This window comes from Anabrus simplex, chromosome 2, assembly GCF_040414725.1.
Source record: "Anabrus simplex isolate iqAnaSimp1 chromosome 2, ASM4041472v1, whole genome shotgun sequence".
Lineage (NCBI taxonomy): Eukaryota > Metazoa > Arthropoda > Insecta > Orthoptera > Tettigoniidae > Anabrus > Anabrus simplex.
In genome coordinates, this window is record NC_090266.1 from 366,521,072 (window position 1) to 366,809,429 (window position 288,358).

A 288,358-nucleotide genomic window follows, 5' to 3' on the forward strand; every position below is an offset into this window, starting at 1 on the left:
ATTTCTGTGCTGTTACTGTGACAGTCTACGATGAATTTTTTACAATAGACAATGCGAGTTGTCTTTGCTATATTCATAATATTTTCAGGCCAAGGAAAGGGCGGTGGACACTAGAAAAGGCTAGACGTATTCAGCGAAATTGTTATTAATGAGACATGTTTCAAAAACCGTAGTTACATCCATGCGTGAACATTGCTCGAAGGATAAACAGCTACTATGGAAGTGCCGCCGAGTCTTTATAATAGAAGGCTTATTACTGGAGACTAAGTGCCGATAGGTAAAAATTATGATTTAATTGACCCGTTTAATTAGAGCTTCCGTAATAATAATGTTACTACTACTACTATAAGAATAAGAATAAGAATAAGAATAAAAATAAGAATAAGAATAAGAATAAGAATAAGAATAAGAATAAGAATAAGAATAAGAATAAGAATAAGAATAATATCTTTACATTCCACTCATTTTCACGGTTTTCGGAGACGCCGAGGTGCCAGAATTTTGTACCCCAGTAATGTTTTAATACAATTAAATCTACAGACACGTGGCTGGTGTATTTGAACACCTTCAAATACCACTGAACTGAGCCGCCATCTAATCTGCCAAGTTGGGATCAAAAGACCAGTGCTATATCGCCCGAGCTACTCAGTCCGGCATTAGATCTTAGAGTAAGTTGGTCGTGCGGTTAGGGGCACGCAGCTGTGAGCTTACATTCGGGAGATAGTGCGTTCGAAATCCACTGTCGGCAGCCTGAACATGGTATTCCGTGGTTTCCCATTTTCACACCAGGAAATTGCTGGGCTGTACCTTTAGTAAGGCCACGACCGCTTCCATCCCACTTATGTCCCTTTTCTGTCCCATCGTCGCTATGTCGAAGTTTGAGTGTGGCTGTTAACAAAACGTCCGATGTGCATCGGTAATTCATTTCTGATACTACTCATTTGGTCCTAATCTATCAGAAAACAGTAAGGAAAATAGTGAACTGTCAACATGTACTTGCAAATTTTCTACGTCTAAAGCGGCCGCACACTACACAGTTCGCGCGCCCCTACACAGTTTTACATTCACACACAAGGTCCCACATCCCACAGCTACACGTTCTCTCCTTCGCCGTCAGTCCGCACTGTAGCACGCTAGTCCGACAATCACGAGAGTTCATGCACTTCACGGCACTAGCAGTCACTCACTACCTGAGCTCACGACTGAACTACACCAACTCCAAAGCAGGCAAGTCACTCCTGTCCACCCCGGAGAAAGTTTAATGGGATGGTTCCAATCTGTAGCTAGCTTCAGGTAGTTTCCGTCCCCGATTTTAGATGGCGCTGGAGGTCATTCATAACGTGTAGATAGTTGTAGGAAGGTTCTGTAGATGGCAGGCAAGTAGGCATGAAATGAGCGATATTAAAAATTTAAGGCAGTTAGTCTCGAAGTGAAGTATTTCAAGTCTAACCTCAATCAGTGGTCCCTTCTAACAAAAAATTAGTCGTATCACGTCAAGTATTACGGAGATAATATTGCTGGATTGCATTGAATCCGATTTTACGCAATCCATTAACCTTGTTCGAACTTATATCGATTTTAAGCGATAGTTCCCATGATGCTACACTATTTGTGTTATTTGAATTCCAAGTGCCCATGTGCTTGTGCTGTAAATCTTTGTTCTTTCTTCTTGTTTATTAGAAATATATCTTCGCCAGTCCTACTGAAATCCTGTATTTCCTGTTGAGTACACCTCAGGGGCTGAAAGCTGAATGGTTCTATTAATGTAGTTCTATATATATATATATATATATATATATATCCTGTCTCAGTGCATTTAATTATGTTATTTTTATTTTCATGTGGTACTTGGATATTGATGGGGCTGCCTGGCCGAGGCGGTAAAGACGTGCTCAGTTCGCCCGGAAGGACGTGGGTTCGAATCCCCATGAGGAGGTCGTAAAATTTAAGAAACGAGATTTCGAATTCCAGAGGTGCACATGGCCCTGATGTTCACTCAGCCTACATCAAAAATGAGTAGCAGGTTAATTCCTGGGGCAGAGGCGGCCACGCGTAGAGTTAATCACTCTTCCCCATTATGTGCCGAGGTGACGGATAGTGGAAGCCTTTACCTTCCACCCCTCCAAGGGCCTTCATGGCCTGTACGGAGATGATTTTGCTTTGCTTTTTACTTGGATATTGATGTGATATCCCATTCTCTTGCATATGGTGTGGTCTGTTGCCTTGCTTTTGAAGGGATTTCTTATTTGTTATAATATCAGCTTTGTGTTAATGTGTCAATCATTCATTTGAAGTTAACGCTGCTTTGAGGTGTGAGGTTATGTTCTCAGTATCATTGTGTGCCATACAAACTAGTGGTATCAGATCAAAATATATAAATTACAATGTATTGGGTACGGAAATAGTAGAACTGCATTATTATCGACAGGGGGAGAGGGGCAGAAACAGGAGGGTGGGAGCTGTAAGCGTAAACAGATGTGCGTCACTGCGCCGGATGTCAGTTCTCGGCGCTGTCTGTTGATAATAGCAGTAAGGTATTGCACAAAATGCGCATTGTTGCGCTATCTCTGATCCGGGACTGAAACTACTAGCGCCTAGTGGGTTGGTACCGAAATTTTGATTGAGTTACATCTCTATTCTATTCTATCCTATCCTCTTTGCTCCTGTCTTGGATATCCGCACCAATCCCTTCCAGAACAGTCCGGATGTTGGATATATCCAGGAACCTCGCGAGATGGAAGACTCCAGCTTAATCGTCTCGTAATTTCCATAGTCCTATGCCGCTTTAACATGGGCAGAAGCGGGAGGTGGCCGGTCTAGCACTTGAGTCTTGTTCGTGATTGGTGCTATTGAAGAGTAAGGAGGTGGTCCGACATCGTGACGTCGCCAGCCCATAGCAAGTTGGCAAGGCGGACGCTATTACCATTACAGTATACAGGACACCGAGCGAGTGTCTGAGTGGCTTGGAACCGGTAGCTGTCAGTTTGTATTCAGGAGATGGTAGGTGTGAACACCCTGCGCTTACACATTTTCAGGCCACAAATGCTCGGGCAGAATCTTAATTAAGGCGATAGCCACTTCCTTCCCACTCCTTGACCTTTCCTATCCCATCGTAGCCACAAAACCTTTCTACATCGGTGCGACCTGAATCAGTCAAAATATATATCCTTCATTATCGACATTTAGCTTGACTGTTTATTTAACCTGATCGAAGGAATAATCCTCGACTTAAAACTTCAGTAACTGTGTCCTGAACAGTTTGGGTACGCTAAAAAAAATTTCTATGTAACTCGTTAATATCGGGGTTACCGAAGTCCCAGTATGCATGGTCAAAGTAACCTCACTGGATAGTATTTCAGTCAATTTAACGTACAGCATATGAAACCTGGAGTAAAATGTTCAATTATGAATACAGTTCAAGCTGCCTTTCCTGTTCCAGTTACCAAGCCTGTTTTACCTTACCTTTATCTCATACCATCACTTCACTTCTTGATAGAAAACAAGCCCCATGGAATTGAAATCGCAACGCCCAAATAGGTTTCAAAATGAAACAATAATAATAATAATAATAATAATAATAATAATAATAATAATAATAATAATAATAATAATAATAATAATAATAACTGCTTAACGTACTTCAATGTTTATACATTTCTAGAAAAGCAGAAGTGTGTCAGAATTTAGTACAGCAGATCTCCAGCGACCGAGATAGTGCTATCCCATTAACATTTTCTCAAATTGCTCATCTCCGAAACAGAATGATGATTGTTAGGCTGCGCCGCTGAGTTCGGCCATTAGAATATTGTTTCCGAGCGCCCCATGTATACCAAACCTAAGTAGAGAAATGCCCACTATCCACCGAAGCATTCTCAATTCCATGGTAGTGTTACGAAAAAAGACTGAAAGTTTTATCGATCTAATTTAATACAGGATGACCCAATTAATGTACATACAAATACACACACAGTCATATTCGACTATGTAGGATCAAACTCCACAAAATGCTGTCTATTTACAAAGTTTCTAGTTCCTACTCACACAGCGGGTCTCCAGCTGGGCAGTCTTTACCTGAAGCGGGCTATTATCACTCTTTACAGCCCACCATTCGATTTCACTTGTCCTCGCACGCCCAATCACTTCGCACAACAGCTGCACGCAGACAGGCTCCAACAAAGGACTGCTGACCACCACAACGCAAGACGTCTGCTCCTTGGTTTGACTCCAGATGAGACCGGCAACACAAAATAAACACAGTAAATTCACGTGGCCACTCCACAATGTCACAATGTGAACTACTCAACACGGGCAACTAAACAACAGTCACATAACAGCAACAACTCAACAGTACTTACCAGCACCACAATACTTCTCACAAGAATTAACACTTCTCCAACTCTACTCACGCCAACTGTCCCACCCATTAACTCCATACACACATAGTACTCCCATGTGGCGCACTCACATTACTCCACTCATTATTATTATTATTATTATTAAAATCAAAATCATTGCTTCAAAATACAGTTAATCATAAAGAAATCGTGTTAAGAATCATAATCGAGGATCACAACACGTAATATAGTTACCGAATCAGTGTTCATTTTCTATTCTTATCAAGTTGATAATATTGTCAATGAGAGATTCATTATATTAATTTACGGAAGGTAATTTCCACTTTCTACATAGTTAACTGCATGTCAAAATAATGTCAACACCTACAACGAGGTGCATGTCTTAAGCACAACAATATAACAGTATTATTGTACGTAGGTTATCTATATATACATATATTTACAAAGTAACTTGTCCTGACTGACTTACTGACTGACTGACTGACTGACTGACTGACTGACTGACTGACTGACTGACTGACTGACTGACTGACTGACTGACTGACTGACTGACTGACTGACTGATTCATCATCGCCGAGCCAAAACCACTCGACATAAAGAAATGAAATTTTGGGGATGTGTTCATATTAAGATGTAGGTGCTCGCTAAGAGAAGATTTTTGGATATTCCGTCGCTAACGGGGTGAAAAGGGGGTTGAAATTTTAAAATGAGTGTATCTATATCTGAAAACTTTAAAAGTTTACAGACGTAAAAATTGGTATTTAAAAACTTCTTCAAAAATAAGGAAACACGTTTTTTTTTTTTTTGTTTTCGGAAAATCCCAATAGGAGGGATTAAAAGGGGTGAAAAATGGGTTGAATGCCTTTAATGAGGGTACTAATATCTCAGAAATTGAAGATATTACAGACCTGAAAATTGGAGTTTGGGATATCCTTTAAAAATACAAACACGTATTTTTTTGTTTTTAGAAAATCCAATTAATGGGGGGTTAAAAGGGGGTGAAATTTTAAAATGAGTGTATTTATATCTCAAAACTTTTAAATTTTGTAGATGCAAAAATTGGTATTTAGAATCTCCTTTAAAAATGAAAAATTTTTCGGAAAATCCCAATGCGAAGGGTGGAATAGGGTGAAAAAGGGGTTGAATGCCTTTAATGGGGCTACTTATATTTCAGAACCTGAAGATATTACAGACCTGAAAATTGGTATTTGGGATCTACTTTAAAAATAAAGAAAGGGGTATTTTTTTCGTTTTTGGAAAATCCAAATAATGGGAGGGGGTGGAAAGGGGGGTGAATTTTTAAAATGAGTGTGTCTACATCTTAAAACTTTAAAAGTTTACAGATGTAAAAATTGGTATTTAGGATCTCCTTTAAAAGTAAAGGAACACGTATTTTTTTGTTTTCTATAAACTCCAATAGCAGGGGTGTAAAAGGGTGAATAATGGGTTGAATGCCTTTAATGAGGATACATATCTCAGAAACTGAAGATATTACAGAACTGAAAATTTGTATATGGGATTTCCTTTAAAAGTAAAGAAACACGTATTTTTTGTTTTCGGAAAATCCAATTAATGGCGGTTAAACAGGAGTGACGAATGGGGTGAAGTTTTCGAAAGACTATATCTACAGAATATCTGAGAAACGTAGAATGTTGCAGACGTAAAAAGTGGGTATTTGGAATTTCCTGTAAATGTAAAGAAACATATGTGATTTGTTTTTGGAAACTCCACTTAAGGGGAAATAAAAAGGGGTGAAATTTTAAAATGAGAATTTCTACAGTATATCTAAAATAACGTAACATATTACAGAAGTGAAAATGGTATTTTTTAACTCTATTAAAAATAAATAAACGTGTATTTTTAGTGTTTGGATAATACTACTTCGGTGGAGGGGGGGCGTAAAAGTGACTGAAAATGGTGTTGATTTCTTTTAATTAGGCTAGTGATATCTCAAAAATGAGGATGTTAAAGACGTGAAATTTGATATTTGGAATCTGCTTTAAAAGTAAACAAACGCGTATGCTCGGAAAATCCAATGAAATGGGGGGGGGGGGAGGGTGAAAGAATTGAAAAATTAATTGACGTAATTGTATGAGAATACATTCATCTAATAAAAACTAAAGTTGTTACAGATGTGAAAATTGGTATTTGGATTTATTTTAATAACAAAGAAAAAGCGTTTGGGGGGAAAACATCGTGCGGGGCGGGAGTGAAAAGGAGTTGAATTCCTTTCATGAGGACACTTAAATCAAAAACTGAAAAAGTTAGAGTCCTGATAATTGGTATTTAGAAGATCCTTTACTATTAAAGAAACAAGTACTTTTTGCCGGAAAATTCACTAGAGGGAGGGGGGGTGGAGTTGGAGGAGTGTGAAAGGAAGTGAAATAAAGTTAATTATTTTTATGGAGATACTTTTATCTCAAAACTGAAGGTAATAGACGTCAATATTGGTGTTTGGAATCTCCTTTAAATATAAAGAAACACTCCTCCTTTAATTTTTTTTGGGGGGGGGGGTGTAAATAATCTTAACGGCGGTGGGGTGTAAAAGGAGGTGAGACCAATTGATTTTACTGTTCATAATGTACTTATAAGGAGCCTCCGTTGCTCCGGCGGCAGCGCGCCGGCCTCTCACAACTGGGTTCCGTGGTTCAAATCCCGGTCACTCCATGTGATATTCATGCTGGACAAAACGGAGGTGGGACAGGTCTATCTCCGGATACTCCGGTTTTCCCTGTCATCATTCATTCCAGCAACACTGTCCAATATTTCATTTCATTTGTAATTAATCGATCATTGCCCCAGAGGAGTGCTTCGGCAGCCGGCACAGTTCCTATAGTCGCCGCTAGATGGAGCTTTATTCATTCCATTCCTGACCCTGTCGAATGACTGGAAACCGGCTGTAGATTTTCGATATTCTTATACTGATCATAAACCGATCATTTTTAATCTTCCCTGGGTTCGTTTTCAACAGCCATCTTTTCCTTTGGAGAACGTTCTTAGATTACAGTAGATTCTCCTGGCATATAAATAAAAAATTAAACACATTTGAAATAAACGATAGGAATGGGATTGACCGTCAAATTGTTCACCTCTGTAATAAGGTCAATAACGCACGGAAGTATGTCATTCGTATCGCCAGAAATCCCGCACACCTTCCTACGCGCGGCAATGGCGCTGGTCACATTGTCAACAATGACAATGGCAGCAGATGTAATTTACCGCCAAGTAACGGTCTTACATCTTGCTGTTGCTGTGGGGTCCAGAACATCTAATAATAATAATAATAATAATAATAATAATAATAATAATAATAATAATAATAATAATAATAATAATAATAATAACCGTGCCCGGTCAGCTTGCGTGGGGGTCTAGCTCTGAACTGAGTAGGAGTTAGGCATAACTCTATGTAAGACACTGGGGTGGGGGCCCTCAACCCCGACACGGCGCGTCCCAATGGCTGATAGGGGAAGTTCCTGTAGATATGCAGGACAGGTGCGAATAAGGCATAGCCAAATAAGCACCCGCGGATCAACTGAGGGAACAAGGAAAATGGACAACGGCCTCGACGGCATAAGAGGATTCATCCCGATGGCGGAGAGGACGGAAGAACTGACTGAAATCCACTTCGCGTCTGACTTGCAGCAAGCGGCAAAGTGGTCAGCGTCTGTTCACCAGAGGTGCGGCTGGAAATGTATGTTCTGGAACTATCCACTCCAGTCCTATGAAACTGGACTACGGTCCAATACTTGGATAATCAAGTACCATGAGGCGTGGCAGAAAACAAATTTGTACCCCAGGTGGTAACCAATCCACTGCTGGGGAGTCTGGCTGGACACGCAAACAGAGGGAGTCGGAGACCTCTGGCCACCTTCGCCCAAACAGCAAAACATTTTTCGGAACACTGAACATAAATTCTCTCTTGCGGGCAGGGAAGTTGTACGAACTAGAGCAAACCCTAAATGATCAAAAAACAGAAATACTGGCACTCCAAGAAACGAGGCTGACTGACGAACACGCAATGGATTTCGGGAACTACAGACTCTTCAAAAGTAAAACAGACAAACGGATTCTCAAAAACACACCCCATTTAGGAGTTGCATTTGCAGTCAAGAAGAGCATACTTAACTCAGTAATAGGTGTGAAATGTGTAAACAATAGGCTAATGACAATCACCCTAAAGTGTGCAAACAAATCATACACACTGATCAATGCACATATGCCAGTCAATGAAGACAATAAAACAGATCACGAGAAGGTAGACAAATCCTGGGAAATACTAGAAGAAACAGCATCAAAAATTCCTCAAAACCACGTCAAAATTCTGTTAGGAGATTTCAACGCTCAGCTAGGCAAGGAAAGGAAATACAGGAAAACAGTTGGAAAATTCCCAGCACATAAATGGACGAACCAAAATGGACGGAGATTAGTCGAATTCTGCAGGGCATTCAACCTTAAAGTCATGTCGACTCACTTCAGGAAGAAACCTTCTAAACAAATGACATGGAGATCACCCAACTCCCTCTTGGGCGAGTTTCAAATTGACCACGTGGCAATTTCGTACCCAAACCACAGAGAAATTATGAATGTCCAAGTAAGGAAGGGTGCAAACATAGACTCAGACCACTATCTGACAAGAGTCAAACTACAGTTGATACCCCAAAGGTTCAGAAGAAGGAAGCAAATAATTCCGAAATTTGATACCAGTCGGATCCAGCCATCTCTCACCGAAGAATTAGAGAAAAAGCAGTCCAACAATTGGCAGCAACTCAAGACCAAACTAATTGAAACAGCACAAACACTGATTCCTCTGCAGAAAAGAAAAAAACACCCTTGGTGGAACGCAGACTGTGAACAAACCATCCAATCCCGGCAGAATGCATACAATAAGTGGAACAGCAAAAAGACCGATAAGAATCACAAAATGTTTTTGGCAGTCAGGAAAGAGGCAGCGAAATTAATCCGACAGACTAAAAGGAAATTCGAGAAAGATCAACTACTGGAAATTGAAAAGGACTTCGAAAAAAACCACACACGAAATTTCTACAAGAACTTCAAAACAAAGCTAACAGGGTATCAGCCACAAAACCTTTGCTTTAAGAAAGTAAATGGGCAATTTGCACTGAACAATCAAGAAAACTTGCCGAACTTGCAAGGTATTTTGAAGAACTGCTTAACTGCCCAGAGCCAACACAAAGATTTCCACCGCAGGAACCTGACTTCACAAACCCAAATTCAGTACCACCGGATGAAGAAGAAATTACCAGACAGATAAAACGACTTAAAATGAATAAAGCTGCAGGTGAGGATGGGATCATAGCAGAAATTCTCAAATCAGCAGTCCCAAATACTATAAAAGAATTCACCGGTATCATCCAAGAGATTTGGGAAACAGAACAAATTCCAGAAGATTGGAAAAGTGCACTAATTCATCCTTTACATAAGTAAGGAGACAGAACAGATGTAAATAACTACAGAGGAATCTCATTGGTATCTGTTGCCTACAAAATTTTATCTCAGTGCCTTCTCGATAGAGCCCAACAGCAACTAGAACCAAAAATTGGAGAATATCAAGCAGGTTTCAGACCAGGCCGTTCATGTCCAGAGCAAATTTTGAACCTAAAGTTAATCCTAAGGCATCAGAGAATTTGTAGCAAAAATGTAGTTTGTACTTTTGTTGATTTCAAAAAGGCTTATGATTCAGTTGATCGTCAATCACTGTTTCAGATATTAAAAGAACAGGGTCTAGACCGGAAAACACTCGCAATTGTAAAAGAGACATTGACAGACACAAAATCTAAGGTTAAATTCATGGGGGAAATCTCAGACCCTTTTCCGATCAAAACAGGAGTAAGACAGGGAGATGGGCTCTCTTCACTACTCTTCAACTGCGTCCTTGAAAAGGTAATACAGGAATGGCGCAAACAGAAGTCTGCCCTCAAGATTGACCAACCAATCACTCTTGGTAGGGGCAAATTAGCAGTAGACTGCCTGGCATTTGCGGACGATCTGGCAATCTTAACTCGTGACGTTTCGACAGCCATAAACCAGATCGAACTCCTGAAAGAAACAGCGGAAAAAGTCGGCCTCCAAATATCGTTTGAAAAAACTGAATACATGACCTGCAGCAAAGAAGCCCCTAAATTCATGGAGACAAAATATGGCAAAATAAAACGGGTCCAGCAATTCAAATATCTCGGTGAAATAATTCAGGAGAATGGAATGGAAACAAAAGCCAATGAAGTTAGATGCCAAAAAATGGAAACTGCGTATAGACTCACCCAAAATATCTATAACAAAAAGTGTCTCTCCAAGCATGCTAAACTAAGACACTATAATACAGTTATTAAACCAGAATGCCTCTATGGATCAGAGACACTAATTTTGAACAGGAAAACTGATCTAGAAAATATTCAGAAAAAGGAACGCAAGATCATTAGAAAAATTTTAGGCCCAAAACTCGTAGATGAACAGTACCGCCTTAGAGGGAAACAGGAAATCAAACAATTTTCTAACATTCACAGCGACATCAGAAAACGCAGATTAAGATTCTTTGGACATATAAAAAGGATGAACCCAGATAGACTTACCAAGCAAATAGTTGAATTTTATGAAAACCGAAGTAAAGCTAAAACGGACACAATAAAATGGATTGGCGAAATTAAAACAGATCTCAAACTGGCAGGAATTACACCTGAAGACATCCAAAGCCGGGTTATCTTCAGAACCAAAGTTCATAAGTGGCAAGTTGACCAAGAGGAAAAACCAAAGAAGAAGACCGGAGCAACATGGTCTCAAGAGAGAAAAGAAGCACACAGCAAACGAATGAAGGAAGTGTGGGCACAAAGAAAGGCAAATGCCTGCCTCTAAGTACTTTGCGTAGTCCTAATGGGCTCATTCGCAATATATATAATAATAATAATGTTCTAGACCGTCGTCAAATGTGCGGACCGCGCTGGAAACGGGTAAAGGCTAAGAATGCAGTCGGGCCGCGGGTTCAGTACCGCCAAGGCACCCAAGACGACATCACGCCCGATCTCCTGAAGGATTTGATCCATATTAAAAATGCTTATAGGAAAAGATGGCAAACATTTAGGGACCCAACGGACCGGGTGGAATACCTGGACCTAGCCCGGGAAGTACGAAATTGATTGCTGGAAAGAAAGATTGAAAAATGGGAAGAAACTTGCCGTAATCTATTAGAAAACGAGTCAGATAGCGAATTTTGGCGGATTCTCTCAGTCAGTCGCGAATTTCGGCGGATTATATATAAAACAATAAGCATTCAATTATAAAATTCAGTATAATACCGTAGCGAAGCACGGGTATCTTGCTAGTTCAATAATATAAGAGAGACTCTCACAAGTAAATTATTGTATATTTCATTCCAGTTGAATGCCTAAATAGACTAGGCATATAACAACTTCTTCTTACGAATGTAACACAGCACATAATGTCACGTGTCTGTCTGTTAGGTCATCAGCGCAGAGGCTGGTTGGATCCTCAAATATCACCTCCAAAGTTTATGCAGTTACGGGGAAACCACAACAACCGATGGCGGCGATAAAAGGAGGCAAGATGAGGAGTGAAGTAGTTTGCCATTGCTTTTCTCACTGGTCCATAAAGTGGTATTGTAGCACAACTAACAGTATGAGCAACACATTTCATAACACTCAGACCCACCGGTCGTGCTATGTATGTAATGACTCAGCACTACCCATACCTCAGCAACTTGCATATTGTCCCAGCCATAGACGAGACTGAGACTTCGGTAGAAGCTACATTTTGATCTGGCCTCTGCCAAGAGGTAGATGCAAAAGTATTGCATGCATCAAAAGATGACTGTAGGCGGTATACCACCTAAATGATGAGGCATATATAAATGAGTTAAATATTGAGATCAGTGGTGTGATCCTATTATTTCATCCATAAGGTATATCATCATCTCAAACCGTTGTTCATAACGATCTATGCTGTTGTGAATAGCCACCGCATTGATGTATGACAACACTATGTCACACTCTGTCAACCGCATACACGCGTAGCTACGGTGCTGCCACTGGTAGATAATATCCCATCCTGACATAGAATCGACTGACATTCGTCCTTTTGGACTACTGTAGAAGCATCGTCGTAGAACATAATTAGCACCCGACAATGATGTTCAGTGAGCCGGCGTAACCTGACATCAAATATTTTGTCCTGATTTTTTCCATGCCGACAGAGATGCCTTGTTATAACGTCTTAAACTTCTATATGGACAATGGGCAAGAAGAATGTGTACCAACTCCATATTAGGTTTTATTTGTTAATCGAGGAGTTGCGCGTAAATACGCAATAAAAGCTGCTGCTACATTATTTACTAAATCACCCTCGTGTCAGAATCGAATATTACACTGAAATTCAAAATTGCCATACGGTACTTGATATCAATGATAAACTTTATCTACAATTTAATTTCAAATTAATAACCTACGAAGCGTCAAAAATGTTTACATCACGACATTGCAGGGGAAACCGATGTACAGTCATAGGAAAAAGTATACGTACACCTTAAAAGTTAAGGAAGGTTATCGTTTGTAGTTGACGCATTGTCCATAGACTGCTAGAAATTTCACTACTATTCTATATTTCGGTATTCCGCGAAACATGAGTATGAATACGTACCGGAAATAACAACAGTACTTGAGAAATGTTCGTTTTAACAAACGTATCATCCAATAAGTTTGAAATATAGGTGCATAAAAAGTAATCGTACCGGTGGTTTATCTTCACATCAAAGTCCTTGATGACATCCCTTGCAACGCAGGTAAGCAGTAAAGGTCACGTCTTGTACCAAAGCCAGTTGTGCTTCAGTCGTTGTGAACAACAAGTGATACAGTCAATCGGTAAGATGGGCCGAAAAATGAAAGAAACAACAGAAGAAGAGAGAAGAATTGTAATCCAGGCTCATAATTCCTGTAAATCGCTCTCGGAAATATCGAAACTTGTGAAGAGACCAAGATCTACAATTCAGGGAATTATTGACAGCTATGGTGAGAGAAAAACTTTCAAAAATGCACGTAGATGTGGACGTCCATGCAAACTAGACGATCGAACTAGAAGACTAATCCTCAGGAAAGTTACGAATAATCCAAGAATCAGTGCTGCAAAACTGACGTCTGAGCTAGGAAAGGATTTAAAACTTAATATCTGTGCTTCCACAATTCAAAAGTTTTTATATACGAATGGGTATCCTTGTAGAAATGCCAGGGGAAAACCTTTAAATACTTCAGCAAATAGGAAGAAACGACTACAATATGCTACCGACTATAAACATGCGTCTCTAGAATTCTGGGATCGAGTTATATTTACGGATGAAAGTAAATTCACTGTTTTTCAAGAACATGGCAAAAAGGTGTGGAGGAAAACGAACACAGAACTCGAAGAAAAAAATCTGGTTCCTTCAGTGAAGCATGGTTGAGGTTGTTTAATGGTTTGGGGTTGCATGAGTTCAGCTGGAGTAGGTTCTTTAGAATTCATAGATGGAAATATGGACCGTAAATACTATATTGAAATTTTGAAGAAAAATCTAGCATCTAGTGCCGAAAAAATGGGACTTATGGGTAATTATGTATTTATGCCGGATAATGATCCAAAGCATACGGCCCTTGATACACGATTGTGGATTTTATACAACACACCCAAATATGTGGTAACACCCCCCCAAACCCCGGATCTGAATCCGATTGAACATGTGTGGGCTTATCTTAAAGAGAGACTGAGCACAAGAAATATTTCATCAAAGACAGCTTTGAAAATGGCTCTTTTGGAAGAATGGGGTAAGAATGAGCCCACCTTCACCTCCAAGCTAGTTCATTCAATGCCTAGGCGGCTTGAGACCATTGTAAAATCAAAAGGATTGCCAACAAAATACTAAATATGTACTAAAATCAGTGGCGAATGAAAGTAATTTCTTTTCTTGTTGCTTTACGTCGCACAGACACATATAGGTCTTATGGCGACGATGGGACAGGGAAGGGCTGGGAGTGGGAAGGAAGCGGCCGTGGCCTTAATTAAGGTACAGCCCCAGCATTTGCCTGGTGTGAAAATGGGAAACCGCGGAAAACCATCTTCAGGGCTACCGACAGTGGGGTTCGAACCTACTATCTCCCGAATACTGGATACTGGCCGCACTTAAGCGACTTCAGCTATCGAGCTCGGTCGAATGAAAGTAAAACCGGACTGTAGGAATACTTTTTATGAGTATAAAATCATGGTATTTTCAGTTATTTATCCATTATAGACAGAGACATGTATCAATTTTATGTTTTGTGATGAATATATCTTTACATAGTGTACAGAAAGCTAACCTATTGATGTTATAAAATGTACATGACAATAAGTGTACTTCTTCTTTTCTTCTTTTCCTGCCGCTGTTCCCACACCTGTGGGGTCGCGGGTGCGATCTGCGTCGCACATGTGGATTTGGCCCAGTTTTTACGGCCGGATGCCCTTCCTGACGCCAACCCTCTATGGAGGGATGTAAGCACTATTGCGTGTTTCTGTGGTGGTTGGTAGTGTAGTATGTTGTCTGAATATGATGAGGAGAGTGTTGGGACGGACATATACACCCAGTCCCCGAGTCAGAAGAATTAATCAGGAGCGATTAAAATCCCCGACCCGGCCGGGAATCGAACCCGGGACCCTCTGAACCGAAGGCCAGTACGCTGACCATTCAGCCAACGAGTCGGACACATGACAATAAGTGTACTAAGTAAAGTATTTTTGTTTCAGTATTAAGTGTACGAATACTTTTTACTATGACTGTAAATATACCAAAGGTGGAAATCAAATCTTTATTTCAAAAGTTTTCTAACCGTCAAATGGGATGCGAATCATACCAACAGTTAGTAGTCAGAATTTATGTAATTACCACTGAGGATCTGCTGTTAATAAGATTCTGCACTATCGTAAATAAGCATCATCACATATTAATTGATATTTCCAACACAATTCCAAAAATGCTATGTTTCAAAGTTTACGAAACAAGCCTTCATAACCATGTTAGTAGGACGTGCATCATGTGAACTCGACGAGTGCATTAATGCTTTATTCAATAAACACTGCAAGGGGAATTAGATCTTCAGCTAACTAACCTGCCGTGTAAAGGTGAGAAGCAGAGAAGCTCTCTCTCTTCGCGTTACTATTACTGCATTGAGGGGATCACTGTACACTGCACTGGACTGGGCAGGACAAACGGTGCAACAACAGACCTGGCAGCATAATTTCGAAATTTCGTACTGCCCTGGTGACAACATAGCTGCGCCGAACGTCCTTAAGCTGCTTCGCAGATCTTCCTGGAAATTGATAGCTTATAGCAGGGCCTCTCAGGGTGCATGCACTGTGCGCGGTGCAGAAGACGAGTTCGCGTGGTTGACCAGAGTGCAGACCCCCACTCCTTGATTTGGATCAATAGCGATGTCTTTCTCTTTCCCCACGCCTGTCTCGCTCGCTCCCCCTGTCTCCCTCTTCCTCACTTGCTCCGTAGCGCTCCAAATCCGAGCCAAGTTCAGCCGAGTTGAGCCGATCTTAGCCGAGTAGCCCAGAGACGAAGCGTTGGTCCGAGCCGAGCCGAGCGAGACCGATGCACAGTGCACGGAGCCCTTGCGCCTCGATTTGCACGCGTGAGATTTTGGGCGTTTGAGAATCCCTGGCCAGCAGCATAGGACAATCTCATTTCAAACTACTACAACCTCAGTAACAAAAGGGAAGCTCAACATGATTAAGGCCGGATGTACGACCTCTCAATATAACCCTGATAGCAATGTCCTCAATACAGTTTTACAACTATGTACGAGCTCCACTGAACAACAGAATGTAATTTCTCGGCTGGTGACAACGGAAGAGCTTCTAGTAATGGCCAACTTTATTGCATACTAGTACCTCCACACACTTATTGGTGGAACATAGCGGTCTGTGTAACACACCTCCTGTTGAGCCAGTTGGTGCTTAAAATAAAACTTGTCTGCCAGTATACCTTCGATATACACTGACTGACAGACAGTGACAATGCAACACCAAGGAGGAGTGGTTCGAAAGGGATGAAAGTTGGGAAAATAACAGAGACGGCACGGATGAATAATTTATGTTTATTTCAAACCGATATGCAGGTTACACAATGCGCACGGCATCGACTCAGTAGGATGTAGGACCACCGCGAGCGGCGATGCATGCAGAAACACGTCGAGGTACAGTGTCAATAAGAGTGCGGATGGTGTCCTGAGGGATGGTTCTCCATTCTCTGTCAACCATTTGCCACAGTTGGTCGTCCGTACGAGGCTGGGGCAGAGTTTGCAAACGGCGTCCAATGAGATCCCACACGTGTTCGATTGGTGAGAGATCTGGAGAGTACGCTGGCCACGGAAGCATCTGTACACCTCGTAGAGCCTGTTGGGAGATGCGAGCAGTGTGTGGGCGGGCATTATCCTGCTGAAACAGAGCATTGGGCAGCCCCTGAAGGTACGGGAGTGCCACCGGCCGCAGCACATGCTGCACGTAGCGGTGGGCATTTAACGTGCCTTGAATACGCACTAGAGGTGACGTGGAATCATACGCAATAGCGCCCCAAACCATGATGCCGCCTTGTCTAGCGGTAGGGCGCTCCACAGTTACTGCCGGATTTGACCTTTCTCCACGCCGACGCCACACTCGTCTGCGGTGACTATCACTGACAGAACAGAAGCGTGACTCATCGGAGAACACGACGTTCCGCCATTCCCTCATCCAAGTCGCCATGCCAGGCGTGCACGTCTATGCTGTGGAGTCAATGGTAGTCTTCTGAGCGGACGCAGGGAGTGCAGGCCTCCTTCAACCAATCGACGGGAAATTGTTCTGGTCGATATTGGAACAGCCAGGGTGTCTTGCACATGCTGAAGAATGGCGGTTGACGTGGCGTGCGGGGCTGCCACCGCTTGGCGGCGGATGCGCCGATCCTCGCGTGCTGACGTCACTCGGGCTGCGCCTGGACCCCTCGCACGTGCCACATGTCCCTGCGCCAACCATCTTCGCCACAGGCGCTGCACCGTGGACACATCCCTATGGGTATCGGCTGCGATTTGACGAAGCGACCAACCTGCCCTTCTCAGCCCGATCACCATACCCCTCGTAAAGTCGTCTGTCTGCTGGAAATGCCTCCGTTGACGGCGGCCTGGCATTCTTAGCTATACACGTGTCCTGTGGCACACGACAACACGTTCTACAATGACTGTCGGCTGAGAAATCACGGTACGAAGTGGGCCATTCGCCAACGCCGTGTCCCATTTATCGTTCGCTACGTGCGCAGCACAGCGGCGCATTTCACATCATGAGCATACCTCAGTGACGTCAGTCTACCCTGCAATTGGCATAAAGTTCTGACCACTCCTTCTTGGTGTTGCATTTGCTCTGTCAGTCAGTGTACATATAAATCGTTTAGTATAATATTCCCGAATATCAGCATTTATTTAAACCATGAGCAATGTGGTTGATATAATTTAAATTTCCTATGTTTCTATGCGCAATATTAGCTGCAAATGGATGTCCCTGTCCATCGGAGAACGATGTAAAGTCTACCTTTGAATGGTTCAAAGAGCACTGTCTCTGAATAGGAGAAGATCTATAGGAGGTAGGATACATTGTAGAGTTCTACAATGGCCAAAGCAGAATTTCAACCTGCATAAAAGAAAGGAATTAAGAACACGTCACTGCATTCATCAAAAAAACTTCACTACATTTAAATCTGAACTGAACACTCTGGACTTAATACAGCACAGCGCAATGATTCAATATGCGTCTTTCAAGAATGGCCACATACCTGACTGTATAATCGTCCAGAATGGTGAACTACACTGAAGAAATTCACTTTCGATTCAGATAGAGTGAATTTTTGTTATCCAGGCAGTGACCCGTTCTTCAAGGTGCTAGTTAAATCTGAAACTCGAACGATGATCATTTTTTAAGTGTAGCTCTAGTCTCCTATAGATAGCCTTCCTATACAGAAGCAGATGCATTCCGCACAATTTAAATTTCCATTGGTCTCGTTTCGAAATGATGTACCATTTGCAGTTATTATTGCGTCTGCGAAAGTCACTTCATATAGCACTTTCAGCGATGTTAATAATATTGTGCTGTATCGCCCCTGAAGTTGGATAGGGTAGGTTCCTCGCTGGAAAACACGCGCGGTCTAGTGTTATCATGAGCAATGTCAGGTGCAGGCAGCCTTTCATGTAGTGATTTATTGCGGCATTTGTTAACACGTCGATATCCCGCAGGTTGTAATAAATCCTCAGCACTAAAGTGAGTCCATAGCGGTCTTAGAGGAAAACAAGGCAGTGACTGCACCATTAGCTGCCCTGCTCATCAGCTCTTTTCTTGTACCCTCGTGATCACAAGAATTCCGGGTGGAAAGGAAAACAGGTAACGTTTGGGCGTAGATTTTGGCAAACCCTGAGGATGAAGGGGAAGTAAGCGAGGTAATACCACATGTGTTCGTATTGCAGGAGGTGTGGCCTGTAATGTTACGCACTCAGAAGTCACTCCCAACACCATTTTCTCGGGAAATGATTAAGATGTTTCTATGGTTAAACATCCTGGCTATACCGGCTTATCCCAACCGAGGAAATCAATTAATTAATTAATTAATTACGTATAATTTAATTGTGAAGAAATGTGCACAATGTAATCCCGCCCCAATACGTATGGCATTTAAGTATTTGATCAGCGCTCACAGTGAAATGAAATGGCGTATGGCTTTTAGTGCCCGGGGGTGTCCGAGGACAAGTTCGGATCGCCAGGTGCAGGTCTTTTGAATTGACTCCCATAGGCGACCTGCGCGTAGTGATGAAGATGATATAATGATGAAGGGGACACATACACCCAGCCCCCGTGCCAGCGGCATTAACCAATTATGGTTAAATTTACCGACCCTGCCGGGAATAGAACCCGGGTTCCCTGTACCCAAAGGCCAGTACGCTAACCATTTAGCCATGGAGCCGGGCAGTGCTGACAGTAACTCCATAGGAACAGTTTTCCAAACACCCTTGCGTCTCTGATGATCATAACTATATAATGCTAGGTTACTTTTACTTTGGTTTGGGATAAAATATGATATAATTAATAACAGTATACCCTGTGAAAAATGAACTCAGCAGTTATTTAAAATTCCACGGCTGTATAAAGGTAGAAAAATGGTCATAATCATCATCATCATCATCTGTTTACCCTCTAGGTTCGGCTTTTCCCTCGGACTCAGCGTGGGATCCCACCTCTACCGCCTCAAGGGCAGTGTCCTGGAGCTTCAGACTCTTGGTCTGGGGATACAACTGGGGAGAATGACCAGTACCTCGCCCAGGCGGCCTCACCTGCTATGCTGAACAGGAGCCTTGTGGAGGGATGGGAAGATTGGAAGGGATAGACAAGGAAGAGGGAAGGAAGCGGCCGTGGCCTTAAGTTAGGTACCATCCCGGCATTCGCCTGGAGGAGATGTGGGAAACCACGGAAAACCACTTCGAGGATGGCTGAGGTGGGAATCGAACCCACCTCTACTCAGTTGACCTCCCGAGGCTGAGTGGACCCCGTTCCAGCCCTCGTACCACTTTTCAAATTTTCGTGGCAGAGCCGGGAATCGAACCCGGGCCTCCGGGGGTGGCAGCTAATCACGCTAACCACTACACCACAGAGGCGGAAAAATGGTCATAATAAGGAAGAATATGTTTTATTCCACATGGCAGTTCGTGAAAAGAAAGGAAAGGAAAAAGAAAAGAAAGAAAAGAAAAACAACAAGAAAGAAAATAAAAGACTGGCTTACTTAGCACGTTTTACCCTATGAATAACTTATAGACATGAAATGTATTTTCGGCAATATAGAATAGCACACAGCACCTCGACCCATTCGAATACTGATCATGATCAGGCTCGCATGAATACGGATATCTCATGTAATTCAGTGTTTCCAAACTGCTAAAGGAATGGAGTTGCATACAGACGTTAATATGCTTCAGTAGTCGGCGACTGTTTGGTCATAAGTTTTCAGTGTTTTATTCTACCGTCTTACTATAGCACACTTTGGTTTTAGATTTTAAAAATATCAGGAAGAGGACACGGAGGGCCTTAAAACTCAAAGAAAATCGGGGCAACTTTAGGAGGCAATTAGAGGGCAAGACAGCTCTTTTAGAAGCCAGAAATGAAAATCTTTTCTAATTAACAAAGAAATGAAGAACCAAGGTGAGGCCCTCGGGGCTAGATAATGGTAAGCCACATTGAGGAAATTTTACAGGAGAGCCATATGAAGTTTCAAAAAATTCCATAAATCAGGTGCTGGACATAGGAGGTATTTTTATTGAATGATAAGGTACTACATACATTAACATATTCTTGTAACATGAAATAGAACCTTTTTAACTAATGAACATAGTAAAAAAGAACATTAAGTTCAAGGAATACATATAATTTTGTGGCTTGTCATTGTCTATCACCAAACTTTCAGAGCCAACATTTGGCTTTACTGATCACAATTCACATCACTCTCACCGTCATCTAAGAAACTGCCATCAATTAATTCAGGTTCATCAACCTGCTCTGTGGTTTCGTATTGAGTCAGAGATAAATAATATCCATGATGCACCGCAGGTATGTAGGGAAGCAGGTCCATGACGTCAGACAGTTTTTTATGCTGTATAGGAATGGGCCTACGATATTTTGGTGTTAAGGTCGCAATCCACGATGTCTGTGTAGGACGGCCACGCTTCTTGACATTAATTTCACGGAAGTCTCCGTGAACAGTGTGCTTCAGGAAAATTGAATCAGGATTTGAGGCCAAAACTTTGAACACTGTAGCTTCTGAAAAGTTAATAGGATGTCCATCTGTTGCTGTATTTCTCTTTGTTATGCACTGTGCTGGCAGTTTGCTGAACTCTAGGATATCGTCTTGTTGCATAACAGTCACGTCAAATTTCTTTTCTACTCTGCTTTTCTTGACAATATCAACCCAGTCAGTGGGCGAGAAAACTTGGCTCGCATGGCGCCTTTGGTATTTCTCAATGGATGCAAAATATCTATCAGATGGCAGTCGTGTATGACCACTAATCAAAAATCTGTGTTCAATTTCTTTGAATTTGCCACCACGTACCAGTGACAACCACATGCACATAACCGTCCAATTCTTATTTTGTCCGGCGCAGTTATCTGAATAGCATATTATTTTGGAAGCAACGCTTTTTGTCTGGAGAAACTTTAATATACAGCTGCATATCTCATCACTGCCGCGTTTTGCAACATCCTCAGTCCACATGTACATGTGTCCGATGCCGGTTCCGCAGTCATGTATACCCACGTTGTACATCCATATTTTTCTCTTGTAAAAAGCTGGACCAACAGTAAGTTTTGGAACAGGGAGGGCCTGCTGCAAGTCAACTGAGATGACCGCGATACTGGAATCAGTCTTGGCTCTGGCGATATCTGCTGTCATGGTAGCTTGCATTGCTTCCGCTTTCCGGTGATGTAGTTCTCTTTTCTTCCTCAGGTCGTCGAATGTTTGTTGATCATTGGGTAGGTGGCAGGAGTTAATCTGAGTAGCAACTTCGTCACATACTTTACAGGTGTCAGAAAGGGGCATCTTGAAGCCTATGTTGTATTCTGTGCAGAAAATCCGTCTGTACTTATCCTCTTTAACACTGGCAATTTTCTGTTCCTCACAGTAGGGTAGATAATGATCCCGGTATAAAGAACTGATTGTCATCTCGCAGTCAAAATAAGCTTTTTGGGGATTCTTGTGCCTACTGTAGTGACTCTGGTAAGTGGGTATGCTTCGTATATGGTCGTGAACACCTGCTATAACTTTGGGTGGATATTTCCGATGATTTTTATGGCGCCCACTTTGGTCTTTCTTAACAAACTCTTGACCACTAGCAACTTGCTGTATGATGTTTTCCACTCTTCCTCTTGATCCTTGTAGCCCATGTACAGAGAGAAATGCCACTTTACAGACTTGGATTCCTTCACCTTGCACCTTAACAGAGTACGTAGCAGTGATTTTTCGAGAAGACTGCTCCTTTTTCCTTTTCTTCGGGTAGGAACGTTTTGGAGGTGCCGTTGAGATACACGAAAAGATGTAGTTGTTTTGCGCATCAAAATTTCCAATGTCCCAGAAGCCATGGAATATTTTGGAAGCTGCTTCTCCTATCTTCGTCATACACTTCCGACGACAAGCACATGGAGGTCCCATTTCTCTGGCACCTACTTTCTTTTTCGTTGCATCACTCGTGTACTCTTCACCCTTAAAAATAAAAAATAATGTTCATGTTACAACATGTTTATGAAACATATTGTATTGCTAATTTAATATAAATTCGATATTCTGTGCCGGCTCTCCTAAATAATAATATTAATTATTATTATTTAATTAAAGTAATTATTTTTCTAATATTTTTTAAATTCTGGTTAATAGCTATGTTTAAGTACATACCCGATTACGCCGGCGTTTACGTTTAGCCCTTTTACTCAACTCCGGTGTTTGCTGCCGCCATCGATGCCTCCCATTCTTACCAGGTGAGATGGGCACCTCTCTAACAACAGGAGCTAAGTCTTCATCCTTACGGAAGAAAGATGAAAAAAACTAACAGCATGAACCTATGAAACTACAATGAACAATACAGCAATTTAACAGCTATATAATGGCAAGCCACAATAACCCGTATAGCAGTCACTTAGTGATGCCCATCTTAGTTTAACAGTCGTTTATGGTTACTTGGCTCCATATAAGTATCTTAGAAATAGTCCCGTAGTTCATAGTTCCATTAAATATTAGCCTTATCTTACAGTACTACATGTACTGCATTGTCATGATAAGCCACATTGTCACATGCTATAATATGGCATGCCACATAATAAGATTTTGTTGATGCTTACCTCTGATGATGATGAGATATCACATGGATTTGGCTGATAATCCACATCTACAATACTGTCATCGCACGAGGATTCACTCTCAAGACAATCGGCTTCCGTTTCGGATCCTAATTGCATTTTTTCATCGGAACAACAGCTCACACTGTTTCCCCTGCAAGACGCCATCTTGCTGTGGCTTACCATACTAAAGCACAAAAATGACGTGCTGTGTCTTGGTGCAATACATAACAACAGAGCGTGTGCTGCCATCTCTTGGTTTCTTCAAATACTACTCCTCCAGTGGCTTGCCATCCTCTAGCAGATACGAAATGCGTACAAATCTCAATATTGCTCAATGTGTGGCTTCCATTATCTAGCCCCGAGTGCCTCAGTTATTTCCCGTTTTTTACCTTTTTAATTTCCTCCAGTCATTTGAATGGCTAGAAAATTATTATTTTTGTGAAAAACTAGTGCACTATTTAAGATTATACTCTACTTCTCATTTTATACAAATACAGTTATTTTTGGTGCAGGAAATCTTCATTTAATTTATTTACTTTTTTCTAACAAAATGCACTACTTTGTTTCTTTAAGAAATTTCACTAAAATATTATGGTAATGTCTTATCATTATTTATTACAAGTCACTTAATCATTATCTCTTCTTTTGGATTGTGAAAAATGTTCTTAATTTACATGTCTTTTAAATGTAAACCCCGCCTTCGAGGCTCAGGCGGCAGCGCGCTGGCCTCTCACCGCTGGGTTCCGTGGTTCAAATCTCGGTCACTCCATATAAGATTTTTGCCAGACAAAGCGGAGGCGGAACAGGTTTTTTGTTCGGGTACTCCGGTTTTCCCTGTCATGTTTCATTTCAGCAACACTCTCCAATATCATTTCATTTCATCTGTCATTCATAATCATTGCCTCAGAGGAGTGCGACAGGTTTCGACAGCCGGCACAGTTCCTATCCTCGCCGGTAGAAGGGGACTGCATTCATTCCATTCCATTCCATTCCTGACCCGGTCGAATGACTGTAAACAGGCTGTGTATTTTCAATTCACGTGTCTTTTAAATGTAAGCATTGTGTACGTCTAGTATTTTTATACATCACTTTATCCCATTTGTTTTCTCTCCCATTTCCCATAAATATATTAAGAAAGATATGGTGTGATATTTCAGTAAAGAGTATGTCTAAAATGAATCACGAATCGCCTTACTAAGTTCCTAGTGAAGGTTACCCTCCTTCATCTTAATTTCTTGCGTTCAAATTTGATATTCGTCCATATTTCACTGCAAAATATATCAATTCTTCCCTTTACAGTGCTTCTAAAGTTGTTAATGTAGAGTAGTTTAATAGGACCTATTTCGACAAGAATAAGGGCCATTCCTTCTTAAAATGGTCGGGAGCAATTCCATTTGATAATAAGGTCAAGGTCGAGACCGCTAACATTTCAGGCAGCCTTCCCACACACGAATTACAAAGAAATAGGAGAATTTGACCCGGAATGAATTTTCATACATGCCCGTGTGTTTCCTCCCTTCATTCGCTTTTCTGCCGTATATCCAAGGTCGATACTGGGAGGTGGGGGGCGAGGAAGCAAGTACATTGCTCTCTGTGGGTGTTTGGTTCTTATTAGATCTCCCGTCATTCGCTCTCTCCATCTCCCCCTCGCTCTTCAGGTGTGCCCATGTGTTACTCTTCTGCATGAATCTGACGAACGAAAGAGAGAGTGTAAGCTGGCACTGTGCGGTTCTGAGGGCTGTACTGATTTCCTCTCTTGAAATGAATATTTCTAGCCTGAGATTTAAATGAACACTAGTGTACGTGAATGTATTAGCTCGGTCGTTAATAGTAAGAGGTTCATCACATCTATTTATGAATGTAAACTCTTCTTCCTACAGTACCACGCAATTCAACCCAGTATATTGAGAGTATTCTTTATGCTCTAAGAGTTATACTGTAACTAAGCATTCTAGTCACATCCCATTATTCGACTAGAACGTTTCACCACTCGGATTCCAAGTTCCTGCAGCAGTGCTGACTTCAGCTGTCATTGGAGCAAATCATCGGTAGGCTAGGTCCTAGTCACCATCACTCTGATGCAATGATGGTACACAGAAATACAGTTATTGCATACTACTTCCCGTTCTGCATCGCTTTAATCGTCAACAATATATTTAACTATCCTAATGTTAAGTTTCTATTGCGTATAAGTTATATATATGAATTATTTCTAACGGCAGAGGATTCAAATAGAGTTCAGTGAAACATCACACGGTTTTCAGACTCCGCAGGGTATAACGATAGTCTGTTCAGTAATGTTGCATCTTGAATTCGTGTATAATACTTCTTACGATTTGGTCATGTCAATTTATTTTCATTATCTATATTTCTAAACATTTTACACATGATGTGAAGTGACATTTTCAGTGATAATAAGACTGAAGTAGTTACAGGACTGGAGAGGAACGACGTACTGGTGGGGTGGGGGCTCAGTTAGAGCATACACTCAGAACACGATACCCGAAGTCAGGCCAAGTCCTGTTGTTACACACTAGCTACCTGGGGTAGCTGAAAATGTTTAAGTTGGTAACTGCGTCCTCGACTGAAATGATCAGCCTGCTTATTTATTCCTATTACATCTCTTACTACCCTAAGGAATACTGGAGAACGAACATTTCATTTTTTCTACTTGACATCCAAATAGAGTCCAATGACTACCTGGTCGTCCAAGAACACTAAATGCTCGATTAACGTTACGTACACTATAAACACCCAACGGTCTGAATTTCACGACTTATTTCTTCTACAATGATACTCGGGTGTACCTCCTTCAAACACTCAGGTTTACTCCTATAGATGGTTTCGACAATACGTCCATTTAGAGACACCATTGTTAAACACTTACGACCATATTTCATACGTTACGACACCAAGCAGATTCTTCTAGAACTGAGTATTATTACAGGTGTAAATAATCACAAGGAAATTCTCTCGTGTACACTGTGTAAAATTTCCTGCAACAAGTACTTTTTAGGTCACTATACAACCTGTACTTGTTCTTAAAACTCATTCTTAATCCCATTACGTTCATTCTCTTCCAGACTTCTTACATTCAGTTGCAATAACATGGTCTCAGTCATTCATTTTACCCTTCTAGAGCTTCATTTTCTTGACATATGTATGAATGCCGGTCCTCGGTCTAGGGGATGCAAATATACCACTTAGTCGGAAGTCCCGGCTAGCCCAGGCTACCGACTTTTACCTGAATCTAAAGGCTAGTTTACATATCCTCTGTTAATGTAGTAATTTATTCTTTGTTATAAAAGATCTAAATGTTCAATTAATTTGCTTGAATTGCAGTCGTTAAGCATTTCACATTATTATTTAAGAAAAGTATCCTATTCGTTCTGACATAATTCATAAGCATTTATAAAAGTCAATATGATTTTCATAATCTTCAAGTTTTTGATCTACATGAATGTATCGTTCGACAAATGAGATGCACATCATTTTTTCAAAATTTATAAATATATAACCATTCACATTAGTAAAGAACATAAATTGTTTCAGTTTGTCGGTGTAAAATTGCGTCAGGATGGAAACAATATGCACCATAATCGTAAGAGCGACAAAGAATATCGGTAACCCTTATTCAAGACTTTGAGGTTACCTTAAGACCAACGACTCCACCTTGTTGTAGCAAGACAGAAAGGAGGCCATGCGGGTCGGCTTGTTACTTCTGACATGGCTCTTCAGCAGCATCCTTATTAAGCTAGAGAGTGAAGTGTAGCCCAAGGTTAGTCTAACAAACCACGACACGCCAGCCCACACCGTACAGTCCTTAATATGTACACTTGTCGTAATTAAGAGCTTATATTTAGACCACTCTTTGTTCAAGGGCTTGATGACATTTATGATACTAATTTATGCACTGATATGCATTAATCCTATTTAAAATAATGTTTGTTAAAACACTCAAGGAAACGAATTCAAGGCAACCTGGAATACTTCACAGTATATTCAAATTTCTTATTTAATATCTGAACAATATTATCAAAAATATAATTTTTTGTGGAAAATAGAAAGAATTCACGACCTGAAAATGTTTATACATCTTCGTTTTTTTTTTTTTTTTTTTTTTTTTTGTAAAACAATCCGAATTTCGTCCTTCTTCAATGTCACCAAGGTCTGTATATTTCTAGTTCAAAGTAGCACTAATATAACATTACATCTGACCTTTGTTTAATACAGAAATGTTCACTTCAATGAATCAGATGAACGTGATAGCAACACATACTCTGGCAATGAAAGAGGTGTACATGTTTGTCCAGATAAAAATTGGTACAACAGTTACTTCATGTTCCTTTATTCACTTAGGAATACATTTCTTTTCATCATATTTATCCGTCAACTATACGAACTATACCATTTGGCCCTCTAGCCCCGTATGTTCTACCTATAAGTGTCCCGCATGCACTAATGATGAATAGGATGCATAATGTCTGATTTACGTAGGAGTGTTACAACGTGCTGTATTTCGAATACAAAACAAATAGTCATTTTACTTCACACGTTCTGTAACAGGATGCATTTGTACACACGCCAAAGACGCAGAAAATAAAGTTCAGTAACTAATAAATTTATACACGTACAGACTCGACCATAAGGTTCCTTGAATGTGGCATGTAACATAAACGATCCATTACCTCTTAATTCCAACTCTGTTCCGTGAAATACGCAAATAGAACGCAGGAGGCTAGTGAAAAATTGCTGCGTATATTTGGTTTCATTCCGCCCAGCTTTTGCACAGATTAAAATTATTCTGTGTATTCGACGTGGATGAACACATCAGGCATTGTCGATATGTTGACAGCAACTGCAGTGCTACTGTACCAAATGCCAGTCTTACGAGGCTTACTAATGCAAGGGGCACATTTGTCGAGTAGCGCTGAGGAACATGCAACGAGTGGCCGTCCAATTTTTATCCCTTCATATCCTGACGTAAACAACCTGTAAGCAGGAATACCCCTGTGAAAATCAGTTTTTAGACTTCCCATTCATCATTAGTGCATTCGTGGCACTTACAAGTAGAAAATAAGGCACTGGCGGGCCATCTGGCATAAAACGGGAGAGTAAGCTCAAACTAGCTTTTGTCTCCTGGTGTACGACATGATCATTGTATTCATCACACAACCCTGCATTTTCTCTGAAAGTATTCCCTCGACAAGTTGCTTTATGTCGCACCGACACAGATAGGTCTTATAGCGACGATGGGAGTGGAAGGGGCTTGGAGTGGGAAGGAAGCTTCCGTGGTCTTAATTAAGGAACAGCCCCAGCATTTGTCTGGTTTTAAAATGGGAAACCACGGAAAACTATCTTCAGGGATGCCGACAGTGGGGTTCGAACCCACTATCTCCCGAGTACTGGATACTGGCCGCACTTCCGCGACTGCAACTATCAAGCTTGGTTCACACTCCCTCGATACCAGTGAGTTTAATTACAGTCATTGCAGGGGTAACATTATACGACACGGGTCTCATTGGTTATGAGCAGGTATGTATGTCTACCATCTAATCCCGTTTCTTGGTACGGGGTAGGTGATGAGGTGGAATGTCTTATAGCCGGCTGACTTTCTTGAAGTCAACTTCAGTTGGGGAGCTAACCTAATTGATTGTAAGTATTTCAATGAAAACCGGCTTACAAGTTATCTTGTAAACAATGTGGTTCAATATACGTATACCTTTAACCCCTTTAAGAAATTAAAACTTCGATGCAATACCTCAAAACATTTACGGTAATCAAATATTCATATAATTTTGAGAGTTGGACTGTATATTAACTTCTGTCCGGTGTAAATCTAGTGATTAGGCCGGCCATGGACATTGGTAATGTAGCTGAGGAATTCCTCGTGTGATATCCTTGCTGTGAGCGGCTGAGCATTACTCTGCTGGAGAAGACCTCTTGAAAGCCCTGTCAAGAAAGGCAAATCATGCGGCCGGAAAATGTGGTGCGCATATCGCAGTGGTGTCATTGTCACTCGTATCACTACAAAGGGTGACCATCGCATGCAATGGCCCTCCAGTGCGGGCGATGTGTCTCGTCACAACAAAGGCAGGATTGAGGTGCTCTCCACGAATCCTATACCACCAAGCAAAAGGCTTTGGGGAAATAAATACCATGCCGTTTAGAGAGAAAGGTATTTTGGGAGTAGTACTGAATCGCGGCTGCAGACACTTTTGAATCTTTGTTTAGAGTAGTCTTGTTTGCAAGTTTTCAAAAACCATTGATTTGATTCGGTGATGTTGTGAGATTTAATTTGTTACCTAGACGAATGCAGTGATTTTATCACCCTGATATATTCATGCATGCGAACGAGTATTAGCATACAACTTAACAGAAGATCGTGATAAATGTCAAATGGATCGTGTATGGAACCATCTTCGTGTTGCTGGTCACTATGGCCTTCAATAATCTTACGGTGACGCGAAAAATTAGTAGATAAGGGATTAATATTTGATTTATAATTTCCTGTGTCTTTATGTATGGCTTGTTAATGATGACATTTATGTAAAAGAGACCTAAATATCTTGGGTATGCTTCATTTCACATCTTACCTTTGTATTTTATAGCGATATTCACTTTCCTCCTGTAATTCAAAAACTGGAGTACCTATTGGCAGAAATATTTTACAAAAGTGTTTGACTGCACTTTGGATTCATCCCAGCAGCCTTCGTTAAGGATGGTTGACTTTTAGACAAAAACATTCTCTGGTATCACTTCTAATTAGTTAATTAATTATTGTGTGAAGACCTAATGCATTGGTTTGCTCCCTCTTGAGATCATTAGTTTGGACTGCTCAAACAAGACCTAGGAGGACAGCGGTTCGATAAACCGCAACTAGCTCCGCACACATACCTCTCATTTCTATCAGGTCGGCATCAAAAACTTAACAATTCGGTGGAGAAAATGTGTATCGAAGGTAGGGCACTATGTAGAAAAGTGATCTCTATACTCGTATGTGTTTTATTGGCTGGTGCAATTAATTAAAAATAATTCCTGTTTATATTGATCCGCCCTCGTAATCACGGTTTATCTTGTAGAACTGGACGGTACAACTTTTCAAATTTCGTGGCAGAGCCGAGAATCGAACCCGGGCCTCAAGGAGTGGCAGTTAATCACATTAACCACTACACCACGGAGGCGGACAGATATGAATATTAATTCTAAAAATTCATGTTTTCTCATCCTTAACTTTGTGTAGATTATACCATAGCTTGCAAATCTGGGATGGTAGTACATAGAAAATTGTGCCAAAGTTTTTACGCATAACGCAAACTGAGAATGGGGCGATGACCTGGATGTTAGCCCACTTTAAACAACAAACATTATCATCATAAGCAGCAGGATTTTAGATATCATGGTCATAGCCATGGGACCTCCAGCTTTTCGAAGAATCCATACTTCAGTGACATGACTTTTCATTTTATTAATCCCTTAAGCACTGGTCGGAATTCGAGCCTGCTGCCGTCAGGAGAAGCCATTTGACGAATATTACTAGATGGTATCCAATGTTTTGACAGAGATACTAAACATTAATAACTGGGAAGAGCCCACGTCAGCTAAAATATGGTGGTTTCTCTAAGGATATATGGTTTATTAACAAATTCTTCACCACTAGATTTTACTGAAAGTATGTACAAACTGGTAATAGATTTAGGACAGAGAGGCTTTACTACTCTCCAAAAATCATTCAATGCACTGGGTATCGTTCTGATCGTACGCAGCTGAAGCATTTTCAACACGCATGCAAAGGGTTCTTCAGGTTAACAGTGGGTCCAGAAACAAATGTCTATGAACATATGTTGTGTACAACTCTTGGAGAAGTACAGTCACGATCTATATAGACGCGGAATCTTAAAATGAGGAAAGACTTTGATTTCTGGAAAGAAGGGCACGTAGCGATTTTTAAAAGCACTTGTGTTTAAATTTAGATTAATGAATGATAAAAGCTCAGCTGCAATTAAATTGCACAATTTATTCTGAATAGCAATAGTGAACGGTCCCTCACTCTGAACTTGAGCATATCCGGCGGATTGAAATCAATGAATTATGAGTTACTGAATTATAACTGAGCGATACTCAAGCGTCTTTGTGATGAAGTGAAATTCAGTAGTGCAATAGAATTTATTTCAGCCGGTTCATAAGGATTCATCGGAGCTTCACCAACAGAAAGTACGGACTCATATTTCTTTCGAAAATTTTACGATCCGTAAGAGAAGTCATTAAAGAGTAAGAAACCAATCATAAGATAAATACATCGACAAAATAAAAACATTTTAAAAATGGAAGCTTTGTGTTAATTCACTTCAACATTTCAAAAGAGCCTGGGTGCTATATTTCACTTAAAAGAAACTGCTCTTTGAGCATTCTGAGATTCAAAATCAGTCAAAATTTTACTATTATCAATACAGTGAAACATTAAACTTCCTATCCGTTAGTGACTTTAAAGGTGACATTTTTATAGGTATATTCTAGTGTCCTACGTGTTGCATTTTATGCTTTTACAAACTGACAACCTTATAAGTACTATTAACAGCGTCGACATTAACAACATCTTCCCTCTTAATAAAGAGACCAGTATGCCTGCCTAGTACTACGTCACAAGGCCGGCTGATGGGTTTAGAATTTTATCCATCTTAAAATAAATATCAATATCACTAGATTAAGTCCATTTAGTATTACTGTTAGACTATTATTAGCCTTGATCTGCTAAATACACCGTTCAATAGAAGCTCACTACACAGCCCATCCACCGAGCTTTCAGGTGTACGGCACTCAAATGAGAAAGACCTTCCTCAGTAGATAACAGGCAATCAGGAAAATGACTCTTCATAGAAAAATTCGGGCATGCGAACTTCCCCTAAGAGTAGTTATAGTTGAAAAGATGTCGAACATACACCACTATTATCTCTTCTCATCAGTTTCATGTTTCATTAATAACTCTGTTACCATTATTATTATTATTATTATTATTATTATTATTATTATTATTATTATATTGTTCTTGACTTTAAGTCAACCTAACCACCTTTACCGATTTTTGGAAGCCTAAGTCACGGAATTAAGTCCCGCTGTATTTCTGGCGTATTTGAACATTTGACATACCATTGGACTCAGCAAGTATCCAATCTGTCACCTTAATCTAAGAAAGTCTGTATGCTGTCATCTTAGCCATTCAGCTTGGGTCTAATGTATTCTTATTCTTCTTCTTATTATTATTATTATTATTATTACTAGTAGTAGTAGAAGTAATAGTAGTAGTTGTAGGACCGAGCTCGATAGCTGCAGTCGCTTAAGTGCGGCCAGTATCCAGTACTCCGGAGATAGTAGGTTCGAACCCCACTGTCGGCAGCCCTGAAAATGGTTCTCCGTGGTTTCCCATTTTCACACCAGGCAAATGCTGGGGCTGTACCTTAATTAAGGCCACGGCCACTTCCTTCCCACTCCTAGCCCTTTCCTGTCCCATCGTCGCCGTAAGACCTATCTATGTCGGTGCGACGTAAAACAACTAGCAAAAAAAGTAGTTGTAGGAGTATGGTGATCTGCGTAGCACCAGTGTTAAAGTTGGCTTAGCCATCCACAAGACAGGACGTAGGTTTGACAACATTCTACGTGACAGTTTTACTTATCAAAAACGTTAATACAAGGATCCATATGGTGCTCAATTTCTCCTGAGACTCCAACGTAAATAAACATCAGGATAAACTCTGCGATCAATTTCCTGAGTAGTGTTTCCGGTATTGAATCGAGTTGTTAATCTCTACCCTTCGTCAAACACAGAAACATCATTCTTCTCTCTTGCCATTTTCTCAATATTTTGGAGGTCGGAAACTTGTGTGGACTTGAGTGAGGTGTATTTTTAGCTATTTTGTTTTACGTCGCACCGACTCAGATAAGTCTTATGGCGACGATGGGAGAGGAAAGGCCTAGAAATGGGAAGGAAGCGGCCGTGGCATTAATTAAGGTACCGTTACAGCCCCAGCATTTGCATGGTGTGAAAATGGGGAACCACGGTATACCATCTTCAGGGCTATCTACAGTGGGGTTCGAACCCACTATCTCCCGGATGCGAGCTCACAGCTGCGCGCTCCTAACCGCACGGCCAACTCGCCCTGTGAGTGAATTTTACGACGTCATACTCTTCCTTTCCCCAATGTGTTGTGGAGTGGTGTGTGCACTCTGACGTGTTTCTGTTGTGGGCTATACGTAAGAGAAGAGAAATGCATTAAGACGAACACAAATCCCAGTGTCCGAGCCAGAGGAATTAATTATAGGTGGTTAAAATCCCGCGCCCTTCTGAACCATTCAGCCAGGGAGACGGACAGCAAACGTCTTTATCCGAATGAAATTACTTCTTTCAAAACATTCTTGAGCACCTCTATATAAATCCAAGCATTAGGAACTTCATCTACAACGCCTACATTTCACATGTGTGGAATTACTGTTACCATCTGACAAATGATTAGCCCAAGCATCGTGTAACTGTACGCCACCATTCATGAGACAATGAGTTCCGAAGCAACTGTTAACAGGATAAAAGTTGGCTCTCCGCGATTTCTCATTTTCATACCAGGTAACGGGTGGAAACCGTACTTTAATAATGGCCACGTTCGCTAACGTCTCAGTGCCTGATATTTCCATTCCCTACGCCATTAAACACGGGACTGTGCCAATCAATCAATCAATCAATCAATCAATCAATCAATCAATCAATCAATCAATCAATCAATCAATCAATCAATCAATCAATCAATCAATCAATAATCACTGACCGGCATTTAGTGCCATCGTCCTTGTGGTAGATTACGTGTCAGTTTTTACCTAGCCTTTCTTAAATAATTTCAAAGGATTTGGAAATTCTTCTGGCTTCCTCTTCCTATAAAGGGATATTTGGTTCAATTTGTCCTCTTGAATTCCAAATTTATCTTCATATTATGATCTTCCCTGTTTTAAAACAGTTCAGTTCAAAATAATTAGTTTACTAATGACACTCCTCGCGATCTCTCTGCTGACAGCTCGCAACATACCGCTTAATCGAACAGCTCGTCTCATTTCTTCCAAGTATTCCGACCTCAAGATTGCAACGTTTTTGTATCTCTACACTTTTGTTGGAAATCACCCGGAATAAACCGTGCTGCTTTCCTTTGAACCTTTTTCAGTCCGCGAATCAAGTAATCTTGGTGAGGATCCCACACACCGCAACTTTAGGCATACTCCAACTGGGGTATAATCAATGAATTACACGCCCTCCCCTTTACATCCATACTACAACCCTTGAATACCCTCATAATCGTATGAACAGACCTGTAAACTATATTTATAATCCCATTTATACGATTACCCCAATGAAGGACTTCCCTTATATTAGTACCTACCGTGATGCCCATGACGTACTTTCTATTCATCAACACTGCAATTAAAACTGAAGGTACTCTTCCAGTTGGTGAAACTTACAACCTGACCTTGCACCCCGTTTACCTTCATAAGTCCTTCATAATTTAGTAACTAATGTATTACGCTATACAATATAATATCACCCGCAAAAATCTCACCGTTCTTTATTCATACCATTGATATATATTGCACCCGTGTGATGATACCGGCTAGATGAATTTTGCTGTGCATCACATACTTACATATTGTAGGGTTGATGGGTTCTATGAAGTTTATTTTAGGGTGTGGAGATGGGTGAAAATTTAAAAAATAAATCAATTAACGAATCTTAAATGGCTCTATGGTATATAAACAAAAAACAGTTACCATTGGTCATGTGCGCTGTTGATCCCATAACCTCTAATTTGACATTAAGCAACAACAAAACATCATTGTACAAAATAATTAACACCCATGAATTAATTACTAACATCCTCCCAACTCCTGCTTGATGTTATCTTTTCTGGTTCTGGTAGCTTCGTCAAGCCTGGCAACTCGTGAAATGTTATTTCCTAAACTGAATTTGATTTATGTATTTTATTATACAAAAATTCAGAAAGTCACATCTTCACAAAAATATTAACCTTAACTTCATCAAGGCGGATGGTCTAAGAAACTCAGCAAAGATTTTATTACATTTAAATATAGGAAACACATAGAAGAAACTTTGTAAACACAGTACTTTCAAGCTTGACTTGATCCTGTTAAGTAATTGGATTACAATGAATATTTCATAGTTGAAAGGAATACAGAACAATATGGAACGGTTATGCTTCAACACTATAATTTTATTCTACCGCTTTTCCAACATCTGTGGGGTCGAGGTTGCGGACTGTGTCACTCATGTGGGTTTGGCCCTGTTTCTCGGCCGGAGGCCCTTCCTGACGCCAACCCTCTATGAAGGAATGTAATCACTATTGGGAGTTCTGTGGTGGTTGGTAGTGTAGCGTGTTGTCTGAATGTGAAGAGGAGAGTATTAGAACAAACGTAGACACCCAGTCCCCGAGCCAGGATAATTAATCAGACGCTATTAAAATCCCCGAGCCGGCCGGGAATTGAACCCGGTAATCTCTGAACGGAAGGCTCCAACGCTGACTATTCAGCCAAGAAATCGGAGGCTTCAACATATAACTTACAACTTGTGGACCTACTATCAGTACCAACCAACCGCAACAAACGTGACCCAGGACAATGGTATGCATATAACATTATGCTTCAGCATGCCTATCTCATATTATACTCTAAATGGACGACACTAGAGCTATAATATTTCAATCATTATTATTATTATTATTATTATTATTATTATTATTATTATTATTATTATTATTATTATTATTATTATTATTATTATTATTGTACCGGTGGGTACATACGCCCCGTTAATTCAAATGAAGCGCCTTGAGGAATTCCATCTAAAATTTAAAACTTGCAACAACTAATTCAAGCAGTTTGGACATTTCTTTACAGGTGTCTCTACTGTAACGTATGTTATGCCCTATGGTGATTGACTCGTAGAATTTTAAAGTAATTCTGTATTCTAAGGTTTCCTAAACCATTTTAGAATTTTAGAATTCTTCTACCTATTCCCGCCAAATTAAGGTGTTGGCTAACAGAAAATTTCGTATATTTATTTTTCAACCAGTAAGCATTGTCATGTATCTATTTAATTACCAATGAAAATTGGGGATGTGTCGAGCCTTGGCCCAGAGTTTTCGGGAACCTTCCTCTTGGGTATAGAAGCTGGCAGCGGTACGGACCAGGTGGTCTTATTGATCGTTTCAGTCGACAGAGCGCGTGTTAATAAAGGAGGCGGAGGTACCTCGCCCATCGTCGAGAAGTCCATCAACTGAAGGTAATGGCAGTCCTGGTTTAGCTAAGAGACAGTCTTTGAAAGCTAGCTCGAGGGGAAGGTTTCAAATCTTTAATAATGTAACTTTAATTTTCTAAAATGTAAATTCCTAACAGGCCAAAAGAACTGAGCCGAAATCAGGGAATAGAGAGTAAGATACCCTCTTGTGTTCCCTATCAACTTGATTTTGAGGTGACTATGACTTTGTAACCGTTTTCTTTAACTTCGTACAAGAAACCCAAGTAGGGTTTTAAGCTTTTCATTTCTAATTTCAAGGAGCGCAAGTATCCGCCTCCTCAGCATGTTGATTTTTGGGCCAGTAACTTAACCTGTTGTTTTTCACAAAGGCCTGGTAGGATGGGTACTCGATACCCCTGTTAAACTTTTTCATTTTTTTTTTTTTTTTTTTGAGCATCTAAGACAGTGAATACTGTTTGAATTGTAAAATGTAGGTTTTGCCTTTGATAGGCCTGGACATTTCTGAAAATATCAGTTTTATAGAGCGGAGACGCTCTGCTTATTAACGTAAAAGTTGACCGGTGCCTTTGGCAGGCTGCAATATTGTACTGTTTGGAGAGTAGTCTCCTAGACAATCTAGTAGAGCCAGGAGACTCCTACAATGGTGTAGAAGAAATTGGGAGATCCGTCTCCTTGATTATGGCGTGAATGGAGCAGTAGTGCTCAAGTCACAATTGTAATTTGGGAGTTCTACGCTCACATTGTTAATTAGCAATTTGTTGATTATTCTGATTTCTCCAACTTGGTACCTAATCTAAGGAACTAGTTCTGTACCCTGAAATCCCCTTTTTTTCTTATCGAATTGTTTTGTTAAAATTTAACATCTGAAAAGGAACCAAAAGATAGCATAGAAAAGAAATATCTCTAATTTTAAAGTTTTAATTAACATTTGATTTTCTTAGATCGATCCATTCATGCCCGCACCTTCTTTCACCTCTGTGATCCACAAAAACTCGGTCATTATTATTATTATTATTATCATTATTATTATTATTAGTATTACTATTATTATTATTATTATTATTAATAACTTATGTTAACATAATTCTGCGTTATGATTAATTAATTGTTATGGTTACGAATTGGTGTGAAATATTATTTGCCCACTTAAAATACCACATAATGATGATCAGATTACACATCCGTGTTACTCAAACGATGAGATATCCAACCTAGCCTGGTACTCCACACTGAAACAAAATCAAGCAGATTTGAAGTGGGAAACAACACACACAGACATGTAAATTCTACCGATAAGGAAGTAATAAAACCAACCTACTGGCAACTAACATGCATTATTTACCGGCATAATGTGCTGGAAATCTTCTCGATGACCAAAATTTGCAAGTTGTTGAACCTAGCTTCAACAAAAACCCTCCAGTGAACTGAAATAAAACATAGGTGAGAACCTGTGTAATACACTGAACGGAAATAAGGTATCATCACAGCACAGCAAGAAGTTCTTAGTATAATAGTTTACAAGTAGGCCTATTTTATCACGGTAAACTACTGTAATATTCACATATAAATTTGGGATAATAAATTAATTCATGAATATTTTCCGATGTCTGAATCCATACTTTTTTCCGGTAGTTTATAAATGTATTTATTCAAAAGTAATTTTTGATAGGCTGAAGAACATAACAGTTATAAATTCTTTCATGAATACACAATATCTGTGCTATGGGTAAAATAAATCAACACTTAAACAAATTGCTAGGCCTGATCTCTTGTAGAACACACTGATCATTATATTTTGTGCCTATGCAAAAGTCTACACATTACAACAACTTCACTACGTCTTTATCCGCTAAGTACAGTGCCTTTACGGAAGACTCCTACATATTAGTTCCACTGATCTCGGATGCTCATGTTTCATTGAAGACTCTGAAATTATAGGCCTAATAATAGGCTTTTTGCTTAGCAATGAACCTTAATTTCTCCCTTACTGGGGTACTTTTACAATTAACGATCTCTGTGGACATATCTTCACCAATAAGCATAAACATCATTTGACAAACTTCCAGCAACATACACTAAGGCTCAGCATTGACATTAAACTGAACACAACGTCCAGTGTAGTCACCTTACCTTAAGGTGGAAATACACTGACTGACAGAGCAAATGCAACACCAAGAAGGAGTGGTTCGAAAGGGATGAAAGTTGGGGAAAAAACAGAGACGGCACGGACGAATAATTGATGTTTATTTCAAACCGATATGCAGGTTACACAATGCGCACGGCATCGACTCAGTAGGATGTAGGACCACCGCGAGCGGCGATGCACCCAGAAACACGTCGAGGTACAGAGTCAATAAGAGTGCGATGGTGTCCTGAGGGATGGTTCTCCATTCTCTGTCAACCATTTGCCACAGTTGGTCGTCCGTACGAGGCTGGGGCAGAGTTTGCAAACGGCGTCCAATGAGATCCCACACGTGTTCGATTGGTGAGAGATCCGGAGAGTACGCTGGCCACGGAAGCATCTGTACACCTCGTAGAGCCTATTGGGAGATGCGAGCAGTGTGTGGGCGGGCATTATCCTGCTGAAACAGAGCATTGGGCAGCCCCTGAAGGTACGGGAGTGCCATCGGCCGCAGCACATGCTGCACGTAGCGGTGGGCATTTAACGTGCCTTGAATACGCACTAGAGGTGACGTGGAATCATACGCAATAGCGCCCCAAACCATGATGCCGCGTTGTCTAGCGGTAGGGCGCTCCACAGTTACTGCCGGATTTGACCTTTCTCCACGCCGACGCCACACTCGTCTGCGGTGACTATCACTGACAGAACAGAAGCGTGACTCATCGGAGAACACGACGTTCCGCCATTCCCTCATCCAAGTCGCTCTAGCCCGGCACCATGCCAGGCGTGCACGTCTATGCTGTGGAGTCAATGGTAGTCTTCTGAGCGGACGCCGGGAGTGCAGGCCTCCTTCAACCAATCGACGGGAAATTGTTCTGGTCGATATTGGAACAGCCAGGGTGTCTTGCACATGCTGAAGAATGGCGGTTGACGTGGCGTGCGGGGCTGCCACCGCTTGGCGGCGGATGCGCCGATCCTCGCGTGCTGACGTCACTCGGGCTGCGCCTGGACCCCTCGCACGTGCCACATGTCCCTGCGCCAACCATCTTCGCCACAGGCGCTGCACCGTGGACACATCCCTATGGGTATCGGCTGCGATTTGACGAAGCGACCAACCTGCCCTTCTCAGCCTGATCACCATACCCCTCGTAAAGTCGTCTGTCTGCTGGAAATGCCTCCGTTGACGGCGGCCTGGCATTCTTAGCTATACACGTGTCCTGTGGCACACGACAACACGTTCTACAATGACTGTCGGCTGAGAAATCACGGTACGAAGTGGGCCATTCGCCAACGCCGTGTCCCATTTATCGTTCGCTACGTGCGCAGCACAGCGGCGCATTTCACATCATGAGCATACCTCAGTGACGTCAGTCTACCCTGCAATTGGCATAAAGTTCTGACCACTCCTTCTTGGTGTTGCATTTGCTCTGTCAGTCAGTGTATATAAGAAAAAGAGCTAACTTGAACATTGACTGGGCTTCATTCAAAGGGATTGAAGTTTTAAACATGAGATTATCCCACAATACTGAATGTACAGCAATCACCCCTTCCTGGATAACAAGTTATATCGCACAGCTGCTACACAGTCTTACCAGTCTTGACACAAACAAACAAACCTTGCTGTTAACAAATAGCTCGCTTCACAGATCCCAACCAAAGAAAACCACTTTCCATAAGACAAAATCTCTACTTAATTTGGCCACGAGCTTTAAAAGAAATCCTACGGGCTTACATTCTGCATTCCAACGTTATAATAACAATACGAAAAGAAACAACGAAATATCCACATTTTAACTGAAATGAAATGGCGTATGGCTTTTAATGCCGGGAATGTCCGAGGACATGTTCGGCTCACCAGGTGCAGGTCTTTTGATTTGACACCCTTAGGTGACCTGCGCGTCATGATGGGGTTGAAATGATGATGAAGACGACACATACACCCAACCCCCGTGCCAGCGAAATTAACCAATGATGGTTAAAATTCCCCACCCTGCCGGGAATCGAGCCCGGGACCCGTGTGACCAAAGGCCAGCACGCTAACAACTTAGCCATGGAGCCGGACCACATTTTAACTAATAAATACAAATGAAATACGTTACTCGCATGTGTGCACCACATTCCTAGAGAAAGCCACATCCCTCCAGACCAGGATTATCCCAGTTCCGGGCTTTAATTGCGTATGTAGACACTGGGGTGGGTTGGTTGGTTGGTTGGTTGGTTGGTTGGTTGGTTGGTTGGTTGGTTGGTTGGTTGGTTGGTTGGTTGGTTGGTTGGTTGGTTGGTTGGTTGGTTGGTTGGTTGGTTGGTTGGTTGGTTGGTTGGTTGGTTGGTTGGTTGGTTGGTTGGTTGGTTGGATGGTTGGTTGGTTGGTTGGTTGGTTGGTTGGTTGGTTGGTTGGTTGGTTGGTTGGTTGGTTGGTTGGTTGGTTGGTTGGTTGGTTGGTTGGTTGGTTGGTTGGTTGGTTGGTTGGTTGGTTGGTTGGTTGGTTGGCTGGTTGGTTGGTTGGTTGGTTGGTTGGTTGGTTGGTTGGTTGGTTGGTTGGTTGGTTGGTTGGTTGGTTGGTTGGTTGGTTGGTTGGTTGGTTGGTTGGTTGGTTGGTTGGTTGGTTGGTTGGTTGGTTGAAAATTATAAACCAACAATAATAACACTAAATTCATCGTTTCACTATGAATCAACATAATCGCTTCCTTTAAGCATTACACACACCATTTTATTCACTGCCAGAAATAATACTGAAAAGAAAATGAACAAACTCTTCATACGCGTTACTGTATCCCAGAAGACTTCACTACAAGGAAGTTCCAGTGGTTAACATACTTCACGCCCATGTCTGAAGTTAGACAACCGCTAATATGATGACCCATGAACTTTCTTCCACAAGTTGTCTCATTATCATACTGACTTTTAGTACGTTGAATTGAACTGTACGACTCACATTGAATTACTTTCGTTCATAATATTCGCGCACAATATTAAAAATACTGTAACTTGGTTTCACACGAACTGCTGACAAACTTTCATAACATGATTACTGAACCCTCTAATGTGTTTTTTCTTTTATTCGCATCTAGCTATATAAGTTGAAAGTTTTGCAAGTTCCGTGTTGCATTAGCTTAAAATGTTTTATGTACCAGAAGTGATGATTGGTGATACTTAAGGGTTCCTTTGTTTTCTATGAAGACAATCCGTCCTGGAGACTATGTTGGATACGTATCGTACCGTTAAAAATGAATTCTGTAGCGTGGCGAATCCTCATATGCAAAATAGATTACCGTCAAAAATAAGGGTTGTGCGCGCGTTCTTCCGAAGTTCTGAGTGCGAGAAATTCCTCGATTTTCTTTCTTGAATTCTATATTTCTCTCTGCCCACTGCTGCTGTAAGCAATCTGAATTCGATTTTATCGCGCGGTCTCATAGAGACCAGCCACACTTATCTAATTTAAATATTTACACACATGGAATTTCAGTATTACCTCATTTTGGCACCGGCTGGTTTCTAAAAGATACCAAGGGATATTCCGTCATGAGATATGTTGCTGAACTAACAACTGGCTAATTAAAAAACAGTTCCGAAAAGGTCATAAATGTTGTCTTAATGATTTCTTAATTCCTCATCCATACCTATAATAATTTAACTATCGCGTAACAATTTATTTGACACGCGCAGCTTGTGATTGGTTGGAACTTCTGTAGTCTGATAAAGTCGAGATTAAAAATATGGAACATACAGGACAGTTATAAATTGAGTGATACCTTAATTTCCTTTACACAGCTCTAGTTAGAGGGTGCAGTACATATATTGCAGCATTTCATTCCACAGGATTAGGAATGGCGCATGTTTAAAAATAATATACATTACGCTGAATCAGAGAGAGATATGGTCAAGGAATTAAATAATACATTAGCAATTGTTCCGAGACCTGCTCACACGTTAATATAATCTGCGTTAGTGCAGAATGAAATTTCGACCTACAAACAAGTGCATAATTAAGGACATGATTTTTAATGTCTGTTAAACACATGTTATAACTTGTAGAAGCTATCATCATTATATGCAAGAAAAGAGAATGATACGGCAGTAACCGTCCATATGACGAGAACTTTGGATTGACGAAATGGCCTCGACTTTTATGGAAATAAACTGTTTTTAATATGCTAGCCTGTGAATTGAACACTTAAAACAATATTTGAAACCAATGTATCAACATACATACAGCACGTCTTGATTTAAGAGCGAAGTACGTAAATGCAAAGGCAATTGTGACGTTGTGATGCGGGTGCTTGTTTTAACATAAAGGACTCGCATGGAAGCACTACTAGTACTACTTATACTGTTGTTACTACGACCACTACGGTTATTACATTGCTGCTACCATTACACGCGACGGTACTATTTTACTACGGAGAGACAACAATACCTGGGTCTGCAGAAATGAAAGCTTCGGCAGCGTCATTCTAAATGGAAGTATATGGGAATTTGTTTAATATTTGGTGCAGTGGTTATGAATGATACATGCAAATCTTAAAAGAAATGTTCTTATAATTTGTACGCAACGATATTAATGTAGCTTGATACTAAAGTGAATGTCGTAAATTTTAGAAATATGGTGTGTTTACAACGCATGTGGTGTGTTCCTGGTTACTTTTTGTAAGTTGCAGGTGAATTCTGGAATGATGAGATGTGTAAACGACAAGGATATTAATGTGATGTGTAGCTAACCTTGCTGTTGGGATAGAACTTAACAATGGATGGAGGCTAAGCTACATTTTCAATCCCGGTGAGAGGTCAAGACAACGCAATATAAGTGACTAATTCATACTTACTTTACATATACTTTTGTTTTAATTTTTCACTTTTGATTCACTACACAATGTATTTAATATTGTTAATGCTATCGTAGTCCCAAATTTTTCATTCTCTATGATAGGCAGAATTAACGCTGCATGAATTAATTTGAAGGAATCATATAAAGCATCAAAAGGGAGCTAATTTGATATACTCCACTCACGTATATTATAACGATGTTACACCATAACATCCATTTTTTAATGGGAACAGAGATTACGTACGATCTTCGCAGAATGATTAAGGAGCAAAATTATGTCATTTTGTAGCTGCATTTGATGTTCAAACCCAGTCATTTAAATAATTATCTCATGTGTATATTTTAAATGTTATTTTTTGCGTGTGCTCATCGTCGTTATACCGTATTAGAAATCTTCCATCACCAGTGAAGTCAATTTATACACATGAGCAGTTTTCGACAAGCGTAACTATTATTGTGGGTACGGTACATTATTATATGAGAATGTGTTGTTGTTTGAGTCATCAGTCCATAGACTGGTTTGATGCAGCTCTCCATGCCACCCTATCCTGTGCTAACCTTTTCATTTCTACGTAACTGTTGCATCCTACATCTGGTCTAATCTGTTTGTCATATTCATACCTTGGTCTACCCCTACCGTTCTTGCCACCTACACTTCCTTCAAAAACCAACTGAACAAGTCCTGTTTGTCTTAAGATGTGTCCTATCATTCTATCTCTTCTTCTCGTCAAATTTAGCCAAATCGATCTCCTCTCACCAATTCGATTCAGTATCTCTTCATTCGTGATTCGATCTATCCATCTCACCTTCAGCATTCTTCTATAACACCACATTTCAAAAGCTTCTATTCTCTTTCTTTCTGAGCTAGTTATCGTCCATGTTTCACTTCCATACAATGCCACGCTCCACACAAAAGTTTTCAAAAACATCTTTCTAATTCCGATATCAATGTTTGAAGTGAGCAAATTTCTTTTCTTAAGAAAGCTCTTCCTTGCTTGTGCTAGTCTGCATTTATGTCCTCCTTACTTCTGCCATCGTTGGTTATTTTACTACCCAAGTAACAATATTCATCTACTTCCTTTAAGACTTCGTTTCCTAATCTAATATTTCCTATATCACCTGCCTTCGTTCGAATGCACTCCATTACTTTTGTTTTGGACTTATTTATTTTCATCTTGTACTCCTTACCTAAGACTTCATCCACACCATTCAGCAACTTCTCGAGATCTTCTGATAATATTTTGTTTAGGATGTATATTCTTCAGAATATAGATCCAGGTATGGCAATCACGATTAAAATAACTTATGATATGGGACTGGGGAAGTATATATTGAAGGTACTATTATGAATTAAGGTCATGGGTTGGAATAATTGGAGGTTATTGAACAATAATAGAAACTCTACCATGTCATGGCATCTTATAGCATGCTATGTCTTGTCTTGTCTTGTTTTGTTTTGTTTTGTTTTGTTTTGTTTTGTTTTGTTTTGTTTTGTTTTGTTTTGTTTTGTTTTGTTTTGTTTTGTTTTGTTTTGTTTTGTTTTGTTTTGTTTTGTTTTGTTTTGTTTTGTTTTGTTTTGTTTTGTTTGGTTTGGTTTGGTTTGGTTTGGTTTTGTTTTGTTTTGTTTTGTTTTGTTTTGTTTTGTTTTGTTTTGTTTTGTTTTGTTTTGTTTTGTTTTGTTTTGTTTTGTTTTGTTTTGTTTTGTTTTGTTTTGTTTTGTTTTGTTTTGTTTTGTTTTGTTTTGTTTTGTTTTGTTTTGTTTTGTTTTGTTTTGTTTTGTTTTGTTTTGTTTTGTTTTGTTTTGTTTTGTTTTGTTTTGTTTTGTTTTGTTTTGTTTTGTTTTGTTTTGTTTTGTTTTGTTTTGTTTTGTTTTGTTTTGTTTTGTTTTGTTTTGTTTTGTTTTGTTTTGTTTTGTTTTGTTTTGTTTTGTTTTGTTTTGTTTTGTTTTGTTTTGTTTTGTTTTGTTTTGTTTTGTTTTGTTTTGTTTTGTTTTGTTTTGTTTTGTTTTGTTTTGTTTTGTTTTGTTTTGTTTTGTTTTGTTTTGTTTTGTTTTGTTTTGTTTTGTTTTGTTTTGTTTTGTTTTGTTTGGTTTGGTTTGGTTTGGTTTGGTTTGGTTTGGTTTGGTTTGGTTTGGTTTGGTTTGGTTTGGTTTGGTTTGGTTTGGTTTGGTTTGGTTTTGTTTTGTTTTGTTTTGTTTTGTTTTGTTTTGTTTTGTTTTGTTTTGTTTTGTTTTGTTTTGTTTTGTTTTGTTTTGTTTTGTTTTGTTTTGTTTTGTTTTGTTTTGTTTTGTTTTGTTTTGTTTTGTTTTGTTTTGTTTTGTTTTGTTTTGTTTTGTTTTGTTTTGTTTTGTTTTGTTTTGTTTTGTTTTGTTTTGTTTTGTTTTGTTTTGTTTTGTTTTGTTTTGTTTTGTTTTGTTTTGTTTTGTTTTGTTTTGTTTTGTTTTGTTTTGTTTTGTTTTGTTTTGTTTTGTTTTGTTTTGTTTTCTTTTGTTTTGTTTTGTTTTGTTGTGTCATCTTAGGATGAAATGGAATGAGTATCTTCGAATTACAAGTAAAATTAAATGACGTAAATAAGAGGAATATCATGATGTTCCTTCGAAGAAATAATCATAACTGAATGTGTATGTTGATTTTCTCGATGATTTATTTCCGGGATGTTATATGAACTTATGCAATGAATGGCCGAAAGACATGGGAAGACACTGAATGTGATGTTAATAACGAGTTGCTCCTCCGCGAGCCACCATAACGGACGCAATACGGCGAGGCATCGACTCTACAAGGTGTTGGAATAGTTCTGGAGAGATCTGGACCCACGCACATGCACTGCTACGCACAATTGTTCTTGTGTAGTTGGTGCGGGTTTCATGGAGCGTACAATACCATTGACAGCATCCAATAATTGCTCGACTGGATTAATATCGGGGGATCTGGAAGGCCAATCCATGGTCGTAATTTCAGTGGAGTGCTCCTCCAACCATCTGTTCGCCACGACAGAGCGGTGACATGGCGCATTTTCCTGTTGAAACATGGCATCTCCATCAGGGTACATTAGGGCCAGAAAGGGATGCAGATGGTCTGAAAGAAAGTCCGCATAACGTGCACCTGTCAACGTCGTCTCTCAGGAAATGAATGTGCAAATATTTTAAACGTGTTGATTATAGGAGTACAGCGATAATATCACAACATGTCTGGTTATGAATTATGATCAATTTAAATATTCTCAAATGTATTGGTTTGGTTTGAATTAATTTTTATTTTCGGAAATAGATTTAATGATTATTTGAACGTAATTCCGACAATGGTGGTACTTAATACAGAACATTTGTGGAATCTAATATGCTTTCTTGGGAATGATATTGTTGTGTAGTCGAAACAACTTATCCATTTTTAATAAGACGAATGGATTAATCAGAAACGCAATCTTAGATTACGAAAAATATCTTCCTTTACTATTGTATTTCGAGGATCATTGTTTCTTCCACATGTCATTCATTCCTTTAAGTCTATTTAAGAAATAAAATTGTAAGTCTTTCCAGACAAAAATAACTTTCTATTCGTATTTGTAGAATTAAATTATGTGCTGTAAGTTTGTATGCATACAATCCATATATTTGTAATGAATGTGATTTCAAGCGGAATTAAAATTAAGATAACCACATTAATTATGATGCAAGGAGATGTTTGCTGCAGACTGATGATATAACAACAATCCGTTTTGAATTTCTACTTTCCTTGTGAGGAGTGTTGTGACGTCTTAGAACTGAGTTTAGCTAGACAAGCATATGTAAAATTGTATTATGTATATATATACACGAGAAAATAAGGGTCTAAAAATAGTGCCTTGCAGAACCCACTCTTTGTCATTGCAGGATCAGATAAAGTTCCACATACTCTAATAATTTGAGATAGGTTTTCTAGTAATTCAGCTACCAATTCAATCACTGTTTTGTCTAGTCTAGTAGCCTTCATTTTCGTCAGTAGTTTCTCATGATCTATCATATCAAAGCCTTGGATAAGTCAGTATCTATGTCGTCCATTTCATCTCGTGAATATAAAGTATTTGCTATAACTTGCTGAAATCCTACAAGGTGAGCCTCATCCTAATCCCGAACTGCCCTCTCCTAAACCGAAACTGCCTTCTTTCAAACCATTTAGTAATTGCACTTACCTATTTAATGTAAGCAAAAAGAATGCTTTTCCAGAGCAAAATACAACGCATGTAAAGCTGACTGGCCTGTAGTTATCCGCTTTACGTTTATCACCATTTTATTAGTGTACAGGGCTAGTATAGCAATTCTTCATTCGTTTGCTACGGCTCCTTCATGCAAACAGTAATCAGATAAGTACTTCAGATATGGTGCTATATCCCAATACATTGCATTGAGAATGTCCTAAGAAATCTTATCTGTTCCAGGTGTTTTCCTTGTTTTCAGCCGAGTGAGTTTCACAAAAGCAGCAAGAAAGGGAAAATGATGTTTAGTGGCATCACGGGAAATTTTATTCCTATACTAATATGTTGTAACCCCAAAATCCATCGAATTATCATAATGAATTCAAATTTATCCCATTTTGAAGTATACAATCTACTTTCCAGTAAAGAATTTCTCGATATGTCACCTCTAAGCATGTATGTGCATATAAAACCGAACTTGTAAGTTACACGTATACAATACAGTGTTGACTACAAGACTGTGTAGTCCACAGAATTTATCCATCGTTAATAAGGCGCATGGACAATTTCACTGTTCTGAAATGTGCAATAAATCATTTTCACGATATAGACTCAGTATCCTAAGCGTTCACCCATCAAAAAGTAACTTTACATTTAAATAAAATGTTATTATCATTTTGGTTCAAAGAAGGAAAGGAAGTAATTAAAACTTAAGTGCGTCAAAACAGCGTTTCGCCCATCTGCGGTGGAGAATGTGGTCACCTTTACATCATCTGGCCGCATCATGCATGGATAAATGTATTGGTTCAATGCAAAATGCAATCAAACACATGCCATAGTTGTCCTATGTACAGAATTGTTACAAATTTTGCTCCTGACTTTTGATAGATAAGAAAGCAGATACAATCCTGGGTAATCCAAAATGTGTGTGGACGAGCATTGCCTTGCTGGAAATGGCTCCTAATCAGTCAGCCAAGAAGGTAGTACTTGAGGCAGAACGGTTTCGACTACGCAGAAATGTTTAATCAACGATTCTCGAAACTTCCCGAATGACGTACCTCAAACCACTATGTCTGTAGTAAGGAACATGTACTCTAATAAAGTGTGGTAAAGATTGTAGTGATCGTATGTTTTCCTTCAAACTCTGAAACGGTAGATATTTGATTCTTTCCAGAAGATAATACGTCGACACTCTGCCTCATTCTACGTCGTTCTCTGCTGATACCATTGCACATGAAGACGACAGTATTCAGGTGTTTATTATGGAGAACGTAATGTTAGCCGAGATCCCACATTTGTTCCAGGCGTCTTGAGACAGCTTCCGCATATCCCTCTGTAGCGAATATGGAAGTCATCTGATTAGTTCATACCATTCTCCCTCCTAGCAGTCGTCCAAGTCATCCAAAACTAGTCCTCCGTCTATGGATAGATTCAGATGCCCCTTGTTTCCAGCGTGGTCTGACTGTGAACTTCGAACAGCGCAAAGAAACAAGCAACAACAACAATACACGTGTCACTTATCAGGTCACATCAACACTTGCTACACGTTTATAATGTTATATTTTATGCACTCTATGTTTGATTGTCAGAACAGCAATCTCTATCAATATAGTTTTCCTGTTGCTCTTACCCTGAAGCAAAAATAAACTTGTTTACTTCACTGATGTTAATGTCAAACATGATGACTCTGGCAGTCAAACGTTTGTATAATGATTCAGCAGTTTATACGCATCTCTTGCCTCTCATCTCATTCCGTCCCATACCATCCAATTATAACACGGAATTTATTGATCTACTGAACCTAGAGATATAATGCTTGTTGTGAGTATCCACTGGGTTTGTATCTATGTGCGAGGTGAATTATATTTTGGTAATAATTAAAATTAAATCTGATAAAAGATTAAATGCGAGGAAGAAATAATTACTTGAGGTGACGAAAAAATCAAGTACGGAAAGAGTAAATGTTTCGAAACCATTGACCTGGCTTAGGGGATGTAACAATGCTCTAAAAGAAAACTAATTTAGGACACTTTTTAAAAGAAATGGAGAGAGCGGATATGTACGGCAGGCAGGACATTCAACTGGAAATCGTCAATTCGATTCCCCGTCAGGAATTAAAAATAGAAATCAATATGAACGGCACTTCAACTTCTAAAGGGGAACAAGGACTTGAGGTTCACTCAAGAAATGATTACAAGGTTCATTTCTGCAGACGAAGAAAGCCAGGCATGGAACTAACCCCGTCACCTTGCTTCATATTGACGTTATGAAAAATTAATGGAAATATTCACTTTCTACTCATTCACCAGGCGATTTGGCCGAGCGGTTAGCGACATGCGGCTGTGAACTTGCATGCGGGAGATAATGGGTTCGAACCCCGCTCTCGGCAGTCCTGAAGATCGCTTTCCGTGGTTTCCTACTTTCACACCAGGAAAATTCTTGGCTTGTATTTTGGTAAAAATTAAAATTATATCTGATCAACTATTAAATGCGAAAAACATGCAATACCGCGCGCTCATTTTTTGAGTGATTATACACGTATTGAGTGAGGAGCTACGTGGCCGAGCAGGTAAAGGCAGCCGTGCTTAGAACTGACTCTCTATTCTACTTTGTGCACAAAGTGGAAACCTTTACCTCCTTCATAAGAAGTACAGAGACGGCTTTGCTTTGGCTTATACTTGTGTGTATTGAAGTGACACAGCCGCAAAAATGCATGTTTTTGTTTTGTTATGTGATGATTTAGCGGGCTTCAGTTCGATATGTATGGAGTATTAGTGGTGGTGGTGATGATTGTTTGGAGAGGAAGTCAACTGAATAATCATCACGTCTTCAAACTATGGTAATCAGAAAGAATTCAGACACGTCGAAAACATAGGGCATCGATAAAAGTAGGGGGAAAGGCATGAAACGCATGAGCATGAGGGACTAACGTGGCCTCATAAACGTAATACCATTTTAGTTGGAGGAGAACAAGGTTTGACCAGTACATAGATTCAATACTAGGCTCAGCTGGGGACCCTATAAAATAAATCGCCACCTCAACGCTGCCAAGTGGAGTTCTCCTAAGTGTTATCCCCATTAGTCGCGTCTTACTACAAAAAGTTGACTATATATATTGCATAATCACACTCAGAGACGTTTTCAGTCCAGTTGTTTGTGGTAATCAGGCATATTTAATTATTATGCCTTTGTAGGCGGAAAAGTTAGGGCTCATGACACTCTCTTACACTTAACCACAGTACAGTAGCATGTGGGAACGGATTTTACTGTATGTAATAATAGTGTACAAAATAATGCATTATACTTTACTAACTCACACTCATTCACTCATGTAATCATACCAATTAGTCAGATGCATTCAGTAGGTGGTCTCGGCAAGCGATCTTAAATTTAGGTAATGAGGCAGTATCTCTGATATTGACAGGCAGGGATTTCCAAAGCCTGGAACCAGTCAAACAAAATAATTTTTCTACATAGACGTTCGGTCGACAGGGATGGAAAGGGAGGAATCAGAGCGGTTTATACTGCTGTCAAAGAAGGATAGGTATTTAAGTGGGGTTGACATACATAGTATAGTGGTCTAATTTCTGTGAACAGCAGGTATATCTGTATCAATATGTGATACGATCGTCGTTATATAGGTTTCAACCATGAAATTGCCTGATAATGTGGGGTGACATGTTTTTCATAACTCAGATTATAAATAAATGTAAGGGAACAATTAAGCACTCGTTGAAGTTCCAAAGTTTGCTCCCTTGTTGCGTCTAGAAGAATAGCGTCACAGAATTAGATAACGGGAGGAAACAGTGACTCAATGAGTTTGATTCTCATCTAACATGACAAATATTTCTCTTTCTTTTGGGAGAATTAATCATCGTAAATATATTTTTACAAGCACGTATGATACGATCAGACCAACTTAAAGTTTCATTCATTGCCACTCCAGGATTTCTCTCAGTTTGGTTGAATGGAATTGCACTGCCATTCTACATATCTGAAGGAATAATTTCATCCAGTAGTGTAGTGAACAAATTTTTAGAGCCAGTAATGGTTACTTGAATCTTGGAAGGAATAAGGAGGAGAGCATTTTTCAAAGAGTGAGTACTATGTCGCTGAAAGCCGGCATTGATGTCACTTATGACTTGAGGTAAATCATGGGTCTTACAGTGGCAGTATATTTGTAAGTCACCCGCGTATAGATAGTAGCTAAATCGTTAAAATTGTTACAATGTCTTTTATATACATAACAAAGCACAAAAGGCCAAATACACTGCCCTGTGTGGTGCCTGCCTTCCTGCTTAGCCAGTGAAAGTTTTCATGAGGGGTAATAACCCGTTGCTTGCAATTTTTGAGGTACCGTACGATGAAAAGAAAGTAATAGTTTGTTAGTCGAAGTACTAAGACTGCATCTCATTTACTAGAGCCTGGATATTTATTGTGCCAAATGCGCTACTGAAATTGAGGAGAGTAAGTATTGTCACGAGTCTTTGGTCCTTAGCTTATATTATGTCCTCTGTCACTTTGAACAGGGCTGTAACAGTGCTGTGACCCTTCTTGAAGCCAGATATCAATGGGTCTAGGAGTGGTTGGTCACTTAAATATTCCAACACCTCCTCATGGACCAGACGCTCAAGTGCCTTAGAGAGTGCATGGAGAATAGATATTGGTCGGTAATCAGACCGTTTAGAGGTGTCGGATTTCATAGGCACAGGAATAACATAGGCTTGTTTCCATAGTGAAGAAATGGTTCCAGTTGCAAGACAGTAGTTAAAACTGTGGGTAATGATTGGTAACAAAGCATCAAAAATGTTGCGCAAGAAATTAATAGGGATACCATCCACTCCTCTGGCCTTTTATTTGGTAGAATATAATACTTTCTTTAACTTTGTTAATAGTTACGGGATGAAACTTAAAATGTTGTTGGTCAGGTAAAGGGTTAATTACGGGATTAGGTATTAAGCTAAGATGATTTTGTACATTAGATGGAATTCTTTCTTCAGCAAAGTATTGACTTAACTTATCGAGCGATATGTCCGGCATATGAGATTTTTTACTCAGGCTTTTCAATACCTAATAAACGAAGTGTGTTCCAAGCGCTGTTAGAATTCATATTTGGAGTCACGTTTCGTAATTAAGTACATTTACGGCTTCCATCGAGCTTTTGAAATCAATTTCTAAAATACGGTTGTTTTCGATGTCGCTTTGGTCACGAGTTTGTTTAAAATATCGAAAACCTGCATCGCGATGGGCCATCATGTTTTAAATTTCACAGTTTAGCCAAGTACAAGATGGAGGAATAAATTTGATATGTTGATTTACGGGCGTATTTATTGTACAGGGTGATTACAAGGAAACCGAACTTGTCTACATTTGCGTCTACATCGTCCAACTGCAGTATGTTATTCCAGAGTACAGTAGACTGTAAGCGTCATGTCTTAACTCATCAATATTAATACTTTGTGTGTTTCTGGATAGAACATAAGGCTACTTAGGTTTATATTTTGGCATTCGAAAGGAGTAGGCTAGGCAAATAGGGTCATGGGTGGAGATGGCTGAGACTGGAATCTGGGCGTGAAACTTAGTGTAGCTTATTTCTCACAAGGTGGTGAATGAGAGTTTATGTTTTCTGAAATATATCAGGAAAACAATTTGAAAAATATGAAATGTTTAAATATTGACCTTCACATAAAGTGATGAAATTTATTGTCATTACTACCACAAAATAAGGAATGATTGAAAAATAATTCAATTATTAAGAATGGAAACAAACAATATTGTATCTTTACTTGACTCTTGACATCATGCTTATAGCCACAGGTTCTCCAATTCTACACGAAATCCAAATCACACGTATTTGACATTCATTGATTGGGGTTTGTACCGCAGCTAGCTTGGTAAGAAGTCAGTGATTTTGCCACTAGGCTATCACGCGCTATATTATTATTATTATTATTATTATTATTATTATTATTATTATTAAACAATGGTTGTTCACATTTTCTTGCAACTACTTTCCTGCAAAGCTATGAACTGTAAATTGTGTCGTCACCTTGCGTGCATTTTAGAGACGGGACCTATTTTCGTCCATCTTTGAAGTTGTAATGTGTTGTGATTTATGGTTGATTCTTGCTACTTGTAAATCTTCCCCCTGTTGGAGTATTCTGAGCGAAAGCCAAGAGGATAAACATGGAGTATCAGCAACAGTAACGCAGCACATACCCTTACAGAGAATCAACAAATTTAGACTAATCTTAGCCCGCTAAATAGCATTATCAGATTCTGGGATTGGACCTTTATATTTTCTCATATATATCAATGATATGAGTAAAGATATGGACTCACAGATAAAGATATTTTCGGATGCTGTTATACTCTATAGAGTGGTAAATGATTTGCAGGATTGTGTGCGACTGCAAGGGGACTTGAAACAATGTAGGGAGATGGACATCAGACAATGGTATGAATGTAAATGGGATGAAAAGTCAAATTGTAAGTTTCACCAAGAGGAAAAGTCCACTCAGTTTTAATTATCGTGTTGATGGGATGATAGTACCTTACGGGGAACAATGTAAGTACTAGGTGTTAATATAAGGAATGACCTCCATTGGGGGTAATCGTATCAACGAGGTTGTTACGAAATGTTACAGATCTCTTCACATGGTTGTGAGAGTATTTAGGGGTTGTAGTAAGAATTTAAAAGATAAGGCGTATAAGTCTCTGGTAAAACCTCTGTTAGAGTATGGCTCCATTGTATGACACCCTGTGAGGACTACTTGATACGAGAACTGGAAAAAATTGAAAGGAAAGCAACACTACTTGTTCTGGGTGATTTTCGACTAAGGCGTAGTGTTACTAATATGTTGCAAACTTTAGGGTGGGAAGACTTCAGAGTAAGAAGACGAGATGCTCGACTATGTTGTATGTTTCGAGCTGACAATGGCGAGTTGGCGTGGAATGACACAAGTAGAAAAACAAGCTTGAGTGGAGCTTTTAAATGTACGAAGGATCATAATATAAAGATAAACATGGAATTCAAGAGGAAAATTGGGGCAAATATTCATTTATACAACGAAGAGTAATGGACTGGAATAAATTATCAAGGGAAATGTTCGGTAAATTTCCATCTTCGTTGAAAATATTTATGAAACAGCTTGGTAAACAATTCAAAGTAAATGTAAATATGAGGTAAACAATTGATAGGAAATCTGCCACCTGGGCGGCAGTTCTAAATTCAGATCAGTGATTGATTGATTGATTGATTGATTGATTGATTGATTGATTGATTGATTGATTGATTGATTGATTGATTGATTGATTGATTGATTGATTGATTGATTGATTGATTGATTGATTGATTGATTGATTGATTGATTGATTGATTGATTGATTGATTGATTGATTGATTGATTGATTGATTGATTGATTGATTGATTGATTGATTGATTGATTGATTGATAGATAGATATTGTACCGCGAGGTACACCGGCCCCGTTCATTCAAATGAAGCGCGTTGAAAAATGCCATCTGATATACAGTACGAAGATTGCAACAACTAATGCAAAAAGAATGAAACAGATGTCTCTACCAAAACTTATGTTATGCCCTCTAGTGTGAAGAGGAACTATTAAAATCCCAAAGTATTTGTTTTAATTTTAAGGTTTCCTCAACTGAGTTGATTAGTCTTTGTTCTTTTGTGTATCACAGTTTGCTACACTTCTATCTCTTCCCGCCAACTTGTGATGTTGGCCAATAGAAAATTTCGTGTATTTAATTTTCAACCAATAATCGTTTTCTTGTACATATTTAATTATTCAATAAAATTTGGAGGTGTGCCGGGCCTTAGCCCAGAGATCTCTATAACCTTCTTCTCGGGTACAAAAGCTAGTACTTTTTCAGCCACTTTATCTTATTGATCGTCCAGTTTACTGAGTATGTGCTAATAGAGGGGGCTGAGGCGTCTCGCCCTTCATCGAGTATTCCAGCAGATTAAGGTAATGGCAGCCATTTAATAACTATGTGATAGCCTCTGAAAGCTAGCACGAAGGGAAGGTTCACTATCTTTAATAATGTAACCTTAAATGTCCAGTCTTCTAAACTGTGACTTTCTACTTCTAATATAAATTTCAAACAAGCTGAAAATCACTTAGCTTCAATTCGGGAATAGGGAGTGTGACACTCTCTCGAGTTCCCTATCAATTTGCCTTCGTGGTGACTATGATTTTCTAACCGTTTTCTGTCTGTAACTTAAGTTTTCTCCATCTAGTCAACTCATTAGTATGGAATTATCCTGTGTAACTTCGGGCCTGAAGCCCAAATAGGGTTTTAATCTTTTAGTGCAAATTTCAAGGAGTGCAAGTGTCCGCCTACGCATCATTGTGATTTTAGGGCCAGTAACTTTAACCTTTGTTTTTTGGTTTTTCTCCCACAAAGGCCCGGTAGAATGGGTATTCAATACTCCTCTAAAATCCATTCATTTATGTAAGGAGGTTAGACTGTGGAGTGTTTAAGACAGTGAATGCTGTTTGAGTTGTAAAATGTAGGTTGTGCATCGACAGGCCTGGAAAGTGTACATTTTATTGAAGGTTGCCTTGAGAAGGCAGTTAGGGTATAAGGTTCGGAGCGCAGTCAGCTAGATCAATTCATAGAGCATACATGCTCTTTCTATTCTTGTAGAGGTGTTAGTGTAAATATTGCATGGGGACTTTTAGAAGGCGGTAACGTTAAGTGAAGTAAGAAGTGTGAACTTTCTCTTCTAGAGGACACTACTGAAGAACTACAATAGTGCACCCTAGTGCTTCGGAAAGATTGTACGTCGTGAATATTCAGTAAATTGAATTGGGAGACCTGTCTCCGTGACTATTGAGTGCTCAAGTAACGTTTGTAAAATTAGAAGCTTTAAGCTCGTATTGTTCATTGGCGATTTTGTTGATTTTTCTGATTTCTCATACCTTGTATCTAAGCTAACGAGCTAGTACTGTACCTTAAATCTTGTTCCGTCGCTGAGCGACTAGTTTTGTTAAAATTTAGCATGAAAAGCCCAAAAAGGAAATATAATTTTATATGTTTTAGTGAATTTTGATTGTCGTAGATAGATCCATTCAAGTCCGCAATTTCTTTCACCTCTGTCCGCCACGGTAACTCCCTAACTGGTAAAATATGAACATTTTGTAAAATCAAAGAGTGAAAGAATTATGAGGAGTGATAATGGGAATGCTTTAGTCTCGCGTGTATCGAGATGAACAAAATAATAATAATAATTGTACCGGGCGGTACACCTCCACGCCGCTAATTTAAAAGTTGCGCCTGTTGAAACTCCTCTGCTGGAGGAAGTCTGAACTTTATTGACGGTATTAATTTTCAACTTTCTCAGAAGATGTCACTACCTGTAAATTTCGGAGTTTTAGAACTGTGTCATTTTTGATGCGTTTTTGTTTTGCTTGAAGTAAGAAGTGTGAACTTTCTCTTCTAGAGGACACTACTGAAGAACTACAATAGTGCACCCTAGTGCGAAGAAAAAGAACTGTTCTTTGGAGAAATTTTTATTTCAAAAGTTTGTTTCTTGTTAAATTTCCTTCTGTTATTGTTTAAGTTGGCTGTATACCCCTCTCCTTCTCCTTGTTTTGTATTCAACCAATCCCAAATTTCTTAACTTAATTTTCCACCAATAATGTGTTTCTTCTTCATCTTGTGTAGGGGTTTCTCTTTATTCTCCAATAAAGTGATTGTGGGCGGGTGTTCTCATTCCCCTAACGCCTAGAACCTTCCGCGAGAGTATATAAACTGCTGATTTTAGGGTCTCTGAGCCACTTCTGTTCCATCTTTCAGTGTGTAAAGTACATAGCAGGGGGCGGGAAGCTCCTCTTTCTTCGGCAGCGGTCAACAACAAGGTAATGGCCAATTAATAACTTCTTTCTTTGCTAACTCAGCAGTTTAACTCTCGGGGCGGGTCCGAAGATTTTCCGTTATGTAACCTTCCTTAAAAATGTAAAGAATCTGGTATCTATTCTATCTTTAAACTACGTATTGGGATAGAGAGTGCTTAACCCTCTCGAGCTCCCACTCATATTGTTTTGAGGTGAACTTATTTTCTCAACCTATTCTTCCTTATTATGTAATTTTTTTTTCTAAAGTCACCTCCGTAGTATGGGATTAGCCCTTGCATCAGTGGCCGAGAGCCAAATTAGGTTTTAAAAACAAAGTGTATTAGGAGTGCAGATCGCCTCCTCTCAATTGTTATTTTGGAGGTCATGTAATTACCCCCTTTTCATTTAATAGACCTCAGTAGGTTGGGTATTTTACCCCTGTGTCTATGTCCAGGGAGGACAACTTGAAGGTGGAGTTTGGTGTGGCCTTTGAGAGGCTTAAAGTTGAGAGCGAGTGGCTCTTTTTGAAAATTGAGTGTTGTATGCCTCGTGGAGGCTTTTCAGTGTAATTTGGAGCAAGGGCTCCTAGGCATGAATGGGGTTTTCTGCCCCTCTGTTGAAACTTGTGTTTGGGGTAAAACTGAGCTGATTGCCCAAGCATTGTGAAGTCAGGGCGCGAAGCCCAAATACTGTAAATATTGTAACTACCCTTTTGACTTGCTACTTTGTACCTGCCATGCTTGTTATCTCCTTATTTTGAAAAGAAAATATAACCTTGTTAAATTTTAAATTAATTTTACTTTCGTAGCTTGAGACCCGTTCACACCCGCACCTTCTTTCACCTCTACCTACCGCTAAAACACGGTAACAAGTGGTAGCAGAGCGTGGTTGAATGGGTCTCATTTTAGCCCCTTTTGACGGCTAAATATTGTTCTGTTCCGAACTCTAACCATTTTCTCAGTTGCTGGAATTGTTGAGGTTTTCAAAATTGTTCTGTCACCATGCCTGGCCCTCGCGATGTTCTTCATCTTAACTATTTGCGCAAAGAGGAGTTGATCTATGAGTTAACTATCAGAAATGTACAATCTGGAGGCACGGTTGCAGTAGACACAAACAAGCTTAGAGAATCCCTAGATTTGCCCATTTCCATCCCCAATTTGGGAGAGAAAGAAATTAACGACTCTCTTTCCACGATCACGGAGAATATTACTGGGCTAGCTTCTGTAGTTAGTTTTTTTGATGAAAATGATCCTTCTCCTAATCAGATTAAGCGTGTGCAAGCTAGGCTGTTTCATTTTTCAAATAGAGTTAACGATCTGTTGTCTCTAAAGTTGAATGACGTTCAGAAGAAGGAAGCTAGTACGCTGCTTGAAAATATGTCTGAATTATCTAGCAAGGTCACTCATTTGTTAACTGGGGAAGTTCCTCCTAAAACTGATCAACCCGCCACGATGAATGCTGGGAGCGAGGAAGAGCCTCCTAAGGGAGAAGTCAATAGGATAACCGTTGCTGCTCAAACTATCTCTGCCCCATTAGACAACGAGTCTGAACGTCGTAACTCATTGACTAATGTACGTTCTGAATTAACTTCTTTGCCACTTAAACCTTTACCGACTATGTCACCCGGGTTTAGCAGCTTGCCTCATCCATTGGCAATGTTGCTCAGAGGTATCTCTAAGTTTTCCGTTAATACCACCGGTGAAGTAATTTCATTTTTAAGATTTCTAGTTGAATTTCAGGATCATGCCCTTGTGTTTTCTCTTTCTCCATGTCAAATTTTGCAAATTATCTATCCTTATGCAATTGGTATTCTCTCTGACAAAATAGTAAGAGCTATAGCTGAACAGTCATCTATTGAAGATTTTCATGCACACCTGCTTGCAAATTTTATTTCCGCCAGCGCGAGGTCATCTCTGATTCAGAAGTACTATTATCGTGTACAGCGTTTGGATGAAAACTTGGCTGACTTCATCCAAGATATTAAATTCTATACTAGGGTGTTTGCTCTTCACTTTCCGGAGGACCAGATTGTACAAGCCATTGTGGAAGGCATTTCACCACCCTATAGGTCATATTTGTGTTTCGCGGCGTGCCCGCAAACTTTTTCTGAACTTGAAGCATTGGCCGTCTCAGCAGAAGGAGTTAGATACGCCGATTCCTTGCGTGTAGCAAAAGAACCCCCGCCTTCCTTTAGTAATACTCGGCCTCCACCTCGCCGATCAGTCACCCCTCGTAAATGTTATGCTTGTGGGTCGCCTGACCACCTGCGCAATAAGTGTCCACTGATCAAGTCGAGTGGGACAAGGAATGGGGCTGGTTCATCACAAGGCTGTTTTAAATGTGGGGCTTTCTCACATATCGCCAAGAATTGCCCAAGCTCAAATAGCACCCCCTCCTGCTCAACTTCTGGTACAAATTCCACCTATGCCAATAATAAAAAGTGACTAGTGGCTTCGGCTGAGTCGACTAATCCATCTTCCCGAGACTCAGCCCCTGGTAAACAGGTTGTAAATTCAGGGAACGAGCAGTCTTCAAATTCATCTTTTGAATGCCCTAAAGAATGTCTTAGGATTGCGGCAGATACCCCCGCACCGGTTCCTTTTCTTAAGATTGAGTTAAATAATGAACCTGTAACAGCTCTCTTAGATTCAGGTAGTGTTTGTTCAATTATTTCGGACCAATGGTATTCAAAATTTAAATCTGTTTGTAAACTACCTGACTATGTCTCATCTCCTGTTCAATATGTTTCGGCTAATTCATCTCCATTAGAAATTCTAGGTTCCGTACTGGTCAAAATTCGTATTTTTAAATTTACATGGAAAACCAAACTGTTTGTGGCTAAGCACTTGTCTTGCCCCATCATACTGGGAGCGGACTTCATTTCTCACACTGGTCTTGTGCTCGATCTTCAGAGTAAGTCGTGCACATTCAAATTTGCGTCCAAATGTAAAATTCCCTTGTTAAAGTGTAATTCTGTGTCATGTTCATCTATTTCGCCTACCCAGGATGAGATGTTGTTAGACCTTAGACATCTACCTGAGGAGCAGGCTGATAGTATTCGTAAATTATGTCAGTCATTTCCAGAGGTGTTCTCTGATACTCTTGGTGTTACTGACCTTATTGAATACAAAATTGAGGTCACGGATTCGATTCCTGTCCGTTTTCCACCTTATAGGCTATCTCCACCTAAAATGAAGGCTCTGAAAGAAATTATCGATCAGATGTTGAAGGATGGTATTATTAGGCCCTCTAAGTCAGCGTATTCTTCGCCTATTTTTCTAGTCCCGAAACCCCAAGGAGGCTTCAGGCCTGTCATTGATTATAGGGCTCTCAATCGGAAGGTGGTGTTACAATCTGTGCCCCTTCCCGACCTTCATTCTTGTTTTTCATGGTTTCGTAAGGCCAAGTTCTTTACTATCTTGGACTTGAATCAAGCCTATAATCAAATTCCCCTTGCCGAAGAGTCTAAACACCTTACAGCGTTTGCCACGGACTGGAACTTATACGAATACAACCGCGTGCCTTTCGGGCTCCCCACGGGAGCAGCTGTACTCACTAGGCTACTAGATAGGGTCTTCTCCGACATCAAATTTGAGTACTTATATCACTACTTGGATGATGTCGTCGTATTTTCAGAGACTTTTGAAGAACATCTAGATCATATGCGAGAAGTCCTCGATCGCCTTCGTAAGGCTGGGTTAACTGTCAAGCTGTCCAAGGTTGCCTTTGCTAAGCCCTCTATGTCATTCCTAGGGCATATTGTGTCACCTGATGGTGTAGCAGTCGATCATTCTAGAACACAGGCCATCCGTGATTTTAAACCTCCCAAGGACATTAAAGGTATCGCCAGGTTCATTGGTATGGTGAATTTCTTCAGGAAGTTTATTCCTAATTTCGCTAATAGAGCGGCGCCCTTAAACCTTCTTCGTAGGAAAGGCATCAAATTCGAGTGGGGACCTTCTCAACAAGCCGCTTTTGAAGATCTTAAATTAGCTCTCTGTAATGCCCCTGTACTTGCTATGCCTGATTTCTCGAAGAAATTCATCGTCCAAACCGACGCGTCGTCGTCAGCAGTAGCTGCAGTCCTTCTTCAAGAGACTGAACTAGGGAGGCGACCCATCGCCTATGCATCTAGGACTCTATCGGCTCAAGAAGCCAAGTATTCTATCTATGAGCTCGAAGGGTTGGCAGTCTTATTTGCCTTAGAGAAGTTCCGTCTCTATCTGGAACATGTCAAATTCGACCTGGAGACAGATAATCAAGCCTTAAGCTGGGTCTTAGGTAGGCCGCGTCGTACTGGTCGTATAGCCCGTTGGGCCATCCGTATTTCTGCCTTCCAATTCGATGTCAGGCATATCAGAGGTACCGAAAATGTTATTGCTGATGGACTCAGCCGTATGTTTTCCAACGACGTCGAGACCCATGAACCGGTCGACAGTTCATCACCTCCCGAGTCCATACTATCTGATGTTAATGCCATCTTAACTGATGCTCCCATGCTCTTTAGGGATATCGAGAAATACCAACGTGAAGATCCGACGCTGGCTCCGATAATGGAAACCCTTTCTTCTGGGGAACATGTCGTCCCTTATGTTCTGAGGAATGGTGTTCTATGTTGGACCTCGAGGCATGATAAGATGATGAAAGTTGTCGTTCCAGCTGTTCTTGTACCTATGATCTTCAAGTATTATCATGAGACCCCATTAGGAGGGCATCTGGGAATCTTTAAAACTCGTGAGAAGATTCGTGAAATGTTCATCTGGAAAGGTATGGACGGTGAAATCCGTGAACTAGTGAAGGCTTGCAAACCCTGTTTGCTCAGTAAACCAACCATGTCCACCAAGGTAGGCCTTTTGTCTTCTCATCAAGCGTCGCGCCCCATGGAACGCCTGTATATTGATTATGTAGGACCCTTCCCCCAGTCTAAGGGAAATGCTAACAAGTTTATCTTTGTATGCGTAGATGGCTTTACTAGATTTTCCTGGTTATTTCCGACTAAGCTGGCTACCGCTCAGTCTACCATTACTTGCTTAAATTCTATTTTTGCCTCTTTTGGTCCGTGCCAATATATTGTGTCTGATAATGCTAAGGCGTTCACATCTAATCTTTTTCGTAAATTCTGTTTCGACTTGTCCATCTCGCATGTAACTACTTCTGCTTATTACCCTCAACCATCGCTGGCTGAACGGGTTAACCGTAATCTCAGGTCCGCGCTTATTGCCTATCATCATGAAGATCATTCCAGGTGGGACACGTCCTTGCATTGGTTAGCTTTTGCTTTGAATTCGGCGGTTCATGAATCACATAAATTTACTCCAGCCTCTTTGATGTTCAAGTTTGTTCCCAACACGCCGCTCTCTAACCTCTGGTCTCTGAGTGACATTCTACCCGAGACAATAGATCCGGACATCATTAAAGATCTTTGGAAGAAGGCTAAAGCCAATCTTAAAGTCTCTCATGAAAAGGTTAGGGAAAGGTATGATCGTGGACGGAGACCCACCCCTTTGAAGGTAGGTGACCAAGTTATGGTCAAAAACTTTGTTCCCGCGGGCAAGCTTGCCCCCAGATTTCATGGGCCTTGTATCATTCTCGATTTTCTTACGCCGGTTACGTTGTTATTAAGTAATCCAGCCACCGAGAGGATATTTAGGGTTCACCTGTCACAGGTGAAACCAGTGTAAATTTTGTGTCAACTTGCTTCATATAATCGTGAAAGGAATATGAAGGTTATATTTTTTTGAGTTTCTCTTTTAAGGCATTCTGCCCTTCTATAATATTTTCTATATTTAAGCATTTTTGTAAACTCTCCCCGCACCGTTAAACTGCCATTCTGTCCTTACCACGGCCATTACCACGCTCCCGTCTCCTGCTATACACACTGTGGCTTGCTCATATTAAATGCCATGGATATCTGCACGCCGCTGGCCCCTCAACCTCTCCACCAAGCCTGTGCCCTCAAAAAAATGATGGTCCAACAATATTCTGCCGCCTAGCTTTAATGTCTCAGTGCCCCCGCAGCCGCGCGGCGCTGTGCCGCGACTGGGCTTGAGGATGGGCCCCCTCGACCCCAGCGAGGACGACATGTGCACGGCGAGCCGGAGCTCTCCTCCCGGCCAAGGCTGATGTGCGGCACACGACCTGCTACTTGCCCGCAGCCTGTATATCTTCACCGCGGGTGCGGCGTGTTTCAACACCTCTGCTCCCCTCATAGTGCGGGCGAGCGGTATCTCAGGGTACTTGAGTGGTCCGAGCGGCCTCCTTTGGACGCAAGCTGCAACGGCCGGTCTGGCCATCCAACTTAATCAACATCTACTACATGGACAGTTACTATAAGAGATGACTACACTTGGGAATTCAACAACAAAATCTGGTGGACTTAGAAAATTTTTCCTCGATTTTAAAAACTAAAGTTTTCCTTCTCAATTCAACTTCTACAAACATAAAAACCTTACTTCTCCAGTTACAACAAAATTTTGAAACTGAATCAAACCACATTAGAAAATCTTATAAATTTTTCGGCAATCAATCTCCATATCTACATCAAAAGTTGGACCTTGTTTTCAAACAAATTTCATGTGTCACCCCTGGAGGAACTTTTGGGGGGGGGAGGTCTGTACCGGGCGGTACACCTCCACGCCGCTAATTTAAAAGTTGCGCCTGTTGAAACTCCTCTGCTGGAGGAAGTCTGAACTTTATTGACGGTATTAATTTTCAACTTTCTCAGAAGATGTCACTACCTGTAAATTTCGGAGTTTTAGAACTGTGTCATTTTTGATGCGTTTTTGTTTTGCTTGAAGTAAGAAGTGTGAACTTTCTCTTCTAGAGGACACTACTGAAGAACTACAATAGTGCACCCTAGTGCGAAGAAAAAGAACTGTTCTTTGGAGAAATTTTTATTTCAAAAGTTTGTTTCTTGTTAAATTTCCTTCTGTTATTGTTTAAGTTGGCTGTATACCCCTCTCCTTCTCCTTGTTTTGTATTCAACCAATCCCGAATTTCTTAACTTAATTTTCCACCAATAATGTGTTTCTTCTTCATCTTGTGTAGGGGTTTCTCTTTATTCTCCAATAAAGTGATTGTGGGCGGGTGTTCTCATTCCCCTAACGCCTAGAACCTTCCGCGAGAGTATATAAACTGCTGATTTTAGGGTCTCTGAGCCACTTCTGTTCCATCTTTCAGTGTGTAAAGTACATAGCAGGGGGCGGGAAGCGCCTCTTTCTTCGGCAGCGGTCAACAACAAGGTAATGGTCAATTAATAACTTCTTTCTTTGCTAGCTCAGCAGTTTAACTCTCGGGGCGGGTCCGAAGTTTTTCCGTTATGTAACCTTCCTTAAAAATGTAAAGAATCTGGTATCTATTCTATCTTTAAACTACGTATTGGGATAGAGAGTGCTTAACCCTCTCGAGCTCCCACTCATATTGTTTTGAGGTGAACTTATTTTCTCAACCTATTCTTCCTTAACATTATGTAAATTTTTTTCTAAAGTCACCTCCGTAGTATGGGATTAGCCCTTGCATCAGTGGCCGAGAGCCAAATTAGGTTTTAAAAACAAAGTGTATTAGGAGTGCAGATCGCCTCCTCTCAATTGTTATTTTGGAGGTCATGTAATTACCCCCTTTTCATTTAATAGACCTCAGTAGGTTGGGTATTTTACCCCTGTGTCTATGTCCAGGGAGGACAACTTGAAGGTGGAGTTTGGTGTGGCCTTTGAGAGGCTTAAAGTTGAGAGCGAGTGGCTCTTTTTGAAAATTGAGTGTTGTATGCCTCGTGGAGGCTTTTCAGTGTAATTTGGAGCAAGGGCTCCTAGGCATGAATGGGGTTTTCTGCCCCTCTGTTGAAACTTGTGTTTGGGGTAAAACTGAGCTGATTGCCCAAGCATTGTGAAGTCAGGGCGCGAAGCCCAAATACTGTAAATATTGTAACTACCCTTTTGACTTGCTACTTTGTACCTGCCATGCATGTTATCTCCTTATTTTGAAAAGAAAATATAACCTTGTTAAATTTTAAATTAATTTTACTTTCGTAGCTTGAGACCCGTTCTTACCCGCACCTTCTTTCACCTCTACCTACCGCTAAAACACGGTAACAATAATAATAATAATAATATTAATAATAATAATAATAATAATAATAATAATAATAATAATAATAATAATAATAATAATAATAATAATAATAATAATTAATAATTAATAATAAAAATCAAGAATAATAATTATGAAAAAACTAGGTAAACAATTCAAAATAAATGTAAATGTGAGGTAAACAATTGATAGGGAATCTGGCACCTGCGCAACAGTTCTAAATGCAGATCATTGATTGATAATATTATATTATATTATATTATATTATATTATATTATATTATATTATATTATATTATATTATATTATATTATGAATTGTATTGTTTCTGAATTCTCTCCAGAATGTGATCGACGCTACCAAGGAAGCATGCAAATTAGCCGCTTATTGGTCACACCACATTTAATTAATTTTGTACCTTATTTATGTATAACTTAAATCACATCGTTACCTGCCATCATCAGAAATGATTAATGATTATAGTACCAAATTTGTTATTGTCCTGTATAATTGTAAGTATAAAGTATGTTTCTGACATGATTAAATAAATAAATAAATATTATATTATATTATATTATATTATATTATATTATATTATATTATATTATATTATATTATATTATATTATATTATATTATATTATATTATATTATATTATATTATATTATATTATATTATATTATTTCGTGTGGCTATTTCTAGCGGGATGCAGCCCTTAAAAAGTAGACCCTCATACGAGGGTGGGTGGCATCTGCCGCGTGTAGGATACTGCGTGTTATTGTAGTGCAGGATAGTGTTGTGTTGCATCCAGATTAGAATCTCACTGTCGGCAGCCCTCAAGATTGCATTCCGTGACTTCCCATTTCCACATCAGGCAAATGCTGGGGCTGTACCTTAATTAGGCCATGGCTGCTTCCATCCTTCCTTCTCCTAGCCCTTTCCTATCCCATCGTCGCCTTAAGACCTATCTGTGTCGGTGAGACGTAAAGCAGACTGTATATAGTGTTATGTGTGGTGTGGGAATTAAAGGGATGTTGGGGGAATAAAAATACCCAGCCCTCGAGCCAGTGGAATTAACCATTTAAGGTTAAATTCAGCGAGGCTGCCGGAAGTCGAACTCGGGTTCCTCTGAACTGATGAGCACTACGCTGATCATTTAACCAAGGAGCCGGAATCAATTAAATGAATAATACATAACTGAATTGAAGTACATGAGGAGGAAAGAGAAATTGCAAGTATTATTTTCAGCTTTATCAACAAACCTGAAGACACTTTTGTATCTAAAATCCTGAAGGATGAAGAACTGGTGAAAATGGCTTCCGAGAATATTACTGATGTCGATCCTGTTTATGAACTTTTGTAAGACGATGCATCTAAACATTATGTTTTCTTTGCTAATGTCAAGAAGGTAATTGAGCCAAGAAGAAAGGATGATCATTGAAAATAATCATACATCACTTCTGGAGGGTCAAAGGTAGCAGCTATCTATCTCGTTTTCAGAGATATTATGAACAAGAATCGAATCGAATCAAATCAAATCAAATCAAATCATGGAAAACTTAAGGTCATTTTGGTTCATATGTGGTCCAATTTTCAAGAAGCAACATACATGATATTCATGTAAGGTAATGAGCATGCACAAATCTAGAGCACATGGATTTGCTGGTTTCAAAGTTGGATCGACCTGGTTTTGGAAGACTTTAATCGCAACATTACACACTTGACATGATTGAGAATTACATAATTGCATTTGGTATTGAATTCACAAACAATATCGGTGAAAGAGGCACGATTGTTGGATTGAAATCAGTGTCTGGAATATCAAATTTGTATACAATTCAGTCCATTGTATCCATGGAAGGTAAACATCTCTCCACTTCGTTTTGTTTTACGTGAGCCAAGTAGCACATTTGGACCCCTTGTGCAACAGAACATTATCGATCTCCTACCATATGTAACTTCTTCAAAATCATACAAGGTGGACAACAGTATTCTTGAACAATGGTGGGATAACATTCCCTCTCCCAGTGATGAAATACAATGCTGTCTTGTTCTAAATTCATTTTCATTCCATAAATAAAATCTACTCGTAATACCGGATAAAAATACGCATGTAACAACCATTCAAACTGGAGAAATTTTCTTTGTTCAAACGTTGAGTGTACACTGTTTTCGTCAATAGAAAATTTCGCCGAAATTTCTCGACAACGTTGATGTTGTCCTCCAGAGTCTAACGCTATCATCGACCATCATGCGCTTATCTATAATCGGTTCCGTGCCACCATATTCAAAACATAATTAAGCACACCTGGAAGGAAGCTATATTTCTAGTAGAATGTGATGCCTTTAATGCTCCTGACAATATTATATCGTACACTGAAGATTCAAGTTGTTCAACTCTCAATTGCACAAATGCCTTTTACATTTGTAAATTAACCTATTTCTGCTTCAAGGCTCACAAACTCATTTAAGTGTATTATGCAAGAACAGCTAAAACTAGTTAGAAAATCTTTATTTGTAGCTGAGTTACCTGGCACGTTCATTATTATACCAATATCCATGCATACTCATAAATTTATATTTACCGGTATGGGCAGCTACAACTGGTAAAATAAGCATTGATTAGAGGCGAACCTTCCATTGTATTTGATGTTATTTGATAATCACTCAGACACTTTGCGATTATTCCTCGTAAGTGTAAGATAAAACCGAAATGTTAAGGGGAGAACTTTCCCTTGTAATGTGCTATCAACGCAATGTTACTGATAATAAATAAGGATTTTAATTATCGATTGAATAATATTCGGTTAACGGTCGCAGAATAAAAATGTGCCATTCAATGTTACCAGCACTGAACGGGGGTACAGAATACATGTACGGCATAGCTTCCCTATTGTAAGAAAGAGGCAATTAAAATGGGTGGTCCTTTAAGATCTCTCGATTAATTTGACAACTAAACTAGCTGAGTATAGCATTGCATCCACGTGCTCCTATCCGGTTTACCACTTTCATCCTTCCTAACTGACCCCATTCTTGGAATGGTCTGACTCTTGAAATGACCACTTGAAACCGGCTTGAACAGTTAGCAAAACGTGAATATTTCCATAGTTCTGCGAAATATGCTGTGGTGATATCACCCTCACGTTCTCCGCGCAAGCCGATCGTCTTCAAAAGGTTAGCTAGCCTCTTTCACGTGAAAGGCCTACTGGCACTTATTGGCTCACTTTCTCCAGCGGATCCTCCTTTGAGGGTATAAATCCACACTCTGCCTATCTGTTATCAGTTGGTGTAACAACGTGGTTGATGAGAGAAGCATAACCCATTTATGAACTTCAATATGTCGATCCCTATCATCCCGAGGGTATCCAACCTACTTTCTCGTAGATCGTAAAAAGTTCTTCAGAACGAGAAGTAAGATTAAAACGTGCGACCCAAAACTGCAATTCGGTAGGATGGTGTTTCTGATATTTCAAAAATCTTTTATTTACTTTGAAACACAATACAAATGAAATTGTACTTTGCCAAAATTTCTTCCTACACTGAGGCGTCACCCGAAGTCCTTTAAATACTTGAAATGTTATCTTATTAGTTTCAAAGATGTGTTTGATTTATCGATAATTAAGGGACTTGATCCCATGAGAATAACGTTCTTAATAGGTCCGCTACGAAATATTGTATGTGTATTTGAATCTCTGTGTTGGTATGACGTATTTTCTGTGTTCGATGCTTCATATTGAAATATTACAAATTGTATTTTTGTGGTTCTTTCCCAAACGAGGTGAATTAGTTTAGCTGTGTCGGAAATGAAATGTCGTATGGCTTTTTAGTGCCGGGATATCCCAGGACGGGATCGGCTCGCCAGGTGCAGGTCTTTCTATTTGACTCCCGTAGGCGACCTGCCCGTCGTGATGAGGATGAAATGATGATAAAGAAAATACATACACCCAGCCCCCGTACCAATGGAATTAACCAATTAAGGTTAAAATCCCCGCCCGGCCGGGAATCGAACCCGAGACCCTCTGAACCGAAGGCCAGTACGCTGACCGTTCACCCCACGAGTCGGACAGGCGTGTCGGAAATTTTAGGCGTCTAATACCTCACATACTGCTTGCCAAGGACTCCCACGACCGGTGACCTTACTCATTACGCACGGTCCCTCCGATCTTGTTTCCAGCTTGTGTGTATAGGAAACAATCCAGGCTTGAATATTCAATCTACTCTCATGTAAATATCATCATCATCATCATCATCATCATCATCTGTTTACCCTCCAGGTTCGGTTTTTCCCTCGGACTTAGCGAGGGATCCCACCTCTACCGCCTCAAGGGCAGTGTCCTGGAGCTTCAGACTCTTGGTCGGGGATACAACTTTGGAGGATGACCAGTACCTCGCCCGGGCGGCCTCACCTGCTATGCTGAACAGGGGCCTTGTGGAGGGATGGGAAGATTGGAAGGAATAGGCAAGGAAGAGGGAAGGAAGCGGCCATGGCCTTAAGATAGGTACCATCCCGGCATTTGCCTGGAGGAGAAGTGGGAAACCACGGAAAACCACTTCCAGGATGGCTGAGGTGGGAATCGAACCCACCTCTACTCAGTTGACCGCCCGATGCTGAGTGGACCCCGTTCCAGCCCTCGTACCACTTTTCAAATTTCGTGGCAGAGCCGGGAATCGAACCCTGGCCTCCGGGGGTGGCAGCTAATCACGCTAACCACTACACCACAGAGGCGGACCTCATGTAAATATAAGTTTTAATATCTGGTAATGCTCAATTCAATCATGTAATGCAACATCTTCTTCTTCTCTTTTTACTCAGTCGAAGAAAGTAATAATTCCCAGATATGTTGTTTTTCCTCTCAACGGCTTCTATTCAGGTTAAGTTTATACAGTAGTGTATTTCAGTTTCGGCTTCCGAGGTTTGCCTGCTGATAGAGAAAAAGTCGCTTGTAACCTACACTGGCAGGGGATAAATCACTCTGTTCTGAAGGTAATTTGCAGGTCAGAACTGAAAACCCGTGATCGCAGGGTCGTGGGTAACATGGAAGAGGATCGGCCTTCATGAGAAACAGAATTTGGTACCATTTAGTGAATGTTTTTATTATTTAATTTAGGAATAGCCGAAAAATAATTCTTGGAGTACAGACGCCAAGGACCATGGTATCTGATACGTGTGTTAATATTTGTGGTCCTGAGAATCCCTTTCACCAGGGCAATTCCCTCGTCGTTTGACTGGACTAGAAAAACCTGAGATTTCGTCATACTAACGAGTTCTTGAACCTGGTGTCGAATGGCTGAGATATTAAGATCCCGGTGAATTTTGAGATTGGACTTGTACCATGCTGAACTGGTTATGCGCCGTAGTACCTTTCTTGGGAACACCTGAAGTCACCGCATTAGCGTCTTCGAAATATAGGAGCAGGCCTCACATACGTATAATAGTATTGGACATACATACGCGACACACAAAGACCTCTTGAGGGCCGATGACCTTCGATGTTAGGCCCCTTTAAACAACAAGCATCATCATCATCAATACCTCTTGATGGCGTTCCTTAAATGCTTGTTGTGGAGCAAAGGGCGCAATGCTACCACTCTAGCACTGGCTTGCTGTAATGTCTGGTCTATATTCCATCTCCAGGTCAATTTTAGATCGGGTTTCAGTCCATGATACCAACCTTACTAAACCATGGTAAGTCCCTGCTACGAATTTTGAGATGACGAATTTCGGTTGCTTTCTGGGTTATTTCCGGGTTTACATCTGTATTGTTTTTTGCACACCAGAATAAAACAGTTTGTACCAGGGCTTAGTGTTTTGCATGACAAATCGAGACAAATCTGTTAATGAATTACATAACGGTGCTGTATTATTAATCATCACTACGAATGGAACCGACCCTAGGCTGGAACCTCATCCTTGACTGAAACTACATCCTCGACTCGGACCGCATGTGGCTTGAAGTAGACTTGTCCAAGGTGCCTAGAAGTCCAAGGGATGACGTCCGCGAGGAAATGTTCCCTGGATTCCAAATTCCAAGCAGCATTAAACATCTCAAACATCAGGATATAAAAAAAAAAATGGCGTAACAACTCACTGGAATTAATGCGTTAGCATATGGTAACTTTCCACAGATTGCTAACATGCGATCTCAAAACAGTTCCAAAGCAACGTAGACTTTTTGAAATCTCAATATAACGTATCCAATCATTCATAATAACTAGTCTTAAACACCAGAATGTCGACGATTAAAATACAATAACTTTTCAGAATGTTTTTCGCGTCAAGCTTGTTGCTATGTTCAAATGTTGGTTGTAGACAGCAGCACATGACAGTAACAATGTTATGGTGTCTGGCACAGTGTTCAAAGCTGTACGTTGTTCAAACTTCACAGTTCACATTGATTCTCATCACGACCCTGAACGACCAAACTTTCATGTTACGACCGACGAATCAACATATTGGACGCAGATAACAAAGTCCGTTTCCATTGGCGGAAGTACAGTAGATGTCAAATGGGGGACCAGACTGTCCTGCACGGACAGCCACAAACATATAACTCATGAGATGATTTAAGTTATAATGTTCTCTCAGTCTGTCACCTGGTGGACATCAAAATGAGGAAGAAGGGAATCATTATCGACCAGGTGATTGGATTTGCTGTTTTCATGTGGCGTGGTTTTCGGTGACTGCGAATTATGGGTTCACAAGTACTTCGGAAAAGTTTAAGAAAAAGCTAGGTAAAGAACTGATAGGAAATCTATCACCTGGGTGACAGCCCTAAGTGACGATGATTGATTGATTGATTGATTGATTGATTGATTGATTGATTGATTGATTGATTGATTGATTGATTGATTGATTGATTGATTGATTGATTGATTGATTGATTGATTGATTGATTGATTGATTGATTGATTGATTGATTGATTGATTGATTGCATAAACTCGTACAAAATGAGTGGTTATTGTGTTCCTGAAGAAGAATTACACAATTTTACCAATGTTCCTTATCGTTATAAAAGTGAATACGCTGATTTAATTGTGGAAAAGCACTGCTAGAGGTTATGCGGTAATAAGGAAAGCGTAAAAACCGATTGCAGCACCAAACTGAGACATACTAGGCAACATTAAGGGTAAAGTAGTTTGCCATTGCTTTCCCCACTGGGTCATGAAGTGCTATTGTTGCACGACTGGTGCTATGCAAGCTGCTTTACGTCGCACCGACACAGATAGGTCTTATGGTGACGATGGAATAGGAAAGGGCTAGGGGTGGGAAGGAAGCGTCCGTGGCCTTAATTATGACACAGCATCAGCATTCGCCTGGTGTGAAAATGGGAAACCTCGGAAAACCATCTTCAGGACTGCCGACAGAAGGGTTCGAACCCACTGTCTCCCGAATACTGGATACTAGCCGCACTTAAGCGACTGCAGCTATCGAGCTCGGTACTGGCCCTATGAATTGCACCACACATAGCACTCAGACGCACTGGCCGTGTTCTGAATGCCATTACTCAGAACCACCAATCCTCAGCAGCTTTCATATTTTCGCGACCATGGTTAAGACTGGACTACGGTGGAAGCTATATTTTGTTCTGGCCTGTGTCAACGAACATGAAGTAATGGCAGCAAAAACGGGAAATAATACGGAGGAAACATTAATGGATTTAGCTAAATTAAGGTGATGTTCTGTGAATCTTTAATGATGTAAGGAATTTTAATTATTATCAAAATTGTTACGGGGATACCCATGGAGCATAAAGAGGTTAGAGAAGGTGCCGGGGTGAACGGGTCTGTCTACAATATCAAAATTAATTGAAAACTTGAACTGAAGGTTGTATTTCTTCAAAAACAACAACTTAACAGATTATCACTTAGTGAACATAACAACATGTCAGGTACGAAAGCAAATAAGGGTGGAACACCCCAAGAATAGGGAATTTAACAAGCTTGGGCTTCAAGTCCTCGATTTACAGTTTCTGAGCTACCAGCACAAGTTAACAATTCATAATGAGGAACAATTTAATCAAGGGGAGAAATCCCCTAATTCGAGAGCACTTGCTCCCTAAATTTTTTTTTTTGCTAGGGGCTTTACGTCGCACCGACACAGATAGGTCTTATGGCGACGATGGGATAGGAAAGGCCTAGGAGTTGGAGGGAAGCGGCCGTGGCCTTAATTAAGGTACAGCCCCAGCATTTGCCTGGTGTGAAAATGGGAAACCACGGAAAACCACTTTCAGGGCTGCCGATAGTGGGATTCGAACCTACTATCTCCCGGATGCAAGCTCACAGCCGCGCGCCTCTACGCGCACGGCCAACTCGCCCGGCTCCCTAAATTACAATGTCTAGCCTTCTGGAGGCACCCTTCACTATTAAACAACTTTGGAAAGAGCTAACAGGCTCTCAGTTTCTTCCAGCCTACTCAAGGTAACATTACATCAAAATCTTACAATCTCTGGCCTCTGAAGGCATGACGTACAAATTGAAATACTTTTACACAGGGGTATCTACTACCCAACCTACAGGGCCATTGCGAAAAAAGAACAGGTTATTTAAACGGCCCGAACACAAACTGAATGGAGGCGTACACAGCGCTCCCAGATAATAAAAAAATTAAAACCTACAGGGCTCTCGGCCGATGAAACTGGGGCTAGTCCCAAACTACTGAGGTGGCTCGCATGAAAATCACGTTAATACATTACAAAAACAGTTACTATATCGTAGTCACCTCAAACCAAGATGAAGGGGAGCTCGAGAGCGTAACTCACTCCCTATCCCCGATTTACAGTTAAACTTTATGAAATTTTTGCATTAGCCGAAAGAAGATTTACATTTTGATAAAGTTTGTAACATAGTTAAATATTCGGACCTTCCCCTCGGATAAATTTGCGGAGACAGCAAGAAAGATAGAATTTAAGTGGCCATTACCTTGTAGATGTTCTGCCGGCCGGAGAAAGAGGCGCCCCGCCTCCTGCCTTAACACACACACTCAGAAAGACGATAATCAATTGACAAGGTATCCAGAAGGCCGCAGTTTATATACCCTCAGGGAAGGTTCGAGAGGATTCTCGAATAATCCGGATATACCCTCTGAATTTTATTGGTTGAACTCAAAAGTCACACTCAAAATCGAACAAGAAGCCTGTGATAGGCTGAAAATTAATTACAGAAATTTTTCAGTGGCCAGATTCAAAACTGGCGGAATGAGACAGAAGGATTGCAAACCTAGAATTACATAAAAAACAAATGAAAGTTGGGAAAACCTATAAACACAAAATTTCTTTCAATAACAACTTCCTTTACCTTGCACCAGAGTACATGATCATAGTTTTTTGGTAGAGACATCTGTGAAAAAATGTCCAAACTTCTTGATGTATAGCAAAACAAAACAAGGAGAAATTCAATTAGTTTAGGAAACTTCACAATGACACAATTACTTAATATTTCACTAGTGACATCTTCCGATTAAAGTGCCATACTTCATGTGGTATCAGTTTCATTTTTTTTCAATAGAGGAGTTTATTAAGGTGCTTATTTTGAATGAGCGGAGTTGAGGTGTACCTCCCGGTACAAAAATAATTCAGATAATTGCGCGAGAATTTAGTAAATATACCTCTATACGACATAGTAAACCTGTTACTTTCCTTTTCATATTTTCTTCCACAATACATTGAATGTCAATTGTGGATTCCTAGAAGAAAGCATTCAGTATTTCCCGTTGGTTACAAGATGCTTCACAGACAGCTACACGGCAGACATGTTCAGAGTTATTAGATGCATCGAGGCGTGAGTTGGGAGTTATGGAACTCTCTGGTTCGCTCTCAGACTTTTCACATAATCCACTTATAAGACTCGACGTTGAAGGCAAAACATATTGACACATTGCAATCTAATTATCAAGGGTTGGGATTGGATTTCTTTAAAAATAAACTTCTATTCGTGCTGTATACAGGATGAACAGAAAATGCAGCACTTGGAGGTCGGCATGCGATTCCAAATCCCATTGCAAGACAAAAGTTTCTATAGCCAAATCGGATCTGGTGCTGTCGGAAAACAAGTCGAACACAAGAAGCCGGCAACACTGTCACATCCTGCAACGCACCCGAATGTAATAAAGAAACGTGTATCATGCCGCTTTACCGTACCCGCCGTCGCAGCTCACTGACTAGACTGCTGCTTTATCAAACCCATATGCACCATGGAGCTACGGCTCGAATCTATGTCAGTTTTTTTCTTTTGTGTGTGTGACGTCAGGTCCCTAGTTCCCGCCATGTAACAGCGTTTGTAAGTATGACATCCCGTTGTTATATGACAATAGTCGAACACATGACCGTGTGTCGACTAACCACGCAGTGCACAATCATAACTGGTCCTGTCAAGTGCTTGTAGGGTGGCTTCCTGATGGAATAGACAAACGGCGAATACGTCGATATGCTTTTAGTGCTAGGTGCATCCGATAACCAAGCTTCTGCTGCTGCTCGTGAGTATGCAGCACGGTACCCTCAAAGGCGCCATCCCAATAAGGATGCTTTCGTAGCCTTGAGCAACGCCTGCGGGAAACCGGTATTCTTCGTCCGCAAGTAGCGGACAGTGGTCGTCCAAAGACTAGATGTACTCCACAAACAGAGGACGACATTCTTGTAGCCGTTCACCAATCACCTCGGCGAAGTACCGGTGATATTGCAAGGCAGTTCCAGGTATCTCAAACGCTGGTTGTTGACGTGCACGACGAAAAACTGCATCTATATCATTACACGTTAATTCAACACCAGCGGCCAGAGGACCGCATTCAACGAGTACAGTTCTATGAATGCCTTTTGCAACAATTTGAATATACCGAACATTTTATAAAGAATGTGATATGGAGTGACGAATGTAGCTTCACTCGGGCAGGTATTTTCAACCATCACAACAGCCATTATTGGTCTGAATACAACCCACATGTCACCCGTGAACGTGGCTTTCAGGCACGCTTTGGCATAATGCTATGGGCTGGAATCGTTGGAGGAGTGCATTTAGGCCCTTACCTATTGCCGGACAAGTTGAATGCGCCCCACTATCCTACGTTTCTGGGCAATAATTTGCCTGACGCTTTCGAAAACGTTCCACTTGGTGTTCGGCGACAGCTATGATTGCAGCATGATGGAGCACCTCCACACTTTGGAATGACTTTGCGTAACTGGTTAAATGAAGCGTTTCCAGGGAAATGGATTGGTCGTGGGTGTCCAATGTTCTGGCCTCCACGTTCCCCGGACCTCAATCTACTAGATTCTTATTTGTCGGGACACTTAAAGGAACATGTTTATAATACGCCACCCATGGATGTACAAGACCTAATAGTTCGCGTGCATGCTGCATCAGCAATGGTGGATGCAGGTGTGTTGCGTAGGGCCCGGCAAAGTATGCTCCAACTAGTAGCGAAGTGTTTGAAAATGCAAGGTGGTCGCTTTGAACATCTGGTGTGAAGTGAACGTTGGCCGTAAGTGTACGTATCGGCTCTGTGAAGATAATACTGGACGTCACACGTACACTATGGAATTATTGTGCGTAGCATAATGGACAATCCAGTGTAGCCTACCTACTGTACTGTATTTCCTTGTACCGCATTGGATAGGGACGATGTTACTGTATCCACTATTATGTTTTACGTATTGGCTTTATTTGTGCCATGGATGAAACAAAGTGGTCGTTTACGTCGGTAAGAATATCATGTTATGTTTGAATGTTTAAATAAAGGTAACTGTAACGGTAAGACAGAACATAGCGTATTGCATAGTGGAGGTGTACACTGGATACAATTTGACATATTAACTGAAAAAAATTGGCGCAAACGCGACTAGAACATCGGCGCGTCCGTACAACTGGCATTTATGGCATTACCTCGACTCACTGAGCTATTTTTTTTCCTAAGTTTATTTATTCATACTTCAATATTTATATTCACACATGAAATACATCTGTACTTGACAGGTATTGGTGAAATAATTCTGAAAGTGTTCATTTGTTCATGCACTGTCAGGTATTAAAAATCACTGATACCTTCAAGGCGTTAACCCAGAACTAAAACATAAAAACACAACGACACATTATGTATCAAGACAGTTCAAGTAATGGCCATATCTATCTTATAGCTGTCTACTTTCACTCAGTTCCCATCCCTCTTTCCTTAGGTGGTACAAGAGAGCCGGTAGTATGACGCCATCAACACTGTCCAACATGTATGTAATGTAGTAACCTAGTAGCCATACAATCACTTGCTGTTTTATCTGAGGAAAGGCCGTTACAGACAGTCGAATCAGTTTCCTGTCATCGATGTCTCCAAGAGGAAGGTTCTTGAGGCGACACACCTGTCGTTTACACCAGCTCCATGTGCGCACGGCATGTGTGCATGTTGTCAAGCGATGTATCACTGTGTCCATCTGACCACACACCGTACACCAGGGTGATTGTTCCAGATGTATTTTGTAGCGACGTTGTGCTGTTGGTACCAGATTGTTTAGGAAAAGGAATATTTGGGAATGTGCGTGTGACGAGAGTTTCATACGGCTAAAGTTGACCCACACCGTTGACCAGTGGGTGTAGAGTGCCGTGGACTCAATCCGCGGGGTGAAGTGCACAGCTCGTCGTAACATAGTGTAGATGGTCTTGGTAGTAGCATTCGTTCCAGACGGGAGTTCACTAACGAACTTTAGGAGTTTCGGTTGGTGATCTCTAAATATTTTAGGCAAGGAACTGGAGTCACCGTTATCTGGGCTCCAAGTGTCTTTGTACAGTGCCTTCGAGAAAGCATCCAACTGTAATAATATTGAAATATCATTTTTAAGAAGTAGAGCTTGGCATATCGTTCCGTGTGCGATGAGTCCTAATCCACCAAGTTTACATAGGAGATGGAGTTGTTCCCTTTGTACTCTAAATAGATAGCCTTGCCAAATGAATCAGCCAATATACAGTATTTTGAGAGCTGGCTTTCAAAGTTGTTGAGTAGTGGGAACACTTGAGCTAAGTACCAAACCTTTGATATAACATAGATGTTTGTCCAGTCTTGCCTAAGCCACCGACAAAGGAGGTCGCATTGAGCGGTGAGTCCCGGGAGGGGGAGTGGAGTTCGAGAGTGTGGAGTGCTGGAAGGTCGCCGAGAAGTGGGCCGACAATGATTGGTATAGAGCAGTACAGAGCGACGATAGGAAGATGGCAAAGGAAAATGAAGAAGGAAGAAAAGAAGCCAGGTGGGTGTAAAATGGATATGGAGAGGAAAGGAGAACTAGTGTTATCGGCAGCAGTGATTATAATTTTATTATGTATTGGGGGAGTCGAGTTGAACCCAGGCCCGTCATCTAGGAGAAATGAGGAAAGAGAAAATATGGACGCAATCAAAAGAGCTGTACGAGAGGTGTTGACAGAAGTTTGCCCTTTCGGGCAGATAAAAGAGATGATTGAAGAACAGTCCAGTAAGATTGAAAAAATGGAAGTATGGATAAGAGGAAAAACGGACGACATAGCAGCACAGGTGAGAAATAACACCGAGGAAGTGGTAGCATTAAGGGAAAAAGTAGGGCGACTTGAAGAGGAGAATTTAAAGCTGAAAGTAGAAGTGGAAGCGAATACTTTAGATAGAAGGAAGAAGTGCTTGTTTATTTATGGAGTGCCTGAGGAGACGCGTGAAGTCAAAGTAATTACAACTTATAAATTAGTGGACCTAATACAGGGAAAAATGAAAATAAATTTTAGTGAAGTGGATATTGACGATGTGCAGAGAGTGGGGAGAACTAGAGGCAATAGGCCTATAAAGGTTCAATTGTTTTCAACGTTGATGGCGAATATTGTGTTAGCAAATGCGGGAAATGTCCAGAGGGATAAAATTTGGATAAGGAGAGACGTGGGAAGTGACGCGATCAGAAATGAGAGGCTACTCAGAAAACACAAGATGCTGGCTGTAAAACAGGGGCTGAGGGCAACTATCAGAGGTCAAAATTTAGTGGTGTCAGACAGGAATTGGAAGAGAATCTGGTCTGTGGATAGATTGATGGATTTAGAATTGAAGTTAAAACAAGGGGGAGAAAAGGAGAGTAGTGCAATAAACTGTAGGCAAGTGAGGCGAAATACGAATAGCAGTGTGCTGAGGGTGGACTTAGAGATGAAGTCAAAGCGGGCTGAAGAAAAAGGGAGTAGTACAGCGATTAGTGGAGAGGATAGGCAAAATACAAGAAGTAACAGTGTACCGTGTGAAGAGAGGCAGGGGGAGGTGTCCAGTGATAAAGTGACCGATAGCAGTGTTCGGAGTGAAGAAGTGCGGGTAGAGAGGCCAAGTGAGAATGTGACTATTTGCAGGGAAGAGAGAAGTAAGGGAAGTGTATGCAGTGAAGTAAGTGAAGAGCAGGATAAGAGGCTCGGGCAGAAGCTCGATCTGACGCGAGATCTGAGCAGGGGCCGAAATGTCGAGAAGAGAGATAGAGAATTGAGGGCCATGTTGGCGGCTATTTATAGAAAGAAGAAATAAAGGGCAGGATTGGCGAAGAAGTAAGAGATGTAGGCGGTGTTGTGGTGTTGGATTATATGAGTGATTGGTATTTGTTATTCATTGCCGAAATTTTTGAAGATGGAGAGGTAATTTTATTAGGTTATGATGGTATTTATTTGTGAAGGCTGAAATGTGGTGATGATATTTGGAGCTGGAGGAGTGGTGGTAAATGTGGTGTTGGAAAATATTGAGGGCTTGGTATTTATGATTATGTGTTATTTGGGGGCTGAAATGTTGTGATGGAGAAGTGATGTATAAGTTATGATATGTTATAGGGTTGAAATGTGGTGTTGGAGAAGTGGTGGTATAAGATGGTGGATGGTAGAAGGTGAGTGTAATGGTAGAAGAAGTAGAGGTGGTATAAGGGGTGGAGTTGGTGTTGTATTGCTGAAATGTGGTGTCGGAAAATATTGAGGGTTTGGTATTTATGATTATATGTTATGATTAATTTATGAAGTGTTATGATATGTTACAGGGTTGAAGTGTTATATCGTTGGAATGTGGTGTGAGGGAAGTGGTGATATAAGTAGAGGTGGTATATGTTGTGGAGTTGGTGTTGTTTATTAGGTTAAGATGGTATTTAATTGTGAAGGCTGAAATGTGGTAATGGAGAAGTGGTATATTTATTGTTGATATTTGGAGTTGGAGGAGTGGTGGTAAATGTGGTGTTGGATAAGTGTTATATCGTTGGAATGTGGTGTGGGAGAAGTGGTAATATAAGTAGATGTGGTATATAATGTGGAGTTGGTGTTGTATTGCTGAAATGTGGTGTTGGAAGTATTGAAGGCTTAGTATTTATGATTAGGTGAAGTATGGTTTGGTATTGGGATGGTTTATTTACGGCTGATTTCGTGGGAGTTGGGAGGTGGTATTATTGTATTGGTGTCTGGTATGAGTATTTAATTTTTTGGAGCTGGAGAGAGGTGAGTTTATTATCATTTTGTAAATTTTGGTTTGTTTGTATGGAGAGGAGGAAGAGATATGATGTTGGAGAGGTGTTGGTATATGAGTGATTGGTATTTGTTATTATGGAGTGTTATGGCGGAATGAAATGAAAGGAAGCAATGTTAACGCGGATTGGTAAAAGCTGTGGTATGATGGATTGGAATGCAATGACGGAATATTGTTGTTATTTTTATTTAGCCTTTTACTATAGGAGGTGGAATCTGAAAGATTGAAAGCAATGTTAGTGTTATGGCTGGTTTGGAATGCAATCTGGTAATGTTGCTGTGGTAGCTTATTCTGGAGTAGGTCAGGGAACAATAGAGGTGATGAAAATGCTGAAGCAAGAAGGTTGCGTACGTGTGAGTGATAACAAGCAGGAAGTTGTAACACCAGCAGTAGAATGTAAACATTGACCAGGCTGTTGTGAACTGGTGTAGATGGAGTTGGTTCTGGTATAGAACCGGGGCGTTATTGTTCATTTCATTTTATTTTATTTTGTATATGGTGGAGAGGGGTGGCTTAGGTTGGACTACGTTTATTAATCTTATTAGTTATTTATTTATTTATTTATTATTATTGTGAACATGTATTCGGGGCTGAACGCCTGTTTTGTTCATTAATAAATACAATACAATAGATGTTTGTCACCACAATCCTCTGAGTTATATTCAAATTTCGTGTAAGAAAGTACATCATCACACCTATAATATTGGCAATATATTGGCAATAACCGTTGCGCAGTTGGTTTCTAAAGTACCGAGCACAGTCTTTCTATATTTAACACCAAGGATCTTCACCTCATCAACAATGTTAAACCAGTCCTTCTGTACGATGTCTGTCCCATCGTTTAAGTTAAGTAAAGTAGTTTTCCTGGGAATGGCTTTCGCTCCTGAACCGGCGCTGTAGGTGCTGAGAGCTTGAGAGAAATGTTGAACGTCCTGTTCATCTCTGACTAATATCGATATATCATCTGCGCAAACACACATTGAAAAGTTATGAGTATTCATTCTGTATCCTTATAGCTGTGGTTGAAGTGTGCTAATAAATGGTTCCAGGCCTATTACAAAGAGTAACATGGAGAGGGGGCATCCCTCTCTTACTGATCTTTCTATCGGTATGGGCGTCGAGAGGAATTCGTTAACAAGGATTCGAGATATCGAGTGGCAATTGATCATTCGAATGTAATCGATCACTGTATCAGGGAATTGAATGTGCTTTAAAACGATGTAGAGGTACTGATGGCTAACACTATCAAATGATTTATCAAGCCCTATATTCAAGAGGCTGAGGTGGTCACTCGGCTGGGAGTCTGTTTTCAGAGGGATATCACGTAGTGTTCTTAGATTTATCAAAATTGTACGCCCGGAAACGCTGCAACACTGTTCGGGTACAATTACATCTATAAGGACAGTCTTCAGACGACGGGATAACACTCTGGTTAGTATTTTATAATCACTGCATAGTAGAGTAACTGGCCTGAAGTCATCCACCTGAAGAGTTCCTTTCTTTTTGGGGATGAGATCTATGATTCCTTCATAGTGAGTTTTACATAGGGCACGACATCTGAAGATAGTGTGGATAACGTCACAATAATAAAGCAGTATTGTTTATAAAATTCATGGGGGACCCCGTCAATTCCTGGAGAGCGAGTGGACGGAAGATTTTTTATGATGGCTTGAATTTCATCATCAGTAATGTCCATGCCAAGCAATTCTTTACTTTCTGGAGTAAGGTGGGCATCGCAGGACTGAATCAAGGTATTGACTTCGTGTACATCGATAGATTCCCTGGCGTATAATTGTTGATAAAATGAGGAAATTTCTCTTCTTATGTCTTCCTGTGACGTCACCTCTCTTCCATCGGACGATCTTATTTTATGAATGTACCGGCGTTGTTGCTCTCGCAGTGTACGTGCTATATAATTGACACTTGCAACCTCATCAGGTAGTGCCGTTTGATCCTTCAGGGTTACATTTAATTTTGTGAGCGTCCTCTGCTGTACCGTCAACAGTTTATCTTTAACATCTGTAGTCTCATTATAATTTTTCACCAGCGTTATTCCTCTCCTGGAGTTGTCGGAGGACACTGTAATAGAAGTCAGTTGTATCGCGTCTCTCTTGGGCCTTTTGATACGCATTCTGAAGAGTCTTCTTATCCCCGGTTTGATGAACTGGTCCCACCATTCTGCACTATCGCTATATTTACATTTCTGAAGTATCCATTTGTTCCATTGTCTTAGGAAAGCTTCCGTGCATTGAACATCCTGTAGTAGTGAGCAGTTCATTTTCCAGTACCCTCTCCCTATGTAGCAGACTTTGTGTGGGAAATTTATTTTACATACAACTGCGTGATGATTGGTGAAGCTAACGGGGATCACCTCATAAGTTCTAGGGTGAATGAGTGTTCGTGAAACATACATACGGTCAAGGCGGGAGGAGGAGTTATACTGGATGTAGGTATAGTGGGGAAGGGGTACATGCAACATATCCACAAAATCGTTCAGGTTCAAGGAGGTTATGAGGTCATTTAAGGCAGGGTTGGCCGCATAAGTTTGCCCCGTAGAATCTTCTATTCGTTAAACAGAATTAAAGTCCCCGGCGAGGATGGTTTTTTCTGATATATTCAGCAGGTGTTGGAGTACAGCGTTCTGAAAGAATTCGTTGCGTTGAACACGGTTGTGGTTCCCTGATGGTACATAAATATTTATTAGTGTAGTGTCATTAATGTGTCCTGAAGTGTAACTCTGCACGTCTTCGAGTTCCAGATCGTGTCGGGTAATGAATCCTGTTCCCTACTAGCATTGCCAATGTTTATATTGGTTGTAGTATGAGGATATTGGTAACACAGGGAGTGCGACTTCTTGTAAAAAAGCGATGTCAGTATCTTTAGAACGAAGATATCGTTCAAACAATTGGAATTTAAGGTGGCTTTGTATAACATTGATGTTCACAGTAGCGAGAGTCAGAATCTGCACCATCAGCAATGTAACCAACTCCCTTGTACACAATATTCTATCAAAAGTGCGTCCCATTATCCATCTATATACGAGCCTCCGGAGATTTGCGACGGCTTCGGGAATTACTGCGGGGTTGTGTACGATAAGGCTTAGCTCCCTCTCGTGCACCATTTTTACTACCAGCTTTCATTCGTCGAGTGTACGAGTCTTTAGGAACTATAGGCGTGGGTGTTTTATTATCCAGGTTTCCAGTAGGTAATATCCGTTGTTCTACGGCTACTAAGTCCGTCCTCAGGTTAAGTGGCAATGTAGACTCAATTTGCTGTACCATGTCAATATTAGTAGGCGCAACTTTAGTGTCTTTAGTGACATCTACAGGAGCTAATTGGTGTTGGTGTGACGGCAGCATATGATTGGCAGGCTCATGATGAATGTCCACTGTATGGAGTTGATGTCCTGGGGCCAATTTTCTTCTAGTACGTCCATATGTTCCGCCCATGAGGAGGATTTCACTATGGTGGCCGCGTTAACATTTAGTTTGTTATCCTCTTGCCCCTGTTCAACTTTCTGGCCTGTCACTGTGTTATGTGTGTGTCCCTCAGCGTAAGATTCTAGTACTACTTCTTCAATATCTTGTGGATGTAAAGGTGGTTCATCTGTGTTAATGTGATGTACAGCTGGTTCCATGGTGTTTTCCTTGTCTGTGAGATCTGCATGTGAAGTATTAAGGTCCTCTAAGCCAGGAAGTGGTGTTGAACTAACGTCTCCACCAGCCTCAGTAATGTTATTTGTATTAAAAGTTCCGTCAGAAGCAGTCGACACAGTGCTGTATGTCTGCTGCCTGACGTTCAAAGCCGGTCGGCTTCTACGATGTGGACAATCTACTTGTAAATGCGTCGTTTCCTTGCATTAAAAACATGATGTAATTTGGCCCTCATACGTTAGGAGAATTCTACAGTCATTAACAGTTAGTTGAGTGGGTATAGGGTACTTACGTTCAATATTGACAATACGAATGCCGTTACTCACGTCAGAAAATTCATAAGGGTCACTCCACTTCTCGTCCCGAATGTCCTTGACCAGCCCGTAAGTGGGCAGCACGCGGGTAAGCCGTTCGTTGTTTACTACAGGTGGTAAGTTGAATACACGCACTCGCTTAGTAGAGGTGTCCGGAGTAGTAATTGTCACATTAGTTGGAAGACCATTAGAAAGACGGAAAACTTTCACAACTTCATGCCGGGACAATAGGTTTTCGTATAGTACAACAGAGACTAATTTAATATACACTGCATTTTCCCCATTATGAAGTTGAATTGCTATAATTTGGTCCTTGTTAAGTTTGAGTTCTGTTCCTATCCAACGATGACTTTCCAGTGGTGTAGGCCTGTTATTTCTATCCTCACACACGCATTTAATAGTATTTTTCCGTATACCTGCCATATTAGTACTGATACTATCTCCGAGGATTTAACGAGAACACTTATCAAGTCGCAATGACTTTCTCACTAGCTCACTGTCACCGCTTGGCCGCTTGCCGTGTTACCTCGGCCGAGGTTAAGCACGAACTGTGAGACAGCTCCGCCAAAGCGCCTAGTTCATGCGACCTGTGCATGACCACGCTGCACGCCGTTACAGCGTTGCCAGAGTCTCCTTTCTTAACTCGCATTTCTATTAAACCTATAGGTGGGACTAGGTATTGCAAGATAAACATTTTTCGTGAATTTCGACAAGGATCCGCATGCCGACCTCCACGTGCGGCATATATTTTTTTCACACTGTATATTACTGCTCTTGCTTTACTTGAGTGTCAGACAGATCAAACTGTGTGTAACATTTCAGATAACCTGTCTCAATGGTGGTTGTTATTATTATTTGTATTATTAGGGTGTAAAACAGCGGGAGAAGCAAAGGCAATGGTATGAATGCGCCATTTAAGTAATTTCCACTTGCAGTAGCCATGATTTTCGTTTTGGTCAGTTTCAGACTTAATATCTTTGGCATTAAAGTGACAGTGATATACGTGGCAGTTGGCTTAGACTTTACTGCAATTCGGAGGTGAGAGATATTTCTGATCTGCGACGCTGTGCACTGAATGCCATACAACAAACCTTATCCTTGCGTTACTTTTGTCTGCGAGGTAAGATAAGTAATTACTAGAACCAGGTAGGCTTCTCGAACCTAAAGCACGTACATGATTTTGCTACTTGGGAAATAAAATAATTGGTGATGACAGAAGCAAGGAAAATATAAAAATATAGACAAGCGAAAGAAAGGAATGCTTTTATAAAAATTGTACCGGGCGGTACACCTCCGCGCCGCTAATTCAAACTTTGCGCCAGTTGAAACTCCTCTACTGGAGGAAGCCTGAACTTTTACTACAGTGCTAATTCTCAAGTTTCTCAGATGTCCCTACTTGTAAATTTTGAAGTGTTCTGAACTGTGTCGTTTTCGATGTATTTTTGTTTTGCCTGTAGTAAAAAGTGTGAACATTCTCTTCTAGATGGCACTACTGAAGGACTACAATGGTGCACCCTAGTGCGAAGTGAAAGAACTGTTTTTTTGGAGAAATTTTGTGTTCAAAAGTTTGTTCTTTGTTAAATTTCTTTCAGTCATTGTTTAGGTTGGCTGTGTAACCCTGCTCTTTCCCCTTGTTTTGAATTTACCAATCCCGAATTTCTCTAATTAATTTTCCACCAATAAGGTGTTTCTTCTTCATCTGGTGTAGGGGTTTTCGTTGTTAGCCAATAAAATGATTGTGGGCGGGTGTTATCATTCCTGAAAGGTCTCGAATGTTCCGCGAGGGTATATAAACTGCTGATTTTCGGGTCTCTGCGCCACTTCAGTAACATCTATCAGTGTGTAAATTATGTAGCAGGGGGCGGGTAGCGCCTCTTTCTTCGGGCAGCTGTTCATCAATAAGGTAATGGCCTTTTAATAACTTCTTTCTTGCTAGCTCAGCAGTTTAACTCTCGGGGCGGGTTCGAAACCTTTTACTATGTAACCTTCCTCTAAAATGTAAAAGACTCTTGATTTAAATTCTGCCTCTGTAACTACATATGGGGATAGAGAGTGCTTAACCCTCTCGAGCTCCCATTCATATTGCTTTGAGGTGAACTTATTTTCACAACCGTTTCTTCCCTTCTAATATAATGTAAATCGTTTCCTTATATAAGTCACCTCTTTAGTATGGGATTAGCCCTTGCATAAGCGGCCTAAGGCCAAATTAGGTGTCAAAAAAGTATATTCGGAGTGCAAGTTTCGCCTCCACTCAAGTTTGTATCTTGGGGCCTTGTAAATTTCCTGTTTATTCACTAAATCGGCCTCAGTAGGTTGGGTATTTTTACCCCTGTGTTTATGTCCTTAGAGGACAACTTCAAGGTGGAACTTGGTGTGGCCTTTGATAGGCTGGAACTTTGAGAGCGGGTTGCTCTTCCAAAGAAATTTGTTTCTGTGTGCCTCGAGGAGGCTTTTGCTATGTAATTGGCAGCAAGTGTTCTTGAGCATGATTGGGGCCTTCTGCCCCTTGGTTGAATCGTGTATACGGGTAAAGTTGGGCTTACTGCTCAAGAATTATGTGTCTGGCTCTCGGAGCCCAAATCCTGTAACTCTGTAATTGTATATTCTCGATTTGTTGTTAGGCTACTGAGTACCTGTTATATTTGTTATTTCTTGATCTTGAAAAGAAAGTATAACCTTGTTAAATTTTAAATTAACTTTAACTTCTTAGATTGAGACCTATTCATCCCAGCACCTTCTTTCACCTCTAACTACCACGGATACCTCCGTAACAAGTGGTAGCAGAGCGTGGTTGAATGGGTCTCAAAGTAGCCCCTTTTGACGGCTAAACATTGCCTTGTTTTCGAACTCTCACAATTTTCTCAGTTGCTGGAATTGTTTGATTTTTCCGTTTGTTTTCAGAATTGCTTTGTCATCATGCCCGGCCCTCGCGATGTTCTCCATCTCAACTATTTGCGCAAGGAGGAGTTAATCTATGAATTAACAATTAGAAATGTGCAATCTGGAGGCACGGTTGAGGTAGACACAAATAAGCTTAGAGAGTCCCTTGATTTACCCATTTCCATCCCCACTTTAGGAGAGAAAGAAATTGACGACTCTCTCTCCACGATCACGGACAATACTACTGAGCTGGCATCTGTAATTACCAGTTTTGAAGAAAATGATCCTTCTCCTAATCAAATTAAACGTGTGCAAGCCAGGTTATTTCATTTTTCTAAAGAGCGAACGATCTGTTGTCTCTGAAGTTGAATGACGTTCAGAGGAAGGAAGCTAGTGTTGTTTTTGAAAATCTTACTGAATTGTCCAGTAAGGTCACCCAATTGTTAACCGGGGAGGTTCCTCCCAAAACCGACCAACCCGCTACTATAAACGTAGTCAGCGAGAACCGTTCTCCCACCGGGGAAGAAAGTACTAAATCTATAGGAGTTCAAGAAACCTCTGCCCCATTAGACCATGAATCTGAACGACGTACCTCATTGAATAATGTACGTTCTGAATTAGCTTCCTTGCCACTTAAACATTTACCTACTATGTCACCCGGTTTCAGCAGCTTACCTCATCCATTAGCAATGTTGCTCAGAGGTATTTCTAAGTTTTCGGTTAACTCTACCAGTGAAGTTATTTCATTCTTAAGGTTTTTAGTTGAGTTTCAGGACCATGCTCTTGTTTTTTTCTCTTTCTCCATGTCAAATTTTGCAGATAATTTATCTCTATGCAATTGGTGTTCTCTCGGACAAAATTGTTAGGGCAATAGCGGAACAGTCATCTATTGAATATTTTCATGCACACCTTCTTGCAAATTTCATTCCTGCTCGTGCGAGGTCATCTCTGATTCAGAAGTACTATTATCGAGTACAGAGACTGGATGAAAATCTTGCTGACTTCATACAAGACATTAAATTCCATACCAGGGTGTTCGCTCTTCACTTCCCTGAATATCAGATTGTACAGGCCATTGTGGAAGGCATTTCTCCAGCTTACAGATCATACTTGTGTTTTGCGTCGCGTCCGCAAACTTTCGCCGAGTTAGAGGCTATGGCCGTCTCCGCCGAAGGAGTTAGATACGCCGATACCTTGCGTGTCGCGAAAGAACCCCCTCCTTCTTTTAGTAACCCTCGGCCTCCACCTCGCCGACCAGTCACACCCCGTAAATGTTATGCTTGCGGGTCCCCTGACCATCTTCGGAACATGTGCCCATCAATCAAGTCTAGTGGGACAAGGAATGGAGCAGGGTCATCTCGAGGCTGTTTTAAATGCGGCGCGTTTTCCCATATCGCCAAGAATTGCCCAAATTCGAATAGCACCCCCTCCTGCTCGACTTCTGGTGCAACTTCCACCAATGCCAATAATAATAAGTGACTAGTGGCTTCGGCTGAGCCGGCGAACCCACCTTCCCGAGGATCAGCCCCAAGTAAACATGTTGAAAGATCGGGGAAATGTCAGTCTTCTAATCTATCATTTGAAGGCCCTAAGGAATGTCTTAGGATTGCGGCGGATTCCCCCGCACTCGTACCTTTTCTCAAAATTGAGTTATATAATGAGCCTATAACTGCTCTTTTAGATTCAGGCAGTGTTTGTTCTATTATTTCGGCTGAATGGTATTCGAAATTGAAATCTGTTTGTAAGCTTCCTGACTATTGTTCGTCTTCGGTTCAATATGTTTCGGCTAATTCATCTCCATTAAAAATTTTAGGCTCCTTAAATGCCAAAATTCGTATTTCTAAATTTACTTGGAAAGTTAAATTGTTTGTGGCTAAGCATTTGTCTTGCCCCATTATATTGGGAGCTGACTTCATGTCCCATACTGGTCTTGTGCTCGATCTTCAGAGTTGGTCGTGCACTTTCAAATTTGCTTCTAATTGTAAAATCCCCTTATTAAAATGTAATTCTGCACCATGTTCATCTATTTCGCCTACCCAGGATGAGATGTTGTTAGATCTTAGACATCTACCTGAGGAGCAGGCTGACAGTATTCGTAAATTGTGTCAGTCGTTTCCAGAGGTGTTCTCTGATACTCTTGGTGTTACTGACCTGATCGAATACAAAATTGAGGTCACGGATTCGATTCCTGTCCGTTTTCCTCCTTATAGGCTATCTCCACCTAAAATGAAGGCATTGAAAGAAATCATCGATCAAATGTTAAATGATGGTATTATTAGGCCCTCTAAGTCGGCGTATTCTTCGCCTATTTTTCTAGTCCCGAAACCCCAAGGTGGCTTCAATCCTGTCATTGATTATAGGGCTCTCATTCGGAAGGTGGTGTTACAATCTGTGCCCCTTCCTGACCTTCATTCTTGTTTTTCATGGTTTCTTAAAGCTAAATTCTTTACCATTTTAGACCTGAATCAGGCCTATAATCAAATTTCCCTAGCTGAAGAGTCTAAACATCTTACAGCGTTTGCCACGGAATGGAATTTGTATGAATACAACCGCGTGCCTTTCGGGCTCCCCACGGGAGCCGCTGTACTCACTAGACTGCTAGATAGGGTCTTCTCCGACATCAAATTCGAGTACTTGTACCACTATCTTGATGATGTCGTCGTATTTTCGGAGACTTTTGAAGAACATCTAGATCATCTAAAGGAAGTTCTCAATCGCCTTCGTAAGGCTGGGTTAACTGTGAAATTGTCCAAGGTCGCCTTCGCTAAACCCTCTATGTCATTCCTAGGGCATATTGTCTCGCCCGATGGTGTCGCAGTCGATCACTCTAGAACACAGGCCATCCGTGATTTCAAGCCTCCCAAGGACATTAAAGGTATTGCCAGGTTCATTGGTATGGTGAACTTCTTCAGGAAATTTATTCCTAACTTCGCTAATAGAGCGGCGCCCTGGAACCATCTTCGTAGGAAAGGCATAAAATTCGAGTGGGGGCCTTCGCAACAAACCGCTTTCGAAGACCTGAAATTAGCTCTCTGTAATGCCCCTGTCCTTGCTATGCCAGATTTCTCGAAGAAATTCATCGTCCAAACCGACGCGTCATCGTCGGCGGTAGCTGCAGTCCTTCTTCAAGGGACTTAACTAGGGAGGCGCCCCATCGCCTATGCATCTAGGACTCTATCGGCTCAAGAAACCAAGTATTCCATCTATGAACTCGAAGGTTTGGCAGTCTTATTTGCCTTAGAAAAGTTCCGTCTCTACCTGAAACATGTCAAATTCGACTTGGAGACTGATAATCAAGCCTTAAGCTGGGTCTTAGGTAGGCCGCGTCGTACTGGTCGTATAGCCCGGTGGGCCATCCGATTTTCTGCCTTCCAATTTGACGTTAGGCATATCAGAGGTACTCAAAATGTTGTCGCAGACGGACTCAGCCGTATGTGTTCCAATGACGTCGCGACCCATGAATCGGTCGATAGTTCATCACCTCCCGAGTCCATGCTATCTGAGGTTAATGCCATCTTAACAGATGCTCCCATGCTCTTTAGGGATATTGAGAAATATCAACGTGAAGATCCAACGCTGGCTCCGATAATGGAAACCTTTTCTTCTGGGGAACATGTTGTCCCGTATGTACTGAGGAATGGTGTTTTATGTTGCCCTTCGAGGCATGATAAGATGATGAAAGTTGTAGTTCCAGCTGTTCTTGTACCAATGATCTTCAAGTACTATCATGAGACCCCATTAGGGGGGCATTTAGGCATCTTCAAAACCCGGGAAAAGATCCGTGAAATGTTTATCTGGAAGGGTATGGACGGTGAAATTCGTGAACTAGTTAAAGCTTGTAAATCTTGTTTGCTCAGTAAACCAACCATGTCCACCAAGGTAGGCCTTTTGTCTTCTCATAAAGCGTCGCGCCCCATGGAACGTCTCTACATTGATTACGTAGGACCCTTCCCCCAGTCAAAGGGGAATGCCAACAAGTTCATCCTTGTATGTGTAGATGGTTTTAAAAGATTTTCCTGGTTATTTCCGACTAAGCTGGCTACCGCTCAGTCCACCATTACTTGTCTAAATTCAATCTTTGCTTCTTTTGGTCCGTGTCAATATATTGTGTCTGACAACGCTTAGGCTTTCACATCCAATTTATTTCGTAAATTCTGTTTTGGTCTGTCCATATCTCATATGACTACTTCTGCTTATTATCCCCAACCATCTCTTGCCGAAAGATTCAATCGTAACCTCAGGTCGGCTCTTATTGCTTATCATCATGAAGACCATTCCAGGTGGGACACGTCCCTGCATTGGTTAGCTTTCGCTCTGAATTCGGCGGTTCATGAATCACATAAATTTACTCCAGTTTCTCTGATGTTCAAGTTTGTTCCCAACACGCCGCTCTCTAACCTCTGGTCTCTGAGTGACATTCTACCCGAGACAATAGATCCAGATAATATTAAAGATCTTTGGAAGAATTCTAAAGCCAATCTTAAAGTGTCTCATGAAAAGGTTAGGGAAAGATATGATCGTGGACGGAGACCCACCAATTTGAAGGTAGGCGACCAGGTGATGGTCAAGAATTTTGTTCCCGCGGGCAAGCTTGCCCCCAGATATCATGGGCCGTGCATAATCCTTGATTTTCTTACGCCGGTTAAGTTGTTATTAAGAAATCCAGCCACCGAGAGGATATTTAGAGTTCACCTGTCGCAGGTGACACCTGTGTAGCTTCCGCGCTAACGTAGCTGATTTTAGATTTGCTTTAACATTTTTGAAAGAATTCGGAAGGTTACATATTTTTTTTGGTTGCATTTTGAGGCCTTCTGCCCTTGGAGTCAGATTCTTTAAGCATTTACTGTACACCTTCCCCGACCAGTTAAACTGCCATCCTGTCCTTGCCATGGCCATTAACGTGCTCCCGTCTCCTGCTCACATCAAACTGTGGCTATTTAAATGAAAAACAAAACTCCACGCCGCTGGCCCCTCAATCTCACCACAAAGACTGTACCCTAAATCATCTGGTCCAACAAAATTCTGCCGCCGAGATTTTAATGTTTCAGTGCCCCCGCAGCTGCGCGGCGCCGTACCGCCACTGAGGTGGGGTATGGGCCCGCCCCTCTCCAGTGAGGCCAACCAGTGTACGGCGAGCCGGAGTCCTCCTCCCGTCCAAGGCTGATGTGCGGCGCACAACCTGCAACTTGCCCGCGACCTGGATGTTCGCAGCGGGCGCGGCGTGCTTCAACTCCACTACTCCTCTCATAGTGCGGGCGAGCGGTATCTCAGGGTACTTGAGGGGTCCGAGCGGTCTCCTCTGGACACAAGCAGCGGCGGCTGGTCTGGCCGTCATACTTAATCGACATTGAATGTACTTAAACTACATGGACATTTAATATCAACAATTACTACATTTTTGAATTCAACTGCAATATTTGGTGGACTTAGAAAATTTTTCTTCACTTTCAAGTATTAAAAGTTTTTCCTTCTGAATTCAACTTCTACAAGCATAAAGACATTACATCAAAAGTAACTACAAAGAATTTTGAAACTGGATATAATCATTTTAAGAAAATGTGCTTGTAAATCCTTCTGCAATTAATTTCTATTTCAACAGCATAACTTGGACATTGTTTTAAAACAAAAGTTTATGTTCTTCTGTGTTACCCCTTGGAGGGAATTTTGCTGGGGTGGGGGGGAGGTCTGTACCGGGCGGTACACCTCCGCGCCGCTAATTCAAACTTTGCGCCAGTTGAAACTCCTCTACTGGAGGAAGCCTGAACTTTTACTACAGTGCTAATTCTCAAGTTTCTCAGATGTCCCTACTTGTAAATTTTGAAGTGTTCTGAACTGTGTCGTTTTCGATGTATTTTTGTTTTGCCTGTAGTAAGAAGTGTGAACATTCTCTTCTAGATGGCACTACTGAAGGACTACAATGGTGCACCCTAGTGCGAAGTGAAAGAACTGTTTTTTTGGAGAAATTTTGTGTTCAAAAGTTTGTTCTTTGTTAAATTTCTTTCAGTCATTGTTTAGGTTGGCTGTATAACCCTGCTCTTTCCCCTTGTTTTGAATTTACCAATCCCGAATTTCTCTAATTAATTTTCCACCAATAAGGTGTTTCTTCTTCATCTGGTGTAAGGGTTTTCGTTGTTAGCCAATAAAATGATTGTGGGCGGGTGTTATCATTCCTGAAAGGTCTCGAATGTTCCGCGAGGGTATATAAACTGCTGATTTTCGGGTCTCTGCGCCACTTCCGTAACATCTATCAGTGTGTAAATTATGTAGCATGGGGCGGGTAGCGCCTCTTTCTTCGGGCAGCGGTTCATCAATAAGGTAATGGCCTTTTAATAACTTCTTTCTTGCTAGCTCAGCAGTTTAACTCTCGGGGCGGGTTCGAAACCTTTTACTATGTAACCTTCCTCTAAAATGTAAAAGACTCTTGATTTAAATTTTGCCTCTGTAACTACATATGGGGATAGAGAGTGCTTAACCCTCTCGAGCTCCCATTCATATTGCTTTGAGGTGAACTTATTTTCACAACCGTTTCTTCCCTTCTAATATAAAGTAAATCGTTTCCTTATATAAGTCACCTCTTTGGTATGGGATTAGCCCTTGCATAAGCGGCCTAAGGCCAAATTAAGTTTTAATAAAGTATATTCGGAGTGCAAGTTTCGCCTCCACTCAAGTTTGTATCTTGGGGCCTTGTAAATTTCCTGTTTATTCACTAAATCGGCCTCAGTAGGTTGGGTATTTTTACCCCTGTGTTTATGTCCTTAGAGGACAACTTCAAGGTGGAGTTTGGTGTGGCCTTTTATAGGCTGGAACTTTGAGAGCGGGTTGCTCTTCCAAAGAAATTTGTTTCTGTGTGCCTCGAGGAGGCTTTTGCTATGTAATTGGGGGCAAGTATTCTTGAGCATGATTGGGGCCTTCTGCCCCTTGGTTGAATCGTGTATACGGGTAAAGTTGGGCTTACTGCTCAAGAATTATGTGTCTGGCTCTCGGAGCCCAAATCCTGTAACTCTGTAATTGTATGTTCTCGATTTGTTGTTAGGCTACTGAGTACCTGTTATATTTGTTATTTCTTGATCTTGAAAAGATTTTAAATTAACTTTAATTTCGTAGATTGAGACCTATTCATCCCAGCACCTTCTTTCACCTCTAACTACCACGGATACCTCCGTAACAAAAATAATGTAACCTCCCTACTGCGACCTGCGACAACGATGTTTTTCTGTTCAACTTGCCCCAAGTATGGGCGATAAATTTAATGCAACCTTTGGTGGTATCGCAGCCCTAATTCTTACCAAGTTCCGCATTGGACTGATAAAAGTATAGGTATAACCATCGCGCTGTACTTCCATTCAACTCACCTCATGTTGTGGTACTAAATTAATATGATGTTGCCCGCGCAATATTCCCACTTAATTGGTACTAATTAACTATCCGAAATTGGGGATGGATATACAGATCATGCGCGGTGGTTGCATGTCAATATTAAGTCAATATCTCAGGGTAAAAACATCTATACATATTCAAAAATACTATTTACTTTCGCAAGTTTCGTTGAAGAGGGTGAATATTTCAATAAGTCACTCATTTTTCTCCAAAATCCTACCGTAGGATCAATATGAGCCTCTGAATATCATGATTTCCGAAATACCAGTCTAAATATATCCTTACAACTAATCTTCCTATCTCTACCTTTGAAAATAAACGCTTGAATAATCTTAAAACTAATTTATTAGCATGCCAATACTATAACTAACAAAATAATGACCATCTCTGGTAATAGAGGAAAATAAATTCGAATATGACACATTATCTTTCTTGACAGTTCAAATTAATGTATTAACATAATTAAAATTGGGCAGGTATCTTTAATTAATTTGGGCAATTATTAATTTTGCTGCCTGACCACATTTCATCATTTTATTTCATCATGGGGACAATTAGGATTTACTCTTTATTAAAGGAGGGATTGGTCTTTCTTTCCTTTAGGTCTATTTGCAGTATTCTTTGGGATTGGTTTGGGAATTGCGTCTTTGACTTGTTTATGGCATGAGATAAGTAACTCTTTCCAATTATGGCTTCAAAATGCCATCGTAAGTATCTAAAAGAAATTAATCCTAACCATTAATATTAATTCCAACATCCTTATATATTAAAAATATGTGCCAAAATAAAATCAAATATATTCATTTACGAGTGCCATCTCCATGTTCTTCAATAATCATAACCTGCCAGAATCGTACAGATCAATTAAATATTATGTGTATTTTCAATTAAAATGACTCTTTCTATTGCCTACCAATTTTACCATTTTCAGATTAACGCGTGCTCCAATACTGTATATTCACTATGTGAGACAAATACATTACTAGGCGACTGTATTTCTTTCCCATATACACTTCAAATACATGTAAATTACGCTTAACCTATCTCCATATTTCATTTAAGTTCGACCAATCGACCATCTAACCTCTTTACTACACTTAATATTCACGTATCTAGGCCTTAATTCCACTGCTTGCCTCATTTTCAATCACAACATAACTGTGGCTAAGCATAAATTCGCACCTCTTTCCTTCAATCATTTACTTACACAATACCTATTCAACATCTCAAATCTCCAACAACATATTATCATTCATGCTTCTAATTACTGCGATTCCTCCGCATTCAATAAATATCTCTACTCAACTTCTTCATAATGATTACTACGTCGCAGTAAAACACTTCTTTTACCTTAATATCTTTTCATAACATCGCAAGCTGCTACTATTTATTCCAACACATCGTAAATATGGACGATATTGGCCTAGTTATTCATCTAATCATTGGGTAGCCTAGGTTTATTATTATTACACTGCACTTTCATATCTTAGCCTTGCCTAGCTTAATATACGACGTACTCTTAAACATATTGGTTCAAAAACATCCTTATTCACTTCCCGATACTGCTCACATTAACCTCAGATCAAGCTTATGAGCACGGCAGTATATTACTACACATAAATAATACGTATCTGTGGTTATTTTCTCCGGCATATGCCTTAGAATTCACATATTGGCACAAACAGGTCATATTTTTGGCACTTCAGCATTCCTACTATTATACTGCACTAAATGAAATACTTTATAGTTAAATTTCTTAAAATGTTACTTATCTCAAGCCATTTTAGGTCTGACGTTGCTTTCTTCTTCCTCCTCACGGCATCTCGGAACGTCTAGCCTTGCACTGGATTACGTCATGCTGGATCTCTAGGTCGCCAAGCTTGAGCTTACGATGATCTGGTCAGCTTTCCTCCATCGCTTTACGCTCGCTCCATTTCGTACCCAATTTCCATGCAACGAAAAGATATTATTAATTTAACAGAATACCGGTACATCTTAATTCTCCATATATATAGCTCTTCCAAGGACTTTGTCTAATTGCATTTATATTGCTTATCCTCTCTAGATAAAGCTCAGAATTAATTATATTCTTATAAATTGGTTCTTTCTTGGTAAAATCTGTTGCCTGAATAATGTTTTTTTGAATCTTATAGATGGGTTATACGGATTATTTGAGGAACTCTGGCCGTTTACTAGGTCAGTTTAGGCCTTATTTACGATTGCCGTATTCCGACACCTCTTCGTCGGCACAGTATTTGAAATGTATTATACGTGCTTCCCCGCCGTTTTTACGTATTTTTCAGTAGTTTGTTTCTAGATTCTTCCTTCGTATGGACTCTGATATGGTTGTATTGATTATAATAATTGTTCTTCTGGTTAGGTAATTACAATTCGCAGTTCGTTTCTGATGAAATCTTATTGCCAAGGTAGATAATAATAGAACGTTTTTCCAATTTTTTTACGTACAATGGTTCATTTCTCATAGAGTTTCCTTTCCATCTCGCCAGGCACTGCCTCCTAGTTGCGGTCAACTTGTCACAAAAAGTTATTCCGTGCATTGTTAATGCTTGAATCTGATCTGTGCCATTTTTCTTCCAATCTATCTTCATGTCAACTGACGTCAGTTGTAACGTAATGGTACACTACAGGCAACGAAAAACCTTTGAGGGGAGGAAGGTAAATTCTTGCATTACTCGTAATCTAAGCTCTGAGTGGGAGAAATTAGCTATCTCCATGTCCGGCTTCCTTTTCTCCCAGGAATTGACAAGGTACTCATTTCTGGCATAGATTCAGTGAAATTCCATGTACAGTCACTCCCATTAATATTCGGTCACTGATAAAATCCGCGGAAAAGTTATGACAATAACGTAACCATGGGCAGAATGTGCAACCAAATGTGTCCAAGTAATGGAACTGCATTTGGTTGCTTATGCAGAAGAGAAATCACGGGGCATTTATGTACAGTATGCTGTAAAATAAAGGGCATTACGCACATGGGTGAAAATACACGCCTCAAATGTATTCGGTCACCCGGAAAGGCCGGGATTGCCGCTTTGTTCGTTGAGAGCAACAGGAATATAGCGTTGCAAAACGTTCAGTTCAGTAGTGCGGTGCCGCAAGGCACGTCATTTGCTGCAGTGTTGCGGACTGATATCAAATGGGGTACAAAAGACAACACACTACCATGTTTGAAGAATGCCAGCTCGTAATATTCCATCGTGCTCGAGGTAAATCGCATTGAAAGTTATCGCAGATGCTTAACATAAGCAGAAAAACAGTTAGAGATACACTAATACCATTCCAAAATGAAGACATAATGATTCAGTTTCCCAGACTGGCAGACCGACAAAGCGGACAGAACGAGAGGAGCGGTTTGTGCTTTGGAATGTGGAACGAAATCCGAAAAATAGTGCACCGAAACTGGCAGCAGCTATTTTAGAGGAGTGTGGAAAGAATGTGGGTACTGAAATCGCGCGAGGAGCACTGCGAAGGAATGAGTTCTTTGAGAGAAGAGCTAAGAGGAAACCATACATTAGTGCGGTAAATAAGAAGAAGCGGCCAGAGTTCGCAAAAACCTACGTAACCAAACCCAGTGCTTGGTGGGAGGATGTGTTATTTGTTGATGAGTCAAAGTTCGACGTCTTCGGATCCGATGGAAATCAATTGGTGTTGCACTGAGTTTAACTGAATGTACTTTGATAAAAGAGGGCTATTTGGTTGTCCTCAAAAACAATTTGCGTCAATCTGCGGAACAACTTGGTATACACCGTACTTTCAAGTTCCACCAAAATAACGACCCCAAGCACGAGCGTAACTTGTCAGGGAGTGGCTGTTGTACGACTGCCCGAAGGTTTTGGAGACTCCACCACAATCACCCGACCTGAACACCATCGAGAATGTGTGGTGTCGAGTGAAGGCAGCTCTGCAATTGCGGCCGCGAAGTTCCCTCACAGAATTGAAGAAGAGACTGCTACAAGAATGGGCGGCATTAAGCGCTGATTATACCAAGAAAGATATCACCAATATGGCGAATCGACTGGGAGAGGTCATAAAACATCAAGGTGGACCTACGAAGCACCCAATGTGTAACAGGGTTGTCAATTATGCGAGATTAGTTTGCTTTCTGTATAGTGGCCGAATATTTTTGAGGCGGCACTGGAATTATTGCTTTTATTTAATGTACGATAGATGGCGTACTAATGACTGTCAGAAGAGTTTGACTTACATCACAATGTTTGTAGAACGTGTTGTTATGTTTTCCTACATGTTTCATTGTAGTATACGTTATCATAATAATGTAAGAATAGCTACCCAATAAAACTGTCACAAAAATGAGAGTGACCGAATATTTATGGGAGTATCTGTACCTCTCTCATAGTGAAACACTCATTTCTAAACGTTTTCGACTCCCTGACGGAGAATCGAACCCAAATCAATTAGAGTGACCGAGTTCGCCTTTACCACTTTCTTTCTTAAGAAGAAAATTATTCTCACCTTAAATTATTCTCACCTTAAATTTTCCGTTCGACGGACGTACAGTCATGAATCGCGTTACAGATCAGATAAAATCTCTGTGAGCATTGAAGCACTCATCCCGCCGACGCACCAGGTTGAAGATTCCTTTGTGGTAAAGCACCGTGTCCTGCCACACATCCTCGGCCGACAGGAAGCGTCGACCCTTCAAGGCCTTATTGAGGGGGGTGAAGGTGTGATAATCGCGCGGCGAGAGATCAGGATCCACCACCCGCTTGTTGTTTTTGTCCGAAATGCATGAGGCTGGCCCCCCAAATCGACCGGCGTCTTGTGTCGAAACGCGACCCGCACGAAAGTTGGTGCACCATTCCACGACGAAGATTTTCGACAGACATGCTGACCGACACACAATCTTCATTCTCCAATAGACGTGCACCGGTGTTTGACCTTCACAGCCAAGAACAGAATAACGACAGGTTCGTCCTGTTTGGACGCTTTTGGTAATAACGTCGCCATAATTCACGCGGCCGCATTTAACGCACGCACCCCGGTACGACACGACTGCCACATTAATCCTTTTGCCTATATGTTCGTGCTTATATACCCGCTTTGGAGTCACGCTACGTTGCATGTCCGCTGCAGCAACGCCCTCAAACGGAAACTTCTTGATCACGCCTCATATTAGGAAGATTTTTCTGAAGGCATCTTGTGTGAAACAATGCACTGTATGGAAGTAGTGAGATATGGATATTAACTGGAGAAGAATATTTATAACCATACCGTCGAAATATTGAAAGCGAGAAATGTAAATTCGGTCAAAAATAAAGAAATAGTGGATTTAGATGGTGAGAGCGAAAGAATATTAAAAAATTGGATGAAAGGAGTTTGAATGAGATATATTTTATATGGTATTTATTCACATGGCATTGTAGACGAGTGTGGAGGGTAAGAACGGTAAAGGGAGGCTGAAATTAGAACATTTAAAGAGTAGATGTAGTGTGCTATAGTTTTGTAGAGATGTAGAGAAATGTTTAACACAGGCTAGGGTAGTATGCAGGACTGTATCAATGTACGAGTTCCCAAATAATAACAGACCGTAGGAGTAGAAACATGAAGACTGGCGAGAGGACAGTATTTAACACTACAGCCTGAATAGAGGTAGAGGAGAGCGTACTGGATCAATGATCTGGCCACCGGTCCCGTATTTAAATTCAGCGAGTTTGGGTGAGATTTTCAATAGGACCATGCCTTCGTTTAAACTGGCCATTAATCATATACGCAGATGTTCTACTGTCGCCACGTGGAGAAGAAAGTTGGAAAGTAGCTGTAGATATGAAAAATTGAGAGCACAAGATATTTCAAGAACAAGATTTGAAAAATCACCTGGATAATAATTGTTATATGTGGAAATATTACTGTACTCAAGTAAAATTCCCTCGCAATGCCTGAGTCCGAGTAAGTCTTTCGGTCTTAGGTTCTGTTATGTATTATTTTTTCTAGGTCTTTATCACAAAAATAGGGTTGATTACCTAGATGTTAGGCCCCTTTAAACAACAAGCATCATCATCATCAAGAACATAACCATAACTCGGTCAAACTTTCGATGGCGATGGGATAGAAAAAGGCTAGGACTTGGATAGAAGCATCGAACGTTTTAAACCGACTATAAATAAATGGTCAAATGATTATTCCCTCATCTGAAGAATGAGTACGTCTGTAATTTGATGTATGTGTAATGAAAATGTAGACAGGGTAAACCCGGACTCCACCGACAAACTTTTGGAGGTTTTCGGGGATACCTTTTGAGTATATTGGTATAAGGGACCCCAGGTCTCCGGTTGCTGGTTACAGAGTAATAATGTAATTATGACTTATTCGGTTTGTTAGTCCAATCATCTTTGTTTCTGTAAAAATATATTCACAAGAGTGAAACAGCCTGTAATATTTTAATAATCCAAACATGCAACACAAAACACAGAGTAATGCAACAGCCCTCAGAGAAAACACGTGCACTTTTATCACAGTGAGTTTATTATTATTATTATTATTATTATTATTATTATTATTATTATTATTATTATTATTATTATTATTATTATTATTATTATTATTATTATTATTATTGTTCCGAGGTATCTGTGGAACAGCAGAGGTGAAAGAAGGTGCGGGGGTGAACGGGTCTCAAACTACGAAATTAAAGTTAAGGTAAAATTTAACAAGGTTATATTTTCTTTTCAAAATCAAGAATAAGAAATAACAAATTGAACAGGTACACAGTAGGCGAAACACAATTCGAAAAGGTACAATAACAGTGATTACAGGATTTGGGCTCCGAGAGCCAGACACCCAATTCTTGAGCTATAAGCCCAACCCTATGATATACACAAGTCAACAAAGGGGCAGAAGACCCCAATCATGCCCAGGAGCACTTGCTCCCAATTACACAGTAAAGCCTCCTCGAGGCGCGCAGAAAACACAATTTTCAAGAAAGAGCAACGTGCTCTCAAAATTTAAGCCTGTCAAAGGCCACACCAAATTCCACCTTCAAACTGTCCTCTAAGGACATATACACAGGGGTAAAATACCCAACCTACTGAGGCCTATTAAGTGAGAAAAGGTTAATTACATGGCCTCTAAAATACCAATTTGAGAGGAGGCGATCTGCACTCCTAATACATTTTGTAAAAAAAACCTACTTGGCACTAGGCCGTTACTGCAAGGGCTAATCCCATACTAAGGAGGTGACTTTTAAAAGGGAACAATTTACATTACGTTAAGGAGGAAACGGTTGTGAAAAATAAGTTCACCTCAATGCAATATGAGTGGGAGCTCGAGAGGGTTAAGCACTCTCTATCCCAATATGTAGTTAAACAGAAGGAATTGACACCGAGTGTCTTTACATTTTTAAAGGAAAGTTACATGGAAACGGCTTCGGATCTGCCCCGAGAGTTAAACTGCTGAGCTAGCAAGAAAAGAAGTTATTAAAAGGCCGTTACCTTGTGGATGAACTGCTGCCCGAAGAAAGAGGCGCTTCCCGCCCCCTGCTACGTACTTTACACACTGAAAGATGTTACTGAAGTGGCCCGGAGACCCGAAAATCAGCAGTTTATATACTCTCGCGGAAAGTTCGAGGCGTTTCAGGAATGAGAACACCCTCCCACAAAAACTTTATTGGCTAGGGTAAAGCAACATATCCCCTTTGGAGAAGATACACCTGATTGGTCATAAATTAATTAAAGACATTCGGGATTGGCTAGATTCAAAACAAGGGGAAGAAAAGTGTTATACAGCCAACTTAAACAATAACAGAAAGAAATTTAACAAGGAACAAACTTTTGAAATAAAAATTTCTCCAAAAAACAGTTCTTTCACTTCGCACTAGGGTGCACCATTGTAGTTCTCCGGTAGTGTCCTCTAGAAGAGAAAGTTCACACTTCTTACTACAGGTAAAACAAAAATACATCGAAAACGACCCAGTTCAGAAACTTCAAAATTTCCAAGTAGTGACATCTTCTGAGAAACTTGAAAATTAAAACATTAGATAAAGTTCAGACTTCCTCCAGTAGGGGAGTTTCAACTGGCGCAAAGTTTGAATTAGCGACGTGGAGGTGTACCACACGATACAATTATTATTATTATTATTATTATTATTATTATTATTATTATTATTATTATTATTATTATTATTATTATTATTATTATTATTATTAGTATTATCAGTGCAGTACAGATACAAAGCTTGCTGGGGCAATAAACCGAATGAAATGCAATTACTCTGTAAGGAGCCACCGGAGACCACAGTTATTCTCAGAAGATATCCCTGAGCAACCTTCGAAAATTTGTCGTTGGATTTTGCGTTTACTCTGCGTATCAAATCTTTGAATGTTGTCCCACACTTGACCAATACCACCTGATTTTAGTCTACTGAACTCAGCCTTTCAAAAATGTACCGCACATCACAGAGGGATGTTTTGCCTGGTATGACCACTGGAAATAATTAATACGGCAAGAGCTTGGCTGACCGGTTCAGACGATTGAGGCACTGGCCTCCTGACCCCAACTTGGCAGGTACAATCCTGGCCCAGTGCAGAGATTCTTGAAGATGCTCAAATAAGTCAGCCTCTTCTTATCGGCAGATTTATTGGCACGTAAATGAACTCCTCTGGGACTAAATTCCGGCACGTCAACGCAACCCAAACTGTAAAAGTAATTAGAGGGACATAAAATCAATAACATTATTATTAAAAGGACTAGAATGAGAATTTCGGTACGGAAGTTTACAGAAAGTTTTTCATGTGCTTGTATACATTGCTGTGTATAGAAACGTGACAAAAGAAGACTAGGAAGGTTGATTTTCAGCCATAAAGGTCAGTTTATAGGAATTCTGATACAAGCATTCCGAATAATATCCAATCCACATTTTTCTCGAATGACTGAGTGCTAGTATTGCATACCGCTGCGTACTGACATAAAAAGCACTAACTAACACTTTATTTAAATGCACTTAGGATCAGCACGAATAGCGAGCAAGAATTAAAGGAAAAGTTCCTACATGCAACGATGATCAGTGCACAGCTACACAATTGGACATACCTTTAGAGAAACCTGTCTGTTTGTGGATACAATTAAGAGAATTCCTATTTTCACTTCATTACGGAAATTAACACTCGAGAAGTAGAACAAAAGACTCGATTCAGAGATTGTTTGGTTCATATACATTCCAACACCAACGAGCTGTCCATAATCGCAAAAAGTTGAAGTATGAAAGCCACCGCACAAGAAAAATGAGACAGCTACTCACTGGGGAGCCACAGTAACCTCCATATAAGTTCAGACATGATGTTTAAGTTTAGATGAGTTCATGCAGGCGAAATTTATGAAATTCCTCTCAGTATTCGCAGACAGAGTAAGGCCAACCTTGTCTGCGGAGAGCGGTGCAAAAGGTCCCTCTCATCCATCCAGTGATGGTGGTGAAGCGGCGAGCTATCAGAGACCGTTTCTGTCAGATTATATAATCAGACAAACGGGGCGTACCCAGTATAAGGGCCAATAGGAGGGCAAACACGTCACTTAAACCTTCGAGAACAATCTAGTAAGCAAGAACAGCAGTTGTGACGTAGCAAGTCAACTTGCAGATTTCAACTGTCCAGGAGTACGATGAAAGCAAATATGTAAACATGTAAATGGCTTACACTAGTTTCCGAGTGTGATAGTAGCTAAATAGAGAGAACTCGATCTTTCTCTAACTCGATAATCCCATAGACGAAATATGAAAGCAGTTCATCAGTCCATGAGAAGAACATTTTTATGTTTGGGTAAGTGCATATCACAGAGGATAGGGTTCTCAGGGTTTTACTGTATTTTGTAAAAGTTTAATTTTCGCGAATTACGAGGAATCTCGAACCTCCGTACTGTTATAGAAACTAGATGAATCGGCTTTATTATGGAAATCCGTGTTCTTTAAAGTTGAAAATGGCGAAAGAACATAGATTATTACAAAATTAAAAACTAATGATATCAAGGGTTTCGTGTTCTTTTGGACTAACGGGTGGAGTAAAGTTAAAACCTCATCCAATCAAAATGTATGGAATACGATTTGTAGAAAGAAGAACACAGTTTGGTCTTGAAGAATAGAAGGTGAAAGTTTCCAGCGGGCATTTCTACTACAAACATGGAGAATATTAATGACTGATTAAGTAAGAGTAAGGACAATGTCAACCAGAACCTGACTGAAGGCAGGAAGAAAATGAAACTTGCACAAGTCCACTGAACAGTATATGAATGTAGTAGATGATAACAGTGGTAGTCATAAAACTACGCTCATTCTTTCAAATAGAACAGAATCAGACACGGTAATCACTTTCATTGACTCTACTTCATACTATCAAAAGTATTTTGAGCTGTGAAAGAGATGCACCAAGAAGTGTTTGAAGAACTGCTAAAAAAAGAAAATTTGCCGAAAAATAAGTTTCTTCATCAAAATGACTTCAGTAATTTTTGGTAAAGTCCGCATCAATACATTGTCGATGCGACTGCAATATTGTGCGTGCGACTTGTACAGGAGCAACAAATATCATCTTCACCCCCACAAAAACGCAATGTACAGTATACTAACGAAATATCGAACTTGTTTATGTTGGCCTTCAAAATGTTGTGTGCTAATGCAAATTACTCTAATGAAAATACGTTAATGGTTAGATTACATACGCAGTAATACCTTTAGTTAAATGATGCTGAGATTGTTATTATACGGTATTGATTAAAATGGAAAAAATACTACATCACTTCGCCAAAGCTACGTCATCAAAGCATCGCTGTTAGTTCTTAGGCAACGGTGTTTTAGATTTCTGAAAGTGCTGGTATTTCGTTAGCGTTATTCTGAGGGGCTTCTCATATAACTGAGGAAGTGGCCGAAAACCCTGGTTGAGGGAAGCCAATGCCCGTCAGTTATGTACTTCAGAGCTAGTAAACTAGAGAGCTTAGGGTCATCAGAGCGCACTTGGTAGTCATGGTCGTTAAGGCGTCTAGTCTACAGGGTCTGATACAGTGGCTAGCCAGTTTATGTCCCGTGGGTCGAGACAATTTTCGCCTTAAGGCGGATACGGGAGAATACACTGGTAGAATGGTATCCACCTTAAGGCGCCTACGGGAGTCGATGCTTAATTGCCCTGGCTACTTCCTGGTAGTCAAATTCTTAAGTGATTTTTAAATTATAGGTATATCGAAACTCGCACCTAGATGAGCAGATTCTAAATACGAATGTTGGTCGCGATATAATCAATAGCGTAAGAGAAAATGGAAAAATAACTCGTCTGGTCTTCGTATAAACACCAGTATATTCAGTGATTTTTAAATGATATGCATATCGAAACCTGCTCCTGGATGAGTAGACTCGGAATGTGAAGTTTGCTTCAGATCTATTCTGCCATTTACCCGTGATGGTGGATCAAACAGACAAACAAACAGAAACACGGACAAACGGACAGACACGAAAGTTAAAAAACTACTGATACGATCTTGAATTAACCTGAAACGGATAAATATATCAAAATTTGGCAAAATAACTGACACTACAGACAGCGGACCCCCTAGTATGTCATTTATAAGATAATTTTGTTTTATTTATTCGTTTTTGATGAACCCGAGATCATATCAGTTGTTTTTTGTTTTTGTGAGTATTTGTTCGCCTGTTTGTCTGTTTGTTCCACCATCACGAGTAAATGGGTGAATAGATCTCAACCAAATTTCATATTTGGAGTCTACTCATTCAGGAGCATGTTTCAATATGCACATCCTTTAAAAATCACCTAAGAGACTGTTTTTAGGAAGACCAGAAGAGGTGGTTTTCTATTTTCTCTTATACTACTCTTATTTTAAACCAAACTTTATATTTAGAGTCTGTTCATCCCAGATCAGGTTTAGATATACACCTTATAACTAAAATTCTGAATGTCCGCTGTCTGTAATGTTATTTACTTCACCAAATTTAGATATATTTATCCGTTTTAGGTCAACCCGAGATCAAATCAGTACTTTTTAGCTTTCGTGTCCGTCTGTTTGTTTGTCTATTTGTCTGCTTGTTCCACCATCATGGGTGGATATATCTCAACCAAACTCCAAATTTAGCGTCCATTCATGCAAGGTAATTTCTCGACACGCATATCATTTAAAAGTCATTGAATATACTGGGGGTTTATAGGAAGACTAGAAGAGATTTTTTCAGTTTTCTCTTAAACTATTGCTTGTTATGCCGACAAAACTTCGTATTTAGAGTCTACTCACTCAGTGCATGTTACGATAAGCATATTTTTAAAAAATCACTGAACAGACTGGGGTTTCATAAGAAGATCAGAGGAGATTTTTCCAATTATCTTTTATACTATTGATTATAATTATCTCGACCAAATTCATATTTAGAGTCTACTGAATCAGAGGCATGTTATGATATGCACATCATTTAAAACCACCGAACAGACTGGGGGTTTATACAAAGACCAGAAGACGATTATTTGTTTAATTTTCTCTTACGTTATTGATTATATTTCGACCAAACCTCATTCTGAGAGTCTATTTATCCCGAAGCAGGTTTCGATATGCATATTATTTAAAAACCACTAATTAGACTGGGGGTTTATAGGAATACCAAAATAGATTCTTTTCAATTTTCTCTTACACTATTGATTATACACCGACGAAACTTCATGTTTAGAGTATACTCATCAAAGAGCAGGTTTCAATATGCATATTGTTTAAGAATCACTGAACAGACTTGGGGTTTATAGGAAGACCAGAAGAGTTTGTTCGAATATTTTATACTATTGATTATATCTCGACCAAACTTCATATTCATATGCATATCATTTAAAAATCACTGAATAGAGCGGGGATTTATCGGAAGACAAGAGGAAGTTTATTTTCAATTTCCTTAACGCTATTGATTATACAGTATTTAAAATCTGTGGACTATAAGTTACGTGTAACGCCCCTTCATCTTAAATAATGTTTGTTATGTACATAATTTCGCTTACTCTTCAAATGACGGAGAAAAATACTATTTTCTGCGGACTTCATGCTCTGCAGCCAGTGACAGACACCCTCCACACCTACAGTTATCCATAACAGGAGAAAATCAGAGGATGCATAATATTCCTCTCGGCTTGAAAATTAACCCCACCTAATGTAACATGCGATATAACTTTTTCTTTTTGGTGTATGACTCTCTATCCGTTTGTATATTCCTAAAGTGGAAACCTGGCGGACTTAGTTCAACCAGATCTACTCACTCAGGATTGTGTTATCAGGTGTATATGTTGTCATGGTAATCACATGGAGTTGGTATTTATAGGAAGATTGTTCTTGAATATTTTCGTTGACATTAGGTCTACAAAAGGACTGTATATATCAAACGTTTAAGTATGTGTTATTTCCGTTTCTTTATGCCATGTACGTATTTATCGTACGATGGATAATAACGCACATGATTACGAAAAATTGGATTTTTATTTCAAGTCCCGTTGGCTTGTCCTACATGTCACATCAAGGTGGGTAAAGGGACAAACCTAAGAGCCGTTTTACACTTTTCGGTAGAGCAGATATTAAGGGAGGTATCATCAACGTCACAGCGCTACGCAAATCGTCAGAGATACAATATGCAACCTAAGAACCATGGAGAATTTCGCACAACTTCGGACCAGGAACTGTACCGTAAAATAAATTCGGAAATCGTTCTAATTCTCTCTCGAATTTTTCAGCTTCCTCATATTTTCGTTACTGCCCCACGCTGTCGTAGGAAAATATAATTTCAACATTTCGCATTAATGGTGTGAATAGAGTTCTGATACTTTGCGTAAATTCCTGAAGGAAACATGTAATCCACTGCAAATTTCCGTCCGAACGGATACAAATGCTCGTTATTATTATTATTATTATTATTATTATTATTATTATTATTATTATTATTATTATTATTATTATTATTATTATTATTATTATTATTATTATTATTATTATTATACATTTTGCTTTAGTCACACCGACACAGGTAGGTCTTAGAGCGACGATACTATAGAATGTTCTAGGAACGAGAAGGAAGCGACGTTGGTCTTAATTAAGGTACAACCCCAGCATTTGCTTGGTGTGAATATGGGTAAACTACAGAGAACCATCTTCAGGGCTGCCGACAGTGGGGTTGCTTTCCACTGTCTACCGAATGCAAGTTGAGACCTAGGTGACGCAAACCATTACAGCTTCTCGCTCTGTACTCCACGAAATATGGAGGAGCTATTCCGAATATTGATTGGTTCGGTGTATAAATAAGTCAAATAATAATCACTTATTCCGTGTTTTAAATGAACGTGATAGGTCAATGATATAGACGTGGAATTAGAGAAGTTGGCATTATGAAATTTAACGTAGAATCTTCGATCTCATTGGCCAGCTTCAGTAAATTATCGTCTAACCTCGCAGTAGAAACTGGGTGTTCCAAACATTAATCCCATGAATTTTCTCTCGTGAGACTGAGCAGTCGAGGAGGTATTTTAAAAAGTTGTGTCTGATGAGGGAGAAGATGGGGTTCGGCTAATTTCAGAGTAACTGAAATATAACTTTACTGACGTTTTACCCCTGCGTGAGGGGAAGGACTAGTCGGCTTGTTACATTCTCTAAACAACTTGTGCTCTGATGGTAAAGTTGAATATTGTGCAGTGGATCCATTTGGTGAAGGTATCAAGAAATTCATCACTTATCCTCTTAAGTATGTTCGAAAGACACTTTTCCTTATGTTGATTACTTGTACAATATTTACTGCTATTTTCAAGTAGTACCATTTTTTGTGTAATTGGCAGTGAAGTCACATATTACTGGGGAATTGCCCATACCAAGCTGCGCAGTTACCCCACTACCGGGGATTTAACTGAAGTGTAACAGCAACGACTACTTAATTCAAATTAAAAAAGAAAATATTAATATCGTTTTAGAAGTACAAAATAAATAAATATCGACCTCTACAACTAAGAACATCGTAACTGACATTTTTGGGATTTGGGGTTATTCACTTATCATATTATAAAAAATGAGCTGTATCAACTGCAAATTATTCCACCCTAATTCGCAATATATTCTTGTTTAACTCAGTACTTAAGAACATCGTAATTTTATCATTTAATTTGTTCCAAAGAAGAACACCTGAAGGCAAATGGGCATGTGAGATAAATATTATGAAAGTAGGGCACTATGGTAAGAAGAATACACAATCTACTGAAATAATAAGTATGGATTTTTACCAACTCACAACATAATTTTAATCACTGGGAGAAATCATTGGTTAAGAAAACTTTGGGAATGTGACTCTGGCATTCCCAATCACAAATCACTGAACACCGCATATGTTACACTTCACTACAAATTAGTAGGGATCCGTCCCTTTCACCTCAATACTGATATTATTTGGATATCCATTATACTGCCACATACCAACATACATTAAATGTAGTGTTGTCTATAGCAAGTTCTGTAAAAGTGAAGTTACGATCATATTATAGGAAGGTACATTCAGGGAAACGATGTGGTCTAGGGAGCGGTGATAATGGTACAGGGATCTGGAAGTAAAATACGGGTGACATAAAAACGATAATGTTGAACTATAGAAGTACTGTAAAGAAAGAAATAGGATTGAGTAATTTAATAGATATATACTTACCAGATATTGTGATAGGAGTTGAGTCTTGACTAAGGAATTATATAATGGATGCAGAAATGTTCTCTATGAACTAGAGTGTGTATTGTAGAGATAGGGTAGGAATGGTAGAAGGGGAAGAATTCATTCTATTGAAAGAAGGATATATAAGCTACGAAAAATTTAAAGACAAACATGAAATTGTAGGTGTAATGATCATCTCTAAAGATAATAGTCAACTTGATATCTTTGGAGTGTACAGACCGGGAAAGAATAGCGCTGACACTGATTCGGATTTATTTGATAAGATATTCAGCTATGTGGGGAACGAAATGTAAAGGAACGTGATTGTAGCGCGTGCTCTCAATTTACCAAATATCAATCTGAAAGTAATGCGAACGACAAGAAGCATGATCACCAAATGGCAAATAAGTTAACATGGGAAAGACAGCTGATTCAGAACCAACTAGAGGGAAGAATATTCTGGACGCGTTGCTGGTAGAGCTTATAGAGAAACCTAAGTAATAGAAGTAACTATATAATCGGTAGAAAACGGTAAATAAAAATGTAAACAGACTTTGGGGTGGGTTTAATGTAATTGTTGAGGAATGTGAAAACAGATTTGTATCTCCCAAGGTGGTAACGAATAGTAAAGATCCACAACGTTATAACAGATAAGTAAAGACACTAGGAAGGAGGTGCAGGTTGGAAAGAATGGCTATGGAAGTAAGGAGAAATTGAAGGAACTTACTATGAAATGTAATCTAGCAAAGAAGTCCGCTAACGGTAAACATGATGGCAAGCAAAATTGGCAGTCATACAAATTTTAGTGAAAAATTAAAGGGCATGTATAGGTATTGCACCTGTCCCGGAACTCGACAGCGTACAAAGTATAAAATCCTGCTTCACAAATAGGCCACGGACTTAAATCTCACGGATGAAGAACTTCGGAAATCAAACCCGGGCATCGAAGTCCCATCCTCCCTACATCCATTCACCGCAATGTCTACGCTCGGGAGCATACGGGTCGAAGTTATGTTCGATAAATAAAATGGGCATGTGAGATAAATATTATGAAAGTAGGGCACTATGGTAAGAAGAATACAGAATCTACTGAAATAATAAGAATGGATTTTTACCAACTCACAACATAATTTAAATCACTGGGAGAAACCATTGGTTAAGAAAACTTTATACGTACGAGAGATGTCACATAATTGCTCGCGAGATGTCACATAATTGTTCGCGTCGCAATTTTCAAAATAAAATACACTTAACCTTCATGCATGTGTAATGCCATTTAACGTCTTTGTCAGTTCGTTATTCACTCTAGAATTTCATTCTGGCATTCCCAATCACAAATCACTGAACACCGCATATGTTACACTTCACTACAAATTAGTAGGGATCCGTCCCTTTCACCTCAGTACTGATATTATTTGGATATCCATTATACTGCCACATAACAACATACATTACATGAAGGTACATTCAGGGAAACGATGTTGTCTAGGGAGCGGTGATAATGGTACAGGGATCTGGAAGTCAAGTACATCCCATCTACTCCACTAACTACGCAGTCATGGAAATCGCTTCGTCGCCTATTACAGAGTTCATACAATATAACATTAAGCATTACTCTACTACGGAGTATACGGGTATCTCCGAGCTGATAATCTTAATACTAATATATACCATGCGGACACTTCAACGTTGGTTAGCCTGTAACTCCACAAATTAATCAACATACAATTACACACAGCACAAACCATCACATATAATATAGTGGAGCATTATCCCTGTAAACAAATAATAAAACTTTTTAATGCTTTCCGGAATCTGTGACCCTTAACGGTCTTCTGGTATCGATACAAAGACTTCGATACCAGTCGGGTGTCAAATCACACCTTCTTAGATTCGAGGTGCTATCTGAAATTACCTACTACGACTTCATACTTAAATACCCTGATTGGAGGGAATACACCAACTCTGGCTCAATGAGCACGCAGCCTTGAGAAAACATATCACTAAGCACTTGAATATTTAAATAAGGTGTTTGAAATGAGCAACAGTGTCTCTGCCATTTACAGGCGAGCAGGCGGCAGGTATAACCCTTAACGGGACAGAACAACTGAGGGTCTGGAACTTCACTTTTTCTCCCCTCCACTATGAGGCCATAAATCACTCGACTTCGAGACACGCTCTAACTACAACAGCTGAGTGGGTACGCTCAATTCCATCCGGATTAAAATATCAATTCTTCATTTCATCTCTCGCATGTTTTACCACGCATATTACGTCCATGGGCTCTATTGACATATCATTCATGTTATCTAATGCCTCAGCAAAAATCATTACTAGCCTCTCTATTGTTATTAATATCATCATCTCTCCCGTCCTGCTCATTCTTCACCTAGCATTTCTACCGCCCACAATTTCAAACATAGGTACTTAATATACACATTATTCAAATATCTTCTAAAATATGTAGATGGCCCTCAACAATATGGATTGAATTATAATATTACATACACTCGCGTATCTACTTGTTCGCACTTCGAGCAATCGTATCTTCTTCACTTAACAGCATCCTTAAACTAAATGAGGACGTCTATAGTCATGCAATATTTAAATTGTGAAGCACCTGAAAAATTAATGTTTGGAATTTAAGAAGATCGTACCATCTGAATTTAATTGGAAATATTGTGGAAATTAGCCGAATTATTTAAATCCGCCCCATCTACGAGTGCTTCACTAAATGGACATGCAGCCTATAGGGCGCTCTACACTTGTTAATGCAGATTCCCAGAAATAAATGTTGTGATTAACCCATAATTACACTGAAGATAAGAAGTAAAGCTAATGAAACAAACTATGCCCCTTTTAAATTCATATATCTCGTTATCAACACATTATATAAAAATTAAAGTGCATTTTACCGACTTAATCTACAAACGTTAAATTAACATATTACTGCGACATTGACGGATTTTCATGCTAAGAGATCATTCAAATGTACTTATAATTCTGTTGTATAACCTGCTGTCAACTGGCGATACCCATATGGATTTAGCTGTCCATGTCGGCCGTCTCGCTAGTAGAAGGTACTGGGTTCACAAGGCCTCGCGTTGAATCCATGATGTCCTGGAAGCTGCTACCTCCAAATCGTTGAAAGTTTCACGCTGTTTCTCAACTCATAAATATTGTTGGCACAAAGGCGCGTTCTAGAAGAAGTATATCCTGGGTTCAAGGAGCACTCACATACATGCGAACATAAATAGAAGTCGGGTTATTTGAAGCAATTTTATCTGACTTCAAGATATGCGACAATGGTAGTAACCACTCATAAGCTCGAGATAGGCTGCCCCGAGTAGCTATTGGTTTCTCTGAAGATCGCCACTCGCGCCCCGTTCCTTACAGATATATATATATATATATATTCGCTTTCGTGCCTATTCCCAACTGAGCGTCACTCTTCATTTATGGTACACATTCCTGGCTGATCTGATGATATTTACTTTATTACATTTATTGCTTCTAATAACTGCACATGAGCTAATTATGGCACAATGATCAATCGTTCTTTATGCTTAATATCTCACTACGCATTGACGACTGTAGATATCGTGACCCGATCTGTAAATGAAATTCATTTATTTAGCCTGAAGGTCATATAACTTGTATTCACTCCCTCCTCAGTACTAATGTCGGTACCACACACATACATCACACAATAATATTGCAGCTATACATAGGAACACTTAGGCTGTAACTATGAAACACTTGAGCCTCTGGTTGACACAGAATATACGTATGACTGAATAGACTCAATAGATTGAATAGAATGAATACCGGCAAGCAGGGAGGCTCCTTTATAGCAAATCGGTGGAGTTCGCTCTGGAGATGTTAAACTTGTCCCACTTTCACACAATCGCTCCACTAGTAATCAACTTCCAGAGTCCAAGGTGTATTGAAATTATAGATCTTTACACCATCTATCTAATGATCTATTTTCATCCAAATCTTATCGCAGGTTTAATAGTAATTGCTAAAGCGTTGCTATTTTCTTTTACGTCGCACCGACACAGATAGGTCTTATGCCGACGAGGGGATAGGCCTAGAAATGGAAAGGAAGCGTTCTTTGACTTTTTAGCGTGAGTTTGGGGGTAACGGGGACTCCCCGCTCTGTGTTACGAACATTACCAAAGTCATCTGGCATCCATTACTGCGGTGTTATCTAAATTGCTCATTAGGAATGAGTTCGATAAGTAACTCATGTCTCTATATTATTAAATGCGGTAAATTATGCGTGGTATATTGATTCCTTTCGTATACATCTCCTGAGTAAGGACATTTTCTTCTTATCATTGCTTTTGCTTAGCCCGCAGAATTCGCTGGTAGGTATCCAAGAAACTGGTGGTAATATTCAGTTCTTGAGCTTGGAAAACTACTGGCAAAAATGAGTGCAACCTGACTAGACAAAAGTGTGGTCATATTTCTAGAAAGTATATCTCAGAGAATTCGAGTAGGCGAAGCTTTATCTAACCCTGTAATTAAAGAGGAGAATTGATCAATTCAGTATTATTGGACCTTTAAGTTTTCTTATATAAATGATATATGTAAAGAAGTTGGGCGAAGCTTTATTTAAACCTGTAATTAAAGAGGGGAATTGATCAATGCAGTATTATTGTACCTTTATGTTTTCTTATATAAAGGATATGAGTAAAGAAGTTGAATCAGAGATAAGGCTTTTACGGATGACTTTATTCTGTATAGAGTAATAAATAAGTTTACAAGATTGTGAGCAACTTCAAAATGACCTCGATAAGTTGTGAGATGGACAGCAGACAATCGGATGATGATAAACGAGGTTAAATGTAAGGTTGTGTGTTTCACAAATAGCGAAAAGTCCTCTCAGTTTTAATTACGGCATTTGATGGGGTGAAAGTTTCTTATGAGTTTCACTGTAAGTACCTAGGTGTTAATATAATGTTAATGATAATGTCCAGCTACTGGAGGTGATTAATACTAATGTAGTATTAACATTTATCTACTATAACGACATTTACATTAAGACACAAAAATTGAAAACTAGAAAAGCAGCTGGAATCCCATAACTGGTATTGTAAATAAAGGGTACTGATCTCTGCACATGAATTTGAGCTCATTTAGGTATTGTAGTAAGGATGTAAAGGAGAGTGCATATAGACCCCAACTAGAGTATGGTTCCAGTGCATGGGACCCTCACCAGGAATACTTGATTCAAGAAATGGAAAAATCCAAAGAAAAGCAGCTCGATTTGCCTTGGGTGATTCCCGAAAAAAGAATAGCGTTAAGAAAATGTTCCAAAGTTTGGGCTGGGAAGACTTGGGAAGAAATAGACGAGCTGCTCGACTAAGTGGTGTGATCCGAGCTGTCAGTGGAGAGATGGCGTGTAATGACATTTTTAGACGAATAAGTTTGAGTAGTGTCCTTAAAAGTAGGAAAGATCACAATATGAAGATAAAATTGGAATTCAAGAGAACAAATTGGCACAAATATTGATTTGTAGGAAAGGGAGTTAGGGATCGGAATAACTTACCAAGGCGGATGTTCAATGAATTTCCAAATTCTTTGCAATCATTTAAGAAATGTCTAGGAAAACAACAGATAGGGAATCTGCCACCTGGGCGACGGTAATGATTGTTCAAAATATTTCAGGAAGTATTCAACAATTTCACTTAACACTGCTTGCGCATCTGACCGCAATGACATACTAAGATGTTTCATATTTCCATTCTGACAGCTTTTTGACATGAGCGATCTTAAGTTGATTATAGTTCTCATTTGAGCAGCTCGAGAGAGACATTTTCTGTTAAAGAAGTCGAGATACAGTACAGGCGGGAATGTTACCAGTACAACTTAAAACGCGACTAAAATGTTTTGTACCGGGCGAGTTGGCCGCGCGGCCAGGTGCACGCAGCTGTGAGCTTGCATCCGGGAAATGGTGGGTTCGAGTTCCACTGTCGGCATTCCTCAGGATGGTTTTCCATGGTTTCCCATTTTCATACCAGGCAAATGCTGGGACTGTACCTTAATTAAGGCCACGGCTGCTTCCTTCCAACTCCTAGGCCTTTCCTATCCCGTCGTCGCCATAAGATGTATTTGTGTCCGTGCGACATAAAGCAACTAGCAAAATGTTGTAGTGATCATTGTATGTAGTCTTTCACGCATTCTAAAATGTACTCAAGAAGCCGAGGTGCCAGAATTTTGTCCCGTAGGAGTTCTTTTATCTGCCAGTAAATCTACCAACACGAGGCTGACGGACCTGCAAAGTTGGGATCAGAAGGCCAGCCCGTCAACTATCTGAGCCACTCAGTCCGGCAGATAAAAATTATAACTACCGGAAACAATTTTTAAAGGTACCCTCATCTCTCTAAATCGCCTAACCTGTAAATTGTTCATTTATTCTAAAAGACATATCAAATTCCGTGGTCTTTAACGATGTGTTGTTCACAGGCAACAATCTCAAAAGTGTTAAGTTCAGTCACTTCTTCCTTTTAGCTTATTTTAAGGAGCAAAAATAAAATTTAACTTAAAAAGGAAGAGCCTCCGTGGCTCAGGCGGCAGCGCGCCGGCCTCTCACCGCTGGATACCGTGGTTCAAAGCCCGGTCACTCCATTTGAGGTTTGTGCTGGACAAAGCGGAGGCGGGAGAGGTTTTTGTCGGGTTATTCCGGTTTCCTCTATCATCTTTAATTCCAGAAACGCTCTACATTAACATTCCATCTGTCAGTCATTTATCATTGTCCCAGAGGAGTGCGACAGGCTTCGGCAGCCGGCACCTTTCCAAAACCTCGCCGCTAGATTGGGGTTCAATCATTCCATTCCTGACTAGGTCAAATGACTGAAACAGGATGTGGATTTTCATTTTTTTCATTTTTCAACTTAAAAGTGACATTAAAACTTGAAATTAATTGTCATTTTGGGAATAATATGTCTAAACAATTACAATGTAACTTGATTTGTGCAGTTAGTTGTTCACACATCTCCAATGAAGAACATCGTAACTTCACATACGATGCTCTTCATTGGATAATTCCCGTTCAGTAATATCGTAACGTCCGACTCGTTGGCTGAATGGTCAGCGTACTGGCCTTCGGTTCAGAGGGTTCCGAGGGTTCGATTCCCGGCCGAGTCGGGGATTTTAACCTTCATTGGTTAATTCCAATGGCTCGGGGACTGGTTGTTTTTGCTGTCCCCAACATCCCTGAAACTCACACACCATACACAACACTATCCTCCACCACAATAACACGCAGTTACCTACAAATGGCAGATGCCGCCCACCCTCATCGGAGGGTCTGCCTTACAAGGGCTGCACCCGACTAGAAATAGCCACACGAAATTATTATTATTAATATCGTAACTACACGTAAATGGTTTATTTAATACATTAAAACACTCTTCTTCCTCCAAAATAAACTAGGCAGTAAATGGATTCCAGGGAGCCCATAATCGTTAATACTGAAAAAATCTCTGATAAGTTGGAAATTTTCAAAACTTTAAACTGCTTTCCTCAACAATATACTTTAATCAGGTACGATGTTCTTATTTGGAGGGGCCGATGTAACATAAGTAATATCTGTTCCACAGTATACATATTATTTTGTTGTCCTCTTCAGTTCGATAGAAATGCAAGGATGCGAACTTACATTAGGTCAAGTAGCCATCCTTCACAATTTCAGATTCAGCGAACAATTCATTACATAAGTGTACTATAATAGAGAGCATGGCCGTAATTGACAAATATATCAAGCAAGAAGCACATATTTCTCACGAACACCGGAAGGAGAATGTAAGGTTGGGCCAACGATCGTGGCTCAGGAGCAAGTTGTGAAAGTGTGCGAAGAGTCTGGTATCATTTCCATTTGTCTATTAAGTTTCCAGCCCTGCGGCTGGTTGGATCCTCAAAATTACCAAAAAGCAAAAAAATCAAAGCAAAGTCATATCCGTACAGGCCATGAAGGCCTTGGGAGTGGTGGAAGGTAAAGACTTCCACTATTCGTAACCTCGGCACTTGATGGGTTAGAGTGGTTAGCTCTACGCCCGGCCGCCTTTGCCCCCAGGAATTAATCTGGTACTCAATTTCGGTGAAGGCTGAGTGAACCTCTGGGCCATATGCACCTCCGGAAGTGGAAATCTCATTTCTTAAGTTTTACGATTTCTTGACGGGGATTCGAACCCACGTCCTTCCGCGCGAACTGAGTACGCCTTTACCGCCTCGGCCAGGCAGCCCCTATCTCAAAATTACCACCAACGTGTATTCGGTTATTAGAAACCGTAAAAGCTGAAGGACCGGGCGAGTTGGCCGTGCGGTTAGGTGCGCGTGGCTGTGAGCTTGCATCTGGGAGATAGTGGGTTCGAATCCCTCTATCGGCAGCCCTGAAGATGGTTTTCCGTGTTTTCCGATTTTCACACCAGGCAAATGCTGGGGCTGTACCTTAATTAAGGCCACGGCCGCTTCCTTCCAATTCCTAGGCCTTTCCTGTCCCATCGTCGCCATAAGACCTATCTGTGACGGTGCGGCGTAAAGCCATTAGCAAGAAAGGGAGGGGTCATAATGCGGCGTACCAAGGCATGATGAGGTGTGAGGTACATATTTTGCCATTACTTTCCTCACTGGGCCAGAAAATGCTATTGCAGCATACCTAGTCCTATGAGCAGCAACTTTCATGACATCCAAATGAACAAGTCATCTCAGAATATAATTACTCAGCTGCTGCCATATGGTCACAGCCATACATGAGACTGAGACTCGGTGGGAGATGCATTTTGTTCTCGCCTGTGCCAAGAGACAGATGCAAAAAAAAAGCGTACGTCAAGAAATAGCATATGAGGATTTACATTCTGGGTATGAGTATTTGTGTTGACATTAGTTATAAGTTCGTATTATCTCGTTAGGAACTAGAATTTACTTTTTCTTAATCAACCTACCCTGATATTTACATGTATCTCTTGATATGCCTTCGTATTCAGCTACACAGACGCAAGGCCCACTGGCTCTGAGAATAGCCAATGGAATATTTTAGTAGATCAGACTTACCGTGAGAGATTCTATATATATTTCTCTTAGTATGCATGTATATTCTTTCTGCCGACCGCTTTCCCCGTCCGTCGCCCACGACACACCACTTTTCTACAAGTTTATGACTTGAAAGTTCTAGTCAGCGATTCTTCTCTAGCCTTGTCTTGGCTGAATGGGCCCTAGGCGTTGTACTGTAACATTTTATTGAGATATACTAACATAATTAATACATGATTAATAATTATCCATAACGAAACACACACTGTATTCAATACCAGGAATAAAATGCAAACTCTGAGTGGTTATATTCAGTAGTTATATGGCCGAGAACGGTCTACTCTTAAGGAGTAAAGTGAGCCTGTTATTAACGAAGATAAACGCGTTGGCTATACACGTGCAATAAACAGAAGTGTAACGTATGGAATATGCAGGTGCGATCAAATGTAGAATTGTACAGCATTTTCTTTTCATATTACAAAAGAAAGCCATGCTATTAAGAAGTGAGCTGTACTGAAATATTTGCGTAGCTTGGACTGGATATAAAATTTATGACGGATTCCCTACCACGCCTTTCTGCCTTACTTACTTGCTTGCATGCCACATGGTGTCCAGGTTTGTCATTGGTCGATATACTTCTCTACCTTAGATGTAGCTAACATACTGATAATCGCCTGCTAACAATATTTCAAAGATTTATCGCCGACAGATAGAACCTACTGTACTTTTGAACTTGAACTGTAACACGACTTTGAAGGTACACATACCTATAAATAAATAAATAAATAAATAAATAAATAAATAAATAAATAAATAAACAAATTTCCCAGCACGTCCAAGTTCTCATTATTAGTTATATCAAGAGTTAAACGCAGTAGGTACGTTGTAGTGTGACGTTATAATGTTTGTCTTTTATTTTTTTTACCTTTAATTTTGATGTAAGAAATGTTATTTTGCAGTGATTTCAAATATTCACATTAGGATAGGTTACTTCGCCTTTTTGTACCAACTGTATTACGAGGGTTGATATCAACAAATGTACGAATGGTAAGTGTAACTCATATTTATCAAAATGTTTATAAGTATACCTTAACTTCTCCCACGTCCACCTCTGATGAGATATAGTGTTTACAGTGTACGATCTCTTTCATCATGAGCTAGGACGTGTTCGTCACTTTCATTTTTCTACCTCAGTCCCAATCTTTGCTTTGAAAATATAAAAGTGACTGTGATGTGATCAAAGGTATTAAGACGAGCCCTTATGCAGCCAGTCCCCCTGATGTGTTGCAGATGGAACTGGCGCCCAAAACGAGCTGTAGACTTGTTCAGACACACTTAGACTACTCTCGTCTACAGTTTCCCGTTCGAGCAGCGAGGTCAATGAGCGTCTCAAAGAACCAAGCTCCAATAGACGCTCTACATCACTCAACGAACGAGTCTAACGAACTCTCTACGCTTTCTCATCACAATGAGCAAAATGAGAATCGAGCTACTAGGAAACGCAGAAGTTCAAGAGCCTCCTCAGTCATTGGTATAGTGTTCTCATATGCATTGTTCGTTGGCGCATCTTCACTGTACAGCCTTTTTTTCTTCAGCATTACTTCATACGCCATTAGGAACGCAAAGATGTGAAGCAGGAACAATGCAACAACTAGCAGTTTGATCACCCACTGAGTGACTGAACAACTCATTGAACTGGTATACCGAGCCCGGTATGAGTTTCAAGTTCATGTTGACTCACACAGCTCACTGTTCAAATATTGTCCGTGAATGAGTCTTGTTCGAGTCTGTCCAGAACCGTTCTCTTATGAGTCAACCTTTGTTCATTCTAGCAGTGGGTTCGTTCTCTGACCAAACGACGAGCCGAGTGGTAGAAGTGGAGAAGGAATGAGCTCAGACTCGCTCATTGCACAGTTCTAAGGTGTACATTTCAGTTTCCATGGCTAGATGGTTAACGTGCTGTTCGTTGGTCTCCAGGGTCCCGGGTTCGATTCTTGGAAGGGTTGGAATTAAAACCATCATTGGTTAATTCCGCTAGCACAGGGGCTCTATGTATGTGTCATCTTCATAATCATTTCATCCTCATCACGAAGCGCAGGTCGCCTATGAGCCATCGGAGACAGTAAAATGAAGTAGTGTGGTGATCCTCGAAGTCTGTCTTAATAAGCTGGTAGAGAATAAGAGATCACCAGAGTTGGTCAAATGGTGAAGGAGAATCAATTGTTCTTGACAACCGTAAGAAGCAGCATTTTCAGTCTCAGTTAGAAATATGAGATTCACAAGTATCTTTCACAATCACCAAACTCCCAGAGAGGCAAACTTTATTTGATCATTACATAACTGCATTAAAAGAAATTTAAAGAATTTCATCTCTTAATCTGCCAAACCACTGGTGTACCACAATGACCTTGTATCTCACTAATAAAAATCAATTATTTAGTATTACCTAGATTAAAGCATAGGAATGTTTGTCCAGATATGAACACACAACAACCGTACGCAGTAAACTTCCGTTTTCCTCGTATTGGATATTGGCTTGGGAACAATTATTTTCGAGATACTGTTATTACTACACTGCAACGGATGGACGGACATTACATGACGATATAAAGTACGTCAGATTTGTAGGTCAACTTACCATCGTGATAGCCGGCTATCAACTATTGTACTGAATGTGATTTGTTATACTGTGAAAATAATTCTGTTTTGTTGAAGGAATCTATTCGCACATTTCATCGTAGAATAGATTCTTCACATATTTCGTTTCATTTCTCCCGCAGACCAAAACTAATTGTTGATATTTGGGTCATTAGTATACAGAATAGTTCAGCGCAGACGACTATGTCACTCCACCCTCTGCATTTTTTTCCATCTGTTTTCTAAATATTTCAGCCAGCTGTCCAATCTGTAAGGCGTATTCATGTGTGGGCTTCCTCCAATCATTACTAGCCGCTGCGTACCTCACGTAATTTAACTGAACAAGTTGACGGTCATATTATAGAAACCTCTCAACAACTCTATTCAGCACATTATCTTCTGTTAATCCGACCACGCTACCTCTCCTTGATATTCATCTGTAATAGCGTACTTTGAAAATATTCGTACTCTTTCCCACTGAATCTCTTATTATCCACATTTCACTTCCATGTTCCACACCGACCATTAAAAATACATCTTTTGACTTAAGTCGGACAATATTGATGTACGCCATTTAATTTCCTTGCACTCTTTCTCCAAGACTGTGAATCCCTATACTATTCAAAATGGTCTCCAGTTTTCCCATAAATTCGGATGTGATGGCTTAATCATCGTCCTATATTACGGTGGTAATTTCCCGCCCTTCACTTGTGTTTTCCTTTCCGAAATGCATGTTTGATATCTCAATATCTGTTTTGAATTAGCAAACATAATGTGGCATAACCTACTGCAATATTTCGTTTATTTGTATGGTTATATCTTTTCTTACCCCTCGACTTACATACCTGTGGTATGATATTGTCCACACTTCACTGTAAATTATTTCAATAATCTTCTTACTCAAAGAACAGAATTGTCAGCCGATCAGCAGTTCACAGGAACAAATTCGATTATTGCGAATAAATGAACTTTTGCAATAATTTAGTATATAATATTCATAATCGTGTTGTCTCAGCTACCCTGTAAGGCATTATGGATTAACGTCTTTTAGGATGTCCATGTGTCAATGTATGTTTTTTGATCAGTCTACCGGATTAAGTAGAAATCAGAACTCTACAGCTATGGCTACATTTCGTGTAAAATTATACACTTTTGTCGTAATGAGAGACTGAAAATTTTCCTTCACTCACTCAAAAAGCTAATAAACATACTGCCATGAATGGGTTATTAAATGAAACACACCCCAATCCTGGATATATCCAGAATCCTGAGCAATATCACTTTGAATGCGGGACGACATTTCATTGAACACTTCACACCAATGTGGAGTACTTTTTGTAGTGTTTGACCGACGTCAGCAATACTAGCAACACTCCGCTCCAACTTCATTGCTTGGCTTTCTGAGTTTATGTCTACTGATGACTCAAACATTGAATTCGGAAGATAAAACAATCAAAAGAGCGAGAGAGATCACTATTAAAATTTTTGTTTGTGCTGGCATTTCTGGTAAAGTATCAAAATATAATGACAGGGTAAATAAAGATTTCATTCCAGATATACCGCATGGACAAAATAAAATTAGCCGGGAAAATATTTAAATACTGGAGCGAAAGTGTCACATGCCTGCGCGTGCTATCTCCCGTATACTCTGTCCCGAATACGACACTGTGCCATTACGTGTGAGTGAGTGAGACGAGCAGACGTATTTAGTGACCAGTTGAATGCTACACAAAATGATGCTCACGATTAAACAGCGCGTCTTCATTGTCGAGTGTTGTGCGAAGCACGTTACCTGGAGAACCTGTGCGGAACTCTTTGCCCAAGAGTTTAAGACTGGAAGTGTTTTGGCAAAACCTCCAGCTAAGTCTCCAATACAAAACTTAGTGGCAAAATGTAGCGAATAAAAGCCGTAAATATCTGGAAAGCGTTCGAACACCAGAAAACATTGCTCGAGTGAAGGACAGACGGGAACGAAGTTATACGAAATGTCAATCAGTGCAAGTGGGAACTAAGAGGTCGACGTGTCGAAACATTATCAAAACGACCTGCATCCGTATCCTTACAAATTTACTGTTGAGCATGCGTTAAATCGTCCAGGCGCACCTTCCCGTGTTGAGTTCTGCCAGTGGTTTATGATTGAAATGGCGTCAGCACGTTTGGATCTTCAGCTTTTAATTTCGTCAGATAAGACCTGGTTCAGCCTGTCAGGATAAGTGAACTCACAGAACACGTGCCATTATGCATCGCAAAATCCCCATCAGCACGTCCAAAACCCGTTTCATAATCTGAAGACTGGTGTGTGCTGCACAATGTCTGGTGTCCACATCTTAACACGAGTCTCTCACCAAACTGCTAATATTAACTGGTATGTCCACACACTGTTTAATCCATATGTGGATCAGTTCACAGAAGATGAACGACTGTATGGATATTTTCAGCAAGACGGGGCAACAGTTCACACATACGGTACTTCACAACCTTGTCACGAGTGCAAGAGTTGTTCAGTGAGAAGAGGCCAGTTTACAGAGGCAGTGAAATCAACTGGCCACCTCGATTGCCTGATCTCTCTCCCTGTGACTCTTACCTGTGGGGCCAATTAAATGGTTAGGTGTACTCCAATAATCTTCATACACTGGAAGAGCTACAGCAGAACGTTGGAAACGAGATTCCTGCTATCCCTCAGGCAGAGCTGCTACGCGTGTTTCACAGTTTGATAAATAAAACACAGCGCTGCATCGACGTCAACGGTGGCCATTTCTAGCATCTTATGTGATGTTCATTAACAAGTGTTAACCCTCAACTGGTATCATCTACGTTTCTAACGTAACTGGTATCATACGTCTGTCAGACTCCAGATATTTACTTTTAAATTAAACAATTTGTTCTTAATCTTTTGTTATTTATTCAACTTAATTCCTTTAAATATATGTTTGCAAATATGTCAGTGCAAAAATTAGAAGAAAAAATTACAAACCCAGAAAAAAAATTAGAATGATGCTCCAAAAATGTGGACGTTTCTGCTTTCCTTAAAAATCTAGAAAATATGATTATTACGATTATTTCGCTGATATATCAGTATTATACAAAGACCATACAAACAAATAAAATATACAATTACTGGAAAACTCCAAACATAAATTTAAATTTTAAGGTTCAAAGTCACTGTTTGTTAGAAAGCACAATTTTCCTTATCACAGATTATGTTACTTTTTTTTTTTTTTTTTTGGCTCACTCCAAGCAGATCGGTTTTCCGCACTTCTGGCACTGGTACTTCGTTCTTCTTTTCAGTTGAGGATCGCAAAAGTAGCACGTTTTACGAACCTCGAAGAATTCAGGTTCCTCTTGTTCATCATCAATCTGATGAATCCTCCTCATCCAGAATGTCAGTTCGCGTGGAATTTTCTTCACCTCAGTAAGCTTCCGATGCATTTGAGGATAGACCAGTGACTTCATAAAATCAAGCCTAGCCATTATCGCAATAAACACTCAATACTGAATAACGGGTTCGCGAACAATAGTCACGGAACTGGTATCATACGTCTGTCAGACGGCGCGATAAGTTTAATACGCACTTATTCAAGGTGAAACAAAGCGAGTGGTGCATCACCTTCCCTGCAGGGAAACAACATTCCAACTGAGAGGTACACAAGGGAAGAAAGCAGTAGGCTAAGTATAGGAGAGGGGATGGCCTTGGGAAAATTTTCGGCCGTCTCACAGACGTATAATACCAGTTGAGGGTTAAACCCGCTTCAGTAATATTGTAAACATTTTAAGGGCCAGTTTTACTTTGTACTTCCTGTATGTACTGTACGTAAAGAATTGTTGAAGAGCAGTGTCAGACAGACGATTTCAATTCTGTGACTCATCAAGTGGTGCAATTATTGAATGGCAAGGATATTCCCACCGCGATGATTCCGGCTGAATTACCGCGGTCTATACAGCAAATGGAGCTACCTTTTAATTTTTATTGGTAGACTGGAATGTTTTCTACAGGCAGAAGCAAATCAATGAAGACATTAAAAAGTATCACTCGACAGAAATCTGTAATTCCTTGTTGTTCTCGTTGTTCGTCTACTCTTAAACAAATGTTAGTGTGTTAGCCTACGCTTAGTAGAAACGCGGGCACCGTATTTCAAAGAAAGAATATTCTACTTCTGTGTAATGTTAATCAAATCGAAGCTGGAAACAAGGTTCGTGAATTCCGTGGGGTCTTCTTATTGTATAGTGAATCGCGGCCCTAACCACTATAAAAGTATCAACGGAAAGTATGATTTACCAGGTTCAACCATTTTCCAAGTATTCTACTGTATGATTTGAATACGTACAAAGATATACAGTAATATATTCCTGCCACAATACGACCAGGTGTTCATTGCTACTCATACTTATATTGGTACTTTGCCCATATTTCTTGTATGTAGGAATAGAATAGCTCCTTGGCTGCATAGGTTTAGCAAGGAACAGTACTGTCCCAATTGACAAGCAAGGGAAGAGGAAGCATGTCACCGAGCTCGATAGCTGCAGTCGCTTAAGTGCGGCCAGTATTCAGTATTCTGGAGATAGTAGGTTCGAACCCTACTGTCGGCAGCCCTGAAAATGGTTTTTCGTGGTTTCCCATTTTCACACCAGGCAAATGCTGGGGCTGTACCTTAATAAAGGCCACGCCCGCTTCCTTCCCATTCCTTGCCCCTTCCTGTCCCATCGTCGCTATAAGACATATCTGGGTCGGTGCGACGTAAAGCAACTAGCAAACAAAAACAAAGGAAGGATGACAGCAAATATCGACATAATTCTCTGATCGGTAAATCAGGCCATATGTTTACAGGGAGTTTGGAGAAAGTGCAATAAAACGTGGACAATTGTATTCGTTATAAACTATAGCAAGTAACCGAAAATACTATATATGACAGGGAAATAAGGTTGCAGTTACTCTTTCATGCTATATATAGGGTGAATCACCTAAAATTTACACCCCAACTATTTCTGAAATGGAAGGTTCTATTCATGTGCTGTTTTCACAGAAATGAAGTGTAACCAAGGACTCTTAATTATAGGCCGTATACAGATTTTAATAATTATTAGAATGTGCATTTATTTTAAATTTTTTGCTAGTGGCTTTACGTCGCCCCGACACAGATAGGTCTTATGGCGACGCTGGGAAGGGAAAGGCCTAGGAGTTGTAAGGGAGCGGCCGTGACCTTAATTAAGGTACAGCCCCAGCATTTGCCTGGCGTGGAAATGAGAAACCACGGAAAACCATTTTCAGGGCTGCCGACAGTGGGATTCGAACCCACTATCTCCCAGATGCAAGATCACAGCCACGCGGCTCTAACCGCACGGCCAACTCGCCCGGTGCATTTATTTTAGAAAGTTAGTTTTTTAATGAAACTATGACACTTTACATTAACTAAATATAACTGGAGTAAATAATTAGTTGACGAGCGATCATATTTTGATAATGTAAATACCGACAGTTGTCTGTAGTGAATAAACAAATTCTTTCGATTCCGAAGAAGAAAGAGAACTGGCCTTCAAAAGTTCTGTTCAAAATCACGACCACAAGCTTCCAGTCTGGCATGTAAAGATTGATTCATACATTTTAGAATTTCGTCAGAAATGTTAACGTAGGCAGCAGTAATGTGTTGTTTCATATAATCTGGTGTAGTCGGCACGTCCTTGTAAACAGTGTATTTTATCTTTCCCCAGAGAAAACAATATAAAGGGTTCAAATCTTGTGAGCAGGCAGGCCAAGGTACATGTCACGGCAAAAATGTCCACCGCGCCATGCTACGTTAGTACTTTCTTTTTGCTATTTGCTTTACGTCGCACCGACACAGATAGGTCTTACGGCGACAATTGGATAGAAAAGGTTCAGGAATGGGAAGGAAGCGGCCGTGGCCTTAATTAAGGTACAGTCCCAGCATTTGCCTGGTGTGAAAATGGGAAACCACGGAAAACCATCTTCAGGGCTGCCGACAGTGGGGTTCGAACCCAGTATCTCCCGATTACGTTAGTACTATGTGTAACCACTTGTATCGCTAGTTTCTTTCTTGCGGACGACGAAAGGGCCACTGTTCTCATAGAAGACATTGGCCTAGAAGAAATGTTGGTCTTCTGTACTCTACAATGCTTCCTTTACAGATCCTATTTACTTTATTCTGGATGGGTTGGTAACGGAATGTAATTCTCATCATTCTCAAACCATTATACGTTAGCCAAAAGAAAAGGTGGTAGCTACTTAAGCAATAGAGAATGCCGTGTGCTGCACATTGTTAGGTTATAAAAGTAAATGTACCTCTGGGGGCGGATTGATGGGTTCCTGGACATTGCAATGAACACAAATCTCCTCTAAAAGAAATTCCACGTAAGATTTGCATGATTTCTACTTCCCTATAATGTTATAAAGCTTGCGTGACGCGCATTCTGGTTCTACCTTGGTCCCCTACTTCCAATCCAATGATATGGAATCAGTAGGCGAAGAGAGGCTGTAGTATGTCGCGCATTATTGCTGGTCAGCCATCATACGGTGATCACATATTCCACCTTATCTGCAGTGGAACGTCTTCTAACATCCGTGGAAGCTGATCTGCTGGAAGGTAGAGACACTTTTGGAATCTATTGTTCCTTCTATGAAAAAGAAAAGGCTGGTGGTTCACCATTCGACACCACACATTTAAACTTCTTCTGACGAGCTAGATGGGAATTGTTTACGCGCCAGTGGTACATATTTCGGAGGTATACTTGATTCGAAATTGCTGTTTCATCACTAAACAAGATACACTAAATGATAAATCTGGTATATATTGTCTTAATGTCGATGTACAAAAGTTAACACGATTCTCAAAATCGTTTCCATGCAGCTCTTGATGGAGAGAGACATGATAGGGATGGAACTTATCTAGAGAACGAATAGTTCACTTGCATGATTCATGCAACTTCCTCAGGCGATGGCACGGGAACTGAAGTGCGGATCTACAGCAACAGCAGTTAGAAAATTAACTTCTCCCTTTTCAGACACTTGTTTGTTTCTGTTACACTTCTAGCTTCTCGTAACTGATTAAAAATGTTCACAAATAATTGTTGAGATGGGTGACGTCGAATGTATTTTGATATCGTTCCGCGTACCGAGCACAAGAACTAACACGAGCTTCGGTGTTGGTGATGATTGCTACGAGAAGAGTAGAACAGGTTAGGTGGACGAGTGATGAACCCGGAAAGAGAAGCAGAGGGGACCTAAGAGGTGGCGGTTGGACACTTTCGAATGAATACAAGGCAGAAGCCGAAGGATCGGGAAAGGCCGCAATACTAGTAGCAAATATAAGGTCATGGACATACTTCGTCAACTGATATTTGTAGATTCAGTGATTTGAGGCATAAAAACGTATAATAAAAATATACCTGTATGAATGATTGCATGTATTCGCAATTCTTCCATTCCTAAGGAAATGAAGGAAGAAATGATTATGGTCTGGGTGAAAAATGGTGCATCAGGCAAACTTGTTTTGGTAGGACTGTGCGACCACATGCGATACAGAGCATAAACTGCACCTCAGTTTTGCGGGACATAGAGCAGTGGTGGTTGGCTCCAGTCCAGCATCAATTTGTCACGGTCACTCTGGCGTAAAAATATACACATGTGTCTCTCCTCTGTGAGTAGGTTTTTCATATTCCTCAGAAAGAGATGTGTAACCCATAGCTTTCCATAAGGAGAGTTTCATTTGTGATATTTGTAAAATTCCTGTTGAAAGAACCAACTACACGATTATTATTATTATTATTATTATTATTATTATTATTATTATTATTATTATTATTATTATTATTATTATTATTATTATTATTATTTATCATGTATACGAGTATCGTGTATCATATAATAATAATAATAATAATAATAATAATAATAATAATAATAACAATAGTAATTGTTACGGGAATTCCGTGTTCACAGAGGTGTACGAAAGTGCCGGCGTGAATGGGTGGGCACAGAAAAGATCAAAGCATAATTAAAACACTAAATTCTGAAATTGTATTTCTTTCCTTTTCTTCTGATTTTATGGTTTGATAGATAATGAGAATGAACAACACAACAAATAACAGTTAAATGGAATAACGATGAGCTCATCAGCTCTGATAACAATAATGACTTAAAGTCAAAAATTAGGTACCAAGATGAAGATCATAGACACAATAATTTACAAGGAATGAACTTAGTAGCTCTAAATGTTCACTATTTCAAAGAGCACATTTGCTCCACTCACTTACATTCCAAAATTTGACTACAGTTCAGCTTCTCAGAGGCACAAGTTTCCTGTCATATTCTACACTAGATAAACTTCAAAACAGTGTTTACTGTCATTTCAGCTCGACAGTCCATTGGACACTCGTCAGTAATTAATGACACTTTAAACAGGGGCAATACGTGCCCGTTCTAAATGACCTTAATGTACAAGAGAAAAGGCTTAAGTGATCGGCCATGAACAAAAGGCTAGGAGGCGAAACACTTGTAATCCTCTTTAATTACACTTAATATCATGTACGGGCTTAAGGCTCGAAGTTACAGAGGCTAATCCTATAATACAGAGGGGTTCGAAATATTAAGTCTCAAAATGGTTTGAAGAATTTAGAGTTTTAGAAAATCACAATCACCCCCATACCAAGTTGAATGGGAATTAATAGAGGGTGAACACTCTTTATTCCCCAGCAGGGATTTGAAAAGAGTCCTCAGACTCGCCTGAAAATTTACATTTAAAATGTGGTATTAAACTTGAGAATTTTACATTAAGAAAGAAGTTTGAAACCTTCCCCTCAAGTTAACTGTCTGGAGCTGTGAAATATTTAAAAGATGTCTGCCATTACCTTCAGCTGTTCGGCCTTCCAACGACGGCAAGGCTACCCCGGCCCCCAGCTATGCCGTACACACAATTACACCGGAGCGATAAAGATGACAAAACGGCCCTAAAGCGCCCAGCTCATATAGAAACCCCAAATTTTAATTGGCTACAAAAATGTATACAAGCATGTCTGATTGGTCGACAACACAGGGAAGCCGTAATAGTGTTGCTGGCAACCTCATCACATAAAAAATTGTACAACCACATAAGAATTACAACCATATAGTACAGAAATTTCCCTTGAAAATGAACTGTCCGTCCTCCCGCCAGAGGGGACACATAAGTCGGTAGTAGAGACATCTAAAGGCTAACGGTCTAAACTTCTTCAGGTACATAATTCAGGGTTCACAATGCAGATGGCCTTCTAGAAGGCGCGCAGTTCAAATGGATGGAGAAGATGTACCCCCGTTACAACAACAACAACAACAACAATAATAATAATAATAATAATAATAATAATAATAATAATAATAATAATAATAATAATAATAATAATTTCGTGTGGCTATTGCTAGCCAGGAGCAGTCCTTGTAAGGCAAACCCTCGGACGAGAGTGGGCAATATCTGCCGTGTGTGGGAAGCTACGTGTCATTGTAATGGAGAATAGTGTTGTATGCGTTTTATGAGTTGCAGGAATGTTGGGGACAGTACAAACACCCACACTTCAAGTCAGGGGAATTAATCATTTACGGTTACAACCTCCGACCCGACCGAGAATCGACGCAGGGGCCCTGTGTACTGAAGGAGACTACGCTGACCATTCAGCTAAGGACTCAGTCATTACTGGAGATCGTGGTGGTAGTGGTTGTTATAATGACTGTGCTGCTACTGTGGCGTATGTAGTAGTGTGTGTAAAACCATTTAACTGTTTAACATCATGATTGTGAACTGTCGTGGTGTGTGTGTGTGTGTCAAAACTTCTAACTGTAGAAAGGAGTATTAATTTGGGATCGGTTTACTGAATATTATTTTCCCGATCTCTCAGGGATAAAGTTTAATCATCTTTAGTTATAGAGGTACGTACACGCTGTTTTAAATTCTGTGATGTTATTTAATGAAGTACCGGGCGAGTTGGCCGTGCGCGTAGAGGCGCGCGGCTGTGAGCTTGCATCCGGGAGATAGTAGGTTCGAATCCCACTATCGGCAGCCCTGAAGATGGTTTTCCGTGGTTTCCCATTTTCACACCAGGCAAATGCTGGGGCTGTACCTTAATTAAGGCAACGGCCGCTTCCTTCCAACTCCTTGGCCTTTCCTATCCCATCGTCGCCATAAGACCTATCTGTGTCGGTGCGACGTAAAGCCCCTAGCAAAAAAAAATTTAATGAAGTCATCGATTTCGTTATACTGCAATTGGTACCGAGCAATGACGATTCGACAAATATCAGTCGTTTCTAAAATAAATTCAGTCAACTACCCTAAATGTCATTTCGGTACAGCAATGAAGGAGGCCCATGGAAGAACGTAAAGGTAAAGACTTTCACTATACTGCACCTGTACAGGGCTTCAGTGCATAATAATAATAATTCGTAATTGCATTGGCTGAATGGAATGTGCATGATGAGATCTCCGAGAACAACCCCAGAATCGAAGTCCCATCACCGCTACTCCATAGTAACTGCGACTAGATTTTAGAGCAAACGGGTCGTTGATCTGTCCGTATTAATGAGCATTATATAAAACATTTATAAGTAGGGGATTCTAAATGTAAGAGGATTACAACATCACTGCTAAATTAGAAGAATGGTATCCTATGTATTCGAACATAATTTTATTAAACTGAGAAAAGAACACAGCTTTATACTGAGTAGATCACGGCTACCTTCCGTAGTTAACTCTTGAACATCTTTCTCCTTGACTTTGGAGGCCCTGGAATTAACTTCACTTCTAACAGTACCTCTCTATCTTGAGTCTAGTTAGTGTGGAGTGACAGTCGCTAGTAAAGGCTTTGTTATTGCTCTGAAGACGATCCTGGTTGCAGGCTGGAAACGCATCAGCTTATTATAAGTATTGGACGAGCTAACATCCCCAGAATGATAAAGTATACCGTTGACTCTATTCCTCTCAGTTGTGTCTCAAGACAGGAACCCAACAAGTGTAACAACCCGATTTACCAGAAACATCGCACCAGTGAAAGAGGGGTCGAAGTATGCGAACACATATTTCGGCTTATCCGTAGACATTCGATCGTTTCCTAGATAACGACGGTTGAAGTTTCCGATGCGCTTTATGTGCCAATTAGCGCGGAGTAAGCTCAATCTACGCGGTAACGCAGTGGCTTTCGCCGTGGGTTCGTACACTTGCTCCCCGTGTTCAAATCCCGATGAATTGTTGGTTATTGTTCATTTATTTTCATTTGTCCATTGACGATTACTACATGGATGGTTTTGGTATTCCTGTAGCGTTAATAGTGTAAGAGAAATCTGTACCAAGAATTAGAAAAGTGTCGAACGGAGAAAAATGGTTTCAAAGTTTTGCAACAGAAATCATTTTTAAAACTGTCCTGCTCCATTCTCTTCGTTCTCCTCATCCTGTCTGGACCTCTTCTTGTTTCTTCTCTTCCTTCTTGAACACTTTTCAATTTCTTTCATCATTCTGTCCGCTTTTTTTATGAGAATGGTGTAGATTCACCATAACCTCACCGACATCTTCCTCACTTGAGAAAACAGTTTCCAGAAAATTTGCGCTTATCTGACATTATTAATCGAACCATACTTGCTATGTAACATTCATAAGTGATGATTAGAAACACTACAAGAGTCTCTTCTCTACACAAAATGCCAGTACAACTGGCAAAAGCACAGTACTTCAGCACAACAAAACACGGGGGAAGTAAACAAACTTTTCCCGATATGGGCTAGAGACACCATATGTCCTTCAATTGTCTGCAAATGCTACCAATATTACGTACAAAACATTCTACTTCAAGTATTGGGAGAATTTATGCTATGAACACTATGCATTAGTGAATTATATAGGATGGTCTTCAAACCTCTAAAAAGTCCTGGTTTTTCTGAGGACCTGCAGAGTGCATGCTCAACAGTCTTCTCACGCTTTCCATCATAGGCAAACGGCTTAGGAAATTACTTACACTGAGAAATCATCATTTGCGACGAAGTATCCAATGAACGTTGAAACCTAACTTCTTGTGACATGGAATGGAAGCAAAATGATGGAATGAAGGTAATATGAGGGGTAGTTGTGTCAGATACTAGCTTGCTACGTGTTATTGAGGTGAATGAGTTAGAATGGTACCTATGAACCATTCGAGCTGCAGCTGGTTACAGCCCTAACTTATTCCAACATCGTATTCTTACTTAGATTTTGAAGTTCATAAAAGCCGATATTAGGCCATATTTGGCCGATAGAATATTATTGCAATAAGTAAGCTGACACCCGCACTTCATCTAACATTTTTTTAAGTTTATCTGCTGTACAGTATATATAACAGGTAATTCACCAGCCCCTTATTTTTTCGAAGGAAGACAACCCAAATAAAGCGTATAACCTAGATATACTTATAATTTAGGTTTATGAACACCAAATGACTTGAAATTTCTCCCAATAGTCGATAAAGCTATCACCTATCTGTGTCTCGTCACTGTAAACTGATTCATGGACCTAAGAAATAGAAAACTACTATGCACAATTCCGTGCCAAATACTAAGAACCATTTTGCAAACATGTGATTTATTGAGCCTTGAAATAACACAGGTCCCCGTAATAGTTCGAATTAATAGGTTATGCCACGTGCTCTGCAATGTAGAAAAGGTAAATGAACACTGCAAACCATCATTGACATATTTGACACCGATATTCACTGTCGAGGTGGAACGGCCTTACTACTAAACCTCAATGATGTATGCTGACTTCGTGGATGAATCGGTTAAGGGCTGGGGAACAAAGCGCGTGAGTATCGGCAGCGTAGTGGTTCAAATACGGCATGAGGCAAATTTTTGGATGACAGAGGTGCTCCATTTTAGCGGCCTGTATGTTTATTTGTGTCTGAGAAGGTTAACAGCCACGGACACAAGGTGTCCGAATACCGGTAATGTAGTTTTTCGATTACAACCTTATGCAGGATTTTTATTTTTGACCGACAGACTATGACCCATTTTAAGGGACACACAATGTTTATGCACACTTACTTGGCCACATCACCGCACGTATTAGTTCACTCAGGATGTATTCTAGTGACGAGTACGTTAATATGTTGCTCATTTATGGGGAAACAAGACAGAACGATGTCCAGTCGCAACGTCTGACAGACCTCTACCGAATACCAATATATTGCGAAACGGAATATTGCGGTCAACTTGAACACTTGGAAGGATAACCTCCCGTTAGAGATGCTCCTATAACATCTGGTCCAAACGAAGAGGATGTTTTGGACGCAGTCCAGAATAACCCTCATGTTAGTACAAGGACACTTGCACAACAGACCAACATCAGCCGGTCGTCAGTCATGCATATACATACTGCATAACAATAAATTTCACCCATGCCATATGCAGTTACACGAGCAGCTTCACGAACTTGATTTCTATGATAGAGTAACATTTTTCAATGGACATTACGCAGTGTGACCAATAATGCAACCTTTTTGTCGAGAGTCCTGTTTTGAGACGAATCACGATTTCACAATAATGTCGTCGCGAATCGCGAAAATATGCTCTATTGGTGCGCGGAGAATCTCCATTGTATAAGGCAGGGCCCATTTCAAGTGCAGTGGGGAGTAAATATCTGATGTGGGATCTTAGGTTACAATGTCTTCGGACCATATTACTTCGACGGACACCTTACGGGAGCAGTCTACCTTCATTATCTTCAAAATAAAATCCCACAGTCGCTGAAGAACGTACTACTGCGTGGGCGACTATGAATGTGGTTTCTACAGGACGGGCCTCACCTCACTGATCAGTAATCGTCCTGGAACCATCTTCATGCTTCATATCCAAATAAATACACAGTTCAAAAAATTAGGGAACATGTTTTTAAACGTACGCCATGCTCCACAGAACAATACCTCACACCCAGGTATATATTTACCAACTAAACCTTTATTCTTTACCGTTGAAGCATACAAAAGAACATGGATGGATTCGCATTCATTTTCAATACACAAACGGAAATGTCCAAATAGAGGTGAAAACAAAGTGATAACAGTACTCCAGGGTGGATTTCATCACAGTTGGAGAGCTACAGTGTGGTGTATGTCCTCCACGAGCATTCATCACAGCTTGGCACGTACGTGGCATGTTCCGTATACGTCGACGGAGGTCACGTTGCGGTATCAGGTCCCATTCTTCAATGAGAGCCTTTTCGAGGTCTTGGAGAATCTGTGGTGGAACAGAATGCCCACGAACATTTCTGTCAAGCCTATCCCACACATGCTCGATGGGATTAAGGTCGGGACTCACTGCTGGCCATTCCATTTCTTGAATGTACAGTTCTCGCAAGACAGCTCTGATGGTGCGAGCTACATTAGCCCTGGCATTGTTGTGCATGAGTATGAATTCAGGACCAACACCGTATGCAGCAACCAACACATACTGTAGCAGTATCTGCTCGAAGTATCCCGCAGCGGTAAGATTACCACGGACGACGGCAAGATCCGTAGGGCCATTAATACTGATGCCACCGCACATCATCACAGAACCTTGTCCGAATCGGTCGCCTTCCTGGACAACAATTGGCATGTACTGCTCACTACGGCGTCTCCATATACGTTAACGTCCATCACGCTGTTTCAGGGGAAATCTGGACTCGTCTGTGAAAAAACACAATTCTCCATTGGCGAAGTTGCCAGTTGACGTGGGTACGGGCAAACAGAAGGCGAACTGCGCGATGTCGTTGCGTTAAAGGGGGCACTCGAACAGGACGTCTGAGTCGTAAGAACACTTCTCCTAACTTGTTCCTTGCTGTCTGGTTAGACACCGTGACTCCAGCGACCCTCCTGAGGTCTTGTTGCAGTTCTCTGGCAGTTGCTGAACGACGCCGCAACGCACAGATGGTCAGATATCGGTCATCCTGTGGGGTTGTCATGTGCCCACGACCTTGTCCAACCCTCCTTGTGAACTGACCTGTCTCATTGTAGCGATTCCACAAGCGTTAAATAACTGACGGAGAGACATTGTGATCCACAGCAACACTACGAAAAGTCCATCCTTCCTGGATCAAAGTGATGGCCCTTGCGATTTGAACCTTACCAAGCTCGATAGCTGCAGTCGCTTAAGTGCGGCCAGTATCCAGTAATCGGGAGATAGTGGGTTCGAATCCCACTGTCGGCAGCCTTAAGATGGTTTTCCGTGGTTTCCTATTTTCACACCAGGAAAATGCTGGGGCTGTACCTTAATTAAGGCCACGGCCGCTTCCTTCCCACTCCTAGGCCTTTCCTATCCCATCGTTGCCATAAGACCTATCTGTGTCGGTGCGACGTAAAGAAAATAGCAAAAAAAAAAGATTTGAACCTTGTTAAAATATCTCATGGGATGTGCTGGTTTACGTGCAACGTGCTCAAATGACCGCAGTAGTCTGTGTACCTCACAAGGACACACGGACGCACCGCTTTTCGCTTTGTTTTGAGGGGTCACCTGACATTTTAATGCATGGCTACGCCTACAGGTGGAGTATAACTTCGATTTGACATACCCAGAGTAGCTAAGCTCTCAAGGTATGCTGTACGACCATTGGAACCCCATCTACCAAATTAACGTTCACATACCAGACATTACAAAACATGTTCCCTTAATTTTTTGAACTGTGTAGTTAGGATGAGGTGAACCCATTCACTGGGCCGCCAGATCACTCGATATAACGCCACTTGACTTCTTCCTGTGGGGTAACTTAAAGCAGGTAGTGTATGTACAGGAGCCTGAAGATCCTGGTCACCTACGGCAAGTAATCACCGAGGCATACCAAACTGTTACACCCGACATGTCATAACGTGCAAGACAATGTCGTGCTGAAATGTGTATAAATCAAAGTGGTCAATATTCCGAACACTTGTTACACTGAAAACGTGGGGTACCCTACTTCCTACTTACAGACCATCATGTCGTAGTCCATCCTGGCTACGTAACATCGGATAAAAACGATCCTCTTCAGGACCAAATAAAAATTCACGCTTTGGAGCAGGATGATACATGCGACCATATTACAGTCACCGTAAACAGCGTTAATCGAAGAGAAAAGTGTACCAGCCTGTGAATCGAACCTACTACAAGACATCTTGATGATGCAAGAACAGTGATGGGTGATGTAGCCACCTACGCTACCGCGAGGCATGATGCACAGCTAGCACGTTGTACTCCTTTTAGCCACTTCCTCTCCAAACGTAAGATAGTGTTAATGGCAGCTGTGATCGTTTTACACATTCATTATAGTTTAAGTAATAGAAATAACACTGGCGTTGTATCTTTCTGCCATATTCGTGAGCATTTTATAAACGGTATAATACTTTTTTTGCTATTGGTTTTACGTCGCACCGACTCAGATAGTTTTTATGGGATAGTAAAAGGCTAGGAGTGAGAAGGAAGCGGCCGTGGTCTTAATTAAGGCACAGCCCCAGCATTTGCCTGGTGTGAAAATTGTAAACCACGGAAACCATCTTCAGGGCTGTCGACAGTAGGGTTCCAACCCACTATCTCCCGGATGCAAGCTCACAGCTGCGCGCCCCTAACCGCACGGCCAACTCGCCCGGTATAGTTTGGTTAAGGCCATATAAAAGTAGTTACCAGTGTTTTTCGGATGACTATGATATACGCGTTAGTTGGGTTTGCTACCTTCCAAAGAAATAAGGGGCAGGTTAACCACCTGTTAAATATATAATCCTTTATTTAGGAAACTGTCCCTCCAAGGGATTCGCCATAAGTCACAGTATTGTATGATTTTTATGTTTTGGAACATAAATGGTTCCTTAAAAGAAGCACCGGCCCACGCACAGCCGCCTCGGCACTCTCGGCTAGGTAGCTTTCCTTGAGAGTAAACCTCTTCCCCACCTCGACCATCATCCCCGATTTTGTACCTCTTGCACCAACTAATAATCCTTAAACTTTGACGGAGTTTCCATGATATACCTCCATGATGTCACTGGACACTGGAACATATAGTGAGTTTCTCTCACCGGTTGGCCGGCAGGCGCGTCCAGCATATCTGCCTCCCGTTGACTCGTCACTCCTCGCGCCGCGGCATAGCAACAAGCACAACACTTCGCTCACCTTATCCGTGCATCACATGGGATAACAATTAAAATTAAGAAAATAAGAAATAAGAAAATAAGAATTAAGAAAATTAGCAATTGAGAATTAAGAAAATAATTTCAAATTTTCTCCCCTTGCATCCACATTTTTCTGGCATCGTCTTAGGAAACTCCGATTCACACGCATAAGTTCGTCTTCCATACCTGAGGCTATTTCCCTCCGGATATGTTCTTTCAGTTCGTCCAACGTGTGAAGGTTTCTTGCATACACTTTTTTGTGTGGTTTTAATTTTATCATTTTCATAGCCCGCCATGGTGAGCTCTTCGAAATCCCGGGCTTCTTGTCAAAGTCATCTTAGGAATTTTCCAGGCGTATTGCACCCGTCCCTACACATAATGGCTCCGGCATGATATCTACAGGGCGTTAACGGGTTGGAATAAAACAAATAGGCGCTTAACTAGACTTAGCTTAAAGGCATACAGGGTAGGAGACGGATCATACCTAATTACAATGAGAACACATTCGGGTTAAAGTTTAGATTAATACAAGTGGTTTATTAGGCCTTAATGATGATGATGGTAATGACGCATTTATATACAAATGAATTACATGGATTATTATCAATTGTTGTTGTTTGTTATCGACTTTTAGTCGTATGTGATGGATCCGAGTATTATCTATCGCAGAGCGATCCATTATGACGAGATTCGAACGGAAAAACACTTATCATAGACACTGAGGCTATGTGATATCATTGACCAATAGGATTAACATGCATGCAACGAATCTGAGCAATCCCTATACTAAACACACAACTATTCCCCCACGAAGTACCAAGCAGGAACTCATAAAAATGTGGAACAAACGCCCGGGTTTGAACCGACCCTCACTTGTAAAAAAATTCACCACCCCGATGGTCAGCACCATCGGCAACTCAATTATAATCAGAACAAGATACATAAACACTTAGAGAACACAAATTATATACAGTAAACACGTGAGACATCCAGCCTTCGGTTGAGCATTGGGGTACCAATGCCGCTGTCGGGAACTGAACTGACACCCCTTGGGATGGAAGTGAGACTCTGAAAACCCTAAGCTACATTATACTCAGGTGTGTAATGACAGTAAACTAACAAGTACTGGTAACAATCGCCGTGTCATTTATTAGCGACTACATCATTCTGGCGTGTTGAATACTCCATTATTAGGCGATTCTTCCGGCCCTCGTTTTCTTTAACTCAAGGCTCCCCCTTATACGAGCGGACGAGCATACAAAAAAAAAACCAACACTTCTCCTCACTAGGTCAACTGCCCCAGCCCCTGCACGGCGGGTGGTCAATGGCCTCGGCCTTCACAGGCATAACGCCCTTTCTTAACAAAACACCCCATCTCGGGGATCGTTCACTAATAAACTGAGCTTCATTGTTCATTAAACAAAATTACATCGGCTCTCAATACTTCACTTCAATTCAACACACACATTCGTTTACAATATCATGATCCCGCGACGCGACACCGGTTTCTATGATACCAATACTTGCATGATTACCATAACTACAATTTATTATTATTATTATTATTATTATTATTATTATTATTATTATTATTATTATTATTATTATTATTATTATTATTATTGGGTTCATCATTACACTATCTCCCTACACGACTTACCTGGAAATTAGACCATACTGCGTGATCATAATTAACTTCCTCGTAATAACGGTGTAATTAATCCATATCTAAATTGTGATTTCTGATAAAATCGTCACACGGTAATACAATTATGAATTAAATATTCCTCAATTTGCACTTAAATTGTGATAAGCCTGCCAATTAAAATCGTACACTTCCTATCTAAATATATGTCAGTGGTGGCCTGTGGTGTCAGTTCCGAAGTCATATCTCGTAGTTCTGGGTGCTCACGGAATAAAATTACACTAATTACCAGCCATGCATTAACAACGCTGGACTAACTACAACCTAACTTGAATTACTCTGAATTACTAAAAATTGGTTTCCTGACGCATCAATAATTACAAGTTTCCCCAAATAAAATGATTAAGTCAATCTACTACTGCATGCAAACTTATCGTATTACCCCTTTATTTACAATTGATTGCTCAGACGTGTTACTAATTAAATAAAGTAAATAGAAGCTACGTGTATCATGGTAGCACATCTACATCTAGAGTTACAATCTCTAACATTATAGCGTCAGGTAATGATAACTGTTCCCCGCCCAATCTGATTACGTCATATTAAATATGATTGATACTCATCTCCATCACTCGATGACCCGTTGTCAGCTCAGAAAGTCCATTGCTGGTTTAGTGCTGACCCATAGGCACCAAAGCAGTTACTGGAGGCACCATTCTTCTTTCCAACCGGGAGTCCATTGTTCTAGGTTGACGAAACCGCTGGCAGTATTCCTGAGGCACACAATACGTCACTATTTATTCCAAGATTTGTTTAGTTACATTCAGTGTGAACGTCCAGCCACGATATCGGACCTCACTCCGCAATCCGCGGTTCAGTATCGGATTCCGCGTACCTTTGTTGCTACTCGACACAGTAGCGCCGTAGTAATGATAATAATATTATTACAAATTATATTTAATGTTCGCGACACGTCCCTGATCTTTAAAGTTTAGACACTAGCATCGCGTCTATCCAATCTCTGCAATATTTACGCACAGTACGCGATTTCACTTGTAAATTAAATTTAAATTCACTCAAACAAAAGATCGCTGGAAGCTCGAATGCACGTAGCTTCGCCGTCTGTAAGCCACCAGTCCAGACTGACTCTTGTCCCTTCCTGCAGTAGTTTTTACTAGGGAGCGATACCCCTTCCACTAATTTGCGTAGCGCCTATTCCCGGCGTACTCGAGGTAAAATAGTGCGGGTGACCGGTGACCAGTATCTAGTTGGTGCGATTGTGACATAACCACTCAATTATCCTTCGGTGAATCTCTTTAAATTAATTAAAATATGTTCTGCTTCCCCTACCACACGGGGTGAAGTCCCTCCGTCGAGGACGTGTCATGAGACTAACCAGATGGCCTCAGTACTTTTCCACGCAGAAACAACACAGTATTCTTTCTTCTGCTGAAAGTTATCACGGAAGAGGACATTAAACACTCTAAATAAATGTCCCAGTAACATTTATCCCTTTTAAATCGGGAGATGAGCCCCTAATTCGAGTTTTATTAATTTTCTACCTCGTAGGTAATTAAGTTGGCCAGTCCGATTCCAAGATGGCTTTCATATTTCGTTTCGAAAAGGTTAGTTTCCCCTCATTCTGTGAGTCCTGAGGAGGGATGTCTTCTCTCGAGTGATGTTACAGGGAATCCCCATTCGTAACCCCTCCCGGGTCTAAGTTGGCTTGGCTTCATCTGCGGGGCCCCCGCTACACAAAGGATAATACTGCGCAATAAGTCGCAGACAAAGAAATCTCGTAAAATAATTTTAAAATACACAATTTATCTATCTCAATGGTATGAATATTAATTAGTTTCGGTATGACCTCTATTAATGATATGAATATTAATCATTTTCAGCGTTCTTTCCCTTTAATAGCATTGCGTGCGTAATTACAGATATCGATATCAACCTAAGGTCCTTGGATCATGCCCCTGTCGGGTTCAGTATGTTCTAATCTTTCTGCAATTTCATTCAATTTTTCCACGTTAAAGTACACGTTTTTTTTTAACACTTCGCTTCTTATCGAAGTTCCTCTCAATTCGTTTACGAGTTTCCGTACGGTCTCCGTATGTGGAGGGCGTACTTCTGGAAATTCTGTTACAAATCGCCTAACATCTTTCCTGCATGACTCCGTTTTCAGATCATTTTCATACATAAATACCCTTTCCTCTACCGTGTACACATGTGGAGGCATTATGAGAATTATATCCCGAAGTAACTCTTCACAACTCGAGAACAGTTGGAGCGACAGATCAACACTTAATACATGATTTAACCATGGACCCGTGCCATCGCTCTGCTGTGTGACGAGAAGTTATGAGTCTACGGGAGGCAGATAAGCTGGGCGCGCCTTCCGGCCAACCGATCAGAGAAACGCACTGTAGATTGCCTGCTTGTCAGAGTACACATCGTGCGGCTGTTGTTCGCCGGATTCTGGACGTACTGTTGGGTCCAGTATTACAGTACGATCTCCCCGTTTATCGATGGCTAGAATATCTATTGCTTTCGTGCAACCATTTTCAGTTAAGCAGTTCACTTCCTCATATACTTCCCACCCGTTATCGCGAAATGCTCTTCCAATAAGGCCACGAATAGTGTGATAATGAGTACTCCTAATCAATGAGGAGAATGGAAAGCATTTCTCAAAATGTCAATCTCAGAGCATTCACACCTGCAGTGGTTGTTCTCCTGATTTTTACCATGCAAGCTTCTTATTTGATTATGGCACATTTTGAAGCTTTCAGTCCACTCTGACGCTGAAAGACATTCTTTATCGGCGAACCACGAATTTCTTGACGGTGCTGTGAGAAGAAGGCAATTCCTCTACATTTATTAGCAAGGGAGCACTTTTTGAACTCCTGCTTTTATACCTTTTCCCTGATAGCTTTGCTGTTTGTTTTTGTGCTTGTTTTCCAACAGCAATATTCAAATTACGGAAGCAGTCAGCTTTTTCTTTTTCAGTATTTCTCAACCGAGTGCATATTGTTAGATTTCCAGAATGTTTACCACGTTGAGATGCTGAATAAATGCTTCCTAGCGGGCCTTAACTAAAGCTAAATCTTTGTATTTTGTAGATGAATAAATCATGGCAACCTGAATATCATCCACCGGCAGAAAAGTACAAATATTATTTATTTCAAGAGAAAAGTGAAAATGATACGTAAACTGTATCAAAACGGATGACCTGATAGATGATAACTGCGTACTTATGCATTACAACTCTGGAACAATGCCTACGTGAAAATGAATCTCATGAAAGAATACTACCGTTATACAAGCACCACAATCGTCTAGTTACCAAAGGAGTTATTTTGTTCACTCTTCATAATAATTCTCACTCTAGCGATCCTACTAAGCAATCACACCACAGTCCACCCTTTTTGTGAATATTTTATACATTAATATTTCATAGTAGCCATTTCCCTTAGACTGCCAGCTTCATTGTCGAGATGTCGAAGTTGAAGTGCTCTACTGTAAATTTATATCATGTAACGTCGGAAAAGTATGCAGAGATCTTGATTTCGAATAGAATTACATTCTCCAACAACTCAATCATCTTATTTTTTCCCTTCCTGTACCACTGGCGCTTTTACCATACTCCGGTGGAGTCACAAATGCGAAATTTCATTGTACATGGGTACTTGGCTCTGCTTTAGAGCCGAATGCATTTCCAGACGCCAAATCTAAGACGAGGATTGTATTAACCATTGGGTGTTGCTACGGTGGTTAATAGTGTGGTATAATCGATGTATATTGAACCCATTATCCTTAAGTCCCAAGGGCTACGCCGCACATAAATAGCTCGTCCATTAACGGTACAACTTTGTCGAACACCCTGTTACAAGGCAATCTATAATATCCCCATTTTTCTTCGTGCTTGCCCACTTGGTGAGAGAGAAGGTGATATTACAATCTCTTTAGACATAGACTTGCACCAAATCGGCAATATCTGAGTGTATATTCATCTGACATGTTTCGGAAAATTTCGAATATGTTCGGAAATATTTCTGAAAATAATGCGACAAATTATACGACATTGTGAATATAAATTAACATTAGAATGACGACAAATAAGGAATAATTCATTGTCAATGCGATAAGATACTTAAATTGCAAGTTTGGAGGAAGTCTCGACAAGATTCCTTCTATCACTCTCACCTTCAGTATTGTTCTGTAACACCACATTTCAAAAGCTTCTATTCCACTCCTTCGGAGCGAGTGATCGTAAATGTTTCACATTCAAACAATGCCACGGTCCAGACGAAAGTCTTCAAAAACATTATTCTAATTCCTATACCAATGATCGAAGTGAGCAAATTTCTTTTCTTAAGAAAGGCTTTCCTGGCTTGTGCTAGCCTGAATTATATGTCATCCCTACTTCTGACATCGTTAGTTATTTTAATACCCAAGTGACAATCTACTTCTTTTAAGATTTAATTTCCTAATCTAATATTACCTGCATCATCTAACTTTGTTCGACTGTACTTCATTACTTTCGTTTTGGACTTACTTATTTTCATCTTGTATTCCTTATCCAAGACTCTGTCCATACCATTCAGCAATTTCTCCAGATATTCTGCAGTCTCAGATGACATAAAAATATCATCGGCTAATCTCAGAGTTTTGATTTCCTTTGCTTGGATTTTGATTATCTTCCCAAATTCCTCTTTGATTTCCTTTACTGCCAGTTCAATATAAACACTGAATAGATAGAGGCGACAAACTGCGACCATGCCTCACTCTTTTCTGAATTGCTGCTTCTTTTTCAAAGCCCTCGGTTCTTATCACTGCCGACTGATTTTTGTGTAGATTGTAGATAATTCCTCGTTCTCGGTATCTGATCACTACCACCTTCAGAATCTCAAATAGTTTGCTCCAATCGGTATTATGGTATGCCATTTCTATATCTACGAACGCCATGTACGTGGGCTTGTCCTTAATTCGATCCTCTTAGATCAAAGTCAGGATTGCTTCCCGTGTTCCTACCTTTCTTCAGAATCCTAATTGATCTTCTCTCAAGTCAGTTTCAACTTGTCTTTCCATTCTTCTGTAAAGAATGCATGTTACAATTTTGCAGGCGTGAGATACTAAACTAATATGGTGGCGCAGTTTCAGCACTTGCCAGCACCGGCTTTCTTCGGAAAATTGGATGGCACTTCTCTTGTCTCATATATATTACACACTAAATGGAATAAGCTCGCCATGGTGGTTTACCCTAAAGCAGTCAGTAATTCAGAGGGACTGCTATCAATTCCAGGTGCCTTGTTCCTATTTTGGTCTCTCAAAGCTCTGTCGAATTCTGACCTCAAAATTTGGTCTGCCGTTTAATCAGCATAAACAGCCTCTTATTGTTCTAAAACCATATAATCTACGTCTTTACCTTTATACAAAACTGTTGAATATGTTCCTGCCACCTTTCTCCCTTGCCTTCTTTCCCTAGAAGTGGTTTTCCACCTGAGCTCTTAATATCCATTCACCTAGTTTTCCTTTCTCCAAAAGTGTCCACCATTTCCCTGTATGCAGTATCTGTCTCTCCTAGGGCCATACAACCTTCAATATTTCACTTCTCCTTCAGCCATTCTTCCTTAGGTGTCCTGCACTTCCTATCCACTTCATTCTTTAATCGCCTGTATTCTCATCTGTCTTTTCATTTTCCGCATTCTTGTATTTTCGTCATTCATCGATCAGGTCTAGTATATCCTGAGTTTTCGATTAATACTTAGTTGACCTTTCCTTTCTTTGAAACATTTCTTCAGCAACCCTACTGATCTCATTCTTCCCCTATTGTGTTTACTTCAGTCTTTTCATTTAGTCTTTGTGCTACATGTTCCTTGAAGCAATCCCACACACTCTTTTATTTCAACTTGTCTAGATCCCGTCTCCATTCATTCCATAATTTCTTCACTTTCTTCAACTTCAGATGGCATTTCATTACCAAGAAGTTGTGATCAGAGTGCTCGTCTGCTCCTGGGAAAGTTTTGCAATCCAGCACCTGGTTTCTGAATCTCTGCCTAAGCATAATGTAGTCTATTTCATACCTACCGATGTCTCCAGGTCTCATGCACATATACAGCCGTCGTTTGTGGTGTTTGAACCAAATATTAGCAAGGACTAAATTGTGATTGGTGCAGAATTCAACCAGCCGACTTCCTCTTTCACTCCTTTGTAGCAATCCGAATTATCTTACTCTATTACCTCTTCTACCTTGGCCTGTCACTGCATTACAGTCTCCCCTGACAATTATATTCTCTTCACCACTTACATATTGCATTAAATCTTCTTTCTCTTTTTGCCATTTGCTTTACGTCGCACCGACACAGGTAGGTCTTATGGTGACGATGGGATAGGAAATTCGTAGGAATGGGAAGGTAGTGACCGTGGCCTTCAAAAAGGTTTTCCCTTGTCTGGTGTTAAAATGGGAAACCACGGAAAACCATCTTCAGAGCTGCCGACAGTGGGGTTCTAACGCACTATCACCCAGATGCAACCTCACAGCTACGCGCTCCTAACCACACGGCCAACTCGCCCGATATATTAAATCTCCAATCTCTTCATATATTTCCATTTGCTTATCATCTGCTGAACTAGTAGGCACATAGATCTCCACTATTGTGGTGGGCATTTTCTTGGTGTTCATCTTGACAGCAATAATGCGTTCACTCTACTGGTCATAGTAGCTTGCTCTATTTCCTTATTCATTATTAACCTTGGTCCTGCATTTTTCCTGTTTGATTTTATGTTGATAATTCTATAGTCGCCTTATCAAATATCATGCTTCTCCTGCCAATGTACTTCAGTTATACCAACTACATCTAACTTTAGTCAATCCATGTCCTTTACAGATTCTATAACCTACCACAACGATTCAAACTTACAAAATTCCACGCTCCGACTCACAAAATGTCACTGTCCAACTTCCAGATGATTACCCCGTCTTGTGCAGTCCTTTCCAGAAGATATGAATTGAGAACTATTTTAACTGCGTGATATTTTACCCGAATGGAAGCCATCATCAGTGCTTCGTTTATTCCCTCGGGAGTTAGTTACAGCTGTAGTTTCTCGTAGCTTTCAGCCGTGTAGCAGTACCAACATAGCTAAATCATGCTAAATATTGTTACAAGACCATATCATTCAATGATCCAGACTGCCGCTCTTGCAACTTCTGAATGGTCGCTACATCCCTTTGGATGAATCATTCGTTAATCTGGTCTCTCGTCAGGTACCCATCCGATATGATTGCACTTACAGCTCGGCTACCTGCTTTATTATTATTATTATTATTATTATTATTATTATTATTATTATTATTATTATTATTCCCTTGCAGCCACAGCATGACGTATATCAACATAAGATATGTGTGAAGCAGATTATAGAATAAGTCATAGGCCTACTGGTAAGTAGGGTACAGGGAACATAATAATAAACAAGGAAACTTAGGTAATTTTTTTACAACCAACGAAATACAATAGTAGATTTATTAATATAGATTTTTCATGAAGATTATACATCGCAATTTATACTTTCAACTCTCATTCTGATCTTCACCCTGAGTAATAGTCCGGCTTCTTCGCTAAATGGTCAGCACATTGCTCTTCATTTCAAAGGGCCCCGCGTAAATTTCCGGTAGGGTTGACGATTTTAATCTTAAATGGTTTATCCCCTTGGCTAGGTTTTTGTTGTCCCCAAACTCCCTCCACCTCACACACCACACACAACTGTGACCGTATGCTTTGCGTCAGCTGGTTGAATGTGGGGCAGTGTGTCATGTGTCTAGTTCTTTGTCGGCATCGCGCGCGCGTGCCCTTGAGCAAGGCGGCGAGCAGTTTCCAACCTGAAGGGCGAGCTCTAGCTGGATCCGAAAATAAAAATAGAAATAAGAGAGGAAGAGAGAAGAGAATAGCTGGAATATGTTCGCGTGCAGTTGTACTGGATTAAAAGTAATGAAAAAATTATTAATAAAGTCGACGGCGTGATATGTGTATTTATGAAGATATATAAAAGTGAAACTATCCTGGACAGTGTCAATGATATCACGTGTGAACTATAATAATCGTTAATTGAATTTATATTTAATTTGAATGGTGTACTGGCAGAAAGTAATCCGAATTTAATTAAACGAAATGGCAGGAATTCAGTACTTGAACTGACTCGTACTTCCTACGATCAGTGGAGAATTGCCATACTTAATGCGAGTCATACACAAGCTCACTCTCACTTCATTACAGTTATTCTTCGACTACACTTGAGACATCGATCTACGTGAACGTCAGTGGAGATACGGTCATCGCCAGGGATAGTGGACGCATTTTCAGCATTAAGCCCATGCTCAAATGTGCCAGCCTATACGACTACAATTAGTGTTCAACCAACAGACGTCAAAAAGATACATAGTTAAAGTACGTGTTTCTCTATAACGACTTGCAGGATTGTGCTTAAGACTTTTTTCCTAATTTTTCTTGAACAAGTTTCAGCAAAATCATCGGGAAGTGTGAAGAGGACCTCAACAGCATTCATCAAAAGAAGATGGGAGTTCGTGCCGCATTCTACACGTTTTCCATCGTGAGCTACTAAATCAACGGGCCATCGCCAACAGCGGGGAGATGCAAGGATTTCATCCCTACAATATTCGATTGAGGACTCCAGGAGCACAACACGAAGACTACAGTATAATTAAGTCGACTACGTCTTATTTATACCTGTTCTTTTTAGCACTTTAGTTCTATGTTATTCTTTTGGTGTGGTCTAGTAGTCTTGTAGATGATTTATTTCTTTTTCATGATATTTCATTGATTGCTTCCCAATATTTGAGATTTGACATGAAATCTAATTCGTGTACTTAGTTTGTATTGCTCACCACGTGCTACTGAGTTTTGAAATGACAGATCAGCTGAAGTTATACATACGTTATCGTAACCATCCTTTCTTATTTTAGGGATTTCATTGCTCTAGTGAGTTAATCTGTGTCGTAGAAATTTATTGAGACAATAATTTTCCTTAATTTTCTATTTTCCGTGATATTTTGACTTACATTTGTACCTCGTGGTAATTGTAGTTACTCATAAGGATGTAAATTTCGGAATGAGATTATGGATTTATTAGGAGTACATGAGCAGTGATATATAATTCGTAAATATAGATTTAATCATCGAGACGAATTTAATGGGAGTAAAATTTATTATTGGATGATAACATGTTCTTACATAATTTTCTGACTACACATTTGTGATATATGGTTGTGATGAACTTTAGTCGTCGTTTTAATGTTGTTATTGTACTGCGAATTTAAGTGGAATTAGTACATGTGATATGAGTCTTATGATAGTGGATTGTCACGTGTTTGTCCGACGATATTTTGATACATTATGTTGATCATGGTAGGAAATAGATATTGGTTCTTCGAGATTATATAAGGTGTAGTCGCTGTAATAAAGTCTTCTGATGATGGTAATAATTAATATATGTCGATAGATGTACTCCAGAAGTCTGTCTTAATATTTTGGAATAAGCTTATCTTTTGTAACTTCTGGAAGTCATTAATTTAAAGATTCCAATGTTTGTGTGAATCTTACTGGAAAAGTATTAAATTTGGAAAGTAGATTCTCAAATAATATCCAGATTGCTAATTGTAGTTCGATACCAGGCGAGCTCACTTTTATCGCCGGAATTCGTGCTCACGTGGAAACTTGGCATTTTCAATGACACTTTTAAATAGACCTAATGGAGAGTGATAATGTTAATCAGTACATGGACGTGATGTACATATTGTAAATAGTTTTTCTTTAGAAATTTTTCCTTTAGATAGTTGGTAGAATTAGTCAAATTTTCTGGTTATACGTTATATCTCGTGTATTTCAGATAGATGTGTTAACAGAGGAGATTATCTGTGACACTTTAGTGACATTTAATTTACAATTTTGGACAGTATTCCCACGTCGATGAATTATTTTGATTAAATGATTTATTTGAGGAGTAATGTTAGTTATTCCTAACTCTCTTACTAAATTTACAAACATATAAAACTGCATTTAACTTGAAAAATATGAAATTCTGCATTTAAAATGGAAAATATGAAAATAAATATTCATTAAATAAAATACAAAATCGTCGAACCTTGTACTCACACTTACTTCTTACCTGCTTACTTACACATACGTTATTTGAAGGGCGCCAGCTGCCACTTAGTGCAGCAATAATAGAATGAGAATCTTGACTATCTCTAGGGTGCGGGGTAATAAGCTTACTTTTGACAACATACCATATAAGTTCTGGGAAAAGGAGATTGGCGTTCGGTTTACGCATTTAAATAATATATAAAAATAGTGAGTCTTGTTGCGATAAAACAGATGAGAATATGAAATTATGACATTGCAACTGAAAGAAACTAGGCATGAATTTGAATTCTTCTTGACCGGACATTTAACAATTTATACAAAATATATCCCTCACTGTTTCACTTGACTCTACCTTCAACACTTTGAGTGTAATTACGACGTATTCCTTAAATCTGGTGTTTACTGTAGATGTGTCACGCCTAATTTGGTGATGTATCCATATGACTGCTTCTTCTCCATATCCTATGATTTCTTGGTAAATCAGTATGGTATCACTTCTATGCAAGTGTGTCCCTCTGTGACTCCATGGTAAGCCTTTGCATCTGTATCTTCAACTAGGTGACCGACACACTTTGGCCTCACTCTCTCAATGACCAAAAACTAATGGCTCATTGAGTCTTCTTCATCTCGTTCACACAATAACCAACTGTGGCCTCTGCTTCCAGTAGAATTATGACTGTCCACTTATCCATTTGACTTCTTCACTGTTCAGCTTCCGTTTAACTAATGACTCCCGTTGACTGACTGAGGCCACTGCATCTTCGTTCACTCTCCGTACAACTGTGGTCTCTGCTTCTAATTGAATAATGACTGTTCACTTATCCATTTTGGCTTCTTCACTGTACTGCTTCCGTTTAAATAATGACTGACGCTACAATATGCAGCCACCTTTTATAGACGTTGGTTGACGCAGCAACGTAATCTCCAGAAATAACAATAATTTACTCCCAGCCGCCTCAAACTGTTGCACGTAATGGTGAAATCCCCTGGGGCTTCCTAAGAAAATCAAAGGAACAGAGCTCAGTGCTAAGTGAGCACGATGACGTAGCCATGACGTGGCGATGACTTGACAGAAATATCTGCAGTATTGCACAATATAGCAATGTCATATCCCACATCTGATATACAATAATTCTCACTGTACATGTCTTTAGTGTTATTCTACACATACGTATATATGCATACATCTAAGTACAATCCTGCAAGCGACAAGCATTGCAAAATTGAATTGAATAAGAATGATAATTACAATAATAGTAATAATATCACAGATAAAATAATAATAATAATACTGATATAATAATAATAATAATAATAATAATAATAATAATAATAATAATAATAATAATAATAGTAGTAGTAGTAATAATAGTAATAGTAATAATAATAATACAGATAAAAAATAAAATAATAAAAATACAGATATCATGTTGTAACGGGATTTGAACCGTTACAATTCGCGTCCCTCATAAATAAATCGAAGAACAAAGAATCGATTGATTTATGAACAACATAATATATATAACACTGACACATATAAACACTTTCAATGCGTATATAACAATAATTTTCTTATTTCAACATCCATACATTTTATAAAATATCACAAATATGAGAATTTTTCTCGCACATTGTCATCGTAGATAACTGTCCAGTGTCCCATTCTCTCTCTCTCCCTTTCTCTCTCATACAAATCACAAGAGTATAGCACTTGGTTAAACACATACAAATAATTTGAATTGATTATACTACATTCTTCTTTTTTCAATCATATCAAAACTTTTTGTGAAATATCACTTATATGAGAACTTTTCTTGTATTTTGTCTTCACAGGTAACTGTCCAATGTCTTGTTCTCCGCTTTGTCACACAGTACATGACAATGTAGCACTTATTCTTCCAATACACCAATACGACACTTGGTTCACACGAAAATCACAGATATTAGTTGTATTTTGCCAGTTTCTCACAAAAATTCATCATCTTATTCTTATCTCAACAAATCTCACGTTAAGTACTTCTTCACATATACGTATAATACTTTGAATACCGACAATATCCCCTTCCTGAATTTAAAGACTATGCACACTCCCAGATACGGTTCACAATAGTGAAATACCCCTGATACAAATGGATAACTTCAACATATTTCTCGCCTCTGCAAATGATGGAAATGGAACTCTGAGTAGCACTCTGTCACTCAAACTGAATCAAGTTTGCCCTATTAACTTACATCTATATAAATAAAATTGTTCGTGTCTGTTTGTTTGTTTGTCTGTTTGTTCCACCATCACGTCGAAACGGCTGGATAGATCTCAACCAAACTTCATATTTAGAGTATACTCATCCCGGGGAAGGTTTCGATATGTATATCATTTTAAAATCTTTGAATACACGGGGGGTTTATAGGAAAACCAGAATGGTTCTTCCACCATCACGTCGAAACGGCTGGATAGATCTCAACCAAACTTCATGTTTAGAGTATACTCCTCCCGGGGAAGGTTTCGATATGCATATCATTTTAAAATCTTTGAATACACGGGGGGTTTATAGGAAAACCAAATGGTTTTTCCACCATCACGTCGAAACGGCTGGATAGATCTCAACCAAACTTCATATTTAGAGTATACTCATCCCGGGGAAGGTTTCGATATGCATATCATTTTAAAATCTTTGAATACACGGGGGGTTTAGAGTAAAACCAGAATGGTTTTTCCACCATCACGTCGAAACGGCTGGATAGATCTCAACCAAATTTCATATTTAGAGTATACTCATCACGGGGAAGGTTTCGATATGCATATCATTTTAAAATCTTTGAATAGACGGGGGTTTATAGGAAAACCAGAATGGTTTTTCCACCATCACGTCGAAACGGCTCGATAGATCTCAACTAAACTTCATATTTAGAGTATACTCCTCCCGGGGAAGGTTTCGATATGCATATCATTTTAAAATCTTTGAATACACGGGGGGTTTATAGGGAAACCAGAATGGGTTTTCCGCCATCACGTCGAAACGGCTGGAAATATCTCAACCAAATTTCATATTTAGAGTATACTCATCCCGTGGAAGGTTTCGATATGCATACCATTTTAAAATCTTTGACTAGACGGGGGTTTATAGGAAGGCAAGAATGGTTTTTCCACCATCACGTCGAAACAGCTCGATAGATCTCAACTAAACTTCATATTTAGAGTATACTCCTCCCGGGGAAGGTTTCGATATGCATATCATTTTAAAATCTTTGAATACACCGAGGGGTTTATAGGAAAACCAGAATGGTTTTTCCACCATCACGTCGAAACGGCTGGATAGATCTCAACCAAATTTCATATTTAGAGTATACTCCTCCCGGGGAAGGTTTCGATATGCATATCATTTTAAAATCTTTGAATACACGGGGGTTTATGGGAAAACCAGAATGGTTTTTCCACCATTACGTCGAAACAGCTCTATAGATCTCAACTAAACTTCATATTTAGAGTATACTCCTCCCGGGGAAGGTTTCGATATGCATATTATTTTGAAATCTTTGAATACACGGGGGGTTTATAGGAAAACCAGAATGGTTTTTCCACCATCACGTCGAAACGGCTGGATAGATCTCAACGAAATTTCATATTTAGAGTATACTCATCCCGGGGAAGGTTTCGATATGCATATCATTTTAGAATATTTGAATACACGGGGGGTTTATAGGAAAACCAGAATGGTTCTTCCACCATCACGTCGAAACGGCTGGACAGATCTCAACGAAATTTCACATTTAGAGTATACTCATTCCGGGGAAGGTTTCGATATGCATATCATTTTAAAATCTTTGATAGACGGGGGTTTATAGGAAAACCAGAATGGTTTTTCCACCATTACGTCGAAACGGCTCGATAGATCTCAACTAAACTTCATATTTAGAGTATATTCCTCCCGGGGGAGGTTTCGATATGCATATCATTTTTAAATCTTTGAATACACGGGGGGTTTATAGGAAAACCAGAATGGTTTTTCCACCATCACGTCGAAACGGCTGGATAGATCTCAACCAAACTTCATATTTAGAGTATACTCCTCCCGGGGAAGGTTTCAATATGCATGTCATTTTAGAAACCTTGAATACACGGGGTGTTTATAGGAAAACCAGAATGGTTTTTCCACCATCACGTCGAAACGGCTGGATAGATCTCATCCAAATTTCATATTTAGAGTATACTCATCCCGGGGAAGGTTTCGATATGCATATCATTTTAAAATCTTTGAATAGACGGGGGTTTATAGGAAAACCAGAATGGTTTTTCCACCATCACGTCGAAACGGCTCGATAGATCTCAACTAAACTTCATATTTAGAGTATACTCATCCCGGGGAAGGTTTCGATATGCATGTCATTTTAAAATCTTTGAATAGACGGGGGGTTTATAGGAAAACCAGAATGGTTTTCCTCCATTTTCTCTTATACTATTGATTTTCTGTAAACTTCGTTTACCGTACGTGAAACGTCACTTCATTATAAACAACTTTCGTTATGTTCATAATTTACCTTACTCTTTACAAGACGGGGAAATTTACAATTTTCGGCTGGTACCATGCTCTGCATTGAGTGACCGACAGACCGACAACGAACCTACAGGTTACCATGGCAACGTCTCTGACTGCATGCCAGCAGGGAAGTAACGTATTGCCATTTTCCTCATCATGCTTTTAAATTCGTGGTTGTTCCTTGGGTAGAAGGCAAGAGAGGCGTCAATCGGCCTATCTGCGGGATATTGGCGGAATATCGTTGGATGTTATAACCGCCTTCGAATAGATTAAGTAATAACACCATTAGTCATCTTCTTATTATTTGTTTACCTAGGAATCACTGGACCTAAATTTCTCCTCTGTTACCGCTTTATTATATCCATAACTCTCACTTGCATAATTTATTGAGGGGCACTTGATTTTCCAATACATTAACTTGGCATTTACATATTTGTCGTTATCCGGCTGTCCTCAGTTATAATCCATTTTCTATTACTTTCAACTTTCTTAACTGTATTATTTTCTTCCTTAATTACGCCGTATGTACGCGAGTGCTACAAACTACTGGATGTATTTCCACCAATACTCGTATTTAGAATACACCTGTCCTTGATAGGTTTTACGGCAAATATTGTTTCTAAATCCCTGAACTGACTGCAGGTTTATACGAAACCGAAACAGTGATTTTGCACTTCCACAAAATATACACAACCAACGTTCATTTAAATCTACCTGCCTTGGTAGAAATTAATTTCTAAACCTTTTTTCTCATGTGCATCATTTCGATACGAGGATTAATAGGGGAGATATCATTAACGGACCGTTTTTTTGTACAAGTCCCATCGGACTTAACTCTCGAGCGGGTGCGTGTGAAGCGTATTCCTTACAATTTGAAAACTACTGAAGACATTCGAACCAAAATTCATATTTAGCATCCACCTGTCCAAAGGTAGGTTTTAAACGTAAATAACGTTTCATGTTCCGGAATGGACTGGCGGTTTATAGGGAACCGAAATGGTGATTTTACTCTTCCACAATATATACAGAACAAGACCAACCTGACTGGAAATCGACCAAACGTGATGGAATTCCACCTCTAAACCTTTTTTTCATGTGCATTTTTTCGTCAGGAGGATTAATAAGGGAGATACCATGAATGGTCAGTTTTGCAGGTTAAGTCCAGCGGACATAGCCAAAAAGGTGTTTTACATGGAGCAGATTCCTTATCTATATAAATCAAATCGTAACGACTGTGTGCCTCTACACTGACTATTTTGGCGAAATTTTCGTACAGCTTTCCGTTTAAGGGGTAATAATGACCATCTCCATAATTTTTGGTTTAGTTTCCTGAAAGTCCTAATTTTTACCCGCCTCGCCCAAAATCCAGTTTGCGGCATAATCTGCCAGAAGAAAAAGAAGATAATTGAAATTTGACAAAATTATACGTTTTAGCCTGTAACGAACCGAGAACATCCAAGATCATTAAATTTTTCACTTTTTATCCCCGAAGAATATGGAAATATGCAGGCAATTTTAATGATGGTGCAGACCTTTGGAAATTCCTATCACATAACAGATTGCACAATCTCCGTTCAATTTGGAATGATCTACAACCTTGGTCTTATGACTTTTTGCCGTATCTGTATCCCTTTTACGTTTGATTTTTCTCTATTAATGGATATTAAGTCAATTTGGAATTTTCACATGCATAATTCATACCTTCGATTACTTATATGAAATACAGAATCATCAAACTCTTCACGAAAATTGGCCCACCCAGTAGCCATATATGAGCCAAATGCTATGTATGTAGCTGTCACATAATTATCCGAAAAGTAATGTAATGTGAGATAATCTTACAAGAACGTTACCCTGTTCCACGTTTCTAACTCATTCTGACCCAAGAATAGATGACATATCATAGGACCAGCCATTTAGGCCACTAAATCCGGCGTGTCTTATGGTATAATCCTTTGTCGATATGACGTACGTTTAGTAGAAGTTAATCTGTAAATGAAGGTCTTCAATATTGTAAACACGCATATACTTTCGTATGCCGATCTTCAACTCCTGTGTAACTGTCATTAGTATGGAAGGTCTACAATTGTAATGAATAGTTCACTTCTCGATTTGACTTGCAGAAGGCAAGTGAGCATGCAGTTTTGTTTAAAACTCCCCTTCCCGATTGTGTTTGGCAGTAGGCAAGGGTGCCCGCCATTATAAAGAAATGTCCTCATCTAAAATGTGACTGGCATTAGGAATAGTGGCCTGCTATTTTGATGGAAACTCACCAACTTGGTGTGACTGGCAGTAAGCAGGGTGGAAGTAGGAAAATGGGCCTGGCATTATAATGATAACTGCACAACTCAATTTCGAGTGATAGTAGAGTAATTACCTGCCATTATGATAGAAACTCCTCAACTGTAATCTGTCTGGAAGTAGGAAACGGGGGCTGCCATTCTAACGAAAACTCCCCAAATCGATTCTGTCCGCATAGTAGGCAATGGGGCCTGCAATTATAATGTGAACTTCCCAGATTGTGAATGGCAGTAGGCAAGTGAGCCTGCCGTTATATCACAAATCCATAACAAACACTTTACATTGGAAACAACGTACGGGGACCTCCCCATGCTCTTTCTCGGATAACGCTAAGAGACATGCAATTTTAAAACAATCTTATTTACTGCATGCACACTATTTACTTCGATATTCGAATACAATGTAGAATACCGTAGCGAAGCACGGGTACATTCGCTAGTATCACAATAAATCACATCCTTCTTGGCAACCATAATTAAAGAATCAACACTATGACTACAAGATGGTTCAATTATTCCGTAATCCAGCATAATGTTTATCTGTTCTTAGACGTCACTAGCAGTTTTGAGTTGACTGGGGTACTTACCTCCCACAAATGATGAATGATCATGTACTACAAATTTATGTTCATATACGTGTTCTTCCTCACTTGCCACTAAATACATCTCGATGCTTACCTAACATCGAACACAATTACTCCTCCTGTAATTCACTCAAATTACCTCACGTCACTGCCTCATACCGACTATCCCTCGGATACTGGTCGTATAGACATTTAACACACCCAACAAAACATTTCCCCTCAATAGGAACACCTTCACTTACCTCTCACATCTTTCAAAGAACACACGTCACCAACACACTTGCCTCCGACCATCATAATTAACACGTACTTCTTTGCTAGTTTCTCTCCCAGAACAAACACACACTACCTAAATTAAATACTACTCTACTTCCATGATTTGCAATCAAGTCAGCCCCTAAAATAACTGAATACACACGATTTGGTACAACAAGGCGTTGCTGAAACTTACAATTATCTTCAATTATGATTGGTACCGCTATCATTTTATTTACTCACTTTGACTTACCCAACGGCTGTTATAATATCTAATAGAACCTTCATTTACCTTCTTCATCTCACAGTTTCTATCATCGGAGTTACTACTTCACTGCTTACATCATATTCTTAGTATTACAAGTACTTACATCACTTAACAGAACCCTTCTTACGTCTAACTTACTGCTACCATTAATCATTATCTACGACTACGTCACTACTTAAATATCTCACTTCACATTACTTAGGTCACAATCACACTGTACTCTTAAATCTACTTTCACTACGTAACTACTTATACTACATATCTGTACAACTTCTACCTTCGGACTGTTCACTTAATTTACCCGATTCCCTGTGCGTTTGGAATACTCTTGCTCGATGACTATTCCTGAATACCATTCGCATGTAGCCTATTACTCTCTCTCAGGTGACTTAAATCCTCACGCCTTCCGTCACTTTGGCCTATAAAGTTTCCTCGCCTTCCTTCTCCGGATTGGCCCTGATAACTCCGCTGAACCCTATCACTATTGAAATGTCTATTAGTCGTCTGCGGATCATAATTATTCCCTCTCCAGCTATTCTGTCTATCATTCCTCACATAATTCACATCTGCACGCCTCCCATCTTCCGAATCTCTCTGGTAATTCTGCTGACCTCTATCACTATTGACATTTCTATTATTCCTCGCCTGATCATAATTATTCCCTCTCCAGCTATTTTGTCTATAATTCCTGACATAATTCACATCTGCACGCCTCCCATCTTCCGATTCTCTCTGGTAACTCTGCTGACCTCTATCACTATTGAAATTTCTATTATTCCTCGGCTGATCATAATTATTCCCTCTCCAGCTAGTTTGTCTATAATTCCACACATAATTCACATCTCCACGCCTCCCATCTTCCGATTCTCTCTGGTAACTCCTCTGACAAGTATCTGACCTGTTTTCCCCTTCCTCTGCTGTTCTACTTTGTGGTCGACTACCACCTACGCTACCATTCAGAGCCTCGAAACTATCTAATAGTACCTCCATTTCTTTAATAGTACTGACTTTCTTCATACAGGCAGCTTCCCTAATTCTATCAGAATAATGCTTTAACATAATCCTTACGATATCAACTTCTGAACCAATACTATTAAGATTTTTCCACACGAGCACGTGTGTCAGAAAATATTCTGTCATAGACACTCCCTCCTGTTGTCTATATTTACCAAGCATAATCCGTTCTCTCTCACGACCTTGGACATTCTCATCCCAAAACTTATTAATGAACTACTCTTTAAATTCTCCTAAATTAGACATGTTATTACGGTACACTTGAAACCAGGTTTTACTTTCATCGATGAAAGAATTAGACAAGATCTATAACACGTATTCCCATTCGATAATATTATCCCTCAACTTACTTGCATATCTTTTCTCGACTAATTTTAAAAATTCCATAGGATTAAACTGTTTTCCAGTAAACTTAGGCAAATCTTGGACCCTATTGTACAAACCACTCGTTACTACTATTTCTCTTGTAATCTGACCTTCTCTCATTTCTTTCCGTAATACCCTCTGGCAATTCAAAACTTTTTCTTCCGCTATTCTCTCCGCATTCTCTTTCATTATTCTCAATTCTTCCTGTAATTTTTCCTCTTTCTCTGTAACCTTCTGCGACAAAGTTTCTTGTTTGTTCTTTAGTTCTCTGACCTGCCCAACCTCTTTTTCAAACGTTTCTACCTTACTGACACATTCCCTCATATCTTGCACCACTGCATTATGGATCTTGTCCAATATTTTTTCGACCATCTCATGAATTTCTTCCCGATTACTAGAAATCTTATTTACTTAACTCTACGATATTCTCTGTAAATGTTTCTTTGACATGCTCAATTTGAGTATGACGATCGCTCCGATTCAACTCTATTTCTCCTCTGAGGTCAACACACTCTTTATTAAACTTATTTTCTAACTTACATATTTGACTAGTTACCTCTACTATCTTAGAATCTATTTTAGAATTTAGTGATTCACTTAACCCATCTATTTTATCATTGATCACATTAAAATTTTCGTTACAACTAGCAATCATTTATTCCATTTTACTGCAGATACCAATCACTTTTTCCATCTGTTTCATATACGTTTCGTTATTCTTTTCAATCTGTTTTTTACAATTTTCGTTATTAGTACTAATTAATTCTTTCATCTCTTCTTTACTATTTTCGTTACTACTAATTATTTGTTCCATTCGTTTATTTTTTCGCTACTTGTATTTATTTGTTCCTTGAGCCCGGTCATTTCGGCCTTAAAATAATTTTAAAAATCTCGGTTCATTCCCCCCGCGATTTCCTATTGGGTTTCAGTGTGCTTCTCAATTTCTGCACTTTCCTGAATTACCTCAGAAGCTCCCATCGTATTCACCTGCTCCCTACTCTGAATTTCACCTTGGATGTCCACAGAAGCAATGACCTCGTCGTCACATGACTTGTTATTGTTTTCCTTGTCCATCTTTGGTTCACTAGTGATAGTAAGCGATCTCAAATTAATCTCCCTCTTCAAATCCCTTGACATATCCCCAAAATACAAATGTATATCAAAAATTACACTCCTGACATTTACCGATTATAATTCCGTTGGCTTAAATGTGCATATTTTTCCCAAATTGAACCTATGATATGCTGTCATTCAGAACAAATTCTGAATTTATTCGTGCACCACGTTGCGTCGACACATTGTAAGGATGTCACACTCAACATCTGATATATAATAATTCTCACTGTACATGCCCTGAGTGTTATTCTACACATACGTTTATATGCATACATCTAAGTACAATCCTGCAAGCGACAAGCATTGCAAAATTCAATTGAATAAGAATGATAATTACAATAATAGTAATAATATTACAGATAAAATAATAACAATACTGATATAATAATAATAATAATAATAATAATAATAATAATAATAATAATAATAATAATAATAATACAGATAAAGTAATAAAATAATAAAAATACAGATATCATCTTGTAACGGGATTTGAACCGTTACAGTAATAATTTCTATTTCTTAAGAACGATCACGAAATAATAACGCTAGATTTTAGTTATCACGAGGAGATAAGTGAGAAAGACTTTGAGCAGATATACTCGACACTCGAGTTAATTTTTCTAAGCTTAAAAGCACTTTCAATGTACATTTAATGATAATAAATATTTAAGAAACGTAACTTCACTAATATTTTTGATATGAGAAGAAATAGACTTTGTAAATTTTGAATATTATATCTCATACTCTCCATTAAAATTTAATGTGTTTTTCAGATTGTTCGTGGAATTTGACATATCATCCTCATTTTTCAAGATTCAAAAATTTCAAATAATTGAATTACTGTATATGATTCCAAACGAAATATGTAAATACTGAAAATAACTCTGTTAGAATTGTAGGGCAAAAGAGTCATGTGTACCACCCCATTTGTTCGAATTATTTTTATGTCTCGTCAGGTATCATCAGTAATTTAATTTAATGTAGTGATCATTCCCATAATCATAGATATTCAGAATGGCAAAAGTTTTATTTTATTTTGAATAAATTATGTTACAATATTCATTGAATATCAAATATTCTTATTTCCGAACCTCGTGTTAAATCCTGCCACTTGTATTTATCCAGTCAGTAATCTTGTCGAACTGAGCACCCCTGGGGTGTCTCTTGTTCACCGGCTAGACCTAGTTACGGGCGCACAACACTATCCTCTATCACAATTAGCAGCAGTTTCCTATACCAGGCAGATGTCGCCCACCCTGCCTTACTGCCGCTTAGAAATAGCTACACGCAATTATTATATCCTCAGTAATATCGACCTATGTTGAATGTGAATGACGATTATGATGGAATAATTACTGTAAATCAATGACGACTGTAAAATCCACCGCATAATAATAATTAATTATTTCGTGTGGCAAGTTCTAGCCGAGTGTATTCCTTGTAAGGCAGACCCTCCAGTTAGGGTAGGCAGTATCTACCATGTTTCAATAACTGCGTGTTATTGTGGTGGAGGATAGTGTTATGTGTGGTGTGTGAGTTGGAGCGACGTTGGGGACAGCACAAACACCCAGCGCCCGGGCCATTGGAGTAAACCAATGAAGGTTAAAAATCCACGACCCGGTCGGAAATCGAACCCGGGACCCTCTGAACCGAAGACCAGTACGCTGACCATTCAAAGAACGTGAAAATGACACTCATTTCGCAGCGTTTATTGCTTACCACAAAGTAACGCAGATCGCTACACCTCATACTTATAGTCTCGTACAATATCGGAATGGAACCAAAATATAGTCAACTTAGTGCGTTCACAACGTATTTTATGACGTATTAACACGAACGTCGTATTTAACAGTAAGAGGGCCAATTTATTTTGTTGAATATACGAGATAGTCGTTATCTAGCTAGCACGAACAAGTAATCGATATGCTTCACTGTATTTACCATAGCTACCAGATGGGAAGTGTTCGCGTCAGCATTTTAACATGTTTTCGATATCCATTTAAATTACTCAGCAGAGAGGTCAACAAAATTTACAAACTAGTTCATGCAATTAAGTAATGTACTTTTCAGACCCTGCCACACATACTGTTCGCATAGGTCAGGACTTCATATTTCCCTCCCGACAGTTCAAAACTGGTTCAAATGGTTGATATTCCAATAATCGGTAAGAGGCTGTGGCACTTGGTTATGAAATACTGATGTTCATTCGTCCTTATCACGGGAAGCGAACGATTTCGAAAATATTCATGAAATAGAGTAGAGTATGCAATAGGCCTACGACAAACTTTATAATTAATTTATTTGAGTTTTTAAAGAACGTAAACTGATATAGAAAATTTAACGTTGTGAAGTAATGTGTCACTCTTAAAAATGAAGAGCTTGAGCAATGTGCGGAATTTTATTCTTAAAATCTAGTGCAGTTATAGTTAAAAATAATATGTTATAAAGGCAAACGAATTAAAAATAACAGGTATGATCCCCATCACACAAATGAATACATCGCAGGTTAGTGTAAAGGAGACTTTATTTTAGTGTAAAGGAGACTTTATTTTTTGTCGGTTTTCTGTAGGCAATTTATTATTCCTTTCCAGCATTAAAAATATGGAATTCATATTTTGTTGTAATTTTTTTTACCACAGTTCTGAAAAGGATACTGTGAATAAAATAGAGAAGTTGATCCGAAAGTGCACATCATTTCTTGTTTTTATATGGCAACACTGAATAATAATAATAATAATAATAATAATAATAATAATAATAATAATAATAATAATAATAATTATGATGATTTGGTGGACCGGCAGAGGTGAAAGAAGGTGCTGGGATGAATAGGTCTCAACTTACGAAATTAAAGTTAATTTAAAATTTAACAAAGGTTATATTTTCTCTTCAAGATCAAGAAATAACAATTATAACAGGTACTCAGTAGCATATCAACAAATTAAGAATGTACAATTGCAATTTGTTAAAGGATTTGGGCTTCGAGCCCCCAGACACGCAATCCTTGAGCAATGAGCCCAACTTTACATATGAACAACGTTCAACAAAGGGACAGAAAACCCCAACCATGCCAAGGAGCACTAGCTCCCAATTACCCAGTTAAGCCTGCTCGAGGCACACAGAAACCAAATTTAAGAAAGAGCAACCTGCTCACAAAGTTCAAGCCTAATCAAAGGCCACACCAAACTCAACCTTCAAGCTGCCCTCCAGGCACACAAGAACGGGGGTAAAAATACCCAACCTACTGAGGCCTATTCACTAAAGAAACAGGACAATTAAGTGGCCCCAAAATACCAACTTGAGTGGAGGCGTAACTTGCACTCCTAACACACCTTTTTAAAACCTATTTGGCACTAGGCCGCTTATGCAAGGGCTAATCCCATACTACGGAGGTGACACGATATGAAAACTTTATTACATTACAAAGAGAAGGGAAACTGTTATGAAAACGTAGTCACCTCAAAACACTATGAGTGGGAGCTCGAGAGGGTTAGGCACTCTCTATCCCAATTTGTAGTTAAAGAGACAGAATTTTATACCAAGTGTCTTTTACATTTTAAAGGAAAGTTACATGATAAAAGTTTCGAACCTGCCCCGAGGGTAAAACTGCTGAGCTAGCGAGCAAAGAAGTTATTAAAAGGCCATTACCTGATGGATGAACTGCTGCCCGAAGAAAGAGGCGCTTCCCGCCCCCTGCTGCATAATCACACTAGGATAGATGTTACTGAAGTGGCCCGGAGACCAGAAAATCAGCTGTTTAAATACCCTCGTGGAACATTCGAGACCTTTCAAGAATGAGAACCCACACCCCCCTCAATTTTATTGGCTAGGATCAAGCAACATATCCATATCGGAGAAGACATACGTTATTGGTCAAAAATTAATTAGAGAAATTCGGGATTGGCTAAATTCAAAACAAGCGGAAAGAGAAGGATTATACTGCCAACCCAAAAAATGACTGAAAGAAATTTAACAAAGAACAAACTTATGAACACAAAATTTCTCAAAAAACAGTTCCTTCACTTCGCATTAGGGTGCACAATGGTAGTTCTTCAGTAGTGCCATCTAGAAGAAAATGTTCACACTTCTCACTACAGAGAAAACAAATATAAATCGAAAAAGACACAGTTCAGAACACTTCAAAATTTACAGTAAAGACATCTTCTGAGAAATCTTAGAATTAATGTGGTTGTTAAAGTTCAGGCTTTCTCCAGTAGAGGAGTTTCAACTGGCGCAATATTTGAATTAGCGGCGTGGAGGTGTACCGCCCGGTACAATAATAATAATAATAATAATAATAATAATAATAATAATAATAATAATAATAATAATAATAATAATAATATACAGTCCTCGGTGCTGAAATTCAAGTCCTCAGAGAATAAGCATCTGGATCCCAAGATTTTGGGCTCGAGCTAAGCAGAGACTGTTGGATTTCTTAAGGGCATCAAAGGTTCAGTTCGGCCCTCCATTTCATACGATTTCCGCGTATAAGAATGACTAAAAGCTCAGCCAGATATTGCTCAGTAGAGATGGAATTTCCTTGTAGACGGGTAGAATAAAAAGGCGTCGTCGAAAGTGACACGTGGGCGGACTCAATAGCATCCAAGTAAAATCATTCCATACGGTTGCTTAGTTTGTTAAGAAGGACGCAGTGTCGACTTAGTTAATTTAACTTCAAAGCTTTTCAGTCAGTCAAAAATAATTATAGCGCACAAAACACTATAACCTCTAAAATAATACACACTATTAAACAAAGAATGACATGTTCCATTATATAAGAACATCTCAGATTCTATCAAAACACTTTAAATCATGGGTATATATGTACAATACTGTTCACATCGCGTAATCTTGTCAATGGTTGAAAGTTGGTGATGTTATGAACAAGTAAAATTGAAACAATAATTGTAATAGTATTCAACCATCACCTTATTCACTTATAGAAATGTTTCTCTACTTACCTAAGGTGCTAATCAATCGTCCTTCACCTTCAGAAACTGCTTCTGGACTGCGGTCGTGGTGCTGCCGAGTCTTAGTAGCTAAGCAGAGGGGTGAGTGGAAAATTATGTGGACAATGAACTCTGTTCCGTGAAGAGGGGAGTGAAGGGAATGTTGTAGGCCATGATTCTGTGCATTGGAGAGGGAGTGTTGTGTTGCTTCTACAAGTTATTATTTATTTATGTGTATTAGGGAGTAAACGCAAGTTACTAATTTTGGTTAAATAATATTATGGAACTGAATGAAAGAGTATCTTGCAAGACATTATTTTTGGTGATAAGTAACCTGAAAAACTGCCTCGAGTGGCGAAAGACGCTGCAAAAATTCAGAGAATATACTACAGATAAAAATATCCTAACCCACATTCTAGACTTTTAATTCATAGTGTCCTCCTGTGGAATAATGGTAAAAGTGTAAAATGATGCTCAGAAGTTAATTAAGTAGCATGAAAAAGGAAGATATTTTTCAAATGTGTATGATCATTCAGGTTGGTTTGGTTAGCTTTTTTCTGATGTAAATTTCGATTGCTTCTTTGGTATTCAAATATTTGCTTTTATTTTCGATGTGCGAAATGTTTAGATCTGTGCTGATATCTGCGAAATGGTGCGAACTGTCATATATGTGCTCTCCGAAGGCTGAATGCCGGTTGTATCTGATCACATTTTAATGTATTTTTTATCTTGTGTAGAAATTATATATTGTTTCGGTTAAATATGTGGCAATGCAGTTAGGTTCTTGGCACTTGAGTTCATAAATTCCTGACTAGGAGAAAGGGTCTTTTTTGTTCTTTTTTGTTTCGGTTGCATTTGCTGATGTATCATTGTAGTGTGTTGTTCGTTCTAAAAGCTACTGCCATACCTTGTTCATGAAAATGTTAGCTATATTGTATATGTTCTTGTTCACGTAGTTGAGGACAATGTATGTTTCTCTTTCATGTCAAGTTTTTTGGTGTTTTCCTTTGTTTAGTTAATAATTTATTTACTGTGTCTGGAGGGTTTTGTTATATTTTGAAAATTGTTTTATTCTTTCTATTTCTTCAATGAAATCCATTTTGTTCATTGGTATGGAAATTTCTCTCCGTATCATTGTATTCAGTTTTGCTACTTTGTGTATGTATGGTTGGTTCGATTCGTTGTCAGTAGTGTGTGATGTCTGGGTGGGATTTCTGTTTATCTTGCTTGACAGGTTGTCATTACTCCTACTGATTGTGATGTCTAAAATGTTTATTTTCTTGGTAGTTTCTGGTTCTATTTTGGATTTGATTGACTAATGTAAGTAATTCAATATGATCAATAACTTAGTGCGTTTGTGACGTCAACATCTCATATGCAAAATTACGTCATCTACATATCTGATCCAGTGTAAGATTCCTTCCGAATGCTGATTGGTTCATTGTTTTAGATGTTACTTAGGAAAATGTTCGCTATTATACCTGATAATGACGAGCTCATGGTTAACCATTGTCTTTGACAATAGATTTTGTCATCCAATGTAAAAGTACATTGGTTTAAAGTTATTCTAACCAGGTAAGTTATTTCGCTTGTTTCTTGTAGTGAAATGTTATCGTTTAGAAGGTTTTCTATAATTTTAATCGATTCTTCTATTGGTATATGAGTGTACATGTTGGTGACATCAAAGGATCATTCTTGTCCTTGTTGTTATTTTTTGTTTATTTAGTTCTTTGAATAGTTCTAGGTTGTACTTTTTATCGAACTGTCTTCTTTGGGTGGGATTGTTTATTTTGATATTTGGTTTATTATTTTGCTAACATTATAACTTGACGCGTCTTTTAAAATTACTTTTGGTCTAAGAGGGCATGATACTTTTTGTATTTTTGGTAGGGCTCTGAGTGTAGGAAGGTTGGGATTTTTTATGATAAGCCTATGATTTTATTGTTTTGTAAGAATAAGGTTGTTTTCTTGATCGTTTGTTTAATCTCGTTTGGAAATTTATTTTTATGGTCACATTGTTACTTTTAAATTCCGTTGTTCCTGATGATTCATTTTGTTTTTTTTCTATGTACTCGTCTTTTTTCATCATGACTCTTGTGTCAACAAGTACAATTCCACGGGTGTGATGACTAGATATGTAATGACTACCAAAAAGTCGTGCGAACTATTTCACCACTATGTAGCCTTTTTCCGAGTTAGTGCATTCATTAAAGTGAATGCAGGTTCTCCTGTAATGGGCTTGGATGCTAACTACAGAACTCTAATATCGCAAATGGCAAGAAGTGCGTACACCTCCCAGCTGTACGGAAACCAGGTCACGCCCTACTTTGTTTATAAGTTTTGTGTTTTGGTATTCATCCTAGTATGTCAGAACTTGCCGTGGACACCCTCTTGTTTCCTTTGTGGGATTGGAGTCCTGTGTCTTACTTCTGTATTGAACCCTTTAGTAGCCATATAGCATTGTAATTACCACTTACAGGTTGTCAGCATGAAACTGTAGACTGTGGGCTCTTCGTCACTTACTGGCATTACTATCGGGTATCAAGGAAGACCTACCGGCTAGAAATTAAAAACTCAGATACTCTAACTATATTTATTAACTCTAACCAATCAAACCAAATTATGACGAGTGTATTTCAGCAAATTTCGACCGTGCTGGGGCTGTACCTTAATTAAGGCCACGGCCGCTTCCTTCCAACTCCTAGGCCTTTCCTATCCCATCGTCGCCATAAGACCTATCTGTGTCGGTGCGACGTAAAGCCCCTAGCAAAAAAAAATTCGACCGTAAATAATAATCGAGGTCAATGACCTTAACACAACGCCGAGGCTGGACGATTGCTGCATGAAATTATTGTTACCAACATTGAAATGCCTGCGAAACTATTTAAAAAGAAATCCACTTGCGAAGTTTGTATGAGAACAACAACAACATCAATAAAACAACAACGTGGAGTTCTGGATATTGGGTTGATCTTCTGATTTCTGGAACGTATTTTAGACCACCTACTTAATCAAGGCTATCCACTAACTGACAATCAGCGCAGAACGAGTCACCTGGGCATTTAATTGAATCTGAATGACCTCCAGTTCAAGTTATGGACCGATCACTATCATTTATTGAAGTTAAGATTAAATGAACGTGGCTGATGTCCAAACGTAACTCTCCAAAGCAAGAGCACGACAATATAAGCTTACTGAATTTACACGCACCTCGTGTGCCAATGAATTCACATCATAAAATTAATAATATAAAATTAATCTCAACACTACATTTTACAAACACGAAAGGCTTAAAGCAAAGAGGTATTACTTAAGTTAAACGAATGAAGTTATTTTACAAGCCAAAAACAACAACTCTAACTTCCAGGTTAAATTCAAGTTTAATACTTGGCTTTAATTGAGCACACGCATGTCGAATCTAATTTGTTAAGTGAATGCTGAATAACTATTCAGACGAACACCTGATGAGTAAATGTCACTATCCCGGATCAAATAAGTGGTTTTCAGTAAACTAGTTATTTCCATATAACAGTTAACTGAACATAATGTAATTATAGTCCGTCGTATATTTCGTTTGTTTGGGGTCAGTTGTTTGGAACACATATCGCTGGAGACCTGCGAAAGAAATCCTGTGCACTATTACAATTTTTACTCTGCTAACATTCTGTTATATTTGTTAAATAAAACCCTATAATGAAACATAAAATAACCTCTACTCCTGGAAAACTATTAAATATAATCAAGTCGCGCAGTCCAACGACATCCGCTTATCTATAACGCTACATTGAAATAGTAAACAATAAAAATTACAAGCACTTTATGTACTACGTGGACATAAATAATGGACATTCCGTGGTCTAATGGAGGAGTCCTCCTACGTTCTATGGAATCTCATGGGGTACCAAATCTCTGTGCAAATCTAGAAAACTCAACTCTCTTCCACTAGGAGCGTGCTGGTTACCTCATTTAATCTGCCCGACCATGACAGAAACTGTCCGACTCGTTGGCTGAATGGTCAGCGTACTGGCCTTCATTTCAGAGGGTCCCGCGTTCGATTCCTGCCCGGGTCGGGGATTTTAACCTTCATTGGTTAATTCCAATGGCCCGGGGGCTGGGTGTTTGTGCTGTCTCCAACATCCCTGCAACTCACACACCACACATAACACTATCCTCCACCACAATAACACGCAATTACCTACACATGGCAGATGCCGCCCACCCTCGTCGGAGGGTCTGCCTAAAAATGGCTGCACTCGGCTAGAAATAGCCACACACAATTATTATTTATTATGACAGAAACTGTTCCAAGTACCCTCTCTTAGCAATAGATTTCAAGCACTCACCTATGGTTCCACCCAATGAAATCCTACACAACCTAACGCATATCACCTAAATAGATTTCGCACGACATGACCATGCCAAGGAAAATACAATTCCTAAACGTATAAAGACATCCTCCTAACTTCCACTACAGTAAATTAGAAATACTCAATTCGATTACGAACTATCACTGTGTTATAAAAAGAACGAAATGGAATGCTACATATCACTATGTTAAAACGATCGTGACTATTACTGAGAACTAAGTCTATCATTTTCCTGTGGAATAGGAATGAATATTCGAACAAATTCCCCTGACTTTCAAAATCAGTACAATTATAAAACACACTGGACATTAATTATATATAGTTCCGAAGGAAACCTATGCCTTATGTAAATGCGAACATCTGTTGCCACCGACGGAGGGTTTCTACCGGCCATCACCCTCTCTCTTGTACTGTAAGTGAGGGAACAAATCCCATCCCAGACAGTTTTAACTACTGCACAATCTATGCCCAAATATGCCAAAATTCCTGACAATTTACCGGTTGACATCATTGACTTCACGACTGAGCGTACGTCTAATGAAATCTGCGTATGATACCCGTTTACGGAATTTCACTTGGAGTTACTAGATGAAACCAACCAAACATCTGGACGTATCATCTCACTCGAAATCCGAATCATGGGCCTTGCACCACATTTCAAACACACAGTCCAGACAAATTTTTCTCTGGCCTTTTCACACAAAACCTCAATATTACCGGTATCTAAAACATTACATCAGGAATCTAGACCTAGAATATAAGTTTACCTCACTCCTTGAGTATGAGGGGTTCACAAGTGCCTCGACCAAAATACATCTCTGACAAACACAAAAATACAACACCGGACAGTGACAGAACTCCTCTACACAAGAATCCACCACTCTGAAATATAACAGTCCAGAAAAATCTGACACGCGGTTCAATGTCAACCACAGCCGGATAAACTGAACTCGGGCACTGTTACTTCCTGACGAATTTATCTCGAAATGACCTTTCACATACTAAATTTTACCACACAGGCATTAACATTTACGCGTTTCGTTATTTATTAGTAGTAATGACATCTACATAATTACAGATTAACCAAGATCCTTAGATTCGCTTACACATCTATGGAAATAAGATACCAAAAAGTGACTTACTTAAAAATCCCTCTTCACCATAAGACACGAAATATACTCTAAATTTCGCTTTTCTGTCGTAAACAGGTTTCCGATACATCTGAACGGCTCTCTTGAGAAACATAAATATTTTATATTTCCACACGAAAGGAAAACATACAAAAATTATATTTTAACACAGAGATATTTCTAACACACGTAAATATCCCAAATCACCCATGAATCGTATCAGCATTCAAATAAAAACAGTTGGAAATTTTGCAAACTTCCACTAAATGAAACCAGGCAAAATCAGCCCTACACATGACGAAATATTAGCAAGGCCAAATACACAGGACTACATGATATGAATGTTTAAGGTACCGATTTTACTGATCTTGTTAACTCGTTCCAGCCCCGACTCTTCAGCTCGCCAACGGCCTCTGGTTGTTTTGTTACACATCATGTACATGTTGATTTCCATTATACATATCTCCGACATGATATTCCTCATATCGATGATTTTTATTTCTTGGCTTAACGTAAGAATTTGAAATATATATCCTCAGAAATCTTCTTCGCGCTCAAACAAACGCACTTCGGAAACCGAGTGTCAGTGTATCGCCCGCACTCGTAGTATGATTATTTATAGTTCTATTTTAATCTTAATCTGTCTATGTAAACTAAAAATTGGACACCCTCGTACAGTATTTCTCGCTTGCTGCGACGTAGCTGTTAACACGTCATGAATGTCGTAAGATTCGTAGACGATCTCTCCCCCCTTCTTAACAGACAAGACTGCGTTTTCACGGTCTAACCCGTAGGATCATTTTTATGTTAAATGCCACTGCCAAAGCAGTGCTAATGTTCTCTCCCACACTATGATTCCCTGTTGTAAAAGTTTTACAAGACAAATGTAATGTATGACATGCCCTCTGGGACAACTCGTTCAAATTCTCAGTACAAATACAGGCACTGGTGATAAAATCTCGGCCCCAACGGAGCTGCTTCAAACCGACGTGCTCACACATCGAAAATCTTTCCGGGAATGACGCCGATGAACATGCTTCCCGCCGAAAATATGTGGTGAAATTATTCCACAAATGATATAGTTTCAATCTGCAAGTCTCGTCTTCGTGACCGAGCTCGATAGCTGCAGTCGCGTAAGTGCGGCCAGTATCCAGTATTCGTGAGATAGTGGGTTCGAACCCCACTGTCGGCAACCCTGAAGATGGTTTTCCGTGGTTTCCCATCTTCACACCAGGCAAATTCTGGGGTTGTACCTTAATTAAGGCCACGGCCTCTTCCTTCATATTCCTAGGCATTTCCTATTCCATCGTCGCCATAAGACCTATCTGTGTCGGTGCGACATAAAACAAATAGCAAAAAAAGCGTCTTCGTGATGGTACTCAAAGTACGCGGAAACATCTAGCCCTCAAAAACTGAGTCTCCGAATCTTCAAAATGGCCCTTTTGAGACCAGTAAAGTCTTGAGAGTCCTGAAATATATATATATGTTTACCACAGGCAACATCGCTCCGTTCAGCTTGCCACGTGTGTAAAATAGGGTCCACTCGTGAGAACAGGGTGGAAAAGACTGCACGTGTTGAGCTCATCTCCACCCTAAAGAATACGACTGACTATAGAAATGTCCAAAGTCCAGCATGGCGCTCTTTCCTGACAATTACACAATCTTTTAAAATAATGGCTTAGTCTGTTTAAATAATTTCCTTCACATCTCTGTGCCTAATTCAGCGCTTACAGTTCCACCAACCAAACCATACAAGCGACACATTAGCAGATACAAACATGAGCATGGGAGAGGCTTAAAAAACGTAAAGTTCCCATTGTCACACTCATGCATAATGTTTTACAAGTATTTTACTTTCAAATTAAAGTGCGTTACATTCATCTGATAATGATGTATATATGGAATTGGAAATTAATAGTTTAAATCATTTTGTAGTAAAATAGAAATGTCATTCCATCTAGAATATATAGTGGCATTTGCAAATTAGGTACATCAGTTTTATATACAAAAAACATATGTATGATATTGGAATATTTATATTGTGAGAATGTTCAGTGATGCCCGATTTCCTTAAGCTAATAAACGGAATTCCAGTGGGAATTAATATAATCAATATGACGTGTTCAGTTAAACATTAATGTTCTTAACAAACTTTATGCTGAGTGTACATTTGGTAACGTCCGTTTCGCCAGCTGTTTGCACTACACTGAAATGTGTAACACGATCACACGTTACATAGATTGTTATATTGCATAAGAGTGCAAGAAAAACATTACAACTACCACTGACACGATGTTCGTCTAGTCCTCGATCACACGAAGTATGTGCGTAACAGTTGTACTGTTACCTGTGTTTGATCGAGTGAAATTCTTTTGACCTGACAATATGGTGTTATTGTATGTGGTAACATATAAGTACTTTACTTCAATAAACTGAGCAACGTGGACGTGCTGTTGGGGTCGTATTACTGTGAGCTTGAAATTGAGTGATGGTGGGTTCAAATCCCACCATCGGCAGCCCTTAAAATAGTTTTCCGTGGTTTCCCATTTCACACCAAGCAACTGCTGGCACTATACCATAATTAAGGCCTCTGCCTCTACCTTTTCAATACTAGACAATACTTGAGTAAGTGTCGTAAAATACTTGAAGAAGAGTCAATGTTCATAATAGTCGTGTCTAGGAACGTTTCTAGATATCACAGTCAGTGATCAACACACATTTCTCCCGTTACTCTCATACGAACAACAGTTAATATAATATTTTATGTAACCTTCTTGCTAATATTTCTATCAATTCAAACGTCATTATTTAAGAATTATCTGTCCATTCCTCACTTTGGTGAACATCCAAGCCATTATTATCAACCGTGATAAAGAAGTAAGTTGAAAAACCTTTCACTAATCTACCCATGTTTTCTACTTATGTATTTACTATCTTCTCCTTCAGAAATGTCAGTATTTGTTGGACATTATCTAATTTTTTATTACTCATTGAAATAGCTACATCCTCAGCCATCGACTTTGCAACTCAATTGTATGGCACACAGTCGCTTGATTCCTTTTTAATCCCATCCTCATCCCATCGTCACCATTAAACCTGTCTATGTCGGTGCGACGTAAAATAAATTAATAAGAAAAATGTTAATGTTTGAGTTAGCGGGTTATTCTATTTATCCTACCAATAGAAACAAAATCTCGAAGCTTGAAGACATTAATCCATTACTCAAAGTCCTAGTTCTGTGGAGAGGCGCGCGGCTGTGAGCTTGCATCCGGGAGATAGTAGGTTCGAATCCCACTATCGGCAGCCCTGAAAATGGTTTTCCGTGGTTTCCCATTTTCACACCAGGCAAATACTGGGGATGTACCTTAATTAAGGCCACGGCCGCTTCCTTCCAACTCCTAGGCCTTTCCTATCCCATCGTCACCATAAGATCTATCTGTGTCGGTGCGACGAAAAGCCCCTAGCAAAAAAAAAGTTCTGTGGAGAATGTTCAATAAAGAGTCGGCAAGAATATAATCATGCACTTGCTAAGTGACTCTCCCGTCAACAGCGGGTGCAACAACTAGTATTGTATATAATAAATTATTAGTTGTCCAAACGGCTGCCCAACTGCGTCCCTAAAGGCTTACCTGGTCCTTTCAGAAGAACATGGATTCGATTTCTTGGTATGTGAGGTCAGACATAAACCTAGCACAGATGCCAGAGAATCAATTTCAAACACAATTCTCGGGTCTTTGTGAGACCGAAAGGAAGCCGGTAGAAGTGCGTCCACTATCCACACAAAGTTCAGCTCGAAATATTGGAGTAAAGGGATACTAGGAGAGCTGCAACTGAAGGGACAAGGTAGTGGGTGGTTATAAACGAGCTGAGGGAAGTGATAATGGGTAATTCAACCCAGAAAGCCTGTCTCGCTCGCTACCATGGCCTGAGATATGAAACCTCCGTCGAGACATCACCGACTTCAATTACGTGCATGACTGAGTTTATCTAAAACATTGTCCGCCTCCGTAGCGTAACGGTTAGTGTTATTAGCTGCCGTCCTCGGGGGCCCGGGTTCGATTCCCGGTACTGCCAAAAATTTATGAATGGCAGGAGGGCTGGTATGTGGTTGAAATGGTACATGCAGCTCACCTCCAATGGGGGTGTGCCTGAAAAGAGCTGCACTACCTCGGGATGAGGACACGAGTTTACTTTACTTCTAAAACATTACGAGCTATAATGTTGACTCACTAATTTAAATACAGATATTGTGTGTGGGGAAACATACATCCATCCTTCCTGCATAGGATGCGGGAAGTCGTATGGATTTTTAGTTATTTGGAAAATGGTTTGCAAATCGAGGATTGTGGCGACGTTTAGTAAATTCTCGCAGGCTTGCAGACTGAACGCTGAAAGGCATAACAGTCTATAATGATAATGTATGTATGTATGTATGTATGTATGTATGTATGGAAAGTGAATATAAAAATGTTCATTCAGATCCCATCTTATCACAGTTCACGAGCTATATTGCAATATTACGGTGAGATACCTTCATAAAATCAATTCTGCCGTTGTTTCAACTTGAGACCGCCCTCTCGGGGTGTGTATAACTTCTCCACACGGAAGTGTTTGCCTTATTATGCAATAAACTAGCGGCTAGAGCTGACACATAGACTGTGATTATTTGCATTTAGCTCCCTCGTATGTAACAGTAAACATTATGAATCACTTTAAGAGAACGAAATATTACTGGAGTTATATATAGACAAAAGTGCAGTTTCTTAAGACTCATCGTCCTTACTGTAAGCGTTATAATTACATAATAATAATAATAATAATAATAATAATAATAATAATAATAATAATAATAATAATAATAATAATAATAATAATAATAACTATAATAATAATAATAATAATAATAATAATGATAATAATAATAATAATAATAATAATAATAATAATAATAATAATAATAAAAAGTACTTAATCGTAACTGTCGTATATGTTATTACATATTCTTCCATTAATTCATCCATAATCTCAACTCATGCGGTAGTTATACCAGTAATTTTGACCACGTGAGGTGCTTCTCTGTTCAGATGTTAACCGTATTTTATCAAGAATCTACCTGATAACCTTTGTGGTTGTACCGACAATACTATTTTGAGTAGTGTGTACCTGAAGACCTGAGTGGCTGCACCAAAAATATTTGTGCTCCATCTACCGGATAATCCGCGTGGTTGTACCAGCAATATTTGTGTGTTATCTATCTGATGACAGGTGTATGTACGAAACATATTTGTATATTGTGCACCGCTGTGAGCTTGCATCCGGGAGATAGTGGGTTCGAATCCCACTGTCGGTAGCCCAGAAGACGGTTTTCCGTGATTTCCCATTTTCACACCAGGCAAATGCTGGGGCTGTACCTTAATTAAGGCCACAGCCGCTTCCTTACAACTCTTAGGCCTTTCCTATCCCATCGTCGCCATAAGACCTATCTGTGTCGGTCCGACGTAAAGCCACTAGCATATACTGTGCACCTGAATATTTATGTGGTTGAACCACATAGATGCTAGAAAAACAGCTGAAATTGATAAGATTTCAGGGGATATATTAAAGGCAATGGGTTGGGATACAGCGACATATCTGAAGTAGTTATTTGATTACTGCTTGCATGAAGGAGTGATAGCAAATTAATGGGGAGTTGCAATAGTAGACCCAGTGTACAAGGGGAGGGTTGATAAACATAAATCGGATAATTACAGGCCAGTCAGCTTGACATATGTTGTGTGTAAACTCTGTAAAGCCTTTTCGTCGATTACATTAGCCACGTTTGCCAAATTACTAATTGGTTTAAAACAAGGCAGTTCGGGATTAGGAAAGTTTATTCCACTGAGTCTCAACTGGTAGGATTCCAGCAATAAATACAAGATATTTAGATTGGGGAAGTCAAATGGGCAGTATAGCTCTTGACCTATCCAAGGGTCTTGATAGGGTAAATCATGGGAGCTTACTGACGAAAATGAGACCTATTGGGTTAGTAGAAAGAGTGGTTGAATGGGTGGTTAAAATTTCTAGAAAACAAAACACAGAGAATTAGAGTATATGAAGTGTTGTCTGATGATGTCATGTTCAAAAGTGGGCGGGGGGGAGGCATGGCAATATTATTGGAGGTTTGTGTTTTCTTATATTGTGTTAATGATATGAGAAAAGAACTAGAATCACTTGTAAAGATATTTTCTGGTGATTTTATACTGCATAGAGTAGTAAATGAGTTGCAAAGTTGTGAACAACTGCAATGGGACATACACAATGATGTGAGATCGACAGCAGACAATGGTGTCATAAAAAGTCATATTGTAAGTTTCATCAAGGATAAAAGTCCTCATAATTTTAATTACTGTGTTGCTTACTTGATGGTACATCATGTCGATCACAGTATCTAGGTATTAATATAAGGAATTATCTTATTTGGGTAATCATATAAATGTCGTTGTTAAGAAAGGTTACAGATTTGTGCACATGGTTTGGAGCATACAGGTCCAACCAAAAGATTAGGGACTCCTACATATTTCATGAATATGGTTTCTGTATTTAAAATTTTGGTCTCAAGCATACGAAGTTTCACAGGAAAATAGTAAATAGTTTGACGAAGTTTTGCTGAAGTTTTTATTAAAATGTAAAACTCTATTTTGAAGTTACTAACTTTTTTTGTTTATAATAGTTGGAAAGTAAGTAGCTATTTGTTATACATGAAGCTATCTGAACAAAATAATACGTGAAATACATTCAAAACTTTTGTTATGGAGAAACAAGCATACCTATAGAATATTTAAAATTGTAATAGATCAACAGAATATGTTTCCAACAAAAACCTCCCCGTTTTACAGCTCACAACAGTACCACAGAAAATGGTCGTAAAACAAATAGTCCTTATCCTCGGTTGGACAGGAGGCCCCTCAACCTACCGAGATCGTTTGTGTGTTACGTTGTAAAGGGATATTCACACTAAATTCCGACACCTCGGCGTCTCCAAAAAACTGTAAAAGTAGTTAGTGGGAAGTAAAGCAAGATTGATTGATTGATTGATTGATTGATTGATTGATTGATTGATTGATTGATTGATTGATTGATTGATTGATTGATTGATTGATTGATTGATTGATTGATTGATTGATTGATTGATTGATTGATTTGTTCATGTGGGCTTGAACAGGGAGGAAGTGGCTGGTGGGAAGCAGGTAACTTGATCCGAACAATACAGATGTGTTAAAGTGGACTTGGATTCATTTTTAACTGCCGAACTTTTAAATGTGTACTTCATTGGACTATAGGAAGTTACGTTTCAATGTTTACGTCTTAATTTTTGTTAAGTTTAAATTGACTGACTTAGACTCTGTGCTTACTTGGACTGTCTGGTAACGTTTCAATATATGCTGTTAACAGGTGCACACTAAGAAATATATTATCTCTGTAATCATGCATTTAAATGGACAAATATCAGGTTTGGTGTCATTATTAATGTTGCTCTGATTAATAAGATATTAGGAAAGTTTTCTTTCAACACTGAATTCATAAGATGACTGTTCCCATTACCGTGCCTGTAGAGCCACCTGATATAATTAAATTTAGATGCAGGAACACGTGTTTTTGATCCATATCTAATATCGGGATTATTTTACGGTTCAATGAGTTTATGCAATTTCCAGGTACCATTGAACAATCTATTATGTATCTACTTGACATTCTGTTGCATGATTTTACAGTCGATTTCCTACGTTGTGAATGAGCACTAATGCATTAACAATTCTTGGCATCCAGTGCATGATGAAAGGATTTCTTCCCACTCAGATCTTTATATTCTGCAGCTCTTTAAATTGGACAGGTTTTATTTACTAGTGGTTTATTGTCGCACTAACACGTCGAAGGTTTTCGGCGAAGAAACGATGGCAAAAGGCAAGGATTGGGAAGGAAGCGGCCGAGGCGTTAATTAAGGAACAGTCCCAGCACTTGCGTGGTGTTTAAAAGGGAAATCCAGGAAAGCCATTCTCAGGGCTGCCAACGGATGGATTCGAATCCACAATGTGCCGAATGCAAGCTCACAGCTACTCGACCATAACCGCATGGCCAACTCGCTTGGTGGAGAGATTTAATTAAGAGATGAGACTAAATTCACTTAATTCTGCAATTCAAAACGTACTGTATAAGCCTAAATCCTCACCTTACACAGTACATTGCATTCCTTACAATCACAATCACACAAATGAGCGTTTTGAGCTGCAAATCGTACGGGTAGATTTTGCATCGTGGAGATCATATCTAAATATTAAATCTCAGCTTCTGCAAAACCTAATGAATCCTTAATGCACTCATAAATCATTACAAGATATAGAGATGGGATTTAAAAGAAGATATCTGTAAAATGGCAAAAGGCGTTTTAAATTAGAATACAGGTAGGAACGCTGCACTCCTCTCGAACTGTCCTAATATCAAATAAATGGAAGTTCCTCGGCAATGACAAGTAAAACAAAAGAATGCATTGCAACAATAAAATGAACCAAAATTTCCTGTCTCAGCCACATAAAGTGGGGTAAGAAATAGAAACTTCTCCACTAATTTTATTCTTCTCCTTCTTCTTCATCTGTTTACCGTCCAAAGTTCGTTTTTCCGTCAGACTCATCCAGGGATCCAACCTCTACCACCTCAAGGGCAGTGTCTTGGAGCTTCAGACTCTGATCCGGGGATACAACTGGGTAGAATGACCAGTAACTCGCCCAGGCGGCCTCACCTGCTATGCTGAACAGGGGCCTTGCGGGGGGATGGGAAGATTGGAAGGGATAGACAAGAAAGAGGGAAGGAAGCGGCCGTGGCCTTAAGTTAGGTACCATCGCGCGTCCAGCTGAACACCTCTGATCTGGATGAACCGTATACACCTTAGCCGCATCAGAAAGGCTACCCTCACACCCTCCCTCACTCCGAAAAGTTTCGAAAATTAATTAAAAATTGACAATAGTAAGTATGAGGAAGAAATAATTTTATTTTCTGCTTCAGCTTGGAATTGTAGGACATGGTTTCCTCCAACCTCGTGTACTTTGTGCATGTGAAGTCTGGCTTATAATTTGTGATTCCTGTTCATTTGTGTGTTTGATTACGTGTTATAATGTATGCTTAGTTTCAGCAGAGATAAAATCCCTACATTATTTGGAAGGTGAAAATGAAATGGCGTATGGCTTTTAGTGCCGGGAGTGTCCGAGGACATTTGGAAGGTGAAATGCAGAAATAACTTTGAAACGTATGAAAACTAAGCTACAGTCATAATCGAATTAATCACTTTCCTTAATCAATGAGTACATGCCACATTAACAAACGTATCAAAGCTCTGAGCTGCCTGGGTTCGTAGAAATACATTTAAGGTCTGAATAAAGACGGAAATTACTGCAGCTTATTTGAAATCAGAGATGTGGCATGAAAAACCAAAAACCGAACCCCATGGCGGAACAGCCACGAAGGGCCTTGGCCTACGAAGCAACCACTGCTCAGTCCGAAGAGCTGAAGATTACGAGGTATCGTTTGGTTAGCACGACGAATCCTTACGTCCGTTATTCTTGGCTCTCTAGACCGGGGCCGCCATCTCACTGTCAGATAGCTCCTCAATCGTAATCACGTAGGCTGACTGGACTTCGAACCAGCCCTCAGGTCTCGTGTATAAATCCCTTACCTGGCCTGGAATCGAACCCGGGGCCTCCGCGTAAGAGGTAGGCACGCTACCCAAACACAGCGGGGCCGGCTTATGTAGTATGAAAGATATTAAAAAATCTTCAGGATTAGAACTCGAATCCTTCAGCTACTTGGACGAATGTGGTGATATTTTGACAGGACTTCCATTCACAATCTTAACATCTCATGACGGAGAAATTTGTGTTATGATCGTTTACTTGTTTGAGATAAAATAGCGCTGTTGGTACACAGTACATCACACTGTTAGCACGAGTTGAAACGTTACCATGCATTATTTAAATGAGATAATCTAGCGCATGAACGTCCTCCTTATTTGTAAAATACTCCAGAAAACTATTAAAAGAGAATACCACAGAACGGGCACTTTATTCAAACTCATAGAGCAGATAATACATAGTACACAATGACTTGCGCGAAGCCTGTCTTGTGTTTGCATTCGTACAGCAGACAGAGATAGCGAAACAGCTTCCGTAGCCAAGCGTAGACACTAAATGTATTGCGTTTGCATATCGAGATTTGACCTCGCTACAATTTGAAAATGACTCAGAGATGCAGTTTTAATGTTCAAAACATTCTAAGCAGACAAAAGTAGGAGTCCTCATAGTACAAAAAACGTAAAATTGAGCAATTTCCTCAATTCTGCCGAATCTTGAATGGCTGAAGGTCCCGGAAAGGTTCAAAACTGTGAGTCCACGATAGCTCTATCAAACTTTAAAAAAATACGAAAAGCGCTTCCGGCTTAAATGCAGTTACGGAAAATCCGCCTAAAATTGCTGTTTCTTTACTCATTTTCCTTTTTTTCAAATTCTAGCAAAATTAGCTTATTTGCACAATTCCTTCTGTAATGTGTTCTTTGGTTCAGTAATAATAATTTCGTGTGACTATTTCTAGCCGAGTGCAGCCCTTGTAAGGCAGACCCTCCGATGAGTGTGGGCGGCATCTGCCATTTGTAGGTAACTGCGTGTTATTGTGGTGGAGGATACTGTTATGTGTGGGGTGTGAGTTGCAGGGATGTTGGGGAAAGCACAAACACCCAGCCCCCGGACCATTGGAATTAACCAATTAAGGTTAAAATCCCCGACCCTGCCGGGAATCGAACCCAAGACCCTCTGAACCGAAGGCCAGTAAGCTGACCATTCAGCCAACGAGTCGGACCCTTGGTTCAATAATCCCAGCTGTTGTTTGAAATGTCTGCACCGAATGTAGTTATATGGGATTAAGGGAAACTCTGCATTGACTAACATTAGCGCTCGTAGTGGTAGAAAAATGCAAACTGCTAAACTAATCCACCGGATAACTATGATTAAGAAAAGGTTTGTCATTTTCAGGGAGAAATTAACAATATATTCTCATATGTTATTATATTTTATTTACCTAGAATTCGTACTTCATATCCCCAGCATGTTTTCAACATTGAGTTGCTGACCTGAAGGGATCGTTTTCTAATTTCAAATTGATCCATTTGTCGTCTCCACCATCACTGAGTGTTTGTATCATCATCACGGATACACTCTGTGTATTCAAACCCAGGTCTCTCAAGCCAGGGAGACTTGTATCGGCGATGTGATAAGGTGAAAAAGTGAGTGCGGCCGTGGCCTATAATAGGAAGAGTCCTGGCCGATGGTTACCTCCCGACTGTAGAGCTGCAAACCTAGTAAAACTAGCCGCTGTTAAGCCGAAGCCTAGGTTACTCGTTGATATTTCTCCCGCTCCTATGGTCATTACTAGAGACGGGAATTTGCCTATTTGCCTATTTTATTCCTGTGTTCAGTAACGTAGGCTTTTGATATATAAATCCGTTTTAGGGTCCTTTAAACTAGATTTCGTTGATTTTATTGTGCCTTTAAATGCCTATTTCAGGGGTGTGTGCCCATTTAAAGTATAATTGCTTATTTGATGCCTTTTGAATCTTTTTTAAAGAAGCTAATTTTCTTCCAGTGTATTATATTGTAACTGATGTGCTCGACAGTATTTATTACCTTCTCATTTCTCAAGATCTGTTTAACCCACGAATAAAAATGGAAATTCTTGGAAATCACCAGAAATAGTTCTTGGGAAATTTCCGTCAGGAGGAACAAGGAACAATTTGACCTCGAAGCCTTCAACCCCTCCAACCTTCTAAGACATATGCGAGAACCAATCAACGTCGAACCCCTATACCTCCTTCTCGATATGAACTGTTGTACGCGTACGCTTTATCTTCAGGACGTGTTGTGATTTATTGTGAAGACGAAGTGTGTCTGTGACAATGCCCAAAGAAGAATCACCGGGCGAGTTGGCTGTGCGCTTAGGGGCACGCAGCTGTGAGCTTGCATCCGGGAGATAGTGGGTTCAAGCCCCACTGTCGGCAGCCGTGAAGACGGTTTTCCGTGGTTTCCCATTTTACACCAGGCGAATGCTGCGGCCGTACCTTAATTAAGCCCACGGTCGCTTCCTTCCCACTCCTAGGCCTTTCCCGTTCCATCGTCCCCGTAAGACCTATCTGTGTCGGCGTGACGAAAAAAATTATAATTGCAAAGAAAAATCGCCGAAGTTCTACTGGCTGAAGCGATGGATCACAGGGGATCCCAGTTTAACTACGGATGGAAACGTAGTCTTCTGCCAAGCTTGCTTTAAGAAGGTAAGTTCGTTTCTTCCTTTTTAACTTTTTTTTAATGAACTACGATCGCATTTCATTGTAGCATTTATAGGCCTATTAATTTACGTATTGTAGAAAGTTGTTTTGTTGCAATGCTGCATTAGTCGTGAACTTTCAATAATTTATATTGCTAAAATATAAATAATCATTTAAGTACTGAACGAGGAGTTAGAACGCCGGTGGCCTCTTGTCACAGAGTGAATGAAAATTAAAAATCGGTCTTTTGAACTCTTTGTTTTTTTTTTTTTTGCTAGGGGTTTTACGTCGCACCGACACAGATAGGTCTTATGGCGACGATGGGATAGGAATGGCCTAGGAGTTGGAAGGAAGCGGCCGTGGCCTTAATTAAGGTACAGCCCCAGCATTTGCCTGGTGTGAAAATGGGAAACCACGGAAAACCATCTTCAGGGCTGCCGATAGTGGGATTCGAACCTACTATCTCCCGGATGCAAGCTCACAGCCGCGCGCCTCTACGCGCACGGCCAACTTGCCCGGTCTTTTGAACTCTGATTCAATTCCCGCTAAAATAGGATTTACAAGTGAAATATTTTCTTTCTTCCTTTCTTAATCTGTTTACCCTCCAGGGTAGGTTTCTCCCTCGGACTCAGCGAAGGATCCCACCTCTACCATCTCAAGAGCAGTGTCCTGGAGCGTGAGATTTTGTGTCGGGGGATACAACTGGGGAGGAGGACTAGTACATTGACCGGACAACCTCACCTTCTATGCTGAACAGGGGCCTTGTGAAGGCATGGGAAGATTGGGAGGTACAGACAAAGAAGAGGGAAGGAAGTGGCCGCGTCTTTAAGTTAGGTACTATCCCGGCATTTTCCTGGAGGAGAAGTAGGTAACCACAGAAAACCACTTCGAGGTTGGCTGAGGTGGGAATCGAACCCACCTCTACTCAGTTGACCTCCCAAGGCCGAGTGGACCCCGTTCCAGTCCTCGTGCACTTTTCAAATTTCGTGGCAGAGCCGGGAATCGAACCAGGGCCTCCGTGAGTGGCGGCTAATCACGCTACACCACAGAAGCGGACTACAACTGAAATGCAATTTTTTTTAAATCGTGAATAACTTTCACCAGCGCTCTGTGTAGGCTCTAGTGAACTCTATTACGCTTCCGCTAAGCCTTCGCGAAAAATATGTAGATCGAATGTGTTGCAGCTAGAACGATGTCACAGAGGCTAGACATACAAGATGGCACGGCTTGGACGATCTCACAGCGTATTTAAAAAGGCTACAAAGACTACCTTTACTAGATCAGGCCAGTGAAAAGACCGTTGGTCTGATTGGTGAAGTCCGGTTAGTAACCGTTGTGCTGGGGAGGAGCAAGCAAAGAGAGTCTGGGCTACGTAAGCTCTAGCATCCCATCTAGAGTTTTGCTAAATTGTGACAAAAAGTAAGTTTATGGGCGCATGCTACGACAATTTCAAATCACATGGTTTTCTAATTTTCAACGAGGGTGGCAGCCTTGTGGGCACACATAGTGCAGTATCTATTGCAGGCAACAGAAAATAGTCTTCATGACAGCTGACCCGGCTGACCAAAGCCGGTGAATAGCAACATATAAAATGTTCACAAATCTGAGATTTATAGTGCCCTCGTTTTAATTCTTATATATAAGTAAGAATACTGCTAGAGGCAGCTTGGTGAGTCTCTGGCAAACATATAGGAAGGACTCTCCTCTACGCTATTCAGGTATCGTTTCACGTCATTTTTATGATTTTTTCACCCGGTGAACTCGACAAGAAACTGCTAGATTATATCTAAACATTTTTGAGGACATATTTCCATGTAAATTACGAATTCTCTTGTTCCTACTTTAAAGTTTTGTACTTCTAGAAACATCGCCTCTAATAGTCTTTCCCTTTTTTTATGAAACAAATGCATGTTTATACTGTCCGACTCGCTGGCTGAATGGTCAGCGTACTGGCCTTCGGTTCACAGGGTCCCGGGTTCGATTCCCGGTCGGTTCGGGGATTTTAACCTTAATTGGTTAATTCCAATGGCAGCCTTGTGGGCACACATAGTGCAGTATCTATTGCAGGCAACAGAAAATAGTTTTCATGACAGCTGACCCGGCTGACCAAAGCCGTCGAATAGCAACATATAAAATGTTCACAAATCTGAGATTTATAGTGCCCTCGTTTTAATTCTTGTATATAAGTAAGAATACTGCTAGAGGCAGCTTGGTGAGTCTCTGGCGAGCATATAGGAAGGACTCTCCTCTACGCTATTCAGGCATCAGCATTAGAAATTATCCTAGGTAGTGCCCTCATCTTCACAGACATGCAGGTCTCCTAATAGGCCGTCTACGACAAAAAGATCCACACTATGTCTCTTCGGAGCCCATACGCCATTATTATGTTTATACTAAGCATTATTGCCAATTAGCCCAGCTGTAGAAATATAAGAACATTGTAATTTAAGTCAATTTTATTATTTTTTAGATCAAATATGAAAAGACACCATATAGATCAACATAGAAATACTGCGTTTCATTTGACATGAGAACAGAAAGCGTTGTCATCGAAGTTTTTCCACCATTCTACTGTGAACAGCGACCAGCAACAATTTTCTATAGACCTATGCACTGCAATGGTGGAAGCTAATATCCCCCTGTATAAACTGGAGCAACTTCATACTTCAACAAGCTGCCGGGAGCAATCACCGAGTAGGAGACGAGTGGTTTTCCTCCGGTGGAGTCATTTAGAGTTGTGTAAGAAGTCAGGAGAAATTTTGACCGAATCTCTGGGAAGGTAGCCGCTGTCAGCAAAAAGTTCCATAAGAGTCCTGCAGCAGAATCCATTATGGAAAACGACCGTAAAAGTAGCCAGGGTGCTACGAGGTGAGGTAGATGAAGCATTTGAACTAAAACTGGATGAAGTGGCTTCATTGCAGTTTTGTTCAATCACTTCCTGTGATGTTGAGAGATTTCTCTCAGTACAAAACATTCTGCCCCGCAAAGGAACAAGATTGTTAGCGGAAAAAATTGAAACGTTGCGTGTTGTAAATTCCTTTGATAGTAATTGAGCGTGTTATTAAATTATAAGTATTTTTCATGCCTATTTTGTTGCCTATTTTACACGTTAGTGCCTATTTGCATGCCTATTTTGGCTAATTTAAGAGCCTATATGCCTGCCTATTTTGACTGTTTTTAGTGCCTATAATTCTCGCCTCTAGTCATTACTTTATAACCACAAATTACAGTAAACAGGGGTTCTTTTGGTAATGTTAAGTTTCACAATTGAAGCAGGAATTTCATTTATCGCGATTACATTTCAGATACTTGTTCTCTAATTATTTAAGTCGGTATTCAAATTATGAAAATCTTGTATGAATTTCTGTGTGAATGTGCTCCAGTTATCATTATACGCTACATGTAATGGAATATTTTAAGTCTTATTTTGCAAATGTTGTATGAATTCTTGGAAGACTGCGTTACAGTTATGTTACGCTATCTGTAAGGGAATATATTAAATTAATTTATATAAAATGTGATTTAATTCCTAATTAATTGATTGTATTACAGTATGTTACAAAACTCATCACGAAATTTTAATTTTTATGTATTCTTTGTATATTTATTTCATTTTCATTCTTCTTCTTTCGTTTTCATCAAATTTCTTGTTTTAATTTAATTTCTTGTAAAATTTTGCTGTAATAAAATTTCTATGCAATACTGTTGTAAGCAGAGATTGTTAACGCATTGTCTCCCAATAGCAACGAATTTCTTAATAATACGTTTGTAATACTCTTTTAATTGCACGATGTTCTGAGGCCTTTACTTTAAGAAATAAATCCCCTTGGTATCTGTGTACGATTCGGCGAAGTTACTTATAGTGAGTAATCTTGGAAATTGTACAGGTCGGAGATCTGATGTTCCAAACATCACGCAGGCCGAGGAGTAATGATGCTGCAAGAAGCTAAGATCGAGGTGAACAACATAGGTGTTTAGTACAAGCAGCTTTCACGAAGTAAACATATCGTTTAGTATTATTAAGAAATCACTTCAAGATTATTATTAATTTATAAAGCTCCTGCCACCTTTTTCTAAAGATTGTATTGTTTGCACGCATCTGTGAACCAGAAGCGTCACTCTCTTCGCATGCTTGTTTCTTAGCCTTAGACAGTGACTTAAACACTTCAAGGCTGGCTATGTCCGGTGAACATGGATGCTCCTCTCATTAATAACTTTTTCGTACTTTTCCCTGCACACCATTTACTTTTAACGCAATACCAAGCGGATACCTCTGACCTATAGCGTTCTTTATACGTACATAAAGCTGTTGTAAATTAAAGTGGGCTTCTCCTTTTTGGCCTGTCGCGTACTCCATGGTGTACACTACTCGACAATACTAATGGAAATGACTCCACTTAGTGCAAATAAAGCGGAGCTGGCCCAGTCGCTTATGCGTATACACTGTTCTTATGGGGCTGACTCTGGGAAGCTGTGCTAGGGCTACCGCGCAAGATGGCTGCTATACACTGGTCTTATGGGACTAACTATTGGTAGCTAGCGCATTGCTCTTATGGGTGCTATAGACCTAAGGTCCCTCAACACGCGAGTTGGCCGTGCGGTTAGGAGCGCGCAGCTGTGAGGTTGCGTTCGGGAGATAGTGGGTTCAAACCCCATTGTCGGCAGCCCCGAATATGGTTTTCCGTGGTTTCCTATTTTCACACCAAGCAAATGCTGGGGCTGTACCTTAATCAAGGCCACGGCAATGAAAAATTATACTATATAGTTGATGGAATCTATACATAAATCTGATAACCCTGTTTTATAAGACCTCCAAAGTATTTATTTTGGGTTGCTTTGCCTCAAATGAAACACAAGTAAGGAAGCTGAGATCGTATCTTTGCGAAATAAATTAGACGAACAGTGTGAGGTGTTAGTAGGTACTTAATCTTGCCAATGATACCAACCAAGACAGAAATTTATTTTTTCAATTTAATATATTATGAGGTGTTCAGGAGAGAGTACTAGCAATTATTAGTCCAGGATATTTAACTTATTTAACCCATTGCAACTTCGAGGTGCCAAATAATATATTTGTAGTCGTATTTAGGTCATTTTTTATGGAACGTCATACAGACAATTTTTGAGTAATTGGCTGTTAGGAGATTTTTCTCAGCTTATTGCGAAAAGGTTCAGTTTTAGAGATGACATACGATGTTCATGCTGGATATCTGCAACAATTTCATCTTCAGAATTTGATGAATAGAACAGTGAAGTATCATCTGCCAGAAGTGATATTTTACCATTAAAAATAGAGCACAGGGCTCTGTCATTAATATATATATGAAACAAAATTGGACCCAGTACGGAACGTTGTGATACATCATAGGAGATCCTTTGCAGTTTACTTTTGTTCATGCCAATCTGAATATATTCTTGTCCATTTGAAAAGTAATCCTTAAACCAGAGTAGTGAGGGACCTCTCACACCTGCCTTTTCCACTTCGTATATCATTCGTTCATGGCTAACAGCATCAAAAAAGCAAAGCAAAGTCTTCTCCGTACAGGCCATGACGGTCCTACGAGATGTGGAAGGTAAAGGCTTCCACTATTCGTAACCTCGGCACTTGATGGGGTAGAGTGGTTAGCTCCACGCCTCGCCGCCTTTGCCCCCAGGAATTAACCTGTTACTCATTTTTGGTGTAGGCTGAATGAACCTCAGGGCCATATGAGTAGTATAATTGGATGGTTCTGCGGCACCTCCGCCGCCGCACGCCTCCTCCTCCTCCGCCGCCGCCGCCTCCGCCGCCCGCCGGAAATTTGAATTTTGGCGGGAAATTTGAATTTTGGCGGGAGATTTGAATTTGTAAACAAAGCCACGTGCTTTTTGACAGCTGTCATCGACAACAACGCATCGCTAACCTCACTGCTGCCATCTTGACGGGCCTAAACCTCACTAGTGCCAACTTAACCTAATTAGCATGAGGTAAACAAAGCCACGTGTTTTTGACAGCCACGTGCTTTTTGACAGACAACAACGCATCGCTAACCTCAGTACTGCCATCTTGACGGGCCTAAACCTCAGTAGTGCCAACTTAACATCACTAGCGCGAGGTAAACAAAGCCACGTGTTTTTTGACAGCCACGTGCTTTTTGACAGACAACAACGCATCGCTAACCTCAGTACTGCCATCTTGACGGGCCTAAACCTTAGTGGTACCAACTTAACCTCACTAGCATGAGGTAAACAAAGCCACGTGCTTTTTGACAGCTACGTGCTTTTCAACAGATTTGTAAACAAAGCCACGTGCTTTTTGACAGACAACAACGCATCGCTAACCTCAGTACTGCCATCTTGACGGGCCTAAACCTTACTGGTACCAACTTAACCTAACTAGCATGAGGTAAACAAAGCCACGTGCTTTTTGACAGCCACGTGCATTTTTGACAGCTGTCATCCGCCATCTTTAATCCAGAGAGCACCGTGCTGCCCTCTTTAGCTACTTACCTTTGACAGCTGTCATCCGCCATCTTTAAGCAGTGCTGCCCTCTATGTGGTGGCGGCAAATTCTAAATGCTTTACAAACCTATGCCCCTTTTTGACAGCTGTCATCCGCCATCTTTGAGCACTGTGCTGCCCTCTTTCATCACCTGTCATCGGCAGTGCTGTCATCTTGACGGGTCTAAACCTTAGTGCTACCAACTTAACCTGGCGCGTGGTAAACAAAGCCACGTGCTTTTTTGACAGCCACGTGCTTTTTTGACAGCTGTCATCCGCCATCTTTAAACCACAGTGCACTGTGCTGCCCTCTTTATCGTAGTAGATGTAAAATTCGTCACCTGTCATCGGCAGTGCTGCCATCTTGACGGGCCTAAACCTTAGTGCTACCAACTTAACCTCACTAGCTCGAGATAAACAAACCCACGTGCTTTTTGACAGCCACATGCTTTTTTGACAGCTGTCATCCGCCATCTTTAATCTATAGAGCACCGTGCTGCCCTCTTTAGCTACTTACCTTTGAAATGTGGTGGCGGCAAATTCCACGTGCTCTTGTTTGGAAACAAAGCCATGTGCTTTCTTGACAGCTGTCATCCGCCATCTTTAATCTATAGAGCACAGTGCTGCCCTCTTTATCGTAGTAGATGTAAATTCGTCACAGCTGTCATCCGCAGTGCTGCCATCTTAACGAGCCTAAACCTTAGTGCTACCAACTTAACCTCACTAGCGTGAGATAAACAAATCCACGTGCTTTTTTGACAGCTGTCATCCACCATCTTTAATCTATAGAGCACAGTGGTGCCCTCTTTAGCTACTTACCTTTGAAATGTGGTGGCGGATAATTTGAAAAATGCTTTTTGATAGCAGCCATCTTTGAGCACCGTGCTGCCCTCTTTGTGGTGGCAGGCAATTCCACGTGACAGCAGCCATCTTTAATCATGAGAGCACCGTGCTGCCCTCTATGTGGTGGCGGCAATTTGAAAAATTCTACATGCTCTTGTTCGGAAACAAACTCACGTGCTTTTTTCTGACAGCTGTCATCCGCCATCTTGCATCACAAACCTCAGTGCTGCGCTCTTTAGCTAGATACCTTTGAAATGTGGTGGCGGCAATTTGAAAAATCTATGTGCTCTTGTTTAGTAAACAAAGCCACGTGCTTTTAATGACAGCTGTCATCCACCATCTTTAATCAATAGAGCACTGTGCTGCTATCATGCGGGCAATTTCATCACCTGTCATCCACCATCTTTAATCTACAGAGCACCGTGCTGTCCTCTATGTAGTAGCGGGCAATTTGAAAATTTCTGTTAGCCGTCATCCGCCATCTTTAATCAAGAGAGCACCGTGCTGCCATCTATGTGGTGGCGGCAAATTCCATGTGCTCTTGTTTAGTAAACAAACTCACGCGCTTTTTTGTCAGCTGTCATCCGCCATCTTACATCGCAAACCTCAGTGCTACACTCTTTAGTTGAAATATGGTGGCGGATAATTTAAAAAGAAAAATTCTACAGCAGCCATCTCTCGGCGCTAATTGCACAAGATGGTGGCTATACATGACTCCTTAAAGGTGCTTATGCAAGATGGCCGCTATACATAGACTCCCTTGGGATGCTTGCGCAAGATGGCGGTTATACATGGCTCCTTATGAGATGCCCTAGGGATGCTTGCGCAAGATGGCGGTTGCTCTTATGAGGCGGCTTAAGGGTCCTTGCACAAGATGACTAGAGACGCCCTAAGGATGCTTGCGCAAAATGGCGGACGCAAGATGGCGGCTATACACGACTCCTTATGAGACGCCTTAAGGGTGCTTGCGCAAGATGGCTGCTGCTCTTAGCTTAGAGGCAAACGTGTCATGCTAGTTCGATTCATTAAATTTGGGGCTTAAATGCAAAATGTTAAATATCTCGAAAACGGTGCATCGTAGAGCAAAACGGACAAAATTTTTCCGCCCAATACCTCGGTTCGCAGTGCGAGGAACATGATAGCATAAGTTTAATGATGAGATCGACGGTTCGGTTCCTACTTAGGCCCTATGGCATTCACTCTGTTTTAGCTTGTATTGAAGCAAGTCTTCGTAACATGATCAGGTCTAGCTATGGTAGAGAGTATAACGTGCCGTGCAGGTTTGATTCATTAAATTTAGGTCTTAAATGCAAAATGTTAAATATCTCGAAAACGGATAAAAATTTTCTACCTGATACCTAGGTTTGCAGTATCAGGAGCATAAGAAAAACATAGTCTAATGATGAGATCGACGGTTCGATCCCTACTTAGGCCCTTTGGCACTGGCAGCTATCTAATTCTACAAGATGGCGGCTATACATAGCTTCTTATGAGACAGCTTAAGAGCGCTTGCACAAGATGGCTGCTGCTCTTATGAGACGCCCTAGGGGTGCTTGCGCAAGGTAGCAGTGACAAGACGGTGACTATACACAGCTGCTTATGATACGGCCTAGAGGTGCTCACACAAGATGGTGGCTGCTCTGATGAAGAAAGTTAGCTTTGCATCGTGCAGGTATCTTTACAGCACTAAACCTCATACCTTTGAAATGTGGTGGCAGGTAATTTGAAAAATTCGACGTGCTTTTTCATAAGCTGTTAAGGCCTCCTCTTATGTCAAGGCATAGCTCTATCGAACGAGTTTAAACCTGCATCGGGATAGCTAGAGTAAGCGCGTGCTGCAGTGATGACGTCATTATGCATGTTTAGACTTGCAAATCACAGAAGAAACGTAACAAGGCTGGAATCGAAAACTGCACTCTATGCTGTTAACTTTATCATGTGATCGAAACATTGATTGAAGTATTTAGAACACGCAATAAGTAGAACCAAACACTGTACTCGATACAACATGTGTTTAGAACATGTCAGGGGATATCTTTGTTCTAAGAAGATTAGTTTACCGCACATTCCTTGGCTAAAGGGCAAATGGGCTAAAGGGCTAATGGGCTAAAGGGCTAATGGGCTAAAGGGCTAAAGGGCTAAAGGGCTAAAGGAGCAACAACCTCGTCGATCGCTATCAGCAAGAACGCTTGTACTTTGTTAAGTGTAGAAAATTAATCTTTATTGGTAAATGGTTTCATGTTCAGAACAAGGAATGGAACCTAGGGGTTACGTCTTACCTAATAAAATCCCCGAGGTGCGATGAGTTACGTTTTTCGAACTAGTGTTTGGAACACTGAACTTTTCAAGATGGCAAGAGTGAGGTTAGCAATGTTCTGTTGTTGGATTTTAAATTCCGCGCTACAACATGCATAAGGTGGCAGCCCTTGAGGTTTACCGCCGTAAAGATGGCAAGAGTGAGGTTAGCAATGTTCCGTTGTTGGATTTTAAATTCCGCGCTATAACATGCATAAGGTGGCAGCCTTGAGGTTTACCGCCGTCAAGATGGCAGCAGTGAGGTTAGCGACGCTCTATTGTCCTTCAAAGTGAGGTTAGGGTTCGTCAAGAAGACAGCTGTCAAAAAAGCACGTGGCTATGTTTACCAAACAAGAGCACGTGGCTGTGACGTCACGGTCACGTAGTATGCTGCATCAGCATGCAAAGTTCAATGTCTACACCTACGTAGTTAACACTGCTATGTTCACAAGATTTTTATACATCACTATTCTTTATGCTTTAAATTCATTCACATAGGCTATGCTAAGATAGCAGCACAAACACATGCGAACTTTGTACATTCTAATGGAATAAGTTTAGTACTGTGTGCGTCATGGATACATGATGTGTGCACGCATTTAATCTTGACTATACGTAATGCTGCTGCTTTGTTTACAAGATTTTTTTACATTGCTATTCTTTATGTTTTAAGTTCGTGCACGCACAAGCGATACTCGTACGTTCTAGCAGGAGAAGTTTAGTACGATATTCGATACATACATTATCGATAGGTGATGTGTACACGCTTTAGAACATAGCTCATCTTTATGCTTTATGTTCATGCACATGGGTTAGGGATACACAAAAGCGATTGCTACATGCTCTAGCGGAAGAAGTCTAGTACGATAGTCGATGCATGTAAATTCGATAGCTTATGCTAAGATAGCAGCGCACTTACACGATTTTAGCACAATCTAGTAGGAAAAGTTTAGTATGATAGTCGTTTCGTGCAAAATCATTAGGTAATGTGAAAATGCTTTGAAACAAGGCTATTCTTTGTACTTTAAGTTCATGCGTACAGGTTATGCTAAGATAGCAGCACAATCTAGCGCAAGAAGTTTAGTACGAGAGTCGATACATGCAAAATCGATAGTTGATGTGTACACGCTTTAAAACATGATTATTCTTCGTACTTTAAGTTCATGCGTATAGGTTAGGCTAAGATAGCAGCACAGTCTAGCGTAAGAAGTTTAGTACGAGAGTCGATGCATGCAAAATCGATAGGTGATGTGTACACACTTTGAAACATGGCTATTCTTTGTACTTTCAGTTCATGCATCTTAGTTATGCTAAGATAGCAGCACAATCTAGCGGAAGAAGTTTAGTACGATATTTGTTGCATGCAAATCGATAGGTGAAGTGTACACACTTTGAAACATGGCTATTCTTTTTACTTTAAGGTCATGAGTGTAGGTTATGCTAGGATAGCAGCACAATCTAGCGGGAGGAGATTAGTACGAGAGTCAATGCATGCAAAATCCATAGGTAATGTGTACATGCTTTGAAACATGGCTATTCTTTGTACTTTTAAGTTCATGTATATAAGTTATGCTAAGATGCCAGCACAATCTAGCGGAAGAAGTTTAGTACGAGAGTCAATGCATGCAAAATCGATAGGTAATGTGTACACGCTTTGAAACATGGCTATTCTTTGTACCTTAAGGCCATGCGTATAGGTTATGCTAAGATACCAGCACAATCTAGCGGAAGAAGTTTAGTACGAGAGTCGATGCTTGCAAAATCGATAGGTAATGTGTACATGCTTTGAGACATAGCTATTCTTTGTACTTTAAGTTCATGCGTCTTAGTTATGCTAAGATAGCAGCACAATCTACCTGCAGAAGTTTAGTACGAGAGTCGATACATGCAAATTCGATAGTTGATGTGTACACGCTTTGAAACATGACTAATCATTGTACTTTAAGTTCATTGGTATAGGTTATGCTAAGATAGCAGCACAATCTAGCGGAATAAATTTAGTACGAGATTTGATGCATGCAAAATCAATAAGTAATGTGTACACGCTTTGAAACATGGCTATTCTTTGTACTTTAAGTTCATGTGTATAAGTTATGCTAAGATAGCAGCACGACCTAGCGGAAGAAGTTTAGTACAATATTTGTTGCATGCAAAATCGATAGGTGATGTGTACACACTTTGAAAAATGGCTATTCTTTGTACTTTTAAGGTCATGCGTATTGGTTATGCTAAGATAGCAGCACGATCTAGCGGAAGGAGTTTAGTACGAGAGTCAATGCATGCAAAATCGATAGGTAATGTGTACACGCTTTGAAACATGGCTATTCTTTGTACCTTAAGGTCATGCGTATAGGTTATGCTAAGATACCAGCACAATCTAGCGGAAGAAGTTCAGTACGAGATTCGATGAATGTAAAATCAATAAGTAATGTGTACACGCTTTGAAACATGGCTATTCTTTGTACTTTAAGTTCATGTGTATGAGTTATGCTAAGATAGCAGCACAACCTAGCGGAAGAAGTTTAGTACGATATTTTTTACATGCAAAGTCGATAGGTAATGTGTACACGCTTTGAAACATGGCTATTCTTTGTACCTTAAGGTCATGCGTATAGGTTATGCTAAGATAGCAGCACAATCTAGCGGAATAAATTTAGTATTAGATTCGATGAATGCAAAATCAATAATAATGTGTACACGCTTTGAGACATAGCTATTCTTTGTACTTTAAGTTCATGCGTCTTAGTTATGCTAAGATAGCAGCACAATCTACCTGCAGAAGTTTAGTACGAGAGTCGATACATGCAAATTCGATAGTTGATGTGTACACGCTTTGAAACATGGCTATTCTTTGTACTTTAAGGTCATGCTAAGATAGCAGCACAATCTAGCGGAAGAAGTTTAGTACGAGAGTCGATGCATGCAAATTCGATAGGTGATGTGTACACGTTTTGAAACATGGCTATTCATTGTACTTTAATTTTATGGGTATAGGTTATAATAAGATAGCAGCACGATCTAGCGGATGAAGTTTAGTACGATGGTCGATGCATGTAAAATCGATAGGTGATGTGTACACGCTTTGAAACATGGCAATTCATACTGCTGCTCTGTTCCCAAGACTTTTAAGAATAGCTAATCCTAATACTGCTCTTAACGACGTCGAGCTAAGAATTGATTACGTGACCGTGACGTCACAGCCACGTGCTCTTGTTTGGTAAACATAGCCACGTGCTTTTTTGACAGCTGTCTTCTTGACGAACCCTAACCTGTCTTTGAAGGACAATAGAGCGTTGCTAACCTCACTGCTGCCATCTTGACGGCGGTAAACCTCAAGGCTGCCACCTTATGCATGTTATAGCGCGGAATTTAAAATCCAACAACAGAACATTGCTAACCTCACTCTTGCCATCTTGAAAAGTTCAGTGTTCCAAACACTAGTTCGAAAAACGTAACTCATCGCACCTCGGGGATTTTATTATTTAAGACGTAACCCCTAGGTTCCATTCCTTGTTCAGAACATAAAACCATTTACCAATAAAGATTAATTTTCTACACTTAACAAAGTACAAGCGTTCTTGCTGATAGCGATCGATGAGGTTATTGCACCTTTAGCCCTTTAGCCCATTAGCCCTTTAGCCAAGGAATGTGCGGTAAACTAATCTTCTTAGAACAAAGATATCCCCTGACATGTTCTAAACACATGTTGTATCGAGTACAGTGTTTGGTTCTACTTATTGCGTGTTCTAAATACTTCAATCAATGTTTCGATCACATGATAAAGTTAACAGCATAGAGTGCAGTTTTCGATTCCAGCCTTGTTACGTTTCTTCTGTGATTTGCAAGTCTAAACATGCATAATGACGTCATCACTGCAGCACGCGCTTACTCTAGCTATCCCGATGCAGGTTTAAACTCGTTCGATAGAGCTATGCCTTGACATAAGAGGAGGCCTTAACAGCTTATGAAAAAGCACGTCGAATTTTTCAAATTACCTGCCACCACATTTCAAAGGTATGAGGTTTAGTGCTGTAAAGATACCTGCACGATGCAAAGCTAACTTTCTTCATCAGAGCAGCCACCATCTTGTGTGAGCACCTCTAGGCCGTATCATAAGCAGCTGTGTATAGTCACCGTCTTGTCACTGCTACCTTGCGCAAGCACCCCTAGGGCGTCTCATAAGAGCAGCAGCCATCTTGTGCAAGCGCTCTTAAGCTGTCTCATATGAAGCTATGTATAGCCGCCATCTTGTAGAATTAGATAGCTGCCAATGCCAAAGGGCCTAAGTAGGGATCGAACCGTCGATCTCATCATTAGACTATGTTTTTCTTATGCTCCTGATACTGCAAACCTAGGTATCAGGTAGAAAATTTTTATCCGTTTTCGAGATATTTAACATTTTGCATTTAAGACCTAAATTTAATGAATCGAACCTGCACGGCACGTTATACTCTCTACCATAGCTAGACCTGATCATGTTACGAAGACTTGCTTCAATACAAGCTAAAAGAGAGTGAATGCCATAGGGCCTAAGTAGGAACCGAACCGTCGATCTCATCATTAGACTTATGCTATCATGTTCCTCGCACTGCGAACCGAGGTATTGGGCGGAAAAATTTTGTCCGTTTTGCTCTACGATGCACCGTTTTCGAGATATTTAACATTTTGCATTTAAGCCCCAAATTTAATGAATCGAACTAGCATGACACGTTAGCCTCTAAGCTAAGAGCAGCAGCCATCTTGCGCAAGCACCCTTAAGGCGTCTCATAAGGAGTCGTGTATAGCCGCCATCTTGCGTCCGCCATTTTGCGCAAGCATCCTTAGGGCGTCTCTAGTCATCTTGTGCAAGGACCCTTAAGCCGCCTCATAAGAGCAACCGCCATCTTGCGCAAGCATCCCTAGGGCATCTCATAAGGAGCCATGTATAACCGCCATCTTGCGCAAGCATCCCAAGGGAGTCTATGTATAGCGGCCATCTTGCATAAGCACCTTTAAGGAGTCATGTATAGCCACCATCTTGTGCAATTAGCGCCGAGAGATGGCTGCTGTAGAATTTTTCTTTTTAAATTATCCGCCACCATATTTCAACTAAAGAGTGTAGCACTGAGGTTTGCGATGTAAGATGGCGGATGACAGCTGAAAAAAAAGCGCGTGAGTTTGTTTACTAAACAAGAGCACATGGAATTTGCCGCCACCACATAGATGGCAGCACGGTGCTCTCTTGATTAAAGATGGCGGATGACGGCTAACAGAACTTTTCAAATTGCCCGCTACTACATAGAGGACAGCACGGTGCTCTGTAGATTAAAGATGGTGGATGACAGGTGATGAAATTGCCCGCATGATAGCAGCACAGTGCTCTATTGATTAAAGATGGTGGATGACAGCTGTCATAAAAAGCACGTGGCTTTGTTTACTAAACAAGAGCACATAGATTTTTTCAAATTGCCGCCACCACATTTCAAAGGTATCTAGCTAAAGAGCGCAGCACTGAGGTTTGTGATGCAAGATGGCGGATGACAGCTGTCAGAAAAAAGCACGTGAGTTTGTTTCCGAACAAGAGCATGTAGAATTTTTCAAATTGCCGCCACCACATAGAGGGCAGCACGGTGCTCTCATGATTAAAGATGGCTGCTGTCACGTGGAATTGCCTGCCACCACAAAGAGGGCAGCACGGTGCTCAAAGATGGCTGCTATCAAAAAGCATTTTTCAAATTATCCGCCACCACATTTCAAAGGTAAGTAGCTAAAGAGGGCACCACTGTGCTCTATAGATTAAAGATGGTGGATGACAGCTGTCAAAAAAGCACGTGGATTTGTTTATCTCACGCTAGTGAGGTTAAGTTGGTAGCACTAAGGTTTAGGCTCGTTAAGATGGCAGCACTGCGGATGACAGCTGTGACGAATTTACATCTACTACGATAAAGAGGGCAGCACTGTGCTCTATAGATTAAAGATGGCGGATGACAGCTGTCAAGAAAGCACATGGCTTTGTTTCCAAACAAGAGCACGTGGAATTTGCCGCCACCACATTTCAAAGGTAAGTAGCTAAAGAGGGCAGCACGGTGCTCTATAGATTAAAGATGGCGGATGACAGCTGTCAAAAAAGCATGTGGCTGTCAAAAAGCACGTGGGTTTGTTTATCTCGAGCTAGTGAGGTTAAGTTGGTAGCACTAAGGTTTAGGCCCGTCAAGATGGCAGCACTGCCGATGACAGGTGACGAATTTTACATCTACTACGATAAAGAGGGCAGCACAGTGCACTGTGGTTTAAAGATGGCGGATGACAGCTGTCAAAAAAGCACGTGGCTGTCAAAAAAGCACGTGGCTTTGTTTACCACGCGCCAGGTTAAGTTGGTAGCACTAAGGTTTAGACCCGTCAAGATGACAGCACTGCCGATGACAGGTGATGAAAGAGGGCAGCACAGTGCTCAAAGATGGCGGATGACAGCTGTCAAAAAGGGGCATAGGTTTGTAAAGCATTTAGAATTTGCCGCCACCACATAGAGGGCAGCACTGCTTAAAGATGGCGGATGACAGCTGTCAAAGGTAAGTAGCTAAAGAGGGCAGCACGGTGCTCTCTGGATTAAAGATGGCGGATGACAGCTGTCAAAAATGCACGTGGCTGTCAAAAAGCACGTGGCTTTGTTTACCTCATGCTAGTTAGGTTAAGTTGGTACCAGTAAGGTTTAGGCCCGTCAAGATGGCAGTACTGAGGTTAGCGATGCGTTGTTGTCTGTCAAAAAGCACGTGGCTTTGTTTACAAATCTGTTGAAAAGCACGTAGCTGTCAAAAAGCACGTGGCTTTGTTTACCTCATGCTAGTGAGGTTAAGTTGGTACCACTAAGGTTTAGGCCCGTCAAGATGGCAGTACTGAGGTTAGCGATGCGTTGTTGTCTGTCAAAAAGCACGTGGCTGTCAAAAACACGTGGCTTTGTTTACCTCATGCTAGTTAGGTTAAGTTGGCACTAGTGAGGTTTAGGCCCGTCAAGATGGCAGCAGTGAGGTTAGCGATGCGTTGTTGTCGATGACAGCTGTCAAAAAGCACGTGGCTTTGTTTACAAATTCAAATCTCCCGCCAAAATTCAAATTTCCCGCCAAAATTCAAATTTCCCGCGGGCGGCGGAGGCGGCGGCGGCGGAGGAGGAGGAGGCGTGCGGCGGCGGAGGTGCCGCAGAACCATCCAATTATACTACTCATATGCACCTCCGGAAATGGAAAGCTCATTTCTTAAATTTTACGACTTCCTGACGGGGATTTGAACCCACGTTCTTACGGGCGAACCAAGCACGCCTTTACAACAATATCAAAAGCCTTTTATAAATCAGTAAACCAACCAGCAGTCTTGTAATCTTTATCAATATAATTCTGAAGTTCAGTTACAATATCCATTATGGCAGGATTCACCCCAGCCTTCTCTCTGAAGCCATATTGAAGTCTGGAATAATAATTACATTTTTCGAGGTAACTAATAAGCCTAAATTTTACAACAGTTTCTAAGATTTTAGAAAATTCGGGTGGTACTGAGATGGGTCGGTAGTTTCCTGGATTGGTTCTATCATTCTGTTTGTGTATAGGAACCACTCTAGAGATATTTAATGAATCAGGGTCAATGCCTTTTTCCAATGAGCAGTTCATAAATTCAGATATTGGACGAGAGTTCTTGATTACAGATTTTGAGAAGTTACTGGAAATACCATCACTAGCAACTGAGCGATGTTCAAATATTACAATTCTACCCTCACCACCATTGATTCAGTCGTTATGAATATTTACACACATAGTTAATTCAGCTTATTTTATAATAAACAAAACATATGTGCATTATACAAGTACGAATTCCCAAGTCTTTACATAATACTGTATAATTTTATGAGAAAGCTACTGTAATGGAATATTTCGGATTAGGCTTCTGCAAAGAGTAATGCTCACAAAATAAGGAACAGTACATTCTTAGTGTAGAATTTCGATTTTCCCTGCGAACTCGTTTACAAAAATGTCATAATCAATAGTAATTCTAACTTATAACTCACTCTCCAGTTCTATAAAGAGTACGCTTATTATTGTTCATCAAATTAATTCATAAGGACCTATGAACATTATCCAATAATTTCAGGTTGACTTTTTTTTTGCTATGGGCTTTACGTCGCACCGACACAGATAGGTCTTATGGCGACGATGGGATAGGAATGGCCTAGGAGTTGGAAGGAAGCGGCCGTGGCCTTAATTAAGGTACAGCCCCAGCATTTTCCTGGTGTGAAAATGGGAAACCACGGAAAACCATCTTCAGTGCTGCCGACAGTGGGATTCGAACCCCCTATCTCCCGGATGCAAGCTCACAGCCGCGCGCCTCAACGCGCACGGCCAACTCGCCCGGTTCAGGTTGACTTACGCAGTTATTTTTCATATTAATGTACCTTACCTGTTCAAAATTTAAGGCTTAAAATTTCGATCATGTATAATGTTGACATATATTCTCTCAGGTCTAAAAATACATTACGAACCCCTTTATACGGGGAAATTGTGACCAAGGGTATCTCGGATATAAAACCCTCAAATAATACCGGAACATGTAGCATGTCGTGTTTTTAGGCTAGAAATGAAATGGTTGCTACTCACGTAACACATATCGCGGGTTAAGAAACAATATCACGTACCTGACAATGCTCTTTCTATCCCCAACCACGTATGGATATGCAGTCCACTAGAATAATTGTCGTTTCGGTGAATTTCCTATGCGTTTGTATGAAGAAAAATTAAGCTTACCGTACTGTTGGAATGTAAGTTTGTGTGACGTATTTAGGAACTCCTACAGCATAATATGTTTAAGGCTCAATGGTACTAGATATTCCTTTCGTGGAAAGTTCTTGGAAAGAAAGTTTAAAGAGTTAAGGGAGTAAAGTGAGAATGAATTAGAGGAGTGCGAATGAGTGGTAAGTAAAATTTTTAGAGATAAGGATTTTTACGTGTAGAGTTGGTTAGTGGGATTAAGTAGGAAAAAGTATGGTTACAAATGTATGTGAAGTGTGAGTGAAATTTAGATAAGTTAAAGACAAAATGTCAGGAGGTTCTGTTATACCTGATTGTTAAACGTGGAGTTACATGGTGAAAGTGAAATGTGTGTGAATTGTAAATATGTGTAGGGAAGTAGCAAGATATTGTAATTTAGAAGGTGCAAGTGATAAAGGTAGGTCTTGTTTATAATGAGATGACAAGACATGGTCACATAATTTATATAAAAGTTGTAAGAAAGTTAGACAAGGAAAAACATGACTCAACTGTTGACTCACGAGTGATCTGGAATGTACTTGGAAGTAGCTTAGTGCATTAGTAATATTAAGAATTGCTAAGTCAGTAGGTGAATACGGCAATTAGGTAACAAGAATAAAGGCACATGCGCTGCGGATAACGGATTGCTAAATAAGCGCAGCTGGAAAGCAGTATTTTGCTGAGGATGAAATGTTGATTTTAAGAGGACTGAATAATATAGGGCAGGTCTGAAGGTCTTGAGTAAATAAGTGTGTGTAAGAATTAAGATAGCGGAGTTTAGAAAAAGTTATTCATAGGGAGGGCGCTCACATGAGGATTGGTTTCCACCCATGTGAGCGCCCACATAGTAGAATTTGTATATTTGTATATTTTTATTTTTTATTTTTATTTCTTTGTAATGAAGGGAGGGAATAACACAAGACGGAGGGATAGGGCGGGCCTATCCCAAAAGGTGTTGACCGTTTGGCTGATAAAACAGGCATAAGGGAGTTTTTAAAAAAGTATATGTGATCGGTGGAACCGGTAAATAAAAATGTAAACACACTCTGGGATGGGTTAAAAATAATTGGTGAGGAAAGTGAAAACAGGTTTGTACCTTTAAATGTGGTAAGGAATGGTAAGGGCCCACTATATTATAACAGAGAAGTAAAGAGACTAAAAAGGTGGTGCAGATTGGAAAGAAATATTGTTAGGCAACCACAATTGGCAGTCATACAAATTGTACTGAAAGAAGGAATTGTACATATAACAGGTTCCGAGAAGGACATTCCAGGGATCATTAATGAACAAGGGGAGTGTGTATGCGAGGATCTTCAAAACGCAGAAATATTAAGTCAGCAGTGTGTAAAGATTCTTGGTTACAAAGGTAATGTCCAGATAGAGGAGGTGACTAATACTAAAATTGTATTAAAATTTACCTCTAATAACAATGACATTTAAAATAATATACAAATTTTAAAACTTGATAAGCAGCTGGAATTGATAAGATTTCGGGGGATATACTAAAGATAAAGGGTTGGGGTATAGTACGGCATCAGAAGTATATATTTGATTATTGTTTGCATTAAGGAGCTATATCAAATGAATGGAGAGTTGCTACAGTAGCCCCTGTGTATAAAGGGAAGGGTGATAGACATAAAGCTGAAAATTACAGGTCAGTCAGTTTGACATGCATTGCAAGTAAGATTTTGGAAAGGATTCTTTCTGATAATATTAGACATATTTGCGAAATTAGTAACTTATTCGATAGAAGGTAGTTAGGGTTTAGTAAAGGTTATTCCACTGAAGCTCAACTTGTAGGATTACAGCATGATATAGCAGATATCTGGGATTCAGAAAGTCTAATGGACTGTATCTTTATTGACCTATCTTTTTTATTCCTTAGGGTAGATCATGGAAGACTACTGGCCAGCATGAGTGCAATTGGACTACACAAAAGAGTGACTGAATCGGTGGCTATATTTCTAGAAAATAGATCTCAGAGAATTAGATAAGGCGAACCTGTAATAATTAAGACGGGAAATCCTCAAGGCAATAATTTTTGGATCTTTATATATTCATACATATAAATGATATGATTAAAGGTGTGGAATCATAGATAAGTCCTTTTGCGGATGATGTTATTCTGTATATAGTAATAAATAATTTACAAGATTGTGAGAAATGGCGAAATGACTTCGATAATGTATTGAGATGGAGAGCAGGCAATGGTATGATGATAAACGGGGTTAAAAGTCCAGTTATGAGTTTCACAAATCGGGAGAAGTCTTCGCAGTTTTAATTACTGCGTCGATGGGGTGAAAGATCCTTTTGGGGATCATGGTAAATACATAGTTATTAATATAAAGAAAGATCTTCATTGCGGAACTCACATAAATGGGATTGTAGATAAAGGGTACAGATCTCTGCACGTGGTTGTAGGGGTACTTAAGGGTTCTCGTAAGTCTGTAAAGGACAGGGCATATAAGAATATGGTAAGATCCCAACTAGAGTATGGTTCCAGTGTATGGGACCCTCACCAGGATTACTTCATTCAAGAACTGGACAAAAATCCAAAGAAATGTAGCTCGATTTTCCTGGGTGATTTCCGAAAAAAGCGTAGCGTTAAAAAATGTTGCGAAGTTTGGGCTTGGAAGACTTTGGTGAAATAAGACAAGCTGCTCAACTGAGTGATATTTTCCGAGCTGTCAGTGGAGAAATGGTGTGGAATGGCATTAGTAGACGAATGAGTTTGAGTGTTGTCTTTAAAAGTAGGAAAGACCACTATATGAAGATGAAGTTTTAATTCAAGTGGACAAATTGGGGAAAATATTCGTTCATAAGGAGGAGAGTTAGGGATTGGTAAAACTTACCAAGGGAGATGTTCAACAAACTTCCAGTTTCTTTGCAATCAGTTAAGAAAAGGCTAGGAAAACAAGATATAGTGAATCTACAACCTGGGCGACTGCCCTAAAAGCAGATCAGTAGTAATTGATTGATTGATTGATTGATTGATTGATTGATTGATTGATTGATTGATTGATTGATTGATTGATTGATTGATTGATTGATTGATTGATTGATTGATTGATTGATTGATTGATTGATTGATTGATTGATTGATTGATTGATTGATTGATTGATTGATTGATTGATTGATTGATTGATTGATTGATTGATTGATTGATTGATTGATTGATTGCTGACGCCGTCTGTTCTTGCGTTTGGCACTTATTTCTTTCTCGAAATCTGACTGATCAGCGTTATGTAAGCATTGCGTAGGTACACAGTAGCAGCTGGAATAACAACAAGGTTCGTCTTCACGTTAGCTACTATTGTCCTTTTTCAAATATTCGCGTTGGATTTATACTGTGCTCGGAATTAATAGCCATTGTTTTATTTTCCTATATCTAAACATACATAGAAAAATGACCCAGTAAAATTATTATAAGCTGCCCGCATTTACGTCAAGCCAGCTCAGCTCCACTGAGCTAGTCTCAAACGATGCCCAGTTGAGCAACTCTGAGTAGAGCGTAGAACTCTACAGTAGAAACCGAGTGAAAATTCAAAATATATATACAGACCAATATGAGGAAATTGCAATTAAATATTGATACTTTTAAACTCTATTAGTGACACTACGATGGGTTCTTGCTCTGATGATTCTATACAACACGCCGTAAGCCAAGGCCAGGAGTACAATCATTCGTCATTCGCTCTACCCGAGATTGGCATTTCTCCAGCGGCCTGGCACATCGTGGACCTGCAGATCAGTCATGTAACATTTTATATCGTGTTCCTAAATTTATTCCTTGTTTTTTTCATAACTTGTGAGGCTACGACTCGCACTTCATTGTGAGTGAGTTTGCATGAGTAGAATGCACAATATTCTGTGTAATTGCTCAAAATCATGAGCGTTTCATGTCATTCACTCAACGCGTAAGCGATATTAGTATTCGCTTTTTAGTCTCATGAAATGTATTAACTCTTCTCTTGATACACTTTTAAATGGTCTTTCAAGCGAGACTTAAATTGCATTCATGAGTATTTTCTAGATCCTGAGAAACATTGTATTAGGAAAGGTATTCTGTCATATGAATATATTTAAAGCTTTGAAACGTTAGAAGGAACTAAATTAACTAACTTACCCCCACAGTCTGCATTTTGAAGTGCTTTAAATTAAAGCAGTACACCATCACTAAGCACATCAACAAGTGATAAGCATACAATATCCATCTCAAATGAAGACTACATGCATGCATGTTGTGTGTGGTCTACATTTAATATAACATAAGTGAATATGCTAACTTGTATTTAAAAGTAGACACACTTTGACTTTGTGATGTGTTTGAGAACTTCAGTAAAATGTGTTTGACTCTTTATGGATTAGACCCTTGCTATCACTATACTATTCCTGGACTCTCGCGTGATTCAGTATTAAAGTATACAAGTGTTAGACTTGATCTTCTTACAATGTAGGCATGCCTTTGTTTTTGAACGTGGAATTCGTGGTGGACTTGTTTCGCTTGTTAACAGACGTGCAATTTCAAATAAACCATACCTCGAACATTATGATTCAGAGAAAGACCATTCTTATGTTATGTATTTTGTTGTTATTACCCTAGCTATGCGATGTCACAGACTTTACCATATAAAGATTTTGTTTGGCTTCCTGAAAATTAAATTGAACATTTTGATGTTTTGGAAGTTAATATTGCTTACCCCTCTAAACTACATAATACACATTTTGACCTTCCTTTTTGTGTTGAAAAATGATTCCCCCTGGTAATACATCAAACCATGTTCAAATGCTAACTACCCTATACCCAAAAAAGCGGTATATTATTCACATTCAGTGTCTTGTTCAAAGTCTAAAACACGGTTTCGAGTGTATTCACCGCATTATTGCGTTTAAGCAGGAAGCGTGGCTTAAACCGTACATGAATTTAACTTCAGAGCATCGTCAACGTGCTACTTCAACTTTTGAAAGTACGTTTTTCAAAATCATGAATAACTGCTTCTACGGAATATATACGGAAAATGTTCGCAAACATCGCGAGAATCATTTAATTAATCATTGGGATGGCCGTTATGCTGCACGCAAGTACATCTCGGAAAATAATTTTAAAACCTATAATGTCATTGTTCGTGACCTTATTACTGTTGAAATGAAAAAACAGAGATAGTTTATGCAAAGCAAATTTATTTAAGAATGGTTATACTAGATTACTCAAAACTAAAAATGTATGATTTTCACTATGGTTTTCCAAAGCAGCAGTTTATGAATTTTTCACTTTTGTATACGGACCCAGATACTTTTATTTATCATATTCGGAATACCAACATCTCCGATGTAATGCGTAACCATTCTGAATACCTTGGTACTTCTTTTTCTTCATCATGTAATCAATTTGGCATTAAGCCGCTTAATAAAAAAGTAATAGGTCTCATGAAAGATGAATGTAGTATGAATATCACGACTGAGTTCATTGGTTTAGCACCAAAACTGTATGCATACGAGACCAAAAATTCACAATCTGTGCGAAAAGCAAAATATGTGCGTTCTAATGCAGTTAGGCATTTGCATGTACAACACTATCCTAACGTTCTGGCTTCTAAAAATAATGCTTTGTGTAGACAGATGAGAAAACTTTCACGCAGACAAGTTTTTACTGTTGAATAGAATAAATTGTCATTAATTGCATTTGATAATAAACAACAGTGGAAAAGTGATAATGTTAAAAGTGTGCCTTGGGGGGTACAAGGATATATAGCTGTCTGTCATGCTTTGATTGATTTTTTTTAAATTCATTTTTATAAATGTAAATGAGTAGAATACAAAAACTTATTGTAGTTTACGATGTTATAATATATATTTATAAGATGAAACGTGAATTGCTTAACATAATAAGATATGAAATGTGATGTGTTCTACATTTCATTAGAAAAGTAAACCTATGTTACAGTAAAAAATGTATATTATCTGAAATACGAAGTTTCCTATATTTTATTATCTCATGTTTACATTTTGGTAAATGGATTGAATACGTATGTAACCCCATGACACTACAGCAGTAACGGGCCTTGGCCTACAAAGCGACCACTGTTCAAACCTAAGGCCTGCAGATTACGATGTGTCGTGTGGTCAGCAAGACGAATCCTGTCGGTGTTATTCTTGGCTTTCTAGACCGGGGCCGCTATCACACCGTCAGATAGCTCCTCAATTGTAATCACGTAGGCTGAGTAGACCTCGAACCAGCCCTCAGATCCAGGTGAAAATCCCTGACCTGGCCGGGAATCGAACCCTGGGCCTCCGGGTAAGAGGCAGGCAAGCTACCCCTAAACCACGGGGCTGGCTGAATATGTATATAAATACAAAAAATCTTAAATAATTATTAAATCATCAATTATTTTTAATTTATATTATCATTTCTTTATTGAAAATGTTGTATTATGTGAAATATGATGTTTTCTACATTTCTTATCTCATTTAACCGCTTTATTTTTTAAAAACGTATCGAATATGTATATAACTACAAAAAAGAATGATTTTTATATCATTTCTATATTGAACTAGTAATTACCCACGGCTTCGCTCGCGTGGATTTCGTTATTGGACAAAAGTGATATTTAATCGCTGAGACATTATCTGAAAATCCTTAAAGAATAAAATATAACCGATAAATTGAGTTTAATTTACCCCCAGAAACTCATTGTGAACCGCATTTGTGGTATTGCCTTTTGGAGTTAAGGTGACCATGCGACATAGAACTGTACATGTGACAAGCAGTATTCTCCCAAGTCGAAAAAATAAAAACTTTATTTATTTTTAAAGAAGATTCCAACTACCAATTTTCATGTCGGTGACATCTTCAGTTTTTGATATATAAGTATCCTCTTCAACAGAATTCAACTCCTTCTTTACTTATTCCTCTTCCCCATTAAGTTGATTTTCCGAAAACAAAAAGTACGTGTTTCTAAATTTTTTAATACCAATACCAATTTTCACGTATGTAACATCTTTAGCCTTTATAGATATAAGTATCCACGTACAATAATTAAACTAATTTTTAATTCATTCACATACCCCTCCTTTAAGTGTTTTGCCGAAAACAAAAATACATATTTCTCTGTTTTTAAAAGAGATCAAAAATACCATTGAAATGCCAATTTTCACTTCTGTAATATGTTATTTTTGAGATATACTGTAGATATTCACTCACATTAACACTTTCCCTTAAATGGATTTTCAGAAAACAAATTATGCGTGTTTCTTTTCTTTTACAGGAGATAACAAATATCAATTTTTACGTCTGAAATTTCTCCAGTGTTTGATATATAACTAACCGTAATAAAAAATAATTCGACTCTTTCTTCACTCCTTTTCATCCACCCCACGCCCCTAAGTAGATTTTCCGAACACAAAAAATACGTGTTTCTTTAATTTTAAAAGTCCAAATACAAATTTTCACGTCTGTAATATGTTACATTTATGAGATATAGTCATTTTAAAAATGCATCCCCTTTGTCACTCCTGTTTACCCCCACCTTAATTAGATATTCCAAAAAAGCAAAAAATATGTGTCTCTTTATATTTAAAGGAGATTCCAAATACAAAATTTCATGACTGTAACATCTTCAGTTTATGAGATATAAGTATCCACATAAAAGGTATTTAAACCTTTTTTCACCTTTTTTCACCCTCGTTAAGAGGAATTTCCAAACACAAAAAATACGCGTTTCCTTATTTTAAAGGAGATTCGAAATACCAATTTTCACGTCCTCAAACTGTTAAAGTTTTTAGATACAGACATATTAATTTTAATAATTAACCCATGTTTCACCCCCTTAACGACGGATTATCCAAAAACCCTCCCTTAATGAGCACCTATATTATAATATACATGTATGCTCAAAATTTAATTTCCTTATGTCCAGTAGTTTTGGCTCGGCGATGATGAATCCGTCAGTCAGGACATGTTATTATATATATACACTAGCAATTCCCCGCGGCTTCGCTCGCGTGGATTACATAACTTGATCAAAGTGATCGATTCTCGGCATTGTACTAAAACTAAACTTCCCAAAAATTGAGTTTCATTTACCCCAGAAATTCTTTGTAAACCATGTTTGTGCTACCACCGTTTGGGGCTAATAATGTACACTGACTGACAGAGCAAATGCAACACCAAGAAGGAGTGGTCAGAACTTTATGCCAATTGCAGGGTAGACTGACGTCACTGAGGTATGCTCATGATGTGATATGCGCCGCTGTGCTGCGCACGTAGCGAACGATAAATGGGACACGGCGTTGACGAATGGCCCACTTCGTACCGTGATTTCTCAGCCGACAGTCATTGTAGAACGTGTTGTCGTGTGCCACAGGACACGTGTATAGCTAAGAATGCCAGGCCGCCGTCAACGGAGGCATTTCCAGCAGACAGACGACTTTACGAGGGGTATGGTGATCGGGCTGAGAAGGGCAGGTTGGTCGCTTCGTCAAATCGCAGCCGATACCCATAGGGATGTGTCCACGGTGCAGCGCCTGTGGCGAAGATGGTTGGCGCAGGAACATGTGGCAAGTGCGAGGGGTCCAGGCGCAGCCCGAGTGACGTCAGCACGCGAGGATCGGCGCATCCGCCACCAAGCGGTGGCAGCCCCGCACGCCACGTCAACCGCCATTCTTCAGCATGTGCAAGACACCCTGGCTGTTCCAATATCGACCAGAACAATTTCCCTTCGATTGGTTGAAGGAGGCCTGCACTCCCGGCGTTCGCTCAGAAGACTACCATTGACTCCACAGCATAGACGTGCACGCCTGGCATGATGCCGGGTTAGAGCGACTTGGATGAGGGAATGGCGGAACGTCGTGTTCTCCGATGAGTCACGCTTCTGTTCTGCCAGTGATAGTCACCGCAGACGAGTGTGGCGTCGGCGTGGAGAAAGGTCAAATCCGGCAGTAACTGTGGAGCGCCCTACCGCTAGACAACGCGGCATCATGGTTTGGGGCGCTATTGCGTATGATTCCACGTCACCTCTAGTGCGTATTCAAGGCACGTTAAATGCCCACCGCTACGTGCAGCATGTGCTGCGGCCGGTGGCACTCCCGTACCTTCAGGGGCTGCCCAATGCTCTGTTTCAGCAGGATAATGCCCGCCCACACACTGCTCGCATCTCCCAACAGGCTCTACGAGGTGTACAGGTGCTTTCGTGGCCAGCGTACTCTCCGGATCTCTCACCAATCGAACACGTGTGGGATCTCATTGGACGCCGTTTGCAAACTCTGCCCCAGCCTCGTACGGACGACCAACTGTGGCAAATGGTTGACAGAGAATGGAGAACCATCCCTCAGGACACCATCCGCACTCTTATTGACTCTGTACCTCGACGTGTTTCTGCGTGCATCGCCGCTCGCGGTGGTCCTACATCCTATTGAGTCGATGACGTGCGCATTGTGTAACCTGCATATCGGTTTGAAATAAACATCAATTATTCATCCGTGCCGTCTCTGTTTTTTCCCCAACTTTCATCCCTTTCGAACCACTCCTCCTTGCTGTTGCATTGTCACTGTCAGTCAGTGTAAATAATGTAGAACTGTACATATGAGAAACAGTCTTCTCTCAAGTCGAAAAAAATACATGTTTCTTTATTTTTAAAGGAAATTCGAAATAGCTGTTCCCACATATGTAATGTCTTCAGTTTTTGAGATATACATAAGTATCTCCATAAAAATAATTCAACCCCTTGATCAAGCCATCCCCCACCCTCACCCCCATCTAAGTGTATTTCCGACAACAAAAACACATGTTTCTTTATTTTTAAAACAGATTCCAAATACCACATTTCTCGTCTGTAACATCTTCAGTTTTCAGGATATAAGTATCCTCATAAAAAATAATTAAACTATTTTTCACTTTTTACCCCCCGTTAAGTGCCTTCTCCGAAAACGAAAAGGCACCTGTACATGCTCCTGTATTTTAAAGGACTTTCCAAATACCAAGTTTCTTGTCTGTAACACGTGAAGATTTTGACATATAATGTAGATATACCGGTACCAATTTTGAAAGTGTACACATTTTCCAATTTCTTCGGCCCATTAACTGGATTTTCAGAAAAAAAGTACATGTTTCATTATTTTAAGGAGATTTGAGATAAATGTGTACTCATTAAAATAATTCAACTTCTTCTTCACTTTTTTCCACCCCTCTCCCACCTTAAGTGGACTTTCCAAAAACAAAAGTACGTGTTTCTTTATTTTGAAAGGAAATTCAAAATACCAAATTTCACATCTGTTTATAGCATCAGCTTTTAAGATAAAGTACCCTCATAAACATATTTCAACTCCTTATTTACTTATTTTGAACTCGACAGTCCTTACGTCTATTTTCCTAAGGAAAAAATGCGCGTTCCTTTTTTAAAGGATATTCAAAATACCAATTTTCACGTCTTTAACCCCTTTAGTTTTTGAGATATTAGTTTCCCAATAAAAGGAATTCAACTCCTTTTTCACCCCATCCCGTTAAGTTCATTACCACCCCTCCACCCTCATCCGAAAAATTCGTGTTTCTTTATTTTTAAAGGAGATTCCAAATACAAATTTCACCTGTGTAAACTTAAGTTTTTGAGATATGTTTCTTCAGAATAAGAATTAAACAGTTTCACCTCCTTCACCCTCCACCCTTACGTGAATTTTCCAAAAACCAAACATAGTTGTTTCTTTAATTATAAAGGAGCTTCCAAATGCCAATTAACACGACTGTAACATCTTCAGTTTCGAGATATATGAATCCTCATAAAAAGGAATTACACTCCTTTTTCGCCGCCCATGCCCCAAGTTGATTTCCCGCCCTTCCCCCCTCCCCCAAATGCGTGTTTCTTTACTTTTAAAGGAGATTCCAAATACTAATTTTCAAATCTATAACCTTCAGTTTTGAGATATAAGTATCTCCAGAAAAAGAATTCAATTTTTTCACTTCCTTTCACACTCCCCACTCAAGTCAATTTCCCAAAATCAAACAGTACCCGTTTCCTTAATAGAGCTTCCAAATACCAATTATCACGACTGTAACTTCTTCAGATTTGAGATATATTTATCCTCGTAAAAAGAATTAATCTCCATTTTCATCCCCCCTACCAAGTTGATTTCCGCAATGCGCGTTTATTTTTAAAGTAGATTCTATATACCAGTTTTCACGTTAGTAAAATCTTATGCTTTTGATATATACAGTATATTCTCCAAAGATAATTCAACTAATTTTTGAATTATTCCTCCCACCACCACAAGTTAATGTTTTATTTCTGAAAACCAAAAAACCGTGTTTCCTTATTTTTAAAGGAGATACCAAATACCAATTTTCACGTCTGCAACATGTTAAGTTTTTGAGATATACTGTAGATATGCTAATTTTAAACATTCACCCCATTTTTCCGTTCCCTTAAGTGGATTTTTCGGAAAAATATATTTTTATTTCTTTACTTTTACAGGAAATTCCAAATACCAGTTTTCGAACCTGTAATATTTTACGTATCTCAGATAATTTTCATCTATTGTATTTCATAAAATTCACCCTGTTTGTCACTCCTGTTCACCCCCTATACATCGGATTACCCAGAAACGCAAAAATACGTGTTTCTTTATTTTAAAAGGTGATTCCAAATACCAATTTTGATGTCTGTAACACCTTCAGTTTTTGAGATATAAGTCTCCTCATAAAAGGAGTTCAACCCATTTTGCGCCGTTTTTCATCCCCCTTAATGGAATTTTCCGTAAACCAGAAAGTACATGTTTCTTTATTTTTAAAGGAGATTCCAATTACGAAATTTCACGTCTGTAACTTCTTCAGTTTTTGAGATATCAGTATCCTAATTAAAAGAATTCAACCCCATATTCAGTCACTTTTACACACACCCCCAACCCAAGAGTTTTTTCCGAAAACAAAAAATGCATGTTTCATTATTTTTATAGAGATAAAAATACCATTTCTCACTTCTGTAACAAGTTATGTTTTCGAAATATACTGCAGAAATGCTCATTTTAAAATTTCACCCCCCTTTTCAGTTCACCTTAAGTGGAGTTTCCAAAAACAAATCACCTATATTTCTTTACTAATACAGCATATTTCAAATACCTATATTTACGTCTGTAACATTTTGCTTTTCTGAGATATACTGTAGATACTGTATAAAAATTCACGCCTATTTGTCACTCCTATTTAACCCCCATTAATTTGATTTTCCAAAAACAAAATATACGTGTTTCTTTATTTTTAAAGGAGATACCAATTACCAATTTTCAGGTCTGTAATATTTTCAGATTCTGTGATATAAGTATCCTCATTTAGGCACTCAACAAATTTTTCACACTTTTTCGCCCCTCCTATTGGGATTTTCCGAAAACAAAAAAATACGCGTTTCTTTATTTTTAAAGGAGATTCTAAATACCAATTTTTACACCTGTAAACTTTTATTCGAGATATAGATACACTCATTTTTAAAATTCTGCGCCCTTTTCACCCCCTTAGCGACGGAATATCCAAAAATCCTACCTTAGCGAGCACCTGCATTGTAATATAAATGTATCCTCAAAATTTTATTTCTTTATGTTCAGTGGTTTTGGCTCGGCGATGATGAGTCAGTCAGTCAGGACAGGTTCTTGTATATATTGTCCCCTTCAAAATTGGTAAAAATCATTTATTGGAAAATATTTTATTTCTACTGTGTGTTAAAATATTATTTCGTGAACCAGGAAGGGTGTTTTATCACATCGAGTCGGCTGAGCGAGATACGCCAGGTGTCAGGGAATTCCACTCAAGGGCAAACGAGGGGAGAGCGCAGATACAGCTAGCCAAATAACCTTCAAATCAGCCGTGAATGCCACGTGACCAGGCAGAATGTGTGTCAAGTGCTCGATAGATAATAGTGAAGGTGCATGACGTCTGACTATGGCAGCCAATCAAGCGATTAATTTGGTGCGAAGTTAATAAATTAACCAATCGCTTATAAGGAAAAGACGCACCCCTGTCTTAAGACAGTGAATAATGGATTTTCCTAAGGAAAATTTACTCAGAAATTTCTACCTCTGAACACGTCGTGTGGAGAATTACTCTAGCTTCAACTACGGACGGAAGAAGACGCACTTCGCTTGCTGAGGGAACTTCGTCATTCAGAGACTACAACTTGTTGCAACTGCAGTTCAGATATTTACGGATTCCACCTATAATTCAACAGATTTTAAAAGTTAAGTTTCTTTCCCATCTTATCAAACATCGGTGTGAGTTTTGGACCTTGTCTCAGACGTGATTTTCAGTTTCAGCTTCACAAGAAATTCCACAGAAGAGATCACCGGTTCGAGTTCAAGTCAGGATGCCAGTCTTCTTTCTTGGTGAATGGTGTGATTTCCAGCGCGCCAGCATGTCTCCAATGCACGAGTAAAATGTGAGGCAGTCCAGGCGGGCGTGACCAGGATCGATGGTGCGTAATGTGATAATGCACCAGGTCATCAGCCCGAGTTCTACAACCGACAGTCACCACCAAGTAATATTTAAACTTTGTTATTCTTTCTTTCCTTTTGTAATGTAATTGTAATGACATAGCCTCTACTTATTTGTTTAGAAACTTTCTATTAGTTAGAATTTTTCCATCTCTTCTTTCTTGGTGATGGTAGATTGAGGATGTGTGAGTATTTGAACCTATTAGTTTGTTTGAGTGGATGTCTTCGAGAAGTGTTTCAACTGTCCCGAGTTCATTGTGGCAGGAGAAATAAATGTAAAACGACCTCAACGTTAAACTAAGACTATTTGAATATTTTTAGACTTAAAATGAGATCAAATGGGACAGTAATTTCGTAGATTCTATTATGTCAGAGTTCATTCTTCAATTATGCGACGTATGGTTGAATTTTGTGTGCAATAGAGTCATCTGAAATATTATTGTGCAGTAGCTTCCGCACGTATGATCTTGCGCGGCCAGGGATAATAATAATAATAATAATAAAAATAATTTAACTAAATTATCGCGTAAAAGAACACCTAAGGTCATGAGCATAATATTAGTTATTAATTAATATGGTTGATGTGCGCTCATTTATATGAATTTAGGCCTGGGAAATGGCAGTATCTGACCGATACAATTTTTTATATATTTGCTATGTTGTGATGATTAGTTGACTGGTAGATGGATATTATTGAATTCAGCAGTCGAGCTGTGCATCCATTTGTGAGTCAATTTAAGAATAAAATATGTTACTTGATGTAATTTCTTCGTTGTGAGTGCAGATTAATCGAGAATCACAATTATAGTGGAGAAGTAAAAATAAATATCGTAGCTCATGAACCGCGTGCGCGGAATGTTAATTCTGGCCTATGTTTAAGCGATTTTATCGATGATTTTGGATGATTTTGTGTTCGTAAATTTTCTCTGAACATCGTCGTATAACTATGTTCTTTAATAAAGTGACAATCATTGCTCTGTCACATTTCCAGTTGATGAGAGGAGGTCACCACGATAGTGTCATCATGAGAATAATTTTCCTAACTTTGTCTAAACATGAAAATTAATAGTCAAGGGCTAGCGTTCGTGTAAATATGTATATAATATTTCCGTGTATCTTTGTGTGAGTGTAGTGTGTGTGATTTGACTGTATTTTGCTTAATGCAAGTTTCCAATCCATATTTGTGATGATGCTCTTCGTTATTTCGTGGAATTTTGGCCTAATTTACGCCAACTTTAGTGGTTCACCATTTGAATGAATTTAAACCTTTAGTGAATTTTATTCGTTTTTAAGGAAGAATAGGATCTTATTTAACGAATACACATAAATAAGTATAGGCCATGTCAGTGGATTGAACTCACAAAATCAAAAATTGTAAGCGTTAATTAATTAATTATTTCAATTAATGGATAAACATAGATTGACATAATGTCAAGTTCCAAGCTATTATGTGAGAAGCAACTACTAAATAATTTTAAAGTTGAGTTTATTAATTAATTTAAAGGTCAAGGAAGACGATTTAACCATAATTTTATGAGAGAAAAATTTTTATTTAATTTTCAAAGAGGAATGAAAATGATCATTTTCAAACTTGTTTAAAATCAAATCTATGAAGGAAGGAAGTTTATTTTCAATTTATTAAATTATCAATGGGAGAGATCATCTCAAATCAATTATTATTAATTATTTAATTAATTTTCCACTAAAAATATAAATATTATATTTGCAGATTCAGCCATTTGCTGTTCCGTTTTTCGATGAACTGTCTATGTGATTACGACATAAAAGAAGACAAATCATATAAACAAAATACCTAGATTTTGTAAATTATTGTGAAGTTTATGAAGAGCAGTAGTATAATAAATGTGTAAAACCTATTTAGCTTCCTCTCATTTGCCACTAGTTCATCATCTATCCCTGCACTTTAAAATTTTCGCACAGCCGATAAGCGAACGATCTACACCCTGGAGATCTTCGCTCACCGGCCGAGCTGAGCCCGGCATGACGGGTGCAATATATGAATGCATTATTGTTGCATTGTTGCATTGTTGATATTACATCAATTATTTTTTAATTTCTATTTCCATTTATATATTGAATATGTAACATTATGTTCTGCTTTATATTGAAAATATTGAATATGTATTTAAAACGAAATCAAAAAAATTTGTAATTTCTATATATGATTGCATTATACTAAAAAATCTCCGACCGAGCTCGATAGCTGCAGTCGCTTAAGTGCGGCCAGTATCCAGTAATCGGGAGATAGTGGGTTCGAGTCCCACTGTCGGCAGCCTTGAAGATGCTTTTCCGTGATTTCCCATTTTCACACCAGGCAAATGCCGGGGCTGTACCATAATTAAGGCCACGGCCGCTTCCTTCCAACTCCTATGCCTTTCCTATCCCATCGTCGCCATAAGACCTATCTGTGTCAGTGCGACGTAAAGCAAAGAGAAAAAAAATCTCTGATGTTGTTTATGATAATGATTACGTTGATGATGATAATTATTAATACATTTTAAAAAGCTATATTTATTTTTATTTTACTATAATAGTTCAATATCTCAAATATCTCACGTCTATTCCTCTCCCAATATCCTTCTAATTATGTATTATTGTTATAAAACAATTAATGTTGGTACTTAACAAGCTAAAGAAAGTAAATTTTTACATCAAACAAATATGTTTCGAAATATTGTTCCCGATACATAAGACAGGAATATATAAAAGGTAAGTGTAAGTGTAACATAATTCAAACAATACTATTTTATTCTCCTCTTCCTCCTCCTAATAAACCTTGTAGCGTATATCAACCTTTTCCTCCTCCTCATAGTCTTTCCCTTTATAGGCCTATATTTAATTGTATAAGGAAGGGAAGGGAAGTCCTCCTCCTCCTAATATAACTAGTAGCGTATTAAAACCTTTTTCTGCTCTTCATAGAATTCGTCCTCTTTCCCCTCATAGACTTTATTCTATAAGGAGGGAGGAAAAATTCTGTGAGAAGCGGGTTGCGACTCCACTGAGAAAAAAAGTCAATCATGTATCTTATATTGCGTGTTTTTCCGTAAAGTGTATGGAAAGTAATATTTCATATGTATATTTTAAGCATATGACTTATCAATGACGTAAGTGTAATAGACTTGTCAATGTTAAAAGAAAAATAACGGAATTGATCTGTGCTTTTTGTGCATGAGTTTAATTATTTAATTCTTGTAGGCTTCAGCTAATTCTGGTGCAAGACAGGATAATAGGTGACCTGGAAGTAAGGTTAAAACGTGTGTATATATAACCTCACACTTGGCTCTTTTCGTTGCGGCCTTCGCTTCAGAGTGTCCCGGAATCGATTCGCAGTCGGGTCGGGGATTTATGGCATCCGACCTTAAAACAGGGCCAAATCCACATGTGCTACACAGTTGGCACATATGTCCCCTCAGATATGGGAAAAGTGGTATTATTATTATTATTATTATTATTATTATTATTATTATTATTATTATTATTATTATTATTATTATTATTATTATTATTATTATTATTATTATTATTATTAATGTCTGACTCCTTTACTGAATGTTTAGCGTTGTGGCGTTCGGTTCACAAACGTCTGAGCCACTCAGCCTGGCAGGGTAAGGGAGGTGATGGTATACAATTCCTAATTGGGAGATTGTGTGCAAAAAAGCCTCGGTTAACATCCAATCCTCTCCGCAGTGATCATATAGAGTGAGGGAATATAACACTGTTGATGGTGATTTGTCCGTCGGCTGCAGATGTAAAGCCTTGAGCATACCTCTCGATGCTATTCGACAGGAGGAGAATATGGGCCACTACCGAGTTCAACGCTCTCCCTTCCAACTGACGTATATAACGTATATCATGTCATTCATTTCATGTTATTACCTTCCCTAATGAGGCTGACGTCAGGAAGGGCATCCGGTTATAAAACCTCCATCCTGACAGATTCATCTCACCACAAACTTAACACCGTAGAGAAACAAGACAAGAAATGGCAGCGGAGTAAAAATACAACACATCTCGAATTCGTGGAATCATTCGCGGAAATTTCATTGTCGTTCATAACGAAAATCAGACCGCTGAGGCCAACAACTTCAACAGAGTGCAGCATAAATCAGTAGTCAGGCAAGTACAATTCGAGGTTAAGTACATAGTACCAATGATCATATACATTCAAAGAAGTAAAGACAAGATTTCAAGATTTACATTCTTCTCACCGCTCAATGCAAGAATCTCTGTGAGACCGTGAGTCTCTTTGACATATACACCATCCTTGCTACACATACGGAACTCTTAGGACTCTTAGATTCTAGCCTCTTTCCCTTAGCGCGTTTTCGTGACATAAACATGCACTGATCAACATAATAATAATAAGAAGAAAATAATAATTGAAGTCCATTGATCCTCCTGTTGTCATAAATATAAAAGATCCAATTTCCTTCGCCATATAACTTCAATTCAGCAACACGATTCCTTTGAATTTATACATAACCTTCACGCAATCCCTTCGAACTTTCACAGCATAACCTTACTTTCAATATGTCGTAACTCACGAAATTGAAACAATCGCGTGGTCGAGTAAAAGGCACGTTAACAAGAATAATAAAGTCGATTACAGCTGACATGTCAAAATCAGAGGCGAAGGTTAGAATTTAAAAAATGTGAAGAGCTATGGAATTCTTTTGAAGAAGTACAAATTAAAATAGAAGAAACAGAGATCACTGATGAAATAGCTGCACTACAGTTTCAAGAGGAATGTGAGGGGGAACGAGAGCTATTTGAATCTATATATTTCAGCGCAGTTACACAACTGCAAAAGATAATAGATGAAGCAGAGGGTGTTCAAAATAATTTGCAAGCTCAAATGAACACGGCAGCAAACAACGCCATTCATCAACAGGAAGTTCCACAAAATCATAACAATAAGGAAAACACAGAAATCATGGTGGAAGCATTTAACAAGCTCTTGAACAGTGATGAACCTGAAAAGCTCTTATTAATTGATACTCATACCCCGATAAAAACTAAACCAGAAAATAAAAACCCACCTAGGGCAAAAGAAGTTGAATCAGTGTTTAAGGAAATGAAGAACTACAAAGCGTGTGGAGAAGATCAAGTTTTTTCAGAGATGTGGAAAAATGGCAGCAGTGTGACTCAGATATTCCCCCACATGATATTACATTTATCAGAAAAAATTCCCAGAACAATGGACAACAAATATAATTAATCCAATTCATAAGAAAGGTGAAAGAAGTAATCCAGACAACTATAGAGGTATTTCCACCCTTGACTGCACGTAAAAGATTTTATCTAAGATACTATAAAATCGGATTAAAAAATAACTTGATCAGGAGTTAGATGAATACCAGAGAGGCTTAAGACCTTGGAGAAGCTGCTCTGAATAAATAACTTTGAAAATAATCATCGAATATTACAGAAAATGAAACAAGTCCCTTTCAATAACGTTTGTAAATTTTAAGAAAGCTTACGACTCCATCTACAGACTATCGTTATTAAAAATTTTAAGACAGTTTGGACTTCACCAAAAGCTAATCAAATTGATTGAACTTAATCTAACTAATACAATTTCTAAAATTAAGTTCAGAACAGAACTTTCTGAACAATTCTTCGTAACAACTCTGTTATGAAGATACTTTTAATTTTTGTAAATGTATTTCATTAACTGAAGTTGGCACTTTCGAAGCCTATTTCCGAATGGCCGGATGATTTTGTATTGTTGAAAAATGGTTACGCATGCAGCAGTCATGTCCATCATCAAGTTGTGATACCGCATCATTAAGACATATCAAATTCAATAAAGTATTGAAGGCACCAAGTTCCTTTACTTCAAAATCAATCAAAAACATTAGAGCCCCAAAGCTGCAAACGATAATAGATGAAGCAGAGGATGTTCAAAATAATTTGCTAGCTCAAATGAACACGGCAGTAAACAACGCCAGTCATCAACAGGAAGTTCCACAAAATCATAACAGAAGAATACAGAAATTACCAGAAATTAAATTACCGGAATTCAACGGCGAATTCACAAAATGGTTGCTTTTTAAGAACAGTTTTGAGTCGACCATTCATAATGATACTCAACTAACAAATATACAAAATTATCATTATCTGATCGGTCTTCTGTAGGGCGAGGCACTTAAAGTCATTCAAGGTTTTACCATTTCAGAAGATAACTACACAAGTGCTTGGAACTTGCTTGTATATACATATGATAATCAAATGATGATAATTGAGACACATCTAGATGAACTTTTCAAGTTTCCTACAGTTTTTAAAGAGAACAAATCTGAATCACTCAGGCAATTACAATTTCATATTCAAACTCACATTGCTTCATTAAAAGCAATGAAGCAACCAGTACAATATTGGGATACATTGGTTATTTATCTAGCAAAGAAGCAGGTGGATTTCATTGAGCAAAGAGACTGGCAGGAAAGGGTGAAAGGCAACACTCCAGAAAAAATGCCAACATTGGATGATTTCTAGAAATTTTTAACTGAACGTTCCCAATCATACATGCTGTTAAATCACAACAAAAACAACTGTTTATCTATCGTTGATGGGTTAGTTTCTGTAATTGCAACAGTAATGCCATTTAGCGGGGATGAGTGGCAAGAGAAGAGAAACGCATAGCTCAACTAACAACGGTAGTATGTTCCTATAATCGTATTGTTGATATCACGCTTCAGTCATTGTAGATAACCAAATTTTCTTCCGGCTGGAATATGTGGGCGTTAGAGGCCAAGTGTTTCCACCCTCTCTTGTATTATTCCTCTTAGTCTCATTCGTCGAGTGATCATTTCTTCATGCTTCTCCTGCTGAGCTACGATCATCTTCCTGATCAATGGGAGCTAATCACCACGTGGGAAGACCCCGACCATCGACAGTCAGTTCGTTACCTTGATGACTGAGTTACAATTTCATATAAGAGATGCTCACCGTTGACTCACTTAGAAATAAAAGTTTAAATTCATAAATATTTCCATTATTGTAGATTGTGGAGTTATTTGAAAATTGCCAGGCTGAGTGGCTGAGACGGTTGCTAGCCTTCTATCACCAACTTAGCTTGTTCGATCCAGGCTCAGTCCGCAAGTATCTGAAGGTGCTCACATACGTCAGCCTCATGTCGGTAGATTTACCGGCACTAAAAGAATTCGTGCGGGAAGACATTTCTGCACGTCAGCGACACAGATAACCGCCAAAAGTAGTTAGTGATGCGTGAAAATCATAACATTATTAATATTTTTATTATTATTATTATTATTATTATTATTATTATTATTATTATTATTATTATTATTATTATTATTATTATTATTATTATTATTATTATTTGAAACTTGCAATTTTTATGTCTATTGTTAGGTACAATTGTTTAAAAGGAACTAATTTTTCTGCATATATATTTGTTAGTCGTCTTTTTTTTCTTAATCTTTTTACCCTCCATGGTTGGTTTTCCCCTCGTACTCAGCGAGGGATCCCACCTCTACACCTCAAGCGCAGTGTCCTGGTGCGTGAGACTTTGGGTCTGGGGATACAACTGGGGAGGAGATCCAGTACCTCACCCAGGCTGCTTCACATGTTATGCTGAACAGGAGCCTTGTAGTGGGATGGGAATTGTGGAAGGGATAGACAAGGAAGAGGAAGGAAACTGCCGTGGCCTTAAGTTATGTACCATCCTGGCATTTGCCTGGAGGAGAAGTGGGAAACCACGGAAAGCCACTTCGAGGATAACTGAGGTTGGAATCGAACCCACCTCTACTCAGTTGACCTCCCGATGCTGAGTGGACCCCTTTCCAGCCCTCGTACCACTTTTAAAATTTCGTGGCAGAGCTGGAAATCGAACCTGGGCCTCCGGGTGTGGCAGCTAATCACGCCAACCACTACACCACAGAGGCGGTCTATTTGGAATTTCGTGAAAAATTTAATAATCAAGAATATATACGTTATTATTTCTTGTACGGGAAATTGCATGAAAGTTGGAGGACCGGAAATTATATTCTGCACAACTTGAATAATATAGGTACGGTCTTTCTGTGCAGTTAATATTAATGGAGAAATTCGAATTTTCCCATTTTCCCCGTCAATATTGCAAATTCACCGTATAGGCCCTACTAATTACGTAATACATAGCCTCATGCGGTCTAAGAACTAAAATACCGGCTATTAAGAAACTGTGTTCGGTCATTTTCCTGTAATGTAACAACCAAACCTCTTTTTTTTCGGAAGGTTCTCGGTGACGCAAGATGGGTAAGATCTTGGACTGGAAGGGAAGTGGCTGTGGCCCTAACTAAGTTACGACCCAAGCCTTTTCCAGGTATGAAAATGGGAAACCACAGCAAACTATCTTCAGGGCTACCGATTGTGGGGTTCGAACTCACCTTCCCCCGAATACAAGTTCAGAGCTATACGATCCGAACAGAGCAGTCAACTTGCACAGTAACAAACAAACGGAAATAATAAACTAGAACGGGAGCTACTTTTCACATTACTTTGAATACCTAATCCGTGAAGTATGAGCAAAATGAAGTGTGCAGACAAAACTGTTTATACAGATTATACCTTCTGTTCCTGTTTCTTGATGGATGCAGTACTTTTTCAACCTTGTCTTAGCACAGGGCAGATTAAAATGAAGCTTCCACCGAGCTGTCAGTCTCTGTAACGGTATGACTGCTACTGTGCTATGAGGCTATGAGTGGTGCTGAGTAATGACCTTGGGAGCACGAGAGGTGCGTCTAGACATTATGAAAAGTGCTCTTCCTAGGGCCGATCGTGCTGCAATAGCATTTGCTGGCACAATAAGGAAAGCAATGACAAACTACCTCACTCTCCATCTTGCATAGCACTCCTGATTTTGACACCGCTGTTCGTTTCTGCGGTTTCCCTATAACAACAGAATATCAGGTGGTTTTACTTGAGGATCCAACCAGCCTTCGGGCTGATGACCTTATAGATGGACAAATAATACCAATATCTGTCGGACGATTAGCATCCAGTGCTTGAAACCGGTTTTAAACTTACTGTAGAACCCTTAATTGAGCCCGGTGTAACAATGCTGAGAAACTACCATGCTAACCCGTAGACCACGTAAGTAAACCCATGTGCCATATCGGGAAGCTGAGAGCGTGTACATCAGTATGAGTAGGCAAGCTTAACGTCAGTCACTGGAATGAAAAACTCCATGTATATCGTCATGTTTATTTGTAGTTTATAGGGACCGATGACCTAGCTGTTTCGCCCCTTTAAACAACAAGCATTATCATCATCATCATCATCATCGTCATCATCATCATTTGTAGATTGTTTCCGTAACGTGGTCACATCATTCACACACAGCGAGGTAATGAAATGTATGGCTTTTAGTGCCGGGATGTCCCAAGATGGGTTCGACTCGCCACGTGCAGGTCTTTCCATTTGACTCCCGTAGGCGACCTGCGCGTCGTGGTGAGGATGAAATGATGATGAAGACAATACGTACACCCAGCCCCCGTGCCACTGGAATTAACAAATTAAGGTTAAAATCCCCGACCCGGCCGGGAATCGAACCCGGGACCCTCTGAACCGAAGGTCAGTACGCTGACCGTTCAGCCAACGAGTCGGACCACAGCGAGGTACACAACGTGCACAAAGTGAAGTTGTTCGAAATCATAACCATTACAACTCTGACTTTTCTACTTCGAACACTTTCGTATTTATCACGTCTACAAATCCTTAATGTCCATTTCGAAAACGAGGCGTAACAAAAGATCGTAACAAATAGTGAATTACACAGGAAAAAAAAGACTCAACCCTAAATATATAGATAAAAATTTCCACTGCGATTTGGCGTCAATGTCATTTTTATATCATAATTTGTATAACAGAACTTTCACTTCGGTGGATTTCTACACATTTGTAACCTTCACATTATGTCGTTATTATATTATCTTAAGACGGACAAAAGGTGGTAAAATAAAATAGAACAACGGGTATTTTTAAACTGGTGTACATAAATTAAACATAATATTTAATTTAATTAATAATAAATAGACTGCCTAGTAACCATCATAGAAACACTGAATAGTTCATTTCATTTAATGTTAAGTTCTCTACCGACTCAGTGACGCAGTCGGCTAGTCGAAATCTTTTTCTTCCCAAGATAATGGGGTCGTTCCTCAACTTTAGTAGGTGGCATTTGATGGTGTCCAAAACGTTATGGCGATAACATTCGACCCTTTGCCTAGTATCTCCTGAAACGCTTTGCATTTGAAGGGGCCCTGAACAAATGTATTGTTTATTATTATTATTATTATTATTATTATTATTATTATTACGCAGTGAAGTTTAAATAACGTCCATACTTTCTAGAGAAACCCTGGTTTTCTTCCCTTTTAACTAAAGCCTATAGGCAAATGAAAAGATAACATTGATAGTAAAGTTAGATGCTTAAAATTCCTTCATTAGCTGTTAATTGATTATAAGAGACGCCGAGGTGTGAGAATTTTGTCTCGTAAGAATTTCATTTTAACCTGCTGGAAGCCAACGTAGCGGAATATTGCCGCACTCAAGCATCCAAACTGCCACTGACCTCAGCTACTGTCGAACCCAATGTACTGGAAATAGAATAACAACGAATAACCGACTGCGTCACAGAAGACAACTAAAAGATTACGGCAAATTGTTTCCTTGGATTACTGATGTGACTAGATGGCTATCTCCATGGTCTAGCACGTTCCCGGGAAGACAGCCTAATTACGGTCAAGGCTCAGTGTTTGTGTGTCACTGGTAAAATTTGAGACCCCCTATCACTGCTAAGATCGACAGGTATGAGTTATGACGTCACATTATCCCCGCCCCCTCGCCGTGCTGAGCGCAGGTCAGGACGCGGTACCGCGCACCCTATGCTGACGTCACCGGATCGGTTGGCCGGTGGTCGTTGTCCGTATTGATCGCTTCTTGGTCCCGGCCAGGCAGCGCCTGTCTAATGGGCATTTCTTGGCTTTACTGAAGCATGCACATATCCGTCAAACTGCAACGACTGACGTCGCATGATGTTACGTGTCATTTGTTGCGTTAGTAGGTCGTTGGATGGCACGTCGTTTGTCGCCACCATCAAAATCCCCGAGATTTTTGGAGCTGTTGAACAAAGAGAGCATTCCTATGTTACTGTTGATTTATTATCACTAACTTTTGCACAAGAATCAATATTATAATGTATTCAGCAGGAAATGACGGGAGCAAGTCTCCGTTCCTCAATAGGTCATGAGTCTCTCTGCCTATGGCCAGGAATGCCTTGTACTGCATGTTGAAATTCATAGCAAACAATGACCCTCATTCGTTTCACATTTATCGAACAAGTCCGCTATGAAGTACGGGCCATGCAACTGTGAGCTTGAATTCGGTAGATTCTAGATTCGAACCCCGCCATCGACAGCTTTGAAGATAGTTTCCCGTGGTTTCCCATTTTCACACCATACAAATGTTGGGGCCGTACGCAAATTAAGGCCACAGCAGCTTCATCCCTGATCTTCGTCCCCGAAATGCTTAGTTAGTGCGGTGACCACTAGCAAAAGGAAAAGTATTTCACGCTAATCACACTCAGACCACCCACAGTCGTAGTCTAATACACTGTGTGAGGGGAATCGTTGCAGACCGTATTATGTACATCCACGGAGAGAATTGAATTCGTTGCGGTTTTTGTGTGGTTTTTCATGTGCTCTTTTATGATGCGAAATGAAGTTGTATTAAACTATGTGTTTTCCTAGTGTAAATGAGGCTTAAAATGACTCGTTTCAAATCATATTTTGTCCACCAAAATGATCGGAGCAAACCCTGCTATGTCCGCGGACATATTCTTTTTTCTTTACGCTTGATACAATGGAAATTCAGTCGGGAGCTTTGGTTAAATGTTCAGCGTACTGGACTCCAGATCAGAGGGCTAGGCCAGCACCCGGATTTAGATCGCACCTTGTTATTTCCTCTAGTTCGGGGGCTGAGTGCTGTGTTCCTCTTTACACGTCATTCAAATGTGCATAACACATCTCTCGACAAACCATCACAGAAATAGTGAATACATTCTTCCACACAGGGTTGGCCTCAGGAAAGGTATCCGTTCGGAAAATTAGGCCACACCCATTACAAGTGTAAACCGCAAATAATTGGGTAAAGGCCAGGAAGAAAAAGTAGGCCTACACAATGGCAGTTCATTGCATTCTCATGTTGAATATTCCGCAAATTAGGCGCCGTTCGCTTACAACACCGGAAAGACTGAAGTGAGTTGCAGCATGATGATGATCGAAACAAGGTCTCAGTGTAGGAGCACTAAACCCTTTTTGCATATAATACACAGTATTTCTTGTAAAAGTCTTAGTTGCCTTCAGTTACTATAAAAATCCATAATTTAAGTAACTCAGTGCACTTGTAAAAATCCCGTGCGGATCAAGTCGTAATATGTCCGAAATGTTTTACCAAATTTCGTAAATACCAACTGTGATAGGGCTTCGTTTTCCGTGGTTCCTGGGTTCAAGCATAACGCAGAACACTTACATATTTACTGCTTAGTGATTAGTGTTTATTTCTCTTGTAAAATTTCATACAGTGGACACTTCCTTGTTTCTATTAATACCATCAACATCATCATCATCATCATCATCATCATCATCATCATCATCATCATCATCATCATCATCATCATCTTTGATAATATCACTCCCATCATAATTGATAATTATAGTAATAAATTATGTGCACATATAACTGAATATCTCTATAAAAAGTTTTTACAATTTTCTTTACATCCCACCGACACGGACAGGTCTTATGACCTTAATTAAGGTACAGATCCAGCATTTTTCGTGGTGTGAAAATAGGAAACCACTGAAAACCATCTTCAGGGTTGGCAACAGTAGGTTTCGAACCTACTTTCACCCGAATGCAAACTCACAGTTGCGTGACCCTAACCACACGGCCAACTCGCTCGGTAATGTTGTTTACGATTGACAATATTCCTGAAGTGTATTATTAGTTTATATATGTCGTTATTTTTACTTCTTTTTTCACAAGCCGGACTGAGTGGTTCAGGCGGTTGAAGAGCTGGGGCCTTCTGACCCCAACTTGGCAGGAACGACCCTGGCTTAGTCCGGTAGTAATTGGAGGTGCTCAGATACGTCAGTCTTGTGTAGGTAGATTTACTGGCACGTGAAAGAACTCCTTCGGGAATAAATTCCGGCACCTCGCCGTCTGCGAAAATCGTAAAAGTAGTTACTGGGACGTAAATTGTCAATAGCATGTGTTACTATTATTACAAAGACTTCCGTTGAAGTTAATATAATTTTAAGTCGTCCTTATTTTCATTTAATATACTAGTATGTGTATATTTGTTTCACATCATTAGGTTTGCACCTTTCTGAAACACAATAAATAAATAGGTAAGTTACTTAATTTATTAATTAATAAATTAATAAACGCTGCCACCTCAGGAGTCCCGAGTTCTTTTTACGACTCCGCTACGAAATTTGAAAAGTGGTATTAGGGCTGGCTCAGACTCGGGAGGTCAACTGAGTAGTGGAGTTCGATTCAAACCTAAGCCATTCTCGAAGTGGTTTCCGTGGTTTCCCACTTTTCCTGCAGGTAAATGCTGGGATGGTACGTAACCAAAGCTCAAGGCCGCTTACTTCCCTCTTTCTTGTCTGTCCCTTCCGCCCTTCCCATCCCCTCCACAAGGCCTCTGTTCAGCATAACAGGTGAGGCCGCTTGGGCGAGTTACTGGTCGTCCTCCCTAGTTGTATCCCCCGACCCGAAAGTCTCACGCTCCAGATTACTACCCTTGAGGCGGTAGAAATGGGATCCCTCGCTGCGTTCGAGGGAAAAACCAACCCTGGAAGGTAAATGGATTAAGAAGGAAAGATTTAATAACACCTTTTGCAACAATACTGCTCTTGGCAGCTTACTCTTGGCTATGGGTGTCGCAGATTGCACTGTTTGAAGTATCGACTTCGGCTAGACGTATCACGAATGCCGATAATCCACACTTTCTGCAGACATATACCGGACCAATAAAATGAAACAAGCGGTCACCATCCCAACCATGGCAGCTCCTTGGAGGAGTGAAATATAACGGCCTGAGACAATGAGGGACGGACTGGGTAGCCCAGCCGATTTTGCCTCCACTGTTACACGCTTCAAATCTCCCTAATGCTGTGGGATACGAGTTGTTGCCCACCTCCACGAGCTGCCCAATGGCGTGGTTTAAGAGGAGCTTTTCGCACAAGATTCCTTGATATCAGTCCTCTGTCGCGTAGCTAAATTCACACCGCCTGATCAGACACATTTTGTCAGGTGACCCTCCGAATATTCTGCCGAAACGAGGTGGCAGTAGAAGGTGGCCTACGATGTTCTGAAAATACCGACCTTTCCTGTGCATTGTTTTTGTTGTCGATCAGCATCTGTTTGCGTCCTCCTGATCTTTCTCCAAACACTGGAATCATCGCGGCGACATCTACTTGTCATATTTGTTACAGCAATGTCACTATTCCAGTGCGGTCACTAACAGAAATAGGTACTCTAGGCATGTTTATCCTAGTCCTTCACGTGCTGTCAATAAACTACTGACCTTAAAAACAGTGACGGCTCTTGACTTTCGTCACAGAAGGTTCAACAATTTTTTGTAGGCACTTGTATCACACTTGAAACACACGTTGAAACTTTAGAAATGTATCTTCGAACTTTTGACAATGTTGGTAACTTAAATTTGAAAAATCGTGTTACCTAGACAATTAGCGTTTTCATTGGGATACGAGTTGTTGCTCACCTCACACAATCTGGCCAATGGCGTGGTTTTAGAGGAGCTTTTCCCACAAGATGTCTGACATCAGTCCTCTGTCGCGCAGCTAAATTCGCACCACCTGATCGGACACATTCTGTCCGGTGACCCTCCGAAGATTCTGCCGAAACGAGGTGGCAGTAGTAGTCAGCCTACGATGTGCTGAAAATCCACTTTGCTTTGATGACTTTAAAGTTAAGTTTCTGCCCAGAAAGCAATTGTCCCAAAGAAAGCAAATGTATAGGTGTTCAGTCAATATTGACACATTTGGTAGAAAATATCAATCGAAGTCTGACAGTTTAATGTGACGTTTGGTAGCAATGTCGCTTGTCAACACTAGCTCTAACTATGTGCCGACATGTGGACTATTCTCATCTGCGAAAGTTAAATTCCTGTAAGTGCAAAAGATAGCAGGCGCATGCTAGTTTTCTAACCCTCACAACACGACTTGCGATTACGAGGGCATGCGAGAGTAACATATTGCACATGCGTATAGCACGGACATCCGTCTCTGAGATATCCTGGTCTCGTGTTCGTGCTGGCCGACGTCCCGACTCACCTCATCTCTCCTCTCGCCCTGGTTATATGAAGAGCTCACTTCGCAGGGTGGTGCATTTCAGACGAGAATCCACCCACGGACTTAGCGCAGCTCGCAGGAATTCAAAGCCAGTACGAGTATATTACGAATAGATGGGCTTAGCAAGAGTTTCGAGATCGATAAGGGCGCTTTGAAAATTAAGTAGTTGATTACAATTTGACATAAACTTGAGAGGTTTGAGGTACATTGCTCCATTGCGCTATACCAGAAACCGCCACTGCATACCAGTGACCTCATTAAACTGACTGACATAACAGATGTTTCCTGTCGGACAAATACCAAAAACCGCCACTGCATACCAGTGACCTCATTAAACTGACTGACATAACAGATGATTCCTGTCGGACAAATACCATTCACTGCTCTTATTTTCAAAGCAGTCCATTTACGTCTAAATATATTGAAATAAGTACTGATAACTGATAAGTGTATATTCTGAATTTTAGGTCAAATTAAATATTTTTCGCACTGGTTCCCTTGGAAGCTAATAACCGCGTGAATACCAGAAAGAAGATAATTATTTTATGTCCTGTGCTGGCTGACTGTCTGTCTGTCTTGGCGAATACAGTTGCTTCTTATCTCAGTCCTCTCCTTGCCGCACTCCTACGATCTTCGGCTCCAAAAACATACACGTCACAATGTACGCCCTGCCTTGATGCATTTTGCATTCCTACTTCTGGTCACCATTCCAACGACCTGGAGATAACAGAAATTGCAACACGTCACTACCGATTTGTCCGATTCGTTGCCTGAATGGTCAGCGCATTGGCCTTCGGTTCAGAGGGTCCCGGGTTCGATTCCCTGCCGGGTCGGGGATTTTAACCGTCATTGGTTAATTCCATTGGCTCGGGGGCTGGGTATTTGTGCTGTCCCCAACATTCCTGCAACTCACACGCCACACATAACACTATCCTCCACCACAATAACACGCAGTTACATACACATGGCAGATGCTGGCCACCCTCATCGGAGGGTCTGCCGTACAAGGGCTGCACTCGGCTAGAAATAGCCACTCGAAATTATTATACTACCGACTTAACATTAAAACCGAAATGATTAATGAAAGAGGAAACATATGTATGTATGTACGTACGCCACACATTAATTAATACAGATGCGTTCTCTTCAGTCGAACCAGTTGGTCAGTGTCAACTTTGTAACTATCTCATTACTGTTCACTCCCAGGTGTGCAACATTTTTCAGGATCACTTATTCTAAGACTGAAACTTTCAGTAGCCGACTGATTGTGTCGGAATTCATCTATGATGAGAAATATTGTTTATAGTATTGTATGTCCTCTGGTATGGATTAGAACATTTTTTCTTTTTTCATTTATCTGTGTCAAACTCATCCTTAGCTTTGACAATATAAAGGTATGACGATGCTGGAAACACCATTATATGAGTAGCCAGTACTGCCCTCAAATTGTCGCTCATGGGGTCACTTCGGATTGGCAGACTAGTAAGTATCCACCTTCTTGCTCAGTGGGAAAAGCAACGGTAAACTAACTCACTTATCAATTCCCTAGTATACCTATTCAGTGACGCCTTGGCGATCTATGACATCGATGGTGGACTTGTTTGGGATCCAAGAAATCTTCGGGCAGGAAATTCAACATGCAGGACAACTTGGAGGGGTACACACTGCAGTTATTAAGGTCCAAGATCATGTGATCTAATTCCGATTCACTCAACTGGCACTTAACAGGTCTTAAATACTAATACTTACGCTTATAGCCGAACTCGGACACACATTGAGCGATTCTGAAAATTATAGCACTTGAATAGATATGAGGAACATATTATTAGATCTATATCCACCTCTTAGTCCCGTTTATTAATATGGGGTCGATGTGTGGCGAGATTAAATTGTGTCACATATTTACTGTCGGATTCCCTTCCTGCCGGCAACTTCAGTTGAGAAACTAATGGACATCAAATGAATGATAGTGAATGAAATTATTTAAAGAGGTGGAAGGAATCAGCTCTGGCCTATGAGTGGGAACTGCCCGGCATTTGCCAAGAAATGAAACCGGGAAATCACTGGAAACTATTGCCAGGACAGCTGACGGTCGGGTTCGAACCCACTCGTCTAGCGAATGCACAGCTCGGATCCATAGCCGTAACGCGTTAAACATACGAGGCCACTCCTCTCTGTTGTTATGATTATTACAGTATGCGACAAAGACTTGGTTATGTACGTTGCTCGGTGTTCATTGCAAAACAGTAACGTGCTGAATACGAATATACGACTAGATTTTTTCAACCGAGCTCGATAGCTGCAGTCGCTTAAGTGCGGCCAGTATCCAGTAATCGGGAGTTAGTGGGTTCGAGCCCCACTGTCGGCAGCCCTGAAGATAGTTTTCAGTGGTTTCCCATTTTCACACCAGGCAAATGCTGGGGCTGTACCTTAATTAAGGCCACGGCCGCTTCCTTCCCGTTCCTAAGCCTTTCCTATCCCATCGTCGCCATAAGACATATCTGTGTCGGTGCGACGTAAAGCAAATAGCAAAGAAAAAGATTTTTTCAAATGCCGACATCTTTCGATATTTTAGGAGTTTGAAAATTATTTTAAATTTGCCACTTTTTCTAGAAATCGTAATAGGAGTTCAATGTGATTACCAGTAGATGGCTGTTATTTGAAGTTCCACTAGTATCCAAAAGTTAAGCATAAGTTACGAGTAAGCAGTGCAACAGGAAAAAGACCGCAAATCGTACGACATACAGACATGGACAAAAGTATTCATACCCCTATCCATACAATACAAAATGCTTTATTGCTGGACCAATACGGAGTACAGGTCAAAATTACAAAACCAAACGTATACCTTGTACCGTAGTGTACATTAAAAAGCACAAAATAAACTGGAAGTAAATAACGGTACATAATAAAGCAACAAATTCGTACTCCATGACACTACTTGTCTGGACATAAGTATTCATACCGTATCCCAGAAGAGTTCACAACTCAATGAAGATACAGATATTACCAACTCGATCAGTAGCGCGTTTGTTTGCCTTTCCTGTATATTATTCCTTTTAACCTGCTGGGCATTGAGAACACCAGTTTCCATGTTAGTTCAGATGAAATGTTCCCCCATTCTCGTTGTAGTAACTGTTTCAAGTGTGCTCTACTTGTTATGTGATATTTTCTTAGTCTGGACTCCAATTATCTCCATAGATGTTCGATGGGGTTGGAATCCGGCGATTGGGGAAGTGTTTTTAGTGTGTGCGGCGTGTTTTAGAGTACCCACAAACGAACACTTTCCGCCGTATGTTTAGGGTCATTGTCGTGTTGGAAGTAAAACTCATTGCAAATCCCAAGCTTTTCAGCGCTTTTGCGAAAGTTTTCTTTCAGGATATTAAGATATTTAAATCTGTCCATCGCCTTCTCGAAAAAAACCAACTCCCCAACACCTGAAGCGACCATTGAGCCCCACACCATAACCCCACCCCCGCTGTGTTACACAGTGGTAACGAGGTTCTGCTCATTTAGCTCTGTTTTGGGGCGTCTACACACTAAAATGCGTCCATCACTTCGGGAAATATTAAATTATTTCTCATCTATAAACATCGCTGTCGACCAAAACGCATTATCTTTCGCCACATGTTCCTTTGCAAATTGTAATCTCTTCCGTCGATTCACTTTCGTTATGTGCGGTTTCTTTCTTGGGACCCTAGATCGATACCCAGGGAGTGAAGGACCCTCCTTACTGTTTTGTGTGACACTGCATGATGGAAATATTCTGCCAGCTGCGATACTATTGCCGAAGATGTGGTGTGTGGATGATTTTTAATTGTGGTTACTATGAACCTTTCTTATCGTGAGGTCAGTTTCTACGGACGTCCATTACTTTTCTTGCTTACAAGAACATACTCTTCTTTTAACCTTAGTATGATACTTTGCACAGTTGGTTTACTTCTTCCTATGATGTTTCCGATCCCAGAATACGATTTTCTTTGGTGGTGAAGGCGTAGAATAAGTCGTCTCTCTTCAACAGACGTTTCCCTACTGTTCCTCGCCATTGGACTTGTACCGTCTCAAACTAGCTAATCTGTCCATCTCTGTCTGCATCTACTACACAACTAATGCCACGGAACAACACAGGTTTTTGTTTACTCGTCCAAACCCCACTTTTACACTAACGTATGAATACTTATGTCCAGACAAGTAGTGCCATGGAGTACGCATTTGTTACTTTGTTATGTACTGTTATTTATTTCCATTTTATTTTGTGCTTTGTAATGACCACTATTGTACAAGGTATACGTTTGGGTTTGCAATTTTGACCTGTACTCCGTATTGGTCCAGCAATAATGCATTTTGTATTGGATGGGTAGTGGTATGAATACTTTTGTCCATGTCTGTATGCAACTACCAACCTTACGTGTTCGCTCTGTATAGGAAAGGAGTGTTCCCTGCTTTGACTAGCGGCGTAACCGCAAGGTAAACACAGCCAGTGCCTGCACCCCATATTCCCCCAGTCGTGTTTGCCATGTTATAGTGTGCGGAGTGTAGCCTCGTGGTGAACGTGACAACATAATGGCACAAGACGCCATTTGGACCCTGTTTTGCAGGGTAGAATCCTCGGCCGCCTGGACGCAGGCCAGAAACAGACCAAAGTCGCCGTATCCTTGAATGTGCCGCAAAGTGTCATTTCCAGGCTTTGGAGACGATTTCGAGACACAGGAGATGACAGTCGTAGGTCAACCGAGGGTAACCAACCCACAGCAGGACCGATATCTGGCCTTAACCGCCCGACGAAATCGGAGTGCACCTGCAAAACAATTTTCGGTGGAGCTTGCAGCCGTCTCAGGGGTTGCCGTTTCGCGCGCAAACTTTGTACCGGAGGCTCAGAACAGCAGGGCTGTATGTGCGACGTCCTGCGGTGTGCATCTCGCCCACTCCAGCACAGAGACGGACCCGTATACTGTGGAGCCGTCAACATCGAAACTGGACCATGAATGAATGGAGACATGTGCTCTTCACAGATGAATCCCGCTTCAGTTTGCAGAACGATTTCCATCGCACATTAATCGGGACAGAACCGGGTAGCCGATACAACCACTGGAACATCGTGGAACGGGACCAGTGTGGTGGGGTTGGCGTCATGGTTTGGGGCGGCATCATTTTGAATGGCCGTACGGACCTGCACATCTTCATGGGTGGTCCGAGGGACGCTGTTAACGCTCGGCAATACCAGGGATGAGGTACTGAGACCACATGTTCGACTCTTCAGAGGCACGGTTGTTCCAGACTTCCTCTTAATGGACGACAATGCCCGACCACACCACACTGTTCTGGTGGATGAATTTCTGGCTGGGGAAGACATTCATCGCATGGGCTGGCCAGCGAGATCTGCGGATCTGAATCCTACGGAACATGCCTTGGATGCATTGGGGAGGCTAATTGCATCCCGTCAGCCTCCACCAAGGACTCTCCTCGACCTTCGCATTGCTCTTTCGGAGGAATGGGATCAACTGCTACAAGAGCCTTTGGACCATCTGATAGAGAGCATGCCACGTCGCTGCGAATCATGCGTGGCCGTTAAGGGTAACCATACACCCTCTTAACAGCATATTTTGTTGTGGAAGACTTCGCCAAGTTTTGTTAGTTGTTGTCATCAAAGGTGTACCTTAGCTATCAGAACCTTTCTGACACTGGTTTTTTTTGACATGTTGTGTGACTAATGGTGTATGATTCAGCTTCCGTTTGTTCAAAAATCCGTCCGACATTCCTAACAGGCGGTATGGCCTCGTTTAGTGATTATACTTCCATTTTGGACACTAGTGTACATCAACTTATTTAACAAGCCGTCATTTTATGGCCTATCAAAATAATCGATATATATCGATATTATTCACAAAATATTTTACTGTCGTTTATAAATTTAGTTGCAGGTCTGTAGTTATAAGTACGGTTGATTATTGTCTTTTAACTGTAAAATATTATCATTCAAATGTTGTAAATTGCCAGTAGACACATAGTATTATGATTGCAGACATTACATCGGTTCGAAACAAATAAACATAAATTGTAATCGAAGTACTTAACATCTCTTCAACACGTACTAAGTGTACGTAACACGACCTAATAGGTTGAAAGTCTGTTTCGATTACAATGCGGTCGTGAAAATTCAATATTCATAAACATAAATTGTGTTTGGCACTAAGTTCTGTGAAGCGTACCTTGCTTATTTCGGTGGATATGGGCAGGACTAAAATGTTACATGAGCACCCCATGTGACTTGTGCAGCTGACAGTCTACTTAGAGTGTTGGCTACGTAGAGTAAGAGAGTGTATGCAATTTACAATTCCTCAAATATGGCAGGAGCCTACACATCATCACAACTGTTACTTTTGTGTGGTGGACATTACATATTATTGTAAAGGTACAAAAATAACAACAAAATATTCTATACACTGGCATCGTTTGCTCCAATACTACATAGTGAAGGGCTGCTAATGCCAAGCCACCAAAACTGGCTCTATCTGAAGAGGAAGTAAAACATTCAAATGACGACAGTTATTTCAGCTTAAATGATGAGAGCATTTCTAACGAACCACGGTTCTTCACTAAACAGGCATTGTATGACCTTGTAAGGAAGTTACAACAGACTAAATCAAAGCTGAGCTCCTAGCATCCCGTCGTAAGGAATGAAACTTGCTCGATAAATCATGCAAAATAAAAAATAATGTAGGGTGAGTAAAGCATGAGCATTTTGTATGCCTCTACCAAATGAAAAAGTATTAATTTTCGTAGTGATGTTAAGAGTCACTTTGAGCAGAATATGATTCCTAATGAACCAGACCAATGGCATATTTTTATAGATAGATTTCCTTCCATTCCAGTAGATCGTTCTGCTGATCTTATGGAGATGAAAACATAAATCTGCTCTCGTAAAAACTCAACTATGAATGTTGCAGTTGGGATGTTTTGTGGTGAGTGTAAGTATTCCTGTTTCCTCTGCCTGTGGGATATCAGGAGAGATGATCTGCTTTACACCAGGAAGGAATGGCGAACAAGAACGGATTTGGTTTCTGCCACACACAGCGTAAAATTATTAAGTTGCCCAGGGGCAACATTATGTTATCGTCACGCTGTACCAAACTTGGACTCATCAAATAAGGCCATGGTCGCTTCCTTACCAGTCCTAGGGCTGTCTTATCCTATCGTCGTATATGATCTATCTTATGATAGCAACTCTGAGGCTCTGAGTCTCATACGACAAATGTTCATCAAGTTATCTGGAGCACATATAAAAGGTAGAATTTATACAAGACCTCAGATTCTAGTTATATTGCAATCTGAAGAACGTGTAGGTGCAATGACCTTTGATAAATGTAATGCTCGAAATGCTTTTAGAATGGTAGTGCAACGGTAGGGAAAGAAAAGAAGTGAGAATTACATGCAACTGGTACAGAATTTGCTACAGAGTTACCATTTGATTGGATATACAATAGAATATCAGTGAACATTCATTTTTTTAACTGTTAGGTTTTCAGTCTATAGAAACTAATTTATGGATAAATAATATGTAGAAAATACCTGAAAAGAATCATCTAATAACAGATTGTGCCTGAAAAATAAACAAATTAATAAATGTATTGTGGACGCATGTTCGAGCAGAACAGTAGCAGAATATGACACTTCATTAAAATTAAGTATTATGGGGCAACAGGCTATTTTGCTCTTTGTTTCTTCGTGGCATTGACTCAGACAGATCTTATCTAACCTATTACAGCTATGCAGATGGTGGGGTTCGAACTCACTGTCTCCAGAAAAATGCAAGCTCAGAGCAACGTGAAACGTACCGTGCATCCAACTCGCTCGATGGAGGAAAAAATAATCAGTTAGATTTATCATCTACAACACTACTTATATAGATATTACATATTTCCCTATTAACGTCAACATAGACCTAATTCTGAAAATTTTCCTTCGTTGAAGTTGCTTTTGAATATGAGCATGCGCATTTAGAGCCTATTCGCTCGTCTCATAATCCATCCTGAAAGTGAAAGCGTATTGTTCCAGTGAAATTACTTAATGAATGTTAATCAACTCCACTTCGCAAGTCAACGAGCACTGCATCACTTCTGGGTCAGAGCAACATTATTTAATAAAAAGACAGTTTAATAAATCCCTCCGTTGCAACTATACATTTGTCAAGAACATGTTAGCATGAATATACAGTATTGTTAAAGTATATTGGAGCAGGCGTATCTTACAGGTCACATTGATGGTCCATGAAATGGAATTCATTAATTCATTTCTCCTATGGTTGCTTTAGTGCCGGAAGGGAGGAAGGAGACGTTGTTTTCGTAAGGACTACGCTTAGGCTCCCAAGTAGACGGTGGATTAATTGTAATTCGGTACCAAAAGAATCCTTAACTCGTTGAAATATATACTTGTACCCCCAAATATGTTAAATAACACTGTCGTTCCCTTCTACGTCAGTAAGAAACTTAGGTGATATAATGACCGAATATCTTGTACTAGCAGTTACCTGCGGCTTCGCTCGCGTGAATTTCGTAAAATTATAAAAGTAATCGTTCCTCGGTACTGTACTAAGACATTATTTTCAAGTCCCTAAAGTATTTCACCGACAAATTGAGTTTTATTTATCCCGGAAACTCTTTGTAAACCACGTTTATGTTATTGCCTTTTGGGGCTAAGATGACCATGCAACATAGAACTGTACATATGAGATACAGTCTTCGCTCAAATCGAACAAAAAAGGTTTAATTTTAAAGTAGATTCCCAATAGCTATCTCCACGTCGTAATATTTTCAGTTTTCGAGACAGGCTATAAGAATCCCAATAAAAATAATTTAACCCATTTATCAGTCATTCCCATTTTCCGAAAACAAAAAGAAAGACATGCTCCTTGACTTTTAGAGGAGATTCCAAATACTAATTTTCGCGTCTGTAACATCATCAATTTGTGAGATATAAGCATCCTCATTAAAATTATTCACTTCTTTCTTCACTTCTTTTCACCCCCCGTTAAGTGCCTTTTCCGAAAACAAAAAGTACGCGTTCCTGTTTTTTAAAGACTTTCCAAATACCAAGTTCCATGTCTGCAACATGTTAAATCTTTGACATATGCTGTAGATACACCGGTACTCATTTTCAAAATTCACCAACTTTTTCAATTCTTATCTATCCCTTAAGTGGATTTTCCGAAAGCAAAAAATTACGTTTTTTAAATTTTTATTAATATTAGTGAATATCCAAAGCAGTTTCGAACCCTATTTTACATAGTAGACTAGGGTTGTAGTTAAAATATATTTTCAGTTTTACAATGAAAAAGAATTCATGTATTTAATCGACGGAAAATGAAGTGGATGAAGTTAATAAAATATTTGTAACAGCACGGCTTCTTAAACAAATGATACAGGGGTTTTGATAATGCAATGTTGCGATAATTTAAATGAGAGTTCAAGTCATGCCCTCTTCTTTCAAATGCAGCACATTCAAACAGTAGGTTTTCCACCGTTTGTGAGGATCCGCAAACACACACGTAGCCATCAGGACGATTAATTCTGAATCGATGAAAATAGTAACCAAATTTTCCATGACCAGTCAAAAATAGAGTAATTTCAAAGCGTGGCACCAACACGTTACTTTGTAGGCGGTTGAAAACCTCAGGAAAGAATATTTCTCTGGTAACTTGGCCTCTAGAGGTAGAAGTGCAAATGTTGTTCCGATGATGGATTACGTGCTTCTTTATGATTTTTTGCGTAGCTAGGTGACGTTTTGTCATAAGAAATTTCCAAATTAGATGTAGTTGCTGCTTTCGCCAGTAGATCAGCTTTCTCGTTTCCAGATATTCCACAATGGCCGTGAATCCAGTCAAAACAGATGTGCGGACTTTGTTGAGCTGTGGTTCTAATAGCTACAGCTATTGGATTCAGATTATATTTATTATTTATCGCATTCAGTGCAGCTTGCGAATCACTTAATAACCGAGATTTCTTATTGTTAGATTTGCACCATTCGATCGCAGACTTGATCGCCCACAGTTCAGCCTGGAAAATAGAGCATGTGAAAGAGAGTTTGTACTGGGATGAGAACACCTCAGAATCGTTTTCATGAACAACGAAGGCGCATCCAACTTTGTCCTGTTCATGTGTGTTTGGTATGCGAGATCCATCTGTGTAAATAAAGCAGTCATGGGTAATTGAACAATTTTCATAAATGAAGTTTTTGAAGAGACTTGGGTGACCAGACTGTAGAAAATGACAAGGTTGCTCTAGAGTGGTGACACTTTGTTTTTCTTCAAAAGAGTGAGTTCAGCTTTTGCTATCGCCTTCAGAAATAGTGGCTCAATGCCTGCAATAAAAAGAGCTGCATCAGTAGAGGTGGTGCGGTAAGCACGGGAAATACGAAGGGCAAATCCTCTCTGAATTTGCATCAATTTATGCTGAGCCCATTTCTTCTCAAGTGCCATTCGAAAAGAGGAAACACAGTACAATATCAGAGGTACAAGCACTGTATCATAAATAATTCTTATTACCTCTGAATTTAGTCCCCAAGAAGGTCTGCAGGAAATAGCTAAACCTTGCATAAACGTACTGCCTTTCTGTTGTAGTTTGTTGAGATGGGCCCTGACGGTGAACTTCTTGTCAAGTACAACTCCCAGATATATAATATGATTTTCAATAGTGATATTTTGTCCATTCATTTCAATATTAGGCTTTCTTAGTTTCCTTCTCATTGTAACAAGCATGGCCTTCATTTTCTGGGGATTAAATTGTAATTTATTATCACAACCCCATGTAAATAAAATGTCAAGAGACAAATTTGCTCTTACTCTCAGATCCCGCACATTATCTGCTTTAATTAAAAGAAGGGCGTCGTCAGCGTAGGTTACAACTTTACAACCAACAGGAAGACGTAAAGTTAGAAGGTCATCGTATAAAATGTTCCAAAAATCAGGACTACAGCTAGATCCATCTGGGCAACCCCTTTTCAGGATCTTTGAAGAAACTGCTGATCCGACTTGAAGTTTAACTTTCCGATTTTCGAAATAAGATTGTATTAATTTACATAAATTTTTGGGACAGAGCTTCCTTTTCAACTGAGTTAGAACGTTTGGCCACCAGGCATTATCGAAAGCACTGGAGATATCCAGTGATATTAGTATAGCTACTTCATGCATGGAGAAAACAGTCTCAACCCATTCTACTACACTAAGAACAGCATTTCTGTCGATTTTTGTGGAGTAAATCCGTACTGGAATTGACTTAAGTGATTGTTGCTATATAAGTGGTACATGACCCGATCGATTATTAACTTCTCAAAAATCTTCACCAGAATTGGAAGAAGGCAAATAGGCCTGAAAGAATTGGTAGTAAACATTCTTGAAATAATGCCTTTAGGGATTATTTTAACAATTGCAATTTTCCAAGATGTAGGGAAGAGGCTGAACACCAAGCACTTATTAAAAAGGTTGACAAACAGGGAAGGAAAACACAAGTGGATATTTTTGATAATGTTTGCTGATAATCCATCCCAACCTGGTTCTTTCTTGTCATTTTGTGAGAGTATTATTGGTTCAACCTCTTGGCGGGTGAAAAGCACATCGTCTGCAGTATTAAGAGGGAGAGTGCAAAATAATCTAATGGCCTTTTGCGTTTCTTTGTCGTCATCTTCTTCGGAGAAGAAAGAGTTGATAAGAACATCAGCAGTGTCGGAGAAAGATTTTGTAAAACTAGTGTCTGATTCAATTGAGCAAGTAGTATTATCAAAGTTTTCAGGTTTTCTTGTTAATTTGTAAACAACTCCCCAAGGACTACATTTCGTAGGCAGTGAGCAGAATTTTTTTTTCCATTTTTCTGATTTCCTTCTTATTATCAAATTCTTGTACACTTCCTTTACTACCAGATATATTTCTTCGTATCGCTGACGGAGAAGAGGACAACTACTTCGTTTATAACGTCTGTGACAAGCAAGAACACGTTTACGTATGACTGTTAGCTCTTCGTTCCACCAGAAAATTTTAGGAGGTTTCTGAGATATGTTTGGTAGATTTGCTTCAGAAATTTTTATTATGGCATGAGTTACTTCGTCTGTAGCTTTTTTTTTGTTTTCTGCGGTATTGCAGAATTCTATTTCTTTTGATATTCTAAGTAAACTTCTTTTAGCACCCTGTTGAAAGTGAGCCCATTTGATGTTTCTGGTCTTGTAATTTCTGGTTAAATAATGAGAGGCGTTCACTAAAGGTGAACTGGCCGTAGACTTCATAATTATTATAATTAGAGAATGGTCGGAGAAAGTTGGCAAGTCGCTTTTTTTCCAGTCGCATGTGAAAGGAAGGAGTGAGGAGATACACACACTAATGTCTAAAAAGCTCTGAGAATTTCTGCGCAAATATGTAGGCATATCGCCTGTATTTAACAAAATTAAGTTGCTGGCACAGCAGAAGTCATAAAATAGTTTGCCTCGTGCGTCGTCGGAAAGGATGCCCCAGGACCCGTGTTTTGCATTAATATCTCCTATTATAAGTAATGGCTTCCCTTTTAGCTCTTCGTGTATTCGTTGGAGAGCATTTATATCCTCAGAAATATCGCGTTTAAAGTCAAAGTAAGCAAATCCTAAGCACTTATAACAACGAATGACGGAGATATATTCATTAAAGCTACACCTAGTGTATCCTACATACAACTTGTCACAATTTTGTAAAGCTCCCCTCGGCCAATGGTTGTACATACACCCACTCTATCAGCTGAGCAGAACTGTGACAACAAGACATTCTGAGATTTTGTAACAATTGCCGCGCGGATATTTTCCGAAGATGTAGTGTTTCTTGATGTATGAATAAGAAAGCCTTGTCCAAATCCCGTAACTTTATTGTGCCTGACGTTTGGTTCTTGTATGCATAAGATTGTTCTGTCATTTAGCTCGAAACTGGATAAAAATTCCTGCGTTGGAACGAGAGACTTGTGCAGATTTTGTTGATATATTATAAGTTCAGCCATAATTAATTTTAGATTTGATTATATTAAATACCTTCTTGTAGATAGGACACTCTACAGATGTTGCTGGGTGTTGAATGTTAAGACATTCATACTGACGTCTTGTGCGGTCTCTCGTTTTGAGACTTGCAATTTATGCATTCGGTATTCATTTTTGAACATTCATGGGCATTATGTGCCTCAGAACAGTGCGAACAGATCTGCGGTTTATCACAATTCGAGGAGAAATGACCAAATCCTAAGCACTTATAACAACGAATGACGGAGATATATTCATTAAAGCTACACCTAGTGTATCCTACATACAACTTGTCACAGTTTTGTAAAGCCCGAAAAAGTGCGGCTAACTTCTATAACTGCGTATTTTGTGCTGCCATCTCAAGATATCTTTGCGAAACGCTTTTGTATTTCAGTACTCGCATCTGTCAAAGCTAGTTTCACAGCTGGATTCTGCTCTATTATTGATTCTACTAACTCGTTCTCGGGAAAACTAACCTCTATTCCATGAATTATTACCCTAGGATTCTTCTTGTGTGGAATTGTACCTTTTAGATGAGGGCTGGCTTCTATCGTATTTACCATAGTCTTGCATTCATCTTCACTTCGTAGTTCAACGATCACACCTTTATTGCGTACTTTCTTAACTCTATTTACTCCAACTTTCATGGACCTGGTATTTGTTGCGGTTTGTAAAATTTTTAAAGTTGTTCGGAGTCTTTCACTGTTTCGTCATTTTTAGGAGAAACCATGACCACATGTTTAGTTGAGGTAATTGGAAGCTTCTTAGACTGTACTGCATCCGAATAAAGAACAGGTTGCTTACCTGGATTAAGAGATACATTCGTCAAGATCATTAACTGTTCATTGAAGACGTCAAGAGTCTGCTTGATCACATTAACAGAAGCTAATACTTCATCACGCCAGTTTTTATTTGTACGTTTGTCAGTTTTTAAAATATCATTGATTAATTTCACTTGACTTTCAGCCGAACGATATAATTCGCCAACATTCATATTCACCGCCATCTTTATTACCTTTATTTTATCTTTATTTTTAAAGGCGATTCAAAATACAGTACCAAATTTCACGTTTGTAACATCTTCAGTTTTTAACATATAATTAACCTCATAAAATGAATTCAACTTCTTTTTCCCTTTTTCCCACCCCCTCTCCCTATAAGTGGACTTTCCTAAAACCAAAAATATGTTTTTCTTTATTTTTATAGGAGATTCAAAATACCAACGTTCACGTCTCTAACATCTTCAGTTTCTCAGATATAAGTATTTTCTTGAACAGAATTCAACTCATTCTTTACTTATTTTCAACCCTCCCCACCCAAGTCGATTTTCCGAAAACAAAAACACGCGTTTATTTTTAAAGGAGATTCCAAATACCAATTTAGACGTCTGTAACATCTTTTTCTTAGATATGAGTATCCTCACAAAAAGAATTCAACTCCTTTTTCGCCCCATCCCCGTTAAGTTGATTCCCCTCCACCCCCCAAAATGCGTGTTCCATTATTTTTAAAGGATATTCGAAACACCAATTTTCACATCTGTAACCATCAGTTCTTGATATATAAGTATCCGCATAAAAAGAATTCAATTTTTCACTCCCCCCCCCCCCGTCCTTAAGTTAATTTTCCGAAAACAAAAAATACATGTTTATTTATAATGGAGCTTCTGAATACCAACTATCACGACTGTAACATCTTCTATTTTTGAATATGTGTCCTCATAAAAGGAATTACATTTCTTTTCACAGACTCTCCCCAAGTTAATTTTCCCCCTAAAATGTGCGTTTCTTTATTTTATAGGAGAATCCAAATACCAATTTTAGCGTCTGTATCAACGTTAGTTTTCATAAGATATAAGTATCCTCATACAAATAATTCTATAAATTTTTCTGTTCTTTCACCCCCCTTAATTGAATCTTCCGAAATCAAAGGAATATGTGTTACTTTACTTTTAAAGGGCATTCCAAACTCCAATTTTCATGTCTGCAAGATCTATAGTTTCTGAGATATTAGTAGACTCATACAAATAATTTAACTAATTATTCAATTTATTCACCCCCACCTAAGTGGATCTTCCGAAAACAAAAAAATATGCATTTCTTTATGAGATTCCAATCAACAACTTGTACGTCTGTAATGTGATCAGTTTCGAGATATCAGTATCCTAATACAAAGAATTTAACCCACTTTTCAGTCCTTTCTACCCCTCTCCATCCTCCCAAACTGTTTTTCCGAAAGCAAAACATACGTGTTTCTTATTTTTGAAAGGGATATAAGGCACGAATTTTTATTTCTGTAACATGTTAAGTTTTTTAGATATACTGTAGATATGCTCATTCTAAAAATTCACTCCCTTTTTTGTTCCCCTTAATTGAATTTTCCGAAAAATCTATGTCTGTTTACTTTTACAGCAGACTCCAAGTAACAGTTTTTAAGTCAGTAACATGTTAAGTGTCTGAGATGTATTGTAGGTCTATATGTATATATATATTTTTAAATTCCACCCCGTTTGTCACTCGCGTTCACACCCTATTCATTGGATTTTATATTTAAAACGTGTTTCTTTATTTTTAAAGAAGATTCCAAATACCAATTTTCATGTCTGTAACATCTTTATTTTTTTGGGATATAAGTATCCTCATAAAAGGTATTCAACCAACTTTCCCCCTTTTTCAACCCCCCTTAATGGGATTTTGCGAAAACAAAAATAAAGTATTTCCTTATTTTTAAAGGAGATTCCAAGTACCCAGTTTTCGTTTGTAAACCTTTAAGTTTTTTAGATGTAGATAGCCTCATTTAAAAATGTAACCCCCCTTTTCACCCCCTTAGCAACAAAAAATACGTATTTCTCTATTTTTCAACGGAATTCTAAATCAATTTTTTTTCATCTGTTCAGTTTTCGAGATATAGATACACTCATTTTTATCTATATATTGTACCGGTTACGACCTGCACATGGCGTATTTTTTGATAATTAATTATATTCAATTATCAAGCAAGATATTCAGAGCGAACTTGATTTTTTATGTTCGGAGGAACGAGCAGGCGAGCTGAGGACAGCTGTGTGTGTGACGTAGCTGCAGGGGCAGGATAGACTATCCGCCTGACGCGCCATGTGTAGCTGGCCTGACCTGGTATGTTCTGGATATGAACGTCAGACCTTCGCGAACATTGGACTGAAAAAAATTCAAAACTTCTCTAATAGTAATCGCAGCGACTTGAGCGTTACGTCATTTTGAAGAGGATAACATAAACGTCTCAAATTGTAAATCTCAAGGAAATCCGTCGAGGGATTCGTGAGATAACCAGCCTCAAGGGATCACGCTATCTGATGACGTAGGAGCCCCCAAACCGAATATAAGGAGAGCTCACTTTACCCAGATCAGACAGTCATAGCTGAGTGTTCAGCCTGAGAGTACGAACATACCGAAGATGCATCGCAGCTCGCGGTCGCGGTCGAGGTTTACGTCGCGGTCGCGGTTTACGTCGCGTTCGATGGAGGGTGAACATACCGGGGAGGTTTACCTGTCAGTGTGCTGAGATGTGTTTACAGTGGGCGGACGTAATGTTGAGATCTCCGCGTTCAAGTTAAAGATAATTTATCCTCTATTGCTGAGCTTTTACAAGTACAGAGCATATATTCGTGGGGATAGTGATTCATTGTGCATAAGCACACTATGGTGGCTACTTTCAAATCAGTCAGGCCGCCAGTGGAATGCTCATCCTATGAATCAAAGAAGGCAGGCGCTGGGGGATTATCACAACTTATCTGAAGAACTGACACAGCACCCGGACAGATTCCATTCATACATGAGAATGTCCCTTGAGACTTTCCAATACATATACAACAATGTGGAATCAAAAATTGATACTGTGAAGTACAATAACTACCACACGAATACACAAGCGGGCTCTGTGAACACCTGGATCAAGGACACAGTAGAACGGAGGGATATATCACGTGATCTCAATCAGGACAAGCCAATCAGGAGCAAGCTACATCGATGCCTCCCGTTCTACAGCGATGAGAACACAAACTTTCTTGTCATCGCGCTAGACCTCCTGGTAAACCGCGATGGTGAATGGAAGCGAGCTTCTTTGACATAAACTGTTCCATTTAAAACTGTGTGTTTGTGTTACCAGGAAGTGACATCTGGCATCGACCGCGATGTAAACCGCGACCGCGAGCCGCGATGCATCTTCGGTAAGTTCGTACCCTGACTCTCCACGCTGCAGTGTTCAGAGGCTATCTTCGAATATTTAAAATCTTCATGTGGGACTTAAACTCTGACAGTCGTGTTGAACTTGTCGATTGTGCGCATGTGAACTTTAATGTATAACAAAGTCTTTATAATGTACATTGAGTCTATCAGTCACGTTGAACTTGTAATTTTTGCGAGTTATGAAGAACTAATTATTCAAAGTCTTTATTTGAACTTATAAAATTTGTGTGTGTTGGAACTCTGATTATGACACTACTGCAATATTCTAGGAACTGTGATATTATTTTTCTTTACATTTCAGTCAGCATAATTTCTTTAATAGACACGAGTATTTATGAAAGTGTTCGAACTTTCCCATGAATATTACTGGTAATGATTACTTTGATAAAAGTATAATCGTGTGCTGCGACACATGTGTTTCACTGTGAATTCAAACTGTTTTTTTATCCAATTCAAATAGAACTGTGTATTATTCTTCTGAACAGTGTGGAAATTATTTGTGTGTGACTGACAGCAGTATCTTTGATAAACTCTCGAACAGTCACCTATTTTATTCAATGTCAAGTGCGCCTAACAACGGACTGTGCTTTTCATTTCAACCTTATTTCTTCGTCCAAGTGTTTAGTATTATTGCATGACTGACAGCAGTGTCTCTGATAAACTCTAGAGCAGTCATACATTTCTTTTAATTTATTTAGTGGAAAATCACCACGAACTGTGCCAAGTGCGTGAACAATTTTCAGTTTCATTATTTCTATTCATGAACTGTGCTTTATTTTCTTCCAATTTCGATGCTAATCGCATCTACATCTTTAGTGAACTTTTAAATTCTATCTACAAGATTAAGAGTGAATTCGACGGCATATCCCAACCATATCAAATGAAACAGTGCTGTTAAACCAAAGTGTCGGGGGACTGTGTAATTCTGGACACTCGTATAAGTTATATGACGAGTGATTACCCCGCAACATCGTCGGAGATCGTCGGAGAACGTCGTAGAACGTCGGAGATCGTCCAGGACATCGAAAGTTGGAGACTCACTCATATCCAACCAACCTGGGTGTTCCGGTCTCATCTTAACGAAGTATTGGCAACTTCCAGAACGTGTTCCAGCCCCGTTCAGCCTGGTGAACAGGGAGCACGGATCATTAAAAGGCGATGTTGAAGACAGCGACTATCAACAGTAAGGTGATGTGCACTTTGATATGCATTTCCTGAATAAAAAACTATTATTCAATCTGATTAAAATGTTTCTTGTAGATAGGACCCTGCCTCCTGTACCAAGCCCTAGCTAGTAACCACCCAGTATTACCCTGAGGACTACTTCATGCTAAAGTTAAAGTTAAATCATAAAGTCGGGCTCTTTTACTGGTACAATATATAAAATAACTTGTCCTGACTGACTGATTAATCATCGCCGAGCCAAGACTACTGGACATAAAGAAATGAAATTTTGGGGATACATTCATATTAACATGTAGGTGCTCGCTAAGAGAAGATTTTCGGATATCTCGTCGCTAAGGGGGTGAAAAGGGGGGGTGAATTTCCAAATTGGGATATCTATATCTCAAAACCTTAAAAGTATTTTTTGCTAGTTGTTTTACGTCGCACCGACACAGATACGTCTTATGGCCACGACCTTAAACGTTTACAGACGTAAAAATTGGTATTTGGAATCTCCTTTAAAAAGAAAGAAACCAGTATTTTGTTGTTTTGGAAAATCCGATTAAGGGGGTTGAAAAAATGGGGAAAATGGGTTGAACACCTTTTATGAGGAGACTTATATCTTAAAAATGGAAGATGTTACAGATATAGAAATTGAAATTTTTGAATCTCCTTTAAAAAAGGAAAGACGTATTTTTGTGTTTTCGGATAATCCGATGAATATTGGGTGAACAGGAGTGACAAACGGGGTGAATTTTTAAAAAGACTACAATATATCCGCAAATTATTTCAGACACATAACATATTACAGATTTGAAAACTGGTATTTGGAATTTCCTATAAAAGTAAAGAAACATAAATATACTTTTTCGGAAAATCCACTTAAGTGGGAACTGAAAAGGGGGGTGAATTTTTTAAATTAGCGTATCTACAGTATATCTCAAAAACTTAACATGTTGCAGACGTGAAAATTGGTATTTGGAATCTCCTTTAAAAGTAAGGAAACACGTATTCTTTGGTTTTCGGAATAAACACTTAACAGCGGCGTGGGGTGAAAGAATTGAAAAAGTAGTTGAGACATTTATATGAGAATGTATATATATATATATAAACCAAAAAAATCTAAAGATGTTACAAACGTGAAAACTGGTATTTGGAATCTCCTCTAAAAACAAAGAAACCCGTATTTGGTGGGAGAATCAACTTGGTAGGGGGGATGAAAACGTAGATGAATTCCTTTTATGAGGAAACATACATCTAAACAACTGAAGATATTACAGTCGTGATAATTCGTATTTGGAAGCCCCATTAAAGAAAAGGGTACTGTTTGTTTTTGAAAAACTAACTTGAGAGGTGATTGTGAAAGAAGTAAAAAAATTGAATTCTTTCTCTGGAGAAACTTATATCTCAAAACTGAAGGTTACAGACGTGGAAAATAGTATTTGGAATCTCCTTTAAAAATATAGAAAGCCGCACTTTTGGGTGGGGGGAATACCAAATTAACGGGCGGGGGTGGAGTGAAAAAGGAGTTGAATTCTTTTCATGAGGATACTTATATCTCAAAAGCTGAAGATGTTACAGACATGAAAATTTGTATTTGGAATTTTCTTCCAAGTAAAGAAACAGGTAACCTTTTGTCTTTGGAAAATCCACTTACGGGGTTGTATTAATTCAAAAATTAGTTGAATTCTTTGTATGAGGATACTTATATCTCAAAAACTAAAAATGTTACGGACGTGAAAATTATTATTTGGAATCTCCTTTAAAAATAAAGAAACACGCATTTTGGGGGGAGGAAATCAACTTGGGGGCGCGGAGGCTGAAAAAGGAGTTTAATTCCTATTCATGAGGATACATATATCTCAAAACTGAAGATGTTACAGTCGTGATAATTGGCACATGGAAGCTCCTTTATAAATAAAGAAACAAGTTGTTTGGTTTTCGGAAAATTCACTTAAGGGGGAGGGTGAAACGAAGTGAAAATGTTAATTCCTTTTATGGAGAAACTTATATCTCAAGAACGTAAGGTTACACACCTGAAAATTTGTATTCGGAATCACCTTAAAAATGAAGAAACACGCATTTTTGTAGGGGAGGGAATCAACTAAACAGTCTCAACAGGTAAAAATGTTAAAGACGTAAAAATTGGTATTTGGAATCTCCTTTAAAAAGAAGAAAAAGCACACTTTTGCGGAGGGTGGAATCAACATAACGGGTAGGAAGTGGGGCGAAAAATGAGCTGGATTACTTTTATGAGTATACATATATCTTAAAATCTGAAGCTGTCACAGATGTGAAAGTTGGTATTTTAAATTTCCTTTCAAAGAAACGTGTACAATAGGACTCAAGCTGTCAGCATTTTTAATAAGTAAATAAATAATGACCGAGACGCTAAACAAGTGGAAAAAACATACTGTAAACTTCAGATATTCCTCTTATCTCTCAAAACATCCTAAATTACAACTGGTAAAATCCTCAGTATTACCAGTTCTAGACAACTGCGACATTGTGCTTATGGACATACACTGAAGAAAATGGAAATTGCAACACCCAGAAGGAGTGGTGCTACATTGCTGCAATTGAACATGCAGGACGAGTGTTCGGTTGCGATTCGATGATTACAATTTCAGGTCCCTCTGGCCGCAAGTTTGGACAACAATCAATACAGGATTTGCCCACCACGAGCTGCAATACATTGATGAATTCGTCGAGGCATGGAGTCAATAAAGGCCCTGGATCGCTTCCTGAGGAATTGTGGCCCATGCTTGCTGCACTGCACGGGTCAGTTGTTCCAGAGTTGTGGATGGCTGAGGACAGATGGCCAGTTGTCGACCCTTCATGTCCAACACATGCTCAATAGCACTTAGGTCCGGGGATCTGGCGGGCCATTCTGAGGTTCTGATGTCGTGGAGAGCTTCTCTGGAGATGCGTGGAGTGTGAACCCGGGCATTGTCCTCCTGAAACATTTCACTAGCAATGTTCGCCATCATAGGAACAACCACTGGATTGAGTACCCTATCAACGTACTGTCGAGCAGTCATAGTGCCCTCAACAAGCAATAATTGTGATTTCACATTAAAGCCAATAGCTCCCCAAACCATAATGCTTGGTGCTGGCCCTGTGTGCCTCTCGACAACAAGATCTGGGCGGTCCCTCCCCCCGGTACGTCGGCGTCCACGATTCCGGCGATCACTGCGGGCAAGACAGAAGCGCGATTCATCACTAAAAACGACCCTATGCCATTCGTCGAGACACGTCGATCTTTCTCGACACCAGGCCAGCCTTACACGTCGCTGTTGTGGGGTCAATGGAACACCTTATGCAGGGACACGGGCTCGAAAGTTTATTATCACAATCAACAACGAGCACAATGTCAGTCGAATAGCTGCTACTATAAGATCTAAATTACAGCAGTGCTCCCACGTCTGTATTTCCTGCATCCGAGGACACACCAATTCTCCTGGAAATGAAAACGTAGACATCCTTACAAAGGAATCCTCCTCAACAAACATAGATATCACGTACAACTAATCACCCCCAAGCTATGCAAAAGCCCAAATGAAAACACATCTAAAAAGACAGGGAATCAACCTCTGGACATCAAGTACATAACAGTCAGTCACAAGATTATATCTTTAAGATATAAGAGCTTGACCAGTGCCTCTGTAAGAAGTCTCTTTTGCAAATACAAAGATATACTTTCCCAAAAAATGGTCAAGGAATAGCGTTGAGAATTTTAAGAATTAATTATTTTCTAAATGAAATGATAATTTGAAAATTTCTAAGCTCACTGAATAAGATAAAAAGTATTGCAAAATTCAATTCTGAATGTACCAATCTATGGTTAAAAAACGCAAAGTGAAATCATATATTTTTCTTTGCAAAATTTGATGTCATTGTGTAACGTGGGGTGCCACAGATGCTCGAATTTGCGCTGCTGTTGCATGGGGTTCCATCCGGGCCATCCGAATGTTGCGGCGATCTCTTCTCACAGTTGTCCGTCGCGCTGGGCCTGTGCCATGTCTACGAGTGTGGGTACCTTCATTTGACCACTGCTGCCATACACGTTGTACCGTAGATGCCTGTCGGACAACACGTGCAGCGACAGCCCTTAGCGATAATCCAGCCTCACACAGCCCAATTATCCGAGCCCTCTCAAACGGCGACAGGTGTTGGTAGCGTGCTCTTCTCTGTCGTCGAGGCATGTTTGACGGGGAACACTTCACTGCACAGACTACAAGTCAACTACGCTACACCAGAGTCCGTATACTGGAGCTGATTCCTCCGCGACCAATCACGTGGGCAGACCTGTAGCAACAATCCAATGGGTCTGAAACTTTGGTCGTTTACATACCTACATGGCATCGTTCCATATCTTGAAAATCAACACAAACGACTGATGTCTTCATGGTGTTGCAATTTCCATTTTCTTAAGTGTATCTCAAAAGAGCAACTAATGCTCGAATGGAGTTTTTTAACACTTGAATTACATTTATATTCAAGCTTCTATATTAATCTCATACTTAGATAGTGGGTTGGATCCCCACTGTCGCCAGCCCTGGAGATGGTTTTCCGCGGTTTCACATTTTCACACCAGGCAATTGCTGAGACTGTACCTTAATTAAGGCCAGGTCGCTTCCTTCTCACTCCCAGTCCTCTACTATTCCATCGTCGCCATAAAATCTATGTGTCGGTGTGACATAAAGCAAATTGTAAAACAATAATAATAATTTTTTACTTGTAGTCGTTACATTTCTGTAACCTATATACATCGCATGGAAACAGAATCGGGAAAAAACAAGTAACGATGAAGGTAACATTTTCAGTTCTACTACAGCAGAACCAGTAGCTTGACCAGTGCTGGTTAAGGTACGCCCTTACCTCTCCAGTATTTCCAATGACATCAAACTTATCCATATTATCCACCACTGCTGGGTATGTTCTTGCAGTTAAACATTATTATTCCTTTTAGTGCCTCTGTAAGAAGTCTCTTTTGCAAATACAAAGATGTACTTTCCCCAAAAATGGTCAAGGGATAGCGTTGAGAATTTTAAGAATTATTTTCTAAATTAAATGGTAATTTGAAAATTTCTCACTGAATAAGATAAAAATTATTGCAAAATGTAAATCTGAATGTACCAATCTATGTTTGAAAAACGCAAAGTGAAATCATATATTTTTCTTTGCAAAATTTGATATAATTCCAGCACCATGCGAAAACAATAATTTCCTTAAGAGTGGCGTTCTCTGTTGTAATTATAATGATTATTAATTGAAGAAGTAATTTGTAATCTAATCTTCTAATTTAAGATGAATTGCTGAAATCACTTTCTGAGTGCTTCCAACTAATTTGTATGATGAGTGAAATGCGTTTGAGCGCTTGAATGAGCATATTGTACCAGGGGAATACTTCCGTAACTGTCTGGGATCATGAGAAAATGCAGGGCGTGTACGGCACGTATGGAGTGGGTACAGAGAGTAATGTCACCAAATGAGTTTATCGCTTTGAAAAATGATTTTATTACGGCAGGTTCATATCAGCTTTACGGGTGTTGTCGTTCTGGGTTTTGTCTTCCTCGACATCCTGCTACCGATGCAATCACCATGGAACTATGTGCCCTGGGCTGCCCTCCTCCTGGAACTCGTGTAAGCACCATGGAACCATGACGCCAGGGCTGCTCTCCTTCTAGAACTCGTATCAGCACCATGGAACCACATTTCCCTCTACGGGAGGTCTCGATGATCTTGATGGTGCGGATGTGCGCGTTGCGGAGTACACATCACTCGTTGTTTACAAATGCAAGTGTTCACAATGTATCAATCCCCAGGATTTCACGAGATAGAATGTTTTCAAATCACACAACTTTTGTTTGCATGTGTATGAAGGTATTCAGTGAGTTTTATTGGTGATGTGAAAATAAACAGAATTGGATTAAAATGTCTGCTGGAATTGAATACGAGTTCACTTGTCGCGTAGAAAATAGATGCAATTGGGCTCGAGTGTCCACTGAAATTGAACACGTGATCATTTATTATGTAGAAATTAAATTAACTTAAGGGGCTCCGGTATAGTGCGAAATGATGAAATTGCATCAACAGTGTTATTTGGTCAAGAATTCCATAAACAGGTTTTGTGCCAATTAATTCTCTTCATTTTGGTGTTTACGATGATGTAATGGTTTTTAACAGCGGAATCTTGTCAAGATGTGGGGCATTGAAGGAACTTCGTATTAGCGTTGGGTATCAAAAATGAGGCACAAGAGATGAGAGGAAAACTAAAGTGAAGGCTGGAAGAAACCTATCAGGACGATCCAGATGACCCAAGTTACGTTTCTGGAACGCATTGAAACTTTGAATGCAGTTACCCGTAAGTTTACTTTTTGAAAGGTTTGGTATACCTTTCCTCGATAACTACCAGCATGAACTTCCAAAATCATTTACATCCTTGAAAGTATGTTTCTGTGGGTATTTTTACACAGGTATATCGTATTATACTTCATAGAGTATGAATTATAGACTGCTCAGCACCTCCAAAAGTGCAAAAATTTGGAGTATTAAAAAAATTCTACCAAACAAAACGGTACTTTTGGAAATCCCTGTATTAAATTATTTGAAAAAGTCAAAGGTTAACCTTTCTTCACACATGTAGCCTACCTTAATTAGTTGTTGAGAAAAGGTGCAATGAAGTTTGTAAAAGAATTATGGGAAAGGTACATCCTACCAGAGCCCATTAAGTCTGAATGTATGCTAGAGTACAACACGCGATCTCTTATCGCTCATAAGTCGAAATCATCACTTATTCAATGGAGAAAATAAGAGTTTACTCGCCAGGGCTCATACTGCTAAGTTACCAGAAATGTAAATGTAAGTCACATGGAGCAGTTCCAATATTATTCTCTACTACACACACGGCACTGAATTTGAGCATCCAACGACGTATTGAGCACAGTTTCTATTACTTACAACTGATGATGTCACTTACAATAAATTTAAAGTCAGTAGGTTTTCTTTCACATTGAATTGAATGAAAAAGTGTTTATTTGGCGAAGTCCTACACAGCAAGGAATGATAATGAATTACTTTCAATGAAAACCAATCAAAGACATCCAAAAAAGCAAACCCTATGGTGTAAAAACCCCGAAAGGTCTTGGCCTACCAAGCGACCGCTGCTTAGCCCGGAGTCTGCAGATTACGAGATGTCGTGTGATCCGAACGATGAATCATCTCGACCGATATTCTTGGTTCTCTAGACTGGAGCCCCTATCTCAACGTCAGATAGCTTCTCAATTGTAATCACATAGGCTGAGTGTACCTCGAACCAGTCCTCAGATCCAGGTAAAAATTCCTGACCTGGCCGAAAATTGAACCCGCAGCCACCGGGTGAGAGGTAGGCACACTACCCCCACACCGCGGGGCCGGCAATCAAAGCTCTCCAGTTCGGAAAGTAGCGGAGTCAGAGTCAAGTAGAAATGTTCTAAGTTCATGGGCACTATCGCGCACTAGCACAAGTCCAACTCAACAAATATGTAAGTTCACGTAGAGTTAAATTATCACTTAAACTTGTAGAGTGTTAAGTCCGAAGTACTGCACATCGTTGATGTAAGACAGATTATCGTCGTCACGGCGTACCGCAGCGAGCAGGCCATGCAGGGCTCTGGGTTGCGAGCAAGGTACTTTGAGTGACTACTACTACTACTACTAAATGTGTTCATTCCTCCCCTGAAGGCGGAGGTGGGCCTCTTGGAGGGTGACGCCGTCTCTCAGGTCGGGAGATTTGTTGCGGTGAAGGAGATGCTCGGAGAAGGTGAGGAGGTTGGCGGCCGTGGCCTACACTGGCAACTGGAATACCACGGAAAACCATTCTCAGGACAGCCGACGGTGGTGGCCAGACGTGAGGCCCAGCCCTGTCCCGTCTCCTGAATGCAGAGGCGTAGAGGCACGGTAGACCCGTAGCCACTCCTCCTGTGTTCGATTGGCCGGTCAGAGTGCGGAGCTGTTGGACCACGGACCAGCCGTGGCCACTTATGGGCCCAGACCCACTCTGCATCTACCGACTTTAAGTGAGAGCGGCCCTCTTGTATATACCGCCGGGCGTGCTACGACACGTAATCACATCAGATCATATTACGTCTAATAACTCGCGTGTACGTGGATGGATTTTGGTCAAAATTGAGCATGTTGAGGTTGATCTACGGCTCATAGGATGGTGGTACTCATTTCGTCAGGTGTTAATTATTTTAGTATTTTTTAAAATTTGACTAGAATCAGGTGATGTGACGTAGCCTTGGGCGCTGGCCGTGGGCTTGCGTCACACGTTCCACGTCACTCGAGTCGGATGTGTCGCCCAAATTTATCCTCGAAATATTTCGTATTTTACCACTAAAATTCGCCGTACCGGCGTTTCTAGTACAATATCTTCCCGCAAATTTAAGATGTATATACCTACTGCATTTTCTTCTTGTGTTAATACCGATTAAGTCATTGTTATTTTAAAACTGATATCTTCATTTATATTGGCATATTATGCATTCTGTAAGTATAATTATTTATATTACTAGCTGTACATGCAGATCCGCTCGCTTGGATTTCGTAATTTGATAAAAACAATCGTTCCTCGATAGTGCACTAAGATATTATCTGAAAATCCCTAAAATAAAAAACACCAAAAAACTGAGTTTCACTTACCCCCAGAACGTCCTTGTAAACCATGTTTGCAGTAATGCCTTTTGGGCTTAAGCTGACCTGGCTACTGGCAGAGCAAACTATGGTACATGCAACTTAGAACTGTACATGTAAGAAAACGAAAGAATACCTGTTTCTTTATTTTAAAAGGAGATTCCGAATACCTTTTTCATCGTCTGTAACAAGGTTAGTTTTTGATATATTAGTATCTCCATTAAAGGAATTCAACCACTTTATCAGTTCTTATCCGCCCCCTCACCCACATAAATGGGTATTCCGAAAAAAATACTGTACGTGTTTCATTATTTTTGAAGGAGATTCCAAATACCAATTTTCACTAATGTAACTTCTTCAGTTTTTGAGATATAAGTATCCTCATAAAAATAAATTAACCCTTTTTTCTCTTCTTTTCACCCCCCCCCCATTAAGTGGCTTTGCCGAAGACAAAAAATACGTGTTCCTTTATTCTTGAAGGATATTCAGAATATCAATTTTCCCGCCTGTAACATGTAAAGTTTTTTATACACTCATTTTTATGAATTACCCCACTTTTTCTATTATTTTCGCCCCCCTGAGATGAATTTTCGGAAAACAAAAAGTATGCGTGTTCCTTTATTTGTAAAGGAGATTCGAAATACCAATTTCACGCCTGTAACATCTTCAGTTTTGAGATGTAAATATTCTCATAAAAGAAATTCAATACTTTTCACCTCTTTTCGCCCCCGCCCTCTATTAGGTGGATTTTCCGAAAACAAAGATACGTGTTTCTTTATTTTAAAATGAGATTCCAAATAAACATTTTCACGTCTGTAACATCTTCAGTTTTTGAAATATAAGTATCCTCATAAAAATAATTCAGTGCTTTTACCTCATTTCTCCCATTTCCGAAAACAAAATATCTCCATTTTTAAAGGATATTCGAAATAAAAAATGTTGAGATATAATTATCCCAATGAAAGGTCTCGACCCATTTTTCAGTCCTTTTCCGCCCGTTGCTCTTCGGTAGATTTTATGAAAAAAATACGCGTTTCTTTATTTTAAAAAATATTCTAAATACCTTTTTTATACCTGTAAGTTAGATATACTCATTTTAACATTCACCGCATTTTAACTTCTTTTAACTCTCCTTGCACTGATTATTCGAAAACGAAAAGTACGCGTTCCATTATTTTTTAAAAAATTCTAAATACCAATTTTTATGTCAGTAACATGTTAACTTCTTGAGTTATAGTCATTATAAAAATTCACCTATTTTTATTTCAATCAATCAATCAATCAATCAATCAATCAATCAATCAATTACTAATGATCTGCATTTAGGGCAGTCACCCAGGTGGCAGATGACCTATCTCTTGTTTTCCTAACCTTTTCTTAAATAATTGCAATTAAATTGGAAATTTATTGAACAATTCCTTTGGTAAGTTATGAAAATCCCGAACTCCTCTACCAATAAACGAATATTTGCCATAATTTTTCCTTTGGAATTCCGGCCTTATCTTCATATTGTGATCTCTCCTACTTTTAAAGACACCACTCAAATTTATTCGTATACTCGTGTCATTACACGCCATCTCTCCACTGACAGCTCGGAACATATTACTCAGTCGAGCAGCTCGTCTCCGTTCTCCCAAATCTTCCCAGCCCAAACTTTGCAACATTTTTTGTAACGATACTCTTTTGTCGCAAATCACCCAGAACAAATAGAGCTGTTTTTCTTTGAATTTTCCCCAGTTCTTGAATCAAGTAGTCCTGCTGAGCGTCCCATTAACTGGAACCATACTATGGTTGGGGTCTTACCAGAGACTTATATGACCTCTCTTTATATCCTTACTACAACCCCTAAATACTTACATAACCATGTGCAGGATCTGTGTCCTTTATTTACAATCGCATTTATGTGATTACCCCAATGAAGATCTTTCCAACCGAGCTCGATAGCTGCATTCGCTTAATTGCGGCCAGTATCCAGTATTCGGGAGATAGTGGGTTCGAACTCCACTGTCGGCAGCCCTGAGGATGGTTTTCCGTGCTATCCCATTTTCACACCAGGCAAATGCTGGTCCTGTACTTTAATTAACACATTGCAGACCGGGTGCACTTCACCCCATGCACAGCCCTGTTCCCGGCCACTTTCTAACTACCTCTAAGCTGGAGTGCATGCATTCAAATAAACTTTCAGAACTTCACTAGCTTTTGAAGGACTACTGTGTATTTTTCTAGTGGCCTTCCTGAATAGTTGTTGAAATGCAGGGTATTTCTTGAAATCTATTTCGGCTCATAGTTTTCGGAAATATGGGTTTTTATTAGGGGATCAGTTGGCCAGCAATCTTCCAGACTTGATTTCTTCACCTGCCGTATCAATATACACAGAGCAATATTTTTTAAATTTCCCTGCTAGTGACTTTAGTCCACTTCAGTGTTTTAGGGGATACGTTATGAGAACGTGAATTCTGCTCATAATATAAGTTTGTCTTTTCAGCTATATACTGAAAATATTCCTCACCAAACATAAGTCCTGCTACTTGTCCTATGTTTCCAGATTCATTAGACCATAGCTTCATATCAGCAGCACCTTCAAAATCCTACAGCCTAGGTTCACTGTTGCCCATAACCCAGTTGTCAGAAAACACTACATTATTTACAATATTTACAATACTTACACCCGCAACACAATTATCAGACTCGTTCTGCGCTACGTGATTTCCACACCTTGAAGATAAGACTATATCCTCGTCACCACTTGAAACTTCCCGTTAGAAGGTATTTCATCATCGAACTCTAAATATTCAGCATCACTTAGATATTCGGAGGCTGCATCAGCACATAATTCGCAAATAATTTCATTTTTGTCTAAACACGTGCGATCCCTGGGCGCTACCATCTTGCAAGACCTTCGAACTTTGTAAACATGTTGTCAGGAAATGCAAAGAAAATCTATGATATGAAGAATACTCGAAAAGAAATGCGACTATCGATTGTGTAGAACCATACATAACAGAGTTCTATCACCCCTGACCTCCAAATAGTTCCCGTATATCTCAAAAGATAGCACTAAAGTTCAGTCTGCTGGGTCTGCTGCTAACACGAGATAACTCGGGACCGGTCCGCAACGCTCGGCTAGGCAAACACGAGTTTTCTCGGGACAGGTCCGCAACGCTCGGCTAGGCAAACACGAGTTTTCTCGGGACCGGTCCGCAACGCTCGGCTAGGCAAACTCGAGTTTTCTCGGGACCGGTCCGCAATGTGTTTTAAGACCATGGCCGCTTCCTTTCCATTCCTAGCCCACCCCTGTCCCATCGTCGCCATGAGACCTATCTGTGTCGGTGCGACGTAAAGCAACTAGCAAACTTACTTGTCTACAAATGCCATTCCACGCCATCTCTTTACTGACAGCTTGGAACACACCCCTTAGTCGAGCAGCTAGTCTCTTTATTCCTTACTCAAAAGATTGTGTTAAAAGATTTCGTGATACACGAGATTCGAAGTTTAAAGTTTTACTTAAGCAATGTAAGAGAGTGTCTCGATGTCACTGTTTACTGATCTTTTCCAAATGCCTCAAATCACTACGTGACTACGGCTTATAAACACAACCGTCGATGTTGAATTTGGTTTATAATATGCTATAGGAATATTACGTTCTTATACACTGGCGGAAAAAATATCCAAACACCAAGAAGGATTTGTGCTAGATTAACGAACGTTCGTAGGCGCGTTTATACATCTTAAAGATAACGTTGATTCAAATTTCCCGAAAATCACACTAGCGAGGCGCTACTAGAGGTCCCATGACTTTGCACACCACGTTTGCTTTACATGAATACGGGCTGCACTGTGCGAGAGCTTTAGTTACCTGTAAGATTGGACGGAGTGGTTGTGGGTGTGCCAGGAACGTCTTTATTACAACCGAAGACGCCAGTATCAACAGCTCACTGTGGTTGAACGAGACCGTATAATAGGGTTACGTAAAGGTGGATTTTCCTTCCGCGCTATTGCAGAACGACGTGGCTCAGGCGGCGGCGCGTCTGCCTCTTACTGCTGGGTCCTCTGGTTCAAATCCCGGTCACTCCATGCGAGATTTGGACAAAGTGGAGGCGGGACAGGTTTTTCTCCGGGTACTCCGGTTTTCCTTATCACCTTTCATTCCAGCAACACTCTCCACTATCATTTCATTTCATCTGTCAATCATTAATCATTGCCACAGAGGCGTGCGACAGGCTTCGGCAGCCGGCACAATTCCAATCCTCGTTGTAGGATGGAGGCTTCATTCATTCCATTCCTGGTCCGATCATTGACTGGAAAACAGGTTGTAGGTTTTAATTTTCACTTGTCAGAAATGTCTCCACTGTGCATCTGTGCTGGCAGCAGTGGTCACGAGAAGGTTCGCTCGCAAGGAAACCGGGCTCCGGATATCCCCGTGGCAGCACCGAGAGGGAGGACCGCCGTATTCGGCGTAATACTGTGGAGCAGTGGACTGCGTCTGCAGCAGCAATTCGTGCGGCAGTTGGCTCAACAGTTACGCAACCAAGTGCCCGAAATAGGTTACTTGAATTGCAGCTCCGAACCAAACGCCCTACGGCGTGCATTCCACTTACCTCATCAAACCTCCGCCGTCTGCGACTTCACTGGTGTCAAGCGAGAGCTCATTGGAGGATGGAGTGGAGGTCCATAGTGTTTTCCGTTGAAAGCCGGTTCTGTCCTGGTGCCAATGATGGTCGTGTGTTTGTTAGAACGACGGCAGCGAGTGCCTGCGATTCCACCTGTCTGCGGCGTCGACACACTGGACCTACACCGCGAGTTCCCATCTGGGGAGCAATTTTCTATTATCCCACTCATCTTGACTGTGGATGTGTTCGTCCGTCTGGTGATTCGACCTGTTGTGCTGCCATTCATGAACTGCATTCCCGGAGGTGTTCTTCAACAGGATAATGCACGTCCCCATGCCGCTGTTGTAACCCAACGTGTTCTACAGAGTGTCAACATGTTGCCTTGTCCTGCTGGATCCCCCGATCTGTCCCCAACCGAGCGCGTATGGGACATCATTAGACAACAACTCCAGTGTCATCCACAACCGGTATTAATCATCCTTGTATTGACCGACCAAGTGAACGTGCATGGAACTCCATCCTACATGCTGACATCTGGCACCTGTACGTCACAATGCATGCAAGTTTGCATGCCTGCATTCAACAGTCAGGTGGTTACACCGGATATTAATGGACCAACTTGGCACATTTGCGATGGCTTTTCTAGCGCGGATATTAACCTGTAGTCTTGTACCTTTAATCAATTAAAGATACTACCTCGACTGTATTGAAAGATGGCGGCGAGTGAGAGTAACTATGTGTTTTTCCTCTGTGTTCTTTTAGGAGTTTTAGTGTCAAAACAAGTAGTGTGCGCAAAAGAATATAGTGATGTTCATCTAGATGATCCAGCCAGTGATTCCATGTGTTGTGAAATGCTCGGAAGTAAGTCTGTTCAATATAAACGGCTTTGTTTTTATTCCACGTGCTACGGCGGCTGCTGGCGTACCCAAGCCTCCCTTGCCGGAAGTATACGACTCGCCGTCTCAAGACTGAATATACCTCAGGTTGGAAACTGGTTGACTGCCGTTCGTCAGTTTCATTTTCCTTCACTGCCGACTGCAAACCTCCCTTGCATTCTTGTAGCACCAGCTTCGATTCCAGCCTCCAGTAAATTATCTCGGTTTTCTACTCGGTCTACTTTAAGTTTGTTGTTGACATTCCTACTGTTAGCTGATGATGTGGAGATAAACCCGGGACCCGCGGCGGATAGTGCGATCTCAGTTTACCATCAGAATATCTGCTCTCTTAAAAACAAAATTGCTGACTGTGAGCTCTACCTACAAGAACTATCTTCTTTCGATATTGTCGCCTTCTCTGAAAGTTGGTTAACTGACTTTGTTTCAGACACGGAAATCCCTCTTTCCAAAGAGTTTTCCATTTTCAGAACGGACCGTGGATCTCGGGGCGGGGGAGTTCTCCTGGCCGTTAAATCCAAATGGCATGCTAACCAACGTACTGATTTAAGTAGTGACTGCGAAGCTATTTGGGTAGAAGTGAAATTTCAACATTTCAAATATCTATTTGCTTGTTTTTACAGGCCACCTCGATCAACCCTTAATTATTTTGAAAATATTCTCTCTTCTGTAATGAAAGCCATTAATCTGAATCCTAATGTAATTATATTAGGCGACTTTAACCTCTCTATTTCTTGGAATTCCCCTACTCATGGTGTCCCTTCTAATAGCCTTGACAAGTGGTATCTCGACCATTATATTACGGGCCTAGGCCTCCAACAGTACGTCCTTGAGAACACCTGCGGGGATAGTCTTCTTGACTACCTGCTCTGTTCCGTGGAGCCTTCCGTTATTTCTGTGGGACGAAATATATTTAAATCGAACCACAAGTCTGTAGAGGCAACATACTCTGTTGCCCCTCCCCGCCCCCCGAAATGTCATCGACCCTTTACCAGGAACTGTGTACCCTTGTGGCGGAAGGTTGATTGGCAGGCTGTCAATCACACCCTCTCTCTTCTACCCTGGCACTTGCTGCAAGTGGGTGAAGTGCAAGAAGCAGTGGACCTGTTCTATGACTGGACTCGTGCTGTGATCCGTGACCTTGTTCCCACTCGTAAAACATCCGCCAGATGCCCACCTTGGAAGAAAAGTGACACCAAAATTGCAGAAATTAATAAAACGAAAGCCTGGAAAGACTGGAAAAGGTCACCTTCTGAAGCCAGCTATAAAACTTTTTCTGACCTTCGCAAACACCATAAACAGCTTCTAAAACGGGATTATCAGGACTACATAAACTCTGCCTGCCTAGAAGTGAGAAGTAATAGCAAAAGATTCTGGTCTCTGATAAACAGCAGGAAAAATACAAAACGTGTGCCAGACACAGTGACTTGGGGTGATAATTTAGCCAGTGGTAGTAATAGACCGGAAATTTTCAACGATTACTTTGCGTCTAATTTTGTTGCACCTGTTCAGTTCCCAGATTTTCCGTCTATTGATTCTGTTCCTTCTCATAGTCTCAGTAATCTTTCCACCTCTGAGTCAGAAGTCTATTCGTTACTTTCCTCCCTGCCAGAAAATAAACCTACTGGTCCGGATGGTCTCAGTCCTGTCTTCCTTAAGAATACCGCTACGACTCTTGCCCATCCTATTGCTGTTATATTTAACCGTTGCTTATTAGCCGGCTACTTTCCTGACGACTGGAAAATCGCTAACATCACTCCGGTTTTTAAAAGTGGAAAGAGGTCTGATGTCAGAAACTATCGTCCGATTTCTACATTACCCACTCTGTCACTCATCTGTGAAATGATTATCCACCAGCGCCTTCTTTCTTTCACACTTCCTTATATATCGTCCCAGCAGCATGGTTTTCTTCCTGGAAGCTCCTGCCTAACTAATCTGGCTGTTCTTCTCCATCGTGCAACATCTGCTCTTAACGCCGGTTCTCAACTGGACGTGTGCTACATTGATATTGCTAAGGCTTTTGATACCGTAGACCACGCACTTCTTTCCTATAAACTCTCAGAACGTTTTAATATCCATGGTCGCTTGCTAACTCTCCTGCAGAGCTTCCTCAATACCAGAACTCAGCGTGTGGTTCTTGATGGGTTCAGTTCGACTCTTGTTATGGTGCATTCTGGCGTCCCACAGGGCAGTGCCCTAGGTCCGCTTCTTTTTGTCTTATTTATTGACGATCTCATTAATTCTATATCCTCCGTTTCTTGTGAAATTCTACTATTTGCAGATGACTGTAAAATATTCAAACAAATCGATTCTTTATCTGACGTAAACTCCTTACAGAGTGGGCTTAATTCACTCTCTGAATGGTGCTCCACATGGCGTCTTAAGCCTAATCCTGCCAAGTGTTCCTCTATTTCGATCACGCTTCGTAAATCCCCTATTCTCAATAAATACTCCCTCCTCGGTAACCCGTTCCCAACTCTAACAGAACAAAATGACTTAGGTGTGATGTTTGACAGTAAATTGTTATTTGTCTCCCATATACAAAAGATAACCGCGCGAGCAATGTCACTTTTCCGTTTTATTGTATAGATTTTCTGACATCACCGATATCCGCGCCCTCCGAGCCTACTATGTATCTTGCATCCTACCGATTATTGAATTCGCGTCTCCCATTTGGTCTACCTCTTCACCCACTAATCTGAATCATATTGACCGCGTGCAGTCATTCTTCTGTGCCATTGTTAGAGCCAGAATATCTGATTGTCGAAACTTGAGGAGTAATCAGATACTAGACAAGTTAAACCTTCACCCGTTATCTAGTCGCAGGTATGTAGCCAACCTTAGATTCCTATATAACGCTGTTAACGGTTTATTTCGTTCTCCTGAACCTGCATCCTTCTTTTCCTTACATGTTCCAACTCGCAAAACCAGGATTAATCCGCCCCTTCATATTCCGTATTCCCGCCTCTCTCTCGTTCAAAGAAGTTCATTTATCCGCATACCAAACCTCCTTAACTCTTTATCTTCTGACAGGAACTTGGACGTTTTTTCTTCGTATGCCTCCTTTAATCGATTCTTCCTTAACTTAACCTAGTTCATTTTGTTCATATTCCTTTTTTCTCTTCTCATTGCTGTCCTCTCTTTTGTACATAATATAATATTTATTTATTTTTTACTGTACTATACAATTACTTAAGTGTTATATCTGTATTTATCTTACTGTGCCTAGCTATAAGTTCTTCTCTTCGTTTTACGTTCAACAATTTTTCTCGTTGTTTCTTTAGCCTTTATTTTTTGTTTTTATATGTTGTGTCTCTAATTTTGTTAGTTTTTAATTTTTTCCTCTATTTTTATAGTTAGATGTTTTTTCGTCATTATTCTTCCACTTTTCTTTATGCTTGCCTTGTGCTACCCTATTGTAAATATGTATTTCATTGCGGAACTCTGTAATTCGGCTTCTCGCTGTTTTGGTTTCCCAAATAAATAAATAAATAAATAAATAAATAAATAAATAAATAAATAAATAAATAAATAAATAAATAAATAAATAAATAAATAAATAAATAAATAAATAAATAAATAAATATTGCCAAAATTTCGAGATTTCGCATTCTTTATTTCATGGTGTTTGGATTTTTTCCGCCGGTGTAGAACACTGTTGAAATTGAAAGTTTTAAACTACAGTGTATATTTTCCGATTAAAAGTACAATCTGTGTAGTTGATTGTTCACATAGTGTCCATTGCGATTTTCAAACTGATTTTACCAATTCACGTGATTGTCAACTTCCCGATTCGATGTTTATCACACAAGTTAGCTTATACAACGGCTTATATTTAATCGCATTTCTTGCATATATAATGGAGGAACAACTACTGTACAGTCCACATGCGTAGCGTGATCTTTGGCGCTATTAGTTGTCATCCTCGAAGGCCCGGGTTTGATTCCCGGTACTGTCAAAACATTTCAAATGGCAGGAGGGCTGGTATGTAGTTAAGATAGTACATGCAGCTCACCTCCACTGGGGATGTGCGTAAAGAGAGCTGCACCATCTCGGTAAGAGGATACGAGTTTACTGCTGTACAGTATAAATAAACAGTATGAAAATTGTCAGAAATTTTCGTTGAGACATTTGATGAAGCAAAGGACTAAGAAATTCTTCGTGATTCATTCTAATCGAAAGTCATGTTAACTGGTAAATCATCTCACAAAAAATAGTACCGAATGTAAGTCATACAAGGAATGAATTGGTACTTATTAAAAAGCTGTTATCAGTATTACACTAAAACATGTTATTAGCAGTACTTCCAGGTGACTCGAGAATGCCTTAACCGCCACTGCCAGGCACGCCCTATAAGCCACTCAATGATCCTCAAATATTGCAGTGCTCGCTGAACGTGCAGCAGACATGCAAACTCTAGTATTGTGCTGCATTACTGCTATTAGAGAAGAAGACAAATGAATGCAGCTTATCGGTGCAGTGAGTAGAAACAGATTTCGCTACCCTGCTAACATTGTTATTTGCTATTTCTAAAGGCCCTCTGTTCGTTAATAACTCATGTGTAATTAACTGTTTTTGTTATTGTTGTTTTTGTTGATGATGATTATGATGACGATTGTTGCTTTAAGGGATCAAATATCGAGACGGTTTTCCTCTGATAATTGTTTGCAACTATGGTTAAAATTAACGGAAACTGTCCGATGCCCACTATAAGTTGCTTTCACACCCTATATTTTCTTGGAATATGAGAAAACCTGGTGGTAAAATATTCGTTCGCAACAGATGCTGAGCGTCATCATAATGCGAGTTCAAGCAGCTCCTTTGCTTCTCGTAACACGTTAGTTAACGCACGTTGCTCAGTGTCAATGAAGAGTGTTCGATAAAGCAATGAAGTCAATCGATCCACTGATCTTTAACCCTGATAATTCTGGCGAGGAAGACGCTCCGCACAGCAAGACCTGCTACGTGTTGCAGCTTTTCTGCTTTACATAATCTGGTGAACCATTCACTACTTTAGTAACAAAACTAAAACAAGCGTATGAAGTTTACACAAGCTTCTTAATAATATTAGGAAATTTATCTTACATGACAAGAGCTTAGAGCGCATTTCTTATGCCTTGACTTCCCCCATTTATTATCTTCCTAAATTCCCTACTTATAAGGTGTTTAAATATGAGTGAAACCTTCACTTAGAGAGAAGCGATGATGAGGAAAGCAAACCTATCTTATTGAAATTTATTCTTACATTTGAATTAATGATGTGGGCTGTAAACTTCGACGTTCATAGGACGTTCTGCTTAAAACACATAAATTATATAGGGCCTACTACTGAATGTAGATCAATCTATTTATTTACTTATCAAAGCACATAGTAAAACTACACTGAACCCTTGTCATTCTGGACGTAATTATGTGTAATATCATAGTTACTCAATGAGGCATGCACATAAATGTATTTATTTATTTATTTATTTATTTATTTATTTATTTATTTATTTATTTATTTATTTATTTATTTATTTATTTATTTATTTATTTATTTATTTATTTATTTATTTATTTATTTATTTATTTATTTATTTACATACTGACAAATTACAACTAAGAGATATTCCAGTGACTTCTTAGACCTTTCTGAAACAAAATACACATTTGGGTAGTATGAAACGCATATACATTTTCATTTATAACACACTTCTGCCATTGTTCTCTGTCTGCTGTCCTTACGTCAATGTTATGCCCTACTTTTGTAGCAGGTATTTTTTGTTCATATCTTCCCTCACTGCTTCATTCGTAGAGGCCTTGTACTCTAGCCTTTAGCTATTCCCACCCCAGTCATTTGACTGTTGAAGCCACCGTACTTCGTGAGTTGAAATCAATAAATACGAATTTTCTCTGTATTGTATCCAGTTCGTTGATGAACCCTGCATCATATGAAACCCATGTAGTTGCTGCTTATTTCAGGATTGCTCTCACAAGTGACAGATAACCCAGTCCGTTCACCTCGATACTACTGTCCGTCAGTACCCTCAACACAAAATGCAAGAAACTGTTCACTTCCTAATGAACAGTCCGTTTCAGGCTCATGGATACACCAGTGTTTGTTTGATTCACCCAGCGTCACATACTTCCTATTCTGATGAGCCTAAATTTTCGTATGTGTCAGTCCCCAACAAAACTGTAAGACCACTGTACCATTTCAGAATGAGAAACCATGATCGCAGGTTTTGGTGGTATCATGGATCTTAATTTTCTGTACGCGATTCAGATTATGGACGGAATCTTCATTTAAGCATAACTGAGATGTGTTTGACAAGTTACTGACATAAAATATTTTCATTTAAAAATATATCAACACTTCCCTTCACCTCTTGCCGTTGTTTAACAAGTGAGCACAGCACACGCTGATATGCCAGTTTTTTTGTTTGGCGTGGTGGTTTTGACGGCGGTGGTGGTTGTAGTTTTAAGATGAAGTACAGGCGGGTAACCATTCTACCTTGACACAGATCAGAGGGGTGGGGGAGGAAGGAGTTCTAAACCAGCAAATAATGAAGTACCGCAATGAAAAGGGAAGGGTCGTGAAGGTCGCATTCCTAATACCGTTGGAGTTGGAAGAAAACAACACTAGACCAAAGAAGACAGGATAGGAAAGATAAAAGTGAGGAGCTAGTCACACGTGGAAATAATTCCAGACTAAGCTAGGAGTCACGTGGTTGGCAACCCACCATCAGTCACCACTGATATGCATTTAAAGTAGCCGCTTAGGGGGTAGATTCTCTATGAGTTGCTTACCTAGTCTTGTCTTAAATAATTTCAGAGAATTTGGAAATTTACTGAAAATCTCCCTTGGTAAATATTTCCAATCATTAACTCTTCCTATCAACCAATATTTATTCCAATTTGTCCTCTTGAATTCCAGCTGTATCTTCGATTAATCAGGAAGTGGTAATAAAGAGTACTAGGATCTGGAAGTTAATTAATTATGAAGTAAAAGTGTTAGTCTTAAACTGTGGAAATATTGTAAAGAAAGGCATGAAATTAAATAATATAATATAAATAATTCTTATGGTATTGTTTTTACGTCCACTAACTAGTTTTGAAGGTTTTCAGAGACGCCGAGGTGCCGCAATTTTGTTTCGCAGGGTTTCTTTTACATGCCAGTAAATCTATCAACAGCAGACTGATGTACACTACCGCTCATTAATTTCAATACACCGAATAATTGGCATCTCTTTATCTGTAGATAAGGTCTAATACCGTGGGTACGGTTGAGGAAGCAAAGGAATAGTACAACAGTTGTACACATGACATGATTTTCTTTGTGGTCATCGAGATACAATAGTACCCAACAACCAATGTTGTGTACATAAACGTTGTGTACCTATCGGATATGTTTGTTTACCTATTTGCCGACGGACGCCGCATTTGGTGCATCTGTGTTGTTCCCTGTAGTGATGTGATATCTGCAGCGAGCGGCAAACATTGCTACGATACATAACATGTGGTTCCTGCATGTCAGTTCCTTTGTGCCAGTTGAAGTGCGCACATCGCTAGTATGGCTCCACGAGTTAAGATATCCATAGAAAAACATGCTGCAATTGTAGCACTTAGCCAAGCAGATTTATCTATTTGCCAAATTGTGAAACAGTGTAGTGCGTCTATAGCAGAGTGCAATACACCCTATACACCCTTCACCTCCAGAAGACAACAGGTAGCAATAAGGACATACCACGACCAGGACGACCTCGTAAAACAACTGAAAGTGATCATAAATATAACAGAATTACCAGTAAGAGGAATAGATTCCAAACAGCGCCCCAAATTCGTGCAGAATTGGTAGAAATGAATACGACAAAAATATATGTTGCAACAATAAAAAGGAGACTGATTGAAGCCGGCTTGAAAGGATATGTCATAGCAAGAAAATCCCTTCTAAGGCCCATAAATAAACAGAAGAGACTTGAATGGGCTAGAAAACATCGTAATTGGACATCGAAAAAGTGGACGAAGGTGTTATTCACCGATTAATTGAAGTTCGAGATTTTTGGAACCAGAAGGAGAATATTCGTTCGCCGATTTGTAGGGGAAAGGGTATCCCAGCAGTGTGTTCTACCTACAGTTAGGCACGGCGGAGGTTCCATTATGGTTTGGGGTTGTTTTGCCGGAGATAGAGTTGGCGACGTTATGAAAATAGAAGGATGTATGGATCAGAAGCAGTACCACCGCATACTTCAGTATCATGCAATACCAAGTGGATTGCGCTTAATAGGGAAAGGGTTCACCTTACAGCAGGATAATGCCCCAAAACATCGGTCAGCATACTGTACGATCTACATTGCATCAAAGGAAAAACAGAAAGTACTGAAAGATATTGTATGGCCGTCCCAAAGGCCCGATTGTAATCCCATTGAAATGGTCTGGGATGAAGTGGACAGACGTATCAGGGAAGTTAATATATCCAACAAGGAACATATCTGGAATAATGTTAAGGATGTGTAGAATCATATAGATTCACGATACCTACAAAAACTGATTGACCGCATGTCTTGAGTTTGTGAGGCAGTCATTAAATCCAAAGGAGGAGACTTTGATGAAAGTAACATATAATAGTTGTGATTGTATTATATATGTGTAAGTTAATATAATTACCTTTTGTGAGAAATAACGTTTGATTTGTGTTTTAAATCTGAAATACCAGGGTGTATTGAAATTAATGAGCGGTAGTGTATATTTTTGCAATTGCAAATACCAGCGGACTGAGCCAATACCGAAACTGCCACTCAGCCCGGGCTGATAGGTATTTATTTATTTATTTATTTATTTATTTATTTATTTATTTATTTATTTATTTATTTATTTATTTATGTATTTATTTATCATAAGTCTGTACAGAGTTCTCCTCCATTTTCACCGACACTATACATAGGTGCACATAAATGCATGAATGAGGTTTTTTTTTAATGATTCCATGACCGAATTAAATTGTCATGCATGCATGAATAAATGAATGAACACTTCTCTCCCAGTCACGGATAGCCACCAACTGAGGAGAGAGCATTCTGTTGGCAGGATAAATGCATGGATGGGATTATGCATGACTACTGCCCGGTCGTGTTATCCACCCCTGGTGAGAAAAAGGAGCCACCTTCCCAAGGATAACACGTCCGGCCCTTTCCCTTGAGGCCCAAACGGAAGACCCCACCTGATCTAATAGCTGTCAAACACTAATTTCTCACCATTCCCTAATTTCTGCGAGGCACATGTAAGCGGAAATCCCGCTCCCCATGTTCCCCCTCCCTAATCTTCTTTCTCTGTTTCATTTAGATCACTCTACATATTCGATTGGGATAGGCCCGTCCTATCCCGTCCTACTTCGGTTATAGCCTTACATAAGTGTATGAATTAATGAATTAATTAATTAATTGGCTATGATTCCCTATCTAAAATAGTGCCCTTTGCACAGGCGGATCGCCGTTCCACATGCAAGGGCCACGTCTACGATTATCTACATGAGTGTATGAATAAATGAATTAATTAATTAATTACCAATTCCCTAACTGCATTGAGAAAACACGTATGGATGGATTTATGAATGGGTATATGGATATTCATGCGTGCATGTTAGGAAAAAATACTCATCCCTCTCAGTACGGATAACCAGTAACTGGGGAGAGAGCCCTTATTATGAATTAAATAAATGATTGAATGAAAAATATATGTGGAATGAGTAGTGAATGAATGAGTGAATGTTATCAACCTACAGCCACGGATCGCCAGCAGCTGAGGATGAAACATTATATCCATTGGGCCCTGTCTCATTACAAACAGTTTGACAGTTAATTACGTTATGGCTTACTAACATATCGACTTTACAGTGCTACATGTACTAATATTCCTTTTACTACATATCCCTATTGGCAATTTCTTAACTAATCGGTTCGCAACACAATCATCCATCCGTAATATGACCTACCCTCATTGTAGGCTCTTTCAACACTCTTCTACATGAATTTCTAATTACAATTAACAGTTTACTGAGATTACCAGGTTTATACCATTCTTTGCTTATCATCTTAATAATCCTATAGCCATTCTCATCGTCATTTATCATATATTGTTCCTTGTTAAAAATTTCCTTCTCACCGCTATGGTTTCTTTACATGATTTCAACATGTGAAATTATTCTCTGTTTTCACCACAGAGAAGGCACCTTGTTGCATCTTTCACTTTAATCCATCCCCTGTTCTTAAATTCCCATTAACCACCATATCAAATCCCTGATTTCTCTTCTATTTACACTCACAATATTTATGTTCATATCCTGCCTTATCCTAATAAACTCTGAGAGGGTCGCTTTGCCTCTACACTCGGATACCAACCACTGTCTTTGAATATCTCTGAGTCGTCTAATGATTAGTTTATTCGTTGATCTTCCCAACCTCTCCCAATAACTTCCATATCCCAACATATCTAATATACTTCTGATTTTCGTTAACCAATACTCTCCCTGGATATTATCTCTCTGATGTTGATATGCGATCTGCAGAAGCTCGCCACCCTCTCTTCCTTTCAATCTCAACAGATATTTCAGAACTCTCTTAAGAACATCTACTTGGATATTTTCTTCACATATTAATCTTACTCCACAATTTGCTGTACAATTTGATAACCCCATTACAATTTTACAGAACTTACTTATAACCTGATTCAGCATCTCACACTCTTTCTCTACACCCCATAGCTCAGCTCCATAAAGCATTCGATTTTTAACTACGGCTTGCAGGATATTTCTCTGAATCTTATAGTCTATATTTGGGAATTTATTTTCAAGAATTCTAATTACTGATAATGCTGCAAGACCTTTCAATTTGGCTTGTTTTATTTGATGGATCCACTTCCCGTTGTTTGCTATATATATTCCCAGGTACTCTAATCTATTTGTGACCTCCACTCGACAACCATCAATCGTTCATTGTTCATTCTTCGCTCGTTTACAGCCTTTCTTACAGATCAGAACTTTCGTCTTGGAAATGTTAATTTTTGATGACCACGTTTTTGCATGCCTCCGGCCGTTAACGTCATCAGCAGGACATCGTCCGCAAAAATTAAGCCTGGTATTTCTTGATTTACTAAAACTGGGCTCATCCAGTTACCACCTCCATGTCCATTTAATATATCGTTTATAAATAACAGAAATAAAATAGGAGATAGCTTACATCCTTGTTTCAAACCCAATAAACAATTTATTTGACCACATGCTACCCCATCACCTACCCTTAAACTGCATTGCACCCTTCGGTAAACTGCCTCCAATGCTTGTACCATCTTACTAGGTACCCCTAATAGGCGTAATTTTGCGAACAATGCGCCCCTGCTGACTGTGTCAAAAGCCTTTTCAAAATCTAGAGCCGATATATATAATTTTCCTGCTTTCGGTTTTATATACTTATCTATTATTGTTTTTACAATCATGATGTTATCTATTGATCTTCTGCGTTTTCTGAAACCACTTTGATATTTCGAGAGGATGGAGAATTCTTCCGCCCATTTCATCAGTCTATTTGCCAGAATTCCTGTATATAATTTACTTAGGGACTACCTCTGTAGTTGTTTGGATTACTTCTCTCCCCACGCTTCTTGTAAATTGGACATATTATACCTGTCTGCCATGCCTTAGGAAACTCCAAAGAATCAAATATCCTATTGAACAATTTTACTAATATTTCCAGCATTTGTTGACTTTTTACTGCTTCTTTCCAAAATTCATTAGTTATACCACTGAAGCCTCCCGCTTTCCTACATTTGACCTTTCTAATCATTTCTAAAACCTCACATTCTGTTATTTCTTCATCTAAGCAGGGGATACAAATCTCTAAGCCCCTCGAGATATCCATACATGTTCTATTATTTATCCAAGTATCCTGTCCTCCTAGCAATTTATTAAAATAATCAATCCAGACTCCATTCTCAATTTTAACATTGGCATATCCTCTCTCACCTCTACTTATTTTGTTAATTCTATTCCATACCTTATCACTTTGATTATTCTTACAGTCTATGTTTATTAATTTTGCCTCCTCCTGTTGCCATATCCTCTTTTGCTCTACTAACAACACTTTATATTTTTTTCTTAGTTTACAATAGTGTGCCCGAACCTTAGGCTCCCCCTCTTTTCTATATGCCTTTAGGGCTCTAATCACCTCCATTTTCTTTGTTTTACACACACCATTGTACCATCCTTTCCTTTTATCTTTATTATAATTCTGTTTCCTTTTCACATGAGCTATAGTTTTAAAGGGTTTCTCTACCAGTTCTACCGCTAAGTCCACCTTACTACTCAGTAACGCAACCTCTATTCCACTCTTAATTATCTGGAATTCTTCTCCCTTTAAATATGACTCTACTCTTTTTGGGGTATTCTTGCACCACTTGTATTTATTAATTATCCTAATATTATCTTTTTCTGCTACAGTCTTACGTTCCTCCTGTTCTTTCTCATACACTTCTAGGGTAACAGATACCGGGGAATGATGTGATTCGGCCCATTATAATATCTCTATTTCCTTTACCATCTCTAAAATATCTCCCGTACACACAACCAAATCAATTACACTGCCTCCCTGCGCTGTAATGTATGTTAGCTTTCCCGTTTCATCTCCCCGCCACCATCCATTTAGAATATATAAATTCTCTGCGGTACATAGTTCTAGTAGTTTATCTCCATAAACATTACGTTCTTTATCCCGACTGTTTCTGCTACCTCTCATTGGCTCTATTCCTTCTTTACTATATGCGGGAATTGACTCTCCAATTCGTGCGTTCCAATCCCCCAACATAAAGATTCCTGCTTCTTCATATTTACCTCTCATTAGGTTAATCTCCTCTATTAAATCCTCAAAAAAGTTCACATTGGTATATGGTGACCCCATCGGATGGTTATATATAAAGGCTAAGCATATGTCTCTCTGTTTACTCCCTTCCAGTTTAAGTTTGATCCAAATTACATCTTGCATATCGTTAGGCAATTCTTCTATCTGACTACTAAACTCTTCCTCTATCAGAAGTGTTATTCCTCCCGGAATTCTCCCTCGAGTCCCTCGTTTTCTTTTTATTACACTTCTCGTAACATAGCCCTTCCATGTTAAAATATTTCCTTCCGGCATCCATGTTTCTAAAAAAGCAAATATCTCAAAATTTTCCACAAGCTCAGACACTCCATCATTCCCCAGTTTACTTAATATGCCTTCTATATTTACAAAACCAATTTTCAATGCTAGTTATTTCACTTTCCTATTATCTGAGACACTACCTATTTTGCTACGTGTGTTTATTGTTTTATCAATTTGTACTATACTTCCATGAGGGTAACTATAAATTTCCCCTAACTTCTTTCCTTCCCGTTTATTGCCTTTTCCATCTGAGAACACTCCCTTCTTAGCCCATAAGTCCTTCAAGCTCTGTCTCTGCTTTTTCTTATCGTCCTCTGTCCTGCAGCTGCTTTTTTCAGCTACCGGAGTAGTACACGAGCTATTACCCGGTTCCTCATCAGGTGTTAAACATTTACTTACAGGTCGTCTCTCCGTAGTAGTGGCAACGCCCTCACTGTCAGTAGGTGTCAGCAACCTTGGCGACACGAGCTCTGCTCCTGTTTCCTGCACGTCATCATTCTTTCTTCCGTGTTGCGCCGGTACCGCACTTCCTCCTCGCGCCAGGGCTTCCAGCTGGGATGGCGTGTAGTTCTTTCTCCAACCATCGCCTGTGATGAATAGTCTCTTGCCTCTAATAAACGCTGTAAGGCCCTCCCTTCTTGCTCTTCCCAAGTGAAATCGCAGTATTTTCATCTTTTTCCTTTCTTCAATTCCCAGGTCTCTCTGGATCCAGACTTCCGTCCCTTTTAAATTCCTGGCGTTCAGGAGAATTTGGTGGGTTTTCATTCCAGATACCAATTGTACTTTAATCGGCCTGTTCCCTTGGATCCTTCCTATTCTCTGCACGTCGTCCACATCGGATTCCGTGCAATTTACTTTCACTCCTTGTGTGAACACTTCCAACACAGCATCTAGTAACGCCAGTTTGTCCTCGCTTCTATTGTCCTTAATCCCATGTATGACCAGACATCTGCTACGTTGGGTAAGCACTGATCTCCGGATCTGCATCTCCAGCTCCCGTGTGCGCTGCTCCAACACCAGTCGGTGTTCCTTAGCAATTTTCATTTCTTCCTGGTATTTATCTAGAGATTCTTTTATACCTGCCATATCACCCCGAAGGCTGTCTTTCATATCCTGAATATCTTTATTCTGTGCCATAATGAGTTCCCTCGTTGTGTCTGTTTGGCTGCCCTCTTTTATCACCACCTTGATCTTAGCTATATCTTCCCAATTCAGTGGCCGAGGGTTGCTTTCCACTCCTCCAATTACTAATAATGCAGCAATCACTAACTCTGCCAGCATGATTTCAGAGTATTTTATATCACATATTAAACCACATACCTGATATTTTATTCGATTGTTCCATCGGCCGATGACCGCTCGGTAGAGTTCTATGCTTATTCCCATTATGCTTGCGCCACAACACTCCGCACTCCGCACACACGTCTGCTTCGTTTGCAGGGCTCCAATCGACTATGGCTGATAGGTATATATTTACCATATATTCTAATAGGAGTTGAATCCTTGCGTAGAAGTGACATTATGGATGCGGAAACTTTCTCACGAAAATTGAGTGATACGTAGAGATGGAAAATAAATTGTAGGAGGGGTAATATTCCTACTGGTGAGTGAAGATTTTGTAAGCTACGAAGAAGTTAAGGATGAGAAACATGAAATTCTAGGTGTGAGGCTCATATCTAAAGATTTTTTTTTTTTTTGGCTAGTTGCTTTACGTTGCACCGACACAAATAAGTTTTATGGCGACGAGATCTCTAAAGATAACAGGCAACTTAGTGCTTTTGGGACGTACTGTGATAGTACATATATCACACCCTCGCACTGTATTTAGAAGTGAGAGATATTATTGTCATTATTCCTAATACTATTATCATCATTATTATTTCATTATTGTGTATGTTGGGTATTCAGCCCGAAGGCTGTTCCGCCAACAGCTGTCTTAAATAGCCTAGGCGTCACTGAAGAGGCATACTAGGATAATGAGGAGTGAAGTAGTTTCCCGTTGCTTTCCTCACCGAGACATATCAGTCTGCCAAGCCCACTGAAATGCATGCACCAACCGACCCTATGAGTGATATTTTCACACCATTCACAACGCACATATGGAGGTATGACATTGACACATATGTGTATACTCCTGTTATGTTATGTGACCCTCTCAGAACGTTTCTGATGGTTCCGTCAGTCTCCGCTTCGAACGCTAGCGATGTACCGCATCCGAGGAGCCATCTGGTGACGAATGAACGTACCATTTCCACTTCTATTGGGTAACGTCTAAGTTCAGAGCTCGTTTATTGTTTTAGAAGCCTTTCTCGTGGACAGTCGAGATTTTCTTCTGATGACGCAGAGCACAGTTCTCTGCGAAACGTAAAGAATTTCACAGTATTTTCTTGACACAGCATAAGCCCAAAAACCTATATCATGTCTAAAAGTACGGGTCGTGAAAGCATCAATGGCAACAGGAAAAGAAGGAACTTACTGGGAAACTGAATCTAGCATAGAAGTTAACTAAGGGTAATATTATGGTAAGCGTAATTAGCTATCATACAAATTTTAGTGAAAAATTTGAGGGTATGTATATGTACTTTAAGCCAGAAACCGGTACCAAGAAGGCAACATGAACAAGGGGGAGTGTATATGAAAAGATTTACAGAAGGCAGAAGTATTCAGTCAGCAATAGGTAAAGATTGTTGTTTACAAGGATACTGCCGAGGTAGAAGAGGTGACTACCGGGCGAGTTGGCCATACAGTTAGATTCACGCGACTGTGAGGTTGCATCCGGGAGATAGTGGGTCCGAATCCCAATGTCGGCAAACCTGAAGATGGTTTTCCGTGGATTCCCATTTTCACACCAGGCAAATCCTGGGGTTGTACGTTAATTAAGGCCACGGTTGTTTCCTTTCCACTCCTAGACCTTCCCTATCCCATCGTCGCCATAAAACCTATTTGTGTCGGTGCGACGTAAAGCAAATAGCAAAAAAAAAGAAGAGGTGACTAATACTAGCTCCAACGGCCGAAGCCATGTTGACACACCGGATCCCGTGAGATCTCCGAAGTTAAGCAACATTGGGCGCGGTCAAGGTATGGTTGATAGCCTCGCGCCGTTGGTTAGGGGGTAATTTAAGGGAATGGAGAAGCGGAAAGGAACTGGCCACCTCTGCGGACGTTCGGACCTGCCTTCGTGTAGTATACAACTTTACTAATACTAGCGATGTATTGAAATTTTCATACGATAATAAAGCCATTTGCAATAAGATACAAAATTTAAAAATATTAAAGCGGCTGAAATTTATAAGATGTCTTGAGATATTAAAGGCAATGGGTTGAGATATAGTATCATATATGAAGTACTTGAAGTATTTGATTACAGTCTGCATGACAGAGGCCAAATGAATGGAGTGTTGCTATAGTATCCCCTGAGCAAAAAGGAATAATATTTATAAAGCCGAAAATTGCAGGTCAGTCAGCTTAACATGCGTTGTATGTAATACCCGCTTCCGGGCCTCGAATGGAAGACCCGCGCATGAGAATGACTCCACATAACAGGGTAAACACCCACGGATGAGGCTAGAGTAAGGAGCGGCTCGACTTGCCTAACGAGCTTCGAACCGATCCCGTTCCTACTTTCGGTGCTGGCCTCGGCAGCTCGAGCACTTAGGGGGTGGTTACGTTCGAAAGAAAAGAAAAAACAACAACAAATATTTAAGATGGAGCCTTATGTAATCTGAAAGTAGGATTCTCTGGGTTCAACTGTCTACTGGATACTGCTTAGCACTGCTACAAATGACAAGAAGCATATAATTGGGGGTTACAAAGACTAATTTATTCAAAAGATGGCATAATAAAAAAATTGATACAACCCAATACAATGATCTCTCTGCATACAGGAGGAAAAGAAAAATAATTAACACTTTAAAATTCGACTCGCCTATGGGCGTTGTCTGCACAAAGGTATGACTGAGGTTTTGCGACTGCTATCGTTCATCTTTCCCTCATTAGTTCAAACCGTTCATGACATTTTTATATTCTGTCGATCACACCATGAGATGAGCTGATGTCCCTACACATAATATTTCCTGTTCTTAGCACGTAGTTAACCGGTTCCTGCACTACATGATTACCATATTAAAAGATATATTTACATAATACATAAACAAAACACACATGCCATTAGCTAAAATCCCCGGACGTCCCTTACCTGTCACCAAGATAAAACAACGTTGAACATCGGTTCTGTTTGAACTCAAAATAAATGCACATCTATATATATAAAATAAGAGTTTTGTCTGTACATTGCTCAGAATTTGAAAAGAATGCTATTTTTGTATCGGTCATGTTCACAATAACAAGAAAATGCATTTTTTACATTTCTGTAATTTCTGTCTGTCTGTCTGTCTGTCTGTCTGTCTGTCTGTCTGTCTGTATGTATGTATGTACACGCATCACGAGAAAACGGTTGAAGAGAATTTAATGAAAATCGGAATGTAAAGTCGGGTAATGAACCGCTACAATCTAGGCTATAAATTATTTTAATCACGCTGAGTGAAATGGTAGTTTAGGGGAAGCCTGAAATTTAATTCTCAAATATTTATGTTATTAGTGGTCGTGTCTTAATGAAAATCGGTAGACAAACATGTGAAATAAGTCGCTACAATATAGGCTATACACGCTGAGAAACATGGTAGTTTAGGGGTAGGCCTAAAATTTAATTGTCAAATATTTATTGTATTAGTGGTCGTATCTTCACGAAAATTGGTGTGCGAAGTCGGGGAATAGGTCGCTATAATCTAGGCTATCAATAATGTTATTTACATTGAGTGAAATGGTAGTTTAGGGGTAGGCCTGAAATGTAATCTGTATATAAAATAAGAGTTTGTACATTGCTCAGAATTTGAAAAGAATGGCGTTTCTGTATCGTTCATGTTCACAGTAACAAGAAAATGCATTTTTTACTTTTCCGTAATTTCTGTCTGTCTGTCTGTCTGTCTGTCTTTCTGTCTGTCTGTCTGTCTGTCTGTCTGTCTGTCTGTCTGTCTGTCTGTCTGTCTGTCTGTCTGTCTGTACACGCATCACGAGAAAACGGCTGAAGAGAATTTAATGAAAATCGGAATGTACAGTCGGGTGTTGAACCGCTACTATCTAGGCTATAAATTATTTTAATCGCGCTGAGCGAAATAGTAGTTTAGGGAAGGCCTGAAATTTAATTCTCAAATATTTATGTTATTAGTGGTCGTGTCTTAATGAAAATCGGTAGACAAAGATGGGAAATAAGTCGCCACAATATAGGCTATACACGCTGAGAATAATGGTAGTTTAGGGGAAGGCCAAAAATTTAATTGTCAAATATTTATTGTATTAGTGGTCTTATCTTCACGAAAATTAGTATGCAAAGTCGGGGAATAGGTCGCTATAATCTAGGCTATCAATAATGTTATTCACACTGAGTGAAATGGTAGTTTAGGGGAAGGCCTGAAATGTAATCTATATACAGAGTGAAGCGAAATTCGCGCACTCGGGCGTCGCAGTGCGACTCCCTACATGCCAGCAATAAAAAAGTCTTTCACAAAAGTTCGTCCTGCGAGTATATCAGGCAGAGAAAGGACGTTGAATAGTGGCAATCTGGCAACACTGTAACCACATGTACGGTAAGTACCTCTGTCAGCATCATATATCCGCGCTGAGCAGTTGGTGCATCGGATAGGGTTTTGGGTTGGCGTGCAGGTGGTAGAGGGTTCGATCCTGGGTTAAGGCGCAATTTTTTGTTTACTAATTTCCATCGGACATTACATACTGTAATACAGTAAGACACCGTACCTTAGGTCTCATGTATCCTACATTTACAACATTTTGTAACGCTGAACACAACAAATACCTTGCTAGGCCTACTGGTAACGTAAGCCCTTACGAAATACAATGGACTTGAACGAGGCAAGAATAACAGTTGCTACTAATCTATGAGATTGTTGGAGGACGGTAGAAAGAAAACAGGTTTCGCATTTAGTATATGAATTTGTGCGAATAAATTCACGCCCACGACGTGGAAAGGACGTCTTTCAAAGCTGACCAAGGGAAACGATTGTTCGTCCATTTGTAGGATCGTAGTATGTAAGTGCAAAGGGTTTCTAGAGGACCCGCTGCAATGGCTGTTGACGATTAAGTTGCCAGATACCATACCACCTGGACTACATTTATGAAATAAAAAAAATACGCTTCAACTCAGGATCAACCCCTCGACCTCCTGAATGCTAACCCAAAACTGTAACCACTGCACCAACTGTACAGCACAAAGAATACGTGCTGACAGAGGTAGTTACCCTACATGTGGTTACAGTGTCGCCAGATTGCCACTCTTCAACGCCCTTTTTCTGCCGGATATACTCGAAGGACGAACTTTTGTGAGAGACATTTTTTTTATTGCTGGCATGTGAGCAGTCGCGCTGCGACGCCTGAGTGCGCGAATTTCGCTTCACCCTGTATATAAAATAAGATTTTGATCACGCTGAGTGAAATGATAGTTCAGGGGAAGGCCTGAAATTTAATTCTTAAATATTTATGTTATTAGTGGTCGTGCCTTAATGAAAATCAGTAGACAAACATTGGAAATAAGTCGCTACAATATAGGCTATACACGTTGAGAAAAATGGTATTTTAGGGGAAGGCCTAAAATTTAATTGTCAAACATTTATAGTATTAGTGGTCGTATCTTCTCGAAAATTGGTATGCAAAGTCTGGGAATAGGTCACTATAATCTAGGCTATCAATAATGTAATTCACACTGAGTGAAATGGTAGTTTAGGGGAAGGCCTGAAATGTAATCTATATATAAAATAAGTGTTTTGCCTGTACATTGCTCAGAATTTGAAATGAATGGTATTTCTGTATCTGTCATGTCTACAGTAACAAGGAAATGCATTTTTTTACTTTCCCGTAATTTCTGTCTGTCCGTCTATATGTATGTACGTACACGCATCAAGAGGAAACGGCTGAAGAGAATTTAATGAAAATCGTCATGTAATGTCGGGTGATGATCCACTACAATCTAGGCTATAAATTATTTTATTCACGCTGAGTGAAATGGTAGTTTAGGGGAAGGCCTGAAATGTAATTCTCAAATAAGTTATTTATGTCATTAGTGGTCGTATAGATAAATCTATATATATCAATCTCACAGCTGCGCGCCCCTAACCACACGGCCAACTCGCCTGGTCGTACCGACTGAAACAGTCTGCCTGTATATTGGCGGGAAGTAGCATGCCATTCCTCTGGTTCATACATTTTCTGATATATCTGGTTCGTAACACATTGGTTCATCATAGTATTCGAGCTATTCAATCCCTACACGGAGGCACTGATTGGAATGAGTAGTGTGCATGTTTAACGGAATAATGACAGAGGAGTGTTCACGGCAGTCTGCGACCTGGTTATTCCAGCTCTGGAACTTCGGACTCTTAGATCGGCACCGTAGTACTGTTCGTTGAAAGTGAGAAAGTTTGCGGTGTTTCATTTGATCGAGTATTTTATATGATAACATTGCTTTCAATCGCTACATTCCTACTGACGTTTTTGTAATGACCTATGTTGGATTAAGTCAGAAAAACCACCAAGTCAGTCTTTCTGAGAATCCCGTAGCGAAGCACGGGTACATCAGCTAGTTAAATACTAAACACACACAGATATATACACTTCATACATAAAGGAGGCTATTCCTGTAAGAATAACATGGTCATCAGTATCTTCTGCTTCAGCGCATCTGACCTGGGCTCGAACATATGACTCCGGCTGAGAGGTACATTCCTGAAAAATCCCTACACTAGCTACGGTCTCATATTACCAGATATTGGGGGAGATCCCTACTCATTTATTAATTACCTTCTATATCACCGTTATATTATCGTTGACAGAAGTGTTTTAGCTGAACTAGTTAAAAACAACAAGCATTACGGGGGAGATCCACAGCCTCAAGCCTTAAATATAATAGCCCAGCGGGACCGCGCTGTTGCGAGGAGCAAACACTCACAAAAAAGAGAATAAAAAAGGGAAGGTCATTCGCTGTCCTGCAACCATCACTCATTCATTAGCTACGCCGGATTCTTGACTCCTCTCAATTACAATGGCCAGCCCTCCTTTTCGGAGACACATCTCGCTGGCCTACTTCATTTGTTTATTCATCTTACCGCAGAATTCTCAAGAAATACGCATTTATTCCATACATTCTCGTAGAGCGCCGACTATGGGCACCATCACTTCCGAATCATCTCATCATAAAACTATCTGGGCATTCGGCCATCTCATTACGTCTCATATCGCGTATCTTCTTTCCTTGGGCATAGGACTCTCATGATTCCTCAATTCCACGCTCCTCATCATCTTTGCTCACCGTCCAAAGTTATGCATATATTTATATTTCTACCATACATACGACTCTGGCTTCCCTGGATCTCAGCCGGTTGCAGACAAAAAAACTCCACACATTTCTGGTTAAATAATTATGAATCACGGGAAACTCGCGAACTGTCCCTCACTATTATACCTAAATAACATATTTACGTACCTCTCTCGGTCAGGATTTCTTATCTCTTGTTGTACATGCTCTTATTATATGTGTATATTACGCATGCATCGTCTGATTGACCCATAAGTTTCCCCAGCACATACGCTAGCCATCTTGGACATTAACTAACAACCTTTGGACATGGATTTTCCTGCTCATACCATATTGTTCCAGCCACCCCTAGGGGAACTCAAATATTATCCTATCCTTGTCTCCCTTACTTGCTAGGATATTCTACATATTACTAAGAATAACCCCTCACGATAAACTAATCATTACGAAGGAAACAAATGGGTTTTCCGGGGAGTTAGCTTCCCTTGAATTTTACGTTAACATGATTAACTCTTACAGTGCCAAGATGCCGATGCATCGGCACTTACATTCTGTACGAAAAATGCCAGGATGCCGATTCCATCGGCACCCTCTTATAAGTAGTGTAGTTCTGTAGTAAGGCGCTAGATTGCGTCACAAATCATGTAGAATGAAGGTAGAATGTTTGTAATTCCTTCTTATGTCATTAGATGGCACTGACATAGGTTCATTTTTGCTAGTTTACTCGTCGATTGCGAGTGTATGATCTGTGAGCGCTTGACATCTATGATCCAATATGGCAGCCTCCTTGTTTGTTTATGTCCGCCTGTTGTGACTTGTTTTCAATAATTTTACGTTCTAATTGACGCATTTGAGTTACTTATCGTAATGTATTAAGTTTATTATTATTATTATTTATACTGCAGTTATAATTACCTAGCAATTTATTTAGGTCGTAGTAAAGTTGTAAATAGTACGATTATCACAACAAGGCATGTCGTCACGTAGGCCTAATTCGGGAGAAGAAATTGAGGAACTTTTGGGTTGCTTTGAAAATGTAAGCGACTCTAATTTTATCGAAAGTGATGATTATGATATTTTTGGGGTTTTCAGGTAGCGCACCAGAGAATGATGGAGCCGTGCCATTGGCTAATGGGCTTACAACATTTCGTGCAATGTCAAAGATTTATAGTGACAGTGCTAATGAAAATGACAGTGACAGTGAATTAAATGATTCTTGGACTGAATGCATATTCCCTGAAAGTAATGTTGTCCATCCCCACCATTTTTATCAAATCCCAGGGCCTAAACACGTAGGCCTACCTCAATCTGATGCTCCGCCCATAGAATATTTCAATCTGTTCTTTACACTTTCATTTCTGACACTATTAGTTGATTTTGTATGTTGTTCTGATCTTCTGAACTATTCTGTAGTAACAAATACTGCTACTAGACACAGTTCTCTCAAATGATAACTAAAACTCTCTCAAAATTCATAAAATATTCAATCGTTGACAGGTTACACTGTTCGTGTCTTTCTCTCCACATGTTCAATGTTTTTGGAAATTAATTTATAAATTGTAAAGTAGACCTACATTAACAACATAAATTGGTATATATGATCCCAGATATGAGACAAGATTAAATATCTTCACTTAGTCACTTTGAGTTTAGTGTAAAATGTGCTAATTAATTTCAAATTATGTTTTTCCTTTTTTAAAATAAAACATAATAATATTTTTGTGCACATTATTCCACAAAATTTTGTTTTTTGAAATGCAAGTCACATATTTATATTCCTTGGAGTATATCAAGCTCACATACTAAATTGTACCTCCATATCTTTTAAACTGAGACGTAAATAAAATATTTTATACAGTAATGCAAAATCCATTGAAACATGCTTGGCATTCTATGCATATGATGACCTATTATGGGTCGGCATCCAAAAGGTTAAGAACAATAAAATTTCCATATTAAGACATGCATTATTTTACAACATTTAGGTGTTACAGAGGAAAGCTCATCCTACTACCGGTTCTACATTAACGTGCTAAGAAATTTTATAATGACATCACTCATCTGTTGGGTGGCCGTGGTTTTTCCTTCCACGGGAAACCCATGTCGGTGTTTACTGCTGCATGGCCTCGGCGCTGGAAAC